Genomic DNA, 288,358 nt, shown 5'->3' on the forward strand with positions numbered 1-288,358 from the left:
TGGAGGAAGGGAGAGAAGTACAATAAGAAACCACTGGATGAGTTTATACATTTTGAAATCAGGGTGGTAAGGCTTAAAAGGCTCATGGTGCCACATTTCACCCCAGCCACATCTCAGGGATCCCCCAGGGCGGCTCCCTATCAGGCAGTAGGGGATCCTCCCTCTCTCCCCCTCCTCCACCCCTCCTCCCCTGGAAAGGGTTGAAAGCAAGTGTCCCCACCACACCCGTAGCCTAGACTGGGGTTCCTGAACTGGGATCCTTGGATGGCTGGGAATTTCCAGAAATTGAATGGAACCTGTGATTGCATTGCTGTTTCTGCTTTTTTTTTTTTTTCCTGAGAAGTGGGTTCACAGATGAATCAGATTCACAGAGAAGTCGGTGACTTCCAATTGTCTAAGAAACCCTGGAGGTGATCATGGAGTATCCATGGGAGAAATTTACCTTTGGACTAAGTCCTAGGACAAGTTTTGCTTCCTCTGGTGGAATTGGTGATATGTTTTCTCCTCCTGTAATCAGTTTCCTGTACAAGACAGCATTAAGGCACTTTTGATTTATTCCATTTTCATTTTACTGAAATTATTTCTACCTGGAGCAACTGAATTTTGTGTAAATATTGCAGGAAGAGTTGATTTCCTTTCTCCTTTTTATTTAATCAATTATTGTTTCTGCCAGATGGAGGTTTCTCTGGTGGCTACAGTATAAGGTGGGTGTAGAGGACAGATGGGGAGAAGAGAGACAAAACTTGCAGGGCGTTTTTACTGAGGGCAAATTCAATGTCTTTGGGAGACAAATGTCCACGGGGTCAGGCAGTGGGGTCAAAATATCCTGTTTTGGTGTTTCTGCCAGAAGAATGTCTTGGATTAGGAGGAAGCAAGCCTCTTATAGAGCGGAAAGAAGTTGCCACCATCCCATGGGCTGGTCTGCCTTCACCAAGAAGGACACAGTTGATAGGAAAATGCAGGCGCCAGCCAAGTTGAAAGACTCCAGTGAGCTGTCTCTCCCTTCTCATCACCCACGTGAGGCCCACATGTGGCTCATCTTGACATCATCCTTGTCTGTCAGATCCTGTAGGTTTCCCTCCATCACCTAGGGACTCAGAGTGCTACTCTCTCCGTGGTGCCAAGGAGGCTCCATGCTTGAGTGGCAAGGACCCACAGAGCAATTCCCTAGCTTCTGGAAGAAACATCTATGCATGTAAAGTTCTGGGTCTCATTTATTTATTTGAATAACGATTTATTTTTCTTTTCTTATTTGAAAAAAAAAGAGATGGTCTGGTACATTGGAAAGAACATGGGACTTGTAGTCAGCCAACCCTCTTTCAAATCCAAAAGTCAAGCAATCTTTGCCAAAAGACACATTTAAACACTGTTTTTCCTCACTCTTCCCCTAAAGGCAGGACACCACTGAGAGTGATTACTGGGCCCCTGAGACAGGGGCATTTCCTCTCACTGTTTCCTACGTAGCAACTGTGGGAAGACAAGCTTTGTGGAAAGGACCACAGAGAGGCTACTGGCCTTTTTTAAATCCTACTCTGGGCATTAAGCCTTTCTGCATAGGGATATTTTGTGGTACAGGCCAGCTTACCAAGATGAGTGTTGGGCCAAAGGGCCAGCTAGAATAAAATTTTCCTATGCCTACATGGTTGGTTTTTAGGAAACATGCTTAAAAGACAGGTAATATTTGACCTTTGCTTTCTTCTCTATCTTGCTAATGCAGATGTGATGGCTGGAACTCTAGCAGCCACCTTAGAACATGAGAATGAGGGACAGACTGTAGCATGGCAGCGTGATAAGCTGGATCCAGAGGACTGAAGAAATGCCAAATAGCCTTAGATTGTCAGCTTCTAGCATTCTTTTTTTGGTCAGGTTTTTTTCCTTTTGATTAGTTTATTTTTATCGAAGTATAGTCGATTTACAGCGTTGTGTTAGTTTCAGGTGTACAGCAAAGTGATTCAGTTATAGATATACATTATATATATTCTTTTTCAGATTCTTTTCCATTGTAGATTATTACAAGATATGGAATATGGTTCCTTGTGCTACACAGTAGGTCCTTGTTGTTTATCTATTTCACATAGAGCTGTGTGTATCTTCTAGCATTCTTTTAATTTGGAAAGAAAGAAACTGTCTTGTTTACGTCACTGTTACATTGGACTTTTCTGTCACATAGGACCTAACCATAGCTAATCCAGTGGTCACATTTGGTTTCTGGAGTCAGGTTACCTGGGTTGAAATTCCACTGCCTTCCTTTTATAGACTCCAGTGTGAGCAAATCTCTTAATCCTCATAAGCCTCCAGTTTTCTTAACTGTGAAGTGAGGGTCATTATTGTATGTATCTCTTAGATTTATTATATGTCCTAACGTGATGTAATGTACATAACGTGCAAGGTGTATGTTCCGTATTCAATAAGCGTTTCCGTTGTGCTGCTGTTGTTCTGACTACCGCTGTCATCCCGGGGCATCTGGCATCATCCCGGGGCATCTGCCGTCTTCCCGGGGCATCTGGGAGGCTGAGGCATGTGTTCACAATCCTGGAGCTTGTAGCTCTCAATCTCTTTCCATAAGGAAAACAACTCATACATTCAGGGAAGTCACTTACGCTCTATGGGCTTCCCTTCCCGCATCTAAAATGGGGCTAATAATCCTTTGTAGGCTTGTTGGGAAGATTAATGGAGAAAATATACGCGAAGCAGCCTGGGCAACGCACAGCGCATGCGTGCCACAAACGTCAGTTCCATTTCTCTGTCATATCGGTACTTGCTTTCACACGGTAGAAATAAAGGTACGGGCTCCCTGCCTTCCCCTCACCTGTCCTCCTCCTGGCCTGGGTAAACTGCAAGTTGGCATTGGCAGCTCAGTGGCTGTAGGTGAATCCAGCTGGTGAAGGGCCAGCGGCCCAGCCAGGGCAGAGTTATGCAAACCAACAGTGAAGACTCAGGCAGGCGAGCCAGATGGGTGTGAGCCGCAGAAAGCCTCACAGGGTGCAGGGTGGAGGACAGGGGTATTGTGGGGTAAAGGGGAGACGGGCAAGGGTGAACAGCGGCGGTGGGTGCCTGAGTGAGAAGAGGTGGGTGTTCTTCCCTTCCCTCTTGAAGAGGTTCTGCTTTTTTTCCTTTTTTTTAAATTTTCAGATCTAACTCTGCATACGTACATATATGTTTTCGGATTCTTTCCCATTACAAGAAATTGAATATAGTTCCCTGTGCTATACAGTAGGTCCTTGTTGTTTATCTATTTTACACACATCCAGCTCTGCAATTTTTGTGGTGAGAGGCCAAAGGCAAAATAGTAATCTCTGCGAAGAAAACAGTAATACTCGTCTTAAAGAGCTGTTTATGAGACTCTAAGTAAATGAGATAATGTATATGAAGCTGTGTGGCACATAGTGTAAGCTGAGTGCTCTGACCCCACCTTCCAGTCATACCAACAAATTCTTGTCTCCTAGTAAGTCTGCCACACCTGAATGTGCCCTTGGGGTCCCTAAATACCATCTGCCTGAGGTAAGGCTGTGGGGCTGGATGGCTTCAGGTAGGGTGAGCACAAGCTGTTGGAGAAAGTTGTGTATAAAGGCAATCAGATGCAAAGATAGGCATAGGTGGGGCCTGGGAGTGTCCCGCACCAGCAGCTATGTGCTCCATGCCTGTCCCCTCCCTGAAACATCTGGATGCTTCCCGCTGGGCACCCTGGTACCAGCATGGCACAGGTGATGGAACAGAGGCCTACCCCCGGTCCTGCCTCCACCATCCTTGAAGCAAACGCACAATTCTTTTGGAGCTGCATCTCCTCTCTTTTAAAAAAAAATTTAATTGAAAAAACAATTTAAATTACAGGAACGATATTAGAAAAAAAAATACAATGGCAGCTCACTGCTAAGTTTAAGTGAATGTTAGCATTTTGCTTTGAATACTTGCCTAGATTTTGTTTTCCAATACAAGGAAAAAAAAGTTACTGAAAGTACTAAAACGTTCATCGCACTGTTTCCTGGTGGCAAATCTGGTGGCAACCTCTGTCCTGAAGCTGCTGGGCATCCCTGCAGCCCACAAGTTTTATGCTCACCTGATGGATAAGCATCTATTTGTGATTCTGGATTTTTTCCTCTCTCCCTCTCACTGGGAAAGGACACATTGCATTTTTATTCTTTTTATAGTTTCCCTAACATTCTTAACATCTATACTTCATATTTTTGGAACACATTTTAAGTTGGTTGATATCTCGATTCTCTTCCTAGGTAAGACACAGAACGCAGTATGCTCTAACTTTATTCCCGTCTTCCATGTGACCACGGTCCAGTATCTAGTTCTCCGTTGCTTTGACTCACCATTTGTCATTAGCATTGTTTTCAGAATCTATGCCAATCTAGATTTACCAGTGTGTGTATAATTTTTTTTTTTGCACACAACTGTTTCTTGCAATCCCCTCTCTCTTTTCATTTTTCTTTAGTAATCCTTTAGTAGTTATTCAGAGAAGATCTGTGTTTAGTTAACTCAGTCTTCTTCTGGAAATACCTTTCCTTTGTCCCTCATCACAGATGCGGGTCATCTGATTGTTGAACTGCAAATGGACTCCCCCAGACACCCCGCCCAGCTTAGCGTTTTTAAGATATCGTTCCCTCATCTTCTGGCCTCTATTGTTGCCAATGAGAAGGCTGATATCAATCTGGTAGACATTTCTTTGAAGATAATCTTTCTCCATTCTCTAGTATCTTTTTAAAATATGATCCTTTCTCTTGATGTTCTGTGGTTTCACAGTCGTGTGGCTAAGTGTGTATTTGTTTTTATCTATTCTGTCTGCTTTTCCAACCTAAGGCTAGAACCTTTTTTTCAAATCTGGAAATTCCTTAGCCGTCGTCTCTGCAAATATTACCTCTTACCTTCTTCTCAGCTGTCTCTCTGCATCTCCTAGTGACAAATAGGTCCCTCCATTCTCTCCATGGTTCTCAATTTCTTTTTCAGATAATTTTTCTTTCTCGTATTTAACAAAACGTCCCCTTTATGTTGCATTCTACATGATTTTCTCAGATCTGTTTTTCAGATCACCAATTTCCTCCATGGTTGTGTCAGTGGACTCTTGAACCAGCCGATGGAAGTTGTTCTTTTTTTTTTTTTCAATTTGGATGGTTATGTTTTTCAGTTTTAGAACTTTATTTTAGTTCTTTTGTAAGCCAATTCATCTTTTCTCCTAATGTTCTGTGCCTGCTGTACAGCTTATGTTCTTCTAGTTTTAAAACATTTTAGACAAACTTATTTAAAATTCCTTTTCAGAAAGCTCAGCCTGAAGCTGCAGTTCTGTGGAAATGGGTGCTCTCATTTGTGATTTTTGCTGACACTCGTGGTTTTGCGTTTCCTGGTCTGCTTGGCAAGTTTTGTCTCATCCTCACCAGGAATTATCTTCCACTGAGGCCTATATATTCTCTAGGATTTGGAGACATCCCTCTGGTGTAGTTTCTTCATTATAAGATTCTTTTTTCCTAGACCAGTTTTACTTTATTTTGTTGGTTTTGGGGTTTTCTCCTGGTAAGAAGTGTGAGAATTTGGGTTTTATACTAGCACATACAGACTAAGTGCTCCAGTTTGTTTCATTAACTCTTTATTATTGTATTATTTAATTATTTTATTCTGGTGTGCTGGGGAGGTGATTAGGTTTGTTTATTTTTAGAGGAGGAACTGGGGCTTGAACCCAGGACCTCGCACATGCTGAGCATACGCTCTGCCACTTGAGCTGTACCCTCCCTCCTCATTAACTCTTTTTTCCCCCTACCCACACCCTGGGGTGGCCAGACTGTGTCTCTGCTGAGTAGTAGGAGTTTTTCTAATGAGATCATATGTTCCAAAATAATTTCTGCCTAGTTGCAGCTCCTTGTGATAAACAGGAATGGTGGCCTTAACTGTGGCCTGTATGTGTTCTTAAAGCCCCCTGTAAGGCAGTGCTTCTCACATTTCAAAGTACCTATGAATTACTTGGGGAACTTGTTAAAATGACGATTCTGATTCAGTAGGTCTGGGGTGGGCGTGAGACTCTGCATAACAAACTCCCAAGAGACCCTGATGGTGCTGATTCAGAAACTACTGGGAGGAACAGAGTCCTCCAGTTTGTGCATCTCTTGTCGGTTATCTCCTGGTCCTGGTGGCTTTACTTCTCACTCTCTGTTCTATATTCTCTGTTTTTGACAATGGAAAGTTCCCTCTTGAGGGTGCCTTCAACCTCAGACTGTGAAACCCAGGCTTAGGCTATGAGATCTAGGCTCTTTCCTATTCCAGAAAATCTCCAGTTAGCAAGTGTTTTAATTAGGATGAAGTATGGCTGTGAGTCACAAACTGCTGCTCCTGCCCCCCAGATTACAAAGGCTCAAACTAGGCGCATATTTCTCACTCATATAAGAGGATCCAGAGTTAGGGACTCTAGGGCTGTCTGGTGGGTCTGCAATCATCAGGGACTTAGGCTCCTTGCATTTTGCTGCTCTGTCATTCTTGGCGTGCTGCCTCATGATTTAAAATGGCTACAAGAGCTCTAGCCATCACATTGCATTTCCACCAGCAGAAAGAAGAGATACAGTAAGAAAGACAAACCTTTAAGGGTACTTCCTAGCAGTTTTAAATGCCACTTCCATTTATGTCTCACTGATTGGAATTTAGTCACATATTTATTTCTAGTTGCAAAGGTGGCTGGGAAGTGTAGTATTTATTCTGGGTGGACAGATGCCAGCTAAAAATTGAGGCATCTTTTGCTAAGGAAGAGGGGAACTGATAAGTAATAGTTTTTGCCATAATCAGAAGGTAGTTTTCTAGAATCTTAAGGCATTCCCTTAGCCTTGGATCCAGAAGATTGGTGGGGTGGTAGCAGTGGTGGTGATGGGAATAGACAACCTTATCGTTTGCAGCATGGCACTCTTGGAGCTGCAATAACCAATGAACACAGTTTTTTTTTTTTTTAAAGAGAAACCTTCCAAGAGGAAATTATACCCTCTGATTAGTCTATTCCTTAGATGAAAAGAAAGCAGAATCTTGAGTCCCTAATGATGTCTACACATGCCAGCATTTTCGCTCAAAGTCCTGTAAAAGCTGCCAGAAATAACCAGGTGACAAAAGAGAAAAGAAAGAAATGGAGACACCCTGAGAAGTCAGAGCCCTGGGGGCTGGGGCAGGAGCAGACATTTTGTGACATGTGAGCAAAACCAGTCTGCAAGGGTGGAGAGAAACAGCTGCCCCCTGGGTCAGTAGCGGAGCAGCTAAAGACGCAGACATTGCTCCCAAGTCTGGGTGCCTGGGTGAGGGTAGAGCTGGGTGGCGGGGGTCAAGGGGAGAGGGAGCAAGAGAGAAGACCCGGCAGTCATCATCACATTTCAGGTCCTCTGAGGTCTCAATGCCAGGCTGCAGGGGGGCTGGTCAGTGCAATCCTGAGTCTCAGGGTGGGGAAGAGAAGAGAAATTGACACAGTTTTGGTGTGTCAGTACCTACATCAGCTCTATGGCTAGGAACCAACACAAAAATTGGCCTGGTATAAACATCCCCAGTCACCAAGTACATAAATGTTATGCTGTCACACTGTATGTGTAATGCACATTGGCATAGTGATGACTCAGAGAAGTCTTGTAAAAACAAACAAAAAAATTGGGTTTGCCCTAGAAATTTTTACTTTTTTTTTTTTTTTGACTATGGAATCCCTTTTTCATGGAACACTAATTAACTGATTTTTGTCCTACTGTCCCTCACCCTCTAGAAAATCATGCCACGGATAAATAAACCAGTTGCCCCGGAGAAAACATTACTATTTTTGGTACTAAATTCAGATAGAGTTACCCCTGAGGACACTTAATGAAAACACTGTGTGATATAATGAACAATGTCTTCAACAGCCTTCTTACTCCAAATGTAATAATGCTTTTCATGGGACTGTTTCTTGTAATTACATTAAAAAATGCTGGTGTGGCATCACACCAAAATCAGTTCAGCAAAAGCAGTTCTGACAGGGCCAGTGTGATGCACTCCAGGTACCCGTGTTTCAGTTGCGCTGCCGGGATCCAGGGACTGGGGCTAGGAAATCTGAAAGAGTGGATGAACTGCTTATACTTCAAGCAATCCTCTCTGAATAGTGTTATTTCTCAGCAAAGGCTTTTAAGTAAATATTTAGTGGCAGGACATTCAAACTGTACGTTATAGCTGGACCTTTTCAGGCAGGGCTGTTTATACCCTCTGAGTGCTGATCCACATCTTAACTGACTGTCAAGCTGGGGTGAGGTTGGCATCACTTTGGAAAGCTGAGCCCTCCCATCACTACCCACCAGTGAGACCAGAACTCTCCTGAAGTTGCCTTGAGTCCATTCCAGAACATAAATGAGTGAGCAACTGGGCCCCCAAAGCCTACTTCATTTAACATGGCTGCAGTAACGCCCATGGCCAAGAACGTTTAAGATCGGTATAACCAGACCCTTGCCACTGCCAAATAAAACCTTGGCAAAGCACCAGAGAATGCCTGGCTTTGGGCAATGCTACTGTCAGGATCCTATCCAAGACAAACTCTCCATCAGTGCCAAGGTAACTAAATGAAGTAACTCGTACTGGATCGTTATTTATAAATCAGTTCTAATGCGGAATGCCTCTGAGAGATAACATTCTTTGTTTTAAGACAGTTGATCTGTGGGCTTTCTCTCTGAAAATAATTGGCTAGCATGGCAAATTTATTTTCGGGTCACCTCCAATTTGAGGTAATAAAATGTCATCTCTGCACACAAGAATGATTGCCTTTTTGCTCTGCATGGGGACAGGGGAGGCTGGGTTTGGCATCTAGGACGCCCAAAGGATCATTAGGAAACAAGCTAGAAAGAAATGATTCCGGAACATACCCCTCCTGTGGACTTATCTGGACGCTTTTCACAGCCAGGCGTTGAATCCCACTGACATAGATCCCATCTTCCAGAATCGATCTAGACAGGCATCAACGGTCCAAGCTTTAAGGAGAGTCTAGGCCCGGGTCCACTCCAGGTCAACCAACATTGACCATGATCTAACGTGCTCTAGGGACTGAGTATAATAGTGACCGAGTATGCCAGTGGATGGAACAGCTGTGTCTGAAGCTTGCATGCTCCCTCAAGTGTAAGAATTTGATATTTGCTGAGATATGCATTGGATTTGCTGACAGTGCAAACCTGCAGTGGGGAGAGAGCCTCTTATTAATGGTCTGTAGCATTTGTGTTGTTTTCCACCGTGGAAGTGAAAGGAATCTTTTATGTGTATGTTTATCTGAGAAGTAGATCCTCCCCCAAAGCCAACTCCTGTTGCTAGGGGAAGAATTGAAGTTTAGGACAAGAGATATTTTGGATAAGTTAGAGTGAAATATCACACACACACACACACACACACACACGGATGGTAATTTGGTACGTGATAAATGTGGCATTGCCAATAAGAGGGAAGAAAGGGTAGATTATTCAATAAGTGAGATTGGCACCATAAAATATTTAGGGAAAAAAATTGGTTTCCCTTTTTTCTCCCACATATATAAATTTATCCTAGATGTAATAAAGAGCCAAACTACCCCCAAAACAAAACAACACAAAAAGACCTTCAAAGTATCTGAAGAAAATATAAATGAATATTTTATTAACTTCAGAAGTAACAAAGGAAACCACAAAGGAGACATTTGTTATATTTGCATAAACATCAAAACCTACACAAAAAAGATACCATCAACAAAATCAAAAAACAAATGACAGCCTGGGAGAGTGTATTTATAACATATGTACAGACAAAGGGTTAATAACCACAAAATAGAGTTTTTATAAAGTGTCAATTAAAAAACAACCCCAAAATACATACAAAATGTGAATAGGCAGTTTGTAGTAAAAAATCAGAAAGACCACAAACTTGACTAGTAATCAGAGAACTAGAAGTTATCAGTGAGATGTTTTTCTAATACCAGATTGATAGAAATTTGGGACTGTTTAAAATCTTCCATGTTGCCTGGGTGAGGGGAATTTTTTTGGTGGCGTGGAATGCAAACCCCACCCTTAGGACAGCAATGCGGAGGCAGAGGCAAGCAGAGCTTTTAATGTGCAAATCATCTAACCCCGGTGAGCACTTGCACGTGGGCCCAAAGAGGCATGTGGAAGGAGGTATTTTGCAACACGAGGGAAATATAGAAATACTTGAAATGAGACATAGGGTATAGCTCAGTGGTAGAGCATGTGCTTAGCGTGCATGAAGTCCTGGGTTCATTCCCCAGTACTGCCATTGGGAAAAAATATGTATAAACGAACCTAATTCCCTACTCCTCCCCCCAAAAAGCAAAAAACAAAACAAAACAAACAAACAGAAATACCTGAAATGCCAGTTCCTAGGTAGGGCTCTGTGATGGAATATGAAGCAACACTTAGAAGGATGAGGAACGTACTGGCATAGAGAGGTCTGCTAGTTAGAAGAGAAAGTACACGTTGCACATGGCATGAATGGCATGAAACCATGTGATGCAGGTCTCCAGACATGTAGGTCTGTAAGGAACAGGTGATACTAACTCGTGTGTGTGTGTGTGTGTGTGTGTGTGTGTGTGTGCTCTCTTAGTAGGCAAGTGTGATGGGCTAGGGAGAAGACTGATGAAAGGGAACTTTACTTTTTTCTGTATCTACTTATGTGTTGTTTAACATACACACAAACATACATACACAAGAATGTGTTCGTGTATTTCTTGCTTTATTTAAAAAATAAAGATCACACACACACAGAAGGGAATGTGGCATTCTGCAGTGGCTTGGACACTTGAAGTGAGTGATTCTGTTCTGCTCTCCAGTCACTCATTCATTCCTTTAACAAATATTTCTGAGTGCCCACTATGTGCCCAATGCTGAAACTAGACTAGAGAAAGCTATCGGGAAAACTATTTCAGTGAGTGCTCTGGTTAGTCGCTGCGTTAGTCAGCTTGGGCTGCCATAACAAAATACCACAGACTGGGAGGTGTAAACAACAGAAATTAAGTTTCCCATCGCTCTGGGGCTGGAAGGCCAGGATCATGATGCCTGCATGGTTGGGTTCACGTGAGAACTCTCTTCTGGCTTGTAGATGGCTGCCTTCTTGCTGTGTCCTCACATAACAGAGGGAGAGAGAAAGATAGAGGAAGAGATTGAGAGAACTCTTCCTCTTCTTACAAGGGCACTAATCCCATCATGCGAGCCCCACCCTCATGACCTCATCTATTCCTAATTATCTCCCAAAGGCCCCACCTCCAAATACCATCACATTGTAGGGAAAGGGGGGCTAGGGCTTCAACATATGAATCTGGGGGGATATATTCAGTCCATAATGATGATACATTCTGGAGCATGTCAAAAATTAAAATTTGACGAGATTTCAAGGTACAGCAGATATAAAATCATGTAGATCACCACTGACAGAATGTACGAAGGAAACTGAATTCTTGACATCACCTTGTTCATCTTGAGAATATAAAATGGCTGAGGCAGTGGAGAAAGAATAGAAGAGCAAAGAGTTTTCTCTGGAGGGAGCTGTTACAGTGCTCTGACTCTCTCCCCTCAGTGTGTGTGTGTGTGTGTGTGTGTGTTTGTTAGTAAAAGACACACCAGACAGATGGAGACTAACCACCCCACTCTCACCCTTCCCACCAAAGGCTTTCAGCCTAAAGCAAAGTGGAACTGCGGTGAGGGGAGGGAGGAAGGCATGCTCTTAAGTCAAGTTTAGTTATTATACAGAAATGAGCATTCAGTTTATTGAGTCAGGCCTGTGTCTGTCACTTCGAGTGACTTAGTGTGTCAACCACCCAGGCCTGAGCTAAAAAGTCATGGACCTACAAGGAGTTTTTATTTCGTGGTAGAGGAAGACTGCCCACATGGAATCAGGTTTAAAGGGATAATGAGAGACGAAAATAAAACTGTGCTTTGATTACATCATAAGTCATGCGTGGTCAATATACCGGTTACATATAATTGCTCATCAAGCAAGAGGCAAAAATGTAGAGTCGGTGGAAAGGGAGGGTGATGTGTGCTGCGAGGCTGTACACAGGATACCTGTGGCTTTTCATCTAAATGTGATTCTTGAGCCAGCCAGGCGTCTGTCCGGGCTTAGCTGTATTTGTGAATTTGGAGATGCACCAAGACCCCCTGATGGACCTCTTGCAGATGCCGAGGGTTTACTATGGTACATTCTGGAAGGTTTTCCACTAAAAAAAAAAAAAATCCAGTTAAAATTATGCCTTGGCACCTGAAACATCAGCCTCCATTTACTCAGAAAATGAAGCTGTCTGGTTGGAATTCGCTGCTGCAGTATTTTGAGATTCTGCTAAGCCATCGCCGTCCCTGGAGGTTCATGAAAGCCTCTCTGCAGGTTTGGAGAAGGCATCTAAAAGACCTGCTGGCCCTCCCAGCCCCGGGGAGAATGTCTCCTGGCAAGTGCTTCCCCTCTTCCTCTTTCCAGATTCAGCTCAAATGTCATCTTGGTGAAGATTTTCCCATTTCTATGGCTGGGTCAATTACTTCTTTCTCTGGATTCCAGCTGAACAGTCTACATACTTGTTAATACATTTGTATTATATGGTACGTATCTATTTGCTTATCTGCTCTCCCACAAGACCTTCAGCTTCTTGAAGGTAAGAAATACTTTATGTCGTTAGTTTTAAGATACATATCCCCCCTCCCCAACATTTTTGCATTTCTGAAATTAGGATTGCTTTTCATGGCATGTCATAGTTTAATTAGCATTATCTTTTCTCTGTGGTATGTACTTACTTTTTAGTGGTACATACAGTAATGGTATGTCTCACAGTTGATGATGACTTAGAGTTAATGATATGTGGCATATTTAATTTATCATTGTCACCTTAAACAGCTAGTACACAGCCTGGTATGTAGTAGGTGCTCCATAAGTACATGAAACTAACAGAATTTTGTGATGGACTTCACCAGCAAGAGTCACTGATCTGAGTAATTCTGGCATTGGGGAGCAAAGCCATAGGTGGCCGACTTAAGGGATGTACTAATTAGCGTAACCCCAGCTGCTGTAACAGCTAGATCTCCAAACTGCATAGTGACTCAGACTCCGAAGGAATTTATTTCTTGCTAACATGAGCTGTCCAGATCAGGAGCTCCTTTTTGGTGGTGGCTGTCCTCAGTGTGATGTTTCAGGAATACAGGCTCCCTCCATGTTGTGCTTCCATCATTCTCCAGGGCCTCTCATCACCCTCCCTATCCCAGCAGAAGGGTAAAGAGAGTGTAGAAGGCAGGGCCGCTTTTTGAAAGTCTTGTTCTGGAAATGATCCATATCACTTCTGTCTATATTCCGCTGGTGAGAATTCGTCTTGTACCACAGCTGAGTACAAGCCAGGGAGTGGGGACCAGGGACTGTGATCCCTCGTCGGGCATCCGTTTCCCAGTAACAACCCTCCAGGATGGAGTGGGAGCGTGTGCTTTGGTGGGCAGCTAGCTCTCTCTAGCCAAGGGAACTGCTGGACTCTTGCCTGTGTCAGGTAGGGTTGTCTGCTTCTTGTTGCAGGTTTAATTTTGGCTTCCAGCTCCAACTGTACTAGCCAATAAGTCCTTTGTTGCAAGAGACAGAAACCCAACTCTGACCAGCTTTCGTAAAAGTGGAAACACCCTGGTTAGATGTGGTTGGACCCAAATGATGTCGATTGTCTTTCTCGCTCTCCTCTCTGCATTTCACTGTACTGGTCTTAATTTATAAACAAGAACTCTCCACAAGATGCCTTCCTGGGTTCTTTTAGCCCATAATCTTAACAGAAAGGAGGAAGCTCTTTTCCTCAGATCCCTATTAGTCCAAACCAAACCAAAAATTCATGTGGCTCTAACCAGGTCATATGACCACTCCTGGACCAATGGCTGTGTCCCGGGGGGTGCTGTGTTCTGAATGAACATCTTGACAGCCCCACCAGAGTCACCTGGAATGCATGGGGGAAGGGGCAGCTCCTAACAGGAAGAAGAACAGACAAAAAGTGAAAGTTGTCCACTGTTTCCAGCACCACTCCAGCTTCATCTTCAGCCACTCCCTACTCTGCAGCACCCCAAATGGATGCCATTTCTCAAAATAGACCCCTTCAAGATTCCTTGCTGCACACCCTTTCTGAAATGACCTCTCCTGTGCTTCTCCCTTATTCATCCATCAAGACCGGATCATGATCGTCTCTGCAAAGTGATGTTTGACACCCCAGCCTCACCCCAGCCAGCCTGGTTACAACTAACAAAGAGGTTTTGCATTCAAACTGAGCTTTGAGGCTGCATCTCAGGCCCAAACAAAAGTGGGCTCTGTGGTCCTGCTACACTGGCCACACCTGCAATTGGGAGCTGGCTGGCCTGGGAACAGCCTGCAATGTGTCATGTCAGCAGAGGTATAAAATGCCATCTTGTCCACGACAAACATCAGTGCCAGAGAGCTCCTCGTCCCCATCACACAGGGACTGAGTTGGGGAGAGGGCTGCAAGGAGCTGGCTGCCCACAAAGCTCCAATTAGCCCCCAAATTATCTCCCGCGTCACGTGTGCAAGGATTTCTAACCAAAATTTGCTGGAAAATGGATTCTCAATGCTTCTGTCTATTTACCTAATACTTAACCCAAGGATAACAACACACATACAAATTTAAAATAAAACACATGTTGGGTTTTTTTCTAAAATAAAAATTTGAAACAGATGGTCTCTTTTAAGACAAATATTTATTCCCCTGACATTTTTTTTTCACTTACATGTTTATATTTTTAAATATAGGCTTTATGCAGAGACCTTAGCAATGTCACGATAATAAAATCCATGTTGTTCATAATTGTCTATTTCCTATAAATGCATGGCTGGAAGCAACCTCAAGAAGCTATCTTTGGCATCCCCCTCCTCCAGGCAGGCCAACGTGTGACCAGCTGAGACCAACTGGTGTTTATTCTGTTTATCTTGGAGGCTTTTGAGGAAGGAAGCTGTAAACTCTTTCTTACTGAGCTCATGGACTCTCCATTGAGTTTTAGATCCCTTGGCTGAGTGAAGAGTTCTTGCATAGGGCAGAGTTCAGAGCAAAGCTTCTCAGAGTGTTTTCCCCCTGGTGTCTGCCTCGTTACACTCTTGTCAGTCCCACCTTGTTATTTGCTGTGCAACCAAAGTGACGTTGGGTTTCATTGTCTTCATTGTCATCTATTAAGATCCCTTTGTGCATATCTCTGATAGGGTCAGCTGTCATCTTGGCCAGGGCCACTATGTTTTCTTCCGCTAAGGTAGGTGAGTGTCAAAAGGGAGAATAAATAGATGTATGAGATATTAGGCAGAAAAAGATGGATACTATTTAGAAATCATTGATAAGAAGGAGACAGACATTAGGCTGAAGTATGTGACTTAAAGATCTTTCCTTTGTGAGAAGTACATTGATTTTTCTGCATTTCTGTATCAGTTAGCTTTTGCTGTGTAACAAACTACTAAAGCATACTGCCTTAAAATAGCAGTGTTCTTTCTTACTATTCTGTAGGTAGGCTAGGCATACTGTCTGGTCTGGACTATCCTGACTGGGAGTAGATAGCCTAGGGTAGCCTCACATTCATGTTTGGTGGTTGGTTCTAGGTCATCTGAAGCGACAAAGAACACTTGGTCTCATGTTTCTCACTGTTCAGCAGGCTGACCTGGGTTTGTTCACATTGTGGTGGTTGCAAGGTCCCCAAGAACAGCAAGCGAGAGCAAGAAAGCCCCAACGCACAAGTGCATTTCAAGTCTCTGTTTAGATTTTGCTTGCTCTTGTCCCATCAGCCAAAGTAAGTCACAAGGCCAGCTCAGAGTCAGGGCAGGAGGGCACATCAAAGGGCATGGACAGAGGGAGGCCATCTTTGCAAGCTTTCCATGCTTCCACCTGAGGTTGGGAGAAGGAAGATGTACTTTTTTGGCTCCTATAAAATCCAGGTGGCCTGACAACTTTCTTGTAGAAAGAAAATCTTGCAGTTTCTTACCCCAGATCTCATCGTCGCTGAGTATTTGATTCAGTGATACTCTTCCATGCCAGTCTTTCACACAGTCTCCTTTTGACAAGGACTTGTATATCTCTAACACCCAGCATAGGGCTGGGCAGGTAGCAAATGTTCAATAAATAGTTTTGAATGAATAAATAAATGAACAAAAACCTGTTTTCCTAAGAGAGGTTGTGCTAATTTGATTTGAGTTCGCCGTAACCTTCATTATTTGCTTGATAACTAAAGACATGAAAAAACTGGCCTCCAACCATCCCAGGTAGGAAGTAGTTTGAAAACCTAGATCAGATCAAGACCCTCTCTTGCTTAAATGTCTTGAAAGGCTTTCTTTTATGTTTATAATAAAATCCAAATTCCTTACTATGGCTTAAAAACTCAACATGATCTGGTCCCTGCATCTCCTACCTCATCCCATTATTTCTTCTCATCCTCTCTTATGTACCAAGGTCAGCCATTATGCCCTTCTTTCTGTTCTTAGAACACATATATATGTCATATTAAAGTTCTTTCCCCTCCCACTTAGAGCTTTTCTACTTGGAATGCTGCCCTTCCTTTCCCTCCCCCAGCCCCTCATATCCTTATAGGCTGATTCCTTCTTTTCATTTCAAACTTCAGCTTAAATGTCATCCTTCAAGTAGGCCATCTCTGATCATCTGCATTAGGGTACCTACTCAGCCACTGTCTATCTCCAAACCATTTCAATCCTCTGCATAGCTCTTGGCACTACCTAATGTTACCCCCATTTATTTATCTGTTTTGTTTCTTTGTCTGTATTTTGTCCTCCATCTCCCACTAGAGTGTTAGTTCCAGGATAGTACCTTGTCCATCCTGTTCACTACTGCATCTCCAGCATCTAGAACATGGACTAGCCCATAGTATGTGCTCAAGAAATACTGGAGGTGATGGGAGACTTTGAGCTGATCTTTTAGATCTTAATTTCTTATTTCTCCTTGGTTGAATTGGCAAACAAAAAAGAAAACCCTCCACTAAATTACTTAGGGGTAATGTTATCTGGTTCCTTCTCTGTATCAATTTCCTACAACATAAGGTAAGATACTACCTAATATGGACATACAGGGACTAACTGCTAGAGAATCTCCATGGGCAGTGGTTGTTTTAAAAAAAAAAATCAAGAACAAAAACTAAAACTCAAGGAACAAAATATTAACATGACATCACAATGAGTTATTTTTATGGTTCCTTTTATGGCAATAGCTCTACAGTGTGACCTTTTCTTAAAAATATTTGAAAAGTTAAAAAAAACTCAAACCAAATAGCGTTGAAGGGCTTATAATGAAAAACAACGGTCTCCTGCTCTTCCCACCCCACACCCCTGCCTCCTGTTTTGCTACTGAGAGACATTCACTTTTATCTGTTTCTGCTTTTAGTTCTAAATCGTATCTAAATAATGTGCTTAGATGCTTCTCCCTTGATTTATCAACTTCAGGCATTATCTTCTGACTTCTGGTGGTGATGGATGAGGCCCTAGCTCTCCACAGCTTTCTTTCACGTTGCAGGCTTTCCTCGGGATCAGGGGCTCTTTGGTGGTTGTTCACATGTGAAAACGAAGGGCAAAGAAGTATGCTTGGGGGTTCTATGTTTACGGCGGGGGTCACGGGGGTCACTGGCAGCTTTGGTCAGAGTGAGTGTGAAGGCTGGGGGTGATGCTGGCCATCGTGCTGTGGGTTTCTGAAGCGCTGGGAAGCTGGAGCTTTCCGTACTGGGGTCCCAACAACAACCCCTGCTGTTCCTGTTTTCCTAGACAATGAAGTTTCCTTAGAGAAGTGCTCTCCTCACCTCTGTTTTCTGGTCCCCTCCCCTCTACCCCATCTCCTCTCTCTTTTTGCCCTCTCTAGCCTAGGATTCAGAGCCTCGTTGCAGGTCATTCTGTCAGCCAATGTTGGGGCGGAGGTCAGAGTATCATTTCCTGTTTATTTATTTATTTGTTGGGGGTGGGAGGTAATTAGGTTGACTTATTTATTTTTAGAGGAGGTACTGGGGATTGAACCCAGGACCTTGTGTATGCTAAGCATATGCTCTATCACTTGAGCTATACCCTCCTCTCCTCTCCCCGATTTTGCATTCTGTATGCAGATTTTGAATTAATCGCTTACTTCTCACTCTCATCACCCAGCTTGTCTTCTGTCTCCAAGTCACAGCTTTCTCCAGGGTATGGCCAAGAAGGTTCTGGGAGGTCAGGACTCCTACTCTGCCACCTACTTTGCTTCATCAGTGAATTATCTTCCACTGACTTTTAGTTTCCTAAAAATGGGCTGAAATTCTTCCTTTGTGAAGAACACCTTCCCATTTTCTTCCTTATTAAGAGTGAACACCTTAAAAATTAATTTTAATGGGGGCCTCATAAAGGAGAGAAGGTGAACGTGTGTGCTCATCTACAATCTTTAGTCGTAATATCTTGACTCTTTCACTTAAAAACTTTCTTCTATGCTGTTCAACTTAGATCTTTATCATTTCTTTTAAAGATAATTATTCTATAGATTTTCGCACTGGTCCTTTGTCATGATGCCCTTTGTCCTGCTGCAATAAGATACATTTTTTCTTCACTCGCTCTCTCTGCAGTCCTGGAGCGCCAGCCTAAGCAGTTGGTCTGAAGGTCTTTTCCCCAACTTGGCAAGTTCCTGATTATTTTCACTGCCCACTTGATGCCATCAGCACATTTTCTGGGAGCCTTTGATCAGAGCAGCAAACTGTGTTCTTTCATCAAGCCAAAGGCTTCCTGATGGTTTAGTCACCTCCTTGTCAAACTGGGGCATTCCCAAGGAGGTGAATAAAGATTTCTGAATTAAATAGATCTTCCTTATTGACAAGACTGCCTCCTCCAGCAGATTGGAGGCATCCTACTTACTCCTGTATCTCTTCTAGTAGTTAAGAGTTCTGAGATTTACAGACATATGTGATGAATACAAATAGTGGTGGGGTCAGGGGCAGGGGTCGTCAGGTGGCACAGGTGCAAGGTGACAACAGCAGTGGAATCTGGGCTGGTTGGGTGGCAGCCAGCGTTGGTCCTAACCTCAGAGAGGTGCTCTCTCTAACCATATTTAGGCATCCTTGACTTGGAAAGTTTGGATTTTAATCTTTGTGGGATAGCTCTGGCTCTCTTGAAGAAGGCCTATAGAGGCAAATGAAACAAACCCGTCACCCTCTGAGCAATGCTGATAATAATGATGGTTCCAGAAAAATGCAGCTCAGGGTCAATGGACGTGACAAAGTTTGTTGGGCTCAAGCAGGGCTCACAAGTTTGAGCTGTTCTTTTAGTTCCCTCAGAGGATTACCACATTCTAACTTGAACCAATTCCAGCCTTTACTGGAAACTACAAATGGAAAGTCCAGTACTGAGTATAAGATATTAGGAATAAAAATCTGGCTATGGTTAAGAAAAGGGTGGAGCCAGAACAGTTATCAAGGCCAACACTTTAAATATGGGAAATAACTTAAATATGCAAAAATAGCAAATGAGTTAAGATAGTTGTATTGCAAATATATTATCAAATAATATGTAGCTATTAAAATCTTATAGAACACTTAGCAATATGGACGACTATAAATTTTATGTGTGGTATTATTCCATTTTTAATTGAAAATACATTTTACATACCTATATTTCCTATAAATGCATTGTTTTTGTTTTTGTTTTTGTAAGCACTCTCAAGATGGTAAGATGAGTGGAATTTTTTTTTCCTATTCTGGATTCTCTGTGTTTTTATCGTTGAACAAGTGAGCATATTTTGTTTTTCAATGAGACATTTTATCCTAACATTACTAGTTCATTATACTGGTCATAGAATTTATTATAATAAAATATCTCATTGACAAATAATACACGTTCACTTGCTCAATGGTGAAAGTATAGAAAAAAAAGTAGTGTATACCAGAGGTTGCAAACTCAAATTCCTACAGAATCCAGAAATGCAACAAAAATGAATCAAGTGTGCTGCCAGAAATGTAATTAAAGTTTCTTTCATTTTTACTTGACCGTGGCATAAGCACATAACGTAGTACAAACACGTAAGATATTGGAGATTATATACTAAGTTCAAAATTGGAAAACATAACATTTGCGAAAACCAGGAATATTTAATTATTAATTTTTTTCTTTCATAACGCATTACTTTTTTGCTTTATAACCAGAAATGTGACACTTTTTCTTTTGCCCCAACATGTCAATGTTGGGTCTTGCATTTCATGTTGTGATGTGCTGCATAGAATTCAGCCTTGAATCCTTTAACTAAGAGCAATAGTTTTATTTAGTTTCATAATGGAAAACAGCTGTTCATGGCTGAACGTGGATAGAATCTTTGTATGATGGCGTTTATACTTAGGGTGACTACTCCTGTGATATTTGTAGAATTCTGGGATTCTAATATTGCAATATTTAATTTGGGGGACTAAATTGTGGTTCAAAAATTCCATTTATGGCACACTATTAATTAAAAAAGGTGAGTTGAAGAATAGTAGTTTATTTTTACAAAATTAGAACCTTTTAAGGAATCCTGTCTTCAATCCCACAATTTAGGGAGAGCCGTTAAAGCAATCTCTTTCATTTCTGAAAATTGATTTCAACATAGGAAAGTGGGTCAGATTAGTCTTTGTCAAATGAGTTTTCTGAAGATATAATTTCACTGAGAATGAGCAAATTCAATAGCCCATTTACATGCTTGTGAAGTTTCTTGCAGAGAAGTACCCAAATGCCCATATATATTGAAAAGTTCAGTTGGGGAAGCATTTTTTGCTGGATGATATATGCAAGTTAATAGTTTTTCGACTGTTCCTCTGATCTGCAAATAAGACTCCAACTTTATACACCAACTATCCTGAATTTATTAGAACAGATGAATGCTGTTACTATTGTGTATCCAACACATAAGGCAAAACATCGAAATCTCTATACTTTCAGCCGTGGAGAGAATCCAATCCAGAAGGCACATGACATGTTCTATTTTAACTTATTAGCACCAGGCAACTCCTGGTGAATTATTTGGTTTCCACAATCACGCAAAATTTGGCACTTTGGATTTAAGTTCGGTAAACAAGGTCATTGTTAATGCTGACCACCTCAGGAGCTCTGTTTCTTAGCCAGGCTTACTAATTTTGACCTGTCTGCTTTAAATTCTTCAAGGCTTCTCAACACACAAAGCTAAGCCATTTCCTGCAGTTGTGCCTGTGATGGACACCATGCTCAAAAGTTCTCCAATCACATCGGAGTCTCTTTGGAACCATAAATAAATATAGCTGACTGGGTAGTATTATTTTAACTGGGCTCTCATAAGCTTCCCTAGGAAATGCCACAAATGACTGAACTTTTTCACACAACCTGTCCTGTAAGTTCTCAGCCGTGTCGTCATCTTGCTGAGCAACGGCCTTTCTGTTTAGTCTTCCATTTGCGAGTACTTGTTTTTGTTCAAAGCATGATTTTCTTGCCTCTGTCCTCAGTCGATGCTCTTTTACAAACTCACCACTCATAAAAGGTTTCAATGCCCGAGCAGTGTGCTCACCTACTTTACTCCATAACTTCATTTCGTGGTTGCATCACTTGTTTTATTTGCATTGGGAAAAAATTGTGTTGAAACGTCAGTCCTTCATTTTTAGATAATTAAGTTCCAACATACTAGTCGCAGCCTGTTTGCTTGAATTCTTTTGATACTGAAGCATTTTATTTGTATGTCAAATGTGGGAGAATGTTTTTTAACTTCTGCAAAAAGAAAAAAAGGTATTTTCAATTTTTCTGCAAACACACAGTCCTCTCTAGTGCTCTGTTTCCCCCCTTTTGATAGAGTTATGGATATAAAAGATAAAAGGTTACTTTCTTCTTAACTCTATTAGAAGAAAAACATTGTCCAAAATGATGATAAATGACTACTGACCCTCTGCCTCAGTGATGGGAGGAGAATGGGGAGTAGCAGGGAGTATGGCAACACGGAAAACCACCCAACTCCAGTTGGCTGGTCCCTTGCTGGAATGTGGCTCCAGTGTTGACAGGTCTTCTACAGTTTTAAAACAAGAAAAGTGTAATATACATATGGAGAAAGTGGGTATATTTTAAAGGTACAGCCTGGTGAATTTTTCACAGATGGAACAGGGTAGTATAACTGGCAGCTAGATCAAGAAACAGAACCCAAGAATCAGGTCCCGCAAGGCACCCTCACATTCCCTTCCAGTTGAGATCTTTTACTTTTTAAGAAGAAAATCTGGATTTGCAGGTGAACTCTCAATTTCTAAATTTTGTCAAGTAATTCAAAACATTTTCAAAGCCCATGGGCCAAACTAAACACATCTTCTGACCAGAGTCGGCCTAGAGGACTTTTTGTTTTGTTTTTTGTTTTTTTTCTGTCTGGCAGCCCAGACCACTCTTTTCCTCCATCTGGAGGGAGTGTTTGTGCTATGTGATCCCAGCCATGACTGACTGGGGTCTTTCCCTGGGAATTTGGAGTTGGGATGCTGGCATCCTTTTTAGCTAGGTGATGGTGCTGGAAGTGGGGTTTCTATAGCCCCAGGGCTAGAGCAGGCCCTGTTCTACCATGTCAGTGGAGGAGCAGAGAAAGCTGGTTCCCAGAGAGAAAAATGATGTGCAGATGTGCAGAGAAAGCAAAGAGAGGAACCATATAGCAAGGGAGTGTGAGACAGTGGGAGAGCTTGCCTTGGTTTCCCACTTCAAGTTTCCCAATTCTTGGTCCTAGATCCTTCTGAAGCCAGGATATACTAGCGACCGAGGACCTACTTAGGCTGGTGGGCCTCTCTAAGAATTCAGGAAGAACAATCCGGTGGTAAGTCACAGCATGAGCTGCAGGTGACAGCTGATGGCTGGCAGTCAAGTGGGCAGGGGTCTCCATGTGAAAGCTCTGTCCACGCAGGGCCAGCCCCTAAGCCTGAGCTGGGGTTAGGAGTGAGTGGGTCTGGCAGGCAAGTGGAAGCTAGAAATTCACTCAGGTGAGCTTGTAACAGGGTCCTGGTTTAAGCAGTGCTGGAGATTGTATTATTATTCTCAATTCTTCACTCTGTCCTTGTAATAGAATTATCTGTCCATGCCCTTTGCTATATGTCTTGCATACACCCTACTAGAATAAGTGGAGATATGTTCCCATCCTTTGACTTTGGGCTTGGCCCGTTCACTTGTCTTGGCCAATGTATATATGTGGATTCAATAGTAGCCAGTTCTGAGTTAAGGTCTTTAGAGTCATGGGAAGTTTCCACTAGTCTTTTCTTGTGCTGCTTCTATTCATAACGAGAGAACCCTAACCCAGGAACCTGGTGGTCCCAGAATGAGTGACATATGGAGCTGATCTATACATAATCCATAGCCTGAATCAGTCACTCCACCCTATCCATGGACTGTAAGTGAGAAAAATAACTGATTTTACAAGCAAGTAAGATTTTTAGGATTGTTTATTACATAGTGTTATCACAGCAATCACTGACTGATACAAAAGAGAACTAGATTCTAGGCAAAATTAGGGAGTAGTAGTCAAGGAAGAAGTAGTCTAGTGTACTAGAGTGGGCAAAGCCTAGAGCAGAGAAGGGAGGTTTTGGGCTCAGAGGCAACATGAGCAGTAATGGGGGCCCTTTGGGGTCATTCCAGAGGGCACCAGATCCATGTCTGATTGGAAGAGGGAAATGAGAGTGGTCTGGGGGAAATATTTGTTACCTCACTGATCATCTATCTTGAAGGAAAATCAGGAAGAACACAGGGGTCAAGCATTTGTAACCGAGCTGGTGACATTATTCCAAGCCACTGAGTCTATTCAAATTTTCGACTCCACCCCTCCTCCCCCTTCCAGCTTGGCCAGCATTGGCTCAGGAGCTGGAGCCTTGGTGGATCTTGTGAGAAGATCCTGGGAAAGCAGCACAGGAAAAATATGATGGAGGAGGACATCACCAGTACTGCAGCTCCCAAATGTAAAGGGGTATGTGTGTGTGATGTCTTATCTGTTATGAACCTGATGCTTGCTTGCTGTCCACCTGCCTGCTGTTCCTGTTAACAGCTCCGCTGGGAGTGGGTTTGAGGTTGGGAGACTGATGCATATTCTGACCACATTCGCCAGCTTTCTGAGAACTTACAGCTTCAGATGAAGCCCATGACACCACGGATCAGTAGGACAACTGGACAAGCAGAGCAGGATTTGGTGGCCACAGTAGGGGATGCAGGGCAGGAACGTAGAAGGTGTTTCCGATTTTCTTTCTTGAAATTCCTTTTCCCTGGGGCTTCCAAGCTCAGGAAGTTCTTGTCATCTCCTAATTGAGGCAGATGAAAATGGGAGTTATGTAGGGAGGCGTTTCCACGTCATCGAGGCCAGCCATACCCAAGCTTTAGGATTCGGCAGAGATCTGCAGGTCTGCACAGTTCTTTGGGCAGCCTGTTTTCTGTCTTCGCTACCTTGTTATCTGGCCCTTCACTGAATTCCTGTAGCTTTTCCAGGACTTAAACAATGAGATTAACAGCTATCATTTTTTGAATGCCTACCATATGCTAGGCTCTCTAGTGGATATTTTACAAATAGTACTGATAATGACAACAGTGAAGATAAGTAATACTTATTAAGCATTTACTATGTGCTAGGCACAGGGCCAAGCCCTGTACATGTATTAACTCATCAAGGACCCTCACAGCACGGCAGCATAGACCTCCTTGTTTTTGCATATGAGTACCAGACAGTGGAGTCAGGATTTGGATCTAGATTGGTCCGACTCCAGGACCTCTTCTTTTTTTTCATTCATGATGCTCTCTTGCTTGATCTTGCTCTCTTAGCCATGTCCCAGCACTGTTCAGCTAGCAGAATGGGCAGGGACAGATGTCAAGGGCGGGGACATAGATTGGGAGGATGAACACAGTGCCGTGGCCATTTCTAGGTAGGAGTCTGGCAAGTAGTTCACAAAGAGGGCAGAGGTAAGTTCCAACAGGAAGCATGGTGAGGCCCTGAAAGGTGAGGGGAGCAGAGAGAGGGACAATCCAGAAGCCATCAGATGTCCTGGCAGGCAGTTCAACCATGCAGAAACTGTCAACAGGGAGCAGGCCCTGGATGCTGGGCAAGGGGCCAGGAGCAGGACACCAGGCCCTGGAGGAAATGGAGCTGGTCAGGGCACAGCCTACAGTTCTGGTTCTGTCCTTTACTAATTTTAGGGCAAGTTACTTACCTCCTCTGAGCTTGTTTCTTCATCTATAAAAGTATAATATTACCTTCTTTGTAGGGTTAATAGGATAACTAAGTGAAATAAACAAAGTGCCAGCAAGCCATGCAGTACTGAGCACTTCCTGGCACCAAGGAGCATCAGAAGCAGCAGCATCTTCAAAGTCCTTTTGATGGAGATCAGTGTTTGTTTTAGAGGCTGGAATGGAATTAAGTGACCTCAGTCCCATCCAGAGGACTGGCTGAACCCAAAGCAGGTCCTGTTCTTTCTGTACATGGGTTGTAGAATCCTGGCCCCTTATAGCTGTAAGGCTCTGGCTCAGGGCTTTGGATCCCCAGTGCCATGCTCTTTCAGCAATATGGTGCTGCTGGTAAACAAACACTTGCATAAAACATGGACACCCATGTCAAGGGCATGTGTTTACAGGGTTTTAAAACATGTCTACAAGTTCATTCTTTGACACTCCTCCCATCAAAAGGTAGCATTGTACTGAATGACACAAATGAACTTATTTACAAAATGGAAACAGACTCACAGACATAGAAAACTAACTTATGGTTACCAGAGGGGAAAGGGGAGGATGGAAGGATAAATTGGGAGTTTGAGATTTGCAGCTATACACCACTGTATATAAAATAGATAAATAACAAGGTCCTACTGTATAGCACAGGGAACTATATTCAATATCTTGTAATAACTTATAATGAAAGAGAATATGAAAAGGAATATATATATATATGTGTGTGTGTGCAGTTATATATATATATATATATATATATATATATATATATATATATAACTGAATCACTATGCTGTACACCAGAAACTAACACAATATTGTAAATTGACTATACTTCAATTTAAAAAAACAAGGTAGCATTTCTCTTCCCTTGAACATGGGCTGGCTTTAGTGATTGGCTTCTAATGAAGAGAATATGGTGAAAGTGATGCTATGTATCTTCCAAGGCTGGGTTAGGAAAGATGATACAGTTTCTGTCTGTCTCTGTCTCTCAGGATGCTCACCCTTGGAGCCAGTTGCCCTGTTAGGAGGAAACTCAGGCCACATGGAGAGGCCACATGAAGTGTCTGGACCAACAGCCCCAGCTAAGGTCCTATCTGACAGCTGATGTCAGTCACCAAACAAGTGAGTGAACTAGACCTCAGGTGATTTGGTCTAGCCTTGGAGTCATGCCAGCTGACACCAAGTGGAGCAGGGATGCGCTGCCCCCACCTAGGCCTACAATTATTGTTGATTGAGCAAATCAGTGTTGCTGTTTTAAGTCATTGAGTTGTGGGCTCGCTTGTTACGCAGCAATAAATAGGCCACACACACATAGTGGAGCATGGGAGGGAAGCTGTTTGACACAGTGTTTAAGAGTTTGTATTCTGGATCCAGACCATTGACTCTCAAATTTCAGCTTTATCATTCACACTGGGCAGGTTTCATGACATCTTGAGACTGTGTTGCCCTCTGTAAGATGGTGATGATAGACATACTAATGTTATGGATTGTTGTATTAGTTTGCTCCAGCTGCTATAACAAAATGCCACTGACTAGGCGGCTTAAAAAACAGAAATGAATTTTCTCACCGTTCTGGAGGCTGGAAGTCCAAGGTCAGGATGTCAGCAAGGTCTCTAGTTTCTTCTAAGTCCTCTCCCATTGGTAGATGGTTAACTTCTCACTGTGTCCTCATAAGGTCTTTTCTTTGTGAACACACCTACCTGTGTCTACATCTGCTCTTTTTATAAGGGTACCAGTCATAGAGGATTAGGACCCACCCTGAGGACCTCATATTAACTTAATCACCTCTTTAAAAACCCTTTCCTCAATAGAGTTACATTCTGAAGTGCTGGGATTTAGGACTTCAGCGTATGAATTGGGGAGGAGCACGATTCAGCCCATGACAATTGTTATAAGGATTACGTACAACAGATATAAAGAATAGGTTTTTGGTGGACACATGGCAAATCCTTAATAAACAACAGCCATTTATATATATGACATCAACATGATTATATCTGATACATGCAAAAGGAGTAACACCACCATGTATGCAGGGGAAACTGTATGTTCCTTTTACTTGGATGATAGAAGACAGCTTCTTACTGAGCCCTAGATGCCCGGCTAGCTCAGTCGGTAGAGCATGAGACTCTTACTGAGCCCTGCCCAGACCCTCAGCCTGGACCCCCAGCTTAGTGATGATGGGAAGAGGGAACGGAGCAATCTCCTCTGAAGGGAGGAAGCAGCCACATTTCCTGACCCTCCAGGGACAGGTGCTTCCTGTGGTGGCCCTTGGGAGGGGCTCTCTCTTTGAGCCTGGGGGAAGATCCCAGGGTGATCCCAGCTGAGAAAGGTTTGGGAAGATGTAAAAACCCCAAAGAAGTCACCGTCTGTCTGAAATTGCCTGGGTGCTCCAGAGCTGATATGTGGAGTCATTCCCACTGGAGGCAATTTGGAAAAGGTATTTGAGAAAGTTCTGATTCAGAAATCGTTTCTGCCAAGTCCTTTGTTTTCCTAATGTTGCCGCAATGTCTGGAGCTGAATTTTTAAAATGGCATTTTCCTGGAAAGGACTTTTTGGTCTTTTTTGGAAATGTCTCATGTAAAACAAGATCACCAGTGGGCTGTGGGGTCTGGTCTCCCAGGGGTTAGCTTGGGAAATGGGGGTGGGTGGGGACAGAGTGGAAAAAAGAACAAGAACAGAGAGAGGGAAAGCAGGATGTGACCCAGGGGCCAACATTTCTGTGTTTAAAACAGGCTCAGGGCTCAGGAATGATTCCAAGGGGTCAGGCATCATGGTGGGGACGAAGGGAGGGAGGGCAGCCCTGACCCTGATGGCAGGGCTGTGGGAATGCCCCCTGGGAGTCTGTTGGTGGCAGTGCTTAGTCTCCATCCCAGAAACAGGCGTGCCCCTGGGCCTATCATTTCCTCCTCCCTGGTCTTGCATGGGTGGTGGGAGGGCTAGAGATAACAGCAGGCTCTGACTGGGGCTCTCTGAGGGCAAGGACCTAGTGTCCTCCGTTAGATTTGATCTTTGTGAAGAGAGGGACTGTGTGTGGCATTCATTCTCAAGACTCTGTCTTAGTCTGCTTGGGCTGCTATTCAAAAAGTACCAGAGACCAGGTTTCTTATAAACAACAGAAATTAATTTTCTCACTGTTCTGGAAGTCCCAGATCAAGATGCCAGCAGTTCTTGGTGGTATCTGGTGGGAACCCGCTTCCTGGTTCATAGATGGCTGTTTTCCTCCTGTGTCCTCACGTGGTGGAAGGGGTGAGGGAGCTCTCTGGAGTCTCTTATAAGGGCACTAATCCCATTCGTAAGGGCTCCACTCTCATGACCTAATTATCTCCCAAAGACCCTACCTCCCAACACCACCACATTGGGGGTTAGGATTCAACATATGAAATTTGAGGGGACACGCAAGTATTCAGTCCATAGCAGGCTCCAAGAGGGCTGGCTGTGTCTCTCCATCAGACTGAAGGGTCCCAAGTACAGGGACCCTGTCCCTCTGTGATCTAAGGAATCCCTGGAGCCAGGGACCTCATCTCCTTCTTTCAATGTGTCCCAGAACCCAGCATGTGGAGAAGCTTGGTTTCTGGACCTGACTGACGTGGTGACCTACTCACGGTCTTGCTTCTCCACCCTTGTAAAGCAGCACAGACAAAACAAGCTGGAAGTCCCTGCCGTGGGCAGGCCAGCCGCCGCCTCCCTCCAGGCCCAAGGCCAGGGCAATTACTGCGGCCAAGTGGAATTTCTGTGACAGGAAGACGCTTGGAAGCTCTCCGCAGAGCTGGCTCTCGTTCTTGGAGCTTCTGTATTACTCTTCCAACCGTTCCTTACCCTGCCCCTGCTTCTCAGTGCCAGCCTCAGTCTCGTGGTCTGTGGTAATCCTGGAGCTCAGAATGGAGTAAGGGCCAAGAGCAGAGGAATGGGCATGTGAGAATCACTGAATCTTAGAATCAGAAGCTATGCTAGAGGTGACTTTATCCATTTTCTTGTCTGGATCATTCATTCATTCATTCATTACTTAGTAATGACTTACTTAGTAATGACTGTTGTGTGCCAGGCGCTGCTCTGGGCTTTGGGTAAATAGGAGTGAACAGAATGGACATGGTTCCTGTGCCCTGGAGCCCAGTGTCTGACGCTTGCATATGCCAGCAGCAGCCTCACTGAGGGTCATACATATTATGCAAAACCTCCAGGTTTTTGTAATTCTCCTTTCCAAGGCAGCCCATTTCAATTTTGATCAACTCTGAAAGTCAAAAATTTTCCTCTACAGATTGAGTCAATGTCCTTTCCTTCTGTAATTTTCACTCATTTGTCTCAGCCTGCTTTCAGATAAAATCTCTCATTTTGATGATTAATTTGTCAATTCTTTCTTTCCTTCTTTTCTCCCTTTCTTTCAATCTTTCTCTTTCTTTTTCTTTCTTTCTTTCTTTCTTTCTTTCTTTCTTTCTTTCTTTCTTTCTTTCTTTCTTTCTTTCTTTCTTTCTTTCTTTTTCTTTCTCTTTCTCTCTCTCTCTCTTTCTCTTTCTCTCCTTCTCTCTTTCTCTCTTTCTTTCTATTTTTAGGCTATATTCTTAGGTGTACCAAAGTTTAGGTATACCTTGGAGAATTTTTCTTTTTATCATTTTGTTATCATTTCCACTACTTTTTCTGATTTTAGTGTTGCTTCATCACTTGTTCTTCTGCATAATGATTGCTTGATATATTTTTCCCCCAATCTTGTTACTTTCAATCTTTCTGTTATTATATTTTAATTATGTCTGCTAGAAAAAAAAGAGCTGTGTTTCCTATTTGAACTTAGCATTTCTGTGTTTTAGCAGGTAATTTTAATCCTTTTCATTTATATTTACTATTGGAACCCAGTTATTACTGGTATATATTGATAGCCTAATGTTTTTATTTTAATCTTTTAGCTTCTTTGTTCATTTCTGTCCTCTGTTGTATTGACTGCTTTCTTTAGTCCATCTTTTTTTCTCTTTTACTGTTTTAAAAATTACATGCATTCAAATTCTCTTCTTTTGGTGATTATCCTTAATTTTGAATATGCTGTGCAATTTAGGATTGCATTTGGGTGCAGATAACAGAAAACAATGGATTAGGTAGGAAGGGGTTATTTTATAGCGAGAAGGCCAGTGTTAAGCAGTAGAAAGCCAGTGCGTTTCTTTAAAAATATCATCAAGCACCCAGATTCTTTTAATTATCTGTTTCTCCCATCCCTAGTATGTGATTCTGTCCTCTCTTAGTGGTTACAAGATCCCTGCTGCTCGTCCAGTTATTGTGTTCTTGTTCCCCAGAGGAAGAAGGGTAAAGGGCAAAGTGTTCTTTCTGGAAACCTACCAGTAAGCTGTGCTTATATTTCATTGGCCAGGACTGTAACACATTGCTACTACAGCTGCAAGGCAGTCTGGGAAGGTGAGTGTTTGTAGCTGCCTTGTAGAAAATCAAGGTTCTATGATAAGAAAGGAGAAAGGGAATATATTGTGTGGGCAGCTCCAAGTATCTATAACTCATGCATATTACTGTAATAATTTTACAGTGTATCTGAATCTGTCCTTGGAATGTTCTCATTCTAATCACTCCTTTTCAAGTTTCATGTTATTATTATTTAGCATTTAAGTTCTACTTTGTTTTTAAACTCTGCAAAAATCAGATATTACTACTATTGTTGCTATTCCATAGTCAATTTTTTATTTAGATTTATCCACATGCTCATCCATTTCTTCATTAATCATTGTTTCTTGATCCTACTCCTTAGCAGTTTCCTTCTATAAATGATTAACTCTCTTGTCTTTTTCTGAAGATATGTCGTTTTGTAAAGCATTCAAATAATTGAATATAATTGATTCACAACATTGTGTTAGTTTCAGGTATACAGCAAAATGATTCATATCTATATATACTTTTCAGATGATTTTCTATTATAGGTTATTACAAAATAATGAATATAGTTCCCTGTGCTATACAGTAAATCCTTTTTGCTTATCTATTTTATGTATAGTAGTTTATATCTGTTAATCCCATACTCCTAATTTATCCACCCTCCTCCCTTTGCCCCTTTTAACCACAAGTTTGTTTTCTATGTCTGAGTCTGTTTCTGTCTTGTATATAGATTCATTTGTATTATTTTTTAGATTCCGCATAAAAGTGATATCATATAATATTTGTCTTTCTCCAACTTACTTCACTCTGTATGATACTCTCTAAATCCATCCATGTTGCTGCAAATGGCAATATTTCATTCTTTTTTATGGCTCAGTAATATTCCAGTGTGTGTGTGTGTGTGTGTGTGTGTGTGTGTGTGTGCGCGCGCGCGTGTGCTTCTTGGCCATCTGGATGTCTTCTTTGGAGAAATGTCTATTTAGGTCTTCTGTGATGTCTTTAAAAAAAAATTCTCTACTCTTGAATGACAGTTAACCTTGGCTTGATGTCCTGCAATGATAGCTATTCTCCTTCAGCATAAAAATATTATTCTATTGGCCTCTGTGGTTGCTGATGCCAAGTCTGCTCTCTATTTTTTCTTATAGGTGATCTTTCTTTTCTTCCTGGTGCCGTCATGATTTTTCTCTCTTGTTGCTGCTCTGCAGTTTTACTATAATGAGCCTACGTGTATTTTTATATTTATCTTGCTCAAATTTCTAAGTGCCTTCTTAGTCTGAATATCTGTCTTTCATCAATCTATGAAATTCTTAGTCAATATTTTTGAATATTGCTTCTCCTTCCTTCTCTCTGACTCTCCCTCTGGTACTCATAATAGATTAATTTTTCTTCAAGTCTTATATTCTTCTTCAAGTCTTATATTCTCTCTTTATATTTTATTTCTCTTGATTGTTTTAGCTATATACTAGATAATTTTCCAAGATTCATTTTTTTGGTTCGCTAAGTCTCTCTTCAGTTTTATCTAATTTGCTGTTTTCTCTATCTTTATATCTTTTATTTCTAGAAGTTCTAGAAGTTTCTTCTTCAAATTTATATATTTTTTTCCAGTGTTATATTCATTCTTTATGGTTTCTAGTCATTCTTTTATTTATTTAACATATAAAGCATATATTATGGTTTATTTCAGGTTGTTCTGTCATTTTAAATTCTTGAGGTGATAATCCCCTCATTTATCTTCCAGTCTTCCTCATGGTGATTTGTAATTTTGGTTGTGAGCACATCTTTAGTTGTTTTTCTTCCTTGGGATAAGAAAGGTTCTCTGCAGAGAAGTTTTTCATTTGTTCTGCTCCAAGAGGGCAGTCCAAGACCAATTCTTTAATTAACTTTTTGGTTTGCATTTCACATACCAGAGATGGTGATTAACTTTATGTGTCAGCTTGGCTCGGCCATGGTACCTAGTTTGTGGCCAAATACCAGGTTAGACATTGCTGTGATTTTTAGATGTGATTAATTTATATCAGTAGACTTTGAGTCAAGCAGATTACCCTTCATAATGTGAGTGGGCCACATTCAATCAGTTGACGATCTTAAGGGAGAAAGACTGAGGTCTCCTGAAGAGGAAATTCTGTCACCAGATTATCTTTGAATTTGCACATACTACAACATAAACACTTCCACAAGTCTTGAGCCTGCTGGCCTGTCTTGCAGATTTCGAACTTACCAGTCCCCACAATTGCATGAACCAATACTTTAAAAAAAAATCCTCTCTTTCTCTGTATAAACACATTCTAATGTTTCTGTTTCTCTGAAGAACCCTGATTAATAGAACAAGTAAGGAGTGCAAATTTGGAGAACACTCTTGTGTTTGCTGATGATTTGAGGTCTTGTTTCTCAGGAGTACATTTTAAAATATTTTATTATTATTTTTATTTAAGTATAGTCAATAAAAATGTGTCAATTTCTGGTGTACAGCACAATGTTCCGGTGATGCATATACATACATATATCCATTTTCATATTTTTTCATCAAAAATTATTACAAGATATTGAACATAGTTCCCTGTGCTATACAGAAGAAACTTTTTTCAAAATCTATTTTTATATATAGTGGCTAACCTTTGTAAATCTCAAACTCCAAAATTTATCCCTTCCCACCCCTTTTCCCCCTGTAACCATAAGATTGTTTACTATGTCTATGAGTCCCTCAGGGGTACTTTTGTTTTTTTATCTGCAACTCTGGAAAGAGACATGTACCACTGGAGTCTTCCTGAGCCTGTGAGCAGTGCTTAAACTGAGGCAACTATCCTCCCAGAGTCTCCACGGAATGCTTCTAGATTCTCTATTAAGGACCCCAAAGCTCCATCTTTTGCTCTTTTGTAGGCATTAAAACCCCAGCCTCTAGACATTTGGGTCAGTATCTCCATAAGGCATCAGTGAAGTTTGCCACTCTGACTAGAAGTTCCCTCTTTTTTTTTTTCCTGACACCTAGAGATTTTACTCTATTTTTATGAGCTTACTTATATTTATTAAAACATGTTTGCTATATTTTACCAGTATTTTTATGGGTTGTAGTAGAACTAGAAGTTCATATTAGTTCTTTCTGTAAGGTTGCTGAAAGCTGAAAACTCAATAGCTCTACAGCTTGTTGAAGACAGCTCTTCGGTTCCACCCCAATTTTCTTCTACCCTCTTGTCCTCACATGATGAAGTGTCTTATCCTGATTCTACTTCTCTTATACTATGCCAGTCTGTTCAAGTCCTTCTTAAAGAGGAGGGCCCCAGACAGGGGTGGGCTCCCCAGGTGTGGCCAGACAAGAGGTCAGAGGCATTGCCACCCCACAGTCTGGACACCACACTCCCCTCCATGAGGTCTAAGGTCCTAGGAATGCTTTGGGCTAAAACACCAGAGTTATTGGCAAAGAGTAAGCTTATAAAAGCCCGTAGGAGGTGGAAAAAGAGTGAAAACAACCATAAGAGGCTGGGAGGGTGTCAAAGAGTGAAATAGGACTTGAGGGAGTTAAAACAAATGAGATATGGCTCTGGCCATGTAGCCCTGCGGAGACATTCCGCAGCCCCGGCTCAGGATCAATGATGTAATAGCAGAAAACTTCAGCAGACTGTCTCAGTGTTTTCTTAATTTATTTAGGTTATTATTTGCCCTTGGTCTACTCTTTTTTTTTGAGGCCTGGTTCCCCCTACCTCCAAGGCTGTTGTATAAGCACCTTAAGTCTCTGATTAGAAACCTTGCTGTGTTCTGTTTGATGTGCTTTGTTCTGATAAGCATGGATTTTATAACTCCCAGGTCTTTTGTAGAAAGGCTGGGGAGCTGGGACTTATAGTCAGATGGAGATAGTTGCTATGGGATATTCATTTAGTGTAGATCAGGAATTCTACCAGTTATCGCTTCAGAGTGGGGATGGGAGGAGTGGAGGTGGGGGAAGGGGGAAGAGAGAGAACGATTGATTTGGTGGAAAGAAACCTGTTATGTGATTTTTCCAAATCCTTTAACCTCTCTGTGTCTCCATTTCTTTATCCATAAGTAGAAAGTGTTGACTTTGACTCTCTTGCCTCAAGTCATCTGGCAGAGATCTGGTAGAGAAAAGACAGTGATGCAAAGTCATGCTACTGGGAAGAGAATATGCTTCATGTCTTTCTTATGCAGCTCCATGATTTAGAAGGGCAGTTTTTAATTCTTGAAGTAATAATAATAGCAAGCTTTTATATGATGTTCACGGTGAACCTGACACCATTCTAAGCCCTTAACAAGCACCTCTCATTCAGTCTTTACAGCACCCCTGTGATCTAGATACAGTTATTATCTTCATGCTCAAGGTACAGAGACAGAGAAGTTAAGTAACTTGCCCAAGGTCACACAGCTAGAACATACCAGAGTGGGGATTCAAACAGCAGCCATCTGGCTCCAGAGTCAGTGCTGTTAGCCCGTACCCTTAAGAGCTAAGAGGCAGGGAGCTTAGGGAGCTCCAAAAAAGTCAGAAAGACACTTTCAAACTCCATGAAAAAAGACAGAATAAAGGCGAGAGAACAGGTAATGGGGAAAGTCTTGAGGGAAAGTCTTCCCAAGAAAGGATCTACTGAGCTGAGATCTGGAGGATGAGAAGGCATTAACGAGAGGGAAGGGCCCAGCAGGCAGAGGGATCCAAACATGCTGAGGGAACACAATGCAGTCAAGGTGTCTGTGTGTCTGGAGTTCAGGGAGTGAGGGGGGAGAGGGTCAAATATGGCGGCAGGTGGGCGGGGCCAGCCTATGAGGGCCGTCCATGTCTCTGTCTCAGGGTTTCCCATCCTCAGCACTGTTGACATTTGGGGCTGGATAAGTCTTTCTGTGGGATCTTTCCTGCACTTTGTAGGACGTTTAACAGAGCATCTACCCTCTACCCACTAGATGCCAATGGAACCCCAACCCCTGCCCAAGTTGTGCTAATCAAAAATGTCTCTAGACATTGCCAAATGTGTCCTGAAGGCCAAAACTGCCCCTGGTTGAGAACCACTGAACGAGATATTTCACTCTTTGGTATCTGTCCCTCCTCATTGCCTGTAAGATGGGCCCTGAGTCATGAGGTCACTTTCTACACATCAGCATTGACTGGGTCTCTTTGACTGGGTCATAGCCAAGAGTGACCAGGTAGGTACAGCCTCTTGGAGACTGTCCTTGGAAATTGTCATGTTCAGGTAGAGATATCATCATCAGAGTGGACAACGCTGAAAGGAGGGCACTGAACTAGAAAGTGAAGACCGGAGGGCTGCATCAGATTCAGAGCAAAAACAAAGGGGGTTCTTCACAACCAGGTCCTCTAAAGTTTCAAAACAACACGATACTTTCCCAACATGCCCAGTTCTCTTTCTCCCGAAACCAATGTAACTGTGTAGAGCTTAACAAAGCAGGCCTTTTACAAAGAAAATTACCTTAAATCAAAAAGAATAGAAACAAGATACTTGGCATTAATGGTAATAATAACCAGATTCCTGCGAAGGACTAAAATGTTGCTACTTTAGTCACTGATTGTTGTGGGAATTTGTACTTTTCAAACTCAATATGAAGCTTTCCTGGAACTTTTTGTCAAGTGTTTTCTGCCGCTGCCAAGTAACCCACGGAAAAGGAGAAAGGGTTATTTTGTCTAGCACATTGCTTCTATCACCAGGAAAATGACGTTCTTGGTGGTCTGCTTTTCTTCCTTGTAATTTTTTTTTAATAGTATGAAGATGTTGCAAATAGTACAGTCTGGTTTATTGAGTTACCCCTGAAGCACGACCCTTCTCCAGGGTCCATTCTCAACCCTTTGTATTTTGGTTGTAGGAATTCTCTGATTTCTTTTGCCCTCAACCTGCAGGACTTTCAAAGGACGACACAATTTGACTAAAAATCATAATGTCCAAAAAATTGTTCATAAGGAAAACTGTACATTAGTCTCTCACATTTCCTGGCCTGTTCCCCTAATTCTCTGAACCTCTCATTTGTGACAGCCCCTGATCTCTTTCAGAAAACCTGAACCCCAGCCTGGAGGCCACCCCTTCAGAGGAGACCCTGTCTCAACCTGGAGGTCATTTGGGCCAAGGATCTGGGCAAGGAGCCGGAGCTGTTTCCCCAGCTCATAACTAACTTTGACTTATTTGTCTCTCCTGCTAAATCATTATCCCTGTTTCACAGTCAGAAAAGCAGGCAGAGTGGTCAGCTCAAAATTAGAGCTGAACTTGAGGAAAAAAGCCCAACGTGTCAACACCAATTGCAGTAACAGTGATATTTACGGAGTAGTTACTATTAAGCCAGTGTTATGTCAGGTGCTCTGTATACATTATCTCAACTACTACAGCACCTCTATGAGAGAAGCACTATTACCATACTACTACTCTGCTACTCTTTACAGACGAGGAAACTGGAATTGAACCAGTTAAGTCATTTGCTCAAGGTCACACAGCCTCTAAATGGTAGAGGCAGGACATTCAGAGCCCACGTGTTGCTTGTACCCTCTACCCTCTGCTGCCTCTCTTGACCCTTCTGGAGACTTTATGAAGACATTTGGAGAGGGTCGTTGGCATTCACGTTCTTCCATCTTTATTCATCTCTGCTGAAAATTCAGAGTTTCCTAGAATCTGAATGAACTTTTTGACCAGGGGACAGAGCCCTGTGATTGGCCACCCCACCAGAACCACACTGGATTGCAAATCCTCAACCGTGGTGACTGCCTTCCTGGAACCAGAATTCCACATTTCACGAGCCAATGGGACATGATTAACACCTTGTATAAGGGATTCCAACTCTTTAAGTCGACCTCTAGGTGTATGTTTTTGTGTGTACGTACCCAAGCATAGAATCAAAAGAGATTATAGAGATCAAGTCGCCCCAATCCCTCATCTGCAAACAAGGAACTCGAACCCCAGAGAAACCACCTTAGTTTATCGTGGTGTCGAAGGGTACAGGCTTATATTGTCTTTATAAACAGTATCCATAAAGATGGTGATGAACGTGATCAATGAAACTGACATTTATAACTCTAAAGCTTTTATTGAATATTAATGTACTTTATTTTAAATAGGAGGCAGAGAATGTGCTCAACCCAGCATAGCTCAAAAGCCATGCATGAGATCCACTTTTTTGAGAAATATTTGATTCGGCCTTCTCAAGGCTTAAATGTGTCCCAAAGTGGAGCTCTCTGGGAACAGCAACAACCCTCAACAGTGGTGTCTGCTCCCTAGAACCAGAATCCTTCTGGCCCAGGACGATGCCAAGGATACACAGTCCCCAACCTTCCCTGTCCCAGGATCTATAAGCAGTGAAGGGTATAAACCAAACCAGCTGGCTTGCTCCAGGCGACTCTTGCCCTCTCGAGGAGAAGCCGTTGAGTCAGTCTTCCACTCTGCACGCAGAAGATGGAACGAACCAGTCTCCATATTCCGTGGACCAGGGCTGGAGATGGCACAGGAAGGCCTGTGGGTGGGGTTACCATTCCATGACATGAGTTTCCTGGGGACCAATTTGCCATGAAGCAGGCCTAAGCGAAGAGGCACGTGAAACCCACAATGAGGGGAAGCTGGAAGGATGATTTATCCCGGTTAATCTAGGGGATCTCCAGGAATGCCCTGTCCCAGAAAGGCCCCCTCGCAAGGCCCATCAGAACTGGTGTCACATGCAGGTGAAGAAAGAGCCAGGGGAGGAAGGATGAGCTTAGCTGGGCATGTTCATAGCATGAGAGAAGACTTTGCCATATTGTAGGAGAGACCAAGGGGGTCGTGGGAAACCAAGTCAGTTATTATCCAAAAAATACTGACATGTAAGAGGTAAGAAGGAGAGAAAAAAATGATCTAATATTGATATAGGTCAAAATGATGACATCCCAATTGGAGGTAGACTTTGACAGACACATAAAGATTGGAAAGAGTTTATTGTGTACAGAGGAGGTGTAGCAACTGCAGCCCATGGGCCACATATGGCCTGTTGACCTTTTCTGCAAATACAGTTTATTGGAACATCCACCTATTCACTCACGTATGGACTATGGAGGCTTTTGTGCAATGGCAGAGTTGAGTAGTTTCGACAGAGATTGAATGGCACGTACAAAGCCTGACATGTTTACTATGTAGTGTTTTACAGGAAAAGTTTGCTGACCCCTGATATAGCTAAAAGAACACCTTGTTCCAAGTCCTGGACCCACAACCTTGAATCTTTTATAATCTCACTATCAAAGTTTTAATCTCTCATCTGTGAAATGGGGGACTATACTAAACAGTGCCAACGAACCACTTAACTCACTAATTATGATAATTTATGATATTGAATGGAATAATGAATATGAACATACATGTTAAGCTGTGCAGAGGTAGACAAACACTAAATATTATTAGGGCTGTTTTAGGAGTATTTGGCAAAAGAGACAAGGCAAAAAAGTTGTTTTTTCCTGAATAGACGTAAGGAGGAAATACATAATAAATGATTGCAAAGGACACATGGGCCTTTTTGTTTGTGTCAGTTACTGTGTGGTTTTGAGATGATCTAAACTGGATTATTAAAATTAAGGAGAAAGAAAGAAAACCCAGAGCCACCGTGATGGTGGATTAAAGAACTTTCTTAGGTACAACAGGGGGGCTGTTGTACCTAAGAGGGGCCATCAGAGGGGACGCAGGCACGGTCTGAGGGAATGCCTACCCCTTCTAGAAGCTGCAGAGTGGAACTGGGGGAAGGGTAGAATGAGAGGACAAGACCAGGACATATTGCACAGAATAGATTTATTCTAACAATTATGCATGGTTTATCTGAAATTCAAATCGAGCTGGACTTCTTGTAGTTTTATTTTCTAAATCTGGCAACCAATTCCCTACCCGGTGTGGTTCTGGTGGGGTGGCCAATCACAGGGCTCTGTCCCCTGGTCACAAAGCTCGTGCCAAGTTTAGGAAACTCTGAATGCTCAGCAGAGATGAATACGGATGGAACACAGTCGGAGCTGACCATCTGATGGCAGTCTCCTAGAAGGATCTTTAGAGTTGCCCTGTTTTGTCCTTTCCTAGGTGTGTGGCTTAGCTATTTTTAAAATTCTGCCAACTGTGCCTTACATTTCCAATCTATCCCTTTCTGTTTCTTAAACCAGTCAGAGTTGGTTTCTCTGGTTGCTTGCCGTCAAAGAACCCTAACCCATATATCAATATCCCCAAAACAGTACCCAACAAAATGCTGTGGGGATGGGTGGCCGGCAAAGGTGTGGACGGATGAGAAGGGGATTAACTAGGCTACGCTTTCTGAAGGAGGCCCTGGACCTAGGCAGAGAGGAGTGGAAAAGCACGCTCTGGACCCAGAATCTGGCGAGTGTTTACATTTGCTGTACTGTTTAGCACCAGGGAGCTACTAATGGCTCTTGGGAAAGGGAGGGACGTGATAAAAATGACATTTGATGTAAAAAAAATTATTTCGAAAGCTGGCTCCAGGATTTTGTTTGGAGAAGATGGCGGCAAGGATGCTGGCTGGGGGCTTGTTCTTACCGGCTAAGGATAGACTGGGGGTCTGGACCCACGTTGGGATGGGGCAGTGAAATGGAGGTGGGGGCCGGGGACTGAAAACGATGAGAATCAGCTCATTGGAGATTCCGGGAATTTAGCGGCTTTCTGGTCATGGGGAACATCCAAGTGGGAGGAGGGAAGGGCTCCAACTGGGTCACGAATGACAGTGACTCAGCTTGCGGGGGAAGGGGTGGGCTCCCCTGACTGTGGGCTTCCCAGGACAGAGGCTGCAGAGGCAGGCCTGCGAGGAGGGAGGGCGGCCTGAAGGAGCAGCTCCTCAGGTCGTGGGGCCCATCCCTCCGGTTGGCTGGGAGTCCCACCCTGGGGGACGGATGTGGTGAGAGTGGAGCCCATCCAGCAGAAAGTGACAGGGATGATTAAAGGGATGGAAAATCAGGCCCATGAAGAAAGGTTAAAGGGATTGCCACTACGAAGCCTGGAGAAGAGAGGCGACGTCAGACTTCCCTTCAAGTCCATGCACGGTTATTACTAGACGCGTGCTAGGCGGCCGCCGTGCGCATCCGGGGAAGGCAGCACCCCTGAAGCCAGCGGGGGCACCTCCGCAGGAGGGAGAGGCGGCTTCCCGGGGGGGCAGCGGCATAATGATAAAGGCTCTTTTGTGGTCTCTGAAGCGCCCTCTCCCTTCCTCTTTGTTTTTGGCATCTGTCATTATGCCCTGCAAACCACAGCTGGGCCTCCTGACGGCACCGATATCTGCTTTCCTGCCGGCTCGGAAGGTAATGTGGCTGTAAAATTGACGAGTTAGATGAACACAGGCACAAAGGGTGGACTGTGTCTAGCTCTGCCGAGCCTTCTGACTGGTCTCCCCGCCCGACCTGGATAAATGGTCCTGTCTCATTCCTCCCATCCCCCCAGCCCGGTCTGGTCCATCTGGGCTCCTCCTGACGGACTCCCCAGGAGTTCACATTTGCTCTGCCTCCCTATCTCATTTGTCACTTTGGCAACTTGAGAGGTCTTCTGTTTCTTCCCAGGTCAAATACGTTTCATTTCACTTTTCTTTTCTTAAAATGTGAAACTCTTCTCAGCAGGCCAGCCTCTTGCCTGGTGGGCCAGGCTGCTGCATCACACGGCCAGGCCAGCCTGCCACAGTGTCTCCCACACAAGGCCAGGAGATCTAAGCCGCGTCAGATCCCTGCCAGGGTGACCCAGGGCCTCAGCGTGTGGAGACTATTTTCCTGATGGACGTGGAAGGGACATAATCATGGAAGGAAGGTCCGTTATGAATTACACATTCAGACACTTCAGGACTGGAGCTGAGTGAGGGGTGGGTGAGGGGTGGGAGGAGAGATGGGGAATGGACATGAGCCAGAATGTACCATAAAAGCGATGGAATCTGGCTTTTGGAAAGTCCAGACCTAAAACGTACTTGGGTACAGTTCCCTGTGTCCTAACAGGAACGTGTCGGTGATTCTCACTCAGCTGCCAGCATAGTCTCCTGAGTAGGTGAGAAGAAACCCGAGGTCAAATTCCCACCGAGCAGTTCTGTTAGGAAGCAGGGAACTTAGACCCCACCATCTGCCTGGAGCCTTGACAGAAGTCACATTCAGCACGGAGAGGCTCCCCAGGTGGCCAACGTGGACGGGGAAGGGGGACGGATGGGGAGAGAAGCAGGCAGAAAGGCTGCCCCCTGGGAGGGTTCCTGGGACAAGCTGAGCGCCTCCCTAGGCAAGAGTAGGTGCTCCGCCCCTGTTGTCCCCTGTGACTGTGGGGATGTCCAAAGGGTGGGTCTGGCTGGTATTGACCCCTGAGCCAGCACCAGGATGACTTCCCAGCCAGCAGATGGGGTCCTGAGACTGGGCAGTTAGGACAATGGACCTCATTCTCCAGCTGTTGCTGCCCTCCTCTTCCTCATCTGTGAAATGGGCGTGACCACAGTGGTTGCCTTCTAAGGCTGCTGTGAATATTGAACAGCACGACGCACATCCAGTGCTGAGCACAACTGCCATGGAGTGAGCACTCAGTACACGTCAGCTACCATTGTAATAATTTATTCTCAGCTCTGATCTGCTGAGTGGAGTTGATGGAGCAGAGGGAGGGCTGTGAACAGTAAGTGTGGGACTTCTGAAAGCTGATCAGTCCTCCTTTTAATGCCACTGTCTCCAGCACTAGCCCCTGCAGGCCCGTGACAGTGGCCAGTTCCCGAGGGATCAGCTGCACACCCCCCCACCCCAGGCCCCGGCATCCTTGATTCTGCAAAGGGGCGTGCCCATCTCTGTGCTCAATTCCGCTAGGCAAATAAGAACAATTCCGATTATTTTCGGTTCCCAGACCTTGAATGTGTCAGGCTTCAGGGTCACTTCCTACATCTCTCTCGTGGCCCGGATCTGCAAGTAATTTAACCTTGTTTTCATAGAGCGCAAAGACGTTCCGCTTGTTTACACTGGAGACAAATTTTCCTCAATTGACGCAATCCTATTGATTAAATAATGACTTTCTTCCTCATTTAAAGGTAATTTTGGTTGGTATCATGACATGGAGGAGGAAAGTGAATGCCTTTTCTGTCCTGCTGTATGAAGGGCAGGCTGTGAGGGCTGAGTCCCACTGCTCCGGGCAGGGCCTTCTCATTTCTCCTCACCTGTTCTGGGGCGGCTGAGTGTGAGTGGTGCCGGGATCCTGGGAGGAGGCTGGTTAAACGTGGACAGGTCTTGATTAGGGAAATGAAAGAGTCCGCATTTGCTTGCCAATGGATGTCAAGGCAGGGGCAGTGTAGATACTCCTTTGTTTCAAAAATGGATCTGAGTAGGGGTGGGCAAAATGAGTGAAGGAGGTCAAAAGGTAAGACCTTCCAATTTTAAAATAAATTAAGTCATGGTGATGTAATGTACAGCACGGTGCCTGTCGTGAATAATGCTGTATTGCATATTTGAAAATTGCTGAGAGAGTAAGTCATAAACATTCTCATCACAAGTCTTGTAATGGTGTGGTTAACTAGACTAATCGTGGTACTCATTTCACAGTATACGCACCTGTGGAATCATTCTGTTGTACACCTGAAACTAATAGAAAGTTACATGTCAGTTATGCCTTAAAATAAAAGAAAATAAAACAAATTTTAAAAGTGGATTTGATTTGCTTTCAGGATTACTAATATCTAATAAACTAGGATCTGCACATAAACTGTTTTTCAAGATCACATCACATGATAGTCAGGACCTGTCATTTGAGCCAAAGATTTAAAATCAAAGGGAAAGGAAGGATTCATGTCGGGAAGAATGGTAGTGAGGTAGCAAACGGCACACAGGAGAGGCACCGAGATGATGGTGGTGGTGGTCATCGTGGTCCAAGAGATTGGGTGCTCTTGGCTGTCTCTTAACATCATCTGGGCCTAGATTCCTCATTAGTAAAACAGGGGCAGTTGGACCAGGTGATTTCTAAGGCCCTTACTTCCTTCGGTGTTCTGTGATACAAAGGAATCTGGAGACTATTTGCTTCCATGCCAGGTCCTTCCATTGTGAATTCCAGTAAGATTAAGTCCCGAGGATGACATTTGGGGGTACGGGGCATCTCTCCTGTTGTCTTTCTGTGACTGGTCTCTCACAAGGCCAGGAGCTACCTGGCTGGTTTAGGAGTCACATGGGATGATGGCTCCAAAGGGTGACTGAGCTGGGGAGAGAAGGCAATGGAGAAACAAAGTCAGTTCTGTGAGTATCAGGAACCCAGGGGAGGTCTGGCCACCCTTGTCTGGGAAGGATGGCCTGAGGGTCAGCTCAGCTCCTCCTTGGGATGGAGAGAGTGGAGGCTGAGGGAGCAAGAGACAGCCTGTCCCACCTCCCATTCCTGTTCTTCAAGGTGATGCACCTTGGAGAGTTCCCTGATGCTTCCTGTGGACAGACCTTGCCTCCAGAGTGAAACTGTTACCTCTTGGGGGGAGGCCTGTGTCTTCTCCTGTCTTATCCCCACTTGGTGTGGTCTGGGCACATGGGGAATAAAGGTCTTTCAACTCCAGAACGGAGTGTTTCAGGAAGTCATGAGCTGCCCACTTCTGGATGGGTTTGGGGATGCTTGCCATCAGCAGATACTGGCATAGAGGACCTCTGGGGGTGGGAGGTAAGTGTGGGAGAGGGTTTGGGGACCAGACCTACTCACGTGATACACGTTTGTTGAGTACCTAGTATGTGTGGAATCCAAAGCTAGGAAACCCCAGCTGTATTATTTCCTTTAATTCCCACAACTGACTTCTGAGAGAGGCATGTGGTCCCATCAGACAGACGAAGAAACTGGGGCTCAGAACAGCTGGTCATTTTCCTGAAGGGATGCAGCAGGGGATGGCAGAGTCAGTCCAGTGTGCTGTCTGTCTCCCATCACAGGCCCTTCCCCTGGGCTGTGCAGAGCCATGGACTGCAGTTCTCACTCTGACTCTAGCTGTGTGGCTCAGACAAGTTCCCTGACCTCTCTGAGTTTTAGTTTCTTCCTCTGCTTAAGGGTTACACCTACTTTTAAGGGTCATCATGAAACAGTAAGTGGTATCATCCAGAAGTGCTAAATCAGTCTAGGCATGGACTGGTCACGTGCATGGTTGCTTTCTGCCTTCTGCTCCAAGATGATGCGGTTTTTGTGAAGCTGACTGAATAATCAGTCTTGCTCAGTTTGGGGTTCTCAGGGTCTAGCAGAAAGCCAGGCATGGAGCAAACACTTAATAAGTATTTGTTGACTGAATGGATCTACAACGCTTATATATATATCTATTGATGCCAGCCACCTGGATATTTAGAAACTTCTACATGGATGGATTCACAGCATCATCTGAATGTTGGATATCACCCTAGAACTTAAACAGCCAAAATGATGCAAAACATAGAAATATGAAATTGATCAGGTCTTACTGATTCAGGTTCATTGGGAGAAATGCATGAATCAGTGTAAGTCTGCATTTGGCTCTATTTAAAGAAAGGTGACTTGCTATTTTCAAGTAACCCCAGCTATATCACCAGGTTTATTTATTTGCCACCCATGCACCCATTCATCCAGTCATTCAACAGTGGCCTAGAGGGGCTTTTAGGGCCTCCTTTCGTAAGCAGGGAAGAAAGATTATCTGGAGTATGTCGGTTATTTGTAGATAAATAGAAGCTTCCAAGCCACTTATGGGAGCTTGGAAACAGTTTGTTCTCAAGTGGTTTAGACATCGCTCCCATATCCTGCATGCATGGTTTCTCTGCACCATCTCTGGAGAATCTTTATGCTAATTTACAGTCGTATTCTTACCTGCTCCAGTAGTGGAAACGCCGAGTCCAGCTGTCTGTTGTGTGTAAGTGTGTCTGAAAAGGAGACACTAACGCAGGGGCCGAGCAGGGGACATCTCAGTCTTGAGGTTGAAAACAACTGAAAATGATGTATGGACTTATAGGAGCGAAAACCCTTTGAACTGGGTGAGGCTGAGCCATTATTCTTGGAATCAAAAGATGGGTAGAAATTCTCTCTCTCTCTCTTTCCCTCTTTTTTTCTTTTTGATGATTCAGGCACACAGCAACACCTCAGGTCTTCTGAAATGTACCTGACTATTTAGCCCTGTGCTAAAATAACTCCAGGTTTCTATGCTTTTGGAACCCCTGTTTGTGCAGTTTTGCTCCCCTGTGTCATAGAGCTAACTTACTTTTGCAGTTCTCAGTCTACCTATGACTTGCAGTCTAGCACATTTCTTCTAATGTGTTGCCTCCTTCTAATATTGCGTGGATTAAAAAAAAAGTAATAATCACAACAAAACCCAAACCTAAACAAAAGAAAACCTGAAAGGTAAGCTTGTTTAGCTCTATTTATGAAGCAAGAGTTCAAAGGGTCTGAATGAGTCTGAGGGGACTCTCAGTGAGCACAGGGCGTGACCTCTGGGATCTGGACTCTGTGATGTCTGCACCGGCTCTTTGGGGCGTCTTTTCTTCCTTGTTCTGGATTGCAAGCTGGAGGAGTGATTTCAGGAGTGGTGAGACACTACTGCATGTATGTTTTACCGTGGCAACCTGCTGGCATCCCTCTGAGGCAGGGATGTGGCTTCGTTTCCTAGAGAGGGGGACTGAGAGGGAGACAGATGGTGTGAGCGTTGGCTCTCCACAGGTCCTGTCCCACAGGACCATGCTAAGCAGCGTGGTGAGGTGATGTATTTGTTTGCAAATGGTCGCGTCGACTATTCACCTATCATCATTTTGAAGCTGATTTTTAAAAATACTTTAGTCAGAGATGCTGGTTTCTTGAAAGACTTCTGAAAGAAGTCTTCTGGAAAATTCTGGTGTCGGAAAAGAAGCACTCCCTTAGGACTTAGAGATCAAGAGCTGCAGGCTGGATCTAGCTCTGTGAGGTTGCTTAACGTCTCTGAACTCTGCTGGTAAAAACGTGAGGGCTTTGGTTAACCCTGACATTTGCTAGGCTCTCTCTATAAATGCTCCGTGTATCTTTGATTTTCTGTGAGCTCTGGAGATGACCATCTACAAGGCTGGGGGAAAGTGGCTGTGAAAGGTGAGCCCGTCTTCCTGTGGAGAATGGCTAGGGGGCCGGGCTGTCCCCGGAGCATTGCAGTGTAATGGCATCATGGCCACGAGATGGGCTTACGTCAGTTACCTCCTATACCAGCCATTGGTGTGTGCCTGAGGTTCTAGAAGGACTTGGACGGGACGGAAGGGGCATGAGCTCTTAGGTCCAGGCTTCACTCCCCTTGGCATCCCCGCTCTGTCTCTGCGTTTCTCTTCCTCAGCCTCTCCTGAGTGGAGCCACCAGCAGGCACATTCTGTTGTGCAGCCAGTTCTGACCAAGGCAGGAAATGGATGTGGAGCCTCAGCCTGCCACTGGGGGGAGGTGGGGCTGGAATCTGGTCTCATGTTTTCAATCAGTAACCATCGTGCCTTAGTTAAACCTCAGAGGCGACCATGCTACCACTGCTCAAAGCTGATAGTAAGTCATATTCCTCAGATGTGGGATCCAGAGGCTTAGGCACGACTCGTAGGCTCCTGGGTGCCTTCCTCCTGCTCTTGAGAGTTTCCTTTGCTCAAATCCAAATGAGGATTGTGTGTGTCAGAGACAGGCTGGCTGCCTGGGCTGCCCCCAACTCCCAGCATTTCTTTTACGTCCCCACCCCCTCAAGGGCATCAGCAGCAATTCGGGAGCCCACAACTGAACTGCAATCTTGTCTAGTATTCCAGACCCTGCCTTCTCTCCCTTGAGACTCAGTTTGAGGCTGGGGGCCTCCCCAGGGCACAGCAGCCTGCTGGGAGGGGTCCCCCTGGGATGGACAGCAAGGGTCCCACCAGTGCCTGGACTCTGCTGCCATCTCCTTTTGTCTCGGGGCCCTCAGTCGTCACCTGCAGGAACCACACGTGAGCTTGTCCAGCATGGTTCAGCGTCCTCACAGGAGTGGCCCCCAAGGCTGGAATAATTAGCTCAGAGTCCCAATACCCTTACTTCCTTAAGCCTGCCTCTTTCATGCCCCTAGAAAACCAAGATCAGATCAATTAATGCCTTGTGAAAGAGTGTCTAAGTGTGTGGAGGAGCCATCCTGAGATGTGATTGAGACTTGGGAGGCCCCAGGTCTCCCCGAAATCGTCTCAAGAGATAGCGATGGACTTGCCTTGGAACTAATCTCTGCTAAGCCACAATCCTGGGAGAGGTAACATGAGGACGGTTGTAGAGATGGCAGCTTTTGGTGTCTAAGGAGCAGAACTGAAAGTGGAGAAGCTGGGGACGGTATAGAATTTGTCAGGGTGTCTGCCCAGAGGCGAGTAAATGCTGATCCCAGACAACAGGTGCTGGGCCTCAGACAGAGGGGAGCAGGGGGTTGCTGCAGATGTTCCTGGGAGCGTGCCCTTCCTCGGGCTCAGGTTCTGTGCTCCTAAGTGTAAGTCCCAGCCCCTGCTGGCCACAGGGAGTCCCTCCACCTTCCCCCCGGGGTTCCCTGGGGGCAGACATCCAACACTCCGGGTTACCTTTTTAGTGTCCCCGGGTTTGCTACTTGACCAGAAGAGCCAGGGGAGCACTTCCCTCATAGATGTACTGGGAAGAGCTTCAGGGGATTTGAGGAGGACCCCTTGTGCTCACCCCGTCAGCAGCCTGCGGGGTGCCTTCCTAGCCCTACTCCCACGGGCGCCTGGCCTCCAACAGAGGGAACAGAGTTGGGTGCAAACCCAGGAGGCCTCTTGACTCTCCAGCCAATGCCTCCATCATCCCCATAGCTCCCTGGTCAGGCTGCTGTTGCTCCTTCTCAGGAAAAGGCTCGCAGGAAGGGTCCCTCCAGAGCCCTCTGAGAAAGCCCCCAGCAGTCCAGGCGGGGAGATCCCAAAGCCTTACAGAAAAGTCTGGGAGTTAGAGTTGGGTAGGAGAAGGAGAGAAGCCCACTCGAGGTTCTGAAAACCCTCTTGAGTTGCTGCCTACCCCAGGATTGTTGGTGGGGCAGCAGTGCCCCCTGGTGGTCTCCACATCTGGGCGCACCACTGTCCCCACCTCTGGCTTTCCCACTGACCACAGTTCTTTCCTTCTATGCTTTCCTGTATCTGTCCCCGTAACTTTTTCTTTTGAGCTCAGCTTTTGTCTTTTGCAAGCTCGCTGTAGAAAACCCTCCAATAGGGATAGGATGGATAAACAGACAATAAGGCTTTAATAGCTGATAAAGTGTGACAAGTTAGCACTGCCCAGGGGGGTCACATGGACTGGAGTAATGTGTAACTTGTACCAGTTGTCTTTCAAATTTCCTCCTTTCCATTCCAACCTGGAACAACTGTAATGTACTGAACGCCTGGTCTGTGGGGGTCTCCTCGGTGCCTCCTGTTCAGGGGCACCACATTCCCGTTGGGGTGCGGGTGCAGCCGGCTCTCCAAGCCTGCCTTGACCCAGTTCCCCTTGCCTCGTGCTGGTCACGATGACCTGACTTGCTTCAGTCTCAGGGCACAAGACCCTCAAGCTTGGCCCCTTCATTCCATAAGGTATTGAATGAGAAGCAGTTGCCCGAGTGAAGTTCTTGGCCTCTGTGGGATCCTGGAATCTCACCCCTTGTCAGTGCAGCTGCAGGACATAGTGAGGGGTGTGGAGGGGGGAAGAAGCACCCATTTTCAGGGCGGGTGAACCCCAGATGGGCCCCAAGTTAAGAATAATAGTTAAGAGTCAGAGAGCTTTTATTTTCCTAAAAAGGAAAAAGCTGAAATATGCAAACAAAAATGAGGCTTACAGGGGGAGAGTAGAGCCCAGAGGTAGAATGCGTGCTTAGCATGCATGAGGTCCTGGGTTCAATTCCCAGCACCCTCATTAAAAAATAATAAGTAAATAAACCTAATCCCGCCCCCCAAAAATCTAAAATAAATAAATACAGATTTTAAGAAGGGCTTATAATAATGAGACTTGAAAATAGAGCAAAAAGCTCCGGGCCTGGGTTCCAGTCCCAACACAGGTAAGCACTGCCTTCCTGCCCCAGCCCTTCATTTTCCCATCTGTACCGAGGCCGCAATACCCCTCAGAGGTCCCTTTTTGTGCCGAAATCCTGTGGTTCCAATTCCCCTCCTTTTGCAGAGCTGGGCAGTCTAGGATGCGGCTTTGATCTGCGCAGACTGGATCCTGTCCTAATACCAGCCACCTCCCACCCACTCACATGGATTCTGGGCTTTTATTCTTGCTGGAGTAACATTTTTCTGGTGTTTATTTTGAAAAGGTCTGCATCTGTGGTGACCGTCTCCCATTTGGAAAATTAACCGCTTGCAGATGCCGTGTGGGGCACAGCAGTCTCCCAGACAGCGAAACCACTGGGGTTTGGATTTCATTTCAAAAGGAAGAGGAGGGAAGAAAAGCTCCATGTCTCTGATGTAGGTGGCAAAACTTCTTGCCCTTCTATAAAACGCTCCAATGACATTGATATGTAGAAACTGAAAGGTGGAGAGTGTCTTAAGGTTTGAGAACCCAAGTGTTAAAAAGCTCTCGTTGACATGGTCATTTGTGGGATGTTTGTGGTTGTGGCTGGAGAGGAAGGACGCTTGGCTGGAGGTGAGCTAACTCCTTCTACCCCTGCACACACAGCGCGGGGTTCAGCCCTCACCCACCCACTCGGCTGTGGTCAGCTCTGGCCAGTCCAGGCAGCAACCTCCCTTTGGATCCAGGGTGGCTCTCAGAGATTAGGTAAAGGGTGTCCCAGATCAGGACCCAGCAGGTCCTTCTGCCCCTGAAGTCCTGGGTAGACTCACTGGTTCTCCATCCTCTGCCCTCCTCCTCATCCAGACCCCTGCCCTTGGTTTCTGCTCTCCGAGCAACTTCTTCCTCGAAGCTTCCGCCCCAGGTGTCACCCCAGCTCTTTCACCCCATGCACAACAGAAAACCAGTCCAGGCCTAAGAAGACATCTTGTGAGTTCCCAAGGGACCCCCCTATACAAAGCCCGTTTCTGTTTTCTTATTCACTGGCCACCCCCAGCCCCCACCTCCTGAGCAATTTCCAAATCCAGGCTCAAGAATGGAAACTAAGGAGGAAGGGCCATAGCCAAGTCTTTGTGTGGGTGTTTGTGGGGAGGGGGGTGTGTGTGTGTGGTAGGTGGAGTGTGTGTGCAGTATCTGTATACGGTATGTGTGTGTTGTGTGTGTGTGTGACAAGTACAGTGTATACCAGGAGGCTGTGGGGGTGTGTGTGTGAGTATATGGGGTTTGCACCAGCGTGGTGGTACTTGTGGCTGTCAAGAGCAGGCGGGGGAGCAGTTTCTTTCCCCGATGGTGCTCACTCCTGGCCTGATGTCTCTCTTACTTCGATCTGGGATAGCTTCCTTTTTGCCATGCTTCCCTCTCTCAGTGTGATGATTTCTCTGGCAGATCCCTGCTGCCTTTGGCCTGTGGGAGTGACTAAGAACAAATGAAAGTTAAAGCAGGAAATATCCTTCAAGGCTGTCTCTAAATTATAATGAGCCTGATCGCTTGAAATGTAAGAAAATTGATGCCCAAACAAACTGTGTGGTCTGTTTGAATAGCAGTTTCATACTAGTTCCAAGTCAGCAGATTTAAACGTGGGGGTAATGTTATTTTGCCTTTTTGGTAAGATTTTCTTTATGACAGAGACACCCCAAAACAACAGGGGGAGTATTTATGATATCCACTGTAGGCAGTTGGATGTGTGTTCAGAATATGAAACTTGAGAAGACAAAACCCAGGCTAGATACAAGTTATTATTTTTTAAAGGACTATTAACAGGCAGAAAGTTATGTCATTTGTTCAAAATCCTTAAAAATAAATCTGAGAGGAATAAATTGAGTGTAAGTTAAATTTATGACTAGGATAGTATTGCCTCTTGGAATATGAAAATGATTAAGAAAAGCAGTATTCAAGAACAGCAAGTTGCTGAAAAGATTGATAAGTTGTACAAATCTTCTTTTACACATATAATAAGAAGAAATATAATTCTTTTGCAGAGGAACACTGTGCAAATTTATCAACCATATCTATCATTTGGATGAGTGATGTCTGGTCCTAAGTGGGGGGAACAGAGAGGGAAAAAGGGGACCAAGGCCATGGGTGGACAAGAAGAGCATGTGCTTTAGGGCTCCCTGGACGTGGGGACAACTGACTGAGATAGTGCCCCCGGCTGTCCAGGATGTGCGTGTTAGCACATCAGAGAGCACGTCTCTACCTGCTATCCTTTCATCATAGACAGATCCCCTGTTAGGCTCCCAATTTGGGACAAAGATGAAGATGTTGTCAATTGCTTCCCCTGTGATCACACAGGGAGAATCTTTTCCTACAGTGGGAGTGCTCGCAAGATTTTAAAGGGCTTCTTTGGCTGCGAACCATCATCGCCTTGATGGGGAAACTGGTCAGACCACCTGGAGCTTTTAAGGTGCCCCACGCCTCTCACAGAAACGAAACAGGACAGGCTTATGCAAACGTGCTGCCGTTCCTTCTTTTGGCCACCATCTGTTTTCTAGTTTATTTGTTCTTGGCCCGCATGTTGCCAGACAACTGGTTTGACTCGTTTTCGTTTCACTAAGTGGAAGCCTCTGACCTATTCGGTGTCGTGGGAAGAGAGCCCAGCACTGGGACACAGGGCTTGCTGGGGGAGAACATGCTTTTCCCTTGGAGGCAAGTTAGAATGTTCCAGTGTGTTTGAGGTATTTAATATGGCAGACCTGTAAGGATGTGTTCTTCGTGGTTTCAGAGGAGGTCTGGAAAAAATCACAATGAACCAAACCAAACCAAACCCAGGTGGAAAATAGTACTAGAAACGGGGGTTTAGTGATGCATCCCAGAAGGCCATGGGCTTTTGGAAGATGCTGATGTGACCTGTGCCCACCCCCAGGTCGTGGACAGTGGCTGCAGAGGCAGGGCCTGAGAGGAACCAGGTACAAGGGTGGGGTGAGAGGCTGGTGGTCTTGGCCAGCTTGAACACTGGTTTTTAGGGGGCACCCACACATTGGAAACATTGTGCCTATTAACCCCGTGTAATTCTGCTCCCAATTCCAATGTGTGGGTTTTCCCTCCGCCCCACAAATTCTCCAATACCAGCTAGGTATCCTACGGTTCAGCTCACTTCTGACACCATCTACTTGGAGGTAGCGTTAGATCCCACAGGTTAAGGGTTCAGTCTCCCCGCCCACTTCAGATGCCAAATAAAAGGCCAGGTTGTTACCTGTGCCTCTGACCTACTGGCTATAATTCGGAGGTTCCACCAACCCCCTCCTTGGGTTTGATTAATTTGTTAGAGCGGCTCATAGAATTCAGAGAAACATTTTACTTGCTAGATTATGGGTTAATTATAGAAGGATACAACTCAGGCACAGCCAGGTGGAAGAGATGCGTAGGGCAAGGTATGTGGGAAGGGGCACAGAGCTTCCACGTCCTCTCTGGGCAGGCCACTCTCCCTGAATCTCCACGTGTTCACCAACCCGGAAGCTCTCTGATCACTGTCCTTCTGTATTTATGGAGGCTTCACTGGTAGGCACGACTGATTAAATCATTGGCCATTGGTGACTGAACTCAGTCTCCAGCCCCTTTTCCCCCTCCCTAGAGGGCAGGGCAGTAGAGTTGAAAGAGTCAACCCTCAAATCAGATGACTGGTTCCCACGGCAACCAGGACCAACCTTAGGTGCCTTCCAAAAGTCACCTCATTAACATAAACTCTGGTGTGGTTGAAAGGGGTTTGTTATAAACACCAAGGCACCTTTATCAGTCTTCTCATGTAGGAGATTCCAAGGGTTTTAGGAGCTCTGTACCAGGAATTAGGACAAAAAACCTAATATATATTTCTTATTATAAATCACAGTATCACACTCTGGTTCCTATACATGCAAACGTTATGTTTTCTTTGCATGGCACTTTAAATCCCAAGTCTAGCCATTGATAGTTGCTTGATGTTGACTTTTACAGTTGCTATAATTCTGAGACAAGTTGGACCAATACATCTGCTAGTTACAAATGATTCACATTATTATGCAAATTAAAAACGCTTTAATATGTCACCCCACCCCAATACATTTTTTGGTTTGGAGAATTACCTGTGATACAGTTCATGTCTTAAGCCTGAAGAAAGCAGTATTGTTGTTTTTTTTTAAATTTATTTATTTGTCTTCTGTGGGTTTTTTTTTTTGCCCTTTTTTAAAAAATTGTAGTTTAGTTGATTTACAATGTTGTGTTAGAAATCATTAATGTAAAATAAACATGTAACCAATGTTAAACAAATAAGGAAAAGAATAGCTATGGAAAAGTGCTAGTTACTTTGTGTATGTCATTGCCTATATGGCCCCCACCAAAATGCGTGAGGTAGGCGTTATTATTCCCATGTTACAGAGGGAAAATTAAGGTTCAGAAAGGATAAGTGACTCGACTTCAGGTTATACAGCTTTTAAGTGTCAGAGCTGGAATGTCAATCCAAGCGGCAGGTCTACAGAGATCCAGCAATTAACCGCTCTGCTGTACTGCTGCCAAACATTAAAAAACAAAATAAGACGTTAGTCTGAAGAGTCATGATACCATTCACCTGTCTGGGTGTCAGTCTGCTTGTGCCCTTGGGGCTGGTGCCATGAGGCAGACATGCAGAGCCTTGGTGAGGTGATGATATTTTGAATGGTATGGAAGACTGAATATTCTCTGGGCAAAGCAGGGCAGAGTCAGGCTGGGGATAGTTGGGTTTTCTGGTGGGTCCACAGACACCCAGGAGGGCTGTGCTGAGGCACGCAGTGTTAGGGTGGGGAGGGGTGAAGCCATGGCTTTCTGGGACAAGGTGAGGAAGTGCCTTTCTCCTGGGGGACATGAGTCCAGGGGCTAGAGTGGAATTTAGCACTGCTGGGCCCGGGCAGGAGGGCCCCACGTGTTACAAACACACAGAAAGATGTCACTTGGTTGTGGCACTCAACATGTGCATGGTGTGACCTGCAGCTCCAGCCAGACCTTTGCTCTCTAACAGCATTCAGGCTCTAGCAAATGCTTCTCCATTTGTCCTTACTGGCTTGTCCTTGAAATGAAAGGCGGCTGTGTTTTGATGTGAGGAAGTTTTGGGAGCTGTCTTGCCGCCAATATCAGAAAGGAGAATTTTGGTGGCAGAAGCCCTTAGGTGGGGAAAATACTGATTAACTTGTGAAAATGTTCCTCTCAGGTAGCATAAATCCTATTGATTCTTACCAAGTGTTATCTTCCAGAAGCGCTAAGAATCTGCTTTCCTGGCTTCTCTTTAATTTCCAATTCCTGGTGATGAAGATGTTCAGGAATTAGCTCAATATTAATATCTGTAACAATTGCAAATATCCAGTGTCTAAGGAACGTGTGCAACCCTCAATTCATACTACGCTGAGATTTGCATACGTGTATGTCTCGATGGAACTCCTGTGAGGCCTAACACCTGTTCCTCACATGAGCAGACAACCAGATAGCCTTTGGATGCTAGAACTGTGAGGCTTCATTGCAATTTAAAAATAAAGGATGCTTTCTTTTTATAAAAATGCTAAGTATGGTCAAATTAAATTTTCAGAAAATCAAATTACAACATCACTGTTATTTAAAATTTTATATTCATTCATTCTGATTTGGATTTTGCCATAAAATTTTAATGGATAGTTATAAATATTAAAATATTCTTAAAATAAATGTCAAATACAGGTAAACATAATTTTACTTGTTCATTTTCCCCCATTTTTGATGAGATCTACTCAAATGAGGCAAATTTGAATAGGGTCACATTTCACATTAATCTTCTCATCGTTGAGAATGAATGAAATGAATACAAGTCAAGATTGTGATTAAAAATAAAAAATAGGAGAGTAAAGCTTGGAAGCTGAAAAGAAACAGAAAATTGCCAAAGAGGCGATCTAATTAAATCATTAAAAACAGCAGAAAAAAAAACAAAAGTGAGGATGATTTTGTTGGACTATTCCATATAAAATTTTTACACCGAACCTTACAAATTATTTCTTTAGTGAAGATTTAATTAGCAATCAAAAGAATGAAAGTGTAAAAGGGAATTGTTCGTATCACATTTACAACTCAGAAGCCCTGGATGCAGCTCGTGCCTGTCTAGGAGACACGAAGAAAATGACATTCATGAAATTAGCCCAGTGGGAGGAGAATGATGAATGGAAACTTTGGGAACTTTACTGTGCTTGTGGGAGGCTGGTTCTGGAAAATTGCCCATCATGTCCTCCTCACCGCAGAAGAGTATTTCCTTAAAACACAGTCCCATCCAAATGAACGGCTATAAATTTTGTTTCGATGAACGTGGCAAGATAATTTAATATTTCATCACATACCACCATTCTTTCATTTGGAGAAAGAACTTGTAGAAACTGGCTTCTATATGTTAAGTTCAAAGACCATATTTGTTCATTCAGTACCAATTACAATCAATCTTTTAAGATCAGCTTTGGGGGAGGAGGTTATTTACAGCCAGAAGAGGTCAATCACTTGTACACACACACAAAAATCACCCAAGCAATTGTTCAAGAGAGAAAGGCAGCAGACATTTAGTGGTATTTAACAAAGACAAGTAAACACCAATACAGAATATTGGTGAGATATTTTTAAAAGAAAAATATTTATGTGCCCAATATTTAGCCAAACAAAATGATGCTTTTCATGGTAATAGCTATCTTTACGGAAAACAGTGGAAGGTTGTCTGGGTTTTATATAAATGATTTAAACATTTTCTGCTAGAATGATTAAACATGAAACAGAGATTTAAAGAGAATCAAATGATCATTATTGAAGATGGAGGATTAAAAAGAGATTATTAAGTCAATGGATAATAAAATGATAAAAACATATGTAATTTTAAAAATAGAAAACATTACTCAGTTCAACTAGATTGTAGCAGAGTCAAGAGTCTTGTTGAATAACATATTTATGACACTCATTGCTAAACTATCAGAAAAAAACAGGAAACAAAAAATTAATGAATCTTTTGTTGGTTTTACACCTGTTGTGAAATATACAGGTTTTGTCTTAACTGAAGACACAGCTTCAAATTTAGCCACTGATTTAAAAGCTTATCATAAGCTTGTGATAATGATGCTAACATGATTGTCAAAGAAAAAGGTAAACAACTCTGAAATTTAGCTGCAAGTACAGAAGCGTTCTCTGAAGAGTAGTTTGAATTTTAGCAGGACGAGCCTAGCTTTGCAGTGCTGGTAGCAGTGGCATTCCTTGGAACAACTTGCAGATTATAGACATTGTTTTCAGTATAGTTCATTGTTACTGCTCAAAGGTAGAACATCCTGATGAAACACATACCAAATCTGGCTCTGCAGACACTCTTAGCCCTACAACGGGAATTCCAATGAAATGCTGTTAAAGCAACTAGATTTAATTTAGACAAGATATGAAATACATTAGTAGAATTAAGCCGAACAATATAAGATCCTCAAAGAACAAATCTTGGTCTTTGGCAGAAAGTGAAATTAATTTTGAATTTTCACTCTTCAGTCATTTATTATGAACTTTGGTTTGCTATAAATAGTGTTACCAAAGAGTTACAAGGACAGAAGCAAAAACAATCAAAACCCTGAACCATTAAAATGGTTTGGTTATTTCACTTTTAAAGGGATTCTAAAAAGGTATTTAAAAATGTAGAGAAAATTGTCATTCTCAAAAAAATTGCATGATAAATATGCAACAGAAGTACTATTCCAGGAAAATACAAGTGAACCCAAACAATGAAACAAAAACATTTGTATGACTGTGGAGAAGATTCAATAATATACAATCTGGAAACTGGTTTCTATAGACTGTTTTCTGGCCATTCTAGATTAAGGATCTTGATCAGGGAGAAGTTTGAGCAAGTAAACCCACATCTTGCTATTTTCAGTTTTCTTTATAATAACCCAGTTCAGAAAAATTAAAAAAGAAGAACCCATGAAAATGCCATATTGATCTAGACATTGTAAGGAAAGCTAAAAATGACTATATAAGTCATAAATATGTTATTCATATAAGGACAGCAGTTTGTGTAATAAAATGAAAATATTTTGTATGTCCAGTAACAACATGAAGTTATCATACGTGACCACATTACAATATTTGAGTGTGGTATGTAAAATTCATGACTCATTTCCAATCTAAGTATTGCTTTGAGAATTGTACTGACAAGTCCAATGGTTGTTACCTGAGCAGTGTTTGCCTACATTAAAATTGCCGATTTTGGCATCTATAATTTTAGATTATAGCAACACAATAAGTGATTTGCTGAAATGAAGGACAAGACAGAGAATTTATGGAATAAGTTTATAATAGTTAATTATGGTGTATCTTTTTTACATTGCCCACCTGAACATCGTCAGCTCACCGAGACGTGCAGACATATGCAATCAGTTATCTTTGATAGTTTGCCAACTTTTAGTCATACAAGAACCATAGCTTTGCACACATTTTTCAATTTTGATGTTATGAAAGTTATATTTGTCAAGGAAGGAGGAAGGGACAGACAGTATTTAACAGTTTTTAGCTTGATTTATAACTTTCAAATATTTAGACATATGGTATCATGGGTGGGCTTGAATGCTGGGCTCACTTCCAGGTGGATGTGCATGTAGCTCGGAGGAAAAGGTCTGGGAGCCCACACCTGGAGGGAAGATTAGGAACTTGGGGCAGAACTGAGAATTCGTACACAGCTGAAGTTAGTGTAAACCCAGTGCTCCTTGGGTTGCAGATAAGCATGTCTCACGAGAGCAGTTCTCAATCTCAGTTGCCTGTTAGAATCGTCTGGGAAAATTCAACAATACTGATGCCTGGGTTCCACTCTCAAGACAGCTTCTGATTTAGTGGTCTAGGTGGAGTTCTGAGCATCAGCATTAAAAAAAAAAAGGTTTCCCTAGGTGATTCTAATGTGTATCAGTGGCTTGGAGTCCTGAAAAAGTTCAAAGAACTTTGCAGGCAGGTCACCCTGTAGCCCAATGTTGGTTGTGTGGTGTCAGGCCTGGGTCACCTTAAAGTTGGACGGGGCTGGACCAAGAGGCTGTCATCAACGGAGACAACCAGTAAGCCTTAGTTTCACTCATTCAACTGACGTTTATTCCACTTCTAAACTATTTTAGGAACTGAGGACACATAAAGGAATAAAACGTGAATTCCAAAATTGGGAACAGATGTGTAAACAAAATTAATCAAGTATTACAAATATTTTGGTAAAGGATATATGGGGTAGGGTGGCGGTGCAAGTCCATACGGGAGTAAGGATAGATAAAGGAGGTCTCAGTTGAGTCTTGAAAGACGTGGGGTCATGACGGGGTGGCTGGGGCTGAGGACCAGGAGTTTGTAGAGAGACTTCTTGAACCGGGCAGGATGAGAATCCCAGATACTTTGAGTGCAGGAACAGACGCAGGAGCGGAAACAGGAATGTGGGAAGGCCTTGCTAGGGTGACTGACTGGTTTCTCTTTGTCCTGGAACCACTTTCAACAGACAGTGGATGTATTCTCTGAGCAGCATCTTAGAGCGTCTTTAAATGGGGGTTATAGGAAGGGTTTCCAAGAGGTTTAAAGGCATGGGAAGGGAATCTGTTTCCAGATCCTTAACTTCTATATGTATGTTTCCTAAAGTTTCCCCATTGAAAAGCAGGCAATTGAAGCACCCTCTCAGCAGCTTCAAGCTCTTTCTCCCCTCCCACAATCGCCTTCCACGCTTCCCAGAGGCAGGCAGGACTTCTCACCCCCTCGGACTCTCCCTGTGGTGTGCTGCCCCAGTGTGTAACCTCAGAGGCCCCCAATAAAGGGATTACTTGAAACACTTCCAGGGGCCTCCTTTAATGATTAATTAAAGAGCCATAAACCTGCCTTCTGGTTTTGTATCTTAAACACATTTCTCTGAAAGTTAAAGCATAGTGTTGGAAAAGGGTATTTTGACCTATTTTGTGATGTTTGAATTCTAATATAGTGTAGAGTGGGGGCAGTTGGACTGAAGGCAAAATTCCTTTAATGATCAGTCTTGCCTTCTCCCACCCCAGACTACTGTCAAAGAATGAGTCCCTCTTGAAGGCGATTTCTAGAAGAGAGAAGCCAAGACAGCATGAAAAATATATGAAGTGCTAAAATGGCTATTTTCAAGTGTTTAACACAAGCAATTCCTTTCAGCTGTTCTCATACTCATTCTAGCAGGCCTTATGGGCTAGGAAAAGAGCCCCACGTTTAACCAGCGCAAGTAATTAATGATGCTGATTCTTTTAAGCTTTCCTGGTATTACCAAATTATTCAAGATACAGTTGAAAAAATACGTGGGTAAAACTTGTGATTTATTTCAGATTGTTCCGAGTTAGTCAATAAATTACTCAAAATCTATATTCTCAAATCAAATCATCAGTTGATTATACCTAATGCTTATCTCATTTCATCTTATTAAATATTTAATATTTTCTATCACTACTAATAAAAATACAAGTTATATGCTAGCTGCTAAACTGATTGGTTTTGTTTTTCAGTTGTGTATATCTTTCTCGGTCTTTACATGGGTAGGAAAAGTTTGATCATGTTGTTTAATAATTTCTGAATTTTAAATGTGGAATTTTATTTATGTTTTATCAAAGGCTGAATGCAAGAACTTGATAACACACACATACATTGAAGGAATACTATTATTTTGATCAGACATCTTGCCTTGTGCAAAACAATTTTTGCTACTCATTACTTTCCATTATCACAAATTAAGGAAACAGAAATAACACATTTATTAACCATCTTGTTTCACAACTTTTAAAACCAGGGGTAATTAATTACATAGATTTACATAACTTTAATGTTGACTGTTACTTCCCATAAATCAGTTGAGCTTAATCGATGGGTCCAATGTTTTGATCAAAACATAAAGAAGAAGCACAATGACATTAAATTATTTTGTTAGAAATTATTACACTGGTAAAAATATGTTGAGATTACCACTATCTCCATTTTCCTAAACCTTTTAAAGTATATTGACTTGAATAAGGTGATTCTAAGTGAGAGGGTAAAATGAATGCTTGTGAGCCATTTGATAAGTCTTGGGAAAGCTTTTTCATTATACTTTTCAGAAAATGAAAAAGCAAATGACTACTGCAAGATAGCTGGCTTTTAGTTCTTGTCAGTTTGATTTGACACCTGTTCATCATTAAAAATGAGTTTGGGAGAATGTCACTGTCATCCTTGGCATGTAACTCAGGAGTTGTTCAAAGAAGTGACATTCTAATAGCCAAACTCCTGGTTCTAGCCATCCACTAATATGGACAAGTTTCTCAGTGCTTACTTCTATTAAACTGAAAAAGAGAACAGAATTGATTCTGAAATTCCATCTTTGTGGCAATGGACACATGGAAAATTAAGACAAGTTCTTAAGAAATACATTTCTAATGAATTTTTACTTTTTATGTAACGTATTAATGTTTTGATCAATTGTGTACCAAATAATAATATAGTGACAACTCAATGGAGGAATATTTTTAGCACTTAGCCTTAGGATCACAAGGCATTTTTTAAGAATTAAATTTAAATTATGTATTTGTTGTAAGAAGTATGATATGATGATGATGATGAATAAGACTTTCAACCATCAAAATATTACATTAGGGTAAAATTCAGTGGGGGAAGTAATTGGAATACAAGTTCCAGCAGAAAAGGGAATGAGAAAAAATTTCCATCCATTAAATACTAGGCTGATTATGCAGCTTTAGAAAAGTTTTTAAAAGTTATTTGAAATTATATAGTAAAGTTAATTATTTTTGGTGGACAATTTTAAAAGTTCTGTTAAATGTATGGTGTCCTTTAATCACAACCACAGTAAGAATACAAAACCAACCCATCACTAAGCACCTCTGCAGCCACTCCCTTCTTCTGCCCCTTTGTAGGCAGCCTGCTGCTAACTTCCCCACCCCTGGCAGCTGCTAGTTGGGTCCTGAGTCACTATAGTTTTGCCTTTTCCAGAAGGTCATACAAGTGGACTCACGCAGTATGTATTCTTCGAGGTCCCGCTTCTTCCACTCAGCGCGATGCACCGGCGAGGCGTCCGGTGGGTGTCAGCAGTGCGCGGTTCTGTTTGTTGCGGAGCGGTATCCAGTTGCAGGGTGTAGCACCGTTCACCGATCCACTCACTCACTGAAGAACACCGGGGTTGTCTCCAGGTCTGGTTATTATGAGTAAGCCTCTGTAGACCTCGCTTTTGTTTGTTTCGTTTCTCTTGGTTAAATGCTAAGAAGCAGGATTGCTGGTTCATATGAAAAGTCTGCGTTTAACTTTAAGAAACTGCCCAATTGTTTTCCAAGGTGGCTGTACCCTTTTGCCTTCCCACCAGCACTGTGTGTATGTGTGGTTATTTTCTTTTAAAATTGTAATTCTCACAGGTGTGTAGTAGCAGTTCATTGTGGCTTTAATTTGTATTTACCTACTGCCTAATGATGTTTAGGATCTTTTTGTGTGATGATTTGGCACCCACATATCTTCTTTAGTGAAATATCTGTTCAGGGCCTTTGCTCATTTTGGGGGCGATTTCCTGAGTATTCATACTTCAATCACATGTTACATCCTTCCCTTCCCTTTTTTTCTTGATTGATGTGCAGCAAGAAGAGCTAATGTTTGTGTAGCAGCTAACAGTTTGCAAAGTGCCGTCTGTGATACATCACTTTATTTAATGCCACTCTAACCCCAAGGCTCTCGTTCCTGTGGTAAGGACAGGAGGGTGATGCCCAGCCCAGAGAAATTCAGAGATTTGTCCTTGTCCCCCACTGGTGAGTCTGAAAACTGGGTTTTATATCCATATCTTTGAGCTCAGATTTCCAAATCCAATAGTCTTTTCAGATACGATACCACTGTTCTTACAGTAGGCATATGAGCTTGCTCTAGAGGGCAGTAGAGAAGGGGGCATATTTTTCTAAGACCCCCGAGGGGACATAAGCGCAAAATCCCCAGGAAATGGCAACCTTGAGGATGCAGGAGCTTCCCAGCAGACTGAGGACTGAATCTGCTGGAAGAACAAAAGAGGTGCCCAGGGAGTGGGATTTGCTTGGGTAAAGGGGCTCCAAGACCCAAGGAGGAGAACACCTGCCTGCCCAGGCATTGCACCCGATGCCCGGTGCTGCCCTAACTCTGTGCCTCTTGGTGGTAGTGGGGTGCAGACTGGAGATGGCCCTGGGGAAACCCATTTGACCCTCAACAGCAGCTATTCATCCAGAGTCCTCAGTATGCAAAATGGTCTAGTTTTCTGGGCCATTCCAGAGGGAGAAGAGCCTGACTTGGTGATGGGAAGGGGAAGCAGCTTCTGGGAATGAGAAGGGCGGAAGTCTGGGCTGCAGGCTGAGCACGGGTGACCCCAGAGATCCGATGAGACGACCGTCACAACAGAATTTCCCTTGTGTTTGGGGACAGTTCCTATTTCTGATATTCTCCTCAGCAAATTTGGTGCTTGGAGCTCTAAGAAAGCGGCAGCGGTAGCAAGTGGGCTGGGTGCAAACCCCCGGCCCTTTGCTTATTCTTGTGGCCTCAGTCAAGTCCATTCACCTCTCTAGGCCCTGTTGCCTCATTTATAAAAATGGGGCTAGTGGTACTCACCCAGGTGGGTCCCCTGGCACCTTCATCTTAGGTTTTCCTAGATTGGATGCCGCATCACTGGTGACTAGCACACGACCAGACTGAACACCGATGCTGCTCAGTGAATGTTTGTGACCTACAAGTGACAGTGGGGACGCAGCAGGTGGTAGTAGAACACTGGGTCAGCCGAACCCAAGTTCAGATCCTGGCTACGCTATCTGTTACTTGTGCAAGTTACTTAATTTCCTCCACCTCTCTTTTCTTGCCTATAAAGTGGGGATAGTTAGCGTGCCTCACAGGTTGTTGTGAAGGTGGAGAGAGGACTTGCATGTGTGGGAAGCAAGCGAGAAACTCCCGCTGTGATGACCGTAGACAGCCGTGGGGAGCGCACGTGCCGGCACCCAAGTCCCTGATCTGATAAGTGACCAGCCCTCTGACTCGGACAAGTCACCTAACCCTTCTGAGCCTGGCTTTCTTATCTGTCACGTAGAGATGTTGGTGCTCCCTTGCCTCAGGACCACTGTACGGTTCAGATGAGGTGATACAGGGGCTAGTCTGCCAAGCAGGAAGCACTAACCGGATATAGAGAATGATTGTGCTCTAACCCCTGTTACTCAACCACCTGAGTGCTCGGTGGGCTGTCAGGATCCTCAGTAAGGGCCCCTGAGGGCTCAAATGCCTCTACTTTAAGGAGTTTCTTTTCATGAGGGTCTGCTGCCCCCTTGTGGGTATTATCACCAGGTTGCAAAGAATTTTCTTGGACAAGATTAGGCAGCTTGGCTCCGGGCTTCCGAGCACGGAATCCCCAGCCCCTGGGATCTGAGGCCGCAGACCTGCTCAGGGGGCTGGAGGCCACAGCACACCTGGAGGTGTCAGCTCTGTGCAAGCGGTCCTTGGCCCGCCTTCTGGCCCAGGGCAAGTGTGGACACACTCACCGGAAGAGGGTGGAATATTCCCCCAGTTTCTTCTCAGGGAGAGAAGAGAGGCTCCGGTAGCCAAAACTCAGCGTGAGGCTGGGGCTGGAGGAAACTTCGGCTCCCGGGGAGAGACCGTTGTTGTACCCGCAAGAGGCTTGGGGTCCAAGTGAAATTTCTTTTGAAAATTTCTGTGCAGAAGGCAGTTTGACCTAAGAAGTGTTTGGATTCAGGGGTCTGGTTGCCTGTGTTCAAATCCTGACTCCTTCAGGCAAAACGCTTCCCTAAGCCTCTAGGAGGGGAGACTGAGCTGCAGACGGCAAGAAGGAAGTATGCTCTTCTGTGGTGAGGAGAGGGGATCCCCTCATCTGAGAATTAGGCTTCAGAGCCCGTGGTTCTGGCTTTTTAAAAACTAAAGATGCTTGGCTCTGGGCAGCTTCTCCTTCCCTCCCTCCCTCTCTCTGTCCTTCAGACCCTGGCTGTGGGCAGCAGTAAGCTACAGTCAGTGTCCCTGTGGCAGGACTGGTGAGGCAGACAGATGTGGAGGAGACCTGAGGCTTGTGGACAAGAGCATTTGCTCAGAAGTCCACTGTGGACTCTAGACAAGCAGGAGGGTATTGGCATGCCTGCGACCACCTGGTCACCCTGGGAGGGATCACGGCCTTGTCCCCTCAAGCCCCTACCCTCTGCTCTCACAGCCAACATCCAGCACTTGGCATACACTGGCAGATGAGATGGAGATTGGAAGGCCAGGTGGTGCCGCCTGTTGTGGAGGGAGCTGGGCTGAGGCCCGCCCCCAGGGGAGGAGACCCTCTAGGCGGAAGTCTTGCGTCTGCTCTCCGTCCCAGTGCCCCGGGGAGCCTGTGTCTCTGGATGTCACGCACGGGTCCTGCAGCCGTGGCGCCAGGAGGACAGGGGCTTCTCCTGCTCCCATTGCAGAGAAATCTTTCTGCAGAGGCAGCAGGGGGGGCTCTTGTGGCCACAATGCTGTGCCCCCCCCGCCCCCAGCAGAGGTGGGCCTCGAGCCCTGGGCGGCTCTGCTCCGAGCATCTCACTGCCCTATCATTCTTCTGCTAGGAGGAGGGACACCAGGTTGGTGCTGTCTTGGGGGCCAAGAACACCCACCCTACCGAGCTTCTTTGAGGCCCTGAGGGGTGATGTTCAGCCTTTCTGCCTCTGTGGAATTTATTTCTGACACCCGCAGATGAACATTAATTAGTCCTTGTCCCAGCTGTGAAAGTGCCCTCTTTTACTGCCCAAATTTTGGAAAAGCCAAAGGTGGAGAGTGAGAAAGAGAAACTCAAAACCAGGTATAATCTGCCCGCTCACAGACAATCGGTATCAACATTCCAAAATTTTTGTTTTATTAAAAAAATATATTAGAACTGTAGGAAATGTGAAAGAATGGTAGAATGAGTACCCGTATTCCTCCCACCAGATTTACCAGTTATTACCATTGGCCACATTCCCTTCCTGTCCTCTTCTCTCCATTTTTTGTGTGCAGAAATCATAACACTTCAATATCAAATATTGAGCAGGCATTTTGCAAAGGTAAGGAACTTCTACACAGCCACAACACCCTCATCTCATCCCAGCTGAAAACTAGTGAATAATTTTATAATATCACCTAACCTACATCCTATATTCAAAGTTTCTTATTTCTCTAATTATCTCCAAAATGTCTCCTATAGTTGTGTGTGTGTGTTTAACTCTGAGCTCGAATTAAGGTTTATGCAGTGTATTGAGTTATGTCTTTTTAGTGTCTTTTAATCAAAAATAGTCCACCTTCCTTGCCATCTTAAGAAATTTTATGATATTGACTTTTTTGAAGAGTCCAGGCTGGATTTGTTGTAGAATGTCCCGCAGCTGGAGCTATCAGCTTGTTTACTCCAGGTTAGATTCAGGTTAGGCATTTTGGCAAGAATACGTCGTTGGTGATACCGTATTGCCTCTTGCTGAATTACATCAGGAGGCGCCTGGTGTGTCGCTGCCTTTAAATGCTGCTTGTGTTAAAAAAAAAAAAAAGCTGCTTGTGCATCTGAATCACCTGGGGAGATTTCTTCTATACAGATTCTTCATCTTCCACCTGGAGTTTCGGTTTCCTTGGTCTGTGGTTCCCTCAGCACATCCTCATTGTTTACAAGCTTCACAGGGATTCTGCTGGACTGTCAGGTTGAAGTCCGTGGGGGCACAGCCTTCCGATCTCTCTCTCCTGTGAATTTACACTGTCCACCCATGCCTTGTAAAGCCTCCCTCCCCAACCAGCAGAGCTGGAGCAGTGCAGCTGAGCCCCCTGCCTCTCCCTCACCTCCTCAGCCATCCTTCCACCTCCGAGGGATCCCAAGAGATGACTCACTCCAGTTCCTTTGCCCTGGGACACACACTCAGGGGCTGAGACGGACCTCCTCCTCACTCTGGGGTGTAGATGACGGTGGGTCTGACTGTGGGGTGAGGCTGGTGCCAAGGAACCTGGAAGGAACTCTTCCTGGGGATGAGGGCAGGCAACGGGCACAACATACCCACTGGGGAGAGAAGGAGGAGCTAATGTGATCAGAGCCCCTGAATTTTCCTCCCACGGCTGGAGTGACATTTCTGGAGAGATCAGACTGACATTGAAATTAAGAATTTGCAGATACTCAACATTCTGTCTTCTCATTGCAGCAGATGAGCTAGTGACACTTCCCACTCCCCAACATTAGTGTACACACACACACACTCACACTCACACATCCCTCCCACTGAGTTTATAGTGTGCGTTAACTTATAATCTCTACATCAGTGAGGACAATAGAAAGCTTTAGAGATGCTGATGTCAGCAGGGTTGGAAGTTGAAAAGAGAAATGTAGGGGATTGTGGCCTTTTGAGCTGGTGACCAGGTGTCAGGTACAGTTAAGAAAAGGGGGTCAGGAGGCATGGGAACTTGATCAAAGTGGGAGGACTTGCAGGAGCTACCACTGAGGGGAATTTGCTCCTGTGGATTGTGGGAGGAAAAGACTTGATCAGGAAGTGCTAAGAGGCATGCAAGGGCAGAGCTGCAGAGGGATGAAGACCGAGGAAGACAGAATCCAGCAAGTTTGACAGTGAGATTTAAGCCTAAAGATTATGCCAATCAAGCCAGAGTTAAAGCATGGATGTGGTAACAAGAGGCTGATTGTTGGGGCTGGGTCAGGCAGGATTCGGCATCTGGCTGTTCTCCAGGCAGATTCCTCCCTGGGGACCTTGTGGAGTAACCATTTGGAGGTCTCACACGCAATAGCCAAGCACACAAAGGTACGTAAATACTTGAATGTGTGAGCAGCTGGAGGAAGCGATGGCCCCGGGGGGCTGGGGACTCTTAAATGGAGGCAGCAGGCCAGTCCAGGCTCAGTCTTGTCCCGGAAGCATCACTCTGTCTCCACTTGGAGGTTGTGGCAGCACTGGCTGGCTGGAACTCAACTGGATCCTGGGGAAAAAACCACTTCCCATCCTCCTTAGGATCAACTGTCTCCCTGCCTGGTGTTTCTGAACTGGGAGCAGAAAGTTGCTCATGAGGTCAAGGTGGCTAGAGGTGGCCACATCAGACTAGGCAAGGCGCATGAGCGGTGGAGGAGAGGTTAGGGAGGAGAAGGGAGACCTTTATAGGCTTCCTCACCTCCCCAGGGTTGCCCATCCCACTCACATCCAAGGCTGGCTGCATAGCCGCCCTCACATGCATGGAAGCCTTTGGAAATATCACAGTCCAACTAGACACTTCAGAATATGCCACCTTGCTGTGTATCCACATACATCCACTCTCACACCTGCACACAATGCACATGCACAGACATATGCACACACAAGTTAGGACTCAGGGCCAAGGCAGGTCCAGTCCCTACTATGCTACTCATGAGCTGTGTGGCCTTGGGCAAGTTGCTTTACCTCTCTGGGCTAAAGTTGCCTCCTCTGAGAGAGAGTGAAGTGGGGTGGTCTCTGAAATCAGAAAATGTCAGAGCTGGACGAAAAGCAGGCATCATCTTCTTCCATCCCTTCATTCTACAGATGCACAATCGGAGACCAGAAGGAGCTCAGAGGGTACCACTCCTTCCATAGACCAGGGAGGAAACTGAGGCCCAGATAGGGAAAGGAAGTGACTTGTCCTGGGTTACTTTCATCCACGGACTCTACCCTGAGGAGCCAGGAGACTGTCTCCTCAGAAATCTCTTTAGTCTCATCCCTTTTCAAACTCCCAAAGCCAGACTGGAGAGAAAGGAGATGGTAGGTAGGTGGTGGAGAAATGAGAACACATGAGCTGTGAAGACCGACACTGGTTATTGGCGGGGTGAACTGGCAGGAGGCGTGAGCCTGTGGCTGTGGGCATGCTGTCTCTGCAGTGACTGGACTACAGGAGAGCAATTCTGTGTGCACACATTGGGGCCCGGAGGCAGTATTTGCTATGTGTGGGTACCAATGGATGTAACTGTGAGGTTTTGCAAGTGGCTGACATTACTATGTTCCAAATTGCTTGAGGTCAAAGTTTCAACCTTCTAAAATAGTTTTGTCCATGATCCCAAAGAACAAAGTCCACATTTTGTGTTTTTGGTGTATTCTCAGTCTGAGCCACCTAGCCCAAACAAGGAAGTTTAATCCAGATGTTTCCTGAGTAAGTTCCCATGGAGTGTTACTCCATTTCATAGAGGAGGGGTGGGTAGGATGCTTGTAAAGTACTGGGGTTGACCAAGGCAAGGAGTTTCCTTATAAGTGTAAGTCTTCTTAGGGCCTTGAAGTTTTGTGAATCTCCAGGTGAGGAGGGGGTGCGTAGCAACCCTCAAACCAGTGGACCATGAATCCTTTTCTTTGGGGCTTAGAATCTCAGGAAGACAGAATTTTATAAACCACCCTTTAGAAAACAATGTTTAAGTCCTAAGCAGTTTTTGAGTCATAAGATTAAAAAAAGACTTTCTTATTTTCAGTAATAAAAAGCTTAACTTATGCAATTGATTTTAAGCAGCATTAAAAAAGATTGTATTCAAAGATGATGACTTTACTTTTTTTTATTGAAGTATAGTCAGTTTACAATGTTGTGTCAATTTCTGGTGTACAGCACAAGGCTTCAGTCATACATGAATATACATATATTTGTTTTTTTATTCTTTTTCACCATAAGCTACTACAAGATATCAAATTTAGTTCCCTGTGCTATACAATATAAACTTGTTTATCTGTTTTATATATACCAGTCAGTATCTGCAAATTTCAAACTCCCACCCCTTCCCATCCTCTTCCCCTCTGGTAACCATAAGTTTGTTTTCCATGTCTGTGAGTCTGTTTCTGTTTTATAAATTAGTTCGTCTTTTTTTTTTAGATTCCACATGTGAGTGATATCATACAGTATTTTCCTTGCTTTTTATGGCTTACTTCACTTAGAAAGACATTCTCCAGGGCCATTCATGTTGCTACAAATGGCGTTATTTTATTATTTTTCATGGCCGAGTAGTATTCCATTGTATAAATATACCACAACTTCTTTATCCAGTCACAAAGATGATGATTTTAAGTAAATATCAAGACCCTGATATTTTTTCAGTGATCATTAACATTTGTGATGAGACAGCATAGGGTTTGTTCCTCATTCCTCTGATTGGTTTTAACACTCAATGTTTATTCTTGTATTAACTTGGAAATTTAGCATGCATGTGTAACTTAAATTCTCCCATTAGTATTTGTACTCTTCTCCCCAAACAACTCAAGGACTTGAACGTGCTCTAACTCCAATCTTCCCTCCTGAGCTATATGCTTTTGCTGTCTAACATCTTAGTTTTGTCATATGTTTAGAAACCCCTAAATTAGACATTACAACTGTTGTTTTATATATTAGTGTTTGTATGGATTTGTTCACATGTTAATAACTCTGTTTGCTTTCTTCATTCCTTCTTGCATCTCAGATGTTTAAGTTTTCATCTTGAGGGTCTGTTGCTAACAATTCTGCTTTGCTTTGTCTACACTTTTCTTTATTTCACTTTACTCTAGAAGGAAAGTTTTGTTTGGTATTAAATCTAGGTGCTTTTTTTTTTAATCTCCAAAGTCTAATTCCTTCATCTATTAGGTGTGGACAGTAAATATCTTCTTTAATGACTACATCAAGAGGTTCTTGGAAGGACCAGATGGCATAATGACTAAAAAGCTTTCAGCAATAAATGTCAGATGTTTTGTTCGTTCTCTGCTCCATGAGAAAACTTTGAAAGTTGTGTAAGACAGAACTAACTTTCTCAGCGAATGGGCTCTTTGCCAAAATGTCCTTGCAGTGTTTCTTGACTTTATTTTCATTACTGTCCTTGTAAGGAGACTTCTTAGGTTATTTTTCCCTAATTACCCCTCCCCCATAAAATGTACTACTACAGATATACCGCATAGCCATTAGGCACTATATGTGAATCTGTGCTTTATATACAAAAAGAATAAGGTTCTTTTGTCTCCCCACTTCTCCTTCCCCTAAGAACCAATTTTTGCTCCGTTTGGGGGTCGCATCACCTATGTTGACAGTGCATGTCCTAGTGGCATTAGAAAATTGGCAGCATTTTTAAGCCACAGCATTGCCTAAGCATTAAGGATCAGGCTTCGGATGTGTGTAGATGTGGCCCTGAAACCCTGCTCTGGCACTGACTAGCTGCGGCACATTGGGCAGAAGTTACTTAACTTCTCTAAGCCTGTTTAGAGTTGAAATACGGTAACAGCCGTTACATGAGCATTTAATATCAGATCTGGAACACAGTAACTTTTCCATAAATGTTACTAGCAAACAGTTCCAAATGAGTCTATATTCTTTAACATTTCTCTTTTTGTCTTTTCATTACAAAACCAAACATACATGTTTTTAACGTATTAAGGCATTAAAGAAAACTAAGTTATCCAATTCCACCCAAGCCCCCACACCGTTAAAGGGAACTCCACGGAGGAAGAGCCTCTGAAGCTCCCTGGCTCAGTGGCCCAGGGGGAAGGAACACTCCCCAGGGGGGCCTGAGCGGAGCCCTGGGGCGCGGAGGCAGACAGAGTTCCTGGCTGACAGGTTTCCAGGGCAGCTATGCAGAGGTTACCACCAACTCCAGCCTCCTCTGAATACAATGCAGGAAATTCCCCAAAGATCTGAAAGAAGTAGCCTGAAGAACTACCTTTGTCTAGGACAGTGGTTCTCAAAATGTGTCCCTGGACCGGCGGCCCGTTAACATCACTGAAGAATATATTAAAGCTTCAAATATTTGGGTCCCCATTCAGTTCTACTGAATCAGATCTTCTTGGTTTGGAGACCAATGTGAATTTTAACAAGCCCTCCAGGTAATTCTGAGGCCCTCTGACATTTGAGAACCATTGCTCTGGAACAAGTGTTCCCTCCCACGATGTCTCCCAGAGGGCAGGGTTGCAAAAGTTTTGCTAAGAGAGGGGCCTGCAGAATCCCTCTGGAGGAGAACCAGGGTTGGAAGTTTCGAAGGCTTTGAGCCAGAAGTTAACTGTTGAATGCTTGAACATTCCTGGGAGACCACTATTATGGCTGGATTCTGTTCCAAAGAAGCTGTTACTTTGAGTTCAGTTTGGAGCTCGAATTTAAACACCAACAAAAACATGGCAGTGTGCTTGTGTATTGAGGATCTTTTTCTGCAGAATATTATGTTTTCTTTCTACATGAAACTCAAATGTCAAGCTCACGCTAATGTGTAGTTTAGATACAGGGTCTATTGTATGTTTTGGACCAAAATATTTCACTAGTCCAAGGCTAATTTTGAGCCGGTCAACCTAACCCAGTTATCAGAATGTTCTAAATTAGATGTCTAAAGTTAAGGCAGTTGAGCCAATAACAGAGTTTAATTTCTCTGCTTTGTTCTTTACAACAAAAGAAAAAAAAATCAGTGGGATATAAGCCACTCTCCTTCCACCAACTTCTAAACCTTGCAGAAGAGAGACTGGTCAGTTAAGAATTAGAACAGGCTATGTTCTAACAGGCTATGTATAACAGGAAACTCAAGATGGCAGTGGCTTATACACATAAGGGTTTTATTTTCTCACATCAAAGAAGTCTGGAGGAAGGCAGTTCAAGGCCCATGGTTATCAAGATTAAGCTCCTTTAATATTTCTGCCCCATCATCCTAGCTTGTGGCCGCCATCCTCAGTAAAAGTCACCTCACTCCCAGGAAGCAGGACTGAGGAAGAGGGAAAGGGGGAAGGGAAAAGGGGAGAAGGGAAAAGGGGGCCGGGGCTGCCTTCACTGTGCCTCCCAGGAAGTCCCACACAGAACTGTCTCTTACCTCTCATTGACCAGAAAGCTAGTTGCAAAGGAGTCTGGGAAATGTAGTTTTATTCCCAAAGGCAATGATCCCAGGTCTCAATCAGGGTTCTGTTACTAAGGAAGAAAGGGGGCTGGAGGGTGTAGTAAAGCAGAAAATAACCGGTGCCCTGTGTGAGACTGGTTCTATTGATGTACAGCGTCTTGCAGGAGCTGAGGAGAGGGCACTTTATAAGGGCTGAGACTTGGCAACAGCCTAAAGCAATAGCATCCACATAACCCTGAGACACAATCCTGCTCCTCCGCTTCTTCCAGGAGGGGAGAGAGGGGCTCCCGTGCTGAGCTGTGCTCCAGGAGCATCTCCATCCATCCCCAGGAGGAAGACGCAGTCTTGGCCTCTCCCTCTCCTAATTCCCTGACAGCTTTGCAGATGATGTTTGCGTGCCCGCTCCCTCCATGTACGTATCTCAGATCCTCACTGCCCTTCCACTGTTTCTATTTGACAAATGAAGAAACTGAGGTTCAGGGAAGGTAAGCAGCATTCTTGGCTGCAGAGCTACATGTTAGAGCCAGGTGTCTCAGGGTCCCCTGTGTCGTGGTGGGTGCCCCTGACCTTCTTGGTCTCCTTCTATCTCCTGGCTGAGCCTGAGCCCTTAGACAAAGCTGCGGGGGGAGCTCTGCCAGGATTTCTGGGAAGCTTTAATGGGATAACAGTGCATCTGACAATAGGACAGTGTGTCTTTTCTGGAGTGTGGGGGGAGAGGTTACAGTTGAATAAGTTCTTCGGGGGCAAAGTGTGTGAGGGATGGGGTAGATACAAGGGCAGAGGTGCTGAGGAACCCTTAGCTTTGGGGAGGGGCTGTCTGAGAGAGCCCCTCTGACAATACTGCTGAAGAGCAAAGTCATCAGCCATTTCCAGTCCTATGTGGGCATCCTCTCTCAACTCCTTCCTCCCTGGGATGAAGGACACTCCTCCCACAGGTTGCTGGAGCTTTGGGCTTGTGGTCTGGGGGAAATCTGGAGCCAGGTGGATACTCTTGATCACAAGGATTTCACTTCCTGGTGATGTGAGTCTTTGGGCCTGGAGACTACTCAGAGTCTCAGTAATCAAAGCCTTGGGCCTGGAGGGAGACTCAGCAGAATTGGGCTTTAAGAACTAGAATGTAGGAGGAGGGAATGGTTAAATGAATTCAGGTATGAAAGACTGTGCAGTAATTAAAAAGAAATAGAGATATAGACATAAAAAATCAGATGTACTGTAAAATGAAGAAAACAAGTTGTAGGCTAAATTAAAAAACATAATAGAAAATAACTTTCTTCCAAATGCACATGTATGAAAGTGTACCAAAAAGGTGCTTTGGGATTCTAGCAAACCAGTAACTGCCCTGACCATCACAGGGTTGTTGTGAGTGTTAAATGAGATCATATATGAAAACGCTTTGCAAAAGTTAAAGCAGGGGATGAGTGGAAGATACAGAATAAGAAACTATACTGTGCCATTACATTCTTGCCCTTGTTCGCAAAGTGAAATTGGAATAAGGAAGGAGAAAATTGAGAGTTTATTATAGGACAGACACTGTTCTCAGCACTTCTCATCATTACCTGCGTGCATTACAACCCTATGAAATAGGTATTATTATCATCCCTACTTCAGTTGAGGAACTAAAGAATTTTAAAGGTAATTTCCATGGTCATTCAGTTAGCAAGTTAGTCATAACTTGAACCCAGGTTCTGACTCCAGAGAGCTGTTGTCAGTAGTGGTAACATGTTGAAGCACCTTGGACACATTCATAGTAAAAAAAAAAATATGTATATGTATTTATATATATATATATATATATAACTATATATATACACAATAACTATATATACAACTGTAACTCTATATATGAAAAATGTATATAAATATAAAAATATAAATATACATTTCTTATATATATTTTACCATCCTCTTCGTGCAGCAGTTTTGAGGAAGCCAAGATTTAAGCTTCCAATAATAAGTATGTGAAACTGATTCTAAACACCATTGAAAACTTATTACAGACTTGTGCCAGGCAAAGGAGTAATAGACGCCAACATTTGCTCAGCATTTGCTGTGTGCAAGATACGCTTCTAAGTGCTTCACAAGCATTAATTTAATGCACACATTTTTGGCAGGAGGTACTATTGTCCCCGTTTTTCAGTTGGTAAAAGCGCTGCAGAGAGAGTTTAAATAACTTGCTCAATGCAAAGATGTTTAAAATTCGGTCTCGACCCCAGTCCAATGTGGGAGTAATAAATAAAACAGTGCAATAAATGCTGCAGTGTGGTATTTACAAAGTTCCAAAGGCGCTCAGAGTGGACCAGTCCCCGCAAGGAGATGTGAAGACTTTGTGTGGGATCCTAGCAGGAGGAGGTGAGCGAAATTAGAGCACGTGGAAAGCCCTGGGAAAGAGTAACTGTGGCCCCAATGTAAAGTTCTGGGTCAGAACCCAGTCCGCTGCCCATTGCAGCGCCGGCAAAATCCTGGTTGCCGCTGTCTTTCGCAGAGTCCCAACCTACAGAAGCGAACATTCTAGCAGGGGCCGGGTTCAGCCTCCGCTCGCGGCTGGGTCCACGAGGAGTCCGGCCTCGCCTTGGCCCACGTGACCGGCAAGCGGCAAACTGCGCTCCTGATAGGCTGAAGGGTAAGGGACCGCCTGGAAAGTAGAACGATGATTGGTGGACACGTAAGAGGACTATCCGGATTGGTTACCGCCTTCTCCGTCGTACGCGGGCTGGGCAGAGACTCTTCACCTAGAGAATTTTTCAGGTAAAAATGTCTGGAGCCCTCTGTACCCGCTACAGACTCCTGTGGAGACGTTGCATCAAGTGTCCGTCAATGCCCCTTAAGAGAATTATCCGGTCGTTCTTCCCGGCTGTTCCCGCGGTGAGCGCTGCGCAGTCACAGAGCTTCTGGTTGGCTGCTGTGGGATGGGGCGGGCTAGACCGGAGCCGCGCAGCGTGTGGCCGAGCCGGGTTTCTCGCCGTTCTCTCCAGCCCAGGGCGGTCGGCGCCCCCAGGTGGTCTGAAGAGGTAACGCGTCTTCAGTCTCCGACTTGCTACTCGGAGGCTGTGCTTTGTTCGCTTGGCTCCCAGAACCGAAAGCCTTAAGGCCTAGGAAAAGACCTAGGTTCAAATGGAAATCGGCCATCCTGGTTGGGAGTGTAGGCTCTCAGGGCTGACTGCCTGTGCTCGGTTCCAGCTTTACACTTAAGTCAGTTTCCTTTCTTTCCTGCCTGGGTCTCATCTATGAAATGGGTCTCATCTGTAATACCACCTCAGAGGATGAGTGTGCAGTTTCAGTTATTAATATGCTTAAGGTTCGCACAGTGCCAGGTACAAAATAGGTGTTTAATGAACGACAGCTGTGGACATCTGTGAACTGGTTAGGAATGAGTGTAGTGGAGTTTGAAAGACCAGCCATTAATTCCCAAATTACCTGATGTCTCTCTCTCTCTCTCTCTCTGTTTCCTCATCTGTAAATGGGACTAACAATAGCACCTGTTTAATGGGATTGTGGATTAATTGAGATGATACTGATAAAAATACCCAAATGTATATAGTAGGCAGTAAATGCTGACTCATGTTATTATTATCATTTACTATTATGGTTACTATTTCCCTTCTTCCTTCCCCAGGCAAAAGGTCATTTTAGTCCACGTTGGACCCTCCAAAAGAGGAATAGTGGTTTACTTTGCCTGGAATTAGAGTCTGTAAATTTATGACATTCACATGTATGAAGACCAGACTTGGAAAATCTCAACATCACAGTCCTGCCCATCTTTCCCATCACTCATTTAGGCACTGTATTTTTAAGCCCCAATTGGTGCCAGAGAAGAACATAACATTATAATCATTAACCCTTTGGTACAGGATTGGTTTACTGGAGTATCTTTTAAGTTGACTCTAGTGTTGAACAGTATTTTGAGGGCAGGGAACACAGAATGACGTGCTGCTGGGGTAAGAGAAGGTGTCAAGGGTCTGAAAGTGAAGGACCTAAGTCAACCTACACTCGAGGTTGAGCCTGTGATGGGACTAATGATGGTGAAGTGTGTGGTGGGGTTTGGGTGCAGGGCAGCCTGGAATCCTTGTGAGTCATGGGAAGAGCACTGGACTGAGACTTAGAGGTTTGAAGTCTATATATAATTCAGTCTCTCTGGCTGTGTGACTTTGGATGAGGCATTTATATTTTCTGATAATTAATTTCACAGTTAGTAAAATGGAAATGGATTCTCTTGATTGGTGCCTGGCACATAGCAAGCAGTCTATTACCATACTAGTTATTGTTGTTATTATTGTTTTAATTCATCTTCAAAAGTAGGTTGAAGATTATGGAAAAATACAGTCTGTTAAGTTTTTATATTCCAAGGATCATGTATACCTGAGATCACCAAATTAGCAGTTGGGGCATTGGCAAGGATAGTCCACCTTGCCTTTTCCACTTTCTCCTTGTTACTTCCTCTTCCCTGTCTACTAAAAAGTCTGTTTAGCAAGGGAAGTCCCATAAGTGACCCAGTTTAATGAACTCTTCATAATTCTTTGCATGCCTCCCTACCTGCTATAAGTCTGACCACCTCCCATCATCTGTCCCACATACTCCTGTCCCTTTTGGCCTATAAGATGCGACTCTAGCTAGAGCTTAGGCCCTGTGCATGGTGATCTCCATGTACCTTGGCAGCCAGGATCCTGGGGGTCTTACTGGGGTGAATGACTTAGTAATGGGAAGCCTAAGGGTTGGGGTGGTACTTCTGGGAGCAGGTGTGATGGGGGTGGGTGGGTAGGACAGTTGACATCGTCTCCAGTCATCCAGCAATGATTTTTTTGGTGTGATCACTATATTCTAGTCACTCTGAGGTCTATATCTCTTCCATTCTGAACATGTATGTAGAATACTTCTCAGTTAAAAATAAAAAAAGAAGCAGAATTTTTAGGGGGAAAATCTGGGGCTTTTGTGTTGGACAGACTTACATTCTGATCTAGTCCTTTACTGTGCAGTCTTAGACAAGTTGCTTATTTTCATAGTTTTCTTATTTATACAGTGAGGGCTAATGAGGACAGTAATCAGCAGTGAAAAGGAATGAAGTATTGACAGATGGAATAACATGGATGAATCTCAAAATAATCATACTGAGTATAGGATGGCAGGCATCACGATTACTCACTATATGATCTTACTTATGTAAAGTATAATTTTATGATTATATTTATGATCTATTTAAATTCTAGAAAGTGTACACTACTCTGTAGCATCAGAAAGCAGACCAGTGGTTTTCTGGGGACAATCAACTGGAGAAGGGTGGAGGGAGGATTACAGAGGGCACAAGGAAACTTTTGTAGCTGATGGTTTTGTGGGTGTATACATATATCAAGACCTATTAAATTGTACACTTTAAGTGTAGCTTATTATATGTCAGTGCCTCAATAAACTTATCAAAATGGGGATAATAAAATCTATTCATACATAGTTGTGATGTTTTACTGAAAAAAAATGCTAAAGTTCCAGGAACACCACAAGCAATCAATAAAAGGTATTTTTTGTTTTCTCCCATTTTAAAAAAACAATATCAAAGCATTAGCTTTAGCATCATATACTTATATGACAAGGTCTGTAAGTGGGCACCAACACCTCAGATAATACAGGGTACAATTTTTCTGCCCTTTTTTGGGATTGTGGATAATATATATATATAGAGAGAGAGATTTGAGAGAGTCATTCTCTCAAATATATACATATGTATATTTAGAATTTGGATGAGCTAATCATGAGAGAAACTTTGAACAGTGCCAGGCATGTAGTAAACACTGAAGTTTTGGGACTACTATTATCATTATTACAGATTTGACAGACAGAACACAGAGTGATTGATCAGTAAGTATTGGTAGTAATTGCAGTTATTCTGTTGCTAGATTCGATGGACAGGAGAGACTTGTTAAAAGATCAAGGAAGTTAATTTCAAAAAGAGTTTGCCTTTCCTGAGACTCCTTGATGGGGCTGGATTTTTACATTTGGTGACAAATTGTGACAGAAACCATATGGAAGAAATTTGGTTAATGTCTTTTTCAGGAATATAATAACTCATCATAACTATTAATAAAGATAATATTGAAGATTTCTGATGTATTTAAAGTGATCAGTGAGTTCAGATGGGAATAAATGGTCCGTAGTCCTAACAAAGTGGTACTAACATTTGAGAGACATATCTTAGTGTTAGACATAAGCAGCTCTGGAGAAGCTTGTCAAAATGCAGATTTGCGATGCCTACCTATAAAGATTCTGACTCAGTGACTCTGAGATGGGCTAGATTTCTGTATTTTAATGCGTATACCCAGTTGCTTTTGTTACATTAGGCTGTAGACCATACTTGGTGAAGCAGCTGCTCAGACATTTGAGACCTTGGACAGCTCCTGATGATGCTAGCTCAAGGATTTCAGGACGTAGGACAGCACCCAGCACTCCAGCCCCATACACAGTGAGAAATGAGCTCCACATCTCTATGGGGTTTGCCCATTTTCCTAGAAGGTAAAAAACGAACAAACAACAACAAACCCCACCCCCCAAACCCCAGGGTTTCTTAAGAATGCACTTTGGGAATCTGAAAGTTCTTGTTCCTGGTAGCAAATAAGGAGAAGGGGAACATGGTACATTCTATAGTAGAAAATATTTGAGTGCTTTACTTGGAAATTCTGGGGCAGTGGGGACACAGGTAGTCATCTGAGACCCTCCCTGAACTTGGTTATGCAAACTTGCGAGGAAGATTACACACATATATTTTACTGGGTGGGGAAATTAACTTTGTCTTAATTTGGAGGATGAAAATATTCTGGATCAATTAATTTGTGTACTTTTATGTACAATTTATGTACTTTGACAGATCTCTTAAGATTTGTGTGGGTGACTATTTTATTTAAGTTCCTCCTTGTTATTCAAGCGCCTAACAATCATCTGTATTGCTTCAGCTATGACAACATCAATGAAAACAAGCACACAAACACTCCCTGAAGATACCCAATTGTGATTATCTCAAGCCGTAACTTGACGTACTCTCAGGTGTTATGATGAAGGTCCATTAAAGCTGGTACAGAATTGGATGTATCTCATCTTGGCTAATCTGGAAACTTTATATTACCAAAATATTATCTTGCTCTAGGCCAGAGTTAATGTGGGAAATGAGAACATGTGGGTGATTAAGGAGTTCTCGTTATTTTCATACATCATTTGATCTTTAAATGTCCTTTTCCTTAATGGCTTTACAAGCAGACAAGTCAGTGGTTATGGAGTGTTGAGTTAGCTAATATTTGCAGCAGGTTAAACTGTTTCTGCAGACAAGGCAAAGAGTATTAGCAAAATTTCACTTAAAATACATTCCCAAAAGCAACTCTTAATAGTAAGCAAACCATCCCACATTCGTCATATGTGGCCTGTCTGGTGGTAGTCTGTAGCTTAATGTTCTATATACATAATGTATGTAAAGAGAAAGTCATTCTCTCAAAGGCATAGCTGATTTGAATTACCTGTCCTGAAAGGTATTGTTTTTTTTGCTGTGGAAAAGACTATCTTGAGTCAGAGCCAATAAGACATGAGCTGCTCGAGAGGAGGGAGCAGAGCTATTAATATGCTCATCAGCTCCTCAGGAGACTAAGGGTATGCATTTGGTACAGAGTTTGTATCCATGACCCTGACATTTTTCTCTCTATGAGGAATAATGAGATAGAAATTAATGACTCGAGGCTCTCAGCAACTCAGCAAACCTTCTGAACTATCTGTGCTAATTTCAGAGTAAAGATAACTCAGGTAGTTTCTTTTCTTGGCTTCTATGACACCAGCTTCTCACGTTTGATTCCCCACCTTCAATCTCACTGGATGTGCTCTCTTTTAATCTCTTGACTGGCTGCATCTTTATTGCTTGACCTCCAGGCTCTTTCCTGGGTCCTCTTCTCTAGCTACACTGTCTCCCTGGCAGATTTGGTTTAGTCCCATAATGTTAATACCATCTGTATGCAGATGACCCCCAAATGTTTGTTTCCAGGCTTGACCTTTCCTTGAGCTGCAGGCTCATAAATCAAACAGCCTACTTGATGTCAGACTGCCTCCCTGAGTTGGATGTCTAACAGGCGTCTTAAATGCAGTGGGCCCAGACAGAACACTTTATCTTCATCTTTTCCTTCTTTCTAAACTGTTCTTCTCCCACCTCTTCCTTGGAAAGTGACATCACCTTTTTCTAGTTTTTAAAGATAAAAACATGGGGGGGGGTCATTCCATTCTTTCCTCACTTGTCAGATCCAACCTCGGGGTCATTCCATTCTTTTCCTCACTTGTCACATCCAGTTAATCAGTTCCATCTCCAAGATATGCTCCCATATACTCACTTCCTTCCATTTCCACAACTGTCATCTCCAGGTTAAACAATCAACATATCTCATCTGGACTGTTTTAATAGTCTCTCAACTAGTCTCTCAGCTTCGGTTTTTGTTGTACTCTAATCCTTTCTCCAAATAGAGCAAAAATAAATGATAAATCAAATCATATCACCTCCCTTCTTAATACTCACCAATAGTTTCTCTTTGAATTTAATATAAAATTCAGACTTACTTATTTCCATGGCCTTTAACACTCTCCATGATACCATCACGTCCATCTCCCTAACTCAGCTTCTCCTATTCTCTCTTGCTTTCTCTGCTCCAGGCACATCAGCCTTCATTCAATTCCTTAAATACTCCTAGTTCATCCCCACCTCAAAGCTTTGCACTTATTTCTTCTGCCTGGAACTTTCCTATTCAAGAGCTTCACATGGATGGCTCCTTCTCAATATTCAGGTTTAGCTTCAATGTTATCTTCACAGTGAGATTTTTATTCATGACAGAAAAATCATTCACTTATTTCTCCTTCCATCACTATGTCTTTTGTCTCCTGGCTTCGTTTTGTTAGTATCTGTCACATACTGGGTACACATTTTATATGTCACATATTCAAACAAACAAAAGAAGTGATAATTTACTTGTTTTTAGTAATAGTCATAGTAAGCTAAATACTGTCACAGTGTTAAGTTTCAGTGGCTTGGCACGATATGGTTGGTTTCTTGTGCATGGCACAGTCCCCTGTCAGGTGGGAGTGGGGACTGGGTCTGATCTATTGCTACTTCTTGTCCACTCTGACCTCTCCTGAGTGGCTGAGACTTCTGTCCCTGCTGCCAAAAGCCACCGAGGTTGTCATGCTACTTTGTCATCCAGTGTCCTTTTTGTCCAAGGCAAGTTGCCTCTGCTGATCCACTGGTGTTCTCTCAGGCAACTCTGTACCCTTACTGGGATTAGAGAAAACCTTTTGATGCTCTTCCATACCATTCTGTGCTAAAGGATCCTGGGGGGGAGCGGGGAGGTCATAGTTGGAGGACAGCTATATTGGGTTTTCTTTCTGCCTGAACATGCCAGCCTCCATTCTGCTCTGCTGGGAACACTCCCTGCTGTGTGAAACATTTCATGAGGTTTTAAGAAATTCTCTGCTCTCGTTCCAGGACCTATGGGGGGGCGCTCTATTGACACCTAACTGAAATTTCTTTTCTGAAAGGGGCCAAGAGGAAGGGCATCTATTTTAGAGACCATCACCAATAATTTTCTCTCTTGCTTTTATCTACAAATTTTGAAGCCCTTTCTTTCAACTCATAAAGGTCTTTGATCTCCTTTCTGTGTAGTGAGAAGACTGACATCTCAACTCTTCTCTTTCCAAACTGTGTTTATGGGTAAACTCTATGCCCTCTTCCTCCAAGCTTTGTCTTCCTGATGTTCAAAGCCAAGCTTTTTGAAATGAAACAAAACAAAGCAAAATAAAGCAAAGCATTTCTTTTTCAAGCATGTTGATTTTCAATACTCTTGTCTCTTCTGTGAATAAAAAAAAGATATACACTCAAAGCCACTGAGAACAGTGCTAACAGAATAGAAGCCACTTGCTGCTTTTTAAAGGGCACAAGGAAGTGAAGTGTGGGGGTTAAAATGGGACTGGCTGTGGACACGAGAAACCTTAGTGAAGATCTCAAAATATTACTCCTCTGCCACATCTTGTATATGAACTCTCTTCCCTCTCAGAAAATAATCTCCATGAGAGCAAAGACTTTGACAATCTCTTTTATTTACTTCTGGGACCTAAAACAGTGTTGTTCCAAAGTATATATTTGTTATAAGCAGTTTACAATGTTTAATAAATTAATGTTTGCTGAATGAATGGAAGAAAGGCTTTGGCATCTTCCTAAGCCTCAATTTAAGCTAGGCCTTCTGTCTGCCCATCTCTTCCTATTTCTATACCCCTTAAAATGATTTGAATGACCATGGATTACCAACTAAAAATTGTGTTGACAGTTGAAGAGGTCTTAGCATACCGTCTTTTTAGAATGGATCTTGTAAGTACTCTATAGACTGAATTCAAGTCCTTTCCTGCAGCACAGTTACCAGGAGAGGCACCTGGATTGCTAATATAGACCTTAAGAGGGTCCCTTCTAATGATAAGAACTGAAACAAAATGAGGTTTTGTTATCCAGAAATTAATATAATTTAAGAAGATAGCACCAAAATATGCCCATGCCTTATTCTATAACATATTTTCCTCACACTATTTTAACTTCTGTAGCATTAAAATAGTTTGGGCATGACAGTCATCTTACACAGATTGGAACAACTTAATTAAAGGCCATTTTATATTGCTTAAAGGAAGTACGTGCTTTACAAACTTTGGAGGGATAAGGAGAAGAAAGGAAACCCACTTCTTTTCATAAGGGTCCAACTTTGAGGCTAACATTTTGCTCCGTGGTCATAGCCAGACCCTGCTATGTGGCTCCCCCTTCTTTTCCCAGCCATCTCCTGAAGTGCCTTGCATGTGCAGCCAGGCGCTGCCATTTGCCCATCACCTTGGCCATGCCATTCACTCAGCCATTCTTCTACTTTGGGGTTCAGCCTAAAGTCACCTCTTTGATATCCTGCCTCCTCTACCAACCCATCAGAATCACCTGTTCCTTTTTCCCCATAGCATGCTTTTTTTCCCTCCATTTAGCACACATTTCATTCTTCCTTGGGTTCGAGTGGGTCAATGCCACGTGGTTCTCTCTTACTGCCTGCAGGTCTCTTGGAGATAGTGTGCACCTACCACAGCACTTTGCACACCAGGCACTCAGTTATTAACACTTATGTGTCTACCACGTTCCAGGCACTGGTCTAGGCCCTTGTATAGCTAGATAGAAAAAGCTCTCTGCTTGTGATCTAACAAAAATCTATTTTACAGTATTATTTTCAATTTAACAGACTTGAGTTTTACTTCAATATTACAAGACAGGTGATTTTGTCTTCTTTTTTCATTCTTCACATTTTAGATGCAGGACTTTTAGATACATAGATGACTATACTTTTTGATTATATGTCGTCTCCAGATGTATTCATATTTCTGCCCTGTTCTCACTGTTCAGGAAAGAAGCTGAATCCTTTATCTACACGAACACATAGAGACACTTCTTTATGTTTGTTGGGAGGAGTGGGGTGAAAGGTAACATCTGTGTTTACCCTTTGTTATCTTAATTTAAATTGTTTTATCAGGCAGAGTCCCTTTGGAAACAATTATTCATCAAGTACGTATTTATTGACTACCTTCTATGCATAATACCCTTCTTTTTTGTATATATATATATATAGTTATGAATTATAGTCAGTTTACAATGTATCAATTTCAGGTGTACAGCATAATGCTTCAGTCATACATGAACATACATATATTCATCTTCATATTCTTTTTCACCATAAGTTACTACAAGATACTGAATACCCTTCTTATTATCTGGATTTACACTTGGTGTAAACTAGCACAAACCATCCAATTTTGAAGGGATTATTAATTTCTTGCCAAACTCAGCCACACATTGACTATGTTAACTTATTAATTAAGGAGTTGCTAGTTGCTAAAAGAGACAATCCCCGAAATCTCAGTGGTTGAACCAACAGGAGTTATTCACATAAGCACAGTTCAGTACAAGTATTCCGTGTAGTGATTCAGGGACCCAGGCTCTTTCCATTTTGTGGTTCTGCTGTTTCTTAGGGCTTCAGAATGCTTGGCTTCCAGCTGGTAGGTGGAAAAGAGAGAGGGCAGGAAGCATGTGGAATATTTTTATAGGCTAGACCTTGAACTGTAATACATCATGGCTCACAATCCATTGTCTAGAAGTCCATCATGTGGCCCCACCTAGAGGCAAAGTGGGGGCGTGCTGGAGAACATGATCTCTGACTGAGCTGCTGCTTCCTTGCAGCAACCCTGGCTCTATGGACCAGAGCATGGATGTTTAATCTCTGTCACTATTCAGGCTAAGTGGTGAAGCCAGTGATGTCTGCGTTCTCATGCCCCTGGCTTCTTGTTTCTGTTCCTTTTGCCCCCCTCCGTGCTCCTCCCTTCACCTCCTCCCGAGCCGTATAGGTGCCCAGTCACCTGCCCTTCATCAGAAACTGCTCTCGGGAAGGAAGCGATGGTCGTACTGAAGTCTCAGGGACAGATGAGACTCAGTCTAGGGCTGTTTGCATTTTAACAGAAGAAAGCCTCTGTTTGATATAAGTAAAAACAAAAAATGAAGCTCTAATAAGGGAATCTGAAGGCATGTGAAGTATTTTGGGGGAACAAGAAGCATGCAGTTCCTAAAATTAAACCACATGTTAGACCTGGCAGTGTCTTTCTACACAGCCCCCCAAAACCACAGGGCTCTTAACTCTGGAATGGGTTTCTTTGTTCTTTCATATAGTTTGGAAACTTTCCATAAAGACAGGCTGTCGTGTGCTGAATCATGTCCCCCCCACCCAACCCCCCAGCAAATTCATATATTGAAGCCCTAAAACCAGGTACCTCAGAATGTCACTATTTGGAGATAGGGCCTTAAGAAGTGATCAAGTTAAAATGAAGCTGTAAGCGTGGGTCCTAATCCACTCTGACTGGTGTCCTTATAGGAACAGGAGATTAGGACACACAGGGAGACAACAGGCCATGTGCACAGAGGGAATGCCATGTGGGGACACAGTAAGAAGGCAGCCACCTAGAAGAGAGGACTCAGAAGAAACCAAACCTACCAATACTTTGATCTTGGACTTCCAACCTCCAGAACTGTCAGAAATAAATTTCTGTTGTTTTAAGCCACCCGATCTGAGAACACTAGTATCCAGATCCCCCCATTTTGTATATGGATCAGTGTTTTTCAGTGTGACAGGGGCTATGAGAAGGCTTGGGAGCAAGGGTCCTTGACTATAAGGGAATCACAGATTAGTGAAAGAGCTTAATGACTGAGAGAGAATGGGTTCCGTGTTTCCTTGCAAAGCCGAGGGTGCAATCTGTTAGATATTCTCCAGAATAGTGAATTTGCATTGTGAGCTCTGAGTTAACTCCCTTAAAACATGGTCAATTAAATTTGTGCTTGTCTCCATTTGTGTTTCTATGGACTAGTTTACCTTAAGTTAGATGGGAGGAGTGGAAGATTCCTGCAAAATGCTTTAACTCGTGAAAAATAAAAATTCTGAATAAATATTGGTCAAAAACTTCTTGCTGGATCAAATACTCAGCTGGCAATGCATAACTGGATGATTCAAACTTCAGGTGGCACTGTGGTCAGCACAGACAGGCTGGAGCCTTGGACTGCCTTTTTGCCTTTTTTTTTTAAACTAAGTAGGTAGAGCCTCAAGTCTTAGTTCCCTCTTGCTTCCGAAACTCAGCAACTGCCAGTATATATTTTAGCACCCAAAGCTGAGTTCAGGACTCTATAGTGCCTTAGAGCCTGCCAGCACTGTGTTGGCCAAGTGTTTCTCCTTTCTTGCAGACACACCAGTGGCTCTGGGGCCTTTTCCAGGAAACAATGTTCAAGAATTCAAACCCCATCACAAAACCTCTGTGGGTGGACAGGAGACAGCAGGCATCTGGTTTCCAGAGATAGGAAACAGAAGCAGCATGGTCCTGTCAAGTTGCTTTCTGTAATGCTTTGTTACAATCCAATGCTCTTTATCTTAAGAAGCAGTCATGAGCTGCTTAATTTGAGATTTTCGGAGAGCAAATTATCCTTTTGGCAGAAAGGGAAAAAAATGTGTCAACCATCTGGCTAAATCAAAGGCATCAGCATAGAGGAGGGAGCTTGTACACTGAAGGGGGGCAGTGTGGTGGGGGGAGAACGAGCTCGGGACTGGGGTTCCAGTCCCCACACTGCCACCAGCTGCTGACATGTCCCGGCTCAATCACTTAACCTTGGATTTTCCTCCCCTATTGTAACAGCAGGAGTCTTGGTGGGGCTATGCTGGGACTCTTGGGGAATGGAGTTAGGAGACTTTGCTAACTTCATGCAGCTGTTTGCAGCCACTTATTTGCAAGGGGCCTAAGACAAAAGGACTTCACTGCTGTCCACAGCTGGGATTCCAACAATTATGGACATGTCTGTTGGATTGGTATGTGTGCATATGTCTGAAGTCCTATTCTAGGGGCGTGAGGGAGGCCGCTGAGAGAGAATGCAACAGAAAAAGGAGTTGGGCAAGGAGAGCCTGATTTTAAAATGAGGCTTGAACCCAGGTAAATGGAACTCCACAGAGGGGATCCAGAATCCTCATCATACAGTGCCTCCATAGAACAGCACTCTGTTCGGTGCCCTTGTCTTCCCCTTTTGAATCACCCCACATCTCCCTTTTGTTCTGCACGTGGGGCTCTCCCTAGCCCTCAAAAGATCACTGGGCTCTCGTGACTTCTAGCCCTTTTCCTCCCTAGTCAGAACTCCATGGAAGATACTGCTTTCAGTCACTTATGCTTTAGAGCTGGAGAGAAAAATGTTGAGACATTTTGATATTGTTTAAAAATGTTTCTGCTGTCGTCAATGTTTGTATTTACTTGTACCACAATTGGTACCAGAAAAGAGACAAGTGATCTTTTTTTCCCTAACCCCAAGAAGATCTGAATCGTTTTTATACTGGTTGACTTATATAACAAGCTCAGTGAAGCCACTGTGGGTTAAATATTACAAATGCAATTTCCTATAACAAATACGCAATGATTGGTAAATGCAGTTTTCTACAGTGGGCAGTTCAGTGAGTTTTATGGTCTCAAGGTTAGAGGTTGTGTAATAACCCACAAGAAAATCCCACAAGAAAACTCTGTGTACAGACTACTGAATTTTATGGTGACAGAATACAGAAAAAGTGTAAATCTGACAAAAGAAGCATTCTCCCCTCCAATTTATCTTATGTTTGTTTTCTTAGTGGCTTGAAGTTAACTGAGTGGTAAATACTTTCTGGTTCTTTCCTTATCTACACGAGGTATAATTGTTAGCACTGTACACAGTATTCTCAAAGTCTCATGTCAATAGTTCAAAGCTTCTCAATCTCTCAAAACTCTTTCATGAAAAGACTTGTGGCTTCTGTTGGCTTCTGTTTTTTTTTTCTTTTTAAACATTTTACTTTTATCTTCCCCCAACTTTATTGAGATATGATTTATGATTTACGCATGACATTGTATAAGCTAAAGGTGCATGACGTGATGATTTGATACACAAACATATTGTAAAATGATTACCACTATCAGGTTAGGTTGATAGATGTTGGGGGTCTGGACTAAGGCAGTGTCACTGGAAATGAAGATAGTTGGAAGGACTTTGAGAAGGTGAAGTAGACTTGGTGAGCAATTTAATGTGGATGTGAGGAAGGAGAACAGTGGCTGGTGAATGTAAGTGTCATATGCATATTCAGGAACAGGTGTGAAGGGCGAGGATGAGGAAATCAGTTCTGGACTTGTTGAATTTGGGTCCCAGTGGGACAAGTGGCAGTGTTGAGTAGGAGGTGGATTCCATGGGTCTAGAGCTTGAGAGAGTGGTGTGGTTGGTAGTTTAGATGGTGAATGAAATAATGGGAGAAGATAAAAAGGGAAAAGAGAAGTGATCCTAAGATAGAACACTGAGGAATCAATACCTGAGTGACAGGCAACAGAAGAGGAAGGCCCTGTGATTAGAGAGTAGGAGAAAAACCAGGGGAGCCTGAGCCATGGTGGAGAGAGTTCAGTAACAGAGAGATTAACAGTATCAAGTGAAAAGGATGAATCAAGTAAAATAAGGAGTGACGTGTGCCTGTAGGAGTCAGTGCAAGGGTAGACACTGGCGTATTTGGCAAGAGCAGTTAAAATGCTGTGATGGGCCAGCTGCCAGATTCCTTTGGGATGAGGAGTGGAAAGAAGGAGAGGACATGGAGGTAGGGAGTGTTAGCAGACTGTTTCAAGAGGAGAGGGGCTATGTTCTGAAGAGACCATCGAGCTAGAAGAGCGTATTTTATCTCTTGATGGGAAAGAGCCAGTAGATAAGAAAGTTTGAAGATTCATGAAAGAGATGGAATAATGAATAAAATGAAGTGAACATGAGTGGTATCCAGAAACAGAGGGGGACAAATTAGTCTTAAGCAGGAGGAGCCTTAATACATTGGGTGTGAAGGAGACAAAGATGAGCACAAATGGGAGCATTTTGCAGCTGTGGAGGCAGGAAGCTGTGAAATGGGAGTGAGAGTGTGTAGTCTTCTACTTGTGGGTTATTTCTTTCTGTGCATTTCATGAACTATTGTCAGAAATGCTATCAACGAGTTTTCTTTTGGTACTTATCTTTTGTAGCTGTTGCTATTAAAGCAGATTTTCCTAATGCCGATCATGAGAAGGGAGAACTCTGTAAGCAATAACCAGTTCTAAGTGAAGCAGAGTAAGGGTCCTGGCCAATCCCAGGATTATGGCAGTTAATGTAACTGCTATCCCTTCCAGGCTGGCTGGCCTTCCTTTGCTGCCAGATTTAGGTTAGCACCTATCAGGATGGGTTAAAAGAAACTGCAGCCACTGTCACTGTCCTAGCTTTCTTCCATCTAGTTTTAGCCAGAACAGCTTAAGGATTAATTAAGATACTATTTTTAAAAGAGCTTTGAAAATTGTAGATTATCAGAAATGTGGAGTAAGATGATTATATGAGGCAGTATGAAGTGCTGGAAAACAATGATATAGAAATGATTTTGGTTGGACATCGTACCTCACTGAGACCCTTCACCTTCTCATTCATAAAGCAGCCTTTTCCTACCAGCCTGTAGAATTATTGTCAGCCTCCAATGCAGTGGTTTTCAGTGTGGCTGGCACTGTTCTTTGGGGGTGATTTTGGAGTGAATAGGACCAGTTTCAGTTGTTGCAATAATGGGGAAAGGGTGGCATTTGATGGGGTGGAGGGGTTCAGGAATTTTGATCATGTCACATGCATTTGACAATCCCACAGAGAATTTTCCCACATCCGATAGTACAATTGATGGGTCGTATGGTAGTTGCACATTTAGTTTTTTAAGAAAATGTTTCCCATAGAGGCAATACCATTTTACTTCTCAACAGCAATGTATGAATGATCCAGTTTCTCCACAGTCTTCGTCAGTATTTGATGTTGTCACTATTTTTTATTCATTCTGATAGGTGTGTAAAGATGTTTAAAATAGTGTGTAGGTAGTTGTGTAGGTGTGTAGAGATGTTTAATTGTGGTGTTAGTTTACATTTCCTTGGTGGCTAGTGATGTGAAAATCTTTTTATGTGCCCCTTTGCCGTCTGTATATCTTCCTTGATGAAATGTCTGTTCATGTCTTTTCTCATTTTCTGATTGGATTGTTTCTTTTTCATCAAGTTTTGAGACTTCTTAATATATTCTAGATACCAGTCCCTTGTTGGATTTATGGTTTGTAAATATTTTCTCCCAGAATGTAGCTTGTCTTTTCATTCTCTTGACAGAGTCTTCTGTGGAGCACACTTTAAAATTTTAATGAAATCTAATCTATTCTTTGCCTAACCTTGAATCCTGAAGATTTTCCCTTAAGTTTTCCTTCTAGTGATTTATGGTTTCATGATTCACATTTAAGTCTGTGATCCATTTTGAGTCAACTTGTGTGCAAGACTTAGGTCAGGGTTCATTTTTCTTTTTTGACCTATGGATGTCCTACTCCTCCAGCACCATTTGTTGAATTATTTTTGTTCCTTTGCCAAAAACCAGTTGGGCATATTTGTGTGAGTCTGTCTCTGCATTCTTTATTCTGTTCCATCAACCTATGTGGTTCTCCTTCCACTAGAACCACATAGTCTTGATTATGGTGGCTCTATAAGAAGTTTTAAAGATGAATAGACAAATTCCTACCACCTTATTTTCTTTCTAAAAATGTTTTGTCTATTCTACTTTTTGTCTTTCTTTATACGTTTTTAGAGTAATCTTGTCTGTAGATACCAAAAAACTTTGTTGGAGTTTTTGATAGTAATTGTGTTAAAAACTGTATGTTAATCTGAGGAGAAATGACACCTTAACTATGTTGAGTCTTCCAATCTATGAACATGTTATGTCTCTCCATTTATTTAGATTTTTTTTTATTTCTTTAATCAACATTGTATAGTTTTCAGCATAGATGTACTAAACACATTTTCTAAGATTTATACCTAAGTATTTCATTTTTTGAGTGGTTTTAAATGATATTATGTTTTTAATTTTGATATTCACATGTCCATTGCTAGTATGTAGAAATACAATTGATTTTTGTATGTTTATATTGTCTCCTACAACCTTCCTGAACTCACTTATTAGTTCTAGGAGATGTTTTGTATGTTCCTTGTGATTTTCTATATAGGTAATTATGTCATTGGAAAATATGGGGAGTATTATTTCTTTCTTTCTGATCCATATGCCTTTTTTAACATTTTTTTATTGATTTATAATCATTTTACAATGTTGTGTCAAATTCCAGTGTAGAGCACAATTTTTCAGTTATACATGAACATATATATATTTATTGTCACACTTTTTTCTCTGTGAGCTACCATAAGATCTTGTGTATATTTCCCTGTGCTTTACAGTATAATCTTGTTTATCTATTCTACAATTTTGAAATCCCATCTATCCCTTCCCACCTTCCACCCCTTTGGCAACCACAAGTTTGTATTCTATGTCTATGAGTCTATTTCTGTTTTGTATTTATGCTTTGTTTTTGTTTTTGTTTCTGTTTCTGTTTTTGTTTTTAGATTCCACATATGAGCGATCTCATATGGTATTTTTCTTTATCTTTCTGGCTTACTTCACTTAGAATGACATTCTCTAGGAGCATCCATGTTGCTGCAAATGGCATTATGTTGTCAGTTTTTATGGCTGAGTAGTATTCCATTGTATAAATATACCACATCTTCTTTATCCAGTCATCCATTGATGGACATTTAGGCTGTTTCCATGTCTTGGCTATGGTAAGTAGCGCTGCTATGAACACTGGGGTGCAGGTGTCATCCTGAAGTAGGGTTCCTTCTGGATGTAAACCCAGGAGCGGGATTCCTGGGTCATACAATAAGTCTATTCCTAGTCTTTTGAGGAATCTCCATACTGTTTTCCATAGTGGCTGCACCAAACTGCATTCCCACCAGCAGTGTAGGAGGGTTCCCCTTTCTCCACAGACTCTCCAGCATTTTTCATTTGTGGATTTTTGAATGACAGCCATTCTGACTGGTGTGAGGTGATACCTCATTGTAGTTTTGATTTGCATTTCTCTGATAATTAGTGATATTGAGCATTTTTTTCATGTGCCTATTGATCATTTGTGTGTCTTCCTTGGAGAATTGCTTGTTTAGGTTTTTTGCCCATTTTTGGATTGGGTTGTTTGGTTGTTTCTTATTAAGTCGTATGAGCTGCTTACATTCTGGAGATCAAGCCTTTGTCGGTTTCATTTGCAAAAATTTTCTCCCATTCCGTAGGTTGTCTTTTTGTTTTACTTATGGTTTCCTTTGCTGTGCAGAAGCTTGTAAGTTTCATTAGGCCCCATTTGTTTATTCTTGCTTTTATTTCTTCTAGGAGAAAATTTTTGAGATGTATGTCAGATAATATTTTGCCTATATTTTCCTCTAGGAGGTTTATTGTATCTTGTCTTATGTTTAAGTCTTTGATCCATTTTGAGTTTATTTTTGTGTATGGTGTAAGGAAGTGTTGTAGCTTCATTGTTTTACATGCTGCTGTCCAGTTTTTCCAACACCATTTGCTGAAGAGACTCTCTTTATTCCATTGTATATTCTTGCCTCCTTTGCTGAAGATAAGTTTACCACAAGTTTGTGGGTTCATTTCTGGGCTCTCTGTTCTGTTCCATTGGTCTATATGTCTGTTTTTGTACCAATACCACGCTGTCTTGATGACTGTAGCTCTATAGTATTGTCTAAAGTCTAGGAGAGTTATTCCTCCAGCCTCTTTCTTTCTCTTCAGCAATGCTTTGGCAATTCTAGGACTTTGATGTTTCCACATAAATTTTATTATGATTTGTTCTAGTACTGTGAAATATGTCCTGGGTAATTGGATAGGGATTTGCATTAAATCTGTAGATTGCCTTGGGCAGTGTGACCATTTTAACAATATTGGATCTTCTAATCCAAGAGCATGGGATATCTTTCCATTTTTTAAAGTCTTCTTTAATTTCCTTCATCAATGGTTTATAGTTTTCTGTGTATAGTTCTTTCGCCTCCTTGGTTAGATTTATTCCTAGGTATTTTATTACTTTGGGTGCTATTTTAAAGGGGATTGTTTCTTTACTTTCTTTTTCTGTTGATTCATCATTAGTGTAAAGAAATGCAATTGATTTTTGAACATTAATCTTGTAACCTGCTACCTTGCTGAATTCTTCGTTCAGTTCTAGTAGTTTTTGTGTGGACCTTTTAGGGTTTTCTATATATAGTAACATGTCATCTGCATATAGCGACACTTTAACCTCTTCTTTTCTAGTTTGGATCCCTTTTATTTCTCTCTCTTGCCTGATTGCTGTGGCTAGGACTTCCAAGACAATGTTGAATAGGAGTGGTGACAGTGGGCATCCTTGTCTTGTCCCAGATTTTAATGGGAAGCTTTTGAGTTTTTCACCGTTGAGTACTATGCTGGCTGTAGGTTTGTCATATATAGCTTTTATGATGTTGAGATATGTTCCCTCTATACACACTTTGGTGAGAGTTTTTATCATAAATGGGTGTTGAATTTTATCAAATGCTTTTTCTGCATCTATTGAGATGATCATGTGGTTTTTGTCCTTTCTCTTATTGATGTGATGTATTACATTGATTGATTTGCATATGTTGAACCATCCTTGTGTCCCTGGGATGAACCCCACTTGGTCATGATGTATAATCTTTTTTATGTGTTGTTGGATTCTATTTGCTAATATTTTGGTGAGGATTTTGGCATCTATGTTCATCAGTGATATTGGCCTATAATTCTCTTTTTTGGTAGTGTCTTTGCCTGGTTTTGGTATCAGGGTGATGGTGGCTTCATAGAATGAGTTTGGGGGTATTCCCTCCTTTTCAATCTTCTGGAAGAGTTTGAGAAGGACTGGTATGAGTTCTTCTTTGTATGTTTGGTAGAATTCCCTGGTGAAGCCATCCGGTCCTGGACTTTTATTTGTAGGGAGGTTTTTTTATTGCTATTTCGATTTTATTTCTAGTGATGGGTTTGTTTAAGTGGTCAGTTTCTTCTTGATTCAGTCTTGGTGGACTGTATGTTTCCAGAAACTTGTCCATCTCCTCTAGGTTATCCAGTTTGGTTCCATATAGTTTTTCATAATATTCTTGTATGATATTCTGTATTTCTATTTTATTTGTTGTAATTCTCCATTTTCCATTCTTACTTTGCTTATTTGTGCTCTCTCTTTTTTCTTCTTTGTGAGTTTAGCCAGAGGTTTGTCGATTTTATTTACTTTTTCAAAAAACCAGCTTTTGGTTTGGTTGATTTTTCCTATTTTTTTTAATCTCTATTTTATTTATTTCTTCCCTGATCTTTATAATTTCCTTCCTTCTGCTGCCTTTTGGGTTTTTTTGTTCTTCTTTTTCTAGTTCTTTTAGTTGGTGGGTTAAATTGTTTATTTGAGATTGTTCTTCTTTTTTGAGGAAGGCTTGTATTGCTATAAACTTTCCTCTTAGCACTGCCTTTGCTGTGTCCTGTACATTTTGTGTAGTTGTGCTTTCATTTTCATTTGTCTCAAGGTATTTTTTAATTTCAGCTTTGATTTCCTCATTGACCCATTGGTTTTTTAATAGCATATTGTTTAATCTCCATGCTTTCCTTTTTTTCTCCTTTGTTTCTCTGTTGTTGATTTCCAGTTTCATGGCATTGTGGTCAGTAAAGATGCTTGAGATAATTTCTATCTTCTTAAAATTGTTGAGGTTTCTTTTGTGCCCAAGTACATGATCAATCCTAGAAAATGTTCCATGTGCACTTGAAAAGAATGTATATTCTATTTTTGGGGGGTGTAATGCTCTGAAAATATCCGCCAAATCTAGTTTTTCTATTGTAGTATTTAATTTCTCTGTTGCCTTGTTTATTTTCTGTCTGGAAGATCTGTCTAGTGATGTTAATGCAGTGTTAAAATCTCCAACTATGATTGAATTCCCATCAATATCCCCCTTTATCTCTGTTAGTAATTCTTGTATGTACTTAGGTGCTCCTATATTGGGTGCATATATATTAACGAGTGTAATATCTTCATCTTGTATCACTCCTTTAATCATTATAAAATGTCCTTCTTTATCTTTCTTTATGGCCTTTGTTTTAAAGTCTATTTTGTCTGAAATCAGTACTGCAACACCTGCTTTTTTGGCTTTTCCATTTGCATGGAATATCCTTTTCCATTCTTTCACTCTCAATCTATATGTGTCCTTCTCCCTAAAGTAGGTCTCTGGTATGCTAGAAGGTTCTTGCTTTAGTATCCAGTCTGCCACTCTGTGTCTTTTGACTGGAGCATTTAGTCCATTAACATTTACAGTAATTAATGATAGATGTGTGTTTATTGCCATTTTGAACTTATCTTTGCAGTTGACTTGGTGTTTCCTCTTTGTTCCTTTCTTCTTCCTTTCGTAGTTTGGTAATTTTCCTTTGTATTATCATGGATTTTATTTACTTTTTGTGACTCCCTTGTAAATTTTTGGCTTGTGGTTACCCTTTTTTATAAGTCTATTAGCCCATTACTATAATTGTTTTTATTAAACTGATAGTAACATGATCTCAAACCCATCCTACTGAGAACAAAAATTTTAAAAAGGAAGAAATAAAAAATCTATATTTTCCTGCCTCCCTCTCCCACTCTCAATGATTTAGATGTCTTTTACAATTTTGTGTTTATTTTATTTGTAATTCATGAGTTATCACCTTTCCAGTTGTGAGTTTCTCATTCTTTAGCATCCTGCTGCTTTTCTATTTAGAGTAGACCTTTCAATGTTTCTTTTAGCATGGGTTTAATGTTGCTAAACTCTTGTAGTTTTTTCTTGTCTGTGAAGTTCTTTATGTCTCCTTCTATCCTAAAGGATAGCCTTGCTGGATAAAGTATCCTAGGCTGCATCTTTTTTTCATTCAGGACTTTGAATATATCTTGCCACTCCCTTCTGACCTGTAGTGTTTGTGTAGAGAAATCAGCTGAGAGCCTTACGGGAGTTCCCTTGTAACTCACTCTTTGGTTTTCTTTTGCTGCCTTGACTCTTTCTTTATCCTTGACTTTGGCCATCTTGATGATGATATGTCTTGGTGTGGGTCTGCTTGGGTTCTTCCTGTTTGGGACCCTCTGAACTTCCTGTACTTGGATATCTGATTCCTTCTCTAAGTTTGGGAAGTTTTCAGTCATGATTTCTTCCAATACCTTTTCAATCCCCTTTGATCTTTCTTCCTCTTCTGGGACCCCTATTATGCGAAGATTGGCATGCTTAATATTATCCCATAGGTCCCTTATGCTATTTTCATTTGTTTGTATTTGTTTATTTCGTAGCTATTCTGATTGGGTGCTTTCTATTGTCCTGTCTTCTAGGTCACTTATTCATTTCTCTACATTATCTAGTCTGCTTTGCACAGCCTTTAGATCATTTCTCATCTCAGCCAATGAGTTTACCAATTCTACTTGGCTCTTCTTTATAGCTTACATTTCAGTTTTGGCATTTTTTTTTTATCTCTAAACACTATCCCTTTTAGTTCCTTCAGTACTTTGATCACTCCTTTTTTGAAATCTTGATCTAGTAGGCTATAAATGTCTATTTCATTGATTGTTCTTTCAGGGGATTTCTCTTGTTCTTTTAATTGGGAATGATTTCTCTGCTTCTTCATCTTGCTCATATCTCTCTGGCACTGTGGTTTATGGAGTATCAGTTATCTATTGTGGTCCTTAAGGAGTTTATTTATTTATCTATCTAATGCCTATGTAGGAATAAAACTTAAAAAAAGAGAATTTTAAAAGAAGGGAGGAAAAAAGGTTTGAAAACAGTGTATAATGAGTAATAGAAGAGCGAGTTGAAGCAGAATAGCAATCGGGTTGAGATGTGTTTTAAAAACCTTTAAAAAAGGAGAAAAGAGGGAAAAAATGTATTTGAAACCTGTATATAATCAATAACAGGACATCAAAACCAAGAGAAATAAAAATGAAAGGATGTGGATTTTTAAAAATAATAATAAAAAATATTTTTTAAAAATTTAAAAGGGATTAAAACTTGGGGTATATATATATAATTGTTTAAGAAGTAAAAATTAAAAGGGTAATAGAACTTAGAACAGGTAAAAACAGATTTTAAAAAAGGGGGGGGCGGTGTTCTCCTGGAGACTGTGTGCTCTTAATGTGAAGTCTTTCTGTCTTCGCCCTGTTTTGGGAGCTCAGCTTGCTGTTTCCAGAGGCCCTCCGTTGGTGCCCTTGTCTGTGCTGCTCCCAGTGCCTGTTGGCAAGCAGATCGTGCCCCCTCGCAACACTGGGTCAGGTGCAGCTCTCCTTTGCTGTGGGCGGGCGGGTCACTGCCCCTCCTGATGCCTCAGTCAGATGTTGCAGACTGGCCAGGCAGGAGGGCAGGTCGTACCCCCTCTCAGCACCGCCGTCAGGAGCTGCATTCCTGCCAGAAAGGCGGGGAGCCCCCCGCCCTCCCTCTTCCGGCGCTGGTCGCTCCATAGCTCTGTGTCGCTGCGTGCTCTGCCTAGGGTTGGCGCTCCGTAGGCGGGCTCGGGGAAGACGGAGGAACAGCCCTGCCCCTGCTCTGGACCAAAACCCAGCTTCCTGTTTGTCTTGGCGAAGCAAGTTCTCTGAGGGACCAGGATGGAAGGATCCTATCTGCCTCGGGTCTCGTCTGGCCTTTGAGGCTGTTAAGCCCTTAGGTGTGGATTCAGGTTTCACCCCCGCCCCCGCCTGGGTGCTAAGCACAGGAGGATATGGCAGCTGGGCCTGAGCTCCGCCTCTCTTCACCCAAAGACTTCCCCAGGTTTTCAAAGATGGGGATATGCACCCTTCCCCTCAGGGCACATCAGCCTGTGCTGTTTTATGGAGGGCTCAGGTTGTTCTGCCCTGTGCACCCATAGCAACAGCGCACAGCCCCCTGCAGTCCCCTGGGGCTGCCTCAGCGCAGCTGTCCCCCTCCCCGGCCCGGCTCAGGCGGCCTGTCCCGGCCCCAGCTGCCAGCCCTCGTCTCCGGCTGGGTGTCGCGGGGACCCTATGTGCTCATTTAACTTAGTTCTGTTGGTCAAGGGCTGCTCTGTACAGATCCAAGCCTCGGAGGCTCCCCCTCCGTCCCGCTGGCCTCTCAGTTGGAGAGGGGGAGGTTCAGCGAACAAGCGCCAGTCCTCCTTTGCCGCTCCCTCCCCGCGGGACCGGTCCTGCACTGTTTTGCTTTTTCTTCTTTCTTTTTTCCTTTTCTCCTACCAGATTTTTGGCATCTCTTTCTTTTGAAGAGGACGATATTCTGTCAGAGTTCTGCAGGTGCTCTGGTTGGCTGAGTGGGTCTGTGGATGTGAGTCTTGGTGCATTTGTGGGAGAGGGTGAGCTCCAAGCTCCTTCTACTCCTCCATCTTGGCCTCCTCCACCTCCATATGCCTTTTATTTCTTTTTCTTGCCGTAATATGTTGGCTAGAACTTTCAGTACTATGTTTAATAGAAGTGGTGAGAGTGAACATCTTTGTCTCATTCCACATCTTAGAAGGAAAGCATTCAGCTTTTTACCTTTAAATATAATATTAGCTGTAAGTGTATTGTAGATTTTTTAAATCAAGTTTAAGTAGTTCTCCATTCCTATTTTTCTGAGAGTTTTTTCTTAATCACGAATGGGTGTTGAATTTTGTCCAGTGTTTTTCTATATTGACTGATATGATCATGTGTTTTTTCTTCTTTAGCCTGATGATATGGTGGATAATACTGATTGATTTTAGAATATTGAAACAACCTTGGATCCTTGGAATAAGCCCCACTTGATCATGGCCTATACATTTTTTATATTACTGAAAACTATTTGCTAATATTGCATTAAGGATTATTGTATTAATGTTCATGAGAGATATTTGTCTGTAGTTTTTTTTTTTTTTGTTACTATCTTTGTCTGGTTTTATTTTCAGGGTGATACTAGCTGCATAAAATGAATTGGGACCCATTTCTTTCTGTTCTGTATTCTGGAAGAGAATGTGTAAAATTGAGGTTAATTCTTTATTAAGCATTTAGTAGAAATCTGCAGTGAAATCACTCTATGTCTTTTGATTGGAGCATTTAGTCCATTGACAATTTTAAAATCTATTTTTATATATAGTGATTAACATTTGCAAATCTCAAACTCCCAAATTTATCCCTTCTTACCCTCTTTCCCTGGTAACCATCAGATTGTTTACTTTGCGAGTCTGTTTCTTTTGTAGATGAATTCATTAGTGTCCTTATTTCTTTTTCTTTTCTTTTTTATAGATTCCTCATATGAGTGGTATCATATGTTATTTTTTGTTCTTTTTCTGGCTTACTTCACTTAGAAGTCCAATAACTACTTACTTAGTAGGTAATTATTGGTAGATATGTATTTATTGCCATTTTAAACCTTTTTTTCCAGTTGATTCTGTATTTCTTCTTTGTTCCTTTCTTTTTCTTTTTTCTTTTCCTTTTGTGGTTTGATGGTTTTTCTTTTGTATTATGCTTGTGTTCTCTTCTTTTCGGTTTTTGTGAATCTAATGCATGTATTTGATTTGTGGTTACCCTGCTTTTCAAGTATATTAACCCATTATTTTATCTACCTGTGATAGACTGGTAACCATATAGGCTCAAACACATCCTAAAAGAAATATGTATAATATTGTTTTACTCTCTTCCCCCACATTTTATGATTTTGATGTCCTCTTTTACATCTTCATGTTTATCCTTTTGCTGGCCATTGTAGTTATCATTGATTTCACCAAATTTTTTTTTGATTTTTAAAAAAATCTCTATACTGGCTTATTTAAGTGATTTATTTTTCAATAGTGATTTTCACTTTCCTATATATTCTTGCTTCTTTTGTATTTAAGGAAGACATTTCAATATGTCCTTTAGGGTAGGTTTAATATTGCTTTATTCTTTTAGTTTTGCTTGTTTGAAAAATTCTTTATCTCTCCTTCTATTCTAAATGATAATCTTGCTGGGTAGACTATCTTAAGTTGCAGATTTTTCCCTTTCAGGACTTTGAATATATCATGTCACTCCCTTCTGGCCTGTGGGATTTCTGTAGAAATCAGCTGATTACTTTAAACAAAGTAATTAACTCTTTGTTTTCCTCCTGCTGCATTTAGAATCCTCTCTTTATCTTTAACTTTTGCTCTTTTAATTATAATATGTCTTGGTGTAGGTCTCTTTGGGTTCATCTTATTTGGGACCCTCTGTGCTTCCTGTACCTGGATATCTGTTTCCTTCTTTAAGTTTGGGAAGTTTTCAGCCATAATTTCTTCAAATACATTTTTGATCCCCTTTTCTCTTTCTTCTCCTTCTGGGATCCCTATTATGTGTAGATTGGGATGCTTTATATTATCCCATAGGCCTTGTATATTGCTTACATTTTTCTTATTTATCTTTCTGTCTGCTGTTCTGATTGGGTGATTTCCATTATTTTATCTTCCAAATCACTTTTTCATCCATCTGCATTATCCAATTTGCTATTTATTGCCTTTAGCTCAGCTTTTGTCTTGGCAGATGAATTTTCTAATTTTAATTGGCTCCTCTTTACAGTTTCTAGTTCCTTTTTATAGTAATCTGCACCTCTATTGTTAGGCTTTCTTAATTCCTTTATAGCGTCTTTGAGTGTTTCTCTTTATAGAATGGTTTTCTACACAGCGGTTACTGTAGAGTGGTTGCTTTAGGTATTATCTCTCTCTCTCTCTCTCTCATACACACACACACACATCTTATCACAGTCTTGGTATCATTGTTTTATCAGTTTTTCATGTGATATAAAAATATTACCTTTCTTTATGTCCCTTTTCTTCTCCTTATTTATAATAAAGATGTCTTAAATATTTCCTCTATGTACAGTTAGAACTATATCAGACAGTATTATAATTTTTATTTCTACCATCAAACATAATTTGGAAGTCTCAAGAGTAGAAAGAAAGACTATTGTATTTACCTACATTTTTGCTTACTATGTTCTTTCAAACAGTGCTCCTTCACCTCTCTGGAGAAAGTCAAGGTGAAAAACACATGACTCATCAAAGATTGTGACTTACCCTGGAATAATTTTTTTTCCCCTTGGAAGCTGCCATTTCCCTCAGGAACTCTCACTTGATCATGTAATTCATGTTTTTATGCCCTGTGTGGGGATTTGGATTTTCTGTTTATGGAGTTTGGATAAATACAACTAGGATACACATTTAGCTAGTGTCCCACCAGGCACCAGAGAGGCAAGTTTGTCAAATGTGAATTAACATATATAATCTAAACATACTTCCAGTAACTGTGCTATGTTGACAAAGAAATCTCCCAGGTAATAAATGTTGAATGCTTGGGAATAGAAAACAGAGTTAAACCTCAGCCAAAAATTTAGCTCCTGTCTCTTTGGGCAAAGAGACAAAGTGGTATTTTGCTATTTTTTGAAACTAAGGAAGATTAGTTAACTAGATAAAGAAACATAAAAATGATATAATCTCTTTTTAGTTGAGTTCTCATTAAGGAGAATTTTGATTAACTTAAAATGAATACATTAGTTCATTTTAGGTAATTGTATGTACATATAGTTATATATATGTAAATGTATTTTAATAAGGGAAAACTCACTAATTTTGAATAGTTGGCTGAGTGCAATAGAGAAACTCAGTCTATTTATTTATTATTGATATATAATTGACATATAGCATTGTATTAGTTTTAGGTGTAGAACATAATTATATATACGTATGAAAATATTATATATATATATACATATATATGAAAATGATCACTGTAAGTTTAATTAACATCCATCACCTCACATAGTTACAAATTTGTTTCTTCTTGTGATGAGAACTTTTATGATCTACACGCTTAGTAACTTTCAAATCTACAATATAGTCTTGTTAACTATTGTCTCCATGCTGTGTTAGGAATTACTTATAGAGACTCAACCTTAATAAGTAAAAATATTTGAAGTATGGAAGATTTGAATGAACATATAGTGTTAATACTCTGAAGAACTAATAATTAATGAAAGACTGCCAATTAAAAATCTTGATACCTGGCTTTAAGGAAAAAAAAATTGTCATTGTTACACTCAATGTTGACATGCAAGGAAGTTTCTCAAATACTGTAATTTTGTTACTCAAAGTAATATTTTCATTTGTCATGTTAGTGCCATTAATTTGTCAAGAAAGCCTTTCTTACTGTAGTTGGAGCAAAATCAAACTTCAAATAAGAGTGTATTTGAATCAAAGTCTCTCAACATTGGCACTGTTGACATTTTGTTTGGGGAGTTCTTTACTGTGGGGGCTGCCCTGTACATTGCAGGATGTTTAGCAGCATCCTTGGCCTCTACCTACTAGATTCCAATAGCAACCACTCTTGCCCCCTAGGAGTGACAAATAAAAATGTCTGCAGGCATTGCTAAATGTCCTCTGGGGACAAATTTGCTTCTCTTTGAGGATCACTGGTCGAAATTATTAGAATATCCACAATAGTGCAGTTAAAATTACATCTTGTTGAACATCTATTGTATAACGAACATGAAAGCAAGGATGCCTTTAATTCAGAGTCAATGGTTTCCAACTAGACCAAACTTGATGACATCTGGGGATCTCCATTTCATGCTCATTCCAAGGACTGAATTTAGGTGACTATAGCAAACTGTTTGGTTTACATTTGCTTCCATTTTCCCTGCCTGGGTTTGGTAGATAACCTGTGTGCGCCACAATAACTTAGAACAGTGAATAATACCCCATTATATTCAACATAATAGTGCAAGGATACCCATGTTGGCTAAATACATTGTTGATTTAATTACCGTGACTTTGAATACAGAGTCTGGCCCTCTTCTTTCTGAATAAGTGCTTTATTGACCTTTTCCTTGCAGCTCTTCATCATCCTAATAACATACTCACTGATTTTAAAAAGAGTAATTCCCCTCCAAAGGCTAGTAATTTCAGTTAACTGTTTTGATTGAGGTAGGGTTTGTAAGTCTTTGGCAGTTGGGCTAATTGTTCATTCAAGGCTTTTAATTGTTCCCTGGCTAGTTTCTCTTAAAGAAGCATCTGAACTAGCCCTTCTTTTCCTCATTAGGTGCTTGGCAGCTTCCCAAAGTAAGCAAGGCTTGACATCTGGTATGTGGCACTTTGTGTCCTGGGGATTTTTGCCATCTCCTTGATATTGCCCATTGTTTCTTTCACTTCTTTCAATCTAAGATTGTTTCCTCTTGGGGTTCTTCTTGATGTCTAACTAGGCTAGTAACACAACTTCGGGAGCCCAAGTGAGGCTTAGGGCAGTGAAAGGCATCAGCTTTTGTTTTTGCTGGGTCTAGCTGAATCATTTTGATGTAGACTAAGAAAATGGCCAGTGTGAGACACATTCAGTCTAAGGGTTGAGTGGATAGGGGGTACTTAGGAGGTGAAGTTTTGGTCTGCCTAGGACTGAGGGGCTTTCTAGGACATGGGCCTTTCACTGCTAAAATCAGTAAAGTTCCAAGCAAATTGGAATGAGTTGGTGATCCTAGGAATACTACTGTAATCCAGATGTCTCAGGATTTAACAGCATGTGAACTCACATATGGCCACATCGTCATCAATACCTACAAATTGATAGCTCTAAATTCCTACATTGTAACTGCAGGAACTAAGTCCCCTGAAAGTCTCCCAGATTTTTCTAGGCATCCCCAGAGAGTGACTCATATGTTCTCAGAAATGAGGGCTCCTCTCAACCTCTCTCTGTCTCTCTCCACCTGCCCTCTATTTTTATTTTCCTTCCTCTTTAACTTTCAGGCAGTGGCCCGCAGCCTACAAGCTGCCTACAGAGTGCCTCCATACTGCTACTGTTGTTGCAAGTGTTTGTGAATAAATGGTCAGCCCCTTGACCTGGTTTTTCCAGGCTGTTTTGCCGAGGACGGTTTTCTCCTGAGGGAGATCCCAAAGCCTCAGGCTATTCCCAGTCCCCACAGAGTCACAGGTTCCTTTAGTTCTTGGGCTCCCTCTTCTTTTCTCCAACCTCCCAGCTCCTTCCCTTCCATTATCCTTTTCTCCCACATACGCTTATTCTCAGACATTCCTGCACCTTCAAAACGAAGAACCAAAACCCTCGTACAACACCGGCCTGCACTGGTGGTGGGGGGGCATGGTCTTACTCATCTCACCGACTCACTCAGAAGCTGCTTTTCTGCTCAGCTGAGCCACTGACTTACGCAGCTATGCAGTGGGAGGATTTCTCCAACAAGACCAGAAGTTTCGTCTCAGCCTGCAGATGCTTAATTAAGAAACTTTAGGCTGTCCCTAGCCACTGTGGTTGTATGGCTTGAGTCTGAGCATTTACCATCAAATCCAGAGTAACCAGAGAGCCATCTGAATAGGCAGCAGGAGGTCCGGACTGCTGTCCACGGGCTGCCTCAGCGCTCAGTGTCGTTGAGCACTGACAGGTTTCAAAGTACTGAATTAGGGCAGGTATTAGGGACTCGAAGTCTCATTTCCTGTGTTCTCCCCACAACCCCTGGCCAATTTTGGAACGTAACTGCCTATTGACTCTCCATTCCCCACTGTTCTTTGCCAGCACTTAGGGACACTCATTTACACTTACCTTTTTCCTAAGCAACTGCTGGGGTCCTTGGGCCATCCAGGGGGCCAGTAGTGAGGGTTATATGTCTAACAGCCATTTCCAAAAGGTGGACATTGACAGTGTGATATGTGATGTCAGGTGGTTCCGTCCCTCTCTTTGTGAGTGATTTTCCTACAGTGTTCAGCTTCTTGAGTGCCTGATCCTGACACAGGCACAGGCTCTGGGTTATAATATCTGGATCCTTCCCTTTCTGGATGTGGAATCTGCTACCTTAATATCCCTGAGTGTCAGGGTCTTCACAGTACAATTTTGATAATAGAATCTTCTCTGTTAGTTGTTTTTTGATATCACAATAAATATGATAATGTGTTTGAATGTTCCTTAAAAAATGAATCTGTGAAATTATATTGAAAGAAAATCTGCTATTCTCCAGTCTCAGCCTCTCAGGTAGCGAAGATGTGGCTATGAAGCCATCTTACCCAATAAACAAGAATGTTTGGTCAACTTCCTGGCTTCACTCCTATTTCATTCCTTTTCTTCTTTTCTTCATCAAATATTTAGGACATTGTGTAGGTGATAAAAACTAGAGGCACAAAGACAGCTAAGACAGACAGCTGGCCTTGCTAAGTCATGACTTCTCTGACTTCCCCTCAAACTGTAAATTAGTGGTTGAGTAAATAAAATAAACTAGCCCCTGTTTCTTTAGCTCCGTCTCTAGAGGGCGCCTTCTTAGTGCTGCCGTGGCTTCTGTATGACACCCAGCATCCCCTGAGCACCTGAGTGCCTGCTTTCAGTGGATCCTGATGCTGAAGATGAAAGCACTCTCTAGAGAGAGGAAAGGTCTTGTTCAAGGTCACACAGATGATTTAGCACTTTGTTCTTAGCCCTGTTTCTCCTCATGCCCTGGTGAATGGTAGTGCTCAGGCTGACACTTCTAACACACGGGTTCTCCTGAATTTTCATGGGTGTGTTTTCTCTAGTATCAAGGGACTCACTATTGAAAACTATATCCATTGCTTTTTCATACCTGAAAGTACATCAGTTGAAGTCTGTATATATATATAGGTGTGTGTGTGTGTGTGTATGTCTATATCTATATCTATATCTATAAAACATCACCTCCTTGGCTTTCTCATATTAGGTTGTTGTAGGTAGAGTGTGGTAAGGGTAGAATGAAGACCACTTAGTTTTTATTTCACTGCAGACTTGGTGAGGGGCCTTGGAGAAGTCACTAGCTGTGCCCATCACTGACAGTAAAAATCACTACCTCTTGCCTGATCTTCAGGGAATCTGGGAGGGTATATGAGAGAAAGAAAGAAATGCAGGGGGAGAAGAAGGGCCCTGGATTGTGATTCTAAAGGGTATGGTGTCACCTGCCCTCTTTTGTGCAATTGTGGACAAATCCTCTCATCTCTTTGTGCCTCCATTTTTCCCATTGATAATAATAGGGGATAATAATATTTTCCTTCTTAACCTAAGAGGGAGTATGAGGAGACCCAGTACAACTGGAGCAGTCAGGAAAAAAGAGAAAATGTGAAGTGGGTGAGAAGACGTAGGGCAGGAGGTCAGTACTGGGAAGGAACGAAATGGAGTGGGTGGGTGTGTGGGGGTGATGTCAGCAGATGCAAACAGAGTAGGAGCCACAGGGATCTCAGGGAAGTAGAATGGGTCCTGGTGGATAGTGGTGTTGCATATGGATTGGAAAGAGGTGAGGAGGAGGGAGGATCTGTAATGTTGTGGGAAGAAGAAGACAAGAGGAAAATTATTCAACCTGTTTTCCTTTAAGTTAAGGTTGGTTTAAGAAGGAGAGAACAAAGACCATCAGTATATAGGAGGTAAGATGGAGAAGTCAAGGAATAGTGAGCAATTTGAACCATCACCAGGAAAAAGTCAAAGCAGAGGTTTTCAATGGATTAATCCATTTTGGGTTCTCAGGCTATAGAAATAGTGGGTGGAATCCCTGTGAAGTCAGGGGAGAGGAAAAACATGCCTAAGGAAGGTGCTGTGTCCCTGGAAGCCTCCACAGATACTTTTAATTATTGCCCTATGGCCACACACAGCTGTAAGGGAGACTGGAAATATAGCTGTGTGCCCAGCTAAAATTTTTATTACCGTGGATACTGTGGGGACATCATGAAGTCTCTGACCCAAGGATTAAATAAGACAATGTTTCAGGTGCACAGTACAATGTCCCAGTCATGCATATATATATATATATACACATATTCACTTTCATGTTATTTTTCATTAAAGGTTATTACAAGGTATTGAATATAGTTGTGCTGTACACCAGAAATGGACACATTGTAACTGACTATACTTCAATAAAGGAATAAATAATAAAAAAAATTTAAAAATAAGACAATATTCGTAAAGCAACTAGCACAGTGGCCTGGGCAGACTAGACACCTCAGTGTGAGTAAACTATAGTTTCTACCCCTTAGTTACATTGGGAGCAGAAGGAATACATACCAAAGGGAGAGTGGGTGGGGTTGGGGAGAAGTGAATCCTGTGCTGTTTTTGAAGCTTCTTCTGCACCTCTTGTGATGGAGCTACAGGGAGGATGTACATTTGGCCAGAGACTGGAGGTTTATAGTTGCTCTTTTCATTTTCTGTTTTGAAAACTAGTGTTTCAAAGACAGATAATCCAAATGGAAATGTGCTAAACCTGGAACAGGGGGAAGAGGGTATAGATAAGGCTGAAATGTGTTTAAATGTTTGGAGAACTTTTAAATGTATTTACATAGCTACCTGGGAACGCTATTCTGATTAAAATTCTAAGAGAGAATTAGACCCTGTGTGTGAAAGGCTTTAAACTCTTAGAAGAAATGGAGCTATGCAAATCTAAAGTGTTGGCATTATTAATAACAACAATAGTTTTAATATATGTCAAGCAGGGGCTTCTTGCACACCAGGCAGAGTGGTGGGGGGAGACTTGAGCTCCCAGCGGGGTGGCCTGCCCTTTCCCAGGGACTAATGCACCTGCTTTATCTGGGGGAAAGTGGAGGATTAGCGGCCATTTAGTTAATCTCCCTGTTTAATCACCAGGCCAGAAACACTGCCCTTTTCTGTTTCTTTTTTCTCCTTTGCTTCTCTTTTTCTCTACCAGGCGGAAGAGTGCTTGCCCCTTTAAGCCTCAATTTCCTTTTTTCTCCTTTCAAATCCTAAGAGGAATTTTGGCTCTTGCTTCAGGCGTAACTTGGATCAGCAAAGCCAATATTTTCTCAGGGCTCCTGTTTTTCTTCTGCAAAAGTGGAACAATAGAGCCTGTCCCTGGTGTATGCTCAGAACGAGGACTCTGATCGTGCTAGAGGTGCAGGGAAGAGCACTGGATTTGAAGGTAGAATAAGTGTTTCCTACTTATGAAGGCGGTTATTCTGGGTAAGCTGCGACGTGGAAGTGCTGTGGCATCCAGAAACCTCTGTACGCATGCTACTGTTTCACAGGGCAGGGTGGGCTTCCAGGTGGCCTGGCAGCTGGAGGTACAGGAACGCACTGTAATTGACCCTACTTACAAATGCCAGAACTCGTTTCCCTCTGAAAGCGGTTTGCCCTTCCTTAGGAGCAAGGGTGTTTTCATGGCGTCATCCATTTATTTAACACTTCCAACAGATATTTTTGGGTGTGCCTGCGAAGTAGAAGGTGCTCTCCTGGGCACTGGCTACTACAATCCCTGGTCTTGCGGAGCTTAGTCACGTGGGAGAGACCAACAGTAAGCAAGTAAACAAAACATTAAATGTATAATTCCAGATTGTGATGAAGGGCACTGACAGGGCTGTGGCCAGAGAGAGAATTCTGGGGTGTGGGCTGGAAGGAGGTGGCCCTGGGTTCAATCCCCCGTACCGCCTCTACAAATAAATAAATGCGGCCCTCGGAGCTGGAAGGACTCCTGGAGCGTTTCTGGTCTTTCCCCTCATCCTTGGCTGGACCTCCCGAGGACAGAGACTCTGAATGCACCAGGAAGCGCCCTGCCTAAGCCTTTACCCTGTAGCAACTGGGCCAGCTTCTGGGATTAGCTTTTTATCAGGAAGCTAATGGAGCCCGCTTCCTTCTCATGCTCGCCTCCCTGGATCAACCTGGCACTGCCTCAGGCGGCCCCCTGAGCACCAGCCTTCTGGAACCAGCCGGAAGCTTGCGGGCATTTATTTCCTTTCTCGGCTTTAAAAAACTCTGTCCTCTGAGATAGACCGAGTAATTACAGTCACGTCTGGGTGGAAAGGAAAGGTAAAATGTAAGTGGCAAGGGTTTCCACGCTCTTGCTACCCCGGGGGTCTAATGGTCCAGCTTTGGCTGGCCAAATGGACAAGCACTTGAGAGCCTGTGTGGGGTAGTGAGTCTTGCCCTGGGCTGGGAGTCACAACATTTGGACTCTGCTCCTAACCAGATGGTGACTTGAGGCAAATCACTTCATCTCTCTGGTTTTGGTCTCAGATCCCTTACTTATAAGATGAGGAGGATGGGCTAGAGGAGGTACCTAGAACTTTCTACATCAGATAGATTTTATACAACATTTTCAAATACGGTCATTGAAAAAATACTTTCCAGTCTCTGTCCTTTTTTTCTTTCTTTCATTTCTTTAAATAAAGGGTGGCCAGGACAGGGAACCAGAGGTTAATTCTCTGCTGGTGAGATAACGTGTGATTCCTCATAGTTGCTATAGATTGCTGACTTAAATTCTTTGAGACTAATGCATAGTTCTGCAGAACTGAGCACCCTGCCCCATGCCCTCCCAGACTGGCCTCTGGCACTTCTGCCTTGGTGGGGTCAAGAAACTGATTCAGTCACCGGTGGGCAAGAAGAGGGAGGGGAGTCAGGTTTGATGGGCAAGCTACCGGCAGCAGGGAATTGGAATTGTTGGCATCAGTGTAGTTAGCACACGTGCCTGCCTGACACCATCCTCCTCATACCCTCTGCCAACTCTGTCCTGCTCTGCGTCCCCTCCTGGAGAGTGTGTCACTCCAGGCTTTCCTGCTAGCCTGGAAGGTGGGGGGAGAGGGAGGTCAGGGTTCTTGTGAGTACCATCTCCTGCCTTGGCTTCTGGTCCCATCCAGGACTATGTCTTTCCCATGGCTCCAGTCCTCACTGGGCTAGGGAAACGCTACTCTCTTCATCTCCAGGGGCTAATTAATGCAAGGGCATCTTGCTGGGTGTGTTTGTTCTCTTAATCCTGCCCAGATTTCTACCAATGTGGGGTGAATTCTGTTTCTTGTCAGGTCTCTAACTGTCATGACATCCAAAGAGGACACGAAAAGTAACCAGGAGTTAAGATTATGTTTATTGGGAGGAGGGCATAGCTTAAGTGGTAGAGCACCCACCAGCACACAACAGGCCCTAGGTTCAATCCCCCATACCGCCTCTGAAAATAAATAAATAAACCTAACTACCCCCCACCCCCCACTAAAAACAAAAAAAGAAAGAAAACCAAAAAATGCTAAAAAAAAAAAAAAAACAGGGAAAAGATTATATTTATCTGTGCTTCTCAACCATGGCTGAACTTTAGAATCTCCAGGGGAGTTTAAAAAAATACTGTGCTTGGGTCCTGTCCCTAGAGATTCAGATTTACTGGTCCAGAGTAAGGCCTGGGATTGATATTTCTAAAAAGTTTCTGATATGCAGCCTGAGTTTGAAAAAACCAATATTGCTGATTGGTATTAACTGTTGGGGCTGGGGAAAATACAACTTTTCCCTGAGAATCAGGATCATTTCCTTGGTCATAGATGTCCACTCTTTCTTTTTTTAAGTTTTTAATGCTAGAAACTTCATACCTACACAGAAGTAAAGAGGGTAGTGTAATGAATATGCATGTACCCATCACTCAGATTCAGCAGTTGTCAACTCTTGGCCCATCCGATGCACTTGTACCATTTTATACACTGACCAGCAGTGTATGAGCGTTCTGGTGGCTCTGCCTCTCTGCCAATGTTTGCCATTGTCAATCTTTTAAATTTTTGTCATTCTAGTTGGAATGAAGTGATATCGTGGTTTTAATGTTCATTTCCCTGATGCCTGATGATTACCTTTGCATGAGCTTATTGGACATTTTCTGTGTGTGTGTGTGTGTGTGTGTGTATTTAGAGATGACTGCATGTTTTTTGTCCATTTTTAATTGAGTCTTTTGTCTTTTTATTGTTGATATGTAGAAGTTACTTACATATATTGAATACACTTTTTAAAAAAATTTGGTTACAAATGTATGCTGAAAATAGTTTTTCCCAGTCAATGATTTGTCTTCTTTTTCTTGGTAGTGTTTTGATGAACAGGAATTTAAAATTTTGTGAGGTTTAGCATCAATTTTTCTTTTACGACATGTGACTTTTGTCTCTGGTCCAACATTTTGCCAACCCTTAAATCATTAAGATATTTTTTCTGTGATTTCTTCTAGAAGTAGTAAGGTTTTGTGCTTTGCTTTTAGGTCTCTGATCCATCTTGAGTTAATCTTTGTGTACGGGGTGAGATTGAGTTGAGGTCCATTTTATTTTCATCTAGGTATCCATTTGTTCCAGCAACATTCGTAAAAAAGATCATTTTCACCCTCTAAATTGACTTGGTAAAATCAATTTGTTGAATTCAGTTTGCTTTATGTGTGTGCCTATTTCTGGACTCCTTATTCTGTTCCATTTTATCAATTTGTCCATCCCTATCAATACCATACTATATTGATTACTATAGCTTTACAATAAGTCTTATAATCAGGTACTATAATGCTGCCAACTTTATTCTTCTTTTTCAAGATTATTTGAATGTTCTCAAGCCTTTGAATTTCCTTGTAGAATTTAGAATCACATTGTCTTTTTATTCAACATAGCTTGTTGGCATTTTTTGGCATAACAATTTATATACCAGTTTAAGGACACTGTACATCTTAATAATATTGAGCCTTTTATTTTATGAACCTGGCAGATTTCTCCATTTATTTAGATCTCTTAAAATTTCTCCCAGAAATGTCTTCCAGTTTTTAGTGAAAAACTGCCATATTTCACTAGATTTATTTCCAAGAGTGTGATATTGTTGTTGCTTTGTACATTAAAAAAATTTTGTTTTCTAATTCTTTGTTGCTAGTATATAGAAAATCTAGTTCCCAATTATTCCAGCATAATTATTCATTTGCCTTATCTCACAAGTCTTACAACACAAATACCAAACTTATAACCAATAACATAATTATTAACATTAATTTAAGCATATTTTCATTTCCCTAAGCATATGCTAATGTAGGGCCAGCAAATTATGACTGAGTTGGCTGCCTGTTTTTGTCAATAAAGTTTTATTGGAACACGGCACATTCATTTACGTATTTTCTAAGGCCGCTTTCTCACTATATTAGCAGAGTTGAGTAGATGCAAGAGAGACTGTGTGGCTTGCAAACCTAAAATATTTACTGTTTGTCCCTTTAAGAAGAAGTTTGCTGATCACTGCTTTTAACAGAGTTTCTCAGTGAGGGCACTGTTGACTCTCGGGCCAGATAATTTCTTGCTGTGGCGGTTGTCCTGGGTATTATAGAATGTTTAGCCCTGGCCTGTGTTTTCTAGATGTTGGTAGCAGCTCTCACCTCTTGTGAATCAAAATGTCTTCAGACGTTGCCAAGTGTCTCCAGGCGGTAAAAAGTGTGATGCCTGACCTGACTGTTCTAAGTGGGCAAAGAAAAGGCAATGCTTTCATTGAATAGAGAACAAAGAAAGCAAGCATGCCAAGAAACATTTCATCAAGAAACGTGTGTTAAGTAATTATCAGGCATTGTAGTAACTGACAAAAACAAGGGAGGGATTATAGCTGTGTGGTCCCCCCTGCCTTTCTGCGCCCAGGTATTAGATATCACATGTATTCTCACCTTATTTTGATGTGCAGGTTTATTGTTTTTGGTCAACATAGTTAATATGGGGGGGGATTAGAAGACCCAAGACCTGCTGACCCTATGCACGTGTTAAACCATAGGAAGACAAGGTCACAGAGGTATAGAGTTAGAAGGGACAATGGAATCCATGAGGCTCAATCCCTCACCTAAGGAAGGGCTCTTATTAGTCACTTGTAGGAGAGCTGGTCGTCTGACCTCTGCCCGATGATCTGGAGATGGAGCACTCAAGACCCTCTGGGGTCCAATGCTACAACACTTACAACCCACGGGGCTCAACACTGTCTTTTGTTTGCCTTAATTTAGTGTTAATGAAACAGCAGCAACACCACCATGAACATCATTTACTGAGCATTTACTGTGTGCTGGGCACTGTGCTAAGCACTTTAAATGCATGATCCCCTTTAATCCTTAAAATGACTCTACAGGACTGGTGATATTACCTCCATTTTGTAGATGGATGAACTGAAACTTAGTGATTTGCCTGCATATTTGCCATAGGTGTGTGTGTGTGTGTGTGTGTGTGTTCATGTTTGTAAGAGTATGTGTATTTGTGTGTAAAATAAATATGCAGTACCCTACTACTCCTCCCACAAAATAGAGGCCAACACACACTGCAGGAGATCTGACAGGACACTATCATGAGTGTCCCAGACAGGCTAGTCATTTGGTGACTTTTTAAATTTATTTGGAATTTTCTAGAAATTATAATTTTCCTCCACAGATAACTTACTAGGAAGTTAATGTATGTATATATTTTATCCACTTCCTTTTTTATATTCACAATTTTAGAAATTTTTATTTTTTTATTGAAGCATAGTTGAAATATAATATGTTACAAGGGTACAATATCATGAGTCACAGTTTTTAAAGGTTATACTCCATTTATAGTTATTATAAAATATTGGCTATTTCCCTCTTTTGTACAGTGTATCTTTTTGGCTTTTTTGTACTAATAGTTTGTACTTCTTAATCACCTGTCTCTATATTGTCCCTCCCCCATTTTCCTCTCCCTACTGATAACCACTAGTTTGTTCTGAGTCTGCTTTTTTTTGTTATAGTCAGTAGTTTGTTGTATTTTTGTATTTTTTAGATTCCACATGTAAGTGATACCTTATGATATTTGTCTTTCTCTGACTTATTTCACTTAGCATAATGCTTTCCAAGTTCATCCATGTTGCTGCAAATGGCAAAATTTCATTCTTTTTTATGGCTGAGTAATATTCCATTGCATATATATACCACATCTTCTTTTTGCATTCTTCTGTTGATAGACACTTAGGTTGCTTCCATATCTTAGTGATTATAGATAATGCTGCTGTGAACATTGGGGTGCACGTATCTTTTCAAATTACTGGGTTTTTTCCCACATATATATACCCAGGATTGGAATTGCTCAGTCATATGGTAGTTCTATTTTTAGTTTTTTGAGAAACCACCATACTGTTTTCCATAGTGGCTGCACCAGTTTGCGTTCCCAACAGTGTACAAGAATTTCCTTTTCTCTACATCCTCACCAACATTTGTTCTTTGTGTTCTTTTGGTGATAGCCATTCTAATTGGTGTGAGGTGATATCTCATTGTGGGTTTGATTTGCATTTCCCTGATGATTAGCTGTGTTGAAAATCTTTTCATGTGCCTATTGGCCATCTGCATTTCCTCTATGAAAAAGTTTGTTCAGTTCTGCCCATTTTTAATCAGGTTGTTTGTTTTTTTGATGTTGAATTGTATGAACTGTTCATATATGTTGGATATTAACCCTGACCTCAAATGTTGCTTCGTTTGACTTGTCTCTTAAATCCCGGCTCTGGACTTGAGGTGGTGCTGGGGGTTGAAGGGTCTTGTTGATGAAAAGAGGGGCCCTCATCCTAGAAACAGATTTCCTTCTCTGTAAAATGATGTGGGCAGTTTCCAAGGGTGCCTAAGTTTCATTCCAGTTGTTAGAGTATGTGAACCTGAAAGTGAAAAATGTGAACATGGGGATAAGAGAGAATACTGCATTGGTTGGCTTGGGGGAATAATGAAGAAAATTTTACCACAGATAAAATTACTTTTATCAAATTAAATTAATTACTTATCACTGCTAAATAAAGAAGGAACTATTTTTTCCCACGAGGCTGATACGTTGAACACAGGATGTATTCCTGTTATGGGAAAGGTACACTGTAATTTTTAGTGTGACCACTGGATGGCACTATTGCTCCACGGTGTTAGTGAAAAAAAAAATCACCCTGCATTTTCAGGTGAAGTGAGTTTGCAGGAGGCTGCTGAACCTTAAGGAAAAATATACGTGGTTATTATAGCTGTAAAGGACTTCTGGAACTATCTGTTCAGTCTCTTTATTTTATTTATTATGTGATATATAAACACATTTTAATTGTAAAGGAATCAAGTTTTATATATACTTGCTTCCTTTCCTCCTCACTCTCTGCCATGCTCATTCCCCACCCCAGAGAAAACTTGCTGTTAACCCTTTGGGGTATTGCTTTAAGGTCCTTCCTGTGTGCTACACACATATGTGTATGTACGTGTCATATGTGACTTTTCTTAATGACCATTTATGTGACCTCCTGATTTTGTAAATGAGGAAAGACGCAGTGTGGGATTTGGGGCCAGTGCTGTTTTGTGGGAAGAGCCTGTGCTTTAGAGTCACACAGACGTGGGTTTTAAATTTTCATCTTGCAGATTAACAGTGACCAACCTTGGCCAAGCTATTTAGCTCTCACCTGAGCCTCATTCCCCTCGACTTGCAAGCTGTTCAGGTGTAGTTTAAAAAGATGGATCCATGCAAATGCTCCTAGCTCAGCTGGCCTGGTTATAAGTGTTAATTTCCATCTCTATCACTCTGCCAAGTTCACACAACTCAATAGTGGAAGAGCGTGGTTTTCTCCATCCTGTGCCTCCTAGGAACCTTTGAAAGATGTGAGTACATGCATACATGCATTATCAGATGCAGACTCCAGCTTAATGACCCAGTGCCCCATAAGTATGAATCCTGCTGCTGCCAAAAAGTCTTCCCTGGCCACGTGTGCCTCGCTTCTGTTCAGGTTCAAGGAAGGACTGTATTTGAGGGCTGGAGGGAAACTCCAGGGTACAAAATGGCACAGGAATTCAGAAAGGCTCAATCGACTGGGAATCAAGTTCAGATTCGGCTGGTCTGTCAACTTACTCAAAACCCCCGTGTTCTCTGTGCCCAGGTTTCTTTATCTGTAAAACCAGAAAGATGAATCTGGACCCCATTAGAGCTTAAACTAGTGAGAAGCTAAATAAGCCACGAAGCCCATCAAGCTTTCCTTTTTGCCTTGTTTTCCAGAAATCTCAGAGCCAAGTTGAATGTGACTTGAAACAACTTCCCTTGCCCCCAGGTTTCTGGGGTAAGTACCTTCCATTTTGTGGTTTTCTGCTGGTTTTCATTTTAATGGTGTGAGTTATGGACCAGTACAGGTGGTGGTGAAGAGATGGGCTGGATTTAATCCAGGCACGTGGGGGCTTGAAGCTTTGCACTTTGGGATACCGTGGCTGGGAAGGATTCATCCCCCCTTTATAGAGTCCATGACAATGCCTGATGTTTCACTGGGCAGTTTTAGAAAATCCTTTCAGATGAGTTTAAAAATAGTGATTTAAAAATAAGATCTCTGATCTAATTTGAAACTCACAACAGTCTTTGAGGCTTGACTGAAAAGCAGCAGGCACACTGGGAGTTAGTTGAATGGTGTTTTATAAAAACAACACAGCCTTAAACACATTAAACAAAACAAAACAAAACCCAGAGGAACAGCGTATCTGCTTCAGGTAAGAAAGTCTTTTCCTGAAAAATGAAGCAGGTTTTAGAGGAAGCGAGGTGGCAGGAAGCGCAGGACTCGGGGGCAGGTTGGTGGAGTTTTCCATCCCCGGGTAGACCAAGCTGGGACCACATGCTCCCTTGTCTCTGTGTGGTTCTGAGCTGCCCACTGGGTCATGGCTCTTTTCTCCTTTATCCTGTGGATGTGAACCTCACTTATGGCCACCACACAGTTTTCCTCAGGAGGAGGCAGGGGCTGTGTACCCCATCTTGGAGATGAAAACCTGCATTGTTATGGCACCGTGTGCTGCTACTGTCCACGAAATGGGAACAGTCTCTGCACTTGATTCACATTCTGCCTAAATCGACCAAAGAATCTACCGGGGCTCCTGGGGCGGGGTCCTGGGGCTCCCTGAGGGGACCACCTCTGGGACTCCCCAGGTCCCTGATACTAGGACAACTGGATGGCACTTCTGAGATGCAGAAGGATCGATTTTGCAATGAAGAAGAACGGATGAAGACACAGACCTCAGAGCAGAGTCTTCCAGTCACTCTGCACAGCAGCTCCATGACTGCTCATCCTAGGATGAGATGCTGTGGGATAAACAGGAGCGACCATTGCCACTTTGCAGGTTTTGCTCTCATTCCAGTCTGGTGATGGGGGAAGCAGCTGCAGGCATCGTTTGCTTAAAGCGAGTCTTCTGTCCTGATGTAAATGCTGAGCTTTCTAATGAAGAGGAGATTGATGCTTCGATGACGCTGGGGAGCTGTGGGAGGGCTCCTTCACGTCCCCAAAGAAGGGGCGGGAAACAAGCCTTCAGAGAGTCTCCCTGGAAGAGGCTTAAATGAGCGACTTCTATTTCTTTTCCAGAGTTAGAGGCAGGCTCAGTCTACAGTCAAGGCTGTGAGCTGTGTGCCTACTAGTTCTACTTAAATACAATTTCTGCATGAATTGCTATTGGGAGTGTTTCAGTGTCTCCCATTGGAGAGTCTTGTCTCTGAGTAGAGCTGTACCTGAGCTGTTCAGGTCAGAGCTGCCAGCGTTAAGCAGAAGAACGCCTGGTTGCAACAGCCGTGTTTATAAATGGTCGCTATCTTGCCTCCGCAGGAAGCCGGGCAACTTTTTAAAAATGCAGAGTCAGCTCGGTTGGTGCAGTGCTGAGACCTGATTAAGAAAGCCTTGCTATTCAATTCTCTGTCTTTAAATGAAATGATTTTCAAAGTCTTAATGGTTTCGATGCCAAAGGAGAGGGAAGAATGCCAAAGCCGATGGGGAAACAAATCGTTTTTCCCAAACGGGCTATTTTCACGACGAAAGGAAAGAAAAATCCGTTTTGAACTGCTGCGCTGGGGACAAAGACAGTGGTGCTGCAGATCTGGGCTTCAGGGCCTCGTCTGCAAAGTGTGCAGAGGGTCCTGGCACTTGGACGGAGCCAGATGGCTGCAGGTTCCACCAGTTTGGCCAAACTGGTCAGTCCTGCAATAGGGCTTCTTCCGGACTCAGGGCCTCTGACCTTCTCCGCATAGAGTGTTTACTTTAGAAAACCTTCACCTGTAAATTCTTCCCCTGCCCTTTTGAAATGTAAATCTTCTCACAGCCTCTTGCCAGGTTGATAACCTAGGAACCTGGGAGCCACCCCTTTAAAATAAATTCACCAGGAACGCTAGCAGCCTAGTCTCCCCCTCTCTGTGGGCAGGTAGGAGCCTCACTTCCACAAGCACCAGCTAGCAAACACAGATGGCCTGATCACACTGCCCCGCCTCCCGGCTACCTTCCTCCAGTGCTTTTTCGCCAGCTCACTCCAACCCTTAACGACTCTCCCGCCTTGCCTTTTGTTCAGCCCCTCTCCCCTCTTGCTGCAAGAGCCTTGAATAAAATCTCCCTTGCTTGTTTAACTCTGTCTGGCACAGTTTTCTTTGGCATTGCTCACTCCACATCCTCTTTCTGGGACTCTGGAGTCCCACCACCCCCTGTGGAGCAACCTCTTCTCTGATGGAACTGCCTGGAAGCTGCCCCTCCCCCAGCCTCGCATCCAGTTGGAAGAATCCCCTTCCAGCCCCTCTGTCTTCGGGCTGTAATCCCAGAGGTGCTCGCACCAGTACTTCCTTAGGAGGGAGGGCTCGGGGAACGGGGGAGGAAACCACCACCTGGCTGCTCCTTGGGACTCTATTTCCATGGGGATCTCTCTATTTTGTAATTTTCTTTTAATTAAAAATACATTTTCAGTTCTTGGGTGGGGAATAAATTACAAATGCTAGGAGCCCTTGAGCCGCTGCATTGGGGTTCCTGGAGTGTCTTGATGGCTTTATTTTGAAAAATCTGTGGTCCGTTTTGGGGAGACAGTTTCACCAAGTGTGGCGCTTTAGAGCCTGGGCTCTGGAGTCCACCTGCCTGGGTGCATTCTCCCCTCCGCTGCTTGATGTGTGACCTTGGCCCTTTGCCCAAGTCTCTCCCTGTGTCTCAGTTTCCTCACCTATAAAGTGTGGGCTCCATCAGAAGGTTGTCGTGAGGGTTACATGCTTACATGTAAAATGATTAGTACCGTGTGTAGCACAGAGTAAATTTCTATTAAATGCTTCCCCATGATCATTATAATATGCATTTTTTTTCCTGGAAGGAAGCACATGGAGTTGTTAACAAATAACCTTTGTGGAGAAACAGAGCAGGGCGAGAGGTGTTGCCTTTTGATTTTGTGCTTTCTTGTGCTGTTTTAGCTTTTTAACCCTATACTTCTTTTGTTTAAAGATTTAAATTAACTAAACCTTTTCTTTTCTCATTGGTAACTAAGTGAAACAGCCCGTTGATAGTACAGGAGGAAGTGCTTGTCCAGAAACCAGGCTTCAGTAAATAAGTCCTTGCCATTTCAGAGTCAAGTTTCATCTTGAAGAGCCCTTTTTAAAGAATGGAAAACAAACACGTGAAGCGAATGCTACTTACTGTGTAACCTCTCCTCCTGAATCCCTTTGATTTGGTTGACCTACATTTACATGGACTCCGACAGCATCACCACTGGGAAAACATTCATTGTGCTTCCGAGATGAACGGCCATGCAGGATGGCACCATGATGTATTTTTGGGTGGAGAAAAAAAACGTGTTGTTTCTAAGCTGGTAGCAGAATTCCTGTTAGAGTGAGAGCTGCCTTCGTTTAGGAAAATTTACTATTATTCTCTTTGGGTATGAGGGGATGCTTCTGATCCCTCTGCCTTCCTGCCCCTACTGGCTGAGTCAGAGTCCAAGAGAGAACAGAATTTCTCTTTACCAGAAGCTGGAGCAATGTTAGAGTCCCATGGGTGGCTGAGAAATGAGGGGATGAGTTGCTCAGAGATAGAGGAAAGCAAAAAAGCTGACCAGGGAGAGGTTCTGGGAGGAATGGTCAAGGGGAGCTTTGGAACAAGGCTGTCTTTGTAGGTTATCTGCTGTGCAGTAGTGTCCCCCGTCATCACTGTTTCACGTCACTGCTCTTGTGGAAGGGTTTAGGGAAAGGAAGGAAAGAGACTAGAGGAGGAAGCAAAGAAAAGAATAGCCTGAAGAGGACTGATATGACTAAGATAATTATTTAGGGAGTGGGAGAAGTTAAAACTGGAGGAAATAATGCAACCTCTTTGAGAGATATTGGGGGTGTTGGGTTTCCCACTGTGTGGGGACGAGGAGGCTGTAGCCATTTCTCCTAGTAGTGTGGCAGAAACTTCTAATTGTTCCCCAACATCTATTTTTGCTTTTAACCTAGAACTCCCCTAGTTTCACCCAGGCACATGGCTACCCTGCTAGAGATGACATTTGCTTTACAGTTAGATGTGTCCCTTTGACCATGCATCTCGCTAGTGAAGACGAACAGAAGGTGCAATGTAATTTCCATTTGACTCTTTTGACAGTACATGACTTGTCTCTCATCGCCTCTGTTCCTCCTTCCATGGTCTAGAGCATGGAATTAGCAGTAAGTCCATTTTGACCACCAAGATAAGGACAGCACCTACAAGTCTTATTTGTCAAAGCACAGATTGTGGTGGGAGGGGGTGTGGCATGAGAATTTGTGTTTCTAACAAGCTCTTGGCTCATGCTAATGCTGCTGGTCCAGGGGCCACAGGAGACAGGAAAACAACAAAGTAGAAGGAGCCTGGGTACCTGGGTGTTCTTGTGGAGCAGAGTCACCTAACCCCCTGTGTTATCTCTGGACTGTTTCCGTAAGAGTGAGATAAACTTCTGTCTTGTTGGAGCCACTGTGTTTTTGTATCTCTCTCTTTTTTAAGCAGTTGACCCTGTATCTTAATACGAATATTACAGGTAAGGGTTACACAGTAAGACTGGAGGATTTGGGGACTACTGGGCAGCTGGCTGTTAGGTTCGACATGGGTGATTTTTATTTGGAGAAGTAATATAACAAAGGCAGTTACTTGTTTAATGACAGAATGACTTCTTTTATGAGCATATTATAGGTGGATGGAAAACATTCCCTCCACAGCTGCATCATTGCTTGTTTTCTTGCCTTGGGAAAAGCTAAAAACTTGTATGTCCTTGTGTTTATGTGAGCATGAAGTTTCAGGGCTGTGGTTCAGAAAGGGGTGCTTTGGGCATTGTTTCAGAAAACGTTTGAATTTCCAAAGATTTCTATTGTGTACTTGTTAATATGAACATACAGATAATGACAACAATGCTAATGAGCACTTACTGGATACTTACAGGTGCCAGGTGCTAGGGACTCTGTGTGCGTTCTGTCATTTATTCTTACCATGGCTCCGAGGAAGCATTACAGTTATCTCCATTTTGCAGATGAAACTGAGGCTTGGAGGGCTCAAATAACAGGTCAAATTCCATTCCAGGTCTGCCAGATACCAAAGCCCACGAGCTTAACCTTGGCAAGATTCTCTCCCTCTCTGGTGAATGACCCATTCCCAGATGTTTTCAGGCTCAGTGTATCAGGCCTAACGTTTGTTAGCAACTGGGTTCTTTCTAGTGTGTATGTGTTTTCAAATGCAAACGTAACTTTTTTCTTTCAGCAGTCAGCCCTACTTTGCATAATCTAGACCGCTCTGGCTCTAGGAATCCGCTGTGGGATCTGTTAGTTGGAAATGAGAAAAGGGCATAGGGTTTAAAAGGGGACAGATGGCTTTGGGTTGCCTGGATTTAAGGCGAGAATTTACGACCACGCGAGACTTCGGATTCCAATACAGTGTTGGGTGTGGTAAGTAATTACCTGCCTATGGCGCAACAGTAGGGGAGCCGGTCTGATAGCAGTTTCAGGCAGAGACCACGGTAATTTTCCAAGTTATGTGCCTCTGGAGCAAGGACAGACCACAACAAGTGCAGGCCAGCATGAATGGGAAGTATTAACCACCATCAGAACAAATCCGGACATCTCCACAGAGGTCCCTCTGCGTCCTGCGCCTCCGACTGCTTCTTAGAATTGATATTCTCACCAGCCTCCTGTCATTGCTTCAAACTTCAGTTGTTCTTTTCCCCATTTTCCCCTTCATCTATCTATATCATAGCAGAGCAATTCCTGAATTAATTAATCCACAGTTAATTACTTGATTAATCCCATTCTTACTTTGATGGGATTATTAGGATCAGCCAGTGCCAAGAGCAGAGTTTGTCTTTAATTCTGCACGGACCCTAGGAATGATCACATTTTTACATGAATTCAAAACTGTGAACCATTGCTCCTAAATGTGCTGATTAATCATTTGTAATAAACTGTCAGCCCTGTCTTTGACTTGATTCTATTCTATGTATTTCAAGGCTTTAGTGTGGGGATCAGCATACTTTTTCTGTAAAGTGCCAGATGGTAAATATTTTTGGTTTGGGGACCATATGGTCTCTGTTGCCACTACTTAACTTTGCTGTTATCGTGGGAAAGCAGTCACACATACCATATGTAAGCAAATGAGCAGGACTATGTTCTAATAAAACTTTATTTACAACACAAGTGGTGGGATGGATTTGGCTCAGGGGCTGTATATTCGCCTACCTCTGATTTAGATGAAGACAATTCAGTCAGTCAAAATGTAAGAGGACCCAAAGCTGCTGAGAAAAATTGGGGGAGGAAAAAGTACCCTGGATCGTGGTTTATAGGACCAACATTCAAAGCTGTCTTGGCATTCTGGTCCCTACTCAAGACAAGATTGCAAGCAATAGATTCAAAATATGACCTTGAGTATATAGGATGTGTGTAAACTTGATGGGAGGGAATCTGCATGAAAAAGACCTGAGTTCTTTGCCTTCAAGTGTGAGAGTCTGGGAGGCCTTGCCTGCTAAGAGACAGCCGTCCTGGGCTGTATTACAGGTTGACTCATGAGGATCAGCAATGTAATAGTCCTTCCAGGTTCTGTACTGGTCAGATCACACCTAGAACTGTGGGGTGCGGTTCAGACACCTCATTTTGGCAGTCCATTGACAAATGAGAGTGATTCTGAAGGAGGGGGAGGAGACGGTTAGGGGCCAGGACAGCACTGTCTATGAGGAATTGTGAACTGAACTGGTTATTTTTAGTCAGGGAAGAGAGGACCAAAGTGAGGATTGTCATTATCTTCATTTATCTGCGTTTCTGTCACAAAAGGGAGTAGGGCATGTATGTGGCTTAAGGGCCATGGCGTTTGCACAGAGCAGCCACATAGTTAGTACTCGACTAAACAATGTGCGGGGGGGGGGAGGGGATAGCTCAGTGATAGAGTGTGATTACCATGCACAAGGTCCTCGATTCAATTCCTAGTACTGCCATTAAACAAACAAATAACCAAACCTAATTCCGCACCCCCCCCCCCCGCAAATACGCAGAGAGGTTACGAAAAGGGAGAGTCAGGCCTGGGAGAAAGATAAACTTTCTAACAGTGAGACTTGTCTGTCAGTGGAATGGCTGTGTTGGTTATTTCCAAGCATCGGAGAGCGCCGGGCAGCAGAGAGTCACTGACATGCAACAGCACTTCCCTCTGCTGTCGGGAAACCAAATTTTTTGATATTCTAACAAAATGGCCTTTAAACAAAGATAAAAAGAGTGAGGCCAGATGGGTTATTTCTATTGTTTGTAAAATCCAATAAAAACGTTCTCTGTGTCTTTGGCTGAGAGGCATTCAAGTATTGAGGGGGATAATGAACGTTATTTTGAACAAATTGCTTGTAGCATTCAGCAGAGAGGAGGCAGAGATAATCAAGTAAGTACTCCCAGGTTTGTCAGGTGGTCGTTGCCACCCGGGTTCGTTACCCAGGCCTTTGAGGGGTGGAGGGTGATTCAGACATGTGTAACTTTACTAGGATTTCTATAAGAATAGTGCAGCCCTCTTGGCTGGAGAACAATCAGTCTCTATTCTCCAGACTGTTATCCTCTGGGTCGAGTCATGGAGCATTTGCTATGTGCCAGGAATAGGCCTACACATTATATGTATTGATTTGCTTATTCCGCTACAGCGGTGATTCTTAACCAAGGACGATTGTGCCTTAGTTCAGGCATTACATTTGGTGATATCTGGAGGCATTTTGGTTGTCATAACTGAGGCAGGGGCTGGAATCTCGTGGTTGGAGGCCAGGAATACTGCTAAGCATCCTGCAGGGCACAGGATGGTCCTTCATAACATAGAATAATCTAGGCCCAGTTGTTGATAATGTTGGCATTGAGATACCTGGTTTTGTAGGACTGCAGATGCCTTTATCATACCCATTTTATAGACAGAGAAACTGAGAAATTAAGTAACTGGTGCAAGGTCCTCCAGAGCTAGAAAACTGGATAACCACTTTACTGTCTGGCCTCTTTGTTTACTTGGTGATGTTATAATGCATGCAACCTAGGAAGTACTATGTGTGGTTGTTATTTTTATTTCTCGGAATCAGCACGAAAATGGACTGTTTTCGTTTTTTGATTTTATACTTAATAAATATGAAAATTCTTAGTGAGCAACCCAGTTCTTTCCTGATGAGTTTGTTAGTGGAATCAGACCAAAGGTGCTGGGAGGCTCTAGAGGCCTGGGAAAAAGAGATGTGACTCACTGTTCCTCGGTGTCTCTGGTGCTCCTGGTGGCTGACGGCAGGGAGGTTCCCTGCTACCTGTGTTCGTGGGTTCAGGAGATCAGTGCTTCCTCCTGAGAGCTGTCTGTGTATCAGACAAGGAAACCACTTAAGTTTGTGACTTAGGAAGGAGGTCAGAATTCTGCGCCTTTCCCCCTGACTGTGGTCCCCCGTCCTGACACTAATCCCTGGTCATGGATCTGAACTCTCAGTGGCTTGTTGCGGGTTGTTGTAAACTGTCCTGAGATTTGTCGTCTGGGAGGGATAGCCTGAGTTAGGTTCCTACGTTTGTTCTAGAGGCCCCTCAGGATTCTTAGGGAAGGACAGAGGACAAGGGATCTCAGTGGAGAGAAAAGAAGAAGGGAAAGGCAGACATCATTTATCCCAGAGGGAGGGCTCCCGTGCTGGGGCTCGGGAAGGCATGGCAGTGAAGACATTTGCTTACATCTTTGGTGGGAAACCGGCCCTGCCTTCCTCCTCCATCGTTAGCTCTCCTGCTGGTTTGGCTCTTTTCTCCAGAGACAGTCTCAGAGATGGTGCGTGTGTCATGAGGGTAGCATGTGACTGCCCTTTGAGGCTTTAGTGCCTTACCAGTGTTGACTTCGAAGCTGTTCTTTCACAAGTTACAAAATACGTTATCTTGGACTTACCACTTGAGAAGCACTGCAAGGCTTTGACGGTCCATAAGATGAGATGGGTCTTTATGGTGCAGGGAGAGGCTGTCTGGGATGCCTGGCCTGGTAGGCAGTGCTCTTTGCAAAATTTCTCTTCTGCCCTCCTTCCCTTCTAACTGCCAAAGTTTGAACTCACCACCAGACAAAGAGATGCTCTCTGAAAGTCTCATTCATTACTGAAATTCAGAAGTACTGAAATAATGACAAAGAAATGAGATTTCATCTTCAGATTGCTGGAGAAGGAAGTGGATGGTCTGTGATGCAGAGGTATCTCCTTTAGTTAATCATGGCTGACTCTTCACTGCCTGCAATCCCTGTAAGTCACTATGAAACTAGCAAGAAAAATGATATATACGGCATGGAAGGAAGGGAAAATAGACTGCATATTTCTACACAGGATGGCTGAAACAGGAGCCCCGAGTTTTTAAGATGCAGGAACTGCATGCAGAAGGCAGGAGTGATAAATGTGTTTGAGTCATTGGTTAGCAAAGCTGGCCTCGCTTGGCTGATGGCCATCTGGTGGTCTCTGTCCTTTCTCATCTGTTTCACAAGTTTGTTGCCAGTAAGGGAAACATGCTTAGCTTAGAACTGTGTTCCGGTCTTGCTTGATGCTTTGATAAATCACAAGAACCTTAAAATCAGCTGCAGGTGACTGGACGAAGTGTCTCTTCTGCACTCTGTCCTGTATCTGAGATCCCTGGTAAGCTGATTCCACCTTGACTAGACTAAGACAGCGACTCTCTTCCCCGACACAGTAGGAAACTGGGAAGGTAGCTCTGATTTTCAAATGGGAAGGATCCCCTGGCATACTCTGTCTGCTTCCACAGTCATGACCTGGAGAAACAAAAAGACAGTTGTGCTCACGTATGGGAACCCTCACGATACTTTGCAGAAACGTTCTCTTTCCTGGTGGCTCTGCCTGAGAGGACGAGGCACTTTTCTTTTGGATAAAGCATTATTCAGTGTCCTTAAATATAAATTTTATTCTTGCAGGCTCTGCTAACCTGAGGCAATAATCGAAGTGTATACGTGTTTGTGACTTGCGATCCTTACTGGTGGTCTCTTCCTTTGTAACCAGACCCTTGGGGTCGGGGGTGGGGGAGCTCCCTGTGCTTTGTAGAAGCCATTGTGAACCTGCTCTTGCTGCCACTGGAGTTCTCCAGTGGATTGATCTTATTCTTTGTGGCCATTGCTGTGGCTCAGTTACTGCTGTGTTATATACAGTCGGCCCTCTGTATCCTCCTGTTTTGCATCTTGTGGATGTGAAACTTGTGGAGGGCTGACTATTCATTGTCTTCCTCCATTTTATGTAAGTGACTTGAGCATCTGTGGTTTTGGGTATCCCCTGGGGCTCCTGAAACCAATCCCCTGTGATACGGGGTTGGGGGAGAACTGTATATCATTGCGGGAAATGAGAGCTTCAAGATGAATGATCAGCAACAAAGTCTCAGTGACAGAATTATAAAGTGCCAACAGAAGTGGGAAAGAATCAACAGCCTTGGTGACTGGATGGCTTTCAGTCACTTGGGGAACTGGAGTTCTGTGCAGGTAAACTGAGGAAGAAACGAATTGTACAAACAGGGTAAGAAGAGAAAATGATTAAAGGGAAGGAACACAGGGGAAGGAGATTATTTGAGGCCTGGTGGGGAAAGTGACTTCTGGTCTAAAATGGTTGTAGAACTGGTGAGCTGGCAGTGAAGACAGGCAACTTTTGGGGTCATGTTTGGTAGGAATCTGGAAATCTCAGAAGGCACTGAGACCCAGAAGTGAGGCCAGTACTGGTCAGGCAGTTTTAAGAGTATTTCGTGTTGGTGTGTGATAGTAGTTAGGCCCAAGGGGTAGGTTGCACAGTTTCACAGAGAGAGGTGTGCATGGAATGGAGACCAGTAGAGGACCTCTAAGATGTCCACATTTGAGGGCTAGGGGGAGAAAGGCACTGGGGGGATGGAGACGGAGAAGGAGCAGTAGAAGAAGCAGGACAAGAGAGCACGGAAGAGAATCAAAACAGTGCAAGGAGAGGAGAGCTGCTTTCAGTGTTGCAGGGGGGTCAGACAGGGGGAGGACTGAGATGAGACCGTAGGATTTCCACTTAGGAAGATATTGAAGGTATTGGAGAAAGCACTTTCAGTGCAGGGTCTGATGTGGAAGCCTCTCTCTCAGGGGCGGAATGAGTGACGGAGAACCGTGGGTAGTGAGTGTGATCTGCGTACGATGTTGATAGATGGAGGGGGGGATACTTGATGTGGGCACACCTGGGAAAGGAGTCTTGCCCTGAGGGGTAAAGGGAAGGGGCGAGCATGCACGAGAGGGCAAGGGGCTGATTAACGTCCCAGAATCTAGGCGGAGGCCTGAAGGGTGGGAGCCGAAGCCCAAGGATCACCACTGTCAGCCCAGGAGAAGAGTTGGGGAGAGGCCAGAGGGGCAGAGTAAGTGAAGAAGCTACTCTGAGGTGCCGGCAGGGGGAGGCGGAGGAGGGGACGTTGTTTTCCAGTGAGGTAGGAGACGCAGAAAGAAGCGGACGGGGCATTTGAAGATTAGAGGAGAGTAGATAGATTGAAAGTGCTGCCATATGGAGCAGGATAGACGGTTAATAAGGATGAATAAAAGGATTAGTGGGCAGCGGAGGCGGAATAACATAGATTTATAATGGAGCTGGTCAGCCGACTTTTATAATTTTCAACAGCCTGGGAACAGGCATGGATAAAATGGATGATTAGGGTTCCCCAGGGCTGGGGATTGGCGAGATTAGAGAGACTGTAGGTTTGGAGCAGATCTGGAAGAGGACTTGAGGTTGTTGGTATGTGTCTGTATTTAACAGCAGAGAGCCCCTGGGTGGGTAACTGAGAGAGGCCTCACAGCCTTGAATGCCACAGCACAGACCAGCTCACTAGCTCGCTTTTATCAAGGACTTCTCTCAGGAGGGCTTCCTGGCGTGGCTCCTTTCAGAGGTGAGTCTTCGAGGGAAGGACTGAGGAAAAATGAAGTGCACTGCAGAGAGGATTAGGGGAGTCTTGGGAACCAGAGGCACTGGGAACCCTGGGACAGCAGAAGTCTCTTAGAGGGAGGGGGCAGCTCCTTGGCCTCTGATCTGTGTCAAGAATTGCATCATTTAATCCAGAAATGTTGTGAATTAAACACAGAAGTCTCAGGCATGTGCCCTGGGTTGCCTGGGTTGGGACTAAGAAAATGAACCCAGATTCAAGCCTGGCTTTGTGTGACACCAAAGTGTGCAGACCAGTCACTCCCCACACCTCCATCTTCCTTGAAGCTGTAGACGGCTCCGGGAAGGGAAGCCTCTGGTTGGTCCTGAAGAGGTTTCGGGCCACCAGCACCATCCTTTACTCTGCTCGCCAGGGGCAGATTCACAAGCACAGCAGGTCTGGACAGGGGTGTAGCTGCACTTGTGCTAAACGTGAACAGTGACCAGGGAGGTGAGTGTTTCTGGTGTGGTATAAATTCCTCATGACTCATTTCTTTGGCAAATGCTGCTTCAAGTTGGCTTTTCAGTTCTCTTCATATAAGCTTGGAGATTTGTGTTTAAACTGAAATTTGAAAATGCTCTGAAGTGCCTCTTGCCTACTTAATCCGTCCTTTCATTTTCCTCTTGGTGGAAGTGGAATGGGTTAGAATTTTGCAAGAGAAGGCCATGTCAGGCACGCGCCTCCCTGGGGAGACCTCCTGACGCGAGGCGCTCTGCACTGTGTCCCCAGCAGTGGGCAAAGGCCCGCAGAGATGGAAATATGGTGGCAACTGTCAAGGAATGAACTAAGGCTTCAAAAAAAAAGTTTGCGTCCTGAGGGCCCAGGCGAGCTGAGGAGAGCTGTGAGCATAAGTAATGTGGGGAGCAGGAGCCTGAAGCCAGAAGGCTGCAGTTAGAGGCTTGTATGCCTTGGAAGAATTAAAACAGCGCCCCTGAGGCTGCACTGTGCTCAGGCAAGGCAGTGTTTTAGAAGGTGAATAGCTGGCCTCTCTTCATTTCTGAGCTGCATTCTGCTCAGAGCTGGGGATGGAGGCAAACAGTCTGAAGGGAATACTTCTAGCAGCTACTTTGGTTAGTTTTCAAGTTCACCGTTATGGTAGGCAGCCTCTAAAGTGGCCCCCAGTGATGTCCACCTGGTGGCATTCGTATCACTGCCATGAGTGTGGGCTAGACCTAGTGATGTGCTTCTAACAGAGTGTGACATAAAGAATGGATATCACTTCCAAGATTGGGTCACAGAAAAGACTGTGACTTTGTCTCACTTGTCCCATCTCGCCCTTTCACCTGCTTTCTCTGATGGAGCCATCTGCCATGTTGTGAGTTGCCCTGTGGAGGCCCATGTGGCCAGGAGCCAAAAGAGGTCTCCAGACCACGGCCAGTGGGGCACTGAAACCCCCAGTCCAACAGCCCCCAGGGAACTGAGTGCTGCCAACAGCCATGTGAGCCTGGGAGCGAATCCTTGTCCATGTGAGTCTGGAGATGACGGCCACCAGAGTTGATCTTCATCACAGCCTTGTGACTCTGAGTCACAGGAACCATCTATGCAGCCCCCAGATGCCTGATCCACAGAAACTGTGAGATAATAAGTGTGTGTTTAAGATGCAATGCTCTAGGGTAATTTATTACACAGCAATAGAGAACAAATACAACTTTATGGCTTCCCATGTAACTGCTCCACCTACCATTGGAGTGAAATATGTCCTTCCTGGAGAGACAGAAAAGAACGCATTACAGGTACTCTGGGCCATATGGCATTGCTGCTTCTGGGTCTGTACACCCTAGTCCTCTTGCCAAGGACACTGACTACCTCTCGAAATAGAACTGAAGGGGCCAGTGTCTTGATACCTCCCGATGGTGCCCATTACACTGCTTGGGCCCTTATATATAAAAGGCTGTGAAAATTCTTTGATGTTGTGGTTCAGTGAACAGTTAGAACTGACTGAGGAAATGGGTAGGCTATTTAGTGGTGGGAAGGTCAAGACTGAGGCCTGGGCAAGGTAGAGCCAAGCCCTGATCGACTGGGTGGTCTCCTCTCCATAGGAATCTGCTGCTTGTCTGGGCTCATTTCAGTCGGTGGAGCATCCCCATTCCAGCCCCAGACAACGTCCTGCTGTGCCTGACCTCATCACGGCGCTCTGTCCTTTCTGAGTTTACGAACCATACTGCTTTTCATTAACCCGAGATTCCAACCAAGTGTTTTTCTGACACCAGCCTTTTAAGCTACCTCTACTTTAAAAAAAAAAAATTGCTTTATATGCTGATGATTTTACCTAGCATTCTCAGTTCCAACTCTCTTCTGACTCCAGCCCCCGCCATCAGAGATTTGGCTTTAGAAGGGGCTTTAGTGTTTCCGTCCTCAAGGCTGACATCCTGTCCTTTCATTACACCACCCGCAGGCAGTCATGGAGCTCCTCACTGGGAAATAGTTCAGTTTGTTCTTCGATGTGGAAACCTGTCTCTGAAAAAGATGCTGCATAGGAAAATATCTTATACCAGCATAACCACCCCTTTTGACAAAATCATGTGTGCCTTTCTTTCCTTCCACACTTGGAATAGAAGGAATTGTATTACATGTGGATTTGGGGTGCTTACTGTTAGAAGTAGAAGATCAGTGATACACTCCTTCTCCTTCCCTGCTCTCAGATGACAGTTATTTCAGATCCCCTCTCTTCTCTCAAACCTCCAGCACCTCTCTCAACATTGCTTTAAGCTGGGGACCATTCATCCTACTTTATTGAGGACATCAAAGCACCTGAAAGATGCTTCTCCAGTCTGCTCACCTGCCAGCATCAATCCTTCACATTCACATCAACCTCCTCCGCTTGTGTACTAGGTCCCATCCTCCTCTTGCTCTTCCAGGGCACCGATTCAACAGCTCTCCACTTATTTCTTACATCACTGACTTTTGTGTTCTTTACTGAATCACTCTTATGAATACATTATTCTATCTCCCATCCTAAAAAGGGAATCTTCTTTTGAGTCCACTTTCTCCACCAGCTGTCACCCCATTTCTTTGCACCTGCTGCAACAAAAATCCTAGAAAGTGGTATCTATGCTCACTGTCTCTGGTTTCTTGCGTCCTGATTTTTCTTAAACCTACTTAATTGGGCTTTTCCTCAAATTCTTCCATAGAAATGGCTCTTGTCAAGACTACCCATGACCTCCGTGTTGTTACACCCTCTGGTTAGTTATCAGTCTGACTCTTACTTGAACTGTTAGTAGCATTTGCCGCCCACGTCCCGTTCCGGCTCTTTGACACTCTTTCTCTGCTTGGCCTCAGTATACCATCCTCCTGGCCACTCCTTGTTGGCTTCCTTTGCTGATTCCTCTTGGTCTCTCAGGTCTCATAATATAGGAGTGTTCTAGGGTTCAGTCCTTGAGCCTCAACTTTTTTCTACTTCCTTGGTGATCTCACCCAGTCTCATGTCTATAAACACCATCTATATGTCAGTGACCCCAAAGCTTATATATCCAGTTCAGATTTTTATACTCCAGATTCTTAAATCCATCTGTCTACTTGGCATCTACACCTGGATGTCTAATTGACTTCTTAAACTGAATCTGTCCAAAACTGAGTTCCTGTTCCCCTAGTTGTTGCCAAACCTGGAAGAATAGCTGTAGCCTTCCCTGTCTTAGTTAACAGCAGTCTATTATTCCATTATTTAAGCCCCCCCCCAATAAAAAAGGAACTTAGAGTTATCCTTGATTCTTATCTTTCTCTCACACCTCATGTTTAAAAAGTCAGAAAGTCCTGTTGGCTTTCTCTTTAAGCTCTGTCCAGAATGTGACCACTTATCACCAACTCGTCTGCTGTCACCGATCCGCCGGCATCTCTTGCGTGGATTCCTGCAGCAGCCTCCTGGGGCTCCTTGTGTCTGTACTCGCTTCTCTGCAGTCCATTTCCAACACAGCAGCCAGATGACTCTTTTTTGTCAGATTGACCCTTTTGAAAGACCCTGTCACCTCATTATTAAACCAGTTCCAAAGATCCCACGTATGTGTCCTTTAAGTGGCCTGCATGATCTGATTTGTGTCACTTCTGTGATCTCGGCTGTGGTACAAGACTCCTCTAAGCCATAGTTTCTTTATCTGAAAGGTGGAGAAGAGTATAATTCTTACCTTACAGGATTGTTTTAAGGATTAAATGAGATAATACATAGAACAGTAAAAAGAAATAAAAATAGTTATCTTATTACAGTTATTAGTAATTTTAAATAATATTAAGCTTAATGCCCCTAGCTTGGAATTCAGAGTCATTTATATCTTTCCCCAGTCCTTCCTTACACTGTGTTTCTCATAGTTCTCGCTTCTCTGTTTCTCAGCTTTCTTGCTTGGCAAGTTGGTGGAATGGAGACAAGCCCCGGCCTTGCTCACAGGGGCTGCTCATCATAGTCCTCTCATTGAAGCAAGGGCTGCACAAACAGATGCTGTCATCCTGTTCCCAAGGCTCTTCTTTCTTGTCTTTGCAGTAATAACATTTCCTTCAAATGTTTTACCTGGGGCTCCCCCCCATGTAGGTTGCTCTGGCAACATCAGAAGGGGAATTAGCACCCAGAGGAACTGTGAGTACTGCCCCTTTGCAGGCTCCAGGGATAGGTACTTGATGTGACAATTTAGGAAACAGCAAAGACCCTTGCTTCCCTGCCTTGTGAGGCTATTTGTCCTTGTCCACTCTGTTTAATTAATTAATGTTCCAGCAGAAAAGAAATGCCATTCATTGTGTATTCTTCTTGGTGCTTGAAGTTGTTGGGGCTTGTTTCTCTCCTTCAATAGAAGTGCTTCCCACACAGAAGGAAACAAAGTCAGCTTATTGGATTCCCAGAGAATATCCATTCACCCGCAAGTGCAGAGCACCATCACTTCAGTGTGAATTGTGACAAAAGAGGGAATTGTGTTAACTTCCAGTCATCTTGTAAAAAATCTGGTGTCATGTTTGAGTTTAGCAGGTAGATGGACCTGGGGAGATGACTCTGTCCTAGAACTTTGTGGGTGGGCCTTTGAGCCATCTGCTTGAGGTACCCCGCGTGGCTCCTGTGTGAGACCTCTGCTCCTGTTAATCCGGCCTCTGCATCTTTGTCCGTCAGGGTTGCCTGGATTGTTGGAGCTGGACAACCTAGGTCAGGGGAGGAAGCGGGAAGAGGTCCCGGAAGGCAGTGAGACACAGCCAGTTCTCTACAGGGATCGCCCAGGCTAATGTCTCATTAGTTCTCTATTTTAAATTTGTGTAGAAGTCTAGGATACATGAAAGCAAAAATAAAAATCTGGGACAGCGATCAGAGGAAACAGAGCCACCATCAAATACCTTTGAGTAAAGTTTGTCCTTCCTATATGTAGCAACTAAATAATTGTTGCCGTGTATATGGCATTTGGACAGAAATTTAATGTAGCACCTATTTTGGGGGCCTGGGGCATTTGCAGAGCATTGTGCTCAGCAGCGTGACGTGGGCGGAAAAGCATGAGCCCCACAGGCTAGCTTCACCACGTTGCTGCGTGCCTTTGAGTTTGATGTTGAACTTCCCCTGCCTCAGATTCCCCTTCTGCAAAGTGAATGATGCAACAATAATGAAAATAACACTTTGCAGAATTATCGTGAGGGCTGAATGAGATAACGTATGTGAAAAACTAATTGGAATGGTGTTAGATCCTTTGACCCTACGTGCTTTCAGGACCATAAAGGAGTGAGAGGAGTGTGACAAGGTCATGGTAATGTGATCCCTTCCCCCCAGGTGTAGCAGGGAAGTAAACAGGCAAAGAGTATACGTATAATGCAAATGATTAAATGTGCTGCAAAGGAAAATGATTAGAAAGATGAGGAAATGCGATGCATAATGACCAAGGAGAATCTGCATGCTTTGGAGAAGGCGGTTGACAGGGCAGAGTTAGTGGTGGGGTGGCAGATGGACTTTCCAGGTGGAGGGGAAAGCAAAAGCCAGGGCCTGGAGTCTGGAGGGCACAGGGTATAGTGGTATAATAAGGATGCCTTATTAAGGTGGCTTTCCAGGAACAGGCTGTCTGGAAGGATGTTGGAGAAGTCTGGAGTTCAGTTAGGGTGGCTTTGAGTACTGGGTGAGTAGTTTGAGTTTTACTGGGTAAAAAATTAGGAGCCATTAAAGTGTTTTGTTTTTTGGGGTTTTTTCCCCCACTTTTCCTATTTATTTGTTTGTTTGTTTGTTCAACTTTTTAAAATTGAATTATAGTCATTTTACAATGTTGTGTCAAATTCCAGTGTTTTGTTTTATTATTTTTTTTGTAGCAGGTTAGTGACAATGATCGGGTCTGTGCTTTAGAAAGATAATTCTGGCTCTAGTATGTCTGGGGGCTGATGGGGAGGGAGACTGCAATACCCTACGAGAGAAATGACGAGGGCCTTATCCAGGGAGGCTGGATGCAGGGGTGGAAGTGGATGTGGAAAATTTGCTGAGAAAGACTCTACAGAATTTGGCAACTTGTTAGATGTAATGACTGAAACCGAGATCGGCCAAGCTCAGATTAGCTTTGAAGTCACTTGGGAGCCAGGGTGACCGGGAAGATGGAAGGCTAGGGACCTGTAGTTGTTAAATGACTAACTGGTGTCACTTCCGGGTTGGAAGTGGGAAAAGTTAGGGGAAACTGGGTGAAAAAGAAAACTACCACAGACCCCACTAAAGGCCCCTGGATCTGCAGCTCTGGATGGGGCTGGGGAGGAATGGGCACGCTGTCCGGCTGCTCGGGGAGATGAAACCTGAGTTTCCAGCCCTCCCATTTCTGTCCCAGGCAGGAATCAAGGTCCGGCCTTGTTTAGTCTTCTGTTTCCTCTCCAGCAGCCTGTCTGCGGCCCAAGACTTTGCCAGGCTTCAGTAACAGTCTGTGAGGGAGGCAGCTCGCACAAGCAAGTGGGGGATGCTTCTCTGGGCGTCTGCTGCAGTGCCAGCCCCAGAGTCCCAGCCCCTGGTCTCACCACCAGCATCCGAGCAGGCTCGCCCGTGAGCCGGGAGCTGGCATATAGAACTCCAAGAAGTAATTTTTTGATTATTCTTCTTTCCCCTTTTTCCTTTGGTTTCACTTACCATCATTATCTAATCCTTTATCAAGAAGTTCCTGAATGCCCACCGTGCGCATGGGATGAGCACATCCTTATAATGTGAGTTAGGCACTGCCCTCAAGGAACTTATGCTAGACATTTGTTGCTTGATACCCTTTCTGGTCTGTTAATGGAAAAAAAACTGCCCTGGAAAAGTTAACCGTTGATCACTGGCATTGTTTCTGGTTAAAGCCTGCCGTCTACAAATCTAATCTCCCTTATTTCACAGACAAGAAATAGTGTCAGACAGGAAGTCAGACAACTTCAAAGATGACACAGCTATGTTGTGTCAGAATTGGATTTGGAACCCACGTTTTCCAGCTGTGTCTTTTGGAATTCCGCTTTGTCTCTCTGATGCTGAGAAGCCCAGAATAAGTTATCACGAAAATATTCTAGCATAAAATCTCTTTTTAGGGGGTGGTGTCAAAGGGTAGTAACGCTATGACTTTTGGAAAATAAAAAATTATACATATTTAAGGTGTACAGTGTTATGTTTTGATATATGTATACATAGTGAAATGATAATTTCAATCAAATAATTAACATATCCATCACTTCCCACAGTTACCTTCTGTGTGTGTGTGAGAACACTTGATATCTACTTTCTTAGCAAATCTCAAGTATATAATACATTATTATTAACTATAGTCACCATGATGTACGTTAAGTTTCCAGAACTTACTCATCTTGTAACTGAAAGTTTGTACCCTTTGATCAATATCTCCACTTTTCCCCCACCCCTAGCCTCTGGTAACCCCCATTCTACTCTCTGTTAGTATGAGTTCAGATTATTTCTAATTTTTAGATTCTGCGTATAAGTGAGGTCATGCAGTATTTATAACACTTGTCTTCCTGTGTCTCGCTTACTTCACTTAGCACAATGTCCTCCAGGTTCATCCATGTTGTCCCAAATGGCACAACATCCTTCTTTTAAAAAGGCTGAATAATACTCTCTTTATATACCCCATTTTCTTTATCCAGTCATCTGTTGATGGACACTTTGGTTGTTTCCATATCTTGGCTCTTGTGAATAGTGCTGTGATGACTGTGGGAGTGCAGAGATCCCTTTGAGACCATGTTTTCACTTCTTTTGGATATTTACCCAGATGTGGGATCACTGCATCATGTGGCTGTTCCATGTTTTGAGGAACCTCCACACTGCTTCCCATAGTAGCTGTGCCAATTTACATTCCCACCAACAGTGCACAAGTGTTCCTATTTCTCTGCCTCCTTTCCAACACTTACTTTTTTTAAAATTTAGAACATTTATTTTAATTTATTTTTGGTAGAATTTTACTCATTTATTTATGGGGGGGATGGTTGTTTATTTATGTATTTATTTTCTAGTGGAGGTACTGGGGATTGAACCCAGGGCCTTGTGCATGCCAAGCATGCACTCTACCACCAAGCTGTACCCTCCCCCCAACACTTATCTTTTGCCTTCCTAATAATAGCTGTACTAATAAGTGTGAGGTGATACCTCTTTGTGGTTTTGATTTTCCTGGCATAAATTCTTAATGATGAGGGATAATTTTTCTTCTCACTCCCAGTCAGTGCACATGGCATGGATGAGACAGAAGTATGAGTTGAAATAGACGAGGAGAATGGAGCAGTACATTGTGTGGGTGGAGTGGGAATAACAGAGAATGGCTCTGAATGCAGAGAGCCATGAAACACACCACTGAAGCCTGTGAACAGGATGGCATCTGGAAGGATGTGGTCTGGGAAGGTGGTTGGCTCTGAGAGCGAAGGTCGTAGTAGGAGGATTCTTCATGTTTGTCTCTTGCTTGTCAGTGATTGCTGGTTTTTCTAGAGTAAACATGCTTTGTTTTGTTGTTTTGCTACTTTGCATCCATTCTCCATTGTCCAATCAGTTTTATTCCACTCTTTCTCTGGGGGAAATACTCTCTCCCTGAAACTCAGTTCATGTGCTTTGGGTAGGGGTCACCTCGGCCCCGAATCTCCAGCATTGGGGCAGTTATGGATTCAAACAGGTCATCATGTTCTTGGTCGTAGTAATTGTTTCTGAGATGGACTCATGTCCTATTTAGAGCCAGAGAATGTAATGGGACACTTGCTGTAACTGTGGGATGAGAGTCAAGCTCTCTTGGTGTTGTGCTTGAACGTGAGAAGATGTGAATTACAGTTGCTTAGGGTCATAGTGAAGAACCTAGAAATGGAGCCAGAAGGCAGAGAGCCAAGAGATGGAGAATCACTGGGTTCTAATGATGTTATTAGGGTTACTGATTGTAGCTATCCCTGCAGCCAGACCTACCTCTGGACTTCTCAGATTAATGGGTTAATGAAGTCCTACTTTGTTCAAACTTTTTTTTTGTTGTTTATTTTTTGTTGTTTTTTTGCTGTTTTATTGTTTATTGTTTTTTTTGTTGTTTCATTGCCATTTGAAAGATTTATAATTGATAAAATAACAAAATTGCAAGCAATAAAAGAAAATGTAAAAGAAAAAGATTGAGTTCCGTTGACACTTCACCTTATGGAATTTCATTTTTGTCATTTAAAAGGAGCAGGTTTCAATAAGTTGTGCCAGAGTAGGTGCCAGTGGGAAGCTGCCTCCACAGAGGTATAAAGAGAACCAGGACTTCATTCAAAGTAAAGAGGCAAGAGTCTGGACTTTAGGCTTGGACTTGTCCTTAACTGTGAATTATACTAAATACTTGTTATGCAGTCAAAAGTGCAATGGTTAATTCCCTGATGTCTTGAAAACTGAATGTAATGACAAGCCTTAGTTGTATTCACTGATTTCAGATCTTTGCATCTCATGTTTGCTACCTCATGTCATTTAACAAGTACACAAAATGAAAACCCTGTCCAACAAGCAGGAAGGACATATGTAACATAGGTGGAATTAGAATTATGATTTTCTAAAAATTTAACTCTATTTAGTTTTCAGATTTATGGAAAAGTTGTACAGTTAGTGCCCATATGCCTCACACTCGGTTTCCCCTGTTATTAACATATCACATTAGTATGGTACATTTGTTAACAACCAACGAACCAGTATTCATACATTATTATTAAAAACAGCCCACACTTTATTCCCATTTACACAGGTTTTATTTAATGTCCTTTTTCTGTTCCAAGAGCCCATCTGGGTCACCACGTATTACTTCTAGTCGTCATGTCTCCCTAGGCTCCTCTTAACTCGGACAGTTTCTCAGATGTCCCTTGTTTCTGATGACCTTGGCAGTGTTGAGGAGTACTGGTCAGGTGTTTTATAGAACGTCCCTCTACTGGAATTTGTCTTGTGTTTTTCTCATGACTAGACTGAGGTTATAAGTTTTTGGGGAGAGAAAAAAACACGTGAAATACTATTCTCATAACATCATGTCAAGGATGCCTATTATTCACATGAATGATTGCTGTTTACATTAACCCTGGTCTCCTGGCTGAGGTAGGGCTGGTCAGGTCCCCTCTGTAAAGTTAGTCTTTTGACTTATGTCCACACTGTACTTTTCGGAAGGAGGGCATTGTGTGCGCCCCAGAGGTGGGGAATGGGGAGATTTGCTCCATTTCCTTGAAAGTATCTACATAAACTATTTGGAATTTTCTGCATGGAAAATTTATTTCTTCTTCCCCATTTATTTATTCAACTATTTATCTATACCAGTATGGACTGGTAGATATTTATTTTATACTTTGGGTTATAATTCAGTACTACTTACTGTTTATTTTCTTGCTCAAATTGTTCCAGCTTTGACCATTGGGAGCTCTTTCTACTGGCTTCTGAGTCCCTTTGACCTACATACCCCCAACAATGTGATTTTTCCAGGCTCAGCTTGTATTTTTCCTTCCCCAGCCCTAGAATTTTCCATTTCTCAGAGGAACTCTGGTTCTTGTATTGGACACTGGTATTAGACACCAACATCTGGATGCTGCTGGGGTGTGGTTGCCTCTAGGCCCTCTCACATGGCAGAGCCCAGAAGTGTATGAGTGAATACTAACTCATGAATAATCATGGACTTGTAAGTATTTGTATATGTAAATGTATACATGTGTCTCTAACTCTAATCCACACGGATTGTTCTAGCTTCCTCTCCCTGCTTGTCATAACTTCCCACTCCAATAGTAAGCAAGCTGGGTCACCATCCATCATTCATTTATTAATTGTTCAATTCCAGTATCCATGTCTTTAGTATTGACGTTGTTAACTCATCCCTGCCATGGGAAACAATTGTATCAACTAGAGTACAGTGCTTCTGTGAAATTCCTTTTGCCTTTAGTCTTACAGACAGCCCTCATTTCCAGGGTGACTTAGTTTAGTGCCTTCTCCCCCAGCCCCTTCAGTGAAGTTGTTTCATTTATTTGTAACACACTTAGATTTTTTCTTTTCAAAACATAGTCTACATTCTATCCTAAGATAGCTCAACCTCTTAAATGAGTTTTTAAAAAATTGCACACACTGAGTTCCTCTCTTTGTGTTGTGAAGTTCTCTGGGCTTTGATTAGTACAGCACTGAACAGACCAAGTCCCTGTTCTCTCGGAACTTTCTTATTGTTTTATCTCACATTGACTGTGAGCTAGAGAATTCTGGATTAATCCTGGTAAAATTCCGTGGGACTTAGGAGTGGGGTCTTGAAAAGTGGAATGCTGAGGGTGGTAGCTCAGAGGAACAACAGAATTTTCTGGTCTTGTCTGGGGCCAGAGATATGATCCAAATTATTCTCAGTTTTCTGGGAACATCTTAGACACAGTTCTCAGAAAGTTCTCACTGGGGTAATCCCTGGGTACAAGGGGGGCATTTGTCGGCTCTTTCTGGGAGAGAACACACCCGCTAGGCCCCTGTGGAAATGTGAATTACCTCCTAAAGTTAAAAATTATTAGGCACTAGTTAATGGTTTTCTGAACTCTATGAAAGAGGATGAAAAAAATTGAAATCATATTTTGTGAGGCAAGCTGGATATCTCCTCAAGTGGAAAATGAGCATCTCTCTTCAAGCAGATTACACTAGCAAAGTACCCAGGCAATCTTGGAATGCCCTCAGTGAGCCGGGCCAGCGCCTGACCCAGGCCAGTGCTCAACAGTCTGAAGATGTTGAAGAGACGATACAAAGCTCATTTACCAGAGTCCCTTGCAAAAACTCCAAGATGTTCTTTATTAAGGCTGTTCAATGTAGATGCAGGTTTTTAGCTCATAGGAATTCAGGATTGTGCTTTAGGGAAATTTCAGAGTTATTTTTGCCAAAAAAGATGATGGATTCAAAAGTAGCTAGTGAGAAAATTTAATGCTGGAGAAAAGGAAAACAGGCGTAGCTGAGCTCTTCTGTTTAACCCCAGTTGCTTCTTTTTCTGTATCTCGTTTTTATCTTGGTGTTCTTACAGTTCTCAGGTGCCCGTGTGAAGTCATCTATAACAAAAAACATTATGAGACCATTGGGGAAATTTTAATATTTCCTGGATATTTAATGAGAGTAAGGATTTATAAAACTTAAGTTGTGATTATTATAGTTTTGTTAGGAAAAAATGTCCTTAGAGATAAATATTGAAGTATTTATAGATGAAATGATGTGTCTTGAGATTTGCTTCACAATAAGCCGAGGTAAGAGAGATAAATGTGGGTATGAATGGAACAAGACTGGCTATCAATTGACAGTTATTGAAACTGGATGAAAGATACCTTGGGATTTATAATATTATTATTTAAATTTTGTATACATTTGAAATCTTTCATAATCATATAAATGAAAACCAACTGCAAAAGGACTGTAATTTTAAATGTTAAAGGAAAAATAGTAAAGCTTCTGGAAGATATTATAAGAGAATATATGACCTTGAAAAAAAAAAGAGGGTGCTAACTATACAAAATTAGGATTCTTTGTTCATTAAAATAAAACCATTAAGAAAATACAATAGCAAGCCATTGAATGGGAAAACATATTTGAAATATATATGATTGATAAGTAACTCATATTGACATGAAACAAAATACTCCTACAAATCAATGAAGAAAAAAGACAGACAACTCAACAGAAAGTGGACAAAAGACTTGAACAGACCCTTTCTAATAAAGGATAGCCAATGTCCAGTGAGGAAGACATTTGCTTAGCCTCATTGGTCAAGTAGAAAATGCAAATTAAAATCTTTTCATATCTTTTTTTGGGGGGTGGTTTAAGTCACCTATGAACTCTGGGTGAGCAATTAATAATTAATAGAGAGCTTATTAAAAAAATTTTTTTGTTTTTTTTTTGGAGGTGGGGAGGAGGTCATTAGGTTTATTTATTTATATTTAGTGGAGGTCCTGCAGATTGAACCCAGGACCTTATGAATGTTAATTATGCACTCTACCACTGAGCTATACCCTCCTCTCTAATTCACACAGAGCTTTTAAAATAAAATCACTTATGAGACTGATTCATTTTTCTCCCAGCTTTATTGAGATATTACACAATGCAATATTTTTACACACCTGCCAGAAAGAGTAAAATGAAAAAACTGACCAATGCTAATTCTTAGCAAAAATGTGGAAAAACTGGAAATTTCACATTCTGCTGGTGGGAGGTATAAATTGGTGTAACCACCTTGGAAAATTGACATTGTCTATAAAAGATGAATAGACATTCACACCCCCTCTGACCTAGCAATTCCACTCCTAGGTATACATATCCAACTGAAATGTGTATAAATGTGCACAAAATGTTCAAGAATGTTCACAACTTTATTTTTTAATAGCATCTTTATTCTTAATAGCATCAACCCATAAACAACCCAAATACCCATCAATAGTAGAATGGGTACATAAATTGTGATATATAATACTATACACCAATAAAAAAATAAGGAATCACTTTTTTATCTTTCCTATGGAAAAGCAACAGGACCAACCACAGGTTTTCGAACCTCTACTGAATATTGGGTCAGTAATTTACTAGGAGACATTATATATGCCCACAAACAGTAGCACCACAGAAAACATGCTTTGGACAATAACAAGAATAAGCTAGAACAAAACCTTTTATTCACTGCCAATTTCATCTCTCTGGTTGGGTCCTTTAGACAGGAAGTAGGTGCTCAAAGCAGAAATGGCTCATCAGCACCGTCATGATTACTTTTTAATGTCTTTGTGTCCAAAAGATTTTGAAAGTAAAAATGGAGAGAATTGACTTAGTACGCAGAGGCACTGCATTTTGTTTTCTGGGGCTCTTCCCCTGTCTGTTGACATCCACCCATGAAGGAGAATAGGAGTTTGGCTTTTTGCCATTCCTTCTGGAGATGTTTCTGGAAGGCAGGTAGAATTGAGATATTCCAAGCTAGTTCTCACATACTTACCTGTCTAATATGACTCAGCTTAATTTTTTATTCCCATACTTCCAATACCCTCTTAGGCCCCCCTGCTAAATGCAGTCATAGCCCTTGTCACAGTTTTTATTGTTTGGCTGGGTGATTATTTATTTAGGATCAGCTAAGGTCCATGAAGGCTGAAATTATGTCTATTTTGCCCACCGCTGGCTCCCCAGTGCCCAGTGAAGTATCTGGTACATAGTAGGTGGTAAACTATTTGTTGAATGAGTCAAGTTTATCTTGTCATTGGACTAACCCAATAAAATCAGACCAATTTTATGCTGCAATTCAGAATGGATTTATTCTTATTCCATACACGAACCTAAGAAGCTCGTTTACTTGGTTTGCAAGTCCACAATTAGTCAAAAGTAAGATTTATATATAAATCATATGTTTATATGTATATCCATGTCTACATTTCAGGTATTGGGTGGGAAGAGAAATTCCTGGATTTAATAGAAACCTGGAAAGAAATCTCTCCTACTATGCAAAACGTACTGACTTGGCTTTATTTTCTCTATTGCAATGTCAAGCATCTATAGTTTGCCCTGACTTACTATTTTCATGCTCATTGTTGGGGACAAACCCTCAATATCAGTGAGGTTCTGCTAAACTCAATAGTGTAGACCTCAGGATGTATCAAGATTCTGGGGTCTAATTACTTACCCAGTGTTTGAATTTCTCTTCATCATCCAGTAACATCAGTATCATCTCTTGGGAAAAAGAACCACAAGCCCAACTCCAGATCTACTGAGTTAGAATCTGCATTTTATCAGGACCCCCAGATGAGGCATATTCACAGTATAATCTGAGAAGCACTGCTGTAGACCAGCATGAATGCTATTGAGGTCAAGTGGACTGCATTTTGGAGAAGCCCGTTTCAGCCTAGCAGATTCTTAGAAGGCTCTTAGTGAGCCAAAACCTGACCTTTTATTACTTCCCCATTTGTTCCTGGTCTGGGGCCTTACACAAGTCTACTTCATTTTTTTCGTGACAGTTCTTCAAAGATCTCAAAGCAGTTTACCCTCCCTGAGGATTTTCTAAGCCAGCATCTCCTAGAACTTGTGTCAGAAAACATCAGTTTTGTAAAATGTTCTGTGGAAAGAAATGGTTCAGTGCTCCATGAGTTGCAACTACATTTGATTTTGGAAAGTTTCATTTGAGACTCTGAGAAGTAAGAAAGACTGCTTAGTTTGGAGTAATCCAATTTCCCCAAACTAATTTGTTCAGGAAAACTTTTCTCCTCATGTAGCAACTACAAACATCTTCAAGATTTGAAGAACCTTTTTTTTGGGAAACTCTCAGCTGGAGTCTCTTTCAGGTGCCCTGTGGCAGGCTGAATAATAGCTTCCAAAGATATCTAGGTTCAAATCCCTGAAATCCATGAATGTTACTGTTACGGTAAGGGGACTTGGCAGGTACAATTAAGTTAAGGATCCTGAGATGAGGAGATTATACTGGGGTATCTTGATGGGCCCTAGATGTGATTGCAAGTGTCTGTGTAAGAGGGAGATTTGACTACAGATTCAAGTAGGAGATGAGACAATGGAAGCCAGATGTTGGAGTGATATGAGGAAAAGGCCATGAGCCAAGGAACACAGCAGGCCTCTAGAAGCTAGAAAGGGTAAGGAAATGGATTCTCTCCTGGAGCCTCCAGATGGTACTGTTATGTTGACACTGTTGCTTTAGTCCAGTGAACCGGATTTTGGACTTCTGGCCCCTAGAGTGGTAAGGGAATACATGTGTGTTGGTTTAAGCCACCATTTGTGGTCATTTGTTATAGCAGCATAGGAAATGAATACACATCATATCACCGCCTTCTCAAACCCTGCAATGGCTCTCAGTTACCTTTAGGAAAGAAAATCCAAGCTCCTTACTATAGCCTGCAAGTCTGTATCCAGTCCCACCAACCCTTCAGCCTGAGCCCCTACCACTCTCTCTTGTCTGCGGTATTTGAGCAGCGCTGCCCTTCTTTCCGTTACCTGAACCTGCCAAACTCAGTCTTGTTTGACAGCCTTGCACTGCTCAGCCTGCTAGTTTCTGTGCTGACCTGTTTATGATCTGTTCTTTCTTTCATTGCTCTGAGGAGAAGAGAGCCTGGCACATAGTCAGTACTCAGAAGACATTTGTTGTTGAACATATAAATGGATAATTGGATGTGAGTATGGTTTCAGCTTTCTTCACCATCCTGATTGCTTCCTTTGGATTATGCTCCGGTTGGTTTATGTCTTTAAAATTATGATTCCCAGGCCTGACTCTAATATTATGGATCTGATCCGACCATTGTCAAGCAAAGCAGAGATATTTCTTGAGAGTCTTAGGGAGCTTATAGTTCACATTTTTTGTGTGTTGGAATTATTTTATAATACATTTTTTTAAAGGAGCAAAGTCTAAACCATTTTTTTAAACCAAACTCAGATGGTTTTAATCTTGACATCTTCCCTGGACATCCTGTCTAAAGCTGTAAACCACCTTCCACCAGCATTCCCTATCTGCTTTTCTGTTTTATTTATTATTAATACTCATCACTAAAATCCCATATGTTTTACTTATTTTCTTGTTTGGTGTCTGTCTGACCACAGTAGAAAATAAGTTTTCTGCTGACAAGGAGTTTGCTATTTTTTAAAAAAGACTGCTGCATTTCCTGTGCCTAAAGAGTGAGTAGCACAGAGCAGATGATCAATAAATGCATGAATGTATGAATGTATGAATAAATTAACCAGCTGAGTTTATTCACCCCAATATTGGCCAGATGTTAATTTGAAAATTATTATTACTTTACATTATTTCTGAGAAGAAGAATTTTTAAAGAAAATCCATTTCCTCTTTTCCCCAGGCTGTATTTCTCAGTTTCCCCTGCTGTTCAGTGTAGCCAGTTAGCAGAACATGAGCTGAAGTTATGCCTCACTCCCATGTCTGCTCCAGTCAGTCTCCCTAACCGCATCCTCTCTGCCCTGCGCTCTCCTTTCTGAGACACGGGTGCCAGGACAACACTGAATGCATGTGTTGAGGCTGGCAGGGTCTCTAGCATCTGGGACCCTGTACAATTTTGTGGAACCAAACAGGAAATACCTTGAACTGCTTATGTGAGGGAGAAGTTGAACTGCTGTTGCACCAGAGCCTGCTATACATCTCTGGGTGTATCTGTTGCAGCAGTTAGTTACATGTGTATTAATAAATACTCTTAACCTATTAAAGTGGTGATATGCAAAAATGGCTAAGACAGACGAAGGGCAATATTTTCATTATCATCTTTATTTTTCCTGCATCCTATCTTTGAGGCCCTTGGTTACACATGACAACTTGAGGAATGGGTTATTGACAACTAGGTCACACCGAAAGGTTATCCTTAAAACCATTAATTCTCTCTTATAGGTGGCAGAAAGCAATATTCCTGCTTTAGCATTTCTTTCTCATCAGTGTGATTTATGGAAGCCCCTGAATTACTGGGATTGCAGGAACGTTTGGCTGTTCCCCAGGTGCCGATACGTTGTCTTTAAAGAATCGACAGCCTGGCAGTTCCCCTCACACACGCCCTAATTTGCAAAGGCATGTGTAAGCACGGTGAACCCCAGATGCCCTTAGTGAAAAATCAAATCAGCGATCTGGTGTGTTCAGCAAACATAGATGGAGGAGTTTGGAGGCAGAATGGATGGAGCCCATTACAGCTGACACACACACTCCTCACCAGCGATCCTGCACAAACATGCAATGTTCAATCCATAATTCAGAGTATATTTGTGTCTCTTCCTTTTTTTGTTTTCCGCAGTATCCCATGAGCTGGGCTGGTGCATATGATAGTTCCCAGTTCCCAGTGGGGGAAGTGAGATTCAGAGGAATTAAGGAAAGCACCCTCTTTCGGGGTGAAAAACAAGCTCCTGTGTGAGAAATGGGGCAGCATCATCAGATGGGGTGAGCTGGCACGTCCTGCATGAACATCCCCTGTCACCAGGAAAGAGGGATAGGACTAGGGTCAAAGCAGGGAAGAAATGGGTGGGCTTTAGTGGGACACGAACATGCTGAAATCACAAACAGCCTTGATGTGTGCCTGTGTGCATTTTATTGAAGGCAGAGTCCACAGCCTTAGACCAATTTTTGAAGGGGCTAGAAACCCTTGAGTGGCTAAGAACCACTGTTCAGGTGTCCTGGAGCTGTAGACTATCTTGGGTTCTAGCTAAGCCACTGATATCCAAAGCCTTGCTGTGGGAAAACAGTGTTTTGTATAAGAGGAAAGGGGCACAGAATCTTCTTAGGCAGCATTTGTTTTCTGCCATATGGATATTTACTTTACTGCACAAAACGGTATGAATACCCATTCCTATAATCCCAGAGAATTCCTTTGGCTCCACGGTGATCAGATTTACTATTTTGCCAAAGATAATAAAGACAAGCTTGCCATTTTAAGAAGAAAATGCTAAGCATTAACAAAATCCTGGGGAATCCCTCCCAGGTAAGGTGCACGGAACGCAGGAAGCTTTTATTTTGTACACTTCTGTTTATACAGTGGGAAGGTCGGCTTACCACGTTACTGAGGGGAGCCATAGTTGCTGGGGCGTTAGATAAGGGAAATAGGGTCTTAGGCAGTTCTTTTCTAAGCATTTCTTTGCTTAGAATTTCAGAGGGGTTGACAAGGTCATGCCTGCAACTCTGGCTCCAAACATGCCCGTCCTACAGACAGTTCACACGTTTTCTGGACCAGATGCCTAACCAACCGTAGACCATGGATGAAGCCATCACCCTGGAAGGGCACTGTGCTCAAGGCGCAGCGTCTGTTGAGGGAGAGAGTGTGAGGGAAAAGAGGAATTGCCCCGAGAGTTGCTCTAAAATGGAGGAAATTATAAAGTTCACTTTCTTGTCTTGAAATGAAACATCAAGCCTGCTTGGGCACCAAGGGCAAACCCCGAAGCTGGTTGCTGACATCAGCTGGTTATTTTGGATTTTGGCTCTGGGAGTTGGCTCTAGGGGAGCTCCTTTTCTTAGCTTAGAAATGAAACAACTGAATTTTCAGCACCGTGTTGATTCGGGGAAGTCATTTTGGTTTGCATCGCTTGGGGCTTCTGAGCACAGAATGTAATCAGAGTGGCAGTGATGGGGTCAGGAACCCCAGGAGGCTGCCCCTTCTTGTCGAGTCTCTTGTCTACGTGTTTTAGTCAGAGATGAGAATTTCCTAGGTGTCATGCCAGGATTGCCGGCAACTTTATAGCAAGCAGCGAAGGGGCCTCGTTTTCCACTCAGGATGTAAAAATAGGTTCAAGAAACTGAAGTGAAATGCAAAACGTGAAGGAAATATCTTCTTTATACCTTACCCCCACCCCCCCCGCCCTTCCATCACTCTCTACCCACTGACTGTAAAAAAGCTCACTCAGCATTTACCTCTTTGCCTTTCTAGAACTTATCAACTCACGTTTTAGCTACAAATACATTACATGGCATTGCAGCCAGGTCTGAGCTTTCAAGCATATTCTAAGTCTCGAGCTGTGTTGTTGGCCAGAGTTTTGCATGTTCTGCTGCAGATGAAAGGAAAGATATTGGAATTCAAAATCCATCTGCCCAAAGAAGGTAGGTATGTCCATATGTGTGTTCATATGAGATTTGGAACAAGGATTTGGAGACCCTAGAGACAGGATGGAAATAGACAGGGACACTCTCTGTGAGGCTTGGAGGACATGAATTTTAGTCCCAAATACCTCCCCCTTGCCCCGTGCTAGCTATATGACTTTGGCCAATTTAGTGAATCGTTTTGAGACTCAATTTCTTCCACCTTTGAAATGGGAAGAGTGCATGTTTTGCCTGCCCTAGGATACTAGCAAGTATAAAATGCTTTCTAGTTTCAGAGATAAAATTTGAAAGAGTAGCTTACAGGGATCATAAGATGACACTGATTGTTCAATGTATCTCAAGTCCAGAGATAGTAAAATGGGGAGGCAAAGGTGCGTCTTAGAATCAATAAAATCCCACGGAACCACCTATGCTTGTCATTGATGCTGTTCTTCCCAGGGGTTGTAAGGGACCGTGACTGGGATGGGGTCTGTAACCCCAGCAGTGCCAGACAGTGACCTGATTACAGCTGTGTGCCGTGGGCTGAGGCCTTCCTCTCAGCCCCCTTGAGTCTTCTTGTATCGTTTGTGTGGGGCCAGTGCGGGAGTTTCTCTCCCCCTGGGAATGACGTCCTCTTTCCTCTTGCCTGACACTGGACCCCTATTCTGAGATGTCTTTGAGGCTAGAAGGACCCAGAGAGGCTTATAAAACAGCATCCTCCTCAATGACAGTGTCAGCATCTTTCCTCTCTGTCCATATGATCCCCTAGACATTCCGAGGGTCGAGATAAATGCTGTTCTGTGATTCAAAATTCCCATCCCAGCTGCTGAAGAAGTGTGACCATCAGCCCATGTCTGGGTCAGGGTCCACCCCGTCTTACTTTGGGGGCTGATGGCTTCTGCAGCCTCCTCCCTCTCATTGCCTTCCAGGCCATTGCTTGAGACATCAGATACTGCCTCCTCTCCTTTTTCTGGTGTCCTAGCCTGTAATGTCCCAGAGCATTTGCTTTCCACACCTGTGCACTCAAACAGTGACGGCTGATCAGAAGCAGAAGAGACTGAGGATCGGGGGATTGGAGGGGAGTAAGGAAGAGGATGGAGGGTGGGCTGAATCTCGGACTGAAGCCATCAGAGGGCTGACGTGGGGAGAAGAAATCTCAGGTTTTCTCCACAGCTTCTTCCCAGTGTGGGTCTCCTGGGCTCTAGATCATCATCATTGTACTTTATACACATCACCGTAAATAAAGTAATTCTTTTGGCAAAAGGGCTGAGATAAATCTACCCTATTCTCATTTGCAGCCCTGGCAGCCTGCCATGTATAATTTGGTATTTAAATCCTCCTGATTACAGCCACAGTGATGACCTTTATGGGAATTAATGGCTGAGTAAAGGCATGTCCTTTTGGGGAGCTTCATGGTAACGCATCTAATTCTAAGTTAGACCCAACTCACTGGCATTCTCGCCTGCTTAGAGACCACCTGGGGCCAGAGAGTCCTTTTCCCTTAAGCCATGGTTACTGTTGAAGAACTTGGGGTTCTGTTCTTGTCCAGAGCCTCCTTAGCTGTGTTCCTACTCAGATTTTCTGGGTCTTGACACTTTTCTTTTCCTTTGGTCTCTGCTTTTAATTTGATTCACTTATTTTGGTTGGAGACCAGCTTCACGTACCATGGAGTTTATGGGCCACTCCCTGGTGGCTGCTTCTTAGGGTCTAGACGCAGCGTAATGCCTCAGCAACCTCCTCCCCACCCAGCGTGTCCTGGGTGCCCCCGGAGAACTGCATCCCAGGCTTTGCTTTGTCCCTCTTCCCAGCCTCAGGCTGCTGCCCAGTCATAGTCTCCTGCTGTTGACCCCGCTGAGTCTGTTCTAGCCCCTTCTTGCTGCTGCCTCTTGGGGATATGGAATGCCCCCACCACAGAGCACAGAGGCACTGAGGATGCATTCCCAGCCCATGCTGCCACCAGCTGATGCCACTATCGTCTCCCCCTCTCCTCCCAAAGTAGCCAGTCCTGCCCTGGCTGGGGCGCCACCCAGCCTCCATAGTCGTGGGTGCTATTCAGAGTCTTGCTCCCTTTCCTTATTCCAACCTGCTTCTGTTCATTGGACACCTGAATGGTGCCACAGCTGGCTGTAGAGTCAGACAGAATGGGGCTCAAGTATTGGCACCACCAGTTATTTTACTGAAACTGGTTTCCCTACCTATAAAAATTGGGTATAGCAGTGCCCAATCCAGCATCCAGTTCATGAGCAGTGACTATTAGCATGTTATTAACATAGGAAGGAGGACAATTGTGGTTAAGTGCATAGGTTTTAGGGCCAGGCAGACTTGAGTTCTGACTTTCACCTTACTGCTTAACCAATGTCAGTTTCAGTTTCTGGCTCCTAGCCTAGTGCTCTTGGCATTTCTCTGGGCTGCCTTTCCACAGCCTACTTTTCACACTGGTAGATGGGGACTTCGCCAATTCCTTGGACAGACCATTGTAAACTGCTGATTCTGAATAAAGGGGTGATTATTATTGTAGGGGGGACGGCACGTGAGTGATTGATGGTCACTCAGGCCAGCCTCTTCCCAGAAGAATACTTGCTCTACATGGCTCCAGGAATCTTCAGCTTTCCTTGGCTCAGACTGTGTTATGGAGAAGAGCTGGCACCAGGGTGGGAACTGACCCTTTAAGTGACAAAGAATGATGGAAAAGAAGATCTGGTGCTGGGGGTGGGACTGACTCCTTACTGATAAAGACTGATGGGAAAGTTAATAAGGTGGTTGGAAGAAAAAGGGCTCTTTCTCTCTGGACAAAGAAAGAGGGAAGAACCACCATTTGATCAGGCTGGAATAGAAGGAGTGAATTCATAGGATTTAGGAAATTTGCAACCAGATTGTCTCTTTGCTGGGAAAGCCAAGCCAGTGATTCAGCAGTTTTCTCAACTCAGCAGGAGAAGGGCTGAGGGTGTCAGAGATCATGACTCTGAAGGGAGCAGGTTATCTTTCTTTTGGAGACTTGACTGCAGTCAGCCTAGAGAGAGAGGTTTAACATGGGTAACTGAAATTCACATATAATCCTAAATCCTCGTGGTCTGTAGTGGTGGCTACCTAGCCTCTCTCCTGTCATAAGTCTTTCATCAGAGCTGTTCAAAAGCAGCAGAAGTGATTGCTTTGATTTGAGCTTGTTCCGTTTCCTCTGCCCACCTTGAGGGGAGCTGCAAATAAAGTAGGGAATGAGCTTCAAGGTGAGCTGATGAAGCATGAGGGAGGAGCTACTTGGCCAGGGCCCTGGGGTCGGAGCTAGAAGAGCAGCCGCTGCCACAGAGAGGGCCAGGAGCGGCTCGTATACCTCCCGCCTGGCCCCAGGGGTACAAAGGCTCGTCTCTCCCTGGTTATTTGGGTCAGATGGGTTCCCATATGTGTGGGACTGTCGTGCCCGTTGTAAACCTTTTGAGAAGTGTTGCTATTTCATTGTAACACTCAGATTCCTGAAGTACCCTGCTTTAACTGCATCGTAATGCGAATTGCGTTTGGAATGGACTGGCAAGAATTGCCTGTTAAGAGCTTTTCTCTGAGACCCTTTTAGAAGTAGAGAAATCACTTTTAAATGATCTTTTTATAAAACTCTGCATTTCCAATTATTCAGAGTCTATGAAATCTCCCTCGACTGCCCTGATGCCAATTTTTAGTCCTCTAAGAAATTTTGATAGCTCCAAAACTGTTAACTCTCAAACCTTGTTTTTGTTTTTTTTTTTTTTTGAATAACCATGTAATTTCTCCACAAAATGATAGAATTTTGCAGAAATTCTGGGTGTGTTTCCTGGCTTTCCCAAAAGGCCTTTCTTCACCAGGGGAACCACCTTGGGGGGGGGGGCTGCAAGATGATGGAGAGGGCCAGCCCCAGAGCTCTACAGGAGCAAAGGAAGCGGAAATACCTGCCAAAAGCATAAAAACCAAAGTTAATAGGACAAGAAGCCTGGGTTAGAAACTCACTGTGCTGAGTCCCACAGGGCTGGGAACTTGCTATTTGGATGATTTTGCTGTGAAAGTTTCAAAGACTCCAGGGGATTCATTAAAAGTTGGGGCACTGAAACCTTTGGCTGTTTGCAGCATTGTCCTTGACGAAAGCATATTTGTCTTTTAAAATATCTAGAACTTGTGCTTAATGTTCTTTACTGACTTAAACCAGGCAACGAGACAGTAAATCAGATTATCATCATCCTCGGGCAGGAGAGCAATCTGGAATGGTAATTTTCCAGCTGAAATTACTGGAAGTTCCTTTTCACTTTGTTTTTTTAAAGGGAGAGAATAAAAAAGGAGGAAAGCCAAAGGTAAGAGGGTTTTTTTCCTTCCCCCAGGAAAGCGTATATTCCAGTTTTCCATTCTTGTCACTAGCTGAGTGTAACTTATTGTCCCTTATATTTCCTCTAAAATATAAAGCTCCAGAGGACCCCTTTCAATGGAGCAAGGGATTTTGTCCCCGTGTGGAATATGGACTGTGGGGATTTGTTATAGGGATATTAGCCGCCCGGTAATCAGAGAAGAGATGTCCACGTGGCAGAGTCAATGTAAGAGCATCGTGTTTCATAGCTTCTTAACTGTGGCTCTGTTGGAAAATATCTTCATTGGTTTATTTGTCTTTTAACTAACACATGGGGTTTTGGCAAATATATTTGCCTTTTCCCTCTTTAATTGTAAGGTGGAATTTTCTTTGCATTTAGTAGGGCTAGCAGATATTTTCCTGCTCCCAGGAGACTTGTCTCTCCCTATTTACAGAGTGATACGTGCTATCCTTTACAAACTCATCCTGCTCAGAAAACTGGCGTTGAGCAGTTTCTCTGGTGGTGTGGGTACCTCAGAGAGGAGACCTGCTCAAGTCAAGGGCCTGGAGTTGGGTGCAGAGAGACCCGGATTCACACTGGCACTGCTGCTCACTAGCTCTGTGGTCTTGCAGCCCGAGTGCTTGGAGCTTCAGCTTTTCACTTATATACACGGAGCAATGGCATTGGCCTTGACGAATGCTCGCGAGACTGAAAGCCTGCATATGTGAAGTGCCCACCATGGTGTCTGACTGGTTAGTCTGTGACGTCATGGCTATGGAATTGGCCCAATCCAGCAGCACTTTCCGGCCTGTTCTCCCCCAACGACCTGATTTTGTGAAACTGCTGACTGAAGTTGGAGGGAAGAAAAAAAGTAAGTCTATGATGAATGGCAAGGTTGTGCATCCAGGATGCCAAGCCCCTTCAAAGAACCTGAAATATCAACTCCACTCCCTTTTGTGGGAAACACGGCAGGAGTTTTAAACACAGGCTCTGAAGCCTTCCCTGGAATTGCAGGAGTTGCAGGCTAATTATAGTGTCAGAGGGGTGTCTCTTGAGTAACGGTTGCATTCTGTAATGACTGTTGGGACAATTAATTGGCATAACTTTGTGAGCCTTCCATGGCCTTCTTTCCTCAGCAGAGACAAACTTGATTAGTTTGGACATCATAGTTTGGTACTTAAACAGGACGGGCTTCATAACGCTCATGTTCATGGTTCTCATTTTCTTCCTCTTGAATTTTTTTAACTTTTAATTATTTAAAGACCTGAAAATTCTTTTAAAAATTTATAGAGAATCTTGAGGCTCTAGTTTTGATCATTTATGTGTTATAATCAATGGATAGAATTTTATCCCTCATAGAGGGGACATAGCTGTGTAAATGCCGTCAACTTCTGTTTCTTATTGCCGGGCTCTTCCTGGGCTTAAGTATTTGAGGCAAGACCAGTGCTACATTGTATCACACTGATACCAGGGGCAGATTTATGTAGGGAAGAGAGCACTGGAATTAGGATGACAGACTGGTATTGATTTGTCTGGGACTTTTCCTGCTTTTGCCCTGAAAGTCCAATATTCTGGGAACCCTCTCGGACTTAGGCAAACAGAGACAATTTGCCCAGGCTGTCCTGCTTTAAAAAAATGGAAAGTTTCATGTCTTAGGAATCTTGGAAAAACTAGAGAGGTTAGTCACCCTGACTGGACTGGGACTGTAGGGACCTGAGTTGTAGTCCTTGCTCTGGTCCCATGTAGCCATGTGATAATGGCCAAGTCACCTTGTTGAAAAAATGAGGGTGTGGATCATATAATCCCAACAGTCCCTATCCTTGTTGACATTTTGGCTTAAGAGCAGCTTATTATTGGAATTTACCCTTTGTGTCTTTCCCTCAGGGTTTTCTTTTCTTCCCAGAAACCAGTATCCAATTCTTTCTGAAAGGTCACAGATGAATTCAGGGTAAGAATGATCAGAATACTTCTGGATCACTTCTCAGCTATGGAGGTAGATGATGCTGATGAATACTGGGAGGCTGGAGTCAGCAGGTGCTGCTCTTGTTGATATTACAGACCAAACACCCAATGCACGTATCCTGTGTTTCAAGGTCAGGGAGGTAATAGGCTGGGATTTCTGTTTTAGCTAATATGGTGTATTTCCCCACGAGTGAGGTTGAAGCCTTGGTTGTAACTCTGGAATCAAACCTATTTCTAAATTGGAACAAATGTTGCCAAGCCAGGATCAACTGTGCATATAGAGTTGGGGTGACACTGATGCTTTTTGGTCACTTGGAGTTGGGAGTGTTGGTTCCCAGTGGACCAGTGATCATCCAGTGTAGCAATAACTTCCTAGTTGCCCAGAATGTGCTTGGGATCCAGGTACAAATAAGACATGGCCCCACCCTCTGGAAGCACATGGTCTTGTGAGGGGCGTGGAATAGTGATTAATTACTAAACACAATATGGTGAGTTCTGTAATGGAAGTGTAAGCAGAATGACGTGAAGGAGAGAAGGAGCAAGCGGTTGATTCCACTGTTCTGCTGCGTACGCAGATTGCACCCTCCTCCCCAGCCTGCTGGCTCACGCAAGTACGTCCATAGCCCAAAGGTGTGTTATTTGGGGCGGGACCAAGATGCCCCAAAGCTGTGTTTCTCCAGTTTCTTCTTTGGATATAACAAGATAGAGTGTCATTACTATTATTGTTACTGTCCAAGGCAAAAAACAAAGATGATAAGGATGATTTGAGTTTCCCTTGAGTTTCCCTGAATCTCATACCCAGCTTGCTTACTTAAAAGCTTTCAGCCTACTAGCTGGTAAAACAGTATGTGCACATATCGTAAATATGTCTTTTAAAATCCAATTACTCCCTGCAACAGGGGGCAGCAGAGAAATTTGGCTTCTGTCGTTTTGAACCATCATTCAATTTTTAAATAACAGTAAAATAATGACTCCAACATGAAGTTCCTAGTTAAGTGAGCACCAGCGTAGTCCCATGGTTAATGGTGTAATATTTTTGGCATAAAGTGATACAGGATGCTTGCTTCTAGCACCTTACATTAAGGAAAACTTGACTTTTGTGTTTAATAATGAGAAGTTTGGAACTGGAACAAGGAGCATTTCATATATTTTGCTGATTTATCTTCATAACATCCTTGAGAGAAGGGAGGAAAAGGTATTGCACTGCATGTTTTATAGAATACGAAATTGGGGCCCAGTACAGGTAAAGGCCTTGTCCAAGAATGTAGAGCTGGTTAAAGAAAAGGCTTTTCCCTGAGCCCATGTCTCCTAACCTAATGTTCTGTCACAACAGGCTGTGCTCTTTTGCTGTGTCATCAAGATATCTCAGGAAGTCACATTTTCTGATGAAAAAGTTCACTCGCACTGCTAGAAACTCAAGGATAGTGGATCCGTGGGGGCCACTTCTCCAGATGTTGTTATAGCTGAGATCACACTATTTTCAAATTTTTATAGCAGCCTTCCTCAGGTCTTCACTCCCCCACAGTGAAGGTGCTAGAGGGGTCAGACTCCTTGAAAAAAGAATGTTTGGCTCCAAACCAAGTTTCATGCTACAGCAGTGCAAGTTGTCACAAAGCCCCAGCCCACTTCATTAAAGTTGGAAGCAGCCAGGAGTCACTGTGCTAGACAGTGACCTGAGTGTGACGGCTGAGAAGCAGTGGGAACAAGGGGTCAGAGAATACAGGACCTGGCTCTTCCTGCTAAATCTAACACAAATTTGCTGAGTGATAGTGCACCTCAAGGTCCTCCTACCTATTTATAAAATGAACGGACTAGGCTGTACTGTCCAATGTGGTAGCTATTTAAATTAATTAAAATTTAGTGACATTAAAATTTTAGTTCCTCAGTTGCACTAGCCACATCTCAAGTGCTCGATAGCCACACGTGATTAGCGGCTGCCATAAGGAACAGTGTAGACATAACACGTGTCCATCATTGCAGACAGTTTCATTAGCGAGCCCTAAGCGAGACCGTACCAGTGGTTTCCCAGATGTGTTTCAGTAAGTCTCCAGGGTTCCTTAAACGTCCCTTAGGGCCTCTGAGTAGAGTTAAGAGAGAGCCCAGCAAGCAGGTGGGGCTCTGAGCATCCTGCCTTCATTTTTATCTGTTTTAAGTAAAATGGATATTGTATTTTGAAATACCTTAGAATTTAGGTTCTGGAGTGGCCACCTGGTGAAAGCAAGGGCCTGACCTTAGCTCCTGAGTAGAAAAGAATTCGGCTCCTTGCTTTAGGGAGCCTGGCTGGGAAGCTGGCCGGAAGTGGGAGGGGGTGAGCTGGTGTGGGTGGCCATGTTGCTGAGGCTGCAGGATAGGACATTGGGGTCAGGACTGTAGGAGAATCACTGCTAAACTTTAGGAGCCCTGCAGAGAGCTGAGGTGGGGCCAAGAGAGAAGAGGGATTCCGGGCCTGACCAGACCGAAAAAGAATAATATGTGAATTATATCTGCTGTAGACTGTCAGCAGCGGAAGCCAGTGGAATGCCCAGGGTGGGGCTGTGGGTTTGAACAACCATATTTCATGTGGGCCCAGTCCAATACACATCCAAGAACTAGCACAAGGTGATGGTGGGGAGGGGGGACTTCTCTCGTCCGCATCCCAACCTCCAGTGCCTGACGGCCACGTGTGCTCCCTGTACCCAGACTTCCATCTTGGAGAGGGACCTGGGGAGGGAAAGAAAACCAGAAAGGCTGAGTCAGTCAAAATGAGATTGAGTTTACTAAATTGAAATGCATTTGTCCATTTGTCCATTTGTCCATTTGTCCATTTCTCTCCCCATCTATCCAATGTGGTGTCTGAACTTTGAGGGGCGGGTTTGGTGGTCTGAGGGTTTTAAAAGATCAGATCCATTACAGAAAATTTTAAAAAGTTATTTCTTCTTTGCGCTGAGTATACTGTAAGTAATTTTTTGGCCCCAAACCTTAGATATATTGGCAGTCAATTAAGATTTCACTTGGAAAAAAGAATCACTTACATATTACTATATATAAAATAGGTAAACAAAAAGGACCTACTGTATAGCACAGGGAGCTATATTTAATCTCTTGTAATGAGTTGTAATAAAAAGGAATCTGAAAAAAAATGTATATATGTATAACTGAATCACTTGTAAATTGACTACACTTTAATAAAAACATAAGAATTAAAAAAATCACTTACTAAAATAACGTCGAAAGTCATTGGACAAGATAATCTCTACAGTTTATTTTATCTGAGTCTTTATGATTATTTTATTCTAAGATGCTAGGAAAGCAGCATAGCCACCAATCAACGTATCAGCCATTCAGCCAACAGGTGTTCTGGGCCAAATGTATTATCCAAGGAGATAATATGCTGCTTAGGATTGTGTATAGACTTGGTCTTGATGCAAAATGTATTTCTTACTGTGTTTCATGTTCAAAGAAGTTAGAAATACTTGTCTACATGGGGAGGCAAAATACATACGTGTAACTGGAGCTTTCCTCATTATCACCCTCTTATAGGTAACTGTTTACATCAGCAATTCCAGCTGAAAGTTCACTCAGGTTTCATCTGTTGACATAGAGTCTTGGGTTCAAGGTCCTGATGAGGCTTGATTGTTCTTCCTGATCTTGGATTTTTCCCAATAAAATTCCCCTTTCCACGCATTTTCTTTTTGCATGTGCATGTTTGAAGAGATTTATATTGCTTACAACCAAAAATGCCTTTAATAGGATAAGAAGGGAAATCTTGGGAGCAGAGAGAAAATTTGAAAGGCTTGCATGAAATGGTAAAGCACTGAGAGTGGAACTGAGAGCCAGTCTCCTCTTCATCCTGTTTAAGGTGCTCTGAATCTAGCCTCATGCTTGCCACCATGTTTTCCTCTGTCCTCATCCTGCCCCCTGAGCTCCAATGAGGATCCTCTTCATGGTCTCCATGTGCCTCACCAATTCCCACCTCAATCTGACCCTCCAATTTATGTGAATCCTTCAACTTTGTCCAATTTCTGCCTCTTCCTCAAAGGTCACCTCCCTACCAACCTCTGAATTCCTTGGAGAAGCAGCACTGATGGTGGGTCAAATCCTGGTTCTGCCAGTTACTAGCTGTGCAATTTGGGGCAAATTACGTGAAGTGGGTGCCTTGGTTTTCTCATCTGTGAAGTGGGGTAATTATTGCATCTACCTCTTATGATTGGTCTGAGGATTAAGTGCTAGGAACTGTGCCTGGCATGGTGAGCACAGTTTGCTGTCATCAGTCTTGCATTTGCCTCTCTCATTATTAATTGCTTATTGTATGTTTAGTCATGGCTCCTTGTCCCTTTCTCCTTTACTACTTGGTTCTAAGCTTCTCCCATTTATTTGTTAGTAATATGGCTTCTCTGTCTATAATTTCACATTTTCACAGAATCCAGCTACTTCTCTTTTTGGTAACTGAGATGGTATTTGCTTAGCTTCAGCCTTTGACTCTACTCTCATTGTCCATGGTTTTGCACAGATTTGCAGCTCTGGGGCTCTGATAACACTTGCAGTTTCTCTTGGTATCTTGGAATCAATCAATCTGGGTCAGGGTCTTGAACAAATGTAAAGTCACCCTTATGGGATCTCACTGTCTTCTTATCCATCCCTGGCTTCCATTCTTTATTAGTGATATGTGTTCTACTCTGCAGAGGCAGCATCATTTTCTTAGCAGCAAAGAGGAAAGCCAAACAGGATTTGAGGAATTCTGCCTTCTTTCTGTAACTGAGTAACATCTTTTCCAACTTGGGGATTGCACCTGTTCCTTTCTTGTACTTAGGTTAAAGTGCCTTTATGGTGGTCGCTGTCATATTGAACAGGCTTCCCTTATACCTTGTGAGTCTGAGCCATGCAGCTGAACCACTGCGACATACCTGTGCTTTCTCCAGGACTCGTCTGCCTGACTGGCTGTCTCCTTTAGCTCCTACCCACCCATGGAGCTATGTGCTTTGGCTTCCGTGTTTTGCTTGGTTCAGGATCTGTTTGGTTGGTTTTTTGTTTTGTTTTGTCCCCCTGGCCTTCTTTATTCCTAGGGTCTATTCAGGGTTCAGATGCCCAATCCCCCTTGGAAATGTGCCCTGATTCAGAAGACCTTTGATCCTGGTGTGGCCTGGGTTTCTTGCGGAGATAGAAATAAACTGCATCTTGGAACGTGGTGGGTGGGATATTGATTGAACCCTGTGTTAATCAGGTTAAGACCATATGACATTCTAAAGCTAATCTTGGGCTCTGCTTACTGTGATTTGAGCCTTTCTTTAGGGAAAAGTCAGGAAGACATTATAAGAAGGCAGTTTCCAATTCGACATTATGTCAGAAACCTTTCTTATAAGCTGCTTTCTAAGACAGTAAGTCCCATGTCGCTGGAAGTGTTCAAACCACTCAAACCAGAGCAGACGATCTTCTGTTTAGGATATTGGAATAAGATTGGATGGAAGATTAGAGCCAGAAGGCCACTGAGTTCCCTGCTCTATGGAAGACTAACCTTGAGTTTACCTTTTTTAACCTGAAAGGCGTGTCTTGGTGCCTAGCCCAGCACCCAGGACGTTCTGGGCTTGGAGCAGATGCTCTTTGTAGAGTGTACATTTTCAAAGCTTAAAGGTCCATGCCTGCTGTTCCAGGCTCACTTCCCCCTGGAGACTCATTTTAAAAAGAAAAAAAAATTTTTTTTTAGTACAGGTACTGGAAATTGAATCCAAGACCCCACACTTGCTAAGCATACACTCTACCACTGAGTTATGAGGCTCCAGACATACTAGACTGTTTCTACTTCCTTAAATTTGTTCTGTTCTCTCTTACTTCCTTGTTTTTGACTTATATCTTCACGTTTGTGGAGTTTGTCCTCCCCTCCCTTTTTTCATTTGGCTAACTCTCGATGTGACCATTGGGGTAGTCTGACCTTGGTGTCCCTCAGTGTCCTTCGGTGCACCCTGGGCTTACCTCATGGACCCACAGGACCCACTGCATGACGCTATAATCCTCTCCTTGTCTCTCCCATATGAAATGTCCCTCTTCCTGGGGCCCAAGGACTGTGTCAAATGCCTTTTTGTTTCTCCCAATACCCATCACAGCGCTTGGCAGACTAGGGGTCAAATCGATGGTTGCCAAGTAAGTGAAATGAGCTGTGACTGTGGGTCCCAAGCCTTTTAGACCTAATGTGTTTCTGTTCCCTGATTTATTTTTGTCTCTGATCCTTCCTTTATGGGGCTGAATTACAAAGAATCTCAGGAGGAAAAAATAAATGATGATATAAGAAAAATTGCCTAAGTTCCTTGGAGGCACCAAACCACCCAGCATCTCTTTTTCAGCCAATACTAACAAGAGACAGAGAGATTGAGCTGTGCTGGGCAATCCTTATCTACTTTTTAGTGTGACTTGGCAGAATTAGATTATTCTTTCTCTTGCCCTTCAGGGAGTAGTTGGATGCCTAAAATTCAAACCAGTACTTTTTTCCAGATATCGGATCTGGAAAAATTTTTGTCAAAACAATGAAGTGGTGCAGGGGTAATCACTCAGTGGGCACTGAAACTTTCTCTGGGCATCAGTTTAATTAACCAAGTTTGTTGTAAAGCTGTACTTTGGGTCCTTTCATGCATGTGTAGCATTCCTGAACCAAATTTATGGAAATGTATTGGGGCAGTGAGCATTTAAAGAACTTCAGGGAATACGTCAGAATTGAAAGTTCCAAACAAGTGTAATTATTATTGCATGCATGTTGAGTTCAAACCCTTGGCCCTCCTGGGAACAGGCTGACTTCACAGAGCGCCTTATTAATTAGAGCAAAAACGAATGTGCTGCCTGAGTAGTTCTCGCCTCTCTTTGGGCTAACCTTGGGGGACTCACGTCAGCTTTCTGGACCTCACTTTCCTCAGCTGAAAAATTAGGGCTTTGTTCATATTTAGGATCTCCCCCTTTTAAAAAAAATCTGTAAATAAGGCATAAACATCTGCTTTTCCTCTTTCTGAAGACCTGTACCTGAAAAGTAGCTTTGTGGCTGAGATGATAAACTTATTAAACATAATTTATTTATGCAGTGAATGTTCATTGAACACTTACTATGTGGAAGTCACTGAGTTTATAGCCAAGTCCTTGTTCTTAGGAAGTATGGAGTCTAGAATCGGACTTGGCAAACTTCTTCTGTAGAAGGTCAGATGGTAAATATTTTGGGCTTTTCAGACTGGTGTCTGTGGTAACTACTCAACTCTGCCTTTGTGAGGGGAAGGGACCCACAAGTACTACGCAGATGAGTGGGTATGATCACTATATAAATGATCACTATTTACAAAAACAGAGGGTGGGCCTGATTTGGCCCATGGGCTGGAGGTTGTAGACCTCTGACCCAGAAGGTGGAGACATTTAGTAAATGCATCCAAAAATGGGTATGGAAGATTTAAGGAGTGATAAGCATCAATTTCCCTGAGCTGTAAGATCAAGTAGAGACACAACATTCACTGACAACTCAATATTTATGATCAATACCATCTCATTTTGCACAGGTTTAAATATTGGCTAGGTGTTCCCTATGTCATGGAGCCTAAGCATACTAATTAAAAAAAAAAACTTTGACTTTAATAAGAAACAAAATGAAGATGAGGAAAGCTGTGAGTGCCAACACATAATTAATCACCACAATGGTGTGCAGGCTTTGTCTGCTAGCATTTAGCGCAGCTTGTCTGAATCAGGTTGAGGATGGGGGATTCATGACCTGTCCTAAATTGCAGGTTGAGGGGCTGCTGAGGGCAGACAGATTTCCACAGAGATTGGTCATTCTGAAATGATGATTTAAATGTATGGCATTTGGTGACATACAATTGATCAATAATGTGCTTACAATTTCTGCTTTCCTTCTATTCACTCAGTTTTCTATTTCTTTTGTTTTTACTTTTGTTTTTTTAAACACAAACCAGTTTTTTTTTTTTAAATGGAGGTACTGGGGATTGAACCTAGGACCTCATTCATGCTAAACATGCACTTTACCACTGAGCTATACCCACCCCCACACTCAATCTTCATTTATACAGATTTTCTGTAATTGGAAAATGAGTCAGAACCAAGAAAATAGGTTTAATCATTTAAAAATGCATTTTGGAAAAATCTAAATGCATCTCTCATTTGTTGCCAATGCAGAGACAAAAAAAAAAAAAAAAGAAGAAGAAGGAGAAAAAGGGCTCATTTGTTTTGTGGCGCCAGGCTTCTTAAAAAAACAATGGAGATTTAACGATACTTCTTTGTGGAGAAGTTTATTTGCAGACCTGTCCAAGAGACTTACGATTAGCAAAGAAAACAATTTTACTACCCGGTGATGATTTTGCTGCTCTGTGGCTGCAGTGGCGAAACTGCCTTCCTCTGCAGTCATTTTCAGTTGTTTGCTTTTGTGGCGAGCTGGTCTGCTGCAGAGGAAGGCTGGCGAGTCCTTGGCCGTGCTTTCCTCTGTGGTCTTTTCCTGAAACTTCGTCTGCATCAGGCCTGCTGGGCTGATGGAGGAAAAAAAATAAAGACCCCATCAATGATGTGTTTGGACAGAGGAAATGACATTTAGACCCACTGTGGAGCAGGCCCTAGCAAGCAGATACATAATATTTCACTCCAAGAGAATTAGCAGCAATATTTTTTTAAAAACTTGAAGTACAGTCAGTTACAATGTGTCAATTCCTAGTGTAAAGCACAACGTCCCAGAAGTAGCAGCAGGATTTTTGGATGCATGTGAAGGACAGATAACTGGACCCCATCATCGTGTATAGACCCATGTAATTCACATTGAGTCTCGTCCTTTCCTTTTGCACCAGTGGTCAACAGCAGACCACCTGGGGATGCTGGGCAGCTTGTTCAAGCATCCTAAGGCAAAGGGGAAAAGAAGTGGATATTTGTCGATTGCCTACTACGGGGGCATTTTTATAGACTTAATCTCACTTAATCTTAATACCATTCACCTTAGGCGGAAATCAAAGCTCAGAGAAGCTAAGGAGGTTAAATAATTTGTTCCAAGTCATGTACCCAGTAAGTAACTGACCAAGGGTTTAACTGCAGCTGGGACTCCAAAGCTTCTTTCTACTCTACGCTGTTTCAAAATGGTTGAATCAGAAATAGCCAAGCTATTTTGCTAGCAATTCAAAGAAAGAAATAGAATTACAACCTAGTACAAATTGAAATATAGTACAAAGCTTTCCATTCATAGGCAGGGAAGGTAAGGGCCCCATGCAGTGGTTCTCAATTTTGGGGTACGTTGGAATCATATGGGAAGTTTGGAAAAAATGCTGGAGCTTGTGTCTCTTCCCCACTGATTCTGATTTGATTGTCCTGTGGTGTGACTGGGACATGGGGATTTTTTAAAAGGTCCCCAGGTGATTCTGATGTGCAGCCATCCAGGGCTAAGAACCACTGGCATAGAGAGGTTACATGATGGGATAAAGGTGAACATCGTCTTGCAGGCTCATCTGGATGTGGTTCATGGGGGGACTTAAAAAATACAGATAAATATTTCTGAGACAGAAAAGAGATAATCTTTGGAGTCTGCAGTTACAACAGCTTTTTGTCCAAATCACAGCAAATTTCATGGCTTACTATGAATCCCAGTGCCAGACTATGTCCCTTAGGTACGTAAAGAGTGTGGTTCTAAAGCATTTTAACTATGAATTTGGGATCTAACATTTGAGATTTTGCTTTAGGAAGAAAGCATAATACTCCAATAACAAAAATGATGGAATGTACTATTTCAGAAAGGCCAAGAATAAATGACACCAAGCCTGGAAATTATTTTCCTGGATTTTTAATTCTGGGAGAAATTCCTAATTTAATAGAATGTAAGTGTGGATGGAATCTTAGGGTAAGGGTATGGGGGAAAATTTTACATGAATTCAGTGAGTATAAGAAAAACCTGATACACTGGTTCCCATTACATGGTTTTGTTTAGCTCAGCTATAAGAGATGACAGCTTTGAAAACCAGTTGTCCTTGGATTGGTGGCAGTGACTGGTGCTTTTCAAGAAGAATAGGTTTTAGACTGGGAGCCAGTGATGTGGGCGTTTACAGTTTATAACGCATATTTACATACATCCAATGAGGGAGTAATTGCAAAATGGCCCTATATCTTCACTCTTCCATGTATACATGCCCTTTGAAGTGTGATTTTGGAGTCTTTTCCCCCAGCCCTTGAATCTAGGCTGGTCTTGTGATTTATGGAGCTAACTGATGTTGTGCCAGTTCTGGCCCTAGGACCCAAGAGGACTTGCATGCTTTCTCTGCCTCTGTAATGGGAACAAACCTGGGCTTGCCTGTTGGAGGTGAGAGGCCACATGGAGCAGAGTTAGCTGTCCCAGGGATGTCATGCTACATCAGCCAGCAACCCGCTGACCACCAGGCACATGTTCAGACCAGTAAAACTGTCCCATCGAGTTCAGCCAAGAGCAGCAGACTGCCTAGCCTTCTCATGGACCCAGGAGAAATAACAAGTTAAGTTACTGTGGCAAAAGACCGCAGTTACACATTCTCATGTGACTATAGAAGGAATTCTAATAACCCCTTTCCAGATGAAGAGACTGAGGTTCTGAGAGGTTACATTTAGGAGGTGCCCCGCCATCGTGGAAAGGATGGGTTTCAAATTATACACAGGCTTTTAAACCTGGGGAAACCCTTGGTTCTGATACCTACTAGTTGTAAAACCTTGGGATGATTAAGTTTTAATCTGTTTCTCCATCTATAAAGAGAGGATAATAAGATCTTGCTTGTTAAATTGCTGTGAGGATTAAAGGAGACAATCTATTCTCTGTGTAAAGGGCTGAGATCATTGTAAGTTCTCGGTAAGTTATAGCTGTGATGATGGTGATGAGAATTGCTCAAGATCACATGGCCAGGAGGGGTCAGGGACATGAATTCAGGTCTTGTAATTCCTAATTCAACAAACTTTCTGTCTCCTTTCCCCCCCTCCTGTATTTCCTTTTCTTCTCTTCATTTCTCTTTCCTGCCCTTACCTCCTCTGATGTGTTCTAAGGGCTTATTTTATGTTTTCAAGCTACCGTCAGATTTACCATATTTTAAAAAACCTTGCTTTGTCCTTGGAGTGTTTCCTCACCTTGCATAAAGATTATTCGCTACCAACAATGCTTTTTATATTTTGTGCTGCTCTCAACTGCCCACCTCTGTATATTTGCGAGTACAGGTTTATTCCTGCATTTCCACTTTATTGCAATAAAATGAACTCCTTGGAATAAACATTTTTGTCCTTGCTTTAAATGATGTGCCAATTTGTTTTTTATTTCTCCACGTTCAGATGATTTCTCGTCCCGAACTCCTAGAAACCAGTGAGCAAAGATGTTTTGCCGCACACGGCCCAGGTGTGTGGGCGGTCAGTGAACAGCACTGACTTGTGGGTTAATTCTGTGCAGAAGAAAAACAGTGCATCTCAGAGTCCCACTGTCTAAAATCTTGGAGAGAAAGGAAACATATATCAAGATTATTTGTGGAAGCCGTTATTCAGTACTGCTGGCTTCATCAAAATGTCTTTTAGCTAAAATTTGGAAGCCTACTATTAATCAAGTTGCCTTGGGAAAGATCACTAATTCCCTCAGGATCCTGCTTTTAGCATCAAAAAGCAGATGTTTTGCTAGATAAGAAATAAGCATTTTAAACAGCAACATGCAGAGTTTAGTCAGCAAGAAACACCAAGTTTAATTTACGGTCATGGCTGTTTTTTTCCCTCCTGAATTATTAACTCCAGTGATGCTAACGAGAACTAGTCCTTAGCCTTCTGAGGTTGCTAGTCTTTTTATTTGAGATCAGGGTATTCTATCATTTCTAGTTTTAACCATCAAAAGCCTGATGATTCGACCTGTGGTCTTCTGAGTAACTATGTATGTATGTATACCATATGATTTTTGTATAATCATATACCCAGATTTTTAAAAATCAGTAATTGTGGATCTTTAAGCATAATTTTTGATACTCATACCTCTGGAAGTACGGCTACAATACTTTCACTTTCTATCCATTTCTCTTTGTAAATTACCACTGCTATCCCCTTAGGTGGCACAACTGAATGAGATTTTAAGTTAAAAATGACATAAATGGAATATTCTGGGTTTGTTTGTTATAAGAAACTGGTGGCTAGTAAAACAATCTACTTGAAGAAAGAGAAACAAAGCACTGACTTAGGTTGTGGTTTAAGACCCATTTTTCTGTTTTTGTTTTTTTGCCTTTCCTGCATAATTGTTAAACCAAGGACACTCATGGCACAGAGCTGGAGGTGTGGCTTGGTAAATAATCACTGTTGGTTTTTTTTTTTTTTGATAGCAGAGAGATTTAAGTGCAATGAAATCCTGAGATCTGAGCATTGGTTGGTACGTGGATGTCACTTAGGACTTATATTCAATAATGGAGCCTTTATGGCATTCCATCAGACAGCCATACTCTCCGTTGGAACCCTCCTAGTGAGGGGGCACTCATCACTTGAAGAGGCAGTGTATCCTTTATGGCATCGCACATTTTGTTATAAAAGTTGTAATTAGCTACTTAATTCCATTCTCCATGAAGCAGTGTAGCTGGTTTGGGCACCAGCACCAAAGATACTCAGAATCTGAAAGGAGGCCCAAGGGTAGAAATTCAAGGCTGTTCTGTGCCTACCGTTTATAGTCCTGTTGGCTGTCGTGCTGTCGCCATCTGGTACTTTTTTCTTTCTGTTAAGTGACTGGGAGGACATCATAGAGTCTACCCATATTTTAGTTTTTTTTCCTAGAATGTTCCTGTTGACCTAGAACTCAGCAGCGTAGTTGGACATACAGAGTGCTGTTCTCCAAATTTAACCATAGAATGGGAGCTGAGAGTGAGGTGGTGGTTCTCTGTGTGTGGTTGGGCTTGGCTTGGTGTTAGGCAAATTTGGTGTATCCAGAACTTTATCTTCGTCGGCTTTTAAGAACCTTCTTCCTGGGTGAGGTGAAGACACAGATTCAGAGGTTTATCTCTCAGAATATCAGTGGTAAAGGCTTTTTTTTTTTTTTTGGTGCCAGCTGCTCATGAGCTTTCTTCATAAAGCTATGAAAATGTATACTTATACATGAATTCTGAGATAACCATTTGAACCTTTAGAAGTTATAGAAGGAAGTCCGAGAACCTTACCATTGTATATGTTAACTTTTTTCTTTGTGTTAGAGACTTGCTAGATATTATTAAGCCCATTTGCTTTTCCTAGGTGCACAGAAAGTTTGCTTTTCCCATTATCCCTTGCATTTGGTTTGGGGTTTTGTTCAGTGAAATATGGTTGGAAGCGCGGTGTGCTACTTGTAGGCCTGGTCCTAAAACCCGCTGTGTAATCTTCTACATTCACCTTCCCTTTCTGGGAAGGCCGTGTGTTGGGATGACAGTATCACAAGATACAATTAGACAATCTCTGAGTCACTTAGTCCAGTTCTCAATTCTTCCATAATTATTTTTTACATCAAAGTCATTATCATTTGAAAAGAAAAATTTGGAGAGGGGGAGACATAATTGGGTTTGTTTATTTATTTATTTACTTATTTATTTACTTATTTTGGATGGAGGTACTGGGGATTGAACCTAGGACCTTATGCATGCTAAGCACACACTCTACCACTGAGCTATTCCCTCCCCCCCATTTTAATTATGCAATTAAAATAAGAAGAAACCTTCCCTATTTCTTTACCTTATTACATAGGTATTTTAATTTTGTAAGTGGAATAGGAAAGAAAAAATCATGGTAAGTTGGCAATTTTAAAATAATGAAGTAACTCTAAAGGAAATGACTGTATATAAGAGATACAGGATCAAGGAAAAAACTTACAAAATTTAATATTCAGAGGTTGGACAAATGAAACACTGACAAATTGCCGTTCAAAAAATCATTTTGATTTGAATGTTTCTAAAACTTGATTATATGCTCCAGTGTTAAAAATCAATCCCTTTTCCAAATGCTGAAACAAATGATTCCTGAAGGGTCCAGTTTGTTTTCCAGTGTAGCTTAAAATCGAAAGGAAAATGTTGGTGCAGTAAAGCATGTTCTACTGTAATAGAATTTTCCTCTCCATTTGCTACAGTGACATTGCTTGAACGGAGTGGTATGAATAGCCATATACAATATATTATTTTTCTAAGTCTTAATAAAAATATCATACATTTTTTTTCACCAGCTTTAAGATTGATATGCCCCGATCAATATGACACAAATCTTATTGAGAAATCACAGGCAAAACACAAGCTAAGCACACTTTCAATTTAGAGAACAGTGTGTCCTAGTGAACAGTTTGTAATGACTAATCTGTAGGAACCTTAATTACTCAACAGAATCGATGTGCTAGCCTGGGATGGTACCAGGCTTCCTGCTCATCCATGTCCATCCACCCACTCAGTTGCTGTCTCTGCTTCATAATATGCTCCCCCACATCTCTACTTGGGAAGCGTCCTTTGAATATTCTCATTTTTGCAGATGCTATGCACTTTTTTTTTTGGGTGAGCATATCTAGAGCTTAATTAACCTTTATTACTTTGAAATCCATTCTCATTCTTAGGTTTAATTTATGTCTTTCTGCTTTTGAATTTTCAAAGATGGGGTTGGATAACCATAGAAACATTTGGGAAAATCTAATAATTATCCCGGCTTGGCCACTACCAAGTGCATAATTGCTAGCAAATTATCCTCCTTTGCTGAATCTCTATTTTACTGTCAGGAACTGACAGCAATTACCACTATTTACCTCCAAGTAGATTATTCATTTTGATATTTGTCTTTTAAAATGCTAGAAAACCCCATTATGGCTGATAAGAGGGCTATAAAAAAGACAACGTGATGTGGAAAGCTGGGCATGAATCTAGGCTCTGTCACTTATCGCCTTAAAATCTTAGACAAGTCATTTAATCTCCAAGCCTGTTTCTTCAGATATGGAATGGGATAATCTTACCGCTATCACAGGGTTGTTATTAGGCTGATGTAGACAAGTGCCTGGCACAGGGCTGGTCTACAGAAAGGGCTCCATAAATGTTCATTAACTTTGAAGACACTGGATGTGAAACCTCAGTTCTCCTATAAATGGCACAGAGCGGTGGAGAGTGATGCAATCCTGTAAGTAGTCAGTTAGCTCTTTGTTGATCCGGGATGATTCCAAGTTTATGCTGAATAAATGATTCTGATTGATTTAATCCTTTCCTTTTACCATCCTTAAGAGTGGAGAAAGTCAAGAGGGAAAGATCTTTTGACTATTTGCTTATAATTCTACAAGAAAATCAGGAAGTCAAAAGTCCTGCCAATTCATACTCTGCTCCAAACCGTCTCATAGAGTTCATACTATTTGGAGTAAAATATAAAGTCCTTACCACGGCCCACAGGGCCCCATGAGATCGGAGGTGGGCTGGATCTCAGTTTCCTCCCTCTCCTTATCACTCACTCTTCCAGCCCCACATGCCTTCTTGCTTTTTTTGACCTCTCTGAGTTCATTCCCATTTGAAGTGCTTTGACATTGTCATTCATTACACGGAACATCTCCCTTCCTCTCTGATTTTTGCATAGCTGGATCCTTTCTATCATCTAAGTGGTTCCTCCAATGTCACTTCCTCAGTAAGAATTCCCTACAAATAGTCACCTCCTCACCCCATCCCATCACCCTCTACTCCACCGATCTGCATCTTTTTCTTATGCAATGATGAAAATATAAAAGAGCACTTATAATCACTAAACATTATCTCATGTATGTGTTTGTTTGCTTGTTTGTTATTTGTCTCTCCCACTAAAATGTAAGTCCCAAGAGAGCAGAGAATATTGTTTTGCTCGTTGCTATCCCTCATACCTAGAACAGAGCCCAGCACAAGCAGGTCCTCAAAAATATTTGTTGCATAAATTCATTTACTGGGTGACTTGACCTTCTTACTGTTAGGCACTGGGGTACTGTGTCTACAATGCAAGAAAGCATTAAAAGGCCCAAATCTTATGGACTCAGAGGTAGACACACTTAATTCTCTGCAATTGAGAGCTTGATGAAGGAGGATTCTTTTAGAATTACTGAATTTCCTGCTGGTAAAGAGAGACTTATGAGGGAGGTGCTGACTTGGGACATTATGTCACTCTGGGTGCTAAGAGCCATCAGGAAATTGGTAAAGACCTTGTGATTTCTATGACAGTACTGAATATGCTTTGGCTGTCATTCTGCAGGGCAGAGAGAAGTGAAATCTTACTAGTCATTATAAGAATGAGAACCAGAGACTAGGATGAACTGAAAATGAATGAATGAATGCTCTGTTCATGAATGTTACTGACAAAGACCTGCCCACAATGATCCCTAAGCTGTCACACTGACCCATGGAGAGGCTTTGTGACTCCGTCCTGCCTGTGAACACTGTCCAACTACATTCCCTGCCTTTCCGGCTGGTGCTGTTCCATGTTTATTTTTAAAAAGCCTTTATCTATGGTCTCATTATTTTCCCTCTTTATAATATTTTACTCTTTTATCTTACATTTGTTTAAACATTTCAAATTGTCTGCAAAGCATCATATGCCTAAGATAATTTGAATTGTATAGAAGAGTTACTGATAAAAGCAAGTGGCTCCTGCCGCATTTATCTCTTCCCCTAAGTTTCCCTGAGGCCAACTCCTTTATTTGTATTTCCAGTTCTTCTGATGTTCAGTGCTAAAACTCTAGAGTAGTTCTGTCTAAAAAATTTAACATGAGCCATACCTATAATTTTAAATTATCTAATAGCCACATGAAAAAGTGAAAATGCACTTAGAAAGCTTATTTTGTTAATATGTTTTATTTAACCTAGTTTATCCAAAATATTGTCATTTCAACATATAATCAGATAGAGCTTATTAATGAGATATTTCACATTTTTCTATTTTTTTCAAAATCTGTTGTGTATTTTATACTTGCAGCACATTTCAATTTGGATTAGATTTATTTTAAGTGCTCACCAGCCATATGTGGCTGGTGGCTACCAAACTGAACAGTGATGATCCAGGTATGTGTGCCAGGTTGTTGTTTTTTGTTTTTTGTTTTGATTTGTAATATATAGTATATATTTATTATACATAATAAGTATAATTTCTCTTTGATGTGAAAGATAATGTTGCTTAAAGACTATTCTTTTCTCCTATCCTCTTCCTAATGTTTTTGGATACATACACATGCACAAACATACATGTATCTGTATATATGTGTATAATTTATACTTACAATTTTAGTTCTTTTATTGGTTACTTTGATAACTTTAAATAATATACCTAATGTGATTGATATATCACATTAGCAAATTGAAGAATAAAAACCATATGATCATTTCAATAGATGCAAAAAAAGCTTTTTGATAAAATTCAATATCCATTTATGATAAAAATCTCCAGACAGTGGGCATAGAGGGAATATACCTCAACATAATAAAGGCTATATATGACAAACCCACAGCTAAGTCATACTCAGTGGTGAAAAGCTAAAAGCATTCCCTTTAAGATCAGGAATAAGACAAATATGCCCACCCTCACCACTTGTATTCAACATAGTTTTGGAAGTCCTAGCCATAGCAATCAAAGAAGAAAAAGAAATAAAAGGAATCCAAACTGCAAAGGAAGTAAAACTGTCACTGTTTGCAGATGACATGATACTATACACAGTTTAAAGAGGCTACCAGAAAACTACTAGAGCTTATCAATGAATTAAGTAAAGTTGCAGGATAGAAAATTAATATACAGCAATCAGTTGCATTTCTATACACTAACAATGAACTGTCAGAAAAAGAAATTAAGGAAACAATACCATTTATCATCACATCAAAAAGAATAAAATACCTAGGAATAAACATACCTAAAGAGGCAAAAGATCTGTACTCTGAAAACTATAAGACACTGATGGAAGAAACTGAAGATGACACAAACAGATAGAATGATATACCGTGCTTTTAGATTGAAGAATTAATATTGTTAAAATGGCCATACTACCCAAGGCAATCTGCACATTCAGTGCAATCCCTATCAAATTACCAACGGCATTTTCAACAGAACTGGAACCAAAACTGTTAAAATTTGCATGGAAACACAAAAGAGCTGGAATAGCCAAAACAATCTTGAGAAAGAAGAATGGAGCTGGAGGAATCAGGTGCCCTGACTTCAGACTATATTAAAAAGCTACAGTAATCAAAACAGTATGATACTGGCACAAAATAGACTATAGATCAATAGAACAGGATAGAAAGTCCAGGAATAACCTCATGCAATTATGGCCAATTAACCTATGACAAAGGAGGCAAGAATATACAATGAAGAAAAGACAGTCTTTTCAATAAGTGGTGTTGGAAAAACTGGACAGCTACCTGTAAAAGAATGAAATTAGAACATTCTCTAACACCACACACAGAAATAAACTCAAAATGGATTAAATATCTAAATGTAAGATCAGATACTATAAAACCCCAGAAGAAAACATAAGCAGAATGGTCTTTGGCAAAAATTGCAATATTTTGGATACAATATTTTTTTGGATCCGTCTCCTAGAGTAATGGAAATAAAAACAAAAATAAACAAATGAGTCCTAATTAAACTTAAAAGCTTTTGCACAGCAAATCAGAAAGATAACCTTATGGAATGGGAGAAAATGTTTGCAAATGATGCGACTGACAGGGAATTAATCTCCAAAATATATAAGCAGGTCATACAGCTCAATAACAAGAAAACAAACAACCCAGTCAAAAAATGGGCAGAAGATCTAAGTAGACATTTCTCCAAAGAAGACATATATATGGACAACAGGCACATAAAAAGATGCTCAACATCACTAATTATTCGACAAATGCAAATCAAAACTACATTGAGGTATTACCTCACACTGGTCAGGATGGCCAGCATCAAAAGTCTACAGATAGTAAATGCTGGAGAGGGTATGGAGGAAAAGAAACCCTCCTGCACTGTTGGTGGGAATGTAAATTGGTGCAGCTGCTATGGAAAACAGTATGGAGGTTCCTTAAAGAAACTAAAAAAATAGAGTTACTGTATGATCCAGCAATCCCACTCCTGGGCATATATCTGGAAAAGATGAAAACTCTAGTTCAAAAAGACACATGCACCTCAATGTTCATAACAGCACTTTTTATAAAAGCCAAGACATGGAAGCAACCTAAATGAAAAATTGACAGATGATTGGATAAGGAAGATGTGGCGGAATATTACTCAGCCATAAAAAAGAATGAAACCATGCCATTTGCAGCAACATGGATGGACCCAGAGATTATCATACTAAGTGAAGTAAGTCAGGCAGAGAAAGACAAATATCATATATCACTTATATGTGGAACCTAAAAAAAATGATACAAAGGAACTTATTTACAAAACAGAAACAGACTCACAGACAAAAAACAAATTTATGGTTACCGAAGGGGAACATGAGGTGGGGGATAAATGGATAAATTAGGAGTTTGGGATTAGTGGGTGCAAACTACTATATATAAAACAGATAAACAACAAGGATCTACTGTATAGCACAGGGAACTATATTCAATATCTTGTAATAACTTATAATGGAAAAGAATCTGCAAAAGGATATATGTATATGTATATGTATATGTATATGTATATGTATATGTATGTATGTACAACTGAAACACTTTGCTATACACTTGAAACGTTGTAAAGCAACTATACTTCAATAAAAATATACCTAAAGCTCTATTTCTGATCCTTCAGCTTCAGTAATAGCTCAATTATTTCTGACTCCTCACCTTATGATGTTACCCTTTCTACCACATTCTGCACATTTCTTCCCTTCCTCTCGGTTCCATCTTTTGTCAGCTACACTTCAATAGGTCCCAAGTTGTAAATATTTACAACTGGTTCTGCAACCATGTGTTTTAATCTTCATAGAAAATTCTATAGACAGGGAGTGAGTCTCTGTGTAATTTTGATTAATATTGATGGAGATACATACAACCAGAATTTGATCTCCCTAGAGCTGAAGACCAAATAGAAAAGGAGTTTCCTTTCTGTAGGCCAATAAATTATGTAGTAATGGTTTTTGATAATGGAATGAAGTATCAGATGCTAATTTGAACTGAGACTTTTATTATTTTATGAGGCCATTCCTGGAGATTAAATATAGTAAGGAAATAGATTCACATTTGACAAGTAAATGGTTTTTCCTCCTTCTGAAGACAGCTGGTTCTTTATGGATCAGGGTTATGTTCTGTAAAAGACCAAATGCCAAGAACCCAGAATCAAAGGAAACACAAAATCAGAAATGTCATGTGTGTTTTAGTGGTACTGGGGGCTGATGTCATTCACAGAAAAGATTATTTTCAGGTACTTTTGTCTTTAAAATGAGAATTTAATGTGTTCAAATTATAAACCAGCATTTTTTAAAATTGAACAGTTACATTCAACTCCTAATTATTATTCTACTTTTAAATCTAGTAAATGTTACCAATGACTGTAAAAGAATTTATTCATTAACTTGATTAATTAGTCCTTTAAATACTTTAAACTTTAATGGATTTGCTCTTCTTAAGAACTAAACGCCTATAGCAAGTAAATTTCTTCGAAGTACTTAAAATGCTCTAGCTAATCTAATAAATAAGATTTATAAATATTGTAAATCTCAAGTTCTTTTATATCTTCTAATAGTATATACAAACATAGGCAGATAGATTTATACCTTTTAACTTAAACCATGAGTCTAAAAATCAACTATTTAATGGCATGTTTTATTTGGTTACATATTTTAATCTGTCAAATGCTTTGATGTACCAGATTTTCTAAGCAGTTTAAAAATATTGATACCATGGATTTGATTACTTTATCATCTTTATCTCTCTCTCCGTCTTCCAGGCATTAAAGAAACCCTTACCCACTGAGAATAGGGTCACCACCTCAGCAGACTGAGGGTACTTCTCAGCAGGCTGAGAAGGCTGACTGACCAGCGATTTGGAGCTGGGGCAAGATCTGGGGCTGTAGTTATTGGGGGAGGTTTTCCTTATGGCCACATTCAGGTTTGCCCAGGACCCTGATCTGTAAGTGCCATTTTTTTTTTTTTCAGCCTAAGTGCCTGGAGTCCAAGTTCAGACCTTAATTCTTATGTGACATATTTCAACTTTACTGTTTGATGTGGGTAGATGAAATTCTATTAACTCTTACCCAGGTTGCTTCATCACTAAATAGGAATCAATTACCAGTTTAAGGTTTGAGTTTATCCTTAATTCTTTTCTTCATTTCCCCTAACTGGCAGGGCCAGGACACATAAGGTATTCAAGTGGATTCTATGCATCTCACATCTTTCCTTGGCCCTTCAGTTACTCCACTAGGGCCATGTTTATAACAGGAGATAGTAGTTACTGTTTTTATTTTGTTTTTGGCAAATAATTTGGAAGTCATGATTTTCTTTGTGTATCATGAAGGTGACCACTGTGCTGGACCTTCGAGCTATCATTTTACTGAATCAGAAGTCTCAAAGAAGGGGCACACCCCAGGGCTGGAGGGACACAGCAAAGGGACATCTGCTTTGGGGGAAGGTAGGATTTATAGCTCCCACTGTCCCTTATGGTCTCATAAATAAGGGGGGAAAACAGAGGCGAGAGAAGTTTTAGGTCTCTTATTTTTCAGAGTCTTTTCCTATTAACGCCAGCATACACTACTATTAATGATCACTTCTTTTTTTTTTTAAAAAAAAATTTATTTATTTACTATTTAGTATTATTATCTTTAATGGAGGTCCCGGGGATTGAACCCAGAATCTCATGCATACTACGTATGCGCTCTGCCACTGAGCTATACTCACCCCACTAATGATCACTTCTTAAGTGACTGATTTGTGTCAGGTCAGGAGGTGTCATAATCTCTACAGAGTAGGAGGTCCTTCCATTGCTATCTTAGTATTTTTACCTCTAATCTATTACTCACTACTCCTTGTTGAAAAGGAAATAGCTCATTTCACTAGCCAGTGTCTGAAATAGCCCCTGGCTCACGCTTCCCCTGGGGGCAGAATTACAGGACTCTGAAGTGCTTGCTGCTCATTTCTGCAGCTTCCCTTCCAGCACTGTGCACCCATGGGCTTCTCCCCTGTGCCTGTGGGTCAGGCACACCAGGCATGCTGTCCAGGCAGCTTGGTAAATAGACTAGGAGTCTGCTCAGATAGCTGGTCATTCTCAAGTTCAGAGAATCCCAGGTCTACTGCTTTTCAAGTGGCGATCTTGGACAAGTTACTTAACCTCTCTTTGCTCAGTCTCCTCATCTGTAAAAAAGATTTTAAAAGGTTACTGTAAGGTGTATATGAATTAACATTGTGTAAAGTGCTTTTAAAAATGCCTGATAAAAGGTAAATGCTCTCTGAGTGTTAGTGACAGTGGTGGTGGTGATGATGGTGGTGATGCTGGTGAGGATGACGATGGATGTCGTCTTTCCACCTGTACTTGTCTGTGCTGCTGGTGTCATGCCCCTTTCCCAAGGTTTCCCCCGGTTCCATCTCAGGCAGCTTGAGCAACTTGGGTCCACCCTTCCAGCTCGGACTCGGAGGAGAGAAACTTTCTGTCCCACATAATCTAGAGTGTGTGGAGTTTCCATCACTAAGGCACAAAACTGTCCCCCCTCAGTATCTTTTCCAGACTTAGACCATCCTACTCTGTGACTTGGGTATCCACCTTGTGCCAAGAATCTAAATTGCTTCCCTCAGATTGGATCTCTTGGATACTGATGCCAGCCTGGATTTCTGCTGCTCTGCAGATTAAGGGTTTGGACTCAAGCCCCTTCTTCAGCCATCTCTTGTTTTCTGATTGATGTTTCAATCTCTGTCCCACTTAGGTTTGTTTCCTTCTTTCAACGAGGAACCCTCAGTGGGCTCCAGGCTCCATGGCTGAGCTCTACCACTCATGACACACTGACGTCAGTCACACGATTCACTTTCCTTGGAATGTCATTTCTTGTCATCTCTGCAAGTCTATTTCCTGTATATCAGCCAGGCCCTCTCTCACTTGGCATGTTCCCATAAAACCTCTCCATATTCTAATTTTTCCCCAAATGGATAGCTCTTGTAACATCTTGATACAAATTTAAACTTCTAAAATTGGTGATGGATGTTTCTAAAAAGGAAAGATGATTCTATATCAATGCAGCAGAAAATAAACATGTTTACATATAGGATGTTATAATGGAAGTTTAGTTTGAGGCTCTAAGATACAGAAGATAGCAGATACTGGAAGTTATCGGGCGACAACTTCAGATTTGGTGCCCAGGAACTGGTTAGGCTGACTCATGCACATGAACATATGTGAATGGATTGGGTTGTTGGAGATGGAGGACTGTGCAGAGGATTTCCTTGGAGAGAGTCTGTTTCATCCCTGCTTTCTGTCCCCAAAAGCCACTAAACAATTCCTAGGCCATGTTCAGAATGGCCACATCCACTTTTTCCTCCCAATGCCCGGCCACAATTGGTTACAATGCCTGGATTAAGCAATTTGGCTCTTATAAAAGCTGAGTGAATTATTTACCAACTCTGGCTTGTTCTCAGTAAGTATTTTTTTCACTGTGAAAAATTTTGTAGCTAATTTATGACTCTAAGCCAACTACGAGGTGAGTCAACTATAGACTGGAATATGATTATTGCAGAATGTTCCAACCTGCATATCTGGCAAGCCATCAAACATCTGCTAATAGCGTGTTAAGCACACTTGTGTGGTTGTTAAATATCTCCTTATGTGATGAGCATGAGAATCTTCACGGCAAGTCCCAGTCAGTTTCCACTTCACATTCTGTGCGCCCTCCGCTACCAGGCACACTACTGACATGTAGACTGTCTATTCATTCATACAGAAGAAGGAACAGTTTTCTTCGTTACTAGTGCTTCCTGGGTGTTACAGGTTGAATTGTTTTCCTCCCAAATTCGTGTGTTGACATGCTAACCCCCAGTAACCCAGAACGTGGCCTTACTTGGAAACAGTTATTCCTCGTGTAATCAGTTAAAATGAGTTCAAACTGGAGTAGGGTGGGCCTACTTCATTTCATAAATTTCACATCCATTGAATCATGCAAGATACATCCTTTTGACATAAACTTTTTTTCACCCAACATCATTTTGTTGAGGATCCTTCTTGTTTAATGGTTTATTCCTTTTTAATTGCTAAGTAGTATTCCACGGGCTGTCTGTTCAACCATTCACTTACTGAAGAGCATTTGGGTAGTTTTTGGTTATTGCAAATAAAGTTGCTATGACATTTGTGTCTAAATTTTTGTGTGAAAACAAGTTTTTATTTCTCTGCTATATTTGCCCAAGAGTGCAATTGCTGGGTCTTTTGGCATAAGTCCATTTTTAGTTTTAAAAGGAAATGTCAAACTATTTTCCAGAGGGGCTCTACCATTTGACATTCTCATGAGCAATTCAGTTTCTCCACATCTTCCCCCGGATTTGGTGTTATCACTTTTTTTTTTTAATTTTAGCAATTCTGGTAGGTGTGGTTACATCATATTATAGTCTTAGTTTGCATTTTTCCAATGACTTATGACATTGTACACCTTTTCATGTGCTTATTTGCCATCTGTATTTACTCTTCCATGCAATGTTTGTGCATGTCTTTTGATTATTTTTGAGTTGAATTGGTTGGCTTTTTTAATGTTAAGTTTTGAGAGTTCTTTATGTATTCTAGATGAAACCCTGCAAGTCCTTTGTTGGACACGTGATTGTGAATACTTTCTTCCCGTCCATAGTTTGTCTTTTCACCCTCTTAACAGGATCTTTTCCAGAACAAAAGTTTTACATTTTGATGAGTCCAATTTATTAATCTTTCCTTTTATATACTGTGATTGTGGTGTCAAGGATGTGATCAGTTCTGTATTTTTGAATGTGAAGGATAAAAAGGAGAACATTAAACATGGGGAAAGGTAGATAGTTGAAGGCTGTTTCAACAGTTCCAGGGAAAAGGCAGTGTCAGTATAGCTGGAGAGAAGAGAAGGAACAGCTTTATTAGGTAGTAGACATAGTAGGACTTCATGATCAATCATACATAAAGGATGGGGTATCATGCGACGCTTGGGGTTTGGGTTTATGTAATTAAGTGGATAGTTTTGCCATTAAATGGCATGATTGCAGGAAGGAAGAGCAGGTTTAGGAGATGGGGCCGAGGTGACCAGGACTGAGATTAGACACAATGAGCTTAAGTTGCCTTAAGCTGGATGTGGGACACCCAGAGTGAAATATTTAGCGGGTAGTTAGAGAGATGGGCCTAGACCTCAGGTGAGTGTTAGAAACTGAAGACACAAACTTGAGAGTCATAACACCTGGCTGTGTGGTTTCAGTTCAGTGTGTTAAATCAGAAGACAGTAGTCAGGTTCAATGAACGATGTAAAAAGTGTGAAAACTGGCTGAGAAATTCTAGGTCCTCTTTTATTGCCAAGACGTTCTGGAAGTCTGGAACTTTGGAAAGCAAATTCAGAGAATGACTCTAATTTATTTGAGTTGTTGAACCTGAAACATATGAAGGACGAGTCACTTAGCTAGGTCCCTGACTTTTACCTCCAGTATGTTCCACTCCATCTTTCTATTCCAAATGTATCCAAAAGGAATGGAGTTTAGCATCCTAGCTGATTTGGAATATGAGATGCATTTCAGTCCACTGCACCTACATAATGCCACATGAAGTAAATCAAAGAAAAATGAAAAAGACAACTTAAAAAATGTAGTAGCTGATGGAAACCATTTCAACTACTTGAAGATCAGTTGTGTGCCATCTAAGCCTTTAATTTTTAAAATGCTCAAGCACAGTAATTTATTTTCATGCTGTGAGTGAATGAAAGAAGATTGAACTTCTTTTAAAAAGAAAGACGGCCGCCTGTGGCCCCATGAAATAATAGCCCTGTGTTCTGAAGCTGGAAGCCCACCCTGCCCTTAGCTACGCAAGCTGTGCTTAAAGGAAAAGAAATATGCAGGGAAGGATGTATCTCGCTGTATTTAAAAGGGATTTGGGGAGGTTTTGTCATTAAAGTTATGGCGAAAGAGCCTTGAGGTTCTGAAAATTAGATGACTGGATTCACAGGTGCAGCGGGCTCTCCCAGATGCTATCGCAAGCAGTGTCCCCCACCCACCCCGCCCACCCCCGGCCTCCCCTGCCCTGCATCCCTCACAAGGTGGTCTCTGTACTCTTGGCTTCTCTCCACCAATGCCAGCACATGCATGGATTCCTACCTGCCTTTCCTTGGTATCAGGCTGAGAAGAGTTTGGGGTCAGAAAATCAAAATTCCTCTTGAGTAGGAAAACTTAAGTTGGGAAAAGGAGGCGAGATCAAGTGTGAGCAATCTGCAGGACAGGTTGTGAGCAATCTCCAGGGGGACCTTTATAGGAGACAGAGATGTGCGTCATGTCCAGCAGGTGGCAGTGTGAGCACGTGGCAAGGCCAGTAAAGGGCACCCATTCCTGAGGGCCAGGATCTGGGAGCTTGTTCTGCTCATCTCCAAAGGTAGGTTTCCAGCCCCCTACTGCCTACCTTTTAAGTCCTTGGCAAATCCTGTTAAAAGCCTTTCCATTTGATAATTTGTAGACTCATCGCTTCTTTCTCTTCCACGAAGTGGCTTATTTTGAAAGGCTGAGCTCTTTGAATAAAGGAGCAACCTAAGCAAAACGTAGGGAAATAAAACGCTTGATAGCCATTTGATGGCAAGTTTGCCTTGAGCGCTCCATTGGCAGAACGATCAAATAAGGACAAGGTCGTGGTTTTGATCTCTGCAGAGGCCAGTTAGCTTTGTTCTATTGTGTGGCCAAGGGCTTCACCTTACCTGTGTTTAACCACCTGGAAATGCCTACTTTGCATATAGGAGTCAATGCTAAAGTGTTGCTCAGTTAAAGAAATTCACTAAGGTTAAAAAAAAGAAGATTGGCCTCAGAGTCATGCAGACTTGGGTCCAGATACCTGCTCTGTCACCCACTGGCTGTATAGCCTCGGTAAGTCACTCTCTTTGAATCTTTTTTCCTGTCATGATAGGTGGCAGACAGTATGAAGGTGCTAGACAGGGTGGATGAAGCACCAGGCACACTGTAAGTGCTCACACAGGGCAGCTAGAAATAATAATGATGTTCCCATGACAACTTACCTGGGTTTTTCACACACTGAGGAGAACATGGTTTTATCCTGGTGACTTGTGAAGATACAGTCATCTCTTTGCTTCAGTGGACCACTGAGTCAGAACCTTATTCTTTCTCCTTTTGCTGGTCTCTGGCTGCTGAGAGGGGCCTGAGGTGGAGGACTGTCTGGGCTAGAAAGAGCATGTTAAGTGTATATAGTCGACACATCACTGCATCCCATGGCCAAATGTAAATGACCTTCGGATGATCAGTTGTTCTGCCTGTCTGCAGGACTATTAATGGAATATAAGATATACAGGTCAAGGGACTTCTCCAGGGGAAGAGCACCTCTGATCACTCACATACTTTGTTATTTAGATGGCACCCTGACCTCAGTTGCATTCCATGCCCCTCCGTAAGGATCTGCTTCATGGTTCTCCATCTTCAGCTCCAGTGCAGAGCTCTGCCGTCCATCCAGTTTTGCAAGCCAGATAACTGGGAGCCATGCTGGCCATCTCTCTCTGCTTCTTTTCCCTCTACCTCTTGCCCCATCAGCAAAGTCTTGTCAATTTTATCTCCAAAACACCTCTTAAATCCATTCCATGTCTCATCTGTCTCATCTCTTGTCCATGTCATCCTCACTTCTTCCAGAGCTCTACAGTAAACTTCCAGCTGCTGTTCCTGCATTCACTCTGTCCCTTCATTAGCCTCTTCTCTGCTCTGAAGTTACAGTGATGTTCTTCCTGCTCACAAAACTCAAAGACTCCCATTGCCCGTAGGATGAAGATGAAAGTCTTGCCGTGACTTCCAAAGTCCTGCCGGGTCTGACTTCATTTCTCAACTGCAGCCCTAGTAGCACATTCACGTCCTTGGATTTGCTACTATCCTTTCCACCGGTGGACCTTTGCTTAGGCTTTTCCCTCCCTCCTGTCACCTAGTGACTACTACTCATCCTTGAAGATCTCAGTTCAAATGTTACTTCTTAGGAATCCTTCTTTACCACTCCAATTAGGCAAAGTAATAATAATGAAATAGCAAATCCTTATACAGTAGTTATCAACCACCAGCCCTCTTTCTGTTTTTATTTTTAAAATTTTTTATTGAAGTATCATTGATTTACAATGCTGTGTTAGTTTCAGGTGTACAGCATAGTGATTCAGTTATATGTATGTGTATATATATTACACATTCTTTTTTAGATTCTTCCCCATTATAGGTTATTACAAGATACTGAATGTAGTTCTCTGTGCTATACTGTAGATCCTTGTTTACTTTATATATAGTAGTGTGTATCTGTTAATTCCAAACTCCTAATTTATCTGCCTCCCTTTCCCATTTTGGTAACCATAGTTTGTTTTCTGTGTCTGTGAGACTGTTTCTATTTTATAAATCAGTTCCTTTGTATCATTTATTTTTAGATTCCACATATAAGTGATATATGATATTTATCTTTGACTTACTTTACTTAGTATGATAATCTCTCGGTCCATCCATGTTGCTGCAGATGGCATGGTTTCATTCTTTTTTATGGCTGAGTAGTATTCCATTATATATATAATATCTTCTTTATCTAGTCATCTGTCAGTGGACATTTAGGTTGCTTCCATGTCTTCAGTCTCTTCTCTGTTAACTTATTTAATCTTCATAACAGCCCTATGTGATAGATACTACTATTACCTCTCTCTAACAGATGAATAAACAGAAACATAAGGCAGTAAGTACACTGACTTGCCCAAAGTCATCTATCTAGTAAGTGGCAATGCTAGAAATTAAAGCGAAGCCAGCTGCCTGCAGGGTCTGCACTGGGCCACGGACTCCTCTCCTTTGTAACAGGAGCTCACAGTGTCACCTCCTCTATAGCACCAACTACAGGTGCATGTTTACCTTTGATTATTTGAATGTTTGTATCCCTGAAGAGACTGTACGCTCTGTGAGTGTGCAAATATGTTAGTTTGTGCTCTCCTGGTAGCCTCAGCAGTTTTCGGCACACAGCAGGAGCTGAATAAATACTTGGATGAGCAAGTACAAATGAATGGAGGCTGTGCCTGACAACTGCTAGGTGCTTTCACATCCATACCAGACTCACTTTACATCATCTAATTCTCAGGACAACCTGCCAAGGCAACTGTATCTTCACTTTTCAGCCGAGGAAGCATAGGTCTAAAGAGGTCAAGGGTCCTGCCCAAGGCCAGATCCGCGGTGGGGGTGGAGTTGAGGGGAAGGGAGGGGGAATCCACACAGTTTGACGGTCTGATGTCAGAGATCAAGCTCTTTGCTCCTCAGTGTGCTGCCTCTTCTTGCCCTTCCTAGCCTCCTGTCCTTACCCTTCTCCTAACATTTTTCATCCTTCTCTTCTAGGTTCCTGAACAAGGTCTTCTGTCCCTCAGGGTGTTGGAGGCTTCAGGACCAGGAGAAAAAACAAGCTGAAGCCCTCTCAGGAGTAAGGTAGGGTGGCCATTTAGTGTCAGCACTACTCCACTTACGTACTCAATTTGACTCCTTAACGAACGCAAGCATTTTCAGTATATTCAGTAAATTTAAAGTGATTTTTGTTTGTTTGTTTGCATTTGGTCACAATGTTATCTGAAAGCAGGGCTTTTACATTTTTGTCTGCAGGTTTCGAAGGTTAATCTTGACTCTAGATCTGGTAGTGGGGGGAGGATGCTTTGCTCTGCGGGGGACACACAGAATAGCCCTGGTGTTGGGAAGCTCACATTCCTGTGGGGAGAAATTTCCACAGAAAGAGAGTACTTCAGAGCAGTGTATAACAGAGACGCGTGCGGGCGCAGGCCGCGGCCCTCCCGGAGGCGCGGGGGAGGGCGGAGAGCAGGGGCCGCGGGAAGCCTTCCCCGAGACGGCTGCCCACAGACGCGTGGGCGGGGCGCTGGGCTTCGGTCCGAGCTCAGGTCCCATCCTCGTGGAAGCTGCAGTCTAGAGGGGAAGAAGGTTATTAAGAAATTACAGATTATAACTCATATCATGCAAGAAAAGAGCAGGGTCTGATGAGAGAGAATCAGAGCCACGATTCTGTCCCGGGAGGCAGGCAAGGGCTTCCGGAGGGCGTGGCCCCGGAGCTGAGCCGGGAAGACTGTGTGGGCGGTAGCGCCGGCAAATGACACGGCTCGTATTCTCGACGTGGAGGCCGACATTCAGGAGGGGGAGAAAGGGCTCGGGCTGGAGGAACTGCAGACTGGCCAGGGTGGCTGGAGCACAGCGAGCAAGTGGGACAGCGTGGGGAGTCAGATCAGGCAGAGCCTTGCAGGCCACGGTCGGGAGATGGATTTCCCCCGAGTGTGATGGCGGGGGAGCCACTGAAGGTTTTGAGGAAGCGCGTGGCCTGGTGGGATTGATGTGTAACGCCCAGCCTCGCTGCAGTTTGGAGAAAGGGTTAGAGAGGAGCAAATAAGAAAGTGGAGGGAGAAGTTGCGGGGGCTTGCTGGTGGTGTTGGATTCTGTTAGTCGCTGTGGAGAACAGGATGGTGGATGGCGTGTGGCGTCTCGAAGGCATGTGAACAAGCAGATGTGGTTGGACTGGAAAGACAACCATGGGAACAGAAGGTCCCAAATGAGAAGGCAGGGGGAAGGGACATGGCAGGGAAGTGGCTCTGCATGGAGCGGAGGGAGACGGTGGGAGGTGTTCCCGGCAGTGAGCTGGAGGAAGGCAGGAGACACTGCGGTGCCCTCGACTCTACCAAGAAGATGAAGTTTCTCCCAGAGAGGTGGAGCTGCTAAGCATTTAAAGCAGATCCTTAACAGATAAGCTTTGCTTTGCAGAAGGAGCTCTCCTGGGATGCGCTAAGGAGGCACAGGGGGAGGAGAGACTGGAGTTCGGTGATTATTGAAACAGCCCAGGGACACGAGAAATGGTGTTTCCCTAATAGTTGTCATAAGTGAGAACTACCATTTCTCAAATGCCTATGACTGTACGAGCTACTTGACATCTGCCATTTCTAATCGTCATCACTGCATCCCCCACGGAACCTCCTGTAAGGGGGATTGGAGCTGGAAAGAGCACCGGGGAGAAGGATGCTTTCAGCAGCTACCCCGCTTCCCCCTCCTTGCAGCTGTGGGACTTCTCAGCACTCTGCAGGGTAGGGTTCTGTTGCTGTAAGGAAATCACAGTTCTTTGATGAAGTAGCTTTTCCAAAGGTGGTAGAGCTGAACATACTGCAAAAGTGGCATTTGAACCCTAGTCTCTGTGATTCCAAAGACCATGTTCTTTCCATTACATTAAGTAGTTCCTCATGTCTCTAGCAAAATCTGTGGTGATGCAATGTAGTTATTTATGTGAATGTTTTCCTTCCCTTACTAGAATGTGAACTTACTAAGAACAAAGACTGTGTATTATGCATTGCGATAGCCCCAGTGCCAAGCACAGTGGCTGGCACGGAGTATGTATGTGTTTGTTGACTAAAAGAATCTATATATAAATATGATATACACACACATACATACACACACAATGGAATATTACTCAGCCATAGAAAAGAGTGAAATATTGCCATTTTGCAGCAACATGAATGAACCGAGAGAATATTGTACTTAGGAAATTGTCAGACAGCTAATTAAGACAAGTATCATATGATATCACTTGTATATGGAATCTAAAAATATTACAAATGCATCTATATACAAAACAGAAACAGACTCACAGACATAGAAAACAAACTTATGGTTACCAAAGGGGAAAAGGAGAGAGGCAGAGATAAATTAGGAGTTGCGGATTAGCAGATACAAACTACAATATATAAAATAGGTAAACACAAGGTCCTACTGTAGAGCACAGGGAACTATATTCAATATCTTATAATAACATATAATGAAAAATAATATGAAAAAATATATGTATAACTGAGTCACTATACTGTACCCCAGAAACTAACACAACATTGTAAATCAACTTTACTTCAAAAAAAGTAACAAATATAATGAGAAAAAAATATTGTAAGGCAACTATACTTCAATTAAAAAAAAAAGAACCTGCAGAATGGGATGGAAATTATCCTATTAAGACTCTGAAGCCCCTGTTCATTCTGTTGCCACTTGTGTGCCCTGTTTCTTTTTTATTTTAACCAATAAAGATCATTTATTATAAAACCACTGAAACTTTCCTTAAAAGCTCGAGCTTGCAATACCTTGAAGGTGACAGAATTAAGGATGGTGGTCTCCACACCCATCATCATCTGCATCTTTCACAGCGCCTTAGCCTCCTGGCCTCCATCCCCCAGCAACGCCGTCCTTGTGGTGAGGTCCGCCACGAGCCGACTTCTGGATAAGGATAAGGGGTTCAGGACTGGTCCCAGCCTTAAACCGAGCGTCCGGAGGCCCACGCAGAATTTAGCAGCCGTCTGGTCCGAGCTCTGGCTCGGTTTTCGCGGATCCGAAGCTGGAAAGACATCGCCACGATGAGAAGCATCGTAAGATGCTGGTAGAAGGGCAGCCCAATAATGAAGATCAGGACTCCGTATCCTGGGACCGCGCTCACCACGAGTAAGACCCCGAACCACCGGTGGAACGCCGTCATCAGTTCGCAGTCTGGGCCGAACAACACGGGCAGAATCCACAGTTCCACGTAAAGGATCTCTGGGTTGTAACTGTCGTCTGGAATCTGCCTCAGACTTAGGGCACGACGAAGCCCCGGGCGCCGGTGGAACACCGGGAGCAGCATCTCCCAGGGCGCAGGAGGGAGGGAGGGAGCTGGGGAGGCAGCCTCTCATGGCTCCGGCCCCGCCCCTTCCGCTGCCCTGTTTCTTCCTGTGAGAAACAGCACAAACGGAGAGCTGCTGGCCCATGTTCCAGCCTCACCAGAGTCATCAACCCTGACGGCTGCAGGGAACACAACCAAAGGAGAAAAACCCATGCTCGGTGCTAAGCTTCCTCCAAACCTGCTCACACTCATGCCAACTTCCCCGAGCCTGGGTGTCCTCTGTTCGAGGCCCTTCACTCTGAAAGCATCTGCAGGGCTGACAATTGGAAAATCAGACCACAGGTTTATTGCAAGGCCATGGATTACAGGCACCTAATGGGATCTGAGAATTGTGCACAGGCATTACTGTAGACACGCAGGGTTGCTGGAAGAAGAGACGGTGGTTGTGCAGCCAATTAAAATGCACACCGCATAACACCAGCATTTCCCCACAGTGCTAGCTAACAGTGGATTTTACTTATGCAGTAATAAAAAAAAACCCAGAGAAACAGCAGTAAATTACAATCTATTTCTGTGAATGATCTTAGTCCAATAGCTAAAATCTACAAATTACATAAAGCAAATATTTCAAATTAAATCACAGAATGTTTGCAGAGCAACTGGTTGGGCATAAGGCATCAGCATTTTTAAAAATTGCCACCTTGCTGTTTACAGTTGGAAAGCATGATCATTGAGTGGGGAATGGAGTCGGGGACCCCAGACTGGGGCTGAAATGGAATTGGCACATGTGGGAGGGGGGTGGGAGTGGGGAAAAGAAACTCCCAGCCCTGGGACAAGGAATAGGAGTCTGAGTGATTTGCAGGGCTGTGGAAGGTCTTCCTTGACTCCTTGCAGCTTCTGGGATCAGGCAAGGGTGGGAGCTCTGCACTGCTGGCTGGGTGTGGAAGGACAGGGTATCAACAGTGCCTGAGGCAGGGGACCACAGTTTGGTGACACACTGAGAGCGTAATGTGTTGGTGCTGGGGGCTCCAAGCTGCAAGGAGGGCATGGCTCTCTCAAGCATCCTATTTCCCCGTGCTCTTTGCAGTTCCCTTTGAGAAGCCATGGTGGTCAATCCAGGTTTTATGGAACCTGGAGCTGTAGAATTTTGGGCTCCCTCATAAGGAAAAGAGTACAAAAATGCCTTCTTTTTGCAAATTTTTATCAAAATATATGACCATGTAAACACCTTGCCAGGACTTAAGTTTAACTAACTTCACATAAACCCACCCACCTTTATCCATGACCCTTGGGATCTAGGCACTTGTAAGATGCACAGCGACTTGAAGATGTTTATGAACCTCATGCAGCCAGCAGACCCCGTGGCAGACAGGTAATGCAGCATCTCTGGCCTGTCACTAAGTGGTACACATTTGGTCAGGAGTTACATAAACCAATAGCCGCTTACTGAGTGTTTCCTCTGTGCCAGCGCTGTTAGCGAGGCCGTGCTTCGTTGCTTTGTGCTCTACCACAGCCTGGCAGAATAGCTCTTGTTCTGTGCCTTCCCCAAATAATGTTAGCCTTAACCAGCCACTTTGAATGGCAGAGAGTAGGGTGGAAGGAACCCTTTCTTAAGGGCCTATGAAGTTGCTGTTAGAAACTTGGCGTTAGTTGGGGGATGCTTGCGTTTTTTCTTAATGACATCTTGCTATCCTGTGACAGTGCCCAGGGTGGCACTAGAAAGTTCCTGGCTTTTTTGGGTATCCTGGCACATGGGTCTCCCCCCACTATCAGTGCATAGAAACACCCAGGATTACATAGGTCTTACTCCCTAACCAGGACAGTTCATAAGAATCATTTGAGGTCCTTGATAAAAATGCAGATTTCTGGAGCCTTCCTGACTTCCTACTCCAGATTTCCTGAAACAGAAGTTCCAGAGACGGGGCCTGTGAGTTTGTACTTGTAACAAGTAATTCAGATGTTTCTTAAAATCAAGCAAGTTTGGTATCACTGAACCAAAGAGCATGGGAAACACATTTTAAGGTAATAAGAGGGTGTGAGTTTCCACTGGGAGAACTAACCAAATAGGTCGGAAGGGAGGGAGGGCTGTCCCATTCCTGGTAATGAGTGGTAGGAAGAAAAGAACAAAAGATAATGCAATCGTGCATTTATTGCATGTCAGGAACTACACTAAGCATCTAATCATTATTTCATTTAGTGCTCCCCATAGATCTTTGGGGTGGAACTGTTTTTACCTCCATTTTACGGTGGAAACACAGGTTCCGGGATGTTAAGTAACTTGCCCAAGTCACGTAGCTGGTAAAGGCTCAACCCCAGGTTTGAACTCTGGCAGCAGGATACCAGAGCTTGCATTATTTCCGCTATCTTACACAGACTGAAATATTGTTCAGTCCTGGAGAAGCTACAGTGCTCAACATTGGGGTTAGGAGAAGAGTCCACAGTTCTCTCCCAACTGCAGTTGAACCCCCTAAAGGCACTGCTGGTTCAACATCCAGGGTCCTGGGGCTGCTGTGGGGCTGGAAGGCAATGGTCTGGAGGCTCGTGAACATGTGGCTTTGCCTTGTGTGTGAGACACTGTGGGCCTCCCTGAGCGGTCAGCTGCACCAATTCCCCTGGCCACATAAGGGGGGCAGTGACCCTGGGTGAGAGAGGAAGCTGGGGGCAGTGACAAGGACGGTGGCATGTGCTGATCCACTTGGTGGAGAGGGTGGTTAGCAGCAGTGTGGTGTGGTGTCTAAGAGTGGGATTTAGATTGTGGGATTTAGAGTCAGACAGCCTAGGTCTGGCCCAGCAACTGACTGGACCCCTTCTCTACTGTGTGACCGTGTTCATTTTCTATTGATGCTGTTAAGGATTACTATCAACTTGGCAGTTTAGAATAACAGCCACTTAGTATCTCATAGTTCTGTAAGTCAGAGGTTTAGGTAAAGCATGGTCCAGAAGCATCCTCTACTCAGGGCTTCATAAGACTGAAATCAAGAAGTTGGCTAGTTGGGGCTCTAATCTGAAAGTTCTGCGGGAGATTCCAATTCCAAACTCATTCAAGGTGTTGGCTGAATTCAGTTTCTTGCTATTGTAGAGCCAAGGTTCACATTTACTTAAAATGTGGCTCTCTTCACCCTCAAGTAAAAAATGGCATATCAAGTCCTCATTCTTTGACTCTTGACTTCATCTGCTATGAACCAGAGAAAGATTTCTGCTTTCAAGGTCTCTTTTGATTAGGTTAGACTCACTGACTGCTCCAGGATAATCTCCTAAATTTAACTGATTAGTAGTTTAACTGATTAGTGACTTTAATTACATCTGCCATGTGATTATGTAACAATGCAAATAACATATTCACTGGAGTAACACCAGGGAGCAAAGGTCATGGGGCCAAAATTCTGCCTACCACAGTGACCTTGGGCAAGATCTCTTGGACTTAGTGGTCTAAAAATGCATTTCATACATAAGTTATATTTATAGAAGCCAAAATATTTTATTTTGCTCTAACAGAAGGACTTACCTATTACTCTGAAATTCAGCATTCCATTCAAAAGCAGCAATATATTTTCCAAATGATGGCTTGAAAGCTAAGAATGAACCAAAATAATTTCTTTTAGAAAATCTGCTAAAAACAGACCAGAAGCAGCATGCATCATTTATCCTCCCCATCCTCCACCCACCCACCCACCTCCTCACTCAACATGTTGACTTGAAAGTTTTCTGAAATCCTTCTCATTAAATTCTGGAGTATAAAGCTAATGGACCATTAGGCCAGGGGTAATGCCAGACTACACTTCAGTATATATTTTTCCCCCTCAGAAAAAGCATACCTCCAAGCAATGCTATTTAAAAAGAGTATTTGAACCAGTGTCTAATTTGAAGAAAATGAATGCCTTGAGAAATCACATGGATACCTTATAATTTTTCAGTCAAAAACTGTCAAACAAAAGTTCTTGCATACTGCAATTTTTTCATAGTAATTCACTCAAAAGTTTTTCTCTTCCACTGCGCCCTTTGCAAAAGCTCATTGAGATCTACTCTCTTCTATGAGTTATTGGAAATGGATGTGGTCTTTTTTTCTATGCACTCTCCAAAGAACATTTTGGCATTGAACAATGACAGTAAAGATGGAAAAAATGAGAAAACTAAGTGTAGTTCCAGTTTCTAAGATAAAAAGATACCATATTTTAAGGTTGGCAGCTTTCATTACATGCTATTTCTTGGTAGTACAAAGTAAACAAACAAGAACTTTAATTTTTCTGAGTACAAAACAATGGGGAAAAAAATCTATTTTTAATTAGCTCTGACAGATATGAATGATGAGAACAATGCAGACTGTGTATTTTATTTGTATTGTTTTTCCAGTTGCATAGGGGTAAGCGACCTTGAATTCAGTATAATGGATGAGCCTTTTAATCAACTTCTATATGGACAATCGACTGACTTGCAAATTTTGCTGAGCAGGAAAATCTATAGCACATGCTGCCCAGGATGCATGTGCCTGTCAGTTTTGCGCAACCCATTACGGGGCAATCAGATAGAGGTAACAGATCTCTGATCTGGGGTCCCTTCTACACAGTGATCTCACTTACACTGAGTATTTTATTTTTATGAGAATTGAAATTATTCATATTCCTATGTGTACATAGAAAATTCAGATAAACAAAAAAGAAGAAAAAAATAATTCCACGTCACAGATAGCCTCTTTTCCTCATGGTATATATATCTATAAGTCTCTATCTATCTATCTATCTATCTATCTGTCTAAAATGTGGATCTATCTATATACTTTGGATTTAAAAAAATACATATGCAGATAATGTGTAACAATATACTATATATATACACATACTTTCTGTCTCCAGCAATGGTTACCATGATTGCTGATCATAATCACAATTCCAGAGACTCTTGGTGTGTCCAGGTTTTTGGTTGTGACCATTTGAGTCCTGCGCTTCAGTAATCCCTGTGCTCATCTAGCATTTCAGCATCATCCATCCTCCAGAAGCCTGAAAGTGCAGCAAATGTGTCTGAGGCTAAAAAGGAGCTAAACTCTGATTACCAGTTCATGATAGTATTTTTGGATTTTCCCATTTAGAGCTCTAAGGATCTGTCTCCTGCCACAACTTGACTCTGTAGGGCTTTCAAAAGTCACTTCACTTAATTCTGCAAATCCTCAGAGGCTGATGAGCATCACTGTTGGAAAAATGAACTGATATTTGTTGTCACTAAACCAAAAGATTAGCCCAAGCTAGAGTTAACACTCCTTCCTTCCAAGTCTGCGGCATCTCCTATGACTTCACTCCATTTCTCTGCCTCAGGAACATTGTACAAATATTTGCATGCTTTATGCAGCCAAGGAAACCTACTCTGAAGTAAATAAAATGCCAATGGTCGTAACCTAGCATTTCCCCCAGAAAACAGCTACCTTCCTTGAATAGTGCCCAAACACATTTTGAAAGCAAATCTTAAAAAAAAATTGTATACAACTTGAACGTAAAAATATCTTCAGCAAACCTCTTTAAATATTTTTAAAGAGAATGAATATATGCTTCATAAACAAAAAGTAACTTCACGCGAGAAATACAACGGTACTTACACTGTTAAGAGAGGAGTGCTGCCCTTCAAAGGAGTTGCTGTGAGAAGACTTGTTTTTGTTGTTATGAGCCTGTTGTTTCTGCAACGATTTTGAAATTCATCCTAGTTTCAGGATCAGTTTATAAGATGCATTCGAAAAATACCCGCATTACCCCATTGTCTCATTACCTGGTATTTAAGCAAACTCAAATATATTTTCCACCTTGAATACCTATTTCAGTTGGCTCCCTATAATGTTTACATCTTAAAAACAATCTGAAGTAAGAACTACTCTTTATGATGGGGGTTTGCTACCCAGAGGCTGTTCAAAGCAACATGTCCCCGGACCTGAAGACAATTTTGAAAAAGAAATTCCAAAAACGTTCTGAGCAAAGGCAGCATTGCCTGTAAGAACAGCGAAGACACATTCCAAGCTGCCTACTTTGAAGGAGATAAAAAATCATGTGGATGTTGGGTTCTGGCATGTCGCTCAAACGAGGAGTTTCTATTACCTTGTATGTTGATCTAGCATATAAGATTTCTGTATTATTTATAATAGCTGTCATCCTTTTCACCTGCCAACTTAACAGTGAGAATTTCTTTGCCACTAGAAAATATGTATGAGGAACTACTCTTTTGGAAAGATTGTAAGGGTTGAATAATTGAACAACAGGGTTGTATTGGAACAATGCAATTTCGGCTGTGTTTAGCTACAAGAATCTGCCTTTTCTTTGTAAATATTAAAAGTTTGTAAGTGAGGTACATGTCAAGAGCCAAAAAATCAATCTATCTTTAAGCCTTCCAGTCTCTGTTAACAGAACTGCAGTCCCATGAAATAAGGGAGAGACACAAAGATGTATAGAGGTGGAGTGGGGAGGCAACTGAGCACAGTGGGGGAATAGAGAGGAGTCTGACTACGCCTTTACATTTATTCCTTTTTCTGTTTTGACCAGGACAAAGCATGGACCAAGGGCTGATGTTAGAAGTCTTTGAGTAGACACTTATTCTTATTAAAAGCTGGGCAGGTAGAACGCTATATGAGTGGGAGGCAATCCTTGTGTGATTCAGTAGTTACTTACAAAATAAAGAAGTTTGAGAGTACCTGTGAAACTTGCACTTTCTACATGATTAGTGAAGGCAGAAGGTAAGGAATGTTTAAAGAACACGCAAAAAGGCATCTGATTTTTTTTAAAGAAAAGAGGTTATTCACACATAAACATATTATTTGGTCTCACTACAATACTTAGTGATTATTTATCTGGAGAAGATGAGTCAAATTATTCATACTTTTTTGTAAAAAATGACCTCACTGAAATAGCTGGAGAGCTTAAAGATGGACAAATACTTAAATAACTGATGAGACCACCGAGTATTTTATGGAAATGCAATCTTTCACTGCTTTGCACTATTTTCACTTATATTTACGAAAGAGTAAATAGACAAGGATTTGTAGACTGATTTGTTTATGATCTTTTTTGTACATTATCTTAGATGACAATCAAGCTTACTTTTATCCTTGGATAGAATATAGTTTTCAAAATGAGGTATTATATAATGTATGCAATATAACATATAGTATATGTATTAATGTTTCTTCTTATTTGTTGGGTATTAACAAAGGCTTTCCCCCCAAAGTGGCCTATGTTAAGTTGCAAATACTTTAAGTACATTACTTTGCATAAGCCATTACCTTCTATCTACCAAAGGGCATTGTACTTTAGAGAAAAATTGGAAACAACAGAACTTCCCTTTGCATAGAAGATTAGATCCCCATTTTTATTTCTGATGCTGCTTGTAATGAAACAGCAAAAATAGTCATTTAATTGGCCCCTCGGTAAAGCACATTACCTGTGTTCTCAGTCTTGAGGTGCTCTTAATTAGGCAGGCAACCTGACAAAAAGGAAGTGGAAATATCCAAGAATTGTGTGTAAGACCTAATGAGAGAATTACTGAGGGAGCCAAAGGAGATATATTTCTGGATAAAAAGAGCAGTCATTGCCTTTGAGTGACACTAATTTCTTAAAGGAATGAAAACGTGTGGGGTCTGAAGACTACGTAGAAAGTCAGATTCAAAGAATTCAAGGGACACCTGAGCTACTTCCTTTGCTTTTCTCCAAGCATGTCTTTAAGTTGGATGAAGAAATGCTGGGACTAACTGAGTAGGATATTTCAAATCAAGTTTGCATCTGAGAACTAAGGGTCAGGATGAGAGAATTAGAAAAGGAAACTTAATCCTGCATATAAAAGGACACCCAAATGGAAACTTCTAGCAACAAAGTGGATCCAGCTGATGTAGATCAGTACCCTTACTTCTGCAAACACAGATATATACTGGTTAAAAACAACAGCAACAACAACAACAATACAATAATAGTAAAAGCTGAGCTTAAAAAAAAATGAAATAACTAAGCACAAAATTAAGAGGGAACTCAAAGCCAGAACAACAGAAGAACAGGAAGTATGGACTCAGGCTGTGAGGTGATATCTCATTGTAGCTTTGATTTGCATTTCTCTAACAATTAGTGATGTTGAGCATCTTCTCATATGCTTATTGGCCATCTGTGTATCTTCTTTGGAGAGATGTCTATTTAGGTCTTCTGCCCATTTTTTGAATGGGCAGAAATTTTTTTTTTGAAATTAAGTTGTATTAGGTTAAATGTTCTTAACACACACAAATGATAACTAAGGAGGGTGGGAGGAAACTTTTGGAAGTGAATGGATATGCTTCTGGAATAGGTTATGGTGATGGTTTCACAGGTTATCCCCAAACTCATCAAGCTGTATACATTAAATATGTATAGCTTTTATATGTTAATAATATCTCAACAAAGTAATTAAAAATAAAATAAAATTTCAAGAAAATTTATGTGATTTCTACCAGACCCAATTAAGCACACCCTCCTATCACTTTAATTTCTCAGCTTAGGGTATCACCTATAATGAGAGTGGTGTGAAACTGAGCTTGAGATCTGAAAGAGAGCAGAAACAAACATAAGATTGCAAATTCTCTGGGAGTATATAATTACCATGATTAATATTTCTACTATTAAGAAAAATGTTCCAAAATTTGGAAATAAGATGAAAGGATGGCCACATGCCCTTTCAGCGTTGTACTGGAGTGTTGTCTAAGAGGCCTACCCAAGAGTGAACTGATTCTCTGGGGCAGCAAAGCCCAAAAGAACTTTCTATGTTGATGAAAATGTCTCTGCATTTGTGCTGTCCCATACAGTAGCCATCAGCCACATGTGGCTATTGAAAGTGTGGAATGTGGCTAATCCCAATGAGGAACTGACTTTTAATTTTAATTAATTTAAACATGTGTGTAGTCGCTCCTACACTGGTCAATGTAGCTCTAGTGGAATATGCCTCTGACTTACAGTTTATTATTGATTAGGGTTGAGACTCTGTGAAGTTACATCTATATTTGTAGAAAATCATAAAAAGGGCTTATTTGGTAGAGATGCAAGTGATTTATATCTGGTAGAAAAGATAACCTCCAAAGTTACAGTTTTATTGCCAATAATTAAAACCATAGGATATTAATCAATATTTAACATGGCAGTCATACTCCAGCTGGATCCATCCTGCCAGTTCCCTCATTAATGTGTTAAATAAATCTTTAATGCATGATCAATCTAGATTTTTAGAGAGCCGTGGTTTTTACCATTTTTTAAAACTATATTTTCACCCCACCTGGAGCTGCAATAGAGATAAATGGGTATCCTTATCTCTTGCTTTAAAAGCAAATGGATTTTCTCCTAGCTTACTTCTTCCCTGAGTGTCAATCTCTTAAACATCCTGACTTAATGCCCTCCATTCAGTGGGCTCAAGGTTTAAGCTCCTGTTCTCCCACACAGCCATTAGTCCCCAAAACTCTAGTTTTGTGATATTAACATTTAATCCCAGGACAGCTCTGGCTTCAGAGTTTGCCTATTATTCTGGTTTCAGCATATTGTTATTTTTTCATGAGCTGTGGGGATGTCTGTTTCTTTCTTGTTAGCCCTGCAATGCACTTAAATGTATGCCTGCATTATTTTATACAACACCTGGATGTTCTGTAGCAGGTGGGCTTTTCAGAACTTCTAGTCTCATGAGTGCACATCCTTAAAGCATTCTCTATACTGCGGTTAGAGTGAATTGTCCAAATGTGAGTCTGACCACATCTTAGTCTGCCACTCGAAACTTATCAACGGCTTCACCAACTATAGAGATAAAGCCCACATCCTTGAAATGGTCAGCTAGGACCTGCATAATCTGAAAACACCTCCATCCTCATCTTGTGCCTTATTCTCTTCACTTCAGCCTGAGATTCCCTTACTTCCGTGAAGGTGATATTTCTTTTGGCTTCAAGACCTTCACATGTGCTTTCCTTTCTCTCTGGGCCACTTTCCTTGCATGCTTTTATCTAATTAACTCTCTTGCTGGAATCTAAGCTCCATGAGGGGAGGGATCAGCTCTATATGGTCCTTGCTGTATGCCCCATATTCTGATATTTCAGGCATTCCACAATTGTTGTTGAATGATAGGAATCACTCAGTAATTGAACATCCGAGAAGTGAGTGCCTTATCTGCATCTTCATACTTGCTACTCCTCCTGTGTTTACTTGTCTTTGAAATAGGATCCTGGATTCAGCTCTTCAGACTAGAAATTAGGGGTCATCCTCCTCTCTTCTTTCTCCTTCACTTCCTGCACTAATCAATCTTCCTCCTAAATATCTAAGAAAATCATTCCTTCTTTTCAGTCTTGCTGCCACTGCACTGCCTGAGTTCATTATTTCTTTCTTGGATTATCACAGTTATTTCCTAACTGATTAACTTGCTCTAACTTGGCTCCTGAAAACAAATCTGTTTCTTCCCTTCTTAAAATTCTTAAATGTCTCCCCATTAATGCCTTAGTTTGACATACACATATTTTGGTGGTCTCCCTCATCTCCCACCCCTTCCTATTCCACATGCATCACAAGCTTGAGCTAAGTCAAACAAACATTCATAGAGCACCTACTCTGTGCCAGGCTCCATACGAGGCTTGGTAACATACATCACCTAAATTAACTCTCAGAAACTAGGAGTTTGTATTTTCCTAGTGCGGGAGCAGAGGTATAGAAGGGGAAAAGTGGCTTGGCTTCTAGATCACGTTGGTAGAGCCAGGACTGAAAGCCAGGTCTTCTGAACCCCAGAGCCCATGTTTTCTCAATTAGTGTATTACCGGGAAAAGAGCTGGAGAACTTCTTTGAGAAGGATGAAATCTACCATTGAGTCACCAAGATAAATGGCAAGATGATGTCATGGTGCATGTACATATCAGATGGCAATTAAAGGACGCATTTTTAAAAGGTCTTAAAGGAAGCTTTTTGTCATTTTCTTTTTTTTGTTTTTCCTAGTTTCTCCTCACCTCTCCCTTTCCCATTCCATAGACACAAAATCAAATAACAGTCCTTAGAAACAAACTTAAACCTACTCTAGCCCTGGATGGAACTAAAGGGCAGGCTCTATATGAGTCATTTTGATTTGTCTTCCTGCAGGGTTTGGAATTAAATTTTCCTTTACTTTCAGTCTTAAGGTTCACTTATTGCTGTTTGACCTTCATGTTTTTTTTCTCCTGTCAGTCAAACAGAATGAGCTCCTGGGATCTCCATGTTCCCCCAGTTTCCTTCCTTGGGTATTGCCAGATCCTAACTTAAACACTGGTTCTCAGAGCTAGGATCCTGATGCGCTGAGCTAATCCATTTACCTGCTCCTCCTTGTTTAACCTCTCAATAACTTGATTTCTTCATTTCTCCTCCAGCCTCCCAATAGGCTTTTTATCCACTGGCTTTGACCATGTCAAACCTATCCTGCACACGATTTCTAGGGTAATCTATTTAGAGCACAAGAAGGACTGCGCCGTTCCTTTGCTTGGAAACTTTCAATGGCTCCTAGTCACCACAGCATAAAAGTCAAATAGCTCAGTGTAGCGGATCCTGGCCCCTCCCCGTTTCCTCTCACAATCCAACAACACTGAATGATCGTGGTTTCCTAAAATGCTGACTTTCTTTTCTTCATGTTGTACCTCTTTTACTTTACCTTATATTTTCTTTGGCATACTTCCCAGCGTCTGCGATTATTGTGTGAATTGATGTATTTATTGTTTGTTTTCCACCAATAGAATGTGTATTTTGTCTACCTTGCTCACTGCTGTATCCTCCAGTGCCTAGAGGTGTTAAAAAGTACTTACTGAATGAATAAGTGAGTGAGTGAAGTCTCTCCCCTCTGAAATTCCTTTCTCCTTCCTTGTTCACACTTCTCTAACCAGTAATATTTAGCATAGATGTCATCTCTTCCAGAAGGCTTCTCTAATTACAGTGTTCCCCTAACAGAAGCTTTGTAAGATGACCCTGTGTACCTCTGTGATTCTTTGAACATGTGTAGGAATAATTGTATAGATATATGGAGTGTTTACTATATGCTAGGCATATGCTAAATGTTGTTTCACATAATTTCCATAATAACTCCATAAGTAGATGTCATTAACTCCAGACTACAGATGAGAATTAAGACTCAGTAAGCAAGTACCTTGCTTGCAGTGACATGGAGATAAAGCAGTTGATCTGAGATTGGCACTCAGGAAATTATGACTCTAAGGTCCTTGTTCTTAACAATGGAGATTGGGTGTATGGCTACAAGGAAGCATGCCATAGCATTCAGAATCAACACTGGGAGGTGCCATGGGCTTCACAGAGAAAGTGACTAGTTGATGGACATTACTGAGCTCAACAATCTGAGTTCAAGGGATCACTTTTTACACTTCTTTAGAGAGATGATGTGATTGAGTTATTTTGTTAGCTGTGTGCCTGCCTGATGACAGTTTTCTCTGAAAATTCCTCAAAGATAAATGGGTTTCTAACTTCCTAGTCTCCAATCCAATCCATTGCAGCTAGAGAAGCAGGCTGTAATATTACAAAGTATGGTACAGAAACCACTAAAACAGGGTCAGGTGAGGACTTGAAGTCACTTTCATTAAAAGGGGGATAAGTGCCCAGAAAGTAATTAAAGTTTCATGGGCTCATCCTTCAGCCACTCTGACAAAGACTTTCTAACATGTTCAGTGCTCATTAAGAACTGCATTTAGCTTGGGTTCACTCTCCCACTCCTCAACTCCTGCTCACTCAGCAGAAAAATAAATACTGTTAACACCCAGCCTTCAAATTGTAGCTTGGAGAGGGGGAGAAAATCTGGCTCTGGGTGCAATGGGATGTGTGTCAAATAGATTTCTGCGTGGAATTATTGGAGGTTTAGGCAACGCAAAAGAGATGGCAAGACAACTATGCCAATATAAAGTAGCCCAAAGGAAGCCAGCCACCCAGACAACCAGAACATAACACGTGAAACACAACCAAAGAGAGTCTGAAATTAAGCACAACACAAGGATGGGAATAATGTGCTACCGGTGTGCTTCATGCTCTGGAAAAATCTAATAAGGATATAAATTTGATGGAACAAGAGCCCCAAGGTATTATGTAAAATCAAAAGAATTAGGGGGAAGGAGTGATTGTCATGCCAACACAGTTCCATTACAGGTAACAAGTCAACCCCAAACAGCAAGTGATGGAATAGACAAAGCTTAAAGTCAAGTTAGTAGCATGAAGGAGAAGCTCGAGCTAGTTTCCATGGATGTGAAGATAAAGGAAAAAAGGAAACTAAAACAGCTAGAGAGGAGGTGCCCTCTATAGTGGGCAAAGGATTCCTAACAGGAGTATGCCCCTAACAGAGAAATCAACACATGGAAGAGAAAAAGTGTTCTGAACAATAATTCAAGAAGATTCTCCTGAAATAGAAAAAAGAACTAAACATTCACATTGGAAAGACCATACCAGGGGAAAATATATATAGCTTCCTAGATAGAGACATATTCTGCTCAAGTTACAAATTACATCAAAAATTGTCAAAGATTAAAAGCCAGAAGTTGAAGTTAAAAAAAAGTACTTCTGGGCAAAAGAAGAAATGTACCTCCAAGAGGTCAGCGCTTGGAATGTGGCTTCAGACGCCTTCTCAGCATCCAATGTTAGGAGAGAAGGAAGTGGTGTCTACAGAGTTCCAGAGGCATTTGTGGCCCCCAGATAATATAGTTGGCCAAGTTTTCATTCATATGTAAAGGCAGCAGGTAAACATTCTTAAAAGTGAAAGAATTTATGGAATATGATACCTGTGATTCTTTTGAAAAAGCACTACTTGACAAAAACCAAACCAAACCAAACCAAAAACAAGAAACAAAACAAAACAAAAAAACCCCCCAAACTGTCAGCCAATCAAAGGATGAATCAAAATATTGAATTCAGAAATGGAGAAGATGTGGCAAAGGCACACACAGGCTCATTGAATCCAAGGAAATACTGATTTAAGATTAAATAACTAGGGAATTATGGTTGTGCAATAGAATGGAAATTTTACATATTTTCATGGAGAAAAACAGTGAAATACCACAATAGATGTGGATGTAGGGAAAAGAGAAGGAAGGAGGGGAGAAGGGAGCAATTTTAATACGTCATCCTCCATAGCAGGGAGTCAGTTGAGATGATCTAAAGCTGAAACATGAGGTTTAGAATAAAGAAAATATAATGGTTCCAATCTCTTAATGAATTTCATAATCTTTTTTTAATACCTAAAGAAATATAGTATTTTGGGATAAATAGTCATTTATCTGAAGTTCAGCACTTTCCTTTAGTTTTAGTTCAGATTATTATACTGCTGTTAAATTCACGTAAAATTATTATTTAGTACTTCCAGTTAAAATGTGATTTATATTCTAGTCCTCGTGTCGTAAAATTATTTCTGTCCAACTCTGCTTGCCTGCCTGAGAGAGGCAGTATGTTTAGAGCAGAGCTTTTAAAGTTCTTTGTGTATATGAATCACCTGGGGGTCTCCCTGGAATGCAGGCTTGGGATGGGGCTTGCAATTCTGCATTTTCAGTAAGCTCCCAGGTGATGCCGAAGCTGCTGCCACCTGGACCTTACTTTGGGCAGCAAGAGCGTGTAGGCTGTGAGTACTGACCGTGGTCCCAGACTGCCTGAATTGGGTTTCTGGCACCACCATTTACCAGCTATTTGGCATTGAGCAAGTTTCGTGCCTGAATTTCCCAATCTATAAAATTAAAATTCTACTGATTATTATTCCCAACAATAATCTGTAAAATGATTACAGACTCTTATTCTCAAACTTAATTTGTTAAATGAGAATAATAACACTGCCCTCATGTGAAATGCTTAGAACAATGCTTGACAACAAATGTTAAGTATGATAAAAAAATTGGCTACAATTGTTACAGACTATATTAACTTTGGGCCAGAAACCTGACCTCTCCCAGCTTCAGGTTCTCCATCTGTAAAAATAATTACCTCTCAGAGCTGCGTGACACCTAGAAATGGCTTATGCCCTGCATGGTGTCTGGCATGCTGTAGATAACCAGTAAAGGATAATTACCAATGTTTATAGTTAACTACATAAATTATAATGTGATAATGCTTACTAATAAGTCCTTCTGATAACCCATATGGTCTTAGATCTACCAATCCATTTATTCATTCACTCGTATTTTATTCGTTCGTTCTATCAGTAATTTGGGGGTTTTTCCTCTGTTTTGGGAGGCCCTAGTTCAAGCACTAGGATCACATCAGTAAACAGGTTGGTCCTAGTGGACTCCCCAGTCTAGTGGGAGAGAAGAAACAAAGACAGTATGTAAAGCAGTAGTCAGTGTTGTGAAGGAAAACTAAAGCAAGGTCAGGGCTACGAAATGGTGCTGGGCGTGGGGAGACACGGGGGTGGTCAGGGAGGCCTCCTGAGCAGACACCCAGGTGAGGTGAGGGAGCAGGCCCTGGGAAGTGCCAGGGAAAATATTTCCATCAGAGGTTCTCCTGAGGTAGGAGGCAGTGTGTCTAGTTCTGGAGAGCATCACACAATGTCAGAAGTTGGAGTCTGAGAGAAAGGTGGGGCCAGATCAGAATTTTCCAAACCCAAAGTCACAGTTCATTAGTGCAACCCATGTTCCCCGTAAACCCATCTCCACCCCGTCCCTGCTCACTGGCCTCTTCAGGGTGCCGATGTGAGCTCTGGGCTTAGGTTCCCTCTGCTGGCCCCACTGTCCCACGGCTTCCACGCAGAGTCCTCCGCCCTTTCCTGCTATCTGCTCTCTGTCTGGTTCCCTGCTGCGTTTCCAGTACCTTCTTTCGGTGATTCTCAGTAGGAATAGCTAGCAGTGAGGGCACACTCAATCTGGGATCTTTTATTGCCAAAAAGGGATAGAGAAATCAGTTACAGAAAATGAGGAAGAGAACTGAGGTTGGGGGAGGATTGCAATTAATTCCTTTCACTTCTGAATTTTCATTTTAAAATCTCAAAGCAAGTGGATTATCTCATAGCTGCTGGTAGTCAATGATGAAAAGTTGGTGATTAATTCACTTTGGGTTTATTATAGCAAAAGACCGTGGTTTAATTTGTCCAAATTCAAATATAGGGCTGAGCAAATAGCTTTTAATAAATTTTATAAATGTGTGGGCAATGCTGGAGCCAGCTTCTTTGTGCTGTGTCACTGTCGGCTGGATCAGGGTTACTCAAGTACACCACCAGCCATGTGGTCTTCAAATAGAAATGAAAGGCATTTTTATTATGAAAGACATCATTAGATTGATCTAATAAAAATATTAGGATAAATTATTTATTACAACTTAATCAGTAATAATAATGTTTTGTATTGACGAAACTCTTTCTAATTTTGACAGTGTTCTCACATAAAAAACTCTTTTAATCCTCACAAATACCTTGTTTGGCAGGAGGACAGGTGTCAGTTGAGCTCTTGCAGGTGATGAGCGAGGGACGCTGGGAGGTTACTAGCTCTGCCCAAAGTAAGTGGCAGAAACTAGAGCCCGGCTGTTGGATTCCTACTTAGCATCTTCACCAGTGACCTTTGATGTCTTCAAAAGCTTCATCCCTTTCTTGTGGTATCCTTGGGGGAAATGGCCCGTGTGAGCTTAGTAGCACAGATACTCTGAAGCTCTCCGTTTTTAAACATTTCCAACCTTTCCAGTCGAGATTGTGACACCCCCACCTCTTGGTAAATAGTGAATAATGAGTATAATTTAACCACTTCTGATGGTTAGGGTGTGTTATTATCAATGTTAATTATTGCATTGAGAGTTCTTTAAAAATCATTAAGGTTGTCAGTGCCTGTACAGTGCGATTCTACACTGCCAGCTGTTTGTTTATTTTACTGTCCTTTCTCTTCCATTGTTTTTGCCTCCTTAGGACACTGGCTTCTAACACTTCCTTGTCTTCTTCCTAAAGAAAGTTGCCTGGGTGGCACATCTCACCTATGCAGCAAAGTGCATGGGCTTTGTGACCGTCTCTCTTACTGAGTTTGATATATTCTGGGTGGTTCAAGTTGCCAGAAGTCTAACTACTAGTCACACTGGATGTAACTATGAAAACAGATAAGTAATGCAGTCTTGAAAAAAGGGTCTATGGAGCTTATTTGAAAAATATTGCTTACAGTTTCATCTCATATCAATCTGATGACAAATGTTGCATAACACAAATATGTACGATAAATGTGGCCCCTTGGAAACTGTCCTCATATGAGATTTTCTTCTATGCAACAGTAACTAACACAGTTTTGACAGCAGATCGCAAACAAGAATCTGACAATGTCAACTTAATAGGTTGTTTTAGTTTATTAGTTTTGTAAATCCCTTATCCAATGGCTTAATAATCTTTAATCAAGCTCTGCTCTGCCATTATAAAAAAACACTAATTTGTTATTTGGTAAACAGATCAATAGTGTTTACACATTAATCTTAGAACACAAATTCTAATGCACTTTTTTTCTCTTAAGCTGTTTGAACTTTATAGCCTCTTTACTTGCTCTTATTAAAAATATTGAAACAGTGTTACTGAGAGAAATTTCTTAACTTTGTCTGAGATAGTTCATTGAATATATCAAGTGCTCTTGCCCAGGAGAATCTTAATTGAAAACACTTTAAAAAAAAGAAATATAAAAACCATGTAAATGTGCAAAGAAAGTGGAAGTCAGAGTACTTAGCAAAATGTAATACCAGAACTGAAGTGCCAGTGATGGCAGAAAGCTATTTCAGGGGGGAATTTGCCTCTAGTGAAAGCAGAGTGTTAGGATGGACTCGGCTCCAGCCTGTGTGAGTCATGCCTGGTGGGGCGGTGGCAGACCCCGCTCTTAAGCTATTGATGCCCCATGAGCTGTGCAGCTTGCTTCGGCTTGAGGTTGCTTGAAGTTCTTCCCATCTTTTACCACCTCTGCTGCAGGACCAGTGCCGAATCAAATGCTTCCACTGAAAACTGGTGCATGACCTCGAAAGAGGATGCTGACACTTGCTCCACTTCAGGCAGATTTAAGTGTCATCTGCAATCATTCTTCTCTGATCCTACTGGACATGTCTGTTCACGGACTCATATCCTCTTAGACCTTGTTGGAGGGCAAGCCCTAGAGTCACACTGCCTGGGTTCAAATCTTGCCTTCTCAGCTAACTAGCTTCGTTGCTTTGAGCAAGTCACTGAGCTACTCTGGGCCTCAGTTTCCTCACCTAAATTTAAAGAAGAGTATGCCTCATAATCTTGTCATGAAGTCTAGATAAGTTAATACGAATAGAGCACTTGGATCAGTGCCTGGTACAATAATAAATATGGCACATTAATTATCAGTAATTAAAGGTACTACATTATAAAATCTCTTAGGCCGTCGCTTGTATGTTTCAAATGACTACATCCACAATATCCAGCCTGGCACACAGTGGAGGTTGTGTGTTCTGCGTGTAGGCTGAACATCTATGGCACCTACTTCTGCATAGCACATTTTCTAAGAATCAAATGTTCATAACTGATACTAAAATTTCATATTTTCCAGTCAACCCGTTATGTAACAAGGAGCTGTTAATGAAAGACCTAGTTGAAAACATATTAAAAATATAACCCTCAAAAGAGCATTTCAATCAGAATGTTTATAGCAGAAGCTTTGTTTCCATCGAGAGAAAATAAATATACCTAGATATGTATTTGTAGGCACAGTTCTTATGACAAAACACCTGTCTTAAAATTTTCACCCGTTTTTGTCTATTCAGTGATCTATGACTAAGGACTGAAACTTTGATCAGGTATCTTACATCACCTTCTCAATGGACTGACCACAGTTCTTGTCCCTACCCAAATCTGGGAGTCCCAATCGCCCTCACCCCATTCTGCTTTTTCCCCCATAAACACAGAGCACCTCATTCCACCATATTCTATGTAGTTTAATTCTTTGTTATGTTCATTATTTAACATCAGTTTTCTTCAGCTAGAGTGTAAGCTGCTTGAGGGCAGGGATATTTATTTGGTTTGCTAATGCATCCTAAGTGCCTGGAATAAACAGTCCTCGGCTTAATATTACTTAGACTCAACACATCTTTATTGAACAAATGAATAAACTGATCCCCTAGGCTTCTTTAAGTCGCACTCTCTCTGTGATGCAGACACTCAGTTTGAGGGAACAGGATTCTCTGCATGCCCTCATCTGGGTTCCACTACCTCTGCCCCTAGTTATCCAGGTTCCTCATATCAGTTCAGCCGAGATTATACCTTCTTTGCTAAAAGTGAAATCAGATGGTGCTAAGATTTGATCCCCAGCATAATCAGAGATACTAAACACAGAGTGTTTGAAGAGAGAGTATGATTGTCCAAAACAGTTTATGTCAGCAGCAAGTCAAAATATCAGTTTCAAAGTGCAACGTGGGGCTTAATTTTCTTTCTCTTGCTAACAAAGCTGTGGCCTTTTGAATCTAATTTTGTTCCTCAGTGGGGGAGGCTGTTGTAATAGGCCAGATTCCAATTTTAGAGTGACTGACTTCATACAACACAGGGCCACGTGTGGAACTACCGCAAATCTTTCATTTTGACTTTAGATTTTATTCTTACCTTAACTGTACAGCTTGGAGTTAACTCCTGAAGAGAATTCTCACAATGAATTTTACCTGCCATATTGTCGTTTTTGCATCTTACTGATATTTTACTAATTGTTTTCACCTTGAGAAACAGTTTTCTCAACCACACTGTAAAACTAAGCTGTTTTGGGCCTTCTTTGTTCCTCTTCTCTTACGCTGATTTTAGTCTGTGTTCCTTCCAGCCTTCGCTACTCAGGAGGCATCACCTTATCTTACAGAGTACACTTTGTGCGTATCAGTTTCATGACTAGTTGAGAACTTTGATGACCGCAGACCATTTCTATTAATTTATGCCAATAAGGAAACACTCCTGAATCTATTATTTACTATAAAATGTAAATTATTTACAAAACTTCTGCATGCTTTTTCAAATAAGCCATAGTGCATTAATAGCTGATTTCCCCAAGTGCCTCCTTAAAAGCTGCCCGAAGAAAACCCTTATAATGAGCCAAGTACAGTAAAAAAAATTTCATTCCAGAGATTAGAGATTGAATAATGTTCATTGACCAAAATAAAGCATTTCACCTCATATGTAACATTAGAGACTTAATGTTTCAACAACAAGGAAACAATGTCCTTTTGAGGTTTTATGTATATACATACACACACACACACACACACAGAGAGAGAGAGAGAGAGAGAGAGAGGGAAATGGACATTAGTGTACGATGTCATGAGTTTTGATCAATGACCCGTATGACCACGATGGCAATGAAGATGCTGAATGTTTCTGTTACTCCCGGGAGTTCCCTTGAGCTTATCTCTAATTAATTCTCAAACACACAGGCAACCATTGCTCTGACTTCAGTCACTATAGGTTGAATTTGAATTCTTTTGAACTTCATATAAATGGAAATTATGTAATGGATACCCTCTATCTGGCTTCTTTTGCTAAATAAAAAAATTTTAAATTCATTCACATTGTTGTGTATCAGTATTTAATTAAAATTTTTGAATGGTATTTTGTTGTGTAAATATAGCACCGTTTATTTATTCTGTCTCCTGTTGATAGACATTAGGATTGTTCGCAGTTTTTGGTTATTATGCAAAGAGCTGCTTGAGCAAGTCTTTTTGTGGACATACGGGCATTTTTTTTGTGAACATACATTTTCATTTCTCTTAGGTCAATAAGCGGGTGTGGAACTGCTGTGTCGGGGTAGGTGAATACTTAGCTCTGTATTAACCACTAAACTTACCATTAAAAGGAAGTGACAAATCTAATGCCTTTTTATTACTAGAACAGTGTGAGAGCTGCCCGGCTTCATCCTACAGCTGGATTGTGATTCAGCAAATTTCCTTAGTTTAATAACTTCTGGTATGAGTTTCTCAAAATAGATTCAATCTAGCTGATATGCTTTTACGTAAGACTTAATTTTTAATTCAAATCAGGGTAAAATACTGTAAATATGTGCCTATGTGCTATTCTGCATCCCTACAGGGTATGTGTCTGGTTAAGACATGATTCTGCAGGATGCTGCTGTAGGTCTCTTTATCTTGACTGTAGAGGCCAGGAAGGGTCCAGCCAGCAGAGGCTTCCATCTATAATAATACCCGGAACTTTATGGCTATGTTATCAGTGTTGAGTTGAGAAGGCTGAACTCACAGTGCGTAATCAGAACTGTGGGAGGACAGGGTTTTCTTTTCCCTGTGTCTTCTTTCCTTCATTCAGGGCAGTCAGGCAATTGCACGTGATTTTAGCCAAGTGCTAAGACCGTAACTGCTGTTTTGTGGACTGGTATATTGAAATTACCTGCAAAGTAGGAATTTTTAAAAAATTAAGAATAGTTAAGGCAGTAATGTATATACACGAATGCCTGTGAAGCACTCAGTATACCTCTTTCCAATTATATCCTTCTTCCTCTGCTCCCAGGGAGAGCTACAATCTTGAAATTTTTTTAAATTGAAGCGTAGTTGAATTACAGTGTTGTGTTAGTTTCTGGCATACAGCATTGTGATTCTACATGTATATTCTTTTTCATTATAAGTTATTACAAGGTATTGAATGCAGTTCTCTGTGCTATACAGTAGGACCTTGTTTATCTGTTCTGTATATAGTAGTTTGTATTTCTCTTTATAGCCTTACCTTCTACGTTCTCATATAATATTTTGCTTATATTCATGTTTTTGACATCTGTGTGAAAGGAAACATATTGTATGTATTCTGATACTTGCTTTGTTCACTTTAATTTTAGATTTATTCTTATTGATGCATGTAGTTATAGTTCATTTCTTTGTTCTTTGAACATTTGGTAGTTCATTTCTCCTCTTGGCAAGAATGTGAATTATTTCTAGTTTTTCTTTTCTTTGCTGTTGGAAACAATGATGTTCTAAAGACGTTTATACGTGTCCCCTGGTGAACAGTATATGCAAAAACAGTATATGGATGATATGTGGATTTCCATTTTGCTACATTTTTTTTCCAGACAGAGTGCTTTTTGCTAGACAATTTTTGCCACACTAGTTGTTTTCCAAAGTAGTTGTGTTAATTTAATTCTCACTGATAGTGTATTAAAAATTCCGTTTATGTCAATACTTCTTATTGTTTGGTTTTTAAACTTTTTGTCAGTTTGATACATTTAAAAATGGAATCCCATGGTTTGATTTACACTTTTCTGATTACTAATTAGAGGAGAGTACCTTTTAAAATTTTGTATTTGTATTTCTGCGTCTGTAAATTGTCTGCTTGCTTTTTGCCCATTTTTCTAATAGGTTTTTCTTTTTCTTATTACGTAGGTTTTCTTTTGTTAACTCCTTTGTGGATTATATGTGCTGCAAATGACTTCTCTCAGTTCTTAATTTTAAAGTAGTTGAATTTATCAATCTTTTCCTTTAGGATCTGTGCTTCTTTGTCTTGTTAAAAAAATTCTTCCTTATCGGGAGTTCATAAAGAAATTCACCAATGTTTTCTTCCAGAAATTTTTCAAGTTTTGCTCTTTTTATTTACATCCTTCAATTCTATTTGATTTAATTTTTTTCATATGAAAAGCCATTTGCGGCACAATTTACTGCATGGTCCTTCCTGTTCCTCTTTTTCTATTACTTACAATGTTTGTATGTGTGCTGAGTTCTGTTCTTGGACTCTCTGCTGAGTTCTGTTTATTTATTTTTCTCTCCCTGTGCTAATACCACACAATCACTTGTGGTTGCGAAGTGCTAAGCGTTGCTGTAGCAATGGCTAACTGAACAGCCGCTTCCAACAGTCCCTTCCTTTGCAGTCTCTGGGAAACTTGCACAAAACTAGAGTGGTTTTTCCTTGAAACATTTGGTAGAAACGTGCCTGTAAAGCCATCTGGGTATGAAGACGCTTAATTACTGATTAAATTCATTTTGTTAAAGGAGTTTTCGGGTTGGTTTAATGTTAACTTTCTTTCATCTTTTCATTCTCTGTTGCGTCTGTAGTTGTGTTCCTATTTTAATCACATTTCAAAGAATTTTGTCGTTCTCTTTTTTTCTCTGGGTTAATATTGCTAAGATTGTCAGTTTAGTATTCTTTTTCAAAAACCAACTACTGGCTTATTTCGTTTTCTTTATTATACCTTTACTGCCTTTTAAAATTAATTTTTGTTTTTGTCCTTATCATCTTCATTTGGCTTTCTTTGAACTTACTATGTTGTTCTTTTTCTAATGACTTACAGTGAGTGCTTAGACTATTAGTTTTTAGCCACTCTTCCTTAATAATATAAACACTCCTGGCTTTCCATTTATCTCCAAGTACCGTTTGAGCTGTATCCCGCAAGCTGTGCTGTGTGGCAATTTTCTCTTTTGTTTAGTTATAAGTGTTTTCTAATGTCATGTAGTTTCTTTTCAGCCCTTTGATTTATTCAACAACATTTAACAGAGATTTTTTTTGTGTGCCTACTATATGCCGGGGTCTTTTCTAGACCTTTGGGCTATGTCAACTAAAACAAATACGCAGACAGAGAGATCTCTGTGGTGGGGCGGTGGCTAGTATCTGCCCACGTATCTCCGGAGGGGTGGCTGGCATGCAGCTCCCCTACATGCTGACAGCTTCCTAACTCTCTCAGGCTGAGAATGTTGACCTTCACCCATTTCACGCACCTCAGCTCCCCTGCCTCTGGCAACCACTAATCTGTTCTCTGTATCTATGAAGTTCTTTTTTTTTTTTCTTGTTTGTTGTTGGTTTTTTTCTTTTTTTTTTTTAAGATTCCACATGTAAGTGAGATCATATGGTATTTGTCTTTCTCTGTCTGACTTCTTTCACTTCGTGTAATGCCCTCAAGTTCCATCCATGTTGTTGCAAATGGCAAGATTTACTCCTTTATGGTCAAATAATATTCCATTGAACACATATACACTACAACTTCTTTATCCATTCATCCATTGATGGACACTTAGGCAGTTTCCATGTCTTGGCTATTGTCACTAGTGCTGCAGTGAACATGGGGGTGCAGATACCTTTCTGAGTTAGTGTTTTCATTTCCTTCTTCAGTTTTATATTGGATACTCTGGGTAGGTTTCATTGGGATGGTAGCATCTGAACAAAGATCAAGGAAGTGACAAATTTAGCCATGTGGTTGTCTGGGGGAGGAACATTCCAGAAGAGGTACCAGTCTGTGTACAGACTAAGGGAAAGAATGTGGTCGGTGTGTTTGAAGAACAACCAGGACCTCAATGTGGCTGGATGAGCAACATGGAAATTAGTAGGAAAAGAGATTAAAAAGGGAGTGGAATCAGTTCATGTGAAGTTCTTTAGACCATTAGATGGTTAGATGCATTTTCGTTTATACTCTGAGTGAGATGGGGAGACACTTAAATTTTGTAAAAAGGAATGACACGATTGGCTGTAAGTTTAAAAAGGAGCACTGGGACTGCTGGGGTGAGAATGGTCTCTAGAGGGCCATAACTCAAGGAGGTCTATTTAGAGGTTACTGCTGTAATTCAGATGATGGATAAAGTGGTTTGCTTGAGAGTGGGGACAGTGAAGATGCTGCGTAGTTGTCACTCTGCCAATATTTTAAAGTCAGAGCCAAAGAGATTTCCAGATGGCTGATCTACGAGACATGAGAGGAAAAAAGGGATCCAGAGTGAGTCCAGAATTTGGCTTTAGCTATCCACTAGGGTGTACAGGGCTGTGGGCGGAGCAAGCTTAGGGAAGAAAATTTTAGACATGTAACTTTGAGGTGTCAGAATATACATGATATTTAAAGGTCTGAGATTCGATAATATCACCACAGGTGTAGAGAAAGAAGAGTAAAGGCCAAAGATCTAAGCTGCTGGTCTCTCCAACATGAGGGGATTGGTGAGAGGAGGAGGAATTTGCAAAGAAGACTTAGAAGGAATGATCGGAGGAGTACATTATGGTGTCCTGCGAGCCAAGAAAAAAAGTTTTTCAAGGATCAACTGTACTAAATACCATTGAGTAGTCATAATGGATGAGCAGTGAGAACTGGACATTGAATTTTTTTCCAGTTTTATTGAGGTGTAATTGACATACAGTACTGTGTAAGTCTAAGATGTACAGCATCATGATTTGACTTACATATATTATGAAATGATTAATAAGTTTAGTTGACATCCATCGTTTCGTACAGCTAGAGAAGAAAAGAGAAAGGAAAAATGTGGGGTTTTTTTTTGTGATGACAATCCTTAGGATTTACTTTTATAATGACTTTCAAATGTGACATACAGCAGTGTTAACTATAGTCATCATGTTGTATATTGTATCCCAAATACTTATTTCTCCTATGACTGGAAGTTTATATTTTTTGACCACCTTTATCCAATTTTTACTTTCCCCACCCTCTGCCTCTGTTAACTACAAATATGATTTCTTTTTCTTTACTTTTTTCCCTTTAGATTCCACATATAAGTGAGATCAAATCCTATTTCTCTTTCTCTGACTTACTTAGCTTAGCATAATACCTTCAAGAGCCATCCATGTTGTTTAAAATGTAATATATGTATCACAACTTTATCCATTCATCTGTTGTTGTACACTTATGTTGCTTCCATGGCTTGGGTGTTGTAAATAATGCTACTGTGAAAATTCGGGTGCAGATATTTCTTTTGACATCATGTTCTTGTTTCCTTTGTGTATATTTCCAAAAGTGGAATTGCCGGGTCAGGTGATAGTTCTATTTTTAATTTGAGAACCGCCCCCCCCACTGTTTTCCATAGTGGCTGTACCAATTTACAGTCTCACCAACAGTGAATAAGGGTTCCCTTTTCTCCACCTTCTCCCCAGCATTTATCTCTTGTATTTTTGATGGGAGCCATTCTAACAGGCATGAGGTGATATTTCATTGTGGTTTCGATTTGCATTTCCCTAATGATTACTGGTGCTGAGTACCTTTTCATATATCTCTTGACCATTTGTGTGTCTTTTATGAGAAATGTCTATTCAGGCCTTTTGCCCATTTTTAAATTGGATTATCTGTTCTTTTGCTATTGAGTTGTACGAGCTCTTTATTTATTTTGGATATGTATCTGTGACAGATGAGAGGTCTACTAAAAAAACTTTTGGCAGTAAATCCAGGTTTTGAAAGTCTGAAAATTTATTTCTTTTACCCTTGTTCTTGAAGATAGTTTCACTGGGCACAGAAGTATAACTTGGCAGTTCATTTTTCTTAGTATTTTTGCAGAGATTCTACTGTTCTATTCCACTGTCTTTTGGATGCCAGTGTGGCTTGTAGACGTCAACTGACAGACTAGACTGTTGTTCCTCTGTAGGTGGTGTGACTTTTCTCTTTGGCTGCTTTTCTATGTCTGTTTTGTCTGCAGCTCCATAGAGCAGGTCTAGGTATGGATTTCTTTTTCTTCATCTTGGGCTTCTAGGGTTTCCTGAATTTGATAAATTCTCTCTTGAAACAGTTCTGAAAGACCCAAAGTCAATATCGCTATAAATTTTACCTCTCTCCTATTCTCTGTGGAGAATTTTCTTCTGGAGCTGTAATTAGACATATACTAGACCTTCTCATTTTATTCCCCATGCCCCTTTACTTCTATTGCACTTTTCTCTTCTTAAAAAAATTCTGAGGAGCATATTGTTTAATATGTTTGGTTCTGTTTATTTTTTTGTCTAATTTGCTGTTAACCCACTTGCATCAGTCAATTAGGCTAGGCTAGGCTCCAGAGACATTTAAACCCTAATCTCTTAATGGCTTTAAACATGAAGTTTATTTCTCATTTATGCAAATTGCTCTGAGGGTCCAGCAGTTTTGTAGAGCAACTCTCTTTTACACTGGGGTCCAGGAATCCAATTTGCTTACATTTTGTGGATTTACCATTTCAACATGGGGATTCAAGGCTTGCCACAGCAGGGAAAGAGAGAGTATGGAGAACTTCTACCTGTTTTTAAGTGCTTTAGAGCAGAAGGGACACATATGACTTCTGCTAATGGCCTATTAGCCAGAAATAATCACATTGGCCACAAACTAATTTCAAAGGAGGATATAAATTTAGAGGAACACATGGAATAACAATAATGACCTCTGAAAATCTTCTAGGTTTTAAATTCCTATTTCTATATTAACTGAATGATTTGTATTGCCATATAAATGTATTAGCAATATAAAATTATATGTACAGCCTAATAAATTATTATAAAAAATTCTTCCATATAACTGCCTCCTAGGATAAGAACCTTATTAGCACTTCAAAGCATACCATTTGCCTCTCATCATAATCTTCCTACCTCCAAAGGTAACCACTATTCTGACTTTTATGATAATCATTTCCTTACTATTCTTTACAGTTTTCCATTTATAAATGCACTCCTATATAATATAGTTTAGTTTTGCCAGTTTTGGACTTTATATATACTGTACATTTAAAAAAAATTTTTTGCTTGTGTTACGTGATTCGGCTGTTCCTGCACATAGTTGTAGTTTGTTCATTCCATTTGTCAGCTATGGGTGGACATTCAGATAGTCTGCAGGGTTTGGTTTGGTTTTGTCTTTGTATCATGAGCAGTGCTGCTATCCCCATTCTTGTATGGTGCCTAGGACACGTGAGCATGAGTTCCTTTATGCATTAGTGGAATTATAGGGAGGGGGATTTTTCCACTCTGATAGATAATGCCAAACTTTTCCAAAGTGTATGTATCAATGTATTCTCTTACCAACTGTATATAAGATTGTGAGATTCCCCTTGCTCTACATACTTGCCAAATTTGACACTGTCAGGCTTTTAAAAATTTGCCAAGTATGTAATAGGGTATTATTCGAATTTTACTTTTTACTTCCCTGAGTACTAGTAAGATCGAATACTTTTTGATATGTCCATTGGCCATTTGTGTTGTCTTTCTTCCCAGTTTTATTGAGGTATTATTGACATGAAGCACTGTATAACTTTAAGGTGTACAGGCTTGACTTACATATATCATGAAATGATTATCACAGTAAGTTTAGTGAACATTCATCAGCTTATATAGATACAAAATTAAAGAAATAGAAAAAAAGTTTCTTTTATGATGAGAACTCAGGATTTCCTCTCAACTTTTATATGTAATATGCAACAGTGTTAATTATATTTATCATGTTTTACACTACCTTCTCAGTACTTATTCATCTTATAACTGGAAGTTTGTACCTTTTGACTACCTTTATCCAATTCCCCCCAAAGTTGCTGACCTCTTAAGTTCAAATGTATTTTAACAACCTTGCATTTTACCCACCCTACCATGTTTGACATCATATTTTACACCTCTTTGTTTAGTGTTATCCCTTAACTACTTATATAAACGTTTTTACTAATTTTATGTTTTAATCTTCTTACTAGTTTTATACATAGCTAATTTGCTGCCTAATAAGCTAGAGAGAAGATTCCAGAATGGCTCTTGCCAGGACCAATGTCCTCACGTTAAAAGGAACTCAGAAAAATGGCTGCCATCAGTGCCTGTGTCCCCAGGGTGAGTTCCCATTGCCTCCTGCCTCTTCAGTAGGCTCTCCAAGGGTGCAACTGACCCAGGCTCCTTTTAAATCACTGCTTCTGCCCTGGATCCCAAAGTGTGTGAGGTTTTGTGTGTTCCCTTTAAAAGTGGAATCTCTACTTCCCACAGTCCTCTGGGTCTCCCAAGAGTAAGCCCTGCTGGCCATCAAAGCCAAACATTCTGGGGGCTCATCTTCCTGGTGCAGGAACCCTGGGCTGGGAGCCTGATGTGGAGCTCAGACCCCTTCCTCCTTGGGGAGAACCTCTGCAATTATAAGTATCCTTCTGTTTCTGGGTTGCCCACCTAGGGGTGTGGGTCTTGACTCTACCATGTCTCCATCCCTCCTACCCATCTCATTGTGGTTCCTTCTTTATGTCTTAAGCCATAGAAGATTTTTTTTGCTAATCTGCTTTTTCTCATCAATAGTTGCTTTGTAATAGTTGTAATTTTGGTGTGCCCATGGGAGGAGGTGAACTCAGGGTTTTCCTACTCCACCATCATGTCTACTCCATGCTTGTGTTTCCTTTTTTATTTTTATTTTTGTGAAGTGCCTGTTCAAGTCTTGTCTATTTTTTTAAAAAAACAACTTCTTTGTATTTTTTATTCTAGCAATTTAAAAATATTTTTAAAATTTCTTCTTAATATATGCCCCATGTCAGTTCTTTTAAATCTTTAAATAGAGTAAACATGCTTAAGAGTTTTTATCCCAGAATTCTAATATTTTCTGCTTAAGTGGATCTGATCTTGTTATTTCTACTGAGTTTTTGCCCACAGTGGGCTGATTCCTTATGTGTTTTCTGTTTGTTTGTTTTTTGATTGTGAATTCCTGTTCCTTGGGAATTTATCTGTAGAAGTTCTTTCAGTCTTTGATTTTAAGGTGTTTTCTTCCAGAACACTTAAATTGCCTCTGCTTGGTGCCAGAGAGTACTACTAATTCATGACCGCTTCAAATTATTGGCTAAGGCTAGTGGGGAGCTTCAGAAGCAAGTATTATGATTTCAGTTTCAATTCAATTGAGATTAGTCTTCTGGTTAAGAATTTTTAGGAGACATGATCACTCCTCCTCATCCCAGAGCTAATGGAAAAGAAATAGGCAAATGTCTTTATTTCGTCCTTGTACAGTATCTTTAAAAAAAAAGTCCAAGTTTATTCTTTCTCTAAGTCATCAGCTCTAGGGGATTTGATTTTATTTTACTTTTTTGTGGGTCTCTGATCCAGCTTCCCACTTGGTGTGGTCCCTTCCTCTATTCCTGTTCTGCAGACACACAGCCTGGTGAGCATGAAGCTGCAGGCCTCTGGGGATCAGCAGATGCTCCCATGACAGAACCTGCATCAGCATTTTGTTCCCTCTCGGATTCTGCTCCTTGTCACTTTGAGCCTCTAAAGATTGCTCTCAATTTCTTGTCAGTTCTTCTGTGCAATTGTAGAGGTTTCTCTTCTGTTCTTTTTCTCCCCCGACTCCCTGCCCCGATTCTTGAAATATTCTGTACTATGAGGATTTCTCATAATATCTGATGGTTCATATTGTGGAAAAAGAAGTGAAACTCTTTTTTTTTCTTAAAATGTAGATTCAAGATAATCATTATAAAATGTTGCTCTCCCCTGCTTTATCTTATTTCTTTAGTAGGATGGAAATTGTTGGGGTTAATCCTAATAGATTAGAAATGTCCATGTGGAAAAGAAATATATGTATGTGTCTGCATGACTGGGACATTGTGCTGTACACCTGACATTGATGCATTGTAACTGATGGTACTTGGATTAAAAAAAGAAAGAAAGAAAGAAATGTCCATGTGAGTGGGCTATATGGCCAGAGGGGAGAAGACTTGAAAATTAATAATAGACAGTGAGAGAAGCTGGCTGAGAGGATGCTACCTTTAAATCACACTTATTTCACCTTGGATATTGATAAGAAGAACTAAGAAGGGAAAATATTTTGATTGCTGTTGAAAGTGATTTCACAAATTGCCTATTTAAATTTAATGACTGAAGGAATTAGAGTAGAATCAATTTTCTTTGGAAATAGTGTGTTTAATATATTGTTTAAGGTTGGTTTAACAAATAATAAAATGTACACAGTTGTCTTACAGACACTGTTGACTAACATGGGAACATTGATTTGCCAGTACAGCGGGTCTCTAATCTATGTCATTTAACAACACATAGCAATTATTGATCTGAAAAACTTTTATTACTAGTGCAAAATGGTCAGTTTTGATTTTTGGATTGTTTTCAGCTAGCAGGTGAAATTTATTCTTATTTTAAGAAGAATGTCTCTGGCTATTTAAATGATGTGTAAGTCTTATAGTCACCAGGGAGAAAGCGGGTAGGAAGGGATAAATTTGGGAGTTCCAGATTTGCAAGTATTAACTACTATATATAAAAATAGATAAAAAATAAATTTCTTCTATATAGCACAGGGAACTAGATTCAATATCTTGTAATAACCTTTAATGAAAAAGAATACAAAAATGAATACATGTATGTATATGTATGACTGGGACATTATGCTGTATACCAGAAATTGACACATTATAACTGACTATACTTCAATTAAAAAAAAGGCATAAAAATCCATTAAACAGTGTAAAAACATAAACAGGATATAAAGTTCTTCATATATTTTCATCTAAACAAAAGCATAGAGATTATTTTTAACAATTATGAAACAAACTTTTGAATTTCTAGATGCAATTGCTAAAAGATAATTCTGAAATCATAATTTTGATTGTCTTTTTACTAATTCCTGTTGCCTAAGTTACATAATTTAAATATTTAATATTCAATATACTTGACTTTTAAGAAACAATTTTGTGTAAGTCCGGGGCAAATATATAAACCTTATATGATGCCACCTTCATTGAAGGTTAAAAATGATTAGGCTTGAAGCTCAACAGCAAATCATCTTTTATGAAAGAAAAATGAATTTTAGTATATTTTAATAATATCCTTTTTAGTTCCTTATCCACAAAATTAAGCATTAAAGAAACCATTCACTTTGTAACTTAAGTTTAACCTATAAAACATGCCTGTAGTATTGTTAAATTTGTTATATACTTTAACTGTTGCTTTTGGCTGGAATGGGTAAGACCTAATAATTTTGCAGTGTTGACTTGTGTACATTATTTTACAGATTTTATGGGTAGCATTATTCTTTAAAAAAAATCTTTCCCTATTAAGAAGTTCAGTGAGTTAAAAGTGAATGCTAATATTTATTTAAAAATAAAATAGCCAATAAAGCAAAATTTTCTTTTTAGTGTATTTTTAAGTGAAATTATAATTTTTTATTACTGGTTTATATTACTTCAGCCAGGGCAGAATGTATTAACAGTAGAATTTATATAACCAGTGGAAGGTACATTGATAGGAATCCAAGGACGAGGACTAGTAAGTATGGGGAAAACTTCCTAGTGTTAAATGTTATTTAAGCTCCACTTAAAAAAAATAAATTCATTAAACAGCATTCCTCTGTGGCAGAGTGCTAACTGTTCTCCAGTAACCATTCTCCCATTCTTTATAGAAATAACACCTCCCAGCCCACATTGTAGCTGGGCACAAAGACGCACAACTTGATCACCTTTCCCAGATTCCCCGATAGCTAGGTGGGGCTGTAGACACGTGTCTGCCACAGAAGTGTGGGTGTACATGGTACGTGCAACATTATAGCCATATTCTCTGTGAGGGAAGCTTCTTGCCCTTCATTTTTTCTTCTTCCTCCTCTGACAGCATGGAACATGCAGATGAGACGCTGCAGAGCTAGCTCTAGTCATACATGGTAGGGTAGCACCCCAGGGACAGCAAAGCAAGAAAGGAGGATCTGGGTCCTTGGACACCTCCTGGGACTGAGCCTACCTTTCCACCTACCAATCCTATCCTGGGACCATCTGCCAATTCTAGAATGTTGGATAAGAGAAAAGGATTTCTGTCTTCACTGAGCCGACTGAGATGCTGTGTTTGTGAGTCTTATAAATATAGCAGTTTGGTCTCCATCTTAAGCAATATATCTAAAAGTAAGCCAATATGACTTCTATGTCTGTGATGTTAGGTAAGGTCACCATCAGCCTGGTGGCTGTTGAGCACTTTAAATATGGCTAGTGAGAGTGAGGAACTGAATTTTTTTACTGTATTTAGTTTTAATTCACTTAAATCTAAATAGCACATATAGCTAGTGGCTACCATAGTGGGCAGCACAGCTCTAAAATTTTAGACATTTTATATACGACTAATAGGTTAAAACTTACACATTTATCAAGTTAAAATTTTACAGGGACAAAAATATTGTTTACACAAACTTTGTAAGTGAAATAACAATGGACACTTGATCAACATGTATTTGTGCCAGTCCATGTATACGGGGATGTTTTTCACTAAATATATACTACATACAGTACCACGTGATCTGTGGTTCGTTGAACTTGTGTATGTGGGACTGCTTTACAGAGAACTGACTATAAAGTTATACATGAATTTCTTGATTTCATCCATAGTTAGTGCCCCTGGCCCCTGAGTTCTTCAAAGTTCACCCATACAGTTGACATGTAATATCATGGTAGTTTTAGGTGTACTACATGGTGATTTGACATTTGTATACGTTATGAAATGATTATGAAAACATGTCTAGTAACCATCTGTCTCCATACAAAGTTATTACAATAGTATTGACCATATTTCTTACACTATATATTGCATCTCAGTGGCTTATTTATTTTATACCTGGGGGTTTGTACATCTTAATCCCTTTCACCAATTTTGCCTACTCCCCCACTGCCATCCTCTGTGGAAACCACCTGTTTGTTGTCTGTATCTGTAAGTCTGCTTTTGTCTTATTTTGTTTGTTTCTTGGTTTTGTTTTTTAGATTCCACATGTAAGTAAGATTATATGATATTTGTCTCTGACTTATTTCACTTAGTATAATATCCTCTAGATCATCCATGTTGTCCCAAATGGCAAGATTTCATTTTTTTTATGACTGAGTAACATCCAACTGTATATATATATATATATATATATATATATATATATATATATATATATACACACCACATCTTCTTTATTCATTCATCTGTCAGTGGACACTTAGGTTGCTTCTATATCTTGGCTATTGTAAATAATGCTGTGATAAACACTGGGATGCAGCTATCTTTCAAATTGGTGTTTTTGCTGTCTATGGAAAATGCTCAGAAATGAAATTGCTAATCACATGGCAGTTCTATTTTTAATTTTTTGAGGAAACGCCATACTATTTTCCATAATGGCTGCACCAGTTTACAAACCCATCAACAGTGTACAAGGGTTTCCTTTTCTCCATATCCTCACCAGCACTGGTTATTGTGTTTTTTTAGGATAGGCATTCTGACAGGTATAGGGTGTATCTCATGATTTTAATTTGCATTTCCCTGATAATAAATGATGTTGAACATCTTTTCATGTGCCTGTTGGCCATCTTTATGCCTTTTTTTGGAAAAAAAACTATTCAGGGCCTCTGCACATTTTTTAATCAAGTTGTTTGTTTTTTTCATGTCGAGTTGTCTGAATTCATTGTCTATTTTGAATATTAACTTCTTATCAGATGTATCTCCATTCAGTAGGCTGCGTTTTCATTTTGTTGATAGTTTCTTCACTATGCAAAAGCTTTTTAGTTTGATGTAGTCCCATTTGCTTATTTTTGCTTTTGTTTCCCTTGCCTGAGGAGATAGATCCAAAAAAGTATTCCTAAGACTGATGTCAAAGAGTATACTGCTTATGAAATAGTGTCTGCCAGTACTTGGACTGTTTGACTTAATCCAATTCCTTCTATCCACCCTATTTACACAGGATGAGAACAGCACATTTAAAAACATGGTATATTTAACAGAATGTAATACTTATATATATATTAATATTTCCTCCTCACATTAATAGTACAAAGCGATTCTATTTTGATTGGATCATCTTTCTTCTGTAGTTTGGTGTTAATTCTCTCTGTTCTTAAAATAACATGATGGGCATTTAATTGTTCCATTTTTACTAACTGAAATTGATGCATGAAAACAGATGTGGGGCATGAGGAGGGCCGTGTCCAGGTCTCAGGTGAACCCCTGGAACGTGCCCCGCTAAGTGTGGGTCCTTGGCTTTGCGCAGGAAATAATTCAAGTGTGAGCCACGTTTGAGTAAAAGTAGAATTATTTAGAAAGATACATACTGCATAGAGTGTAAGGCAAGAGAAAGGCAAGGAAAGAGGTGTGGGAATTGGGTGCTCAGATTAAAAGTAGGTACACATTCCATAGACAGAATGTGGTCTGTCTCCAGAGAGGGAGACAGAGGCTGCTGCATGAGGCACTGTGTTGCTGGTTTTTATGGGCTTGGTGGCTTCATATGCTAGTAAGTGGAAGGACCAGTCTAAGTAGCCTGGGGAAGGGGCTGGGATTCCCAGGAAGTTGGCCATTTCCCACTCTTTGTCCTTTGATGACTACCCTTGGGACTGCCATGGTGCCCGTGGGCATTATTCACCATGTTAATATATTACAGTGAGCATATAATGAAGCTCAAGATGTACTAGAACTTAAATCTCTCATCATCTTGAGCCTCAAGGCCTACTGGGGGTTGAATCTTTCACCATTTTGTTGTTAATTGCTGTAGCATTCCTTGAATGGCTGTGCCCTGCCCCCTTCTATGCTGTCTCAAAATGTATTCTTTGCTTTTAGATTACTCAAGTTGTTGTAGTTTGGCCAGTGAGCATTCCTGTAAGCTGTCCCTTCAGTCACCTCAAAATCACATATGTGTTGAAAGGGTCCTTACTCTTTAACCACAGAGGCTGACTTTCCTTCGTAGGACAGTTTCTTTGGGATTAGTTACCTTTCAAGTTTCCTTGTTCTTTTTGATGCAAGAAATTGTAAGAGAAAGTTGATGATGAGCAAACATTTGAGTTGGGTTACTCCTGCCAAGGAGTTTTCCTCTAACTTCTAGGTTCTTCTGGCTGGTCTAAGAAGTAAATTGACATGAGATGGATTAAGGGGAGACAATCTAACACAAGTTTAATAACAAGCATCCATGGTGTGAAGGAAGGGCTGGGCTGGTCTAACAAGATAACTCACAGGTCCAGGAATGTGAAGGAGAGGCTGGGCTGGGCTAACAAGTCTAAGTATTGGAATACTGATCTGAGTTCTGCTGGACTAACTTGTAAATCTAAGTTAATTGGTGTTGGTTTGCTGTTTCTGTTTTTTGCTAGCCAGCTGGATTTTCAAAGATACATATCTGACTTTGGAATGTGGGTTTGCTGCCTCCCCGCCTCCACTTTTGTGATGATGATGCTGCTAAAGCTGTTCCATGCCTATTGGCCGAATACCCCAAGCTTGTACTTTACCCTATAAAACCTCATGTGCACATCTTGCAGGTGCTCAGAGCTTCGGAGCAGAAGCCCCTCTGAGCCCGCCGGCGTAATACATCTGAGTACTCCAACCCTCCGAGTGATGCTTGTTTCTTGACTGGCCTGCCGTTTCCGTAACAATGGGAGGGACCCAGGAGAACTGAGCAAATTGCCAAAATGGCTAAAGCCTTTACTTTAAATATCATCCTTAGCTAAAGACAAAATAGGATGTTGAGGTTGGGGAGTGTCAGTTATGAGAGGTGATCAGGAAAAGCACGGTAAACAAGGGTAAGGTTGTTATGCAGCTGTAAGTCATTGCCTTCTCCATCGATAAAATTTCTAGAGGTTTGGTTATCCTCTTCTTCCTGGTGCAGGGAGGAAGTCACCCTTACAGATGGAGTTTTCTCTTATACATGTAAACGTTTCTTACAAAAGTATAACTCCCACGTGATTTTCAGAGTTGCTCTTGTCGACTGAAATAAATGCGCAGCCTAAAAGTTGAGTTATGTTTTCTTTGATGGGAGGACTCGAGCCAGGATGACAGCCTCTCAGATCGCTCTGAGGGACTGCTCCAAAGAGGTAGGGGAGGAGCTAGGATGTACAGGAGCTTTACAACAAAAGACCAGGTAGTTGGAACAATAAAAGATTACTTGTTATTTAAAGAAAACAAGGCATCTCAAGTTAAAAAAATTTAGTGCTTTTCTGTGTATGGGAGGAAGCAAACATTTGGGCTCATTGAATTCATTCCTTTGACAAGCATCTAGCTATCTAGGGCCAGTATCTTGTCCTTTATTATTCTGAGTTCCCTCAGGGTGTCCCATTGTGAGTGGCTGGGCTGCAGGCTTGTCTTCACTGTGGGGGGTGGCAGCAGCCGGCTGATGACTTGATGGCTTCAGCATTCTTTGTTTACTGATACGGTTTACAGTATTTTCCGTTCACACTTCCATGTCTGTGTGGAAAATGAGGAGCTTAAAATAATTCTTATCTCAAAGAGAAATGTTTTGGGGTGGCATGCTTCTGCTCCCCTACTCTTCTAGTGACAGAAATGAAAAAGAAAATATTTCTACTTACAGCCTTGGGTTCACATTAATTTTTTTTTCCATTTTAGCAGCTAATGTTATTAAATCCTTTAAACTTTATGTCAAATATAAACTTTATTTTCTTTAGATTATGCTGTTTAGACTTTTTAATCTCTCTTCCAAATCGAAAATGTATTCTCTTTTTATTGAAAAATTTTATGTCTCGTCCATTGCTATTTTGAAGGGAGGAGGGAGGAAAGTATCTCACTTGAGGAATCATAGAAGTTTTTCAACTGACAGGGGCTTTAAAGATCATTAGTACATTCCTTTCATTTTATGGGTAAAAAAATGGAATGCTCAGAGCACACAACTTGCCCTCAGTTGTATGTATGTGTATGTGTGTGTGTGTACACACACATACACACACATATGGGCGCACATGCACACACCCCTTCTTAAATTGTTAAAATTGTTAGTCGTACTCCCTGGAGTTGGCTTTGGCGAGTTCCCTGTAGGTATCAGGATTCCCAGACAGATTTGGAGATGGGTCAGAATGTCCTGGGGTCTGGATTAGGCCTGGTGCTGCCTCCCTAAGAGACTGCTGGGAGCCTGCACCTGCAGGCGGGAGTTAAATCAGGCCTCTCCCAGACCAACCTCAGTCTGATCAGAAACTGAAGGGATCACCAAACTGCTCCACATTTAGAACGGGAGAAAACGTGAAGCCCGAAGGACAGGCCACGTCTCAGCTTGGTCTGCGCTCACACAGCCTGTGTGTCTGCCTGCCGTGATTGCTCCATATTTTAAGAAACCTTTTAGATGAATGGTATATCTTATGGCTGAATTCTAACACGAAAAATTGGGTAAAGATTGCATCATCTTGGAAATCATGGACATCATCTAGTTCGATTTCCTTATTTACAGGACAGTAAAACAAATCTGGTTTAAGTTTTACAGGACATTTAATTATTGTGGCATTGGAATACATAATGAGCAATTTGTTCTAACTTTGTAAAGAGTCAGCATAAAGATAGGGAACAATGCACTTTAATTAGATATAAAGCAGTTTTTGATTAAGTGTTTTTGGATTATTAGAGTTAAACCTTCCTACATAATATTTTAAGCCACTTTAATTTCAAATAGATGTCAGATAAATATAACCACTGTGCTATATTCATTAAAAACACATTTTGTAATTTGCTACACAGTGAAAGTTGAAGGGTGAACATCCATTAGCATTACTGTCATATCTAATAAAATGAATTTAACATAATCACCTAAAATTATGACTGTTATTCCCCCATCTCCATTGGAAGCTTTGTTTCTTTTCATTGTACTTTCTTGCATTTGCTTCTTTGGATCTCTTTTTTGGAAAGAGCATAAGGGTAAAAAAAAATTTGTTACTGGGCTAAAGTATCTTTTTTGGCATATATTAGAACTTAACACTTCAGATAACTAAAAGTATGATAACACAATCTTAGTGAAGTTAGTAAGACCCCTGTCTTACTCCGATGAATAACAAAGTCAGTATGAATGCTATTTTGTACAACTAGTTTTACACGTGCATGATTGTTTTCAATATTACTAAAAATCCTCAACAATATAATAATGGTCAATTCTATTACTTTAAAAATTACATTCTTTAACTCAAAGAACAAAGATGAGAAAATAAAGCATTCCTTTAGAAGATGTCTTAAAAAGCTGTCACTGAGTCAAAGAAGTAATTTGATAAAGACAGTAGTCGACTAGAAATAGAAACTGCTATTTAGCTCCTGGAATAGAGCCCTGGAAGCAGGCAGCTATGCAGCTACATTTTATAGACTTTACTGGGCTATTAGCTTTATTGTTCAGACCATATTGATTTATGCAAAAGAATCAGCAACCGTAACTATTTCTAGCATGAAATGAACAATTATTTCATATTGAAACTTAAGAAAAAAATTACACAGTTCATTTAAATTCTTGGTACTGCCTTGGTAATTTTCATTACACTAATTTGCAAATATAATAACTCATCACTGAAATCCCCTTGTCTGGCACTTACTTCTTAGCAAATTCTAATAGGGCAGAATTTAACTAAAGTTTCATGTCATAATGATTTGTGTCCTTTTCTTAGTTGGGGAAGATTTTTTTCTTAACCTACTTTCAAGCAGTCAGGAAAACAAGTGATTAAAGCATATCTAGTGGTTCGACGTCCTTAGTTTTGTCATGTAAGTTGCTTTCTTAAGTTATGTACAAAATATTCATTGTAAATTTATTGTGAGGGGAGATATGTGTCAGAATTGGCACACCATGACTCGAATGTGTGAAGAAAACCATCTATCTTTCTTTATTTTATAACAGATCTCATTTGTCTTCAAGCTCTTATGCTCACAAAGAGAAAGAAAAACTTAGTTTGTCAATTAAAAGTAATTTCATCTTCCTCTCGGTTAAACTAGTTTTTTTTCTGTAAGAAGATTGACAAATGGTTCAAGTCTTTTCTCCCTCCTTTCTCAGCCTTCCCAAGATGAGAAATAGAGAAGTGTCCACTCCCTTATAGTGTTGAATGAGAGCCCATGCGCATTTGCTTTTCTTCCATTAAGGTGTTTATCTTGATGGTTTCTGGGCAACGAAGTGTGACGTCATTGCCATCTTTCATCCGTTGTGATGATGGCTCCTGACTGCTGTGATTCTTGGTTTGTTTTCCCATATGGTCAAAGTGCAATGATGGCTCTTCTCTGGGGTGACTCTGTCACCCCCCTGATGACTATATTCTGTCATCAGCTCTTGTTGGCAGTGTTTTTTTCTGATTCTGGCTGAAACTCCAATTTGCTCATTGTCTTAAACAGACTCTCTTATGAACATTCTGCTATAGAATTTGTCTCGTCTTTTAGTGCTTCCCTTAACCATTGTGCATGAGATGAGGGCCTCACTTGCCTCACTTTAGTCTTGGCCCTAAAGTAATGCCCTACCTGCAGAAACACTGTGTTTGCTCTGCATATTGTCTTTTAAAATTTGTGTTAGTTTGTCCACATTTAAAAATGAGGAGAGGTCACATAAGAATCCAGACTTCTGGCTTTTCTTGAAAAATTCTAAAACCTGGCAAAGGGGACCTGCATTTCCCATGACAGCAGCTGGACAGAGATGAGTAGCAGCCACATTCTGTAGAGGGTCATGAACTCTCCAGTTTGCCAGTTCTTGCCATTCCCTGCTGGTAAGTACCAGTGTGTTCCTGAAGTTTACCTCTCTACATCATCTTTTTCTTCTCACATTCCTTATTCTTTTCTTCCTTCTTCTTTCATTTCTTCCAGACTATTTCATTCTGCCTTATTCTTTTAGTCTTCTGTCCTTTGTCTCTGGCCAGCTCTTTTCCATGCAATGCTACCCAGTGTCTATAGGATCAATAAACAGTAGAACTTAAAAAGAATTCAGTGATTTTTGAATCCCTCCCTTTTGCTATTGGCAAGATAGCTGAAACACAAAAAAGGCTGAGACTTGTCAGAGGTCATGCAAGTAATAGGTGAAACAAGTTAGACCCAAGCCCATGTCTTCAAAGATAACCTTTACTACTTCTACCTCACATATTAATTTTTTTTTTTTGCCACTCATCTTTTCTCCCCAAACCCTGGAAGGCTAACTCAACCACTAAACCATCATCATGCTAAAATCTCACTTACAATAAAATCAGAATACAACAACTTTGGCTCAAAATGATGCTGGGATGCTCTGGAGAAAACAGAGTACAATCCCCAGGGACAGCTGGTACAAGATCAGATGAGTGCGTTTTTGCTGTGATAAATGATGAAAGATGAAAAAAGAAAGAGGACTGGCACTGTTTCAGCCTGATTCTGGATGAGCTTTGCTTTGGGGAAAGTCAAACCAGGTTGCCTGACTGAAGCCAGGCCACACCTTTGCTTCCCTCTTCCATTTCCTCCTGGGATAACAGCTAAGAAAAGTATTACATAGGACCTGGAGAATTTTCTTTCCCATGTCCTAGGTCTCAGTGGGGATAATGTTAAACTGAGCACCTTCTAAACATCTAGTTTAACCATGGAGACAGGCCTGAAAGGATAAAGAAAACCAAAAGTGACGAATGCAATGAAAGTTTCTTGAAAGCCTCTGACAGAAAAGAGTATGGGAAGGTGAGGTTCAAAACTGCCAATAGTGGTGGCCTCTCTGTGTTAAGTCAATATGTGTTAACGGGTTGAACTCCAGGGCCAAGTGTGACCCCTCAACATGTCTGCCTAAGAGTCTGTGACAAAGAGTTTGTGAAGGAGGGATGTGATAGTCCTCACCAGTCATTCAAACACTGACCGAGGTGTCACTGTGAAGGTACTCAATAGATGTGACTAAAGCCTATAATCACTTGACCTTAAGTCAGGGAGATTATTCCAGGTAATTTGTATGGGCCTGATCCAATCAATTGGAAGACCTTTGAGAACAGGGCTGAAGCTTCACTGAATAAGGAGAAATTCTGCCTGTGGACAGTGATTCATCTTTCCTGAGAATTTTAGCCTGCCTTTCTTGACAGCCTGCCCTGTGGGTCTGACACTTGTCTGGACAGCACCTACCGTTGTGTGAACCAATTCCTTGCAGTATCTGTCAGTATATATCTCCCATGGTCTGTTTCATTGGTTGAATCCTGGCTGATGAGTGGGAAGAGTTAGAGAGGTACCTGGACAGTGTTGTTCTCTGCTTAGCACTTGAAGGTGTCTTAGGTGTCTTGAAGATGTCAGAGCAGAGTATTGGGGTGGGGAAAATGGACATGCTTAGATGCCAAATCGTAGAACAGATGCTTTTATAAAATCAAAGTTTTCTAACTTAGAGGAAGTGGTTCACACTGACTACTAACAGTGGAACAAGATTTCATAGGGTGATGGGCATGTCCTATGTTCCAACTATCCAAAATGATGTAGATTTTATAGTTTTCAGACTTCCACAACTGAAGTTCTTCAAGGTAATAAAGCAGGCTCCTTTTCCAGTTCTGGATGTCACAGACACAATGTCAAGCAATTGCACAGTTGAGAGGCCAGAGATAGAGGTTGGTGGATTATTGTGTTTACCCTGCAGATCTTATTTAGAAGAGGAGCAGCGCTTCTGTGAACATGAATAATACTCGATCCTAGTCATCAAAGCATTTTCCAACAAAATGTTCCGGTTCTCCAGCCTCCTGCTTTCTGTCCAGGCCTGAGCCTTTCATCACATTTCTTGTACAGAAGTTCATCTCAATGTTCCTGTGCTTGGGAGAAGAACGTTAACTGAGGGCCTTAACTCAGGCAAACTAATTGGTATGGAAGCAGTGTGTTCTGGCTCCTTGGCACTGCTGAGTTAACAAAGTTAGATCTATGTGACTCATAAATCATTTCAGAATTTTTGCAGAAATGGCATCTAAAAAGAAAATATAGGTAAAGGCTAGAGAGATCAAAATTTAAAAGTTAACTATTAAAATGAATAGAAAATGTATTAAAATGATGAGGAAGATGCTGACAACGTACTAACAAATGGATTGACCTCATATTTTATCAAAGGACTTCTGCTTTGGGCTTCCTTTAAACGATGTTATGTGTGGAGTTGGAGTTCTGAATGTCTGTTTCTTTTATGATGTCTCTTTATTTTTTTTTTCCAAAAGTATCTTTTTAAAAATATATTTCTATTGAAGTATCATCAGTTTACAATGTTATGTCAATTTTTGGTGCACAGCACAATACTTCATTCATACAGAAACATACATATATTCATTTTCATATTCTTTTTCACCATAAGCTGCTACAAGATATTGAATATGATTCCCTGTGCTATACAGTATAGACTTGTTTTATAATGTCTCTAAATGTTTATAAAGAGCCACCAATCATGTATCTGATGTCAGTGCTTTAAAGTGATTTTGCAGAAAATACTAATTAATGATCATTTCTATACATGACATCTGTATACACACATATATGGAAAGATGTGTAAGTAGACACTGTATACACACATACATACACATATGTAGACACACGTTATCTCTTATCATGTATAGTTTGCTGTGAATGGATTTTACTTCACACAGTTCTTTTTTTAATTTATTGTGGTAAGAACACTTAACGTGAGATCTAGCCTCCTAAAACCTTTTCAGGTGTACAATGCAGCATTGCTGACTCTGAGCACTGTGTTGTACAGAACTTATCCATCTTGTGTAACTGAAACTTTATGCTTGCTGGCCAACAAATCCCCCTTTTTCCCTTCCCCTAGCCCCTGGCAACCACAGTTCTCCTCTCTGCTTCTATGATTTTGATTATTTTAGATACCTCATACAAGTAGAGTCTTGCGATACATATCCTTTTGTGACTGGCTTATTTCACTTAGCATAATGTCTTCAGGGTTCATCCATGTTCTTGCATGTGGCAGGATTTCCTTCTTTTTCAAGGCTGAGTAATATTTTATTGTGTGTATATACCACTTTTGCTGTATCCATTCATCTATCAATGGACATTTAGGTTGTTGCTACATCGTGGCTATTGCGAGTAATGTTGCGTTGAACATGGGAGTTCAAATATTTTTTGCAGGATCCTGACTTCACTTCTTTTAAAGTAGTAGTGATGGATCCTATAGTAGTTCTATTTTTAATTTCTTGAGGAATCTTCAAACTGTGTTCTGGAGTGGCTGAACCCTTTAACATGCCCACCAATAGTGTACAAGGGTTCCAGCTTCTTCACATCCTTGCCAACACTTGCTTTTTTTTTTTTTAAATAATAGCCATTCTAATAGGTGTTAGACGATGTCTTCTTGTGGTTTTGATTTGCATTTCTCTTGTGATTAGTGATGTTAAGCATTTTTTCACATACGTGTTAACCATATGTATGTCTTCTTTAGAGAAATGTCTATTCAAGTCCTTTGCTTGCTTTTTCATTTAGTTCTTTGCGGTTTTTTTTTGTTTGTTTGTTTTTTTGCTATTGAGTTGTAGGAGTTCCTTTTATATTTTAGATATTTACTCCTTATCAGATACATGGTTGGCAAATATTTCCTCCAATTCTGTAGATTGCTTTTTTATTGTATTGATTGTTTCCTTTGCTTTGCATTTTGATGTAGCTCTATTTGTCTATTTTTTGTTTTGTTGTCTGTGTTTTTGGTGTCATATCCAAGAAATCATCACCAAGACCAATGTCCTGAAACTTTTCCTCTATGTTTTATTCTAGGACTTTTACAGTTTCAGGTCCATGTTTAAGACTTTAATCCATTTTGAGTTGGTTCATGTATATGGTGTAAGATAAGGATCCAATTTCATTCTTTTGCATATGGATATCCAGTTTCCCCCACACCATTTGTTTAAGAGACTATCTTTTCCCAAATATATATTCTTGGAACTCTTGTTGAAGATCAGTTGACTATATTTATGGGTTTATTTCTGGACTCTCTATGCTAATGGTCAATAAGTCTATATTTATGCCAGTACCATATTGTTCTAAATACTGTAGCTTTGTAATATATGTTAAAATCAGGAATTGTGATGCCTTCAGCTTTGTTTTTCTTTTTCAAGATTGTTTTGTCTGTTTGAGGTCCTCTGTGGTTCCATATGAACTTTAGACTTTATGTGTTCAAAAGCCTAAAGACTGCACACAAAAGTGCTGGAATGAATATAGGAATTCAGTAAAGTTATGGGTACAAAATCAATACATAAAACACAGTTGTGTTGCTGTACACTGACAATGAACTCTCTGAGATCCTTCTTAAGAAAGTTCCCACTTAACAATAGCATCAAAAGGAATAAAGTGCTTAGGAATAAACTCAACCAAGGAGGTGAAAGTCTTGTGTGCTGAAATCTACAAAACATTTGATAAAAGAAATTTAAAAAGACACAAATAAATGAAAAGACAAATCGTGTTCCTAGACTGGAAGATGTTATCTATCGATTCAATGCAATTCGTATCAAAATCCCAATGACATTTTTACAGAAATAGAGAACAGAATCTTAAGATGTATTATAGTTCTGAAGGGCCATCTCTCAGCTGTAAGTTATCTTGCCATTTCTATATTTTAGTAGTTAAATTTCCCTTTATTGGGATTATTGCTATGGTCAATGTTTAGGATCATGGAGGTGGCATGGTATTCCAATTCCTCATTTTCACTGGCGCAAACTTAAAATAAAAATTAAACAAAAACAACTTACAATAAAAAATATTATGCCAGCTTTCTTAAAATTGCTACAACTTGAAGTAACTATTTAATAAATCCCCAAACTTTAAAGCATTTTTAAGCAACCTGTTGAGTAAAACAAAGTGTCTAATACATACAGGTATTCTTTTTCATGTCATATTTGGCATTACAAACTGTATCTTCTCCTTTATACTCTACTAATCTCAAATTGGCCTCAAACCCAGGTAGTTTTTTCTTCAGTGCTCAGTTCTGGATGGTTTGTTGTTGTTGTTGTTTTCCCTTCACCTTAAGGAATTAGCTGCCTTACAAATTCCAAAGAAATTCTGAAATACTCTTTAATTTTGGGTGATAAAAATAGCTTCATGATCAAACTTCTTTCAGTTATGGATGTAATTTTAAAAAATTCTGGGAATAATTCTGGAGGAGCAGCAATTCTGAGAACGATTCTCTCTAAATCCTCCCAACTCTTGTTTGATTTATTTGAGGACAAAACCCAACTGTAATGTTAGTAGCTTTTTTCCAGCTGACCCAACAACTGCATTCAGGTTCTCAGAAAAGGATTTTCCAAGTAAAGAGTCCATGAACAAAATCAGGATGTAAGCACTGTATGCAAGTATTCACATCTGCATACTCATGGAATCACGCAGGGATATAGAGAAGAGATAATTACATGCCATAGCTTTAATGACTTAGAAGCTAAGAAAAAAATATGCTCCTTCCTCAATATTAACACAGTCTTTTTGGTGCATATTGAAGAAGATAAATACATTTTCAAAGAGTTTTACCAATTGGACTTTTCTTGACACTAGAGAGAAAACAGAATTAACATTTCAGAAGGGATTTAGATTAGCCAGGGGTAGGAATTACTTTAAGAATTTTCAGAAACTAGGACTAATTATTGTTTAAGAAAGCAAAATCTCCACTGAATAATTTTAAGAATAGCACTAACTGTAAGTTGTTTCACATCATTTACATAGAAACCTGGGGAATAAATTAAATGATCGTCAGATAGTTTATACTAACATGAATATGTAATTTCTCCATTGGTACATTGAGTATTTTTCTAAATCAGAGCTCTGTTTATGAAAACCATTGCCTTTGTATTACGATAATCATTAACTGGGATAAAAAATTAGGAACTGTCCTAATGGGACTATGATCATTATTTGAACTTAGTTGCTCTCTGTTTAGAGAAGGTAAGCATTTGAGAATTATTTCTCACTACAAACAGTATTTCTACAAACAAAATCATTTTAATTGATTACTTTGAAATATAAAGAATGGTGTAAAATAACTAGATCATGGGAATTAAAAAATATATCTATTCTTTCCGACTGCTGTATAATTAACTTTTGTTTGTTCACGTTCACAAATAAGAATAGTGACAGCCTTGTATCATTTATTGACAATTTGGAATACATTAAAATATTTTATTTACATGATCTTACTTACCTTCCTCCTTGATTTGCTTAGAAGAGAATCAAGAACAGCTTGTACTTCCTGGGTATATGAAAACTCTTAGGGAGAAACAATTCAGAAACATGCTAAACAACAGGGAAGAATTGAAAGTTGAATTCTGGGCATAATCATCAAGCATCTTGTTTAGGAGACTCAATGACAGAATTTCTGTGCTTTGTTGTGTGTGCCCTGTTAAGATGTTAATATCAGGGCTTTAAAAATTCAAGACATAAGTTCGGAGCAGGAATTTTGCATTGGGCAAGTAACAACTGGTGATTTAGAATAGAATGTTCAAGAGTTTCCAAGAACTTTTTTTGCCCATCTTTTACCTTTGACTCTGTCTTCTCCTCCTCCTCCTCCTTTTTTTCTCTGCATTTCTTCTGATTATGCTCACAGGGTATTTTTACCTGCCTTTGTAAACCTGATAATTATTTGAACCTTTCAAGTTTTCAAAGTAGAATCATTCAGAGTAGTAGGTTGTAGGAAAGGAACAATCTGAACAATTTAAATATTAAATAATTCTCTCATAATTACTTACTTAGACGAAAACACTTCCATTATGTAAATTTCAGTATACACTTTCCAAAGTTCTTTCTTTTAAGGTACTGTTGGTACCTATGCTTGGTAGAAGTTATTACTCGTTCCCTTGTGACATGAGATATTTGCTATTCCCTCTTTGTTAGGAATCCACAGTATAAGAGACACTGAACAAAAAGTGATGGAGAGACATAGCCCCTGTCTAAGATTGCCCATGGATTTCTCCCAAAGAGCATCGTGGTACACAACCCACCATACCTCCTCACAGTACACAGCCTAAACTACGTTCATTTGATGGGCTAGAAAATAGAACAAAGACAGGTCATAATAACAAGACAAATCACTACCATTATACTCTGTCTACTTGGTTCTAAGACATTAAACTTTTATATTCTAACATATATAAGATTGGGAAGCATCATAAAATTGATGTATACATTCACTTTGGTCATTTCTTTTTCTTTTTTCTTTTTTTCTCCTGCAAAGCTATTTTAAAACTGTTTCCTTTATAATCTGCGAAAACTTAAAATTGAAGAAATATATCATCTTAAAAATACAAATAAGCCAGCAAGCCTGAAAAAACAAACAAACAAAAGCAAACAGTCCTCTTAGAAGCTTCATGTCTCTGTAGGCAAGACTAGAGATTAGTGTCCTGACTACAATACTTCCGCTTAGATAGATGGAGGAATTAGTTGCATAAAAAATTAATTTTTTTGCATTAGTTGCATAAAAAATTAATTTTTCTGAATTTAATCAGTATTTATTAGATGCCAGCCATATGCCAGACACTATAGTAAGCATCAGTCTTATAAAGATGAATAAGATGAAGTCTGCCCATTCTGAAATAAAACTTACATTTTTAGTTTAAAAAAAATGCCTCCGTTTTCTAACTATATAAAATTACTATGTATTCAGTGAAAGACACACTTTTAGAAACCTAAAAGAACATAGCAAAAGCAATTTGATAGGGCAGAATAAAATGTAAACCAAGTATGTGGTACTTTTTAACCTGGAATCAGTCTTGAGTTTAACAGTAATGAATTTATGACTCATTAGGACTAAGGTTGTAATTTGAAAAGGAACATGATACTTAGGTGACAGTTTAAAAGGCATTAAATTACTGTGTTCAACCTTGACTGTCACACATCTTTAAAAGGGCAATGAAAAATATTTGTAACAATGTGACTTGCTCCATTTTCCTATTTGTAACAACTTTTAATTGTTACCATGCTGGCAGATTAAACCCTGTTGATTCAAGATTATTTTAATAACAGACTTTAAAAGGATTTTAAAAGAGGCTGTTCTTATAGACTTTATATTTTTAAAATCTGTTTATTATTGCCCTTTATTTTTTGCTTTAATATAAGGTCTTTTAATAACAAGAAGTTATAAGAAATGGAGGCTCTAACAGTGAAACTTGATAAAGTAAAATCTTGACAGCCAGTTACATTTATTCAAAGTGTAGGTTAAGAGTATGAAAAAGTGACATTTTTTACATCTTGAATCTGGGCTAGTAGGAGAACCCAGGCATAGAATGAGGCCGGGGACTTTTGACCAATGGTAGCATATGAGGATTCAACTACGAGAGGCAAAAGGCCAAGGAAAGGGTTGGTAATGTGTGTAGAGGGTCCCTTGTGTGGCTGACTCCCTAGAAGGAGCCTCTGTCTACCTCATGCACTTACGCACAAGCCTTTTGGGCTGGACTAAGGTCAAGTCTGCAGAGCTACACATTAGCCTTGAATTTACTGTGCTGTAGACTAGGAGACCAGAGTTCAATGGCTTTCCAAAGTATTCTATTAGTCTAGGCTTTGTTATGGGTGCAGAAAGGGCTCGTTCTTTTTTGGCCATTAGAGAAGGTGCTTGTCTGGGCCAGGGTGGTACTTTCTGTTGACATACATGCCTGAAGAAACAAGTGCCTCAGAGACAGGCATGGTGTGTGGATCTGGAGGTACATTCGCTCTTTGATGTCAGCAGGATGCAGGTGATGAGGCTGTGCTGTGCTGGTTTCTCGCTACGTTATAGGGAAGGTTCAGGTGTCATATTTTGAAGTAACATTTTGGAGCCATCATTAGAGCTAGGATGATGATACTTACGTAGGTAGGAAGACGGTAAGACAGAGATGTGCCAGTCCTTGTCTCAAATGCTAATGTGCTGGAGGATCAGAATTCAATGAGACCTTCTATTTCAAACACCTTGCAAAACACAAAAGGTTTTGATAAGGATCAGGTTAAATTCTTTCCTACTCTCCCCTTTTGGAATTTTCTTTTCATCGCTTCTTGTCCATACTAAATGCAGATTTTCAATCTGGCGAAACAGTTATCTCTAGATCTATATCTATTTCAATCTCTAGCTACATCTTTATCCCTACATACATTTATGTGTCCTAGATTTTTTTTTTTTTGGTAAAACAAAGAAGACCTATGTTTAGGGAATATGATTAGATGTTACATTTGGACAATGGGGCTGAAAATATACTACTATGCTATTTAGGTAGGGGTGGTGCTCTATTGGAAGTATCACAAAAGTGTTTTGGGGTGTCAGCTGAAATAAATGCACAACCTAGAAGCTGAAAGTTATGTTTTATTCGGTGGACAATTCTGAGGACTCAGCCTGGGATGACAGCCTCTCAGATCGCTGTGAGGGGCTGCTCCGAAGAGGTAGGGGAGGAGCTAGGATGTATAGGAGCTTTACAACAAAGACCAGGTAGTTGGAACAATAAAAAGTTACTTGTTATCTAAAGAAAACAAGGCATCTCAAGTAAAAGAATTTAGTGCTTTTCTGTGTATGGGAGGAAGCAAACATTGGGCTTACTGAATTCATTCCTTTGACAAGCACCTAGCTATCTAGGGCCAGTATCCTGTCCTTTCTTATTCTGAGTCCCCTCAGAGGGCACCATTGTGAGTGGCTGCAGAGGCCGGGTGCAGGCTTGTCTGCACTGGGGGGTGGCGGCAGCCGCTGAGGACTTGATGGTTCCAGCATTCTCTGTTTACTGATACGGCTTGCAATATTTTTCATTCACAATACAATTTCATACATATACAAAGAGAGGAATAGTACAAAAGTATTAATACACAGGATCAGGATTAAAGGCAGCAACCTGTTATGACTGATATTTTTACCTTGTATTTTTTAAAATTTTGTGGTAAAATATATATATCATAATAGGCACCATTTGAAACATTGTAAGGGTGCAGTTCAGTGTGAATACATTGTTTGGTGTTGTTACATTTGAAAAATTAAAACTTTGTAATTGATTTCTTCAAAAAACTACATTTTGTGTTTCCATGTACTGGAAGAAGGAAAAGATGGAACCAGATTTTAAAAAAAAAATGGGTGGGAGATTGTGGAATAAACAAAGATGATTAAATATTTAGATGAAGTTTTTTGTTTTGTTTTTACTGACACTGTAATTTTAATTTTTTTCTATTGGTTTCCTAAAGTCATAAAACACTATCTTAAAGTCAGATGAAGTGAAAAGCAGTTACATTTTGTCGGTCTGAAATACTTGTTGAAATTGATATCTCTCACTTTTATGACTAAGCGCTTGGTTAGAAAAGTGTTGCAGTAACACATCAGAAATATGTTATATTTAAAAAAGAGTTCATTGTGGTATCAAAACTTACGGTAGAATTTTGGGCTTTAGACTTGGAAGATACATTGGTGATCACCGAGTCTGAGTCCCTGATTTTATAACCAAGGAAAATGAGGTCCATAAGGATTTGTCTATCTACCCATCTGTTCACCTAGAACACGCTGTTTCAGAAAGCATTTTAAAGTGGTTTACAAGAATACGTAAAAGAAAGAAAGATAACAACTTGGGAGCAGGTAAAAAAGGCAAGTGGAAAAAAGAGCAGGATCATAAAAAGAGTAGTCAGAACTGAAACTAACTCAGAAATGCTCACTATTAAATCCTAGACATTTGGTGGACATAAGCCTCAGATAGGCTCTCGGTGTTCTACTGGTCAATGTACAGAAGGAAATCTAATTAGCCAGGCAATTTATTTACTCCAAAGATAAAAACCATCTAATTGTTCAGAAGATGGACCACTATTTACAACACAAGAAAGAAATGGCTCCTCTGAGTCTTATGAAGAGGATACATTTTCTAAATCAGTAACATCTTCAGAGACTTCATTGCAGGAGACGGAGCAGCCAGTTCCTAGGACTGACTCTCATGTAAGCTGATTGGGGCTCAGCAGTTCAGTAAGTTCTCCTTGAAGGATATGACGCCTTCCCCTTGTGAAGGAAAAATACTGCAACCATATCAGTAAACAAAGAATGCTGAAGCCATCAAGTCATCGGCAGCTGCCGCCACCCCCCAGTGCTGACAAGTCTGCAGCCCAGCCTCTGCAGCCACTCACAGTGGTGCATCCTGAGGGGACTCAGAATAAGAAAGGACAGAACCCTGGCCCTAGATAGCTAGGTGCTTGTCAAAGGAATGAATTCAATGAGCCCAAATGTTTGCTCTCTCTCATGCAAAGAAAAGCACTGAAGTCTTTAACTTGAGATGCCTGGTTTTCTTTAGATAACAAGTAACCTTTTAATGTTCCAACTACCTGGCCTTTGTTGTAAAGCTCCTATACATCCTAGCTCCTCCCCTACCTCTTCGGAGCAGTCCCTTGGAGCAGTCCCTCAGAGCGGTCTGAGAGGCTGTCATCCCGGCTCGAGTCCTCCTGCATCCTTCAGTCCTGGGAAGGACACTGGTGTGTTGAGTCCCATGCAGGGCAGCTGGAGCTTCTTTCTCATTCCATCAAGGACTCAACCTGTGCTTTTCCAGGTGATTGAGAAGAGAGCTATGTCTTGGCATCACAAGACTTCCTGGAATTCAGCTTTTCTCTAAATCAGTGTTTTGCACTTTTGGGCATGTGACTCTTCTGAGCTGCTTGTTAATCATGCAGATTTTTCTACCTCATAATTACTGATTCAGATTCAGCAAATCTAGGTGGGGCCAAGAAATCTGCATGTGATGCTGGTGAGGAGCCACACTTTGAGAAATATTGGGCCATCTTTTCTTGGAAAGGGGATTGGTCACTTGGTCCTTTACGTGTGGTACATCTGTGCATCAGTCTAAGTCTTTATGGAACTTTCTCCTTGTTTTCTGCCTTCCCACCTTCCTCCCTCTCCTTTAGTTCCACACAGTTTACATAATTGCTGGTTTCAGAGGCTCTGGTTAGAACTGAGATTTCCTGACTTACCCAGGCAAGTACACAATGTTAGCAACTTTCTTAAGGTTTCTTTGCAGTGCTATTGAGAACATGGGGAAGGGAAAGGTAAGGGATTTACTCTGGTACAAGGAGAAATCTGTTTTTGATTGCAGAAGGGAGATATGACGGGGAGAGTGTGTTGAGTAGTGTTGGTGGTGACACGGGCTCTTGTGGGGAGGAGCGTTTTATCCCTGATAATGTTTGGGATTGATGACACATGTGATTAAAAGAAAGCAAACCAATTTTAGTTGGGCTTGTGATTGTTTTTAAATTCCTTACAGATAACTCGCTTATTGCCTGCATCCAAGGCGGACAGCTTTCTTTCCTCTTCCATTGATGCATCACACTTGAGGCATTATTAGAGGGTATCTGTGTTGGGAAGTAGGGCGCAGGAGGAGAGAAAATAGAGCAGGAAGAGAATCTGATTTACTGAATTTTCATTAGCTACGTGGTCATTCTTGCACAGTAAAATCTGTGAAGTACTGCTCTAGGAGAGCCCTTCTCAAAATTTTGTAAGCATTAGAATCACTTGCAGGATGGAATGCCCATTACAGTACAGTAGATCTGAGGTGGAACCCATGAATTTGCACCAGCTAGCTCTAGGCAATACTTACAGTGACCGTACAGACTTTGAAGTGTGAAGGTCAAAAAAAGTGCTTTTCCTTTTTCTTTGTTTTTAATAGAACTAACTTTTCTTTCTTCCTTTTCTTCCTTCTTTCCTTTCTTTCTTTTTCTTCCTTCCCTCCTTTCCTTCCTTTCTTTCTTTCTTTCTTTCTTTCTTTCTTTCTTTCTTTCTTTCTTTCTTTCTTTTTCTTTCTTTCTTTTCTTTCTTTCTTTTCTTTCTTTATTGTTTTCCTTTGCTTTCAGTGAAATTTTATTTTCCCATCATATAACCATTTTTTAAAATTCTTGTTTTTTATTGAAGTGCAGGCAACTTGCAATGTTAATTTCTGATGTACAGAAAAGTGATTCAGTGTTATGTATATATTTCAGTTATATATATATTTGCAGTTTCTTTTCCATCATGGCTCATTATGAGAAATTGATGTAGTTCCCTGTGCTATACAGTAGGTCCTATTGTTCATCCATTTTATATATAGTAGTGTGTATCTATTAATCTATCCCTCCCCTCTCCTTCCCTACTCTGGTAACCACAGTTTGTTTTCTATGTCCATGAGCCTATTAATAGAATTTATATTTTAAAGCAGCTTTAACAGCAAAATTGAGCAGAAAGTACACAGATTTCTCTTATGCCCCCCCCAACACATGCATGGCTTCCCATTGTTAACATGCCCACCAGAGCGGTGCATTTGTTAAAATTGCTGACCATCCACTGACACATCATCTTCACCCAAGGTTCCCAGTTTGCATTAGGGTTCATGCTCAGTGTTGTACGGTCTATGCATTTTGACAAATATATAGTGATGTGCCCACCATTGTAATTTCATACAGAAAAGTTTCACTGCCTAAAAGTGCATTGTGCTCCACCTATTCATCTGTACCTCCCCCTTAATCCTTGGCAACCAACTAATCCTTTTACTATTTCTTTAGTTTTGCATTTTCCAGCGTCATATAGTTGGAATCACACAGTATGTAGCCTTTCAGATTGGCTTCTTTTGCTTAGTAATATGTATTTAAATTTCCTCCATGTCTTTTCATGGCTTGATAGCACATTTCTTTTTAGTGCTGAGTAATATTCCATTGTCGAGATGCACCACAATTGATTTACCCATTTACATCCTGAAGGACATCTTGGTGGTTTCCAAGTTTTGGCAATTATGAATAAAGCTGCTATAGATATTCAAGTGCAGGCTTTATGTGGACATAAGCTTTCAACTCATTTGGGTAAATACCAAGGAGTGTGATTGATGGATCGTATGGTGAGACTATGTTTAACTTTGTAAGAAACTGCTGAGCTATCTTCCAAGTGGTTGCAGTATTTTGTGTTTCCACCAGCAATGAATGAGAACTCCTGTTGTCTCCTATCCCCAGTAGCATTCGGTATTGTCAGTGTTTCACATTTTTTGCCAATCTAATATTGTGTGGCAGTATCTCACTGTTGCTTTCATTTGCATTTCCCTAAATGACATGTGATGTGGAGCAGCTTTTCACTTGCTTATTTACCATCTGTATATCTTCTTTGGTGAGGTGTCTGCTCAATCTTTTTGCCCAATTTTTAATTGCCTGGTTCAATTTCTTATAGTTGAGTTATGAGTTCTTTGTGTATTTTGGTTAAGTGTCCCGTATGTTTTTTGCAAATATTTTCTTCTCATCTTCTCTTGACAAACACTCCATCTTAAATGGGCCCCTTAGAATCATCCAGAGAGTTTTAAAAGATACTGAGTTCCTGAGACTCATCCCCACAGATTATGCTATAATTAGGCATCATAGGGCTGGGGAATCAGAATTCAAAAAAAAAAGATCCTTAGGGATTCTCACATAGCTCAAGTTTGAGAAGCACTGCCCTAGATTACTGTTCCTCAAGCTTGGGTGTACAATGTACCTGGCAAGTTTTTTGTTTTTGTTTTTTTTTTTCAAATACTGATGCCTGAGTCTCATGTCCAGAGATTCTGATTTGATTGGCATGTGGTTCATTCTGGGCATTCAAGATTTTTAAAGGTCCCTGGATGATTTTACTGTTTGAATTAACTCTTCTTACTGTTTGAATTAATCCTAGAAATAACTCTTCAGTAATGCCAGAGCTACCCCTAACACAAGCAGTGTCTCTTGAGAATTGGAAAAAAATTCCCCAGAATGTGGAGAAATTAGTAATAAGGTGTCCGTTTTTCAGTGTGTGCCATGGCGTATGGTTGGAAAGCAGAGTGTGGGCTCTTTGGCCACATGGTGCTGAGCTTTGTATTTGCACAGTCACACAATCACCAAATTCCTCATCACTGGGCTGGAGAAGACAAGTTAGTGTCACCTCTTGGTGATGGTACAAGAATAGTTACCATGTGGGAATAAATTATCTGTCCCATACTCCACATGACAAGAACAGAGAACCCTTATACATTGCCACTTAGTTTCTTCCTTTCCAGCTTTGAGGAGACCTGAAAGACGTAAGCATCCACTTGGAGGACTGTGTACAAGAGAGGTTGTGCTGGGTTGAGAGGACCAGGGGGATGTGATGGAGGGGACAAGATGACAAAGACCTGGCAGTCCTCAGGCAGAAAATATTTGCAGGGAAGAGAATGTGAGGCTCCCATGGATGGCAAGGTGCCAGAAGATATGAGATGATGGGTAATTGTGGTAAATGTTTTCAAAAGGTGAAAATAAAGGTTGAAATTAGCTTTGGGAACTTCTTTGTTAAATGCTGCATCATTTATGACCTAGGCCACATGCGTAATGGATTTATTAGCATCACAGTGTTAAGAGAAGATGAAACAAAATGGAGGAAGAGATCCTGAAACTCCAGTCCTTCTCAGGGAGCTGCCACTTGATGAAGGAATTGGATATCATCAGCTCATTATATTTATAAAGGAAACTGAACCCAGAGATCTTAAGTGACACATCAGTGTTACAGAGCCAAAGGCACAGTTTAATTCAGTGGTTTTTTTTTCCTGACTCCGAAGCCCAACCTCTTTTACTCTATCCTGTGCTTGTTTCCTATTTAATAACTCTTACTATTTATTGAGTGATTGCTACAAGGCACAATGCAGTGCATGTTAAACACACTATCTCATTTAATCTTCAGCATCTCTGAGAGTTATGTAATGTTCTCCTCATTTTACAGATGAGAAAACTGAGGATCAGAGAGTTTAAGCCCCTGAACCAAAGTCATGTAGCTATTAAGTCATGGAACAGGGTTTCTATGTATGTCTAGCTCGTTCCCAGGCAAGTACCCTTTCCACTATGGGATATCGATTCTTGTAAAAAATAAGTGAACTATTCCTTAGCCATTCTGACCTACTTTGTCTGTTTCATTCACTGGATGTAGTCTCTGGGCCACTGAAGGGACTGAACTCCGACTTTCAACCACAGTTACCATCCTGTGCTTCTTGTTTTGCTCAGGTGTCAGGCACACTGGCTGATAAACAAGACTTGCTTAGTTCTTGAGGGCCCCAGCTCACGCTCACACCTTAGAGGAAATGATGCTTCTTGGTTGGTACAGACTTTTCCCTACTTATCTTCTCTGTTCATAGAGAAATTGGGGGGTGGGGTGTGGGGGGCAGAAAACACTGAGTAATAAAGTGGCCAGGGGTCAAACCTCAAAATAGGCATCTAGTAGGAGTAAGGAGATTCAAAGAAGTTTGAGACAAGGTTGTGACTTTCAAGGAGCCTACAGTTTATTTAGGTGACTAGAGCTTTTGATCCAAACTAAGGCCCCCAACAATTAGCTATGCCAGAATACCATTTTTCTATCTTTTAACTTTTGCACATACCTAGTAGGCAATTTAAAAATACCAAAAAAAAAGTAATTTTGAAATGCAGCACCAGTTTATAAAACATAAAAGCAAAGCTGTTTTGAATGAAACAGTGGGCTGTGCCTGGAGCCCTACCTGTCCTCCAGTCTCTCCTTTTTCTCGTCTGTTGGATTCCGAGGTATCTCATCAACACCCTCTTCTAGGGAACACCCTATAAATCACTGCTGGCTGCTTGAAAAGATCCTGGATTCCTATTCAAAAGACCAGGATTTTATTCCTAACTCACTAATAACTTTGGGAAACTCTTTAGTTAAATCATTAGAAGACTTGGTTAGTGCAATTGAACAGTTTTCTGTATTTCAGGTCGTCTTCTGTGGACACTGAGACTTTCACAGAGGGATCATGACTTGGGAAGTGCCCCAGGGTCCTTCACCACGTCAGCATCATTCTCTTTGATTCCAAACACTCAAGAAGGCAGCATGGAAGAGTTCACATTTCTAGGCCCTGAGTGGACGTCGTTCATTCTTTTATGTTCCAGTGATGATGGGGAAGGGGCTGTGAATGCATTCTCTTAACTTTCTCTTGCTGCTATTAAAGCTTTTTTTTTTTCCCACTCAGAAACAAAACCTTCTCCAGTATTTATCCAACATTAATGTTAACCTCCTCTTCCCCCACGCCCCCTTTCTTGCTAGGGGCATCCTAGCAACTAGTATCATCTGCTTACTGCATCACCTCCCTTAAGGACCTGGCATTGACTCATTGTTTTCCTCTTAGTCTTGCCGACACTGGGAGTTACTTGAGTGTCCATGTGGTCAGTCTGTCCAGTACCTGGCCTTTTAGTTGTTTGATGTCTTCAACTGCAGTGTAACCCGCAGCCTATTTCATCCTCCTTTTTTAGTGATTATCACATTGGAAGCTTTAAGCTCTGTTATTCTCTGATTAAAATATGACTGTTTGGGCATATACCTGGAGAAAACTCTAATTTGAAAAGATACGTGTACCCCAATATACATGGCAGCACTATTTACAATAGCCAAGACATGGAAGCAACCTAAATACCCACTGACAGATGAATGGATAAAGGAGATGTGGTATATATACACAATGGAATATTAACTAACTAGATAACTAACAACGACCTACTGCATAGCACAGGGAACTATATTCAATATCTTATAATAACCTATAATGAAAAAGAATCTGAAAAAGAATAGATTTATATATACATAATTGAGTCACTTTGCTGTATACCTGAAACATTGTAAATTAACTATACTTCAAAAAAATGAACAAAAATATGACTATCAAACTCCTTCTTTCCCACCAAACTTACTGTACTCCCATCAGACCTGTTCTTAGATATCTTGACCCTTTGCCAGTTCTCTTCTTTATGTCCATCAGCCTCTCTTGTCCATACTTCCTTCCTTTTCTATACTGGACAATCACTCTCTCACACATTAAGTTTCTGTTCCCTCTGTTTTTTTCCTGTCTGTTAAGGCAGAAATGACATTTTTCTTACATCTCCTCCTTGTGCTAAATAAAATCCCTGGATTCCGTTCCTGGACTTGCTCCTTTCAGGAGAAGAGGAAGGACCCATCTGACTGGTGAATTTTGAAGAGGATTGAAGTATGCTTAGTTCAGCTCCTTCTAGGTCCTCTTTAGGACCTGCCTGCTTGCAGAGAAAGAGTACACCCTGTAGTTTCTGGACTCTGCCTGCCTGCAGAGAGCACTCATTTTGCTCTGCAACTCCTGGAAGTAAAGGAAGGCTGGGGCTCATGTTATTTAGCACTGTCTAGATTCAGCTCATCCTGCAAACTAGTCTTTATCATTCAAGGTTGCCCCCTTCTCCTATACAAAACATTAAGAGACAGTTCCCAACTCTGGATCAGTCCTTCAATATGGATTCTCTGCTGCTTTACTCAGTTGGCCAAGTGCAGCTGGAGGCCAATCATAAACAACTGATTGCTGTTGTGAATTCACAGTGGAGCCTTGATGGTGCTGGGCAGTCTTTCCCTCATCCTTGGGGGCTGCTTTCTTCTGTTCCTTCTGGCAGGTGCACTCACATTCCCTGCCTCTTCTGAGAGCCTTGCCTCCCTGTCCTTTCCCAGCAGTTGACCTGATCTCCTGAACATCAAGAAGCTAATGGATGTGAAGGTTCTTAAGTCTTCATTCCACGCCTGTAGTGTTACTCTATCACTGCCCATTTTCTCTTTCTTCCCACTCCTCCTGGTTCCAGGTTAATTTCTACACTTGTCTCTTGATCCTATTCTTTTGTTTTCCTTCAAGTCCTTCCATTACTGATTCATCCCTCTCATCTTTCTCTCATCTTTGCCTGCTTTGTAAGAGCGCACTCTGGGGACTAAATACATATTCAAGCCTCACACCTTGAAGTGAAGAAGTCTGTGCCTTGGCTCTGCGCACCTCTCTAGTTGCAGCCAAATCTTGGCTCTAGCCTGTGCTAGCTCTCTGTCTTCTTGTTCTGCAGTAACTTTTCCATCCATTTCCATCAGGTTTTCACTGCCTCCTTCCCATTCCCGCAGCATACATTAAATTAGCCCTCACAAAGGTCCACTCACATGGTTTTAACTAAGCTGTTTAGGGAATGGTCCCAAATCTCTATCTCCAGATCTCATCCAACTCTATATACACAAGAGCGAGAAAAGGCTGTCTCTCTCAGCCCCACCAGCACTTCAAACAAAACAGTGTTCCATCCATTTAAATATAGAATCAAGCCATTCATTTGGGTACTTGCTAAGACCAGTGTGATAATTTTCCTATGGCTCCTCAGAGAAAAGATATGATAGACTATAAGGAGCTAACTGTTCACCAACATTTATAAATACACTCAATATTGAGTCTCATAGATTGATTTCTCATAAGTTTCATCAGTGTAGGAGAATAGTACTGATGCCAGAATATACTTCAGTAGAATCTCTTCTCTAGGGGACCAGTATGATCATTCTTTGATGATCTGGCCTAATGTAGCAAAGGTTATGGGTAGTTCATTTAAATGTAGATTCATGCATCTCTCTCATCCCCATACCGTCTCATCCCCCTAGAGACTCTGACTCAGTAGTTTGGAAGTAGATGACCCAAAACTTGCATTATGGCTAATTACCCTGGGAGCCTTTGATGATACAAGATGCCTATGAACCACAGTTGAGAAACAAGTTTTAGAGTATTTAGAGGCGTGAATGGACTGCATATACTTTAGTCAGTCTAAAAATTTGGTTTCTCTCAACCAAACTAAAATGCTGTGTGTGGATAATTTGAGATTATATTTCCTGGCTAATACTTGGAGTACAGTTGGTCTGTATTGCCAGGTAATTATGGAACCATATGTTTAATGACTTACCCAAGCTTAGGGCAAAAGAAGTTCCTTAATATTTACAAGACAATATGAAACAAAATTATACTTGTATTGAAGCCCTGGGAGTCAGTACTAAAAGTCTTGAAACAAACTAATTTGGGACTCAGTGTAAAACATACATCAACTAACAGTGTAGAACTCAAGTTTCAGTAACAGAAAGTATGACTGAGATAAATTTAGCCTGGACAAAGTTAAAATAGGTGTAATCAGAAGTCCAGAGTGGTCATAGACATCTTGTATATCTTCACTATACATCTATAATTTTAAACAATGTACTTGACTGATGAGTTCTACAGGATAAACTTCTATTATTAAGAAATAATAGAAGCAGAAGAAAGATGTAAGAATGTAAGAAGGTATGTTACATAAGCTGCTCTAATTCTGACAAAGAAATAAAACATTTTCAATTTGGTTTTTATATGTTGATAACTTGATCATTTAAATATGGCTCTACGTAGTATTTGAGCTTAAGCATTTAAATTAATTAAGGAGAGGAGAAAATGCATTTTTTGTCTTTAGTACACATTTTCATGAAGGGTAGTATGTTAAACTTAGTGAATAAAATTTTATCTAACCTCATGAAATGGGTTGGCATCTTTAACGTAATCTCCTATTTACCTCACTCCTTCCGGAAGTAGGTCCTTGGAGAATCCCACGAGATGAGTACTTTTGGTGTTAGTACTGTTAGTGGTTTCCAAAATTTTATTGGCTAAACATACTGGAAAATCAATTGCATTGCTACATTTGATAGTTTTTATTAAGAAATTTGATTTTTGATCTGTTATGATATCTAGACTCTAAGATTTCCTGGAAGGGGAAAAATCTAGTGAAAAATAGAGCTTTTGTTTTAATGATATGTGGATACATTTGAGAAAATGGACTTCTAAGGTCAAATTTTCAGCTTCCACAGTGGAATTAAGAACTGAATTTGGAGGTTGAGTTGAGTTAGATGCCCAAGAAGTACCACTCCCGATTAATCAGATGGGATCCAGGGCTGCCTCTGTGAAGGCTCAAAGAGAGTGAGTAGGCTCACAGTTAAAGGCAAACTTACAGGTTCTTTATTGCTGAAGGAAGAAATTACAGCAGAATTGAAATGCTATATTTCCCCATATGTATCCAAAGGGAACATTCTAAGGGGGGAAAAGAAGGGAAAATCCAAGGGCTGAGTACATTACGCTTTTTGATTATGCTCCAGTAGAAACATGATGTCATAGGATATTGATTTAATGACCAAAGCATTGAACATAGAAACTGTAATTAAATATACTCTTGAGAACATAATTAGGCAGGTAGTACTATTATTTAATAGGTAATGAGAACTAAAAAGTTTAAGTAATAAAAGCAGGGAAAAGAGCCTTTGGACAGGTACTGTTTTCTAAGGATCCGAATTTCCTTTTATTAAAGAGACTTCTCAAAGCAAATCTCCTGATGTATTTCCCATTGAGAGCTTTCTCTCCTCAGTTTGCCTTGTCTTGGAAGCTGTCGAGTTTTCTTTTTTAAAAATTCCTTTCATCTTTTCAGGAGTGTTTTTACACCAGCCTCTTTGTATCTTCCTGCACTTTACAGTTGTCCCATTGTACCATCTGCTGCTTCCTGCTTGAGTCAACAATGGTAACAGATGTGACTTCGGTGTTCAAGGTAATAGCATATTTGGGGGCATGGGGGCATGTCTTCAATCTCATTCTTTTCAGACGTAACAGATTATGATCAGCCACATTCTTCTGGCCAGAAAGCCTGCCCCAATAATATTTAAAAAGGAAACAGTGAACAGTTGTTCATTATTTACATATCTTATGCATTTTTATTATTTGATATGGAAGAGTTAAAAAACTGGATTATCAATCTTCTTGGAGCGCTAACTAAGCATACATATGATTTTGGAATATTTTGATGATAAACAAAAGAAACACTCATGTTTTAAGGTGATAGATAATCTTTCTTCAAAAACACACAATTTTAATTTCTAATAATATCACAAATAGGAGTGACAAAGGAAACATCGTGCACATTATAAGCTAGGGCACTGTGCTTTAATTTTTATGCCATCGATTTTTCAGACCAAAGCAAGAGGAAAAAATACCACATTTTGAAATGCCTGAATATATTCTCATGGAAAGTTGTTTACTTAAATCAGGGTAATTTAGTGTGTTACACTGTATGTCATGAGCCGTATTACAATGCCATTAAACATCTCATAAATCACAAAGGAGGTACCAAGAATAAAGGAACAGGAAAGGAAATCTTAAGAGACGTTGTAATAGCACAATTGGCAGTAGAGATTGTTTGAGTTCTGAACAGACCAGAATGATGCAGTTTTTGCCAACAACAATAGGGAGGGAAAATACTTTCCGTGGTAAATCCCAAGCGCTGGAAGAGTGTGACTGTATGCTTAAAGAGCCTTTGTCAACAACTAAAGAGAAAGCGTACTTTCTACCTTGTATGTTACATTATTAGAGGTACTTTACAGAGATTCACAGATATCTACAAATTATTTAAATGAATGACCAGGGACTAGTAGGCATGATTTTTATGTCAAACTTTGATTCAGGTTTCTGACTGTGGGCAAGGCAAATTATTTTTCAATTTATATGCCTCAAGGAGCTGCACACAGCAACATTTCCAAAGATTCTAAATTTTTTTCACAGTTTATCAGTTTTCTAAAGGTAGTATATTAGTCAGCTTGTGCTGTGGTAACAAATAACTCCAATAGCTCAAGGGCGTGCAAGAACAAACATTTATTTCTAACTTATCTTCCAAGAGGACTGCACATTGGCTGAGCTGTCTTGGCTGGGCTCAGCTGGGATGAGCTCCAACTATTTTCCCCTTCCAGGACCCAGGCTGAAGGAGCAGCCCGATCTGGGTGGTGCTCGTGTAATGGCAGAAGGCAGAACACAAGAGAGGCAGAGCCTCGTCATGTGAGCATAATCTGTATCTCTGGTGGAAGGTGGCATAAGTCTACCACACTGGCCAAAACAAGTCCCAAGGCCAAGTCCAAAGTCAGTGGGGTTGGAAGTACATCCATCCTACTGTGAAGAATGGCAAAAGTGGGGAGGAAATGAGTAAGTGAGGGCAAATAATACAGTCTCACACTGCTGGTAAAAGGCAGTATTGGTAACGAATAATATTTTGGGGAGGCTTCTCTGATAAAAATCTTCTGTCAAAGGTCATTGATAATCTCCTGTAGTATAATCTACAATTTATTCTAAATGCTTATTGTGTTTCCCTTGCCTGAAGCATTTGACAGTTTCTCCCTTTGAAACATTTTCCTATTTTTGGTTCTACAGTATTTTTCCTGGTTCTCTTCTTCTCTCTCCAAAGACCTCTGTATATTTCTTCTTGTGGTTCTAGAAATAAAGCTTTTCCACGTGTTCTTCATTGGCCCTCATATTGTTAAGCAATTCCAACCCCAGCTACTCCTCTGATTTAAATGATCTCTTCCATGTGGAAATAGCTCAGATGCCTTTCTCCAGCCCTGACCTCCAGATTCGTACTTCTGCCTGCCTTCTGGGACCTCTGTTTGAATGGTTTTTGGTACTTTGAATTCAGAATTGTCATCAGAAACTTGTCATCTTTTCACCTAGATGTGTCCCTCCTGATTTCCCTGTTTCTAATGGCCACACCATTTTCCACGTCATTCTGACTCAAACCTATGAGTTGTATTTGACTCCTCCCTCCTTCCAACAGCCAATTAATGAATGCTAAGACATAGATATCCCCTCATCACAGTGCATCCCATCACTATCCCCTCATTTTCTCCTACCGTCACTGTTCTTTTTTCCAGCCCAACCACTTTAAAATAATAATCTCTTCTCTTTCTTTGTTCTACCCCCTCTAGCTTCTCACTTGTCACCTAGTTTTCCAGATCAAAGCTTCTAGAACCTTCTAGTTAACCTTCTGTGTCTGAATCAGTCACAGATTTCTCTGCTATACAAGAATTTTCACAGTACGTTTCTAACTCAACTTCTTAAGGTTATCTTCTAAAAGTTAATGTTAATTGAAGCTCCTGCCAGAATAGGTAACTTGATATTACTTGGCCACATCCAGTTTTTCCCACTTACTTGTCTTTTATCTGCTGTTTTTTTTTTTTGTTTTGTTTTTGTTTTTCTTTCTGGTATATGTTCCTGGCCCCAACTTTTGTTCGGATGCTCCCTGTGCTTTTAAAGTTCAATCTCAAACAAAAGATCCCTTCTAAGAACTTTGTCCAATAGCACTTGGTTTGTATCTCTCTAGTGCATAGGTTTGCTTTGTGTCCCAGTGATTTATAATATTATTCCTTCAATGATGCTACAGTTTCGGGGGCACCACAAGTGGGTTTTACTCATACTGGTAATTTCTGAAACATCTAGCCCAGAACTCTGCATATAGTAAGTTTAGAATATCAATAAATTAATACAATTAATAAGGTAAGAGCTTGAACTCTGGAGTCAGACTGACTCTCTGGCACTGTCAATGTTAATTATAATTATTTTTATTATCAAATCTTTAGTAAGTGCTGGCAGTATGTGGTTACATTTGAAATAGTTTTACATTATTTCCAACCTTGTCTATAAAGTGATTAGTACATGAGAACACACACATTTTACACACGGATAATTGAGAAATGATTTATTTTCCTATTTACAGTGGACATTCCTTATAATCTTTTTTATTGGAGGGGGGTGAGATCCATTCTTTACACTAAGCTAATTTCTTTATTGGGTGTTTAGGATCAGCCTAAACAGCAAAGAAATTTCTTGAAATAAATTCTCTCTGTGTCCTGCAAAAGATCATTAGAGTAACTGTGAGTCTCCTCAGAAGAGAAATATAAAAAGAGAAATAATGTACTTTTTACTCTGATTTGCTCAGCAGCTCAGCTTAACCTCAGTTATTATTCTTTCTGAATAGTTACCTACCACATAATTGCCTCGTTTCACAGTGAACTTGGAGAGTTAGTCAAAAATAGGTCAGGGAGAATCAGTAGGTAGGTGGGAGAGTGTGGGCTGAACCACTATCAGTTTCAGTCTCTAAGATATAGACTTTCACTTTTAGTATTTGTTACTAAATAGTGATTAAATGATATAATTTTTAGAAATGCTAATATCTCAGAGTCATCACACTAAGTTAACACAATTGGGAAAAACTGAAATAGGACTGAAGTCAGAAAAAGAAGTGAACGTGCACTTAAAAATTGTAAGGGTGGATCTCATGCTAAGTGTTCTTACCATAGGAAAAAACAAAAAATGAAAAAATCCCCCAAAACACAAAAGGATGCAAATAAAATTTTGGAGGTGATGGATATATTTATTACCTTGATAATACCTTGTGATGTCATGGGTATATGCATATGTCCAAACTCACCAAATTGTATACATTAAATATGTGCAGCTTTTTGTATATCAATTATACCTCGAAAAAGCTGTAAAACAAAACAAAAACATCTTGTATAGAACTCGAAACATAATCAGGATATAGTAACAATTTCCAGAAATGCCCAAGAAGCTGGTGAAAGAAAAACAGCATGATGACCTAAAATGAGGGCAAGTTTTGGAATAACATTATGTACACTTCCAGTTTAAATTGTTGTGCAGCATAGAAAAGGATGAACATTTCCCTGTTTATTTTAAGAAACTAGCATAACCTTGACTCTAAAACCTTCTAAGGCTGAATAAAAAGGAAACCAAAGACGAATGTCATTTATGTGTATTGTTGCCAGAATTAGTAAAATGTTGGTATATTAAATTGAATACCAAAAAAAAAAAATCATTATACTCCAGTGTGTTTTATTAAATTTGAACTTTTAAGGAAGATACATAAAATTTGAGAATTTCTCACTGGAATTTCTTGCTATTAAACTTTCAAAATATTTTTGCAGTTACTGTCAGAAATGAAAGTCTCACGTTTGTTTTTATTTCTTCAATTCCCTTGTGTTTGGAGATTACTACAGAGAAATTTAAAGTTACATTGAATCGTATTTCTTTGACCTCTAAATAACACCTACATTTTGTATGCAAGTATCTTCTTAACATGGTGAGTTTTACAACTTCCTTAAATACAGAGATTTTGCCTTGTTCTTTAAAAAATTCCTCAAAACAAATATGCAAATTAATTAAAATAGGGATGCTTATGTGGTTAATTGTTAATATACTTAAAATAGTTCATCTTTACCTCACTTATAAAAACCATGCATCTTCAAATGGTAGGAATGAGAGGTACTTCTGCTTGTCCAAGTTGTAAAAGAGGCAAAACCAATATAAATTTAAAATCACTTGTACAGGTATAGAATATTAAGTATAGGTGATAATTCAGCCTCTGTTAGCAACTAGCCATGTGCCTATATTATAGTTATTTGGCTACTTAGATTCTTGAATCTCTTATCTATAAATGAAGGATGAGGACTAGATGGTCTTTTTAAGGTTCTAAATCCTAACTTTTTTTAAACCGCAAACCAAAATTATTCTATGAATAGGACCCATAGATGGCAGTGCCATATAATAAAAACAATGGGGAAAAAGTGCCATTTTTTTTAACTTGTCCAGATTAGGAAAAAACAAAATTAAAACTAATTTATTTTGAGGTTTCAAATGGAAAAAAGAAAACAAAAAGCAACATGGCCATCATCATTATCACTTCATTTATTTTGTTTGGTAAAATGAGATTCTAGGTACATGAGGTAAAGGTGGGAGAAAAAACTAAAGTCTGCCAATTTCTGTATAAAATGCATTGAAAGCAAACAATTAGAAGATTTCCAAAAGAGTATGAGAGTCCAACTCTGTTAGCAAAAATCTGGATTTTAAAAAACAACAAAACAAAAAAAAAACTCTGGAAATAATGCACCTACTGAAAGTAAACTAGAAAACTAAAAAACAAAAAACTTAAACTGAAATGACATTTAACTGTGGAGTTAAAGTTCATTGCTTTAGGAAGATTTATAGGTAAAAACATGTACCTGACCTAATAAAAATCTACACTATAAGATATTTTGAAATTAAGATTCTTTTACTTCTAAATGACATAAAGTACATTAAGTTAAAATTTTTTTTTCTCTTGGAGGACAGCACAGTGACTGGCTTTGAAAATGACAGGGGACTACCAGTACAGCATTTTACACACCCATTGTAGACTGGATGAGTTTAGGAACTTTGAAGACAGATATAATCTGACCATGAAGAATGAGATTTTCAAATAAAGTCACAATTCAACCCACTCATTTATTACCAATAAAATCACCCAATTTTTGTGCACTGGGAATTAATAAATTAAAATTTCATTAAGGAAAAATTTCTTGAAAGCTATATTTGAATGGGCTATTAATATCATGCATGTAAAGTCAGGACATGTACCATGGAAGCCCAGGAAAGAGCTTTCTCATTCAAAGTGCTTTACAAAGTACTTTCTCACGTTATTAATTATCATCACTGTGACGAAACTGGACAAATAACCAGGAAGCAGCTGGTCACTAAATATGAATTGTTCAACCTCGATACTTCATACCACCGGCCAGAGAAAGTGACTAATGTTCTTCACTAAGATGTACATTAAGGAACAGCATGACAAGGGTCTATTTCTTTCAACTTTACGAAACACCAAGGATGTTATGAAGTAAGAAAATAAATCACATATCTCAACAGCAGAAGGGGTAAAGTAAATAACTATCATCAATGCCATTCCTATTCCTAACAATTACAACATGGTGCTGGGGGCTAAGATACCTCTGATTCACACATTCGACATTCTTTCAGCATAAACTGTTCCTATATGTCACAGCAGACGCGACAATTTCACGTAGGATAGTGCCTTGCCCTCTGCTCGCCTCTAGTCTCATTGTGGAGGCAGACATGTATACCTTGAAGTATCTGACAAAGATACAAGTGGAGGGGACAGAGTGAAATACCAGGGTGGAGCAGGGGAGTTTCCTGCAGGTGGTAAATTCTGAGCATCACATGCAGCTGCAGGAAAAATGAGCCTCAGAGATGGCAGTGAGAGAGGCAGCGTGCCCTATTGAAAACAGGGTAACCTTCATGGCTCCCTCCGTAACATGAGCTGGTAGTGGACACCTGCAGGCTTGATCCCTTCTGAGCCCACCTCTTCCAGTCTTCCCATTCTCTGTTGCTGGTCATTGCTTAGGGGTCTGGTTCTTGTTCTCTGCCAGCTGCTTTGGGGTGGTTGTTTCTTAGACCCCATTCACTCACACCTGCAGGTCCCCTCCCATCCCCACTGCTCAGGGTTCTCTACCCAAGACATCAGGGGACAAGCATCGTGGGTGTGGGTGCACCTGTGCCTGTGTAAAACTAAAAATATTTGCTAATTAAGAGAGCAGCACTAAAATCAATCAGGGTTGCGAGGTGAACATGGGAGAACAGCTAGAGCTTAGACGGACAAGAAAATACACCTGGATTTGGCGTGACGGGGAGTAGTTGCTGAAGATGCTGAGTGGTGGTATCATGACATCATTTCATCACAATGTCTGTTACTGGAAAGTAGCACACTGGATAGGAAATTTCTACCACCTGGATCAGAATGTAAGCGCCTTGAAGGTAGGGTTTTTCCTTATTATCTCGGGTCTCCTAGAAGGCCTGAGTCCCCAGTCAATCAGCAAATACTGGCTGATTGAGAGTGAGGTAGTTCTTAAATTGTCTACTTTGGAATAATTTTTTCCCTTATGAAAAATTCTGTATTAACACTCCCATTTTTATTTCCAGTCTCTCTCTGAAAGGGTGACTATGTTCAGACAGAAAGTTAAGCAGAGCTTACTTAATGCTTTTTTTCTGTATATCCTATTAATTTTTAAAAATTGATAAGACAGACACTCCTATTTGAAGTAATCCTCTTCTATATAACTGTGATTAATTTCTACTTCACTCATCAAGAGTTTTTCACGTTCCATCTTTCCTTGCGTTTTAATCTACATTGGAACACTCCCGTTCTGACTGGGGAAGAGGGCCTTGCATGAGCTGGCATTTACCCAATTTAAATCAGGCATATAGAGTGTCTTAATTTTCGAAAAGGAAAATACAGTAGAGGTAATGCCATATTCAAGGGCAGAAGGTAATGAAAATTTGCAAATGACTCTGTTGGGAATTTTTTTTTTGTATTCTAGAAAGCTTGCCACTTAAAAATATAAAGAGTGGCATGTTTTGATTTTAGTATCGTACAGTGTAATTTCAGCATTTCTCTTCATCTTTAGGTGCTAATCTGACCTTCATTCCTGCCTATTGTCATATGCTAGCTATCCCAGAGGTGTCGTCCACTTCATTTCCCTCTCAATGATTAGTTTTTATTAGAGTTGATGTTTAAACACCATTATACAAATTCAAATATTACCACAAAATCACGTAGAACAACAGTAGTTAAAAAATATTTCAAACTCTACCTCTGAACACCTCTTCCTTGTTGTCATGACTGTACCAATGTTGCAAAAGTAACTGTAGAGAACTTCCATCTGTTTTTCCAAATCCAGATTAGAAGAGTGGCTTATGTTAAAGACACTTATTTGATGCAAACAATTATGATTTAGGAATATCTAAAGTTCTGAAATTAACTACCATCAGAGATAAAGGAGAGTAAAATAACCTCTTTTGAGTTTAGATATCCTTTCTTTGTTTTCTCCTCTATTCTCCCCACAGTGCTTAGCACAGTGGCTACGTATAGCAGGTGCCAGAAATGTTTAGTAAATAAATACACATGAAGTTAAAAAGTCAAAGTCAAAATCAGCTCTCTTGTGTCACTCGTTATTGATGTCCTTGTATTTTTGACAGACTTCTTTTTTTAACAGCAGTTTTAGGTTTACGACAAAATTGAGAGGTGGGTACAGAGATTTCTCATATTCCCTGTGTCCCCACACGTGCTTAGCCCTCCTCCATGACCCATATCACTCATCAGGATGGTACATTTCTACCAAAGATAAACCTATAGTGACATGTCATTTTCACCCAGAGTCCATATTTACCTTAGGGTTCACTTTTGATGTTGTACATTCTATGGGTTTGGACAAATGTATAATGACATTGCAATGTCATACAGAGTATTTTCACTGCCCTCGAAATCTTCTGTACCCTGTCTATTAATCTCTCCCTCAACCCTACCTCTGTAAACTACTGATCTTTTTCTTTTCCAGAATGTCATATCGTTGGAATCCCACAGTATATGGCCTTTTCCGATTGGCTGGTTTCACTTAATAACATGCATTTAAGGTTCCTCCATGGATTTTCATGGCTTAATGGCTCCTTTCTTTTGAGTGCTGAATAATATTCCACTGTCTGGAGGCACCACTGTTTATCCATCCATTCACCGAAGGACATCCTGTTTGCTTCCAATATCGATGGACTTTTCAGAACAAAACCCAACATGTTGCAATAGTGTAAGAGAAGAGTATCTGGGATCCAAAATACTTTCTTGACTTTTGTCTGGTTTCCAAATGAGTGATTTTGTTCACGCATCATAGCATTTTACAGTGGAGCTGAGAGGGGAGAGAGAAGGGCTGGTAGAGCTGGGGTAGAGTTTAGGTCTTTCAAAGCCATCATTTTAGTTGAGGATTACTGATTAGTGTCAAAAATACAAAGCATCTGCCAGTGCACGCCTGTGTAGTCCAATCAGCCACTGGGTGGAATGGATTCATCTTTCTATTCCTGAGAGCTTTGGTATAGAGGAGCATCGGGGGGCCATTCAGGACCCTGGATGTCCAGGCAGGTTTGGTGGAGGGTAGGATTCACATCATGGAGAGAAAGAGAGAGAAAAAAGAATGAAACAGGAAGAGATTGAGCACATAGGATGGCAAACAATTTTCCCCACATGACGTACCTTCATATTCACCCTATGTAACCTATCTTTATATTGAATTCCATGGTTTTTGCTACCTTCTAGCTACTGTCCATTTCTCTGCTTCCCTTTTGAGAAGCAGAACTTCCTAAAAAAAATTTCCATGCCCATTATCTCCAATTTATCTTTTCTCATTTTTTTAATTGAAGTTTAGTTGGTTTAAATGTGTTAATTTCTAGTGTACAACATAGTGATTCAGTTATACATATATATATATTCTTGAATCAACTCCAAACAGGCTTTTATCCCTCATCACTGTAATAAAATAGATCAGTGGCTTTTACGTTGCCAAAATCAAAGTTCATCTCTCAGTTCTTATTTTCCTTGACTTACCAGCTTCACTTGACACAGGTGATTGTGCCTTCATTTTTGGAACACTTTCTATATTTGATTTCCAGGAGTCTACTCTTTTCCCATTTTTCTTCTATCTTACTGGCTCCTGTCTTTTATTCTCCTTTATTAAATCCCTCATATTCATTGCAAACCTCTTAAAGTTGGAGGACCCTAGAGTTTAGTTTTTAGACTAAACTCTAACTGCACTCACTCCCATGATGCACTTCTCTAACTGCACTCGCTCCGATGATCTCCTCCAGTCTATGTCTTTAAATATCATCTATGTGTTGATCACATCCAAATTTATATTTCCAGTGTATACCTCTCCTCTGAACTCTGAACTTAGATAACCAGCTATGTAGTTGACATCACTACTTGGATGTCTGATTAGCCACTTCAGACTTAATAGTCTGAAGTAAATACCTGATTCTTCTTCTTGGCCATGTTACTTTCTAGCATTCTGCATTTTGATGAGTGGAATATTCATTCTCTCATTTTCCCTGATCAAAAACCTTGGAGTCATTTTTCACTCCTTTCTTCTTCTCAAACCCCAACATCCAATGAATCAGCAAACTCTGTCAGGACACTTCTTTCAGATAAGCACCAATGATCACTCTGGTTCAGGCACCATCCTATTTTGTCTGGATAATTTCAAGTCTCTTAACTGGTCTTTCTATTTTCACCTTTGGCCCTAGTATGTATTCTCTTCGCGGTGGTCATGGTACTGTTTCTGAAATATAAAGCAGATCTTGTTATTCCTCTGACCAAAAACTTACATATGGGTTTTCCATATCCCACAGAATAAAACCCAAAGTTCTAACAGGGGCTTTTAAGCCCCTGTGAGATCTAATCCTGTATTTCCTCTCTGACTTTCTTGCTTACCGCTCTGCCCACTACTCTGGTTCTCTTGTTATTTTTTAAAATGCCAGGCATGTTTCTACCTCAGAACCTTTACACTTTGCATTTTCTGTTCCCTCCCTTAGGATTCCCTTCCCTCAGGTACCTGCATGGCTTGCTCCAATGCTTCATTCAGGTGTCTACCCCAGTATAAAATAGTCCCATCACTCTCTATCAATACTCTTGCTCTGCTTTTATCACTCAATAACCCCCTTTTCCTAGCAGACTTATTTATTTGCTTATTTCTTCATTTTTTTCTCTCTATTGGGAAACAAATGCCATAGGGGTAGGAACATTGTCTCTTTTCTTCACAGTTATGTACGTGGTTCTGGAATAGCTCCGGGTATATAATGATATTAGTATTTATAAATATTTAATATATAGTAAGTGAATGAATTTTTAGGCATTTAGGACAGGGATGAGTGAACAATAACCCAGTGGGAGTACACATGTGGAGCACGGCACTATTATAAGTGGATTTCATGAAATATAAAAAGTATACTGGTAAAAGCCAGGAAGCTATAAATATCACTACCTTAGAAATAAGGACTCAGAAGAAAAATAGTCTACTGTCAACCTCCAGTACCTCCCTACTTTCTTACCTAGTCACGAGCTCTCTTTTGACCTCATTCCCCACTCAGGCTTCCTCTGCCTTTTTCCTTAGAGGTATACCCAGAAGAAAAAATTAAAAATAACATCGTACTTTATATTTTTTGATTTTTTAATATAATCAATTCCATCTGACATGTTTCATTGCCCTATTAACTTTGGCAAATGTCCTGTCTTACTGGAATATAACCCCAACGTAAGCCTATAACTAGCTAATTTTTAAATTTTTATTTAAGTATTTAATACTTAACTTGGTTTCAAAGAATACCAGAAAGGCAGTGCCATTACATAAGCCACAGCCATATAACGTGAATATAGGAGACTAAGAATAAGGAGAAAAGGAATTTAAATGAATTAAACACAGTCGTGATTAAGACTTTGTTATAAAAGCATGCCATAGAGTGAGTCAGCAAACTACAGCAGCTAAACCCAGCCCATGCTTGTAAATAAAGTTTTATTGGAACACAGCCACGCATTTGTTTGTGCATTGTCTATGGCTGATTTCACACCACAATGGGGCAGAGTTGACTGTGATAGAGTCAGTGTGGCCCACAGAGATGCAAATACTTACTATCTGCCTCTTTATAAAAAGTTTGCCAATTCCTGCCACAGAGTCCTATACACTTACAAAGGACTGGCTCCAGATTTGCTTCTAACCTTCTATTTGCTAATGCAGAGATGTAACTTTTGCCACTCACGAGGGCCTCAGTTTCTGTAGAGCAAAATAAATTCAGCTTTTCAGATGAAGAGCAATGATTTCTGATGCTGAAGACCAGAAAGAACTTTCGGCTAAGGATCCGTATCAGTAGAACCTTGAATAATGTGACAGTGTCTTTTGTAAGTTCCTCAGACTAAACATGATGAAGAACAAATTCTGTTGGGGTATTTCTTAAAATATCCCTTCATATAGACTGATATCATCATGCCAGAGTTCAGTTCTCTCTATGTAGGAAACACTGTGGGAAACCATGGCACGTAACCTCTTGCCTAAGCATCTCCATTCAAACTTTATGACCATTCCTTCCAATGATTTTTTTTTTTCATCGCTAGTGTCATCTTATCATATCATACACTCAACATTCATTTGGATCTTAGGCAAATTCACTTTTTCTTGATCCATTATTGAAAAGAGTGAAAATTATATTCATGCAGCACACTACACTTCCAATGGTGTAGAAGTATTAAAGGCTATGCCATATTGGTGGATTGTTAAAAATTTCAGTACATGTGTGGATTGTTAAAAGTTTCAGTATGTATGGTAGTAAATGGCTTGAGAGAAGGTTGGTGGCAAAGTAAGTTGAGGTCAGGTTGTAAAGAATCATGATAAGTCATTTGGGCTTCATCCAGGTGGTGATGGGGTCCCCACTAAGATTTTCAAAGTCATTTTTGACTATACTTCTTTTAGCCAAATACTGAAGAACATAAAGTTATTTAAAAAACAAAGAAAGAGGCCATCACGCTTTGTCTTTCCCTAAAGCAACTTCAAACAAATGTCCTTCTGTTCAAACAGATCACCATGGCGTGTTCTGGGTCTGAGGAATTGCTTCTAGTAGGTTCTTCTGCATTCCACTGCCCCTAGCTTTTTAATATTCTCTCATTGGAGTTCATGGCTGTCTTCTTCCAAGGTCAAGCCTTTTTCAAATCCTCCATTACCCTTTTCCTGCAGTGTTTTTAACACAAACACATGCTCTGTCTGTCAAGTACTGTGTAAAAATGACTTTGCTGGAAGGCGTGTAGGTTTCTGGGCATAAACCACACACAGAGCAAGCATGACAGGCAGATGGCCTCATTACTAGCTCCAGCCCGAGCCAGACAGAAGCAGTGCTGGGGCTTTTACAGGATGAGGCAGTTACAGTCCTCTGATCTTCAGCTCTGTACCTTGGTCTCAGGTCTACTCCTTAGGCTCAGTTTAATACAACTCCCTTCAGAACTTCCATTTTACATTTTCCCCCTTTGTTTAGATTCCACTCAGCATTATAAAAGTATAAAAGTATAAATAATAGCTCTCCTCTAGATGCTTTCTGTATGCCTCGATACTTGTACTTACTGGTGTTTTTCACTCTGGTCTGCTCAAATTCCCTTAAGTTCTTTCTCCAATTTTTCAGTCTCACCCAGCCAGCCTGTCTCCTGAGTTTCAGTTTTTCTTAAGTGTCTTTCTTCCATCAACATCCCTGGATTGCACCCTGAACACGTGAGCATTTCTCAGTCTGACTTTCTGTTGCCTGTCAATCTGTTTTAAAATTAGTATGCCAACACTTCTCCTTTTATATATAATATAGTTATAAGACAATTCATAAGAAAGCTAGGGCAGGATGAGGGGTAAGAATGTTTTTACTCATTCATATTTAAGAATGTGAGTTGATGGGGAAAAATAAGTAAAAAAAATTGAGAGATAAATGAAAGCCTAATTGCCTAATTTATGCTCCTTCAAGCCCCCCTTTTACAAATTTGGGCAGTGTGGCAGTCTCTCCTGCTTGTCTCAGTAGAAAAGAAGCAAACACTCTGGTCTTGCTCTCTTGATTCCTTTTAGGGTAAATAGGGGAGAGTAGTTTCCTAGTTTCCTTCTTTCCCTTGAGTGTTAGTCTTATGCTTATTCTTATTTTCTCAGATATATTTTAAGCTTATGGAAGGGAGGGTCCATGCATTTATCACACTGTATCTCGCACAGCACTCAACAGGCGGCTCTGGAAATCTCTTGCTTTTGTTTTATTCCATGTTGACTTCATCCTTCAGTGGGGATAAGCTGGTCTCCCGTTGTTCTGCTCTTAGCATCTTCCCAAGTTCAAGTTCAATAGAAGGGATAGCATCTCCCTAAACAGTCAAACAAAATACCAGTACCTATCCTTTGCCTTCACTGAGTCCTCTGTACCCTTGAAGAGTTACTGTGGCCAGAGTGATGAAATGGCCCTGTTGGTGGGTGAAAGGGTACAGGAGCTGGACGAAGAGTCATCTCTACTTGAAGCACACAGACTTCAGTGTAAGAGAGGGATCCTCAAAGGAAAATCAAGTTTCTGTTTCCAAAAGATGGGGAACTAGATGATGGTTATCTAACACAACAAACGTTCAGAACAATGTTCTTATTAAGAAGATTATGAGGGTAGTAGTATGTTATTGTAGCTCCCATAAACCTTGAGCAACAAATACTGAATGACTCTGAGAGTTGTAAGTTTCCCAAGAATGGCTCTGGACAGATCTGATGAGAATTTGGAAGCCACTAGAGGCAACGTGAAAGCTACAAGGTGTTGCTAAAAAAGACAGTTCTCTGCGGATCAGAGGAGACCTCCTGTTGCTTATAGAATAAAGTGCAGAGCCTTAGCGTGATACACAAGATCCTTTACAACCTGACCCCAATTTACTTCTATTTCATCTCCTGCCGACTTCTACTGTACTCAGTATAATCCAGCCCAATACAGTTTCTTATCAGTCTCTAAACACGTGCTGCTGTTTCATGGCTCAATAACCTTCTCCCCATCTTTGTTCTTCATTTTTTCAAAAAATAAACTTAAAGAACACATCAAGAGAAATGCCCAACTCAGTGACTTTTTGAAAATCTTGTTTCATTTTTGGAATGCTCTCTCGTATTCTTTTCAAACCAGTACATCTCTATTAGTTCATGGGTGAAGCTCAAATATTACTACTTGTGTAAAGGTCTCAGAGAGTTAGTCACCTCTAACTTGGATGCCTGTGTGGATGGTGACACTATTACACTACAGAAGGATTACAGGAGAAGGAAGGAGTTTGGCTAGTGGGAAGGTGAGGAGGATGGTGGACTCCATCTTGGGCAGGTGAGTCTGAAGTGATTGTAGAGGAATGACTGGGTGGTGTCTAGATGCAGTGGATCAAGATATTCAGCTGAGGGTCTTGACGTGAAGATACTGATCTGGGTGTTGCCACATAATAGTGGTGGATGAGATTTCTCAGTGAGAACATTATCTGGGGTGCAGCCTTGGAGAACACAACATTTCAGAGGAGGGCTGAGGCACCGAGTAGGCAGTAATGGAGATGAGAGAGGATGAGCAGAGAGGTATGAGGAGAGGAGGATCTCAGCAGTTAACCAGTGGCCGAGCAGATGGAGTGTCTGGAGAAGGAAGTGAATAGTGGTAAGTGGTGGAAACAGCTCAAGGATGATAAAGATCAGTAAGTGACCAGTACCTTGGAAGGCACGGGTGATGACTTTGAGAGAGTTTGAAAGAAACTTGGGGCCTATAGAGGGAACCATAGCAGGAGTGCCCCTCTGGGGTATAATGGCACTAAAAGGCAGCTTTCCTGAGCATCTTGTGATAGCAACTAGAGAAACAAAATCTGTTCCAGCATGAATAAGAGAATTAGAGTTACAGCCGTAACACCTCCAACCTGCGTTTGGTGACAGACATTCATCATAGCATCAGAATGGGTTTCTTTCTAGAATATTTCCTTTGAATGGAGAATTCTTTTACATGAACATAATAACAGAAAAACATAGCTTCTTAAAAATCACATCAATAACTCCTTGGGGACAGAGTTGACCAAATACATCATTACATCCTACCACATAGCACAAAAAATAAAGTCCACCGACCTGGTTAAAAAGGAGCGATTATTAGCTTGTTCCCTCTGAACAAACGTTATTCTGTAGTCTATCCTCAGGACTCCTATACTTCAAATGAACAAAAGCTCATTTTATAGTTACTAAATTGCTCATTGCTGGTTCCGTGGTAAGAAAACAGTGATGAAAATATAAGGAAAAAAGTACCAGAATATGTGAACTTTTTGGATATTCACTATTGGCATATTAAAACTTCAGGTTAAAACTATGGCAGTGAGAAGGCATGTGGTTGTGGAGTTATGGTGGCAATCAGAAAAGATCTCAAAGATGTCAGAGATTCATTTCATTCTTCTTGTTCCTAGGTCCAGCCCTCCAGTCCAATAGGTCTGGAAATTTAATCAATAACTTATTCAGGGAAACTCAAGCCTTGAGAAAAAAGACAGAAATAATCTATTTCAGATCCATGAAACCGAGTTTTAGCTAAAGCAATAGTTGATGTTAAAATTGTATCTTTCTAAACCTCTATGTGGGACATTAAAGCTAACATTAGAAGGTTGTGTGATGACTATATGGAATCAGAATAATATCTAAGTAATCCTGTCTACTAACCTATATTCCTTGATGTAGCCAACGAAGCAGACATTTGGCCCATTTTCCCCTGTTGTCTTTGGTTCTTAGGCCTCTCTGCAGCTCTGTGTAACACCACAGAGTCTCTCTCTAGTCCAAAGCTTTTTCAAACATTTCAGTGGTTCCAGAAAGTCTCAGAAACCAAGACTTAACATCCCAGATCGAAAGATCACAAGGGAGCGATGCACAGTCTAGGGACTTCTTTTCCAAGGCTTAAGCATGTCTTTTCCATTCCTGCACCAACACTTAGATTAATCAGCCCTTGTTTGCTTCAGGTCAAGAATTCACAAGTATCTTGTGGCTCATTACCTAATTGACTCAAACAAGGAGTTTGGTGGGTAGGTTTGTCTTCCTCAGCTAGGAAGTAAGAACACAGATAGTCCTTGAATTCTGCCTGTTTGGTAGAATCAGCAGAAATTCCTCCCATTACCTTTTTTTTTTTTTTTCAGATTGAGGAGATTCTGAGACAAAAAAATGTATAGAGTTAATGTCAACATCCAGGCAGCATAAGTTAAGAGTTAGTGTGCTGCTTTTGTGATGTCACACAATCCATCCTATATTGTAACTCTTTTTCAAGCTTAATCCTAGACCCTGCCTTGAAGGGTGGGCAGTTGAAGGGATAGAGTGTCAAGCTTATTTTCCTCTAACGGCCGAAGCTGATAGTGGGTCCCTCAGTCAGCCCTATCGTTTGTTTGAATTGTTCTGATGCAAAACGTATTGAGGCAAAACAACTTTGATCTTTGTGTCCTATATTTTTGCTGATTTCATTTTAAGTTTTAATTGATAAGAGAAATGCAGGAACAGAGCAACAGGAGTGTCTTCCAAAGACTAGCTTTTGTTGCCACTCTTGGAGGATATCAGGTCTCACACGCTGGATTAAATCATGCCGGTGGTATGTCCGAACTTGTGAAATGGCATGGCATGGTAAAATGAGGTTTGGTGACTGTATTAATCACGATTCCAGCTAACAAAAAAAAAAAGAGAGCATATTCAAATGAGGGTAATCTTAGAAGGGCTTAAAAAGGGACTATTTCCCAAGGCAAGGGCAGAATGTAGGAAATCGTAAGTCAGGTGTCGTACCTTAGGCCTGTTACCACGACCAGACCCACGAGAGTAACGTGTATGATCCTAGCCTGGAAGGAAGAATTGTGTGGGGAAGGCCCACTGGGGTGGAGCGCTGAGCTCTGGTGAAGGGACACAGCTGGCCCTACATGAACCTGAAGGGAAGGAGGGAAAGACGTAAGGACCTCAACTCTCCTCACTCCCGCCTTTCCCTAGTGTGTGTTTCTGGGCTTCCCTGTTGGCACATTGATGTAATCATACAGGCTAGATGTGGGCTGGGTGGAAAAGAAAGGAGAATGGGTCTAAAGGGCAAACAAATATTTGACATAGGTCCAACGAGTTTGGGTTCAAATTCTGGGCCCACAGTTACCAACTATTCATCTTTGAACCAGATTTAGCTTCTCTGATACTCAGTTTTCTGCCTCTCAGAATTTCTGGGGGTGTTAAATGGATAATTAATTAGAAAAATGTCTGCTATATCATATGACACATGAATCTCTAGAAATGCTTATCGAATGTTTACTGAATGAAGAACTACCTGATTAATTAAAAATGAAAGATTGGTGAAAGCAGAGGCTAAGACGTATTGTTTTTGTTTTGTTTTGTGTTTTTACAAGTTATGCACCATAAATAAAATTTTTGATGTGTTTCCATCTGAAAACATACTTCCCTAAGGCAATCATGTAATCAATATTTTCTAGGCAATCTGCTCAGGGAAATATGCATAAAAAACAAATAATCATTACTGATAAAGTGTGACTATTGTGTTCTGAACAGTTAAAATGTTATGTTTACATGCCTTTGATGAGTCAAGATGGCTTTCCAATTTTCTAATTTTATGAACTAAAATACATAAAACTAAATCTCTCTTAAAGACCATAGAATTTTAGAATTGGAAATAGCCCATGGAAAATCATCTGTTCATTTTTTATTTTGCAGTAGAAAAAACTGAGGCCCAGAAGTGTAAACTCATCCAGGGCTAATAACCCAGATAGCAGCACAGGTACAGCTGGAGTCCGGCAGTCCCGGCCTTAGTCTAAGCCGTCTCCTTCTAGGTCTTGATTAATCACAGACTAAAGGGCAGAACTGACTAAAAGTCCCCCATCTTATAAATCAGCAGGAAGCTTGCCTAGAGGATAGAACAGCTTATGAATTTCAGTCACTATCTAGATTACAAGAGAAAGAAGCAAATTAAAACAAAGCATTAACGTTTCGCAATTTGTAAAAGAACCTCTTGCCATAAATGATCATCATTATTATACCATCCTCTCATGTGGATACAATTTGTCTGGAGGCTCTTGTAAATAAATTGTATATACTTCCAGAAAACTTGAAATGAGGCTCTGCGTCATTGGGAGAAGCAGCGGACAAATGCACCCACTTGAGATGAAGGATGACTCTGGTCCTTCAGTCCAAGAAAAATAAACTAGCTCTGTGTATTCACAGGAAGAAGCATCTCACTGAAGTTTTCCCTAGTGTGATAGGACGATTTTCTTTACTAATTCACAAGGATTTGAGTGAGAACAGACAAGGATCATGATTTAGAATATTATGTGAGGGGTTCTTTATTCTTAGAAAAGAGAATGTGAAAATTCTCAAGAAGACTGAATATCGGCATTTACCCTCCAGAAAAAGAGATTTTTCTTGAAGGCATATTATCCATCTTTCTCACTATGTCTCTTCTAAGAGGAACCACTCTTAAGGCTGTGGAAACATTCTGGGACTCTGAAGGGAAAAAAAAATTGTTTAGGGGACCAAGGCTAAAACCATGCTGGTCTCAGCCATGCCACATGGAGGGGCCATGGCGTAGCTCGTGAGATGCTTAGTTTCCTTAATTAGGACAAACCCCACTCACAAAACCTCTGGGAAGAAAAACCAATTTACGCTCTAGGGGATCAATCACAGCTTCAGACTTTCCAATTAACTTCCCTTTTTATTAGCCCTCATTGATAGCCTTTGAGGTATGTTTCAATTAGCATAAATTTAGAACTGTTACCGAAGGCAAGTTTGTGTGCTCGACACACCGTGAGGCCAAACAAACTGAAATGTTGTAGTCTGGAGCAGAGAAAGGTTTATTTCAGGGCCAAGCAAGGACAGGGTGGCTCATGCTCCAAGAAAACCCTGAACTCTCCCAAGGGTTTCAGCAAAGCATATTTAAAGGCCAGGGAAGGCAGGGGGTCGCAGGGTACCTGATAGGCTGTGCACAGTCCTCTGATTGGTTGATGTTGAGGTAGCTACTGACTCCCTAGGCGCCAGAAGGTCAGGGGGCCACGTGCTCATGATCATCAAAGTAGTTAATTTCTTCCCTTTGGTGGTGGTTTTCAGCATCTGAAAAACTCAGAAAATATACATGAGATACTATTATCTGAGTGCGTCAGAGAGGAGCTGCAGCAGAGGGTATGGAGTGGGGCGTCTGTTCCAGGAAGGCTCCACAGGGTCCTGCTTGGTTACAGAACCAACAAACTTCTAAACTTCTGAGCTTCTAAACTGCTATACACACCATCCAAAATGATTCCATGAACAAATCAATAAATACATATTATCATCCACTGCCCAAAATGATCATCTTCAGAGATCCTGTGCAGCATGGTGGCATGAACTTGGGGCTTGGTATACTTGGGCCTCTTTGCATCTCAGTTGCCTAAAGGGAAAATAGCATGACTTACTTCATATAAAGTTGTTACAACCCCCGGAGGTGCATTGTGAACGGACTCCAATAAAACAGGGCCTGACAAACGGTGTGGACTATGCATTTTAGATGATGTTGTGGTTATGGTTGCTTTTACGATCACATCATCATTTGGATTGTTTGTTAAGCCTGTGTTATGTTGTAGTCCTTGTTCTATGTCTCCTCCTGCAACCCTCACGGCAACCTTGAGCTTTATAGGTGTATCATTAGTTCCATTTTACAGCGGAGGAGATCAAAACTGAGAGAGCTTAGGACACTTAACTAAACACGCAGAGTAAAGGGCAGAACCACAGGTTCCGAATAAGCCCATCTGACCTCAAAACCCGTGCCCTTAAGCGCTGCACTGTATTTACTTAAAGCTGAGCTTTCGATACTTGTGAAATTTCTCCTAAATCCTGATCATCCTGCAGTACCATAAGCTTGAATGAAAGAATCGGGGCTTCTGCCGTTTTGTTGTGGACTAAGGTCTGGCTCTGTGTTTTTAAAATTGAACATGACTTTTACTGGTTATTCTTTGGACATAAGCAATGTATGCCTTTTGCTGGAAAATTAGAAATTGCTACTAACAAAAAGTAAAAATACGTATTCTCCCCACCAGGAGATAACCATGGTTAACTCCTTGGTTGCACGTTCTTCTATTATTCATGTTCTGAATTTCGTCTAATGATTTGTTCTTCATTGGTTATAAAATCTTTACAACTTACTAATAATATATCCATAGAATAGTAAGGGTAAAGACTGTTTTCTTTTCTATTATGAGTAAGACATTTTCTTTCTGTTAAATCTTTGAGTGGCACAAAGCCTAGACTGTGGTTTACCAGTGGGATTTAGCTCAGTATTTTTAATGACCAAAAGGTAAAATAGGGACACAAAAATGAAATGTAGGAACATTAGAAACTCTATAGGAAAAAAGAAAATCAGTGGTGGTTGGGAGTTCTTTGCTTCATTGGCTTAACTCTTAATGCTATTCCATTTTAATAAGCCAGTGATAATGGACATAATCTATGTTCTTTCTCCAGCCCAAGTCCCCATCCTGAATTCTTCGTGAAGTATGGGATTTTTCTTTTTACCAAAAGAAAAAAAATGATAATAAAAAGGCTCGCCCAACCTCAAGACATTTACAATTCACTCATTTGCCAGGGAATTTAAAGGAGGTGGTAAGAGTAAAAGATTGGTTTGTGTTACCTTAAATTTTAGGACTCCTGGAAAGGCTGCGTGAGTTGCAGATGAATTCTGCTCACAGATTTTAAAGACATCTATGGGCTGTGCCCCGGTGCCTAGTACCATTTCTATTGGAAAAAAACCAGAAAACAAAATAGATCAAATAAATCAAATGACCTGTAGGTAGAAAAGGGCTTGTACTTCCATTCTCATCTACTATTTTACTTCACTTTTGAATTTCATAAATTTTTCAATAAATCACCATTATTCTTCAGAGTGGGCTGTCTTTAATGAAATAGAAATCTAAGGTAGAGTGAAAAATGACAGGAGTGGAGGGCACAAAGGAAATAGAGTTTTCCAGATAAAATACAGAGTGATGTCTAAGAACGATAACTTCTTCAGTGGCAATTTTAATATTCCAGTTTAATCTAGGACTATTTTTCATGGAGTCAGAATAAAGAGGCCACATACAATGCCTTGATGCAACTCGGTTTATTTTTAAAATTTATATGAAACAATTTGGAATTCTGTTAGTTTTGTGTCTTTTAAAAAATCTATTAGATTGAGAAAGATCGAATAGTTAAGTAACCTGTTAAATGACCTTTAGTCACCTAAATCACAGATAATTGAATATCCCTTCCTTTTTAAAGATCTTTAGTGCCTGCTCACTCCACAGTCTTTATACTTTTATATGCTGATATAAGAAGGAGTAACTTTTGCAGAGGATTTGACGCTGAAAGTCAGAGAGAGTTATCTGAACACTTATTTCTAGACTCCTGTTTAGTTTCATTATAACTGTACTGCAGGGAGGCACAGCCAGTAGAGATGAACAACTATTCTGCATAATATGGACCAAGCCTCTTCATTATGGTATTAAAGGGGATTTGACTTAGATGCTCAGATATCTGCATTTAGAATCTCAGCATCAAAACCCTTTAAAGTCTCTGCACTTCCTTAATTACTGCATGCCCCAAAATACCCTTTCCTGTTTTTAGCAATATTTACTAGAGAGAGAGATTAAAAAAATAATTTGTATTTGATATTCCAGGGCTCTGGTGTGGATGAAAAATGCATTTGCCATTTAAGTCATTTGGAGAACAAGGGTAGACACATTTGATGAACAGAAGAGACCCCAAATTTACTTTTATATTTTCTCAGCCTTACTTATCTGACAGAATGTAGCTGAGATCTATTGTTCTGAGGACTGCTCTACCTCTGAGATCTTATGATGCAATGCTCATGCACGAAAGGTGCCTGTCCTGTAAGTGTCAGGGCACCAGCAAAGCCTGCGGCAGTGTGGAAATCCTCTCTCGGCCTGTCAGTCATTGGCGTGCTTTGTTGCTGTTGTTGTTGTTGTCAGTTTTGAAAATGGTTCTGCAAAAACAAACCTGCAAACTGGGACGCAGGGGGAAAAAGGGACGGAAAGTCGAGTAAGTGACAGCTGAGAGAGGCTTAATTTTTTTTCTTCTCTGCCAAGGAAGAATTACAGCCCTTGTCCCTTGGAATAGTGTGAACAAGGGATTCCTGCCCATTTGCAATTCACATTTTAAGCAGACCATATAAAATTCCCAGACCCATGAATACCGAGGTTCTGATTGTCTCCAATGATCAAATGTGCCACAGGCTATCAGAAACATCCAAATGGACTGCAGTTTAAAATCCTTCCTTTATCCAACTCCTTTGACCCCTGCTTGCCCGGCTTCGGTAGAGGGTGTGATGTTGCAGTGGTGTCATGTGTAATTGTGATGACATCCTCAGACACTGATAACTGTGTCTTTGGGTTAGAGCATAGTTACTGGATCTGAAATCAGTTTTGCATGTAAGTGTTACAATTTGGCTATCGTGTGTGGATATTTACTTTAGAAGTATTAATTTGAGATGTTTTGACATTCAATCAGGCAAAGAATGTCCGGGGAAGCCTGCCATATCCTGGTGGTGATCTTAGTTACTTCCCATAATCTCTCTGAACAATGAGTACAGTGAGTCCTGCTCTGTCGCTGTTTATTGGACATTTGTCATGTTTGTGTTGACCCGTCATCTTTTGTTTAGTCTTTCTATATTTGGGAAAATCCCCAAGTTGCGAGGATACTCTTGCTATGATAGAAGTCAGAACTAAAATTCCCAGCAGTCTCCCTCGTATCTAGGATACAACTGGGCTTCACAAGTCAAATGCACCAGGGAAACCTATGCTTCAGTTCTGAGTAATGGGAAGAAACAGTTTGGTGCTCAGTTGGGTTTAGCTGGTGGGGAGGCAGTTGAAGCATTGTTGTTGGAGAGAAAAAAACCAAAACACTACTTATTAAAAATACATGTAAATTATAAATGCACCTTGATTTTAAAAGTTCAAAATATGAAAAAAAAGTTAGCATTTTAGAATAAAGGAAATACAGTCGTTTGCACTGTACTGGGAATGTTGAATGGTTTTGATCCTTCTCTGGGACTGGTTCTGGTCTTAAAAAGAAGCCTGCCAACTCCAATCAGTTTTTAGTGGAATAGGTCATGAGGTGACTATTAAGGAGGGACTTCTCACCCGAGCCTTTAGTTTCTCTCTCAATTGTGTTGAATTAAGTTATGCATCCCTTTATTTGTCCAAAAATTTTGAGCTTAAAAGGCAAAGATACTAGATTAGTAACTTAGTTTGGGCTGCTGTAATAGAATACCGGGTAGCTTTATAAACAATAAAAATCTATTTCTATCAGTTTTGGAGCCTGGAAGTTCAGCCTCAAGGTCCTGGCAGATTTGATGTCTGATAAGGGCTGGATTCCTGACTTCATAAATGACCAACTTCTCCCTGTGTCCACACGGCAGAGGGAAGGAGCGAGGGAACGCTCTGGGGTCTCTTCCTGAAGAACACCAATCCTAGCCATGAGGGCTCTGCCTTCATGATCTAACCGCCTCCCAAAGGCTCCACCTCCAAATACCATCACATTGAAGACAAGGTTTCAACATGTGAATTTTGGGAGGAGATATTCAGTCTGTAGCAGTTAGCAGTGTCTTACTTGGAGACCTATGTTCCTTACATGCTTTCATTTATCTCAAGAAAACCCCCTCCTTTTAGACTTTTTCCAAGGGAAAAATCCAAATGTTTAATCTGTTCTTATATATAAAGTATTCCATTCTTTGATGAGTTTAGTCAGTAATATTCTGCATCCTGCTAGATGCCTGATGGAAGTAAACACCAGAATCCTGTCATTTGAGACGTTAAGGACAGCAAGTGTTCACATATCCTACATGCATGCTAAGAGATGTAATTCTCTTGGGAAAAAAAATCCTAATGGTAAAAGTTTGAGATAAAGTTAAGCTTTCTTCTTCATGATCAGATCAAATAATCTTTAAAATAAATTATTTAACCAAAATCTATGTAGGATGGCCCATTACTTTTAGATTGGTTTCTATGACTAAATGAGGGTATCAGGAAGGAGCGAATCATGATATCTCCCAACTGGGTGACTGGGTGGTTTCACAGTTGAGATCAGCAAGGAGCATCTAGTTAGAAATTTTACCCAAATGCACTTCTGTAAAATTTGCACAGAAGGGCCTTTGGAACAAGAATTATTATGGAAGGGACAGTCATTTCCCAGGTAAGTCAGAATTCCAGTCTCTCCTTCTAGATGGTTAACCTTGTCACTTGAATCATCCTGCAACAACCTAGAGGAAAAAACTTGATTTCTCAGGAATGATTGCAAGGATATCTCTGCCTTGTTGATGGTATGCGCAGGTAGATGCAAACAATAATGGTCCACACATAAAGACTTTGTTCTTTAGTTGCTGCACGTTTTACACATGTATAATTACCTCTTAATTAGCCCTAAGGGAGAGAGAGATGTTTAGGTATTGCTTAGATTAAAATGGTTTTTGTTTTTTCAGTATAATAATAATATAGCCATTGTATCCATGGTTTTTATATAGTATAGAATTAGAGTGGTTACTCACTGATTTGGAATTTTTAAAATATCTACAGGGAAAGTGAAACACTAACTGACCAGTACAAGCTTTTTCACACACACATGGACTGCCTCAAGTAGAAGTGAATGAAATTGATACAATGTTCAGGTTACTGGCCTCCTGGTTATAATTTAGTTTATTTGAATGAACATTTATTGAATAACTACTATATGTCAGGCCCAGTGCTGGTATAATAATGAATGACACATGGCATCTGCCCTTAAGGTCCTCACAGTCTTGTGTCTCGGAGACTCAGATGGATAAAAAGGAAAATACTTTGATTAGAAATGTGTATTAGCAGAGGGTTTTAAATATTTCTTAGGTCAGAATCTTCATAGTAAATTCAATAATGTAATATACACTTAGCTACTGTTCACTATTCTTAAATGCCCACAAATTACATATAAGGTGCTGTTCAAAGAAGCTATCCGATAGAAGTGAAATGCGTTATAGAGTCAGCCGTGCTTCTTACAACTAAATATTATCCTTTCTTTCAAACGCAAATTTAAAAGTTTATCATAATACCAACCTATGTTAATTAGTGATTTATAGTATCTCGTTTGACTTTTATAATCCTGCGAAATAAAGTTTATTAGCCAGAGGTTTTAGTTGCAAACCACAGAATTTATCCTGGATACTGTACCAGAACCACAGATGTATAGAACAGTATTAGAGAGAATCAGACTCAAGGCTATGTATGTTAGAACAACACCCAACGCTTATCTGTGGAACTGGCACAGTGAAGAGACGACCTTTGTTCCACTGTCCCAATGTGGATAAAGTGCCAGGAACTCAAGTTTACTGCCACTATTACAGTCATCAGCACCCATTCAACTTTTATGTTGGGAATTCAACTTGCAACCAAATTCACTGATGTGTTTCACAATCACTGGTGGCATATCATTGTAGAAGTAACACAAGTATACATCCTATTGACATTCTTCCTTTTGACTCAACCACTTGCTCCACCATCTACATTCTTGGCAACTCTGAGTTCTCCAATCAGTAGTCATCACTCCCAGATCGGGAGCTTTTACAGGGGAAGGGGCGTTATAATTGGCTGTTGGGAATATGCTGGCTGTTTTGGAGCCTCTTAACTTGTGGGAGAGCTGGTCCTAGGAAAAGAGCTGGGAGAGCCAGAGCTGTGTGAAGGACTGACACTTTTGTAGAGTAGGGTCTGCAAGCTGCTGGGTAAGAAGAGAGGAAAGGGAGTTGGAGGGACATCAAAAGGAAATTTTCTTAAGACTCTTGTTCTATAAACTCTTTAAAGACCTGACTGAAAAGACTTCAAATATGTATGTGTTTCCATGATTATTTTTGAATAGAATAGAATCAGTGAAATGATTTTGAATAGCTCTGCATGGTACAAGACATTTACCAAGGGAAGAAAAAAAGCGTGTGACTTTGTGCAAAGGAGAATTTGGGCGTTAAAATCATACCCCTCCAAAGCATACCACCCTTAAAAATTCTAAGAAGACAAGAAAAATATCAAATGTGTCTGTCATGAGCATATTTTTAGACAGATAAAATTTATGGTAAAAGTTTATATATAGCTGTTTGCATGCACTGGGGCTTATATAATCATTTGGAAATTTGTACTTATATGTGTATAATTTATACTTTGGGGGAAATTTAAACTACTTAACACTAATTTAAATGTTCCTTTTTCTAGCTTTGACTTAATAATATATTTTGGTCATAACTATAATTTATTTGATGTTGGTCCTGGGTCAGGGATACAATCCCTCCCTCCTTTACAGTGTTGTCCATATGGAGAAATGTGGCCCATCCGTGATGACTTAGTTTCTGGCAATTTCTAAAAGAATACTGTGATTAAAAATTACAAGTAGAATATTTGTGTAGTTCATTTTTAGCTTCCTGTAAGGGTGTCAGCCACATACCAGGTGACAAGTTCAATAAATGTTTTAAGGTATATTAAGCAAAAAAAAAAGTTTATAAGCAGCATGTATATTTACATGTGTGCAAAATGGAGGGGGATAAATACATATTAGTATTTGGTTTTTGTGTATATAAATTTTTTTTGGAAGGACACACAGACACCATAATGACAGTTACCCTGTTGGAAGGGACTGGTAGACAGAGGGCCAGGCTGAGAGAGCAGCTGTCACTGTGGACATTTTCATATTTTTTTGATTTTTGGACTTTGTGACTATATTATTTGTTCAGAATTAATTAAAGTAAAATAAAAACAATTAGGACTTTTTATGTTTTAAAAATGAATTATTACACTTATGAAATCTTTTTTCTTATGAACAACATAGCTGTATTTTCTTCTTTTTGATCCTCTTTCTTTTTCATATTGTTCTTTTCACCCAAGGCATTCTAAATAACATCTCCAACATCCTCCAGCATCTGGAACATAAATTACAAATAAATTTTACTGTAATTACTTTTTTGGTTGGCACTTCACTTGAAAACTATAAATTTGGGGATACTACCCATATGTCCAATTTTATAGTCTATAAATTTGATGGCTTTTTCAGAAACTAGAGCATTAATGGCCCAGAAAGGAAAAAAAATATTGAAAAGATTAAGAACTACATAAAAAAGGAATAACTAAGTACATGAGCCTCAAATGTAGACCTCAAGTTTTTATAAATGTTAGCCTTCTGGGAAGCTTTCTGAGTTGCTGGTTGGGAGACAGAGAAGATATGTCTGTGAAAATCATGAAGGCTTCTCAGGGTCCATATTGAAAACCACAGAACTGTATAATCTAAAGGTTCTTTCCAGCTCTCCCAGTCATTCCCCTGCAAGACAGACATAGAGAAGAAATAACACAGAATTCGAGATGAGTCCATTTAGAGCAAGTTGAAATAACTTGGAGTTTATTGGTATGGCTGTACTACATCAGTACATACTTTGACCTGCTCAGTTCTAACAAGAAAAATGGTATTAAATACAGCGAGGGCTAACTGTATAAACATAAGGAAAAAGCTCTTGGTGATAAAAGTGTTAATTAACAAGACAAATCTTCAACCCTGTAAATCTTTCAAAACAAAATCAAAAGTTCCCTAGGTGATTCAGGCATTTGCAGGATAAAATGTTCTTTTGGAGTCTTGGGTGAAGGTCTCCAGAGACCGTTTAAGAAATGTCACAGATAAATTATCACTTGGTGAAATAATTGTTTTTGACTTTGTTATGTAAATAATTCAATACTTAGGCAAGATTACTTGTTTAAAGTTTTATATTTTTACATTGTGTTCCCTAATGGTACATTTTTGGTAGATTTTGTTTAAAGCATCAACATTTTAATCACTATAGCTTTTCTTTTGGTGGTTATAGGAATGACTTATTTTATGTTTATTTTTAATGCAAATGAGAATGAATTTACAAAATTAGAAATCAACACATTTTAATTTGCATTACGTTTCATAATTTCCCTTGTAATCACCTCATTCTTTCACAGTATTGTATGTTTGTAAAGTATTTACTTGCCCTGATACTTTTATGACCCCTAACATATTGCCAGTATTCAGGGTAAAAATTAATCTTGTAAATTAATCAGCCCTAAAATTCTCAGATTTTTTCAAAAAGGCATAAAGTATATACTAGAACATGCTTTCTTAACTAACAATATCTTTAGCTTAAAATGGTTAAACAATCCAGATTGGCCAGAAATTGATTTTAGATTTGGGGGAAATTTTATTTCTCTAATCCATTGGTAATACAATTGGCTTCTATCTTAAACTACCCAGATGAGTATTGAATATTAACACAATTTAACTACCGGAAATCTGTTGCATTAGTGTGCTGACCCATATTTTGAAGTCTGAATATAATTTCACAGGCCCTCAATAACAGATTATTTTGCTGTATTGTTCTTTGGAATTCTCAGCTAGTTATAAGAATATTATTGTCCTTGAAGTAAGTTAATGATCAGAAATTTCCTAAGCCAGAGAGGATACTGAGGTATTAGCTTTCAGCCAGGCATTTAGCTTGAATGATTATAATATCATCAAGTCATCCTAGGCAAACACACACTAAGTTTTAAGATCTCCCATGAGGAGATGCCACAACTTGTTCAGACATTTGTTTCAGTGTTTATCAGCCTTCACTATGAAATGTATTCCACTTAAATATCTTAAGTTACATTTCAGGATTAGATTTCTTATATAGTGAAGTAAAGGAAGAGAACGAGTCATCTGCATTATATCCCCCAGCTTTTTTTGGAAAAATTTTAAGACTAAAGAAATTGGATACATATCCTTCATTAAATTGTAAACATTTACCACATTGGGCCCTTCCATCCCATCCATGTATGTATGTATGTGTGTGTGTATATATGTATGTATCTGTCTATCTAGTCTATCTATTCATCTCTGTCTGTATCTCATTCTAAGTTGCAACCATCACTGCGCTTCACCCTTAACCACATCTGCTTGTAAATCCTAAGAATAAGAATGTTCTCCTACATAACTACAATGCCAGTCTCACACCTAAAACTAACATTCAGTAACATTACCTTGTGTGCTATTCATGTTCAACTGGGGAAATGTCTTTTAAAGGTACTTTTAAAAATTCAAAATGCGATCATCAAAGTTCTTGTATTACATTTGGTTGTTATGTCATTTTAGTCTCTCAGTCCAAAATACTCTGCTGGCCTGTTTCTTGTTTGTTTTTAATGACATTATCTTTTTTTTTTGAAGAACGTAAACCTATTGTCTCGTAGAATGTCCTGCGTTCTGAATCCAAAGAAAGTTTCCTCCTGATCAGTAGTCTGGCATTTAATATGTAATCTGTGGGATGATGTGAGAGACTGTGTGAATATCTTGTTACCCGCAAACCTTTCACTTAATGGTTTTGGATTCTAATGATGATCCTTGTCTTTTTCAATTATGGTGAAAGAAATGGTATTTTTCTGCTTTAGTTCTAACTACATTTATCAGCTATACTTCTGTGTGCACATCATTACTATAGTTGAAGTTAAAGATAAAAATCAACCATTTCCCTCAGGGGGAATAACTCATCAGAGTGGTCAACTTAAGTTGATTGGCACAGTGGGTCAGTATGTGCTGCTGAAGAAGTCAAGGCCATGGCTTCAGTGACCATATGGGACCAATTACTAGGGCTCTGTTTCAAGGCCATGGGTATGATTTTCCTCTGCCAACTCAGGAATGTGTGCCAGAACCCACCTGAGAAACGGGGCATGTAATACGGCTAGATCTGTGCAAATCATTCTAACTCAAAACACAAATTCTACTAATGGCATATCATCTTTTTACATGAAAGATGACAATTATTACTATAAAAAGTCTATTTTTTTCAATTTCTTTCTTTAGGTTCTATTTTACAAATATTTAAAGATTTTTGTGACTTGCTTTTCTATTTCTGGCAGGGATTAAGGACTAGCTACCGTGAATAATACTTCTGCTGAAAATGATGTAAAATATATTCTTAAAAAGATTTGAAGATTCAAAAATTGCCTGTTGCCAGAAAATCTGTTCTCATAAAACCTCTAAAATCTAAAGACTATTTTCAAGAAAAAGCAAAAAATGATCACAGAAATAAAAGAAAAAAATGTTGAACAATTCAAACAAACATTCAATAAAATGATGACAATAGTGTCTAATAGTATGTTAATTGGGAAAGGAGGTGATCAATACTAATGTGTTTTAAAGTCCTTTTATTGTTCAATTGTATTTTAATGCTAGACTTTGTTAAGTTAAGCAAGCATGTTAAAATGCCAAGGGTAATCAATAGAAAGAGTATATCAATTCCAAGTCAATATGTGAGAAAAAATTACATTAAAGAAAAAAAGACACCAAAAGCTCAATAAAAAGTCAAGAAGACAGGAAAAAGGTAAGGGGACAAGTGAGACAAATAAAAAATAAAAAATATCATAGGAAGAAGTTCAAATATATCAATAATTATAATAAGTGTAAATGGACTTAACTCACCAGTTGAATGACAGAGATTGCAAATCAATAAATCATTCAGATAACTGTTACTTATAAAAGACACATCTAAAGCATACGGACACATAAAGATTGAAAGCAAAAGGGTGGAGAAAGCTTTATCAGGCAATTACTAATGAAGGAATCTGATGTGGCTGTAATAGTACCAGAGGAAAAAAAAAGAGATTTTAAAGAAAAAAAGTATAATGTATACAGAAAGTCACAATGCAATGAGAAAAGTTTGGTTTCATTAGGAAAATATGACAATTCTAAATAAGTGTGCAACTAATTAAGTAGCCTCAAAATATATGTGAACTGACAAACTCCCCACCATCATAGTGAGGAATTCCATACCTCTGTGCATTATTGAAGGAAAACAGACATAAAATAAGGAAACTTTTTATAAGATTAGAACAGACAAGTGCAAAGTTAATTTAATGGACTTCTACAGAATTCTGTATCCAACATTAGAAAATACACATGCTTCTCAAACTTTTATAGATGGAGCACTTATAAAAATTGATTATAATTATAATAAGGTAATGGAGCAAGTTTCCATCAAATTTCAAAGTTATTGTTCTGCCCAAAATCTCGGACCACAATGTAATTAAGTCAGAGCTGAAAAATAAAAGGCTAAATAAAAATTTTCTTAATATCTGTGAGTTAAAATAAATTTCTAAATTACTCAAAAATCAAGGAAAATCATAATGATCATAATGGATATTAAGGATAAATAGTAAGAACTGAAAGAAAATAAAAATGCTTCCTATAAAACATGGAAGGCAATACAAGTAATATTTTGAGAAAAATTTTAGCTTTAAATATTTATATTAGAGAAAAATAAGTGTTGAAAATTAATGAGCTAAGGATATGACTTAAGATATTAAAAGGATGAAAACAATCTAAAGAGGAAATAATGGAGACAACAGCAAAAAAATTAATGAACTAGAAAACAAAGACACAGTAGAGATAATAAGCAAGGAACTGAATTAAAAACAAGAAAAACATTTGGCAAAACTGAGAAAGGAGAAAAAAAGGAGAGAAGGCAGAAATAAATAGCATACTAAAATATTTTTAAAATAAATTAAAGGAATAGAATTGGAGAGGAAGAAATAATAATAATTGTACATTGATTAAAATTTTCAGTTAAAAAGCAACTATTTCAGATTATATAAAAAGTCAAGATACAGGATTTTTTTTACAAGATATACACCCAAAACATAAGGGCATGAAATGTTGGAAGTAAAAGGTTGACAAAGTCATATAGGAGGCTAATGCTAACAAAAAGAGTGACAAAGAAGCTATATTAATACTGTACCAAGTAAACTTTAAGATATAATGTTCAAATAATGTACTACAGAGACATAAAAAATTACTACATAATAAAGTGTCAAGTCACTAGCAAGTTGTAATAGTTCAAAACTTCTATGAACTTAAAGACACAAACATACATGACAAAACTACAAGTAGAATCTGTCAAATCCACTATCACTGTGGAATATTTTAACACATATCTTTCAATAATTGACAGACTGAATACGTTGATAAGCCCTCTTTGGAAAACCACTGATGTGATCTTGTAAATTTAAAGACCTGTGCTAACCTCATGACCCAGAGCTTTCACTTCTAGGCATGTGCCTGAGAGAAACTCTTGCACATGTGAACCAAGAATGTTTGTATCTGCAATGTTTGTAACTGCAAACATTTTAAGCAATTCAATTGTTCAACTGAATGGGCAGTTGCTGTATTCACATAGTAAAACAAAATGCAGAACTGATAATGAATTTCAGCTATATGAGTCAACCTGTATGAATAATAATTTTAAAGTAAACAGACAATTTGCAGAATTACTACACCATTTGTATAAAGTTCAAATAATGCAAACTAAATACTACATTGTCATGCTACAACCATATGTGATAAAACCACAAAGTATGGGATTAATAAACTCAAAATTCTTGGGAGCAAGGCTGCAGGGCTCACAGCAACTGGGAGATCACATGAAAGCATGCAGGAACATCAAATGACTGGCCATGTTTTATTTTTTAAGCTAGGGGCAGGTAGCAGCCTGAGTATTCCTGTGTATCCTGCCTACAAGTATTCTTTTGCACTTATTCAATAATCTGTGTAAATAATATGATTTAGAATAATGTAAATAAGATTGAACAAAGAGAAGTAGGACTTGCAGAGTTCTTATGATTTTGTTTGGGGAGGGTCTAGAAGTTACTGAGTAAAAAAGCAGATATACTAAGAAGATAATTTTTCTTTTTCCAAATGTAGGCCAGATTTAGAAAATGTTTAAGGAAAAACACTAAAATATCCGTGAGCCTCTGCATCATCTCCAAATTCTTTATGTCCTTTTATTTTGCAGTAAAAATTAGACCTGCCGTTATGGGTTTACCAGTACTAAATATATGTATTAATAATTTTATTTTTTCTTTCCTAATCTCACATTTCTTTCTTTCTTGTGTCATCCTGATCTTTGCAAATTATGCCCCTTAACAAATTTAGTAATCAGCCGTTGACCTCCTCACCCCACCCACACCCCCCAACTTGAGGGAATGGGGTGTGATGATTCAGCCAGTGCTTCCTCTGGGGCTGGGAAAACACTCTTATTTGTGGAAACACTCAGGTGCCCAGAACAGATGGAAGTTATATCCTGTAAGAGTCCAAGCAGTGAGTCTCAACTGGGATAGCTGATAAAAGGTTGGGTGGAAAATTTGGCCTGAGGCATGGAGTCAAAAAAGGGTGATATGTAAGTGTGTGGGGTGTGGGGGGCTGCAGAGGAACTGAGGTGCCCAGAAAGCTCAGAGTAAGAAGTAGTAAAACAAGGAAGTGGGAACTAACTCAGACAAATTTGGGGAACAAAGGCAAGTGGGATAAGTTTTAATGAGTTCCCTGTACTGTTCAGTGGGTGTGAGCTGGCTTCCTTCAACAAGAGTCAGGAAAGGATGCTCTGTCTTCCGATTTCATCTTTTAAAAAAAATATCTGTTTTAGGTAATTCCATCAAAGTCACTTGTTTCTTTTATTTATTGATTTAGATACACATAGTTTCTCATGCTTAATTCTTAATAGGACATTAAGCTTCATCAACAAAAGTGTCACTATTCAGAGGGTGGTCAGTGCTATGTAGATGGGTAATTTTGGCAGGCTGTAAATAAAATCCTCATCATCTGTGATCTTGTGAAGAGGAGAAAAATTAATTTAGTTTCAAAGGAACATTTTAATCATAAAGCAGTTAGTAAAATGTTACATTTGAATTAAAGAACAAAGACATTAGTTTGATTATTTTGGGATTGCCGGATAGTGGTCATTTCAGTTCCAGTCCCTATGTTGCTAATGTTTTCTCAATCACATGCTTATTGATTTCCAACGCTCAAGCCAAGAATAGATAATAAAACAGGCCACCTTTTAAAATGAGTAAATAAGATAAAGTAGACATGTTACTGAGTCCAAACTTGCTCTGCTTGCTGTATGACAGGCCAGTGAATCGGGAGATGAGGTGTTGGGGCAAGGAATAATGGCTTTGTCCAGAGAGCCAGCAGACTGAGAAGATGGCAGTTCTTCCTGGAGCACATTCTCACCCAAGTCAGAATTCAGGCTCCTTTTATACTAAAAAGGGGAGGAGGTGTGGTTGATTGTTGCAAACTTCTTGGTGTTGGAATCCTTTTTCTGGTGTGTGTATAGGTCAGTTAATGATTTTCCTGTAAACCTCTAACAAGACAAAGTTTATTTTCTGTTTTGCAAATTTTTATCTCTATCTTAATGGAAAAGTGTTACGCAGTTAAAGGTTAGAGCCTTGAGAATGGGCTAGCCTGTACGTTTCAAGCTATAAGCAACATTCTTTTACGAAAGATGCAGAACCAGCATGACTCAGCACAGGAAACAGAGCACAGGGTTAGAGCTAAAGCAACAGATCTAATATGGAGTCAGATTTGTTATTCCCTATTACATGCATACTTGTCCAACTCAGAGATGAGAATTACTTTGGTCACATTCTTTTCCCTGCAAAAAAGTCACAGGTGACCTTATAGTACCCAAGAAATTTTGGTCAGGTGATTCAAATCACAGAGTTTAAAGACTCTTGAAAATAAAAGCCTCACCCAAACAATTACTAAGTATTATTTAGGCTAACAGAAAAATAAGTTATGCCTGTTTTCTTCATTCCAAAGTTAAAATTCGAAGTTAAATGCCTATTGGATCAATACCAAGTTTAATAGCAATATTCTAACTGAATAAGAGTATGGGATGAGAATGGTGAAGGAAATGAATTGCTGCTGTCTAAAAATACTGTAAGACAGAATCTACCGCCTTTCCCTTCTAACTCTCCTCCTTCCTTTGATATTACATTAGGAGAGAGGACTATTAAAAAATGGAGGAAAGTGTTGTCTTAACAGCAAAAAACAGAAAACGGCCTGTTGTTGGATCGTCACCTGCAAGGTGGTTTGCACTCTTGTCAATATCAGCAGTCAGCTCTCATATGAAGAGTTTGTGAAGGCTCCGTTAGCTCTCAAGAGGTGTTGTCGGCAGCCTTAAGTGAGTAGGCCGTGGGGCCCAGGCCGAAGTTCACAACAGCTCGCACCTGGTGAGAGGTAAATGTACGCGTGCGCTAGTAGCGTGACTACGCATTATGAACAATACGCATGCGCCAATGGCATGAGTAAGCATTATGAACAATATGCATGTGTGGGCAGAATATATAAAAAGGACAAGTGTGCTGCACTGATGGCGTGCCATTTTGTTGTACTAGAATGAAGTGCTGTTTCGCTCCATGTCAGCTCCTCGTGCCTTCTTTGAGTTGGGGCAGCTCAACTCCTCGAATCCCTCTCCAGCCCTCCTCGGCTGACAGGTGTAAACATTGAGTATTGATTATTACAGAGGTCATTGTCACCTGATACTTGAGAGATAAGTCCTTATATTATATAGCCCTTTAATAATGTACCCCTACTTGTATGTAGAATAAAAATATGATTTCCCCTTGCAAGGATGCCCTTGCAACTATGTTAAACATGCTCCATCCATCTGTCCACAAAAGATTCAAAGATACGTTAAAAAAAAACCTTTTTTTTGGATGCACAGAAATCATGATTTAAACTTACTAGTAAAGTCAGCACAACAGTACCCCACCTTACTGCCTGTGGCAAAAGAAAAAGTTGTTTCATATCTTGGCTCTTGTGAGTAAAATGCATTTTTTTATAGAAGTGAGATAAACTTAATACTTTATATTTTTTTATTCGTTCTTTTTTTTGGGGGGGGGGGATTAGGTTTATTTATTTAATGGAGGTACTGGAGGTTGAACCCAGGACCTCGTGCATGCTAAGCACTTGCTCTACCACTGAGCTATCCGCTCCCCTCCTTTAAACTTATCAATATAATTTACATGGTCTCAGCTGGGATTTGGACTTTAAGTTCTTCTCAGGTAATTCTAATCAGTACCAGGGTTGAGAATCACTGTTTTAAATCAATGATGGTTTCCTGGAGGCTATTTGACTGCATTCTTGTCTCTCCCATGTGAGAAAGTAGAAAGCAGTGATTCTCTAAACTCAGGAAAGTGTAAAAAATCTCCACCTTTGAATCACCAGGGGAGCTTTACAAAAACCGTTGCCTGGGCTGCTGGGTAGAGAAGCACAAGCATAAATATAAGAATGAAAGACTAATAGATTTAATCCTTGATGTACCCTACTTTATATTATTTAAGTAAATCATCTTAAAACTAGTATTAGTTTGAACCATATGAAACTGTTGTTTATGTATGTGCATAAAAATTGTCAGACATCAATCTGATAATTAAAAATTAAAAATAAATTACTCATGTTGCATGTTCTAAATAATTGCAGTTTATTAGTACCAGTGCTAAGAAAAGCTGCTTCATTCACTTGTAAAATGAGAGACTGTCCTAGGTGAGGCTGATGAGGTTAATAATGATTTTGATAATGCTAATAGTTAATATCTTATAAGCGCTTGCCAAGTATTAGTCAATATGTTAAACACTCTACGTATATTCTTGCATTATTCTCACTCCTCTCTCCTCTTCACCAAAACCCCTATGATAGGTACCCATATTATTCCCATAGGTGACGGAACTGAGGCATAGAAAGATAAAAAGATTTACCCAAAGTTACAGTGATATTCCATGGTGGAGCTAGGATTTGGACTTGGACTGCAGAGTTTGTGTTTTTAACCTGTATAAGATGCTACCTCTTTGAGGGTCATGTAGGTTCTTTCCCAGTTTCATAGTTATAGTCTAGGTCACACAGAGTAATGGCTCTGTTTCCACCTGGGCCTGTGCAGATAGCTTGTCACTCTGCAATTCTACCTAATGTCTTTTTTTTTAAAGTATATAATGCATACTTTTTATTTTTATTATAGCTCACGCAGTCATGAGTTACATATTCCTTTTCTCTCTCTTTTTTCCCCTTTTCCAGCTTTATTATGTAGAATTATTACAGTTTGACTGCACATACACATTATATTGCATGTAAATACATACATACGGTATACTGCATAGCTTAACCTCGTGTCTTGATTGGTTGAATCTTACTTTATTCTCTGCTTTCATCAAGAATAGATTAAGTCAGTCAGATTTTTTTATTTTAATCACCAAGAATTGCTCAGGTTTTTTCCTCCTGTTTGGGTGATGCCAATGTACCTGACTTTGGATTAGGTAATGGACTAACCATGTCCATTCAAGATAGCTGTTCTCTTGCTCTCTGTACATCCCCTGCTTGACCAGTCCCTGCTTCACTCACATGACTATCCAATCCTCTTAATTATGGGGCTTAATTAGTCCCTGGTGACTGATGAGCCCACCTGACGTCAATTCCTGAAGGAGGCGGCTGCTGCCCGCCGCGTCAGGCGCTCTGGGGCCAGCCCCGGGGGCCTTCCACCCCTTTCAAGCCCCGTGACTGCCAGAACGCTGTGTTCACTCCTGTGAAGAAGGCGCCAGGGTTTCTCTCATTTACCTGCTTCTGGGACCAGCCAGTAGCTCTTGCATTTCTTCCCTGGCTGGGACCTCTGGTACCATCACTTGGTAAAGGGCTGACAACTGCAGTCCTTGTCTTTTTTTTTTTTTTCCCCCAGATTTCAAGGGGAATTTTTCAACTTTCCATCTCTGTGCCTGCTCAAGACCCCACCGGTCTCCAGGAGGGGTTGGTGGGGAAGGAAGCAATGGCTCTAGGATCGCTGACAGTCTGGTCAAAGGACTTCGTGACCTTTGAAGAAGCGGCGGTGGGTGCTTCCATGAGGAGGGGGCGTTGCTGAACTCTGCTCAGAAAATCCTGTAGGATCGTGGTGCTGGAGAACTGTCGGACCCTGGCCTCAGGGGTGGGGAGGAGGTCGTCTCTGCAGAAACCCAGTCTCAGCGCCCAGGCGGAGCGGGAAGGGCTAAAGATGGAGGGGAGAATTCTCCAAGACACCTTTGCAGACCAGAAGCCTCAACTTAAAACCAAAAAGACCACTGCAAAGCAGATTAAGTTTGGGGAAAACCATCTACTGGCAGGAAAAGCTGCAGACCTTTTTGTCGGGGAGAACCCTCGTGAGTGGAAAGAAAGCCAGAAAGCCTTTGGTTACCACTTAACCCTTAATCAACAGGCTCCATCTCAACCTCAAGAGAAACGCCAGGAATATAATCTACGTGGAAAAGCCGCCGGGAGGAATTCTGACTATATTATGTCCGAGAGAAATTACACAAACAAGAAATGTATTGAAGGGAGGAAATGTATTGAATGCAGGACAGCGCTCTGTTAGGATTCACGTGTGATGGAGCTCAGCTGGTAAGAAGCTCCCCACCTCTCCCTTTTTTTGGGTGGAGGGGGCAGAGCTCAAGGGGGGCAGGGGTGGGGGAGAGGGCTAGCGGACCCTGGCCATGAAATTGAAGTCCTGGAAAACCACCTACTCGGTAGCTGTGAGTGGCTGTGTGTCCCAGGGTGGGCTCCGCATGGGGCATTCCCCTGTGAATTTCTTGTCGAAGTTGCTCCCAGCTGTGCCTTGTGAAGTGTGGGCGTGAAGGGCAGATGCAGGTAGTCGGATTTCCCAGCACAGAGTCCTGGTGAAGGGATTTTTTTTTTTTTCTCGCATCCTCTACATTCCTCTTGCTGGACCCTGAGCTGGCGAGTGACCTCCTCATATCTGAGTTTGGAAAGATCACATTGTGGAAGATAAACTCATCTTCTTTACCTAACATTATGGTATTTTAAAAATAGATGTCATTATCATTATTATCTTCAAATGTTAGAACTAGAGAGGCCTTGGAGGTGTGGTCTAACACTATCTACAGGCTTTAAAAGAACCCAGATTGGGAAAAAGAGAAAGTTCTATATCAGTTCCCTGAATAGCTGGTGTCAGGGAATAAAATAGTATTGCTTGAAACAAAACTATGCGTTGCATCATGTTATACTTAAATTCAAAATGTTTTTTTAAGAATTGATAGAAGTTTGAGATTTCTTAGGTGTTGAGTAAGCCAGAAAAGGATTTTCGAGTTTTCAGGGGAATTTTAAGCAATTCAGGCATAGTTGTTAGGAAAATAGATTTTTGTCATAAAAGTTGTTATGATTAACTTCACAGATAAATCCACAGAAGTTTAATTTATAATATAGCTGAAGTTACCATCCTCTTGGTTGTTATTCAAACTAATTTAGGCAAAAAAGTGATAGTTGGTGGGGGGTGTGGATTGAATGGTTCACAGCCCTGCCAGGCTAGAGGCCATATGCATCTTGATCACTGTTGCACCTTCAATACCTAGCAAAGTGCTTGGCATGTAGTAGGTGCTTACTGAATATTTCCTGAATGAATGAACTATAGTTGGTTTAGTTCACATAGTTGGATTTTGTCTCTCTCACACACACCATTTTGAGGTGTCTAAATGATCCCTGAGAACCTATTATTACTTATATTTTCTATATCCTACTCTCAAGTCACCTGCATAGAGAGCTCCCTGGTATTTTAAGCCATACTGTTGCAACTTGACTTAAGAAAAGACCAGAATGAGAGGTAACTTTTAGCCCAGTTCTGCAGCTGTCAAAATGGCACTTCAGTAAGAAAGTATGCTTCTATGAAATAGATCCTTTTTGAGCATTTTCCTAAATCTTATATAAATATGAAAAGTTCTACCACACATACATTAAGGGAACTAATGTCAGAGAATAAGTTTTGTTTTTCTTCATGTGTGTTTCTCCTGTTTTTTGAACACCATAGGTTGAGAAGCTCTTCAGGCTTGCCTTCTGCAAATCGTTGGACAGAAACTTTAACTGCAGATATGGAGAAACTGTGCTGAGAACCCTGTGATTCTGATCATCCCCAACATGAAGAAATGCATTTGAAGGTAAGACCTTGGACACATTTTAGTCCTTCACTTGGGTCAGATAATGTTTGCTGAGCACCTGCTATGTGCTCCACACTGCTCTGGACATGGAGGGTACGGAGATGAATAAGACTTGGGCATTGTACCTGATTGGTAAAATCTAATTTTCTTGCTGGTTCAGATGTTGGAGGTAAATTTTCTTTTGAAAATTCATGTGAGAGGTGTAAGGTAAAGCCATGTTTTTCTGAGGTGTAATTCACACAAAACATTATGTTAATTTAAAGAATACAGTGTAATGATTTGATATCTTTGTAGGCTGCAGAATGATCACCATAATGCATCTAGTTAGCATCTAGTCTTCTTAATTATTCAGCCAGTGGGCATTAAAGCCAGTTCCATTGCACAGGTTTTCCCAGTTTGTCCTCTGTTGGTCAAACAGAAATCACCTGACTGGGTCTTCCCTCTACAGAGGAAAAGTGGTGACCCAGGGGGAGGCCTGACTTGCTTCAGGTCTCAAACGTGCTGCTG

Source organism: Vicugna pacos, chromosome 15, assembly GCF_048564905.1.
Source record: "Vicugna pacos chromosome 15, VicPac4, whole genome shotgun sequence".
NCBI classification, from domain to species: Eukaryota; Metazoa; Chordata; class Mammalia; order Artiodactyla; family Camelidae; genus Vicugna; species Vicugna pacos.